At 40.6% G+C, this 260,000-nt stretch overlaps 10 protein-coding genes across 54 annotated transcripts in view; 7 read left to right on the forward strand and 3 right to left on the reverse strand.

Moving 5' to 3' along the window:
- Nucleotides 1-18,084: 18,084 nt before the first annotated feature.
- LOC135106552 (uncharacterized) lies at nucleotides 18,085-25,087 on the reverse strand. 2 transcript variants are annotated; one of them, XM_064015750.1, is made up of 4 exons: nucleotides 24,876-25,087; nucleotides 23,773-23,866; nucleotides 23,330-23,554; nucleotides 18,085-21,171 (listed from the first exon to the last, which is right to left on the reverse strand). In XM_064015750.1, exons 1-4 carry the CDS (start codon nucleotides 25,070-25,072, stop codon nucleotides 21,001-21,003), a joined length of 687 nt encoding a protein of 228 aa, XP_063871820.1. In that variant the 5' UTR covers nucleotides 25,073-25,087; the 3' UTR covers nucleotides 18,085-21,000. The 2 variants fall into 2 exon arrangements, with proteins under 2 accessions (XP_063871820.1, XP_063871819.1); XM_064015749.1 differs by having other exon boundaries at nucleotides 24,756-25,087.
- A 6,962-nt stretch (nucleotides 25,088-32,049) lies between these two features.
- On the forward strand, nucleotides 32,050-110,720 carry LOC135106548 (calpain clp-1-like). 30 transcript variants are annotated; one of them, XM_064015720.1, is made up of 45 exons: nucleotides 32,050-32,187; nucleotides 40,323-40,468; nucleotides 41,969-42,073; nucleotides 42,988-43,023; nucleotides 44,119-44,295; nucleotides 44,778-45,074; nucleotides 46,032-46,136; nucleotides 47,313-47,408; nucleotides 47,590-47,682; nucleotides 47,898-48,011; nucleotides 48,206-48,304; nucleotides 48,496-48,594; nucleotides 48,779-48,877; nucleotides 49,127-49,216; nucleotides 49,998-50,081; nucleotides 50,242-50,331; nucleotides 50,515-50,607; nucleotides 50,827-50,925; nucleotides 51,189-51,290; nucleotides 51,966-52,061; nucleotides 52,405-52,494; nucleotides 53,119-53,196; nucleotides 53,886-53,939; nucleotides 54,343-54,501; nucleotides 56,052-56,135; nucleotides 57,777-57,874; nucleotides 58,932-58,976; nucleotides 59,943-60,055; nucleotides 90,021-90,197; nucleotides 92,053-92,070; nucleotides 94,108-94,177; nucleotides 95,712-95,829; nucleotides 96,237-96,371; nucleotides 96,562-96,730; nucleotides 96,943-97,215; nucleotides 97,982-98,144; nucleotides 98,774-98,937; nucleotides 99,511-99,728; nucleotides 100,031-100,073; nucleotides 102,190-102,234; nucleotides 103,448-103,583; nucleotides 106,053-106,180; nucleotides 106,352-106,547; nucleotides 107,137-107,241; nucleotides 109,062-110,720. In XM_064015720.1, exons 2-44 carry the CDS (start codon nucleotides 40,392-40,394, stop codon nucleotides 107,238-107,240), a joined length of 4,929 nt encoding a protein of 1,642 aa, XP_063871790.1. In that variant the 5' UTR covers nucleotides 32,050-32,187; nucleotides 40,323-40,391; the 3' UTR covers nucleotide 107,241; nucleotides 109,062-110,720. The 30 variants fall into 30 exon arrangements, with proteins under 30 accessions (XP_063871790.1, XP_063871792.1, XP_063871789.1 ...); XM_064015722.1 differs by lacking the exon at nucleotides 32,050-32,187 and adding an exon at nucleotides 32,312-32,535; XM_064015719.1 differs by lacking the exon at nucleotides 32,050-32,187 and adding an exon at nucleotides 35,637-35,753.
- A 2,225-nt stretch (nucleotides 110,721-112,945) lies between these two features.
- On the forward strand, nucleotides 112,946-118,892 carry LOC135106553 (hsp90 co-chaperone Cdc37-like). Its single transcript, XM_064015751.1, has 7 exons — nucleotides 112,946-113,098; nucleotides 115,455-115,588; nucleotides 116,137-116,296; nucleotides 116,422-116,622; nucleotides 117,321-117,511; nucleotides 117,655-117,844; nucleotides 118,304-118,892. The coding sequence occupies exons 1-7, from the start codon at nucleotides 113,066-113,068 to the stop codon at nucleotides 118,472-118,474; spliced, it is 1,080 nt and encodes a 359-aa protein (XP_063871821.1). The 5' UTR covers nucleotides 112,946-113,065; the 3' UTR covers nucleotides 118,475-118,892.
- Nucleotides 118,893-120,831: 1,939 nt separating this feature from the next.
- Nucleotides 120,832-129,122, forward strand: LOC135106554 (methyltransferase-like protein 22). 2 transcript variants are annotated; one of them, XM_064015753.1, is made up of 7 exons: nucleotides 120,832-121,058; nucleotides 123,502-123,648; nucleotides 124,734-124,883; nucleotides 125,976-126,161; nucleotides 126,353-126,520; nucleotides 126,784-126,883; nucleotides 127,474-129,122. In XM_064015753.1, the coding sequence occupies exons 1-7, from the start codon at nucleotides 120,968-120,970 to the stop codon at nucleotides 127,679-127,681; spliced, it is 1,050 nt and encodes a 349-aa protein (XP_063871823.1). In that variant the 5' UTR covers nucleotides 120,832-120,967; the 3' UTR covers nucleotides 127,682-129,122. The 2 variants fall into 2 exon arrangements, with proteins under 2 accessions (XP_063871823.1, XP_063871824.1); XM_064015754.1 differs by lacking the exon at nucleotides 123,502-123,648 and having other exon boundaries at nucleotides 120,833-121,058.
- Nucleotides 129,123-138,098: 8,976 nt separating this feature from the next.
- On the forward strand, nucleotides 138,099-151,539 carry LOC135106555 (T-complex protein 11-like protein 1). 6 transcript variants are annotated; one of them, XM_064015756.1, is made up of 9 exons: nucleotides 138,099-138,307; nucleotides 145,692-146,058; nucleotides 146,809-147,013; nucleotides 147,391-147,614; nucleotides 147,837-148,026; nucleotides 148,333-148,542; nucleotides 148,928-149,112; nucleotides 149,390-149,556; nucleotides 149,751-151,539. In XM_064015756.1, the coding sequence occupies exons 2-9, from the start codon at nucleotides 145,727-145,729 to the stop codon at nucleotides 150,023-150,025; spliced, it is 1,788 nt and encodes a 595-aa protein (XP_063871826.1). In that variant the 5' UTR covers nucleotides 138,099-138,307; nucleotides 145,692-145,726; the 3' UTR covers nucleotides 150,026-151,539. The 6 variants fall into 6 exon arrangements, with proteins under 6 accessions (XP_063871826.1, XP_063871828.1, XP_063871829.1 ...); XM_064015758.1 differs by having other exon boundaries at nucleotides 138,149-138,301; XM_064015759.1 differs by lacking the exon at nucleotides 138,099-138,307 and adding an exon at nucleotides 143,757-143,877.
- Nucleotides 151,540-154,572: 3,033 nt separating this feature from the next.
- LOC135106556 (tumor protein p63-regulated gene 1-like protein) lies at nucleotides 154,573-161,405 on the forward strand. The gene is made up of 7 exons (XM_064015761.1): nucleotides 154,573-155,024; nucleotides 156,224-156,336; nucleotides 157,695-157,896; nucleotides 158,128-158,304; nucleotides 158,455-158,631; nucleotides 158,791-158,924; nucleotides 159,377-161,405. The coding sequence occupies exons 1-7, from the start codon at nucleotides 154,891-154,893 to the stop codon at nucleotides 159,583-159,585; spliced, it is 1,146 nt and encodes a 381-aa protein (XP_063871831.1). The 5' UTR covers nucleotides 154,573-154,890; the 3' UTR covers nucleotides 159,586-161,405.
- A 10,673-nt stretch (nucleotides 161,406-172,078) lies between these two features.
- LOC135106558 (ubiquitin-conjugating enzyme E2 H) lies at nucleotides 172,079-191,469 on the forward strand. Of its 4 annotated transcripts, none has more exons than XR_010271359.1 (6): nucleotides 172,079-172,239; nucleotides 179,577-179,653; nucleotides 179,818-179,985; nucleotides 181,136-181,264; nucleotides 181,630-181,777; nucleotides 184,797-184,937. XR_010271359.1 is itself a non-coding variant. In XM_064015762.1 (5 exons), exons 1-5 carry the CDS (start codon nucleotides 172,187-172,189, stop codon nucleotides 184,922-184,924), a joined length of 555 nt encoding a protein of 184 aa, XP_063871832.1. In that variant the 5' UTR covers nucleotides 172,079-172,186; the 3' UTR covers nucleotides 184,925-191,469. The 4 variants fall into 4 exon arrangements, 2 of the variants coding, with proteins under 2 accessions (XP_063871832.1, XP_063871833.1); XR_010271360.1 differs by lacking the exon at nucleotides 184,797-184,937 and adding an exon at nucleotides 182,182-182,825; XM_064015762.1 differs by lacking the exon at nucleotides 181,630-181,777 and having other exon boundaries at nucleotides 184,797-191,469.
- Nucleotides 191,470-195,700: 4,231 nt separating this feature from the next.
- Nucleotides 195,701-207,989, reverse strand: LOC135106226 (uncharacterized). The gene is made up of 16 exons (XM_064014998.1): nucleotides 207,860-207,989; nucleotides 205,308-205,508; nucleotides 203,405-203,440; nucleotides 202,944-203,111; nucleotides 202,702-202,834; nucleotides 202,362-202,534; nucleotides 202,087-202,244; nucleotides 201,878-201,964; nucleotides 199,318-199,528; nucleotides 198,308-198,343; nucleotides 197,918-198,085; nucleotides 197,670-197,802; nucleotides 196,904-197,076; nucleotides 196,657-196,814; nucleotides 196,425-196,511; nucleotides 195,701-196,046 (listed from the first exon to the last, which is right to left on the reverse strand). The coding sequence occupies exons 1-16, from the start codon at nucleotides 207,972-207,974 to the stop codon at nucleotides 196,026-196,028; spliced, it is 2,058 nt and encodes a 685-aa protein (XP_063871068.1). The 5' UTR covers nucleotides 207,975-207,989; the 3' UTR covers nucleotides 195,701-196,025.
- Nucleotides 207,990-209,705: 1,716 nt separating this feature from the next.
- On the reverse strand, nucleotides 209,706-228,098 carry LOC135106559 (uncharacterized). Of its 2 annotated transcripts, none has more exons than XM_064015764.1 (21): nucleotides 227,959-228,098; nucleotides 226,679-226,844; nucleotides 222,375-224,082; nucleotides 222,017-222,184; nucleotides 221,361-221,499; nucleotides 220,746-220,918; nucleotides 220,167-220,324; nucleotides 219,938-220,024; nucleotides 219,231-219,279; nucleotides 217,769-217,939; nucleotides 217,057-217,201; nucleotides 216,171-216,343; nucleotides 215,405-215,562; nucleotides 214,929-215,015; nucleotides 214,281-214,329; nucleotides 213,673-213,837; nucleotides 213,437-213,575; nucleotides 213,154-213,326; nucleotides 211,802-211,959; nucleotides 210,782-210,868; nucleotides 209,706-210,653 (listed from the first exon to the last, which is right to left on the reverse strand). In XM_064015764.1, the coding sequence occupies exons 3-21, from the start codon at nucleotides 222,499-222,501 to the stop codon at nucleotides 210,639-210,641; spliced, it is 2,421 nt and encodes an 806-aa protein (XP_063871834.1). In that variant the 5' UTR covers nucleotides 222,502-224,082; nucleotides 226,679-226,844; nucleotides 227,959-228,098; the 3' UTR covers nucleotides 209,706-210,638. The 2 variants fall into 2 exon arrangements, with proteins under 2 accessions (XP_063871834.1, XP_063871836.1); XM_064015766.1 differs by having other exon boundaries at nucleotides 222,375-223,107; nucleotides 227,959-228,097.
- Nucleotides 228,099-236,037: 7,939 nt separating this feature from the next.
- LOC135106560 (glucose dehydrogenase [FAD, quinone]-like) overlaps nucleotides 236,038-260,000 on the forward strand; it is a 30,703-nt gene continuing 6,740 nt past the window's right edge. Inside the window, exons 1-6 of one of the 5 annotated variants that reach the window (XM_064015767.1) lie at nucleotides 236,038-236,343; nucleotides 255,605-255,745; nucleotides 256,856-257,056; nucleotides 258,040-258,245; nucleotides 258,444-258,633; nucleotides 258,878-259,015. In XM_064015767.1, coding sequence (XP_063871837.1) covers nucleotides 256,912-257,056; nucleotides 258,040-258,245; nucleotides 258,444-258,633; nucleotides 258,878-259,015 — 679 coding nt within the window. In that variant the 5' untranslated portion in view covers nucleotides 236,038-236,343; nucleotides 255,605-255,745; nucleotides 256,856-256,911. The other 4 variants (XM_064015771.1, XM_064015768.1, XM_064015769.1 and 1 more) reach the window with 4 other exon arrangements.

Here is a 260,000-nt window from a genome sequence, read left to right on the forward strand (position 1 = left end):
CACGATTTATTATTGTCACCCCCACCCCGTTTGAAATTTCTCGTTTTCTATGTATCATTTTCATTTTTACTCCCATTCGTTTCTTCTTTTTTATTCGTGTTTTTTTTAAGAGAGTTTTTTTTTATCGTTATTTTGTTTCACTTCCCTCCCTCACTCGTAAATCTTCTTCCGGCTTCTCGTTTGAGGGTACCACACTGGATCACCCTTTCTCTCTCTCTCTCTCTCTCTCTCTCTCTCTCTCTCTCTCTCTCTCTCTCTCTCTCTCTCTCTCTCTCTCTCTCTCTCTATCTCTCTGTGGCTTCCTTCTGTTTTTGTCACCCATTACCCAGCTTGTCTTCCTTCAGTGTATTCCCAAAGCCTCCACTCAGAAATATTAATACGTTAACAATACACACATCATGTTACGTTTTACTTACAAAATAATCATATCACTATTTTACTCTGCTTCCTGTGCTTGTTCCACCCATCACTCGCTTGTCTTCCTTCAGTGTATTCCCTGAGCCTTCCCTCGCACATATTCGGTACATATACACACGTAAATAATATCCACCGCTTTATACTTTAGGGACAAAATAATTATATCACTGTCTATCTTCTTCGCTTCTGTTACATCCGTCATTCGCTTATTTTTCTTCAGTGATTTTTCCACATCCTTCCCTCAGAGATATATACAGAAAACAAACATACATGAGCAATACTTACATCATATTATACTTTACTTACAAAATAATTATATATATATCTCTCTCTTTCCTAGTTCGTCTTCTGCGTCGTATTCTGTTACACATCTGCTTGAAATACATCCATAAACTTTCCCTCTAGTGATACATGCTCATGAAAATTACACATACGTCGCATTATAATGTATCTGCACGAATTATACATTTTTATTGTCCCAACTACGCACATTTATTCACTTATTTACTTGCCACACACAAGTAAAGATGTCATCCATCACGAACTCATCCTCGTGCTGCTCCTCCTCCTCTTCCTCCTCACTCAGACACGCGCCATCTATACAACGTCTATTCCTCGAGTTTCTGAGTCATTTACTTAACGCACACAAGCACAGATGCAATTCACTATGAACACTCAACCTCTCCCTCATCATGCTCCTCCTCCTCTTCCTCCTCACCCAGACACACCCGCCATCTGTCGGTACAAATATTAATTTATCGTGTTTCGGAGTCAAGGGCTCAGGCGTCTCGAATGATCTGAAATGAGACTCAAAGCACCTCGACTTCACTCCTCACTCCAATGTCGTTTTTTAGCAAGGTAGATGTCGGTTACACACAAGGTATCTATTAACAAACACGTAACATTATTTTTTATTTTTTTCCGGATTCAGTAAATGGCTCAAACGATTCGGAATTTGACTCGAAACATATCCGGTTACGAATTCTCTCTACCTCAGTTCTCATTGTGACGCTCGTAGATTCGCTTTAAGTAAGAGAGCCTCTGCTGAAGGGCAACAAAACTGTTATAAGGAAGTCCCCCATGAAGGTGCCACTCCCCAAAGAAAACGTTTCAAAAGCATCTCCAAAATGAATTCATGAAGTGTATCAGAACCTCCCTCTCGAGTGAGCTCAAATCACTGGCACCAGGCAGGGAGTTGCTGGGGAATGATTAGCGTAACGTAATATAACCTAAAACTAACTGAATCTAACGTAATGAACTAAGGGGGAAACATGATTCACTCTTTGCCAGACCTCCAAAATAGCAACGAAAATCTGAATAAAACTCACATCATGCATCCCTTCTCGCCAAAATCCTGTCTGAACTAACCTAAGCTCGTAACCTAATATAACATAACGAACTACGAGAAAAATGAAATAACTACCCTTTACCAAACTTCCAAGACAGCAATGAAAATTTAATTACAACGCCACATCTTGCATCCCCGCCTGCCAACTCAGCAAACCCTCGCAGACAAGTCATCGCAGGATACACGGAGTTTCATTAAGCTCTAATAGGTGTCATATCAGCCGGTCACAACCTTCCTTGCATACCCGAGGCCGCCGGGAGGAAGGGGAGGGGCGGGGTGTTCACGACAGGGGAGGGAGCTCGGTACAGGCAGCCGAGCCAACAGGAAACCGGAGTATGAGTCTCGTTACGGCCGTGTTTCCGCTGCCACGGCTCCTCGCAGCGGAGGGTACGGGTGTGGTGAAGCTTGAGTAACGCGCTAAGAAGGTTAGGACGCTGCCGTAATGTGTTGAAAGAAGGTAAGCCAGGCCGCCCAGTTCGGTGATACGTTAAAGGAAGATTAAGACAGCGCCGTCATGCGTGAAAAAGGTTTTGAAGATCGACTCGTGACGCACATCACGTTGAAATTGCGATGCTTTTTTTTTTTTCTGTCTGTCTTTATTCTCGTTAGTTTCTTCTCTCTGCATTGTTCTCTCTACATCACGTTCCTCCTCTCCTTCTAAAATAGTATAGAAAAATGGTTTTTAATTCACTGTATTGGCACAATGAATTATTACCTTTCAGCTTTTTTTTTTATCTTCATTTTTATATCCTTCCTCAATTCCACCTCCCATTTCTATACATACATACATACATACATACGCTCCTTCTCTCCAACCATCTGTCACACTTCTCAAACACACTTCATTCTCCTTATATTACTGAGAAAATGTAACTTATTATCTTCTTATTCATAATCCTCCCTTACTGGTACCTCCTCCCTACATACATCATTTCATTTCCCCTCTCCTTCCATCTTTCACGCCTTTAAATCAGTCCAAGGGTTGAAGACTGATTTCCAAGAACTACCACGAATAAATTATGACCTTTTTTTAATTCAATCGTGTATCATCCGTCATTCAAACCTCTTTCTTTACAAATATTTCTTCTCTCCTGCTCTCCTTTGCTTCTCTCGCCTCTAAAACACAGACAGTTCTCCCTTAATCACATTGAAATTGTTACTTTTTCTTCTTTCTACTGTACATCAACATCCTCTCACGCTCTACTTCGTCTATACTCAATTTCCACGGCCGTATCATCTCTCTCTTCTAAAGCACAGTTCATGTTCATCCCTTTTTAATCCTCCGAGGAACACCCTGTCATCCCTACATCTGCTGTCCCTGGTAAAGTACGCTCTATTCTGCTCCTGCCCTCAGTGAAAGTCTTTTCTCTCCCTCGCCAACACCTCACCAACACAACACATAACCACTGTATCCTCAGTTCCTAAAGGGTACACTTCATCCTGAGTCCCTCTACCCTTTCCCTGAGAACCCAATGTTACTCCTCAAAACAAGAAGAAACAGAAAAATGAGCAACAGAAGAAGGAGGAGGAGGAGGGAGGAAAAAAAACACTCCACTCCCACTACAAAGAGTCCTCCAGGCGTCTTTCTCCATCAAGTCCTCAACAAGTCCAGCTGTCATTCACCACGGGAAGTCCTCCTCCTCCTCCTCCTCCTCCTCCTCCTCCTCCTCCTCCTCCTCCTCCTCCAGTCTACTCGCCCCATCTGGTGGACCCGAAAACTCGAGCCACCCCCTTCACAGCCTCCATCAGAACAGCTGCGTCCTCCGTCAAACCTCCCACAGCCCCCAGCACGGAGCTCGCTGAGGCGCCGCGGTCTTTGAATGAGTAAAGCGACGCGTCACAGCTCCTTAATTATGCAAGGCCGCGTGTTATGGACCTTTAATAGTGCACACGAACATGTTTGAACTCCTAATTGTACAAAAAAGTGTGCCAAATAGACATTAAATATTAAGGAAGAAGTTTTCACTCTTATCTTAGGAGTTTGTTGTGGACAGATGATTAAAGTGGAAAGGACTGGTGTGTTTAAACTTCAGATTCTGTAAAAAGAGTGCCAATAGACATTTAGTATTGTAGGAGAATACTTTTATTGAACAATTAGGGAATTACTGCATCTCGTTAATCAAATGTCACCATGATGAAACATTTTAAACTCCAAACTGTTCAAAAACGTGCCGAAAGATATTTAATATATATTGTGGGAATATATTTTTTTCAGTCTATTTATTGAACAAAGGGAGTTGTAGCTCTTTCAATAGGTTGTCACCAATATTAAAAAATCAAACCATATTTTCCAAAATGCAACCCCAAAGAAGAGCCAAAAGGATATTCAATCAATTTGTATAAACTTATGAAAAACAGCTCACATTTAACGTGTTTATTTAATAGTTTCAAGCCAAAGCCACTCTTGCAATCTTGGTAAATACCGTAAGATGGCAGAATTCTACTTTTTTTTTCTCTCTAATTGAGTAAACGAGTTTGTTACTGAAACCAAATCAAACTGAAAAAAAAAATGACACCACAACAGTCATCACCTTCTACAACAGCGTGCCTACAGACGGTCAGTGTTACAAGACCACGCTGCTACTCCCCTAATTGAGCAAAGTAATGTGTCGTCTCTTGATTAACGCGGAGTTGTTGCCGAGATTATTCATTCGGAAAAGGGAAAGCATCCGTCGCACAACTGGAATTAATTAACTAAAGTGGCGGGTTTCATTTAGGAGTAAAGTTATAAAGAAACTTGTCAACAGACTTTCAAGGGACAAAAAGTAAAAGAAAAGAAAAGACAATAGATATTTCTTATTTATATACGTGAAAGTTTGAAGAGACACACTGATTGATTTTAAAATGTAAGTCAGTAGAGGTAGGGGAGCAAGAATCGTCTTACACAGGAGCTGAAAACACGTGCATTCCTCCTTTTTGATACGATTATTATTATTATTATTATTATTATTATTATTATTATTATAATTATTATTATTATTATTGTTGTATGTACAGAAATATTAGAATAAACTTATCATTGTTACCTAAAAAGTGGAGATAATTAATAGAGGAAAGATGGGAGAAACATTGAGAGCCTTTTTAATAGAAGAACATAGGAAAAATAGAGGAAAACTGGGAGAAACATAGATAGAGAGCCTTTTTATAGAGGAATATAGGAAAGAATATAGGAAAGATGGGGAGAAACAGAGAGCCCTTTTATAGAAGACTTTCAAGACCCTTCCTTTCATAAAGTTACAAGAGGCGTAAAGATTGCCACTAATCCCGCCATAAAGGAGCAAAATAACCACAATGTATTCAGTATTTCTGCTAAACTAATCACAAATATTTCAAGAGCAACTAATTAAAAAACTAATTATAGCTCGTGGAATCTTTTTACTCCCAGTGGACGAGGAGGAGGTGTCAGAAAAACCTTTAAAACTCACGAAAAGAACGCGTCTGTGGCACCTCCTCACGTATTGATGGCCAGAAATAGGAGAGGGAGAATAAAAAGAGAGGACTGAAATGGCCCGAAGGAACCATTATCGATATCTTTACAATTTTCTCCCGGCGATGGCATGTCATTACGACCACCGCCACACAACGCTCTATACCGCGCACAAAACAGCCTTCTTAGGGCCAATACGTCTGCTGTTGATTATCTCCCACCCCATCTGTGATAACTACTACTGAAGAATTATTGATATGAACTGCTTGAAAATACCTAACGTGTACCTATCACTGGAGTCCTTTATCATTTTCATACGCAATATTTTTTTCCCCCTTTATTTAATTCTTAATATCGCATACTAGCGAAACTAAACAAAAACAAAAGCACACGCAATTCCGTAACTTGTAGGAACGCACTGGACATGGTGACTCTCCCACTCTCTCTCACACACACACACACACACACACACACACACACACACACACACGTTAAAGAATAAATCCCATCGACAATGATCCCCTCTCACGTTTCTTCCATTAGTGGAGGAGGAGGAGGAAGAGGAGGAGGAGGAGGAGGAGCAACATTAGGAAGGACGAGGAAGAAGAGGATTAGGAAGAGGAAGGTGAGCAGGAGGTGGAAGGCAAGAAAAAGATTAGAAAGAAGAAGATTAGGAGGAAAAGGAAGAAGAGAAAGTTTAGGAGGAGAAGGAGAAAGAAAGGAAGATGAGGAGGAAGAGGAAGACTATTGCTGTGATGATGATGGTGATAATCGTGATGATGAGAGGGATATTACAGAAGAACGAAAGAAAGAAAGGGAGGAAGGAAAGAAAGATAAATAAATAAATAAAGTAACTAAAGAAAGAAATTAATAAAATAGTATGTAAAGATAAGAAAAAATACAGGAAACAAGAAAATAACTGACGAAAAAAGTAAACAAAGAAAATCAAGAAAACAAGACACATAAGGAGATGGAAAAAATAACATACACAAAAAGATTAACAAGAAAACACACTCTAAGAAAAACAAACGAGGCAAGCAAACAACATGAACAGAACACAATGGTGACAGCAGCAAAGGAGTAAAAGAAAAACAACAACAGCAACAGGATTAATGAACAGGGCCACAGGAGGAGGAAGAGGAGGAGGAGGAGGAGGAAGAAGAGAAAAGAACCTGAACAAAGCTGGAAGAGAAGGAGGAAAAATAGAATAGAATCATAAAAAAAAAAGTAGAAAATGAACTTGGGAAAGGCGACAAGCTAGGATAATGTAAAGATGTAAAAGAAGATAAGAAACTAAAATTATAAATGAAAGAAGGAGAGAAAAAAAACACAACCAAAACAAAACAAAGAAAACTAATGGAATAATTGAAAGTGAGCATGGGGTGATGGATAAAGAGTAAGTAATATACGACTATTTATATATATATATCATAATATGTAGGTAGTAGTAGTAGTAGTAGTAGTATATATGTCTAGAGGAGACAGAAACAACAGCTGTATCATGCCGGCCAGATTGACTAACTTACCCATCAAACTATGTCGTGGCTCGTTTGAGGAGGAATAATGAGAGTAACAGCTCAGCAGCATGGAAACCAAAGGAGAAAACAAAAGAATACACCGGGTTTGGTATCTAGTCAAACAATACAAAACAAATCAAGAACACAGGGAGCTTGCTAACAGTACTGATCTATGGGGTTATTTATGGCACGGGACGCTATATGGAAAAGTCTTCATCTATAATTTTTCTATACATTTTGACTATAAACAAACAGGGGAAGGGATGGTTTGGGGAAGGGGAGGGTGGGGGGGGGCTTCTTTATATGTATAACAGTAATTGCGTGTGTTCCTTACACTCCCACTTCACTGGTTATATATGTACAAAGTAATATAGGTTCAGTAATATCTACATGGGTTATATGCATACAAATATTTACCCTAGGAGTTTATATCACTTCTTTTCTTTTCACTTTTTTTTTTTTTCACTCTATGGAGCAAAAATTATATGTTTCCCTTTATACAGATGGCTAGGCGAGCTGTTCAAACTGTACATGGTTACATCATTAACGCCCGTACGGATTGAGAGCTCCTCGGTGCACGTTCATCTGCTTCGTCTACATCCGGATTGCCTACTCTATACGAACGGCCTTTTCGCACACCCTAAAAAAAAAAAATTGTAAAAATAAATCTAAACCAACACGCATCGCTACCCTTAGAATGCATATCTTAAGGGGGCAGAGGGAGGAGCAGGGAGGAGAGGGAACTGAGAACGTAAAGCAGAGAACGCAAACCGAGGAGCCGCCGAGGACTTGCCAAAGATTTAAGCCTCACTGGTCCACTTCTCGAAGGAAGCTGAATGCCGGATGTCACACACAGAGACTCGCCGACTTAAGAAAACACAAGAGTCTTAGTAACATTGCAGTGCTTTGTTGTGGTGTGTGTGTGTGTGTGTGTGTGTGTGTGTGTGTGTGTGTGTGTGTGTGTGTGTGTGTGTGTGTGTGTGTGTGTGTGTGTTTTATACTTGGGTTCTCGCTTTGTCCCTTTCAGAAACCAAGAGCGAGGAGTGTAAATTCACCGCAACGTGTGTGTGTGTGTGTGTGCGTCGTTCCCCACGGTCCTGACTCTCAAGAATCACGTGCTGGAGTCGTGATAGCCAAGCATTAGTCACCCGGAGAGAGCTCAGAACTCATCCTTATAGCCCGATCTATAGGTGAGGCTGAGCTGCCACCGACCACACACACACACATATACACATTTTCTTTCTCAAGGACACACACTGCTCGCCTACTCCTCACCTGAACGCCACGTGAAAACCAGTCTACCAAGTGACAGGCAAGGACATTATCACTGAATTAGCGAGCAGTGTGTGTGTGTGTGTGTGTCTGTGTGTGTGTGTGTGTGTGTGTGTGTGTGTGTGTGTAGTGGGGAGGGTGCCTGAGTAGGTAAATGTGCATGTGTGTGTGTGTGGATATGTGTGTGTATGTGTGGGTGGATGTGCGTGTGACTGGGGTGTGTGTGTATGTGCGTGTTGAGTAGGCGTACGTGCATGGGAAAGTGTGTGTGTGTGTGTGTGTGTGTGTGTGTGTGTGTGTGTGTGTGTGTGTGTGTGTGTGTGTGTGTGTGTGTGTGTGTGTGTGTGTGTGTGTTTATGGGTGGTAGTATGTGTGTGTGTGTGTGTGTGTGTGTGTGTGTGTGTGTGTGTGTGTGTGTGTGTGTGTGTGTGTGTGTAGGTGGGTGGGTGGGCGGGTGGGTGGACGTGTTTGCGTGCGTGTGTGCGCGAGTCCGTGTGTGTGTATGTGTGTGTGTGTAATGCACGGAGGAACAGACCACATACTCTTTAACCGGCGCGTCTTAAGGGGGACACTTAATGAGGCGAAGCTGAGGTGTTGGATATTTACGTGGTGGACGCGTTTGAACAGCCCACCTAGCGTGTCTGCCCACCCCGGGGCTGTCACTCACGACCAACAGCCCTGCGTTCAGAAGAAAAGAGCGCTTGCCATGTGAACGTTCCCATAACCAATCAGATGTGTCTTTCTATCGCCCGTCACGCTGTGATTGGCGGGACAGACGAGCGGTTTCCCAACTGAACGCAGAGCAGGTGACAGACATCATGCCAACAAACATCTACACCTTCTACGTTATGGCAGTGGTTAATAACAGTACGATTTTATGGATCTGTGAGAGCGTTCCTCTAGAGCGCTCCGATCAGGAAAATAAAGGCTGTACTCACCCATGGTTGCTCCTGGACACGCGACTGAGGCCCTAGAGACCTCCTCCTGCTGACTCTTCCTTAGCAAACGTCCTCCTCAGCAGTCTGGGCCAGAGGGCATGGCGTGGTGCTCCTTTCACGCCCTCACAACCAGGCTGGGAGCTGCCGCGGGGAGTTCTCTTCCTGGCGGCAGGTCTGCAGGAGTCTCGAACACACTCACTCGACAGTCACGGTCACTCTCCTACTCCAGTGGGTAAGCCACGGCAGCAGCGCCCCACCCGGGGTTCGTCTCAGCGACACACAAAGGGCGTGAGGGACGAGGGTGACGGCAACGGCGTCAGTTCACGGCCTCGTCCTCCTCGTCACTCACCGGCCGCTGCCTCATTAACCCAGCACGCAGGTGAGGCTCATCAATGGCCCTCACCTGCGTCAGGTTCCCTGCGTCTCTCGTGTGCCTCAGGTGACAGTGCTGGCGGCGGCGGCGGCGGTGGTGGCAGAGCGAGGATGTTCTTTTTTCCCAGCAGGGGCTGCTGCGGGGTGGTGTGGCGGCCCTGGGCTTGTGATGGTTGCCTCAGGTGAGCAGGTGGTGGTGACGCCGCGGCTGCAGCAGGTGATCGATGAATCACGTCCTCCGGGCTGACCTTGCCGGGCCCCTCATGACCCGTGGCGCGCCGCGGGGCCCCAGGTGAGGAGGCGCCACCGCGGGACAGGTGCGCTGTCCCCCAGCCCTCGACGTGCACCACCTCAGGGACAGGCAGCCAGGGGATGAGGAGGAGCAGGGGAGCGTGGACCAGGCAGCTGCTGTCCTATCGGAAGAATTGTCCTGTGACGGAGGGTCGTCACTCCGGGGTGTGGCGGTCAGTCAGTCAGCCTCGGCGGGGTGCTGGGCCTGGCGGAACGAGGCGCAGCGACACGCACCTCACGTAATACTTTGACGGCGTCGCGGCCCACACTGAGCGCCCGGTCGTGTGTGCCACTACCAGTCCGCCACTGCTGCTGCTGCCCGCGCACACCGCCCCTCCACCGCTCCTTCGTGGCCTCCGTCACTCGCCTCTCCCATCGTCCTGTCTCTCACCCTGAAAAAAGATTAACATGGTCATAATAGCCACCCTCCTACACCGCACAAGTTGAAGTGAGAAACACACCAAGGAAAAAAAATAAATAATCGTGCCTCCGCCAGCCCGCCACTCGCCCGATTCAGCAGGTGAAGAGTTGTAGGAACCTCCGCTTCCCTTCCTTACATCACTAACCTTCCTTCTATAACTACTTGCTTCCCTCTGCTTATTACCACATTATCCATGCCCTACTTCCTTACATCCCTATTCCTTCTCATACATTCCCTCTCCCCCCCTCTACTCCCATCCTCATTAATCTACTATTCTATATTCCATAATCACTACACAACAAACACGCTCTTTTCATTCACCGCAACACTCCAATCCCTCACTTCCTCTCCCCAATACACTCACCATATTCAAAACCCCAGTAACTCTCACCCAGCACCCTTAAACCCCGCCAAGAAAACCATTCCCGTCCCCGACCATACCTATACCTACTCCAAGCATCCAATCACCCACACACACTCCTAAACTTCTCAATCTCCCTCTACCACCAGCATCACATCTCCATCCTGCACCCCGCCACCACTTCCCCAGCCTCCCCCCCGCGGCACACCCTCGCTCCCACACAGACCACCGGCAAGCACAGGCCCCACAGTGCCAGTATAAGCTTGACACTCAGCCACAACGACCCTGCAGTCTCCCTCGCGGCGCCACTCCTCAGAAACAAGACTCAAGACAAAACTGTATACAAATGAATCTGGGAAACTTTTTTATTTGTTTCTTTCTCTGTCTCTCCTCCTTTCTCTCTCACTCTCTCTCTTGCTCTTCCTCGCTCTGTCCTTTATACTTCCCGGTACTTTTCTTGTATTTGTGTATGTTTGTGTGTTATTTTTTTAATTATATTTTTTTTATTTGTTTTGTTTTGTTATTAAGGACTGATGGCTGTCTAGATCTTTGTTCTTTGAAGGATTGTAAATATTATGTTCTTATATCGCTGGAGTTATTTTATTGTCAGGCTGTTAGTAGTTGTAGTAGTAGTAGTAGTAGTAGTAGTAGTAGTAGTAACAACAACAACAACGATAATATGTCCCGTAATAAACCATATGCATTAAACAGAACAGTACAAAATACATACGTACATTAAGAAAACAAAGTGAAATATCGCGTGTGAACCTACATGAATGCATGCATATATGTATGTATGCATATGTATGTATGTATCTTGACCCACCACCACTTGTTCCCACACCGAGGATGGGGAAGGGGGAGAGGAATGGGAGGGTGAAGGGGAGAGGGAAAGGGAGGGCGAAGGGGAGGGGGATGAGTGACGGGAGAGACGAAAGGCAGAGGGAGTCTTTAACCACGTGATTAAGGTTTGTAATAATTAAAGTGAGCGGCAAAGTTTAATTAGATGGAGTACTACAGAGAGAGAGAGAGAGAGAGAGAGAGAGAGAGAGAGAGAGAGAGAGAGAGAGAGAGAGAGAGAGAGAGAGAGAGACCCAAAACTTTCCCTCTATACAATACTCCCTCTTCTTCCTCTTCATTCAGTCTTTATCACTTCCCACCACGCCATTCTCTTTCTCCTCCCAAGATTCCCTCCGTACCTGCTCCCTTCCCATCTTTAAATGAAGACAATGCAGGTGACGCAACACACACACACACACACACACACACACACACACACACACACACATGAACTAGTAAAGGACCAAAAAGAAAAGCCTCCCAGGGTAATATGAAAACTCCCAGTGTGTATTCCATGCAGAACAATTAGCATGGACAAGCCCCGGGCCCTCCCACGCACTCCCACGCTGAGACCACCAGTCGCATTAATTTCCCCACAAACCACCATCAATCACACACGTCGGTGGAGGCAGGGAGGATAGACGGGCTTATCTATAAATCAGATAATGACATGCATCACACGAGAGAGGAGGAGGAGGAGGAAGAGGAGGAATAGGAGGAGGAGAAAGAGGTTATCGAGTAAGATCATATATCCAATCTTTTCACACAGGTGGAAACATGCCCGGAGCTCCTAAAAAATCGTGAGAAAAATGTTCCCCCACCAAGTGTCAAGCTGTAAAAAAGAAAGTAGAAACTCAAGGCAAAAAATCAAAAGCCAATTTAGACTCTTGAAGTGCACTGCTGCTGCTGCTGCTGCTGCTGCTGCTGCTGCCTCTCCTCCTCCTCATCCTCCTCCTCCTCTCCCCTTGAACGCTTCTGAGTTAAAGGAGGGAACAAAAACAGGAAAGGGCTGACTGGCTATTTCCACACCACCCACGCTGCACCACTGACGGGCGGGGACGGGACATGACCTGCATCACTCAGCGTAGATAGGTGAGTTTTTTTCCTTCTTTTCCTATCTTTGTTTTACTTTCATTCATTACGCCTTCAACTGTGCCAATGACTAATATTGTTACAATTGCATGACGTAAAATAATAGAGTTTTATTTTCTTCTTTTCCTCTCTCTGTTTTATTTTCATTTAATACGCATTTAACTGTACTAATGCCAATAAGACTTCTACAACTGCATGACGTAAGATCAGTGAATGTTTCCTTCTTTTCATCTCTGTTTTACTTTAATTTCACTGCGCCTTGAACTGTACCGATGATGATAATACTTCTAGAACTACATAACGCAGGAGTAGCAAGTGTTTTCTTTCGTCTCTCTCTCTTTCTTTTATCTTTACCACGTCTTCAGCAGTAACGATAATAATAACACTCTTAAAACTACACAACACGAGAACAGCATTTTTTTTTCTTTCTGTTATTGTTCCTCTTCTCTAACTCTCTCTTTCACCTTCATCTAGTTTGTTTGTAGCCATGCATTCCAATACTAATAACAATAAACACTGCTAGAATCACACAACACAGGAGCGGCATTCCCCCCCATCTCTCTCTCTCTCTCTCTCTCTCTCTCTCTCTCTCTCTCTCTCTCTCTCTCTCTCTCTCTCTCTCTCTCTCTCTCTCTCTCATTTTTACCTTCATCTGCTCCTTCTGCAGTTGTGCCTTTAATAATAAACACCCCTCGAATTACTGGGCAGCGGACAGCAAACAGGCCTCACATCTTCAGCGTTTCACAAGAGAGATTATACAGGATATTAGATTCCACCGCCATTGTAGTCAGTATTGCTAACAAGGTAAACTCCTACACACACTCTTGCCTACTTCACGTACATCTAAGTTTTTAAAGGAGACCTGAGCTGAGTCTTCAAGTCACGGGAAGGTTGTGAGGTTCGTAAAAAAAAAAAAACTTGAGAAAGCAGGTAATTGATAAAGTCGTAATGTTTTTATGTAATGTTTAAATAAAGAAGGAAAATCAGCAAGGTAGTGAGTGTTGTATTAATTAAACAGCCTCTACCTGCCGTCACCTGCTCCCAGTGGTTCCCCTCCTCCTTATACTACTCTGCAACGCAATATAATGTAGAAATGCCACGATTACATGGCTATTAACGCTATGCTGTTTCTTGTTTATTTATTTATTTATTTATTTTTATTTATTTTATTTATTTATTCTATTTACATTATTATTTTTTTTCGTAATTTTGTCTCAAACAAAACACGTTCCAACATGTACAGAAAGACGGAGTGCAACGGTGAAAATAAATGTGAGCTCATTATCCACGTAATATTGGGCTGGACATTTACGAGCACGTTACCCAAGATAAATATGTTTATGCCAAAAGTGAAGCAGCTTCAGTTGAAGTAAAGTAATCAGATTAGATGAGATTTATTAGCATTACCAGTACTTTCCTTAAAACTTTACAAGTGAGGTAATTAGATCAGATGATATTTATCTTCATTAGCTGAGCTCCTTTAAATATTGCTATCTACGCACCGTTCCTATGAACACAAAAGAATATTCAACATATGCACATTGTGTTCCCTTTAAGCAAAGAACATGTCTGTATTATCAGATAAAAATTTTGAGAATGAATTTTTTTTCATTATTTTTTTCAGGTTCATACCTGTAAAAAATGAAAATTTTGCGTTTAAAAAAGTTTTCTCTAAACTAGAGAATTTCAAACCATGAAAAGTAGAAGAAAATATATATATATAAAGTTTATTTAAAGTTTATTTCAATTAATAATGTGTGGGTTTTATTTCTTTCTAAACTTTGTTTAAAAGTGAAATATTACTGAAGTTAAGCATCAAACGGCGGGCTGTCATCATATAGTTTTAGTGCCGTGGACTTATTCTGCCCACAGTACTAAGCGACGGACAAAAGAAAAGTTATAAAATATACAATTGTATCAATGGTTAAATATTCTGACATGACCTTTTAGGAGATTTACTAGAGACAACAGTCAGCGAGCTAGGAGCAGCAGGGACCGCCACAGCAGCAGTGGGAGGCAGCACGAGATCAGCGCTGCAGTTGACTCTAAGATCCAAGACAGCTGATTCATAAAAGAGGAGGTAAAGAGACACAACGCCTCTGACACCTCACGTTTAGAATCCTGTGAATGGAGCTCCCCTCCACCTGAGAGACGCACTCTATACATGAAACATGGGCGAATAAGAGCCTTGAACAAAGTTAGCGTCTGGGAGAGAAAGTAAAATTAAGGAAGACAATATAAAGCGTCCAACTTCACGGAAACTTGATTTTGCAAGGGTTGACATTTGAAATTTCCAATTAGTATTCTTGGGAAAGAATAACTGGAGAATATTCATGGTAGTGGAGGAGGGAGTGAAATGAGTTTTGTTAAAGGTGAGGGACGCTCTCCGTGTTTACAGTGTACGCCGCCTGTCTGTTGATCCGCCACGTGTAATGCATGACACACAATTCAGTAAAACTTCACGCCACGTTTACTAAAATCCATGAACTTTTGAAGTGAGGATTAAGGAGATTACGCTTTATGTCACCATGATTCGAACAAGCTTTGGCATAAACATTCAACTTTAGGACAAAATATTTCAGTCACCTCATTCTCCCAAATTGAGTTTGCTATAAAATTTTGCCTCGAAGCACATTTCCTATGGTACATTACAGTATATTTACACGTAATCCAAATCATTTTTTTTCTTTTTTTCTGTTTCGGTACTGCAAGGTCTCTCACAAACTTGCTTTTAATTTTCATCACCAGAGCGCGCGGCAAGGACTGCATTGATCGCCAAGTCTTAGCAAAGTTCTTGATTGGCCATTAACTGAAGCACAACAAAGGCGGATATTCTCCTCCAGCTGGCGTCATAATTCACTTCCTCCTTTGTGAGATTTCCATCATTAGCTTTCTCTAAAAAGGATTCATCAACTGCACGTGCCGAAATATTATAATTAGCAAATCCCCCATTATAAGGGCCGACAGGTCTTCTTCCTCCTCCTTTGTGTTCCTTTATATATGCCCTCTCTCTTTTCAGAAACAAAGATTGGAAATATGATTAATATGAAATATCAAGCTTGAAAATCATTACAATACACTCGTATATAAAAAGTATTGATTGTGGAGAATTAATTAAGCATGACAACCAACTAATGACATTTAAATACAAGCAATTTTTTATCACGAACATTGTTTTTACCACCCTATGATCGCACACTGAATGAAGGACTATAGGCGGCACCGTGTATCTCATTGGTGATGCAGGCAGCGCCGGACCCGTGATTCCCTCACCCACCCCGGGCCGCTAGTGGAGTTCCAGCCAGGATGGACAGGAGGGAATTGGCTAAGTTAGCACCTATTTACTTTTCCATCCTAGGCAGGTAAATATGTAGCCACTCACAGAAACGAGTAAGGAAAGAAATTGTTTTAATGTAGTCTTTTTGTGTCCTGATTTTCCTATTCTAATTCAGTTTCTTTGTGTCCTCGGTGGCACAGACTAAACAAACACTCCAGGGTACGACAGGCGGATAAAAACCTGCGGGAACAAATAAGGAAGTAAAATCTTTTATTCAGAGAGACTTCGTGTCCTCCAAGATACAGAGTGAACGCACCACCACTTGGGTACACTCCTGCCCTGCATCTCTACTTGACGCAGTGAGGGGGCAGAGAACTGTATACCTGCACGGGGGTCTAGTTACTCCTACCCGCATTCCATAACGCAGCGCACCATAACCTGTGCCTGTCCCTCACCCAACCTAACCTTTCCACGCGAGTTATCACACAATGCCGCCGCCCACACGCTGCTGTCACCCGCTACAAAACACAGGAGTGCAGGCGGTGCTATCTCTCATTGAATGCACTGCCAACATGGGCTCACATCTCCCCTCAGCTCGAGAGACACTCCCCCCTCCCGAGGCAAGAGAGAGGAGCCATCATGATGCTATCTCCCGCCACCATCACCTGTCGCAAAACTGTCCAAGAGATGTCAAATAACGTCAAAGGTACAGGAGTCTTTGTTGACCCCCCTCGTGCGTGTGTGTGTGCGTGTGTCCGTGCTGTAGGTGTGTGTACGCAGTGGGTGTGGCCGAACCTCTCTAAAGGACCTGCTGGGGACTCCCGCCTACTCCTGCTTCCTTCCTTCCTTCCCCACCCTCCCATCCACCTACCCACCCTACTACTACTACAACTCTCTCTCTCTCTCTCTCTCTCTCTCTCTCTCTCTCTCTCTCTCTCTCTCTCTCTCTCTCTCTCTCTCTCTCTCTCTCTCTCTCTCTCTCTCTCTCTCTCTCTTATCTATGTAGTCTACACTATATATATATAAACATTTGACACTTGCAATAATGACTTTAGCAGCACGACTCTCTCTCTCTCTCTCTCTCTCTCTCTCTCTCTCTCTCTCTCTCTCTCTCTCTCTCTCTCTCTCTCTCTCTCTCTCTCTCTTACCTGAGCGGCTCTCCCCCCACTCATGTGTAACTTTGGCGTATTGACCCACGCGGAGAAACCCACCCACCCACGCCTGCTCCCCACACACCCACGCCTTCCTACCCGCGCCTACGCCCACCCGCACACCCGCACTCCACCCGCCCCACCCATCCCACCCATGCCCCGAGGATCCGTCCTGGTTCTCCCTTCCCATACACCCATTTCCTCGTTTAACCAACACCAACCATCCTGCTATTTACGTCTTTCCTTTCCTTTTGTCTGTCTACGACTGCTCTCTCTCTCTCTCTCTCTCTCTCTCTCTCTCTCTCTCTCTCTCTCTCTCTCTTAGATATATTCATCGATTTATCAGATCTTTTTGTTATCTGCTTATTTAGTTATCTATTCATTTGTGTATCCATCTATGTGTGTGTGCGCGTGTGTGTGCGCACGCTTGTAAGAGGAAGTAGAGGGAAAAGGAGCATTATCCATGAGGTAGAAGGTTTCACTTGTCTTAGAGAGCGTCAGCCAATCTATAAGTACAACAAGGCGGATCCTTAGCAGCCATATCCTAACTAGAAGCCAAGTGAAGTCCAGTGAAGCCGCCCTTGGTCAGCCTGCCCCGGAACATAACCCAACGCAGCACACTTGCACTACACATCCGCGCCGTGGCCTTCAGTTCTCACCAACGATGGATAAGCATGCCACCGAGGTAGTCAGCGCTGCTCCAAAAGAGGGTGCTAAGAATCTCTAGGCACGAAAAGCCGCCAACGTAATCTCTACCTTGGCTGGAAACGTACAGCGGTGGGAGGTGAGTTGGTGCGGGGGGCTCCTGTGATCACGCTTGCCTCTCTGACTCCTATGGCTTCTCTTCAGGCGTGATAAAATTATCTGCTGCAAGTTTAGATTATAATTTCGAAAGGCATTGCTCTCTCTCTCTCTCTCTCTCTCTCTCTCTCTCTCTCTCTCTCTCTCTCTCTCTCTCTCTCTCTCTCTCTCTCTCTCTCTCTCTCTCTCTGGTAATATCCAAACAAACACATCCTGACGGCACGCCATCACGGCCTTAGAGGAAATTATTTTTGGGTTTCGTTTACTTGTATAATACTGCCTACAACTCACTGTAAGTAATGAAGCACACGTCATGATAATTACTTCACGTTTACCCTCTACGTGTAACAAAAAATGTCAAGAAATTAAGAGCTTATCAACAATAGCACGTATCTAAATCATCAATAAAGTATCTAATCGACAGAATCACAAGACTATATGTTCTCTCAACTCTGCATGCAAGGGAAGGAGTAATGAGTCTGTAACAAATAAGAACGAACTGAGTAAGAAGAATATAGAGAAAATGCCTTACAAACAAAATGATAAGTACATTTATACCTTGTTTCATAGGAAAGGAACATAAAGTCACAAACAATGAGTAATCACGTGTTTGATTTAACAAGTCACGCAGCCAGTCACGGGCGGTACTTGCAGGGCACGTCCACAGGATGGCCGTGGAGGATGCTGCACAGTTCCATCATGATATGGCCCACTGTCGTATTTCCATGCACAATTTTGTCCATACGTTCATGGTTAATGTAACGTTCAGCCTGAGGGTTGCTGACCACCTCGTCATACACGCTGGACACCATGGATCGGACAATCTCCGCGTCATGCATCATCTTCCATTGGCCACAATCTCTTTCTGCCCGAGTGAAGGCAATGATTGTGAATGACCTCATTTTGCCGTCTTCTGACACGTCTATCAGAATGTGCTCGTCACGCAGGTTGAGGTGAGTGACGCCCCTTTCATGCATCTTGAGAAGCGTGCCGCAGGCGTACATCAGCACCGTCAGGTAGCTCCGGGCACTCATGTCGCCCCGCAGACTGGCCAGGGAGCGGCCGGGGCTGAAGCTCATCACGAGACCCAAGCCGGAGCCGGTCTGCGTCATTCCGTACAGTCTGGGGACGCCCGCCAGGCCGTCCAGCGTCTTGAGGGCCAGAGCCTCCCTCCGCATGCTGCCTTCTATCATGGAGCTGCGCGCTTCAGGCAGAGGTTGCTTCAGGGCTATGGGTAACTGGTAGCCGTCGGGCAGCACCAGCCAGCCCCTGTTAACCATATACAACGAGCCGTGGAAGATGGGTCGCCCCACCTCCACCAACTCCCACTTCACGAAGGGCACGTCCTCCGAGCTCTCCTCGCTCAGGGAGTAGTCAGGATCCGTTGAGGTGGTAATGGTTTCGACTTTTGAAGTAATTAATATTCACTCTTATGACGCCGCTGTACCAAGACTCGGAACTGTCAAGGCGTGGGTTGCCACAGCATGGGCAGCAGCCATGGGAGAGTGGTAACATGTAAAACATAGATTCGTATTCTGAAATACGTCTGCGCCGCACCTCCACTTCTTTCCAAAGGTTTTAGTCAAAGTTACACGGTCTTTTAAGGATTTTTTTTCTTTTCTTGAGAATCCGGTAGATCACCTGTGGCCTTTGAGAAGTCATGTTGAAAGAGCATAGCGTTCCTGTGTATGGGCAATAATCTGTACACCTGCAATGATGTGCCACGGCTTTCCATAGCCACAGACACCCAGCAAAATATGGCAGTGTCGCTACAGAGGCTACACTCAAGACTACGGCCAGAACCTGCCCCTGAAGGGAGGGAGAGACGCGGTGGAGAGACACTCACTCATTCACAGATACATAAAGTTATTTTCTCGAGATGGGTAACTTCAGACCGATCATTTTATTACATCAGTCTACAATGCAAAGTGAAATTTTCCCAGACCAACATTTTCTTTTTTGAAACGCAACGGGAACTTAACAATTAATTCTTAAGCCAACATTTCTAACTTCGCTCCACGTGTATGTTTTAATCCGTAACAAAGTGCACGGGTCAGAAAAAAAAAAAATCTTGTTGCTTCGACAGTGAGCAAAAAGGAGACATACGCTCCGAAATACAATTGTTTTTTATCATCGTTTATAGGGCTACTGTCACAAAAATTCCTCTTTTAGCGTAAGTTCGCAGTAGAATATGCTTCACAACTCTAAAAATTCTAAGTATTCAATTTGCAATATATCCTCTAATCCACCACCAGGAGAGAGAGAGAGAGAGAGAGAGAGAGAGAGAGAGAGAGAGAGAGAGAGAGAGAGAGAGTGCACAAGGGATAGCTCGCCAGAAGATGGACGCAAGACTGAACACAAGACAGAGGCAGTTAGCAAGCTTCCTCAACTTCATGCTACACACAGGCTACGCACAGCACTTCACATATTCACGCATAGATAAAGACATACTAAGAATATACTCGCACAGAAATGTCAAGGTAAGGTTAGATATTTCGGTGTCTCATCTCCACTAGTTTTAAATGGCACTACTGCAGGTTACCGAGATTTTCAGATAGGTTTTCATGACTCCAGTTGTAGTTTAGCAGATGTTCTTCATAATAAACGTGGAAAACATCCTTGAAAACCCGGATAATAATCTCTGTGGTCTTTTGGAAATGGTCTTTGTGTGCGAACGATGCGTTTCAAGAATATAAGCGTAGGTGTTGAAGGAACGAAACCCAATACTTTATTAAGACATCCTTTAAGAAAACGGTGGTGCTGCAGATCACAGTGATGGGGAACTGCAGCATTTTTCTGGCGCGCCGCCCTTCCACTCGTTTCATAACCTAATATCAGTCTCCTCATAGTACATTTCTTAAGACCATTAAAAAATAACTGCGACGCTGCACATCAAAATAATGGGAAGCTGCAGCCTGTTCCTGATGGGCCTCTCTTGCACCCACTCGAGCAACACTGAAAACCTTCTCCTCACATTAGGGCATTTATAATTATAACCCCATTTAGCAACTAAACCTTACGCTGCACTTGATATGTAATTTCTTACTACGTGATGATGCAAGGTTAGAATTATTTCTTGCCGTTAGATTTAGAAATTCCCTTCATTGTGAGGTGACAGATCTTCAGGTGATACTTCTCGTCTCTCTTAAATAACCATTACATCTTGTTTTTCGTAGTATATGGGAAACTTTAAATTTGAAATGTCTCATACAAGTCTCAGCGGCCCCACAATCTACGTAAGTTTTACGTCTGGTACAAACTAGTTGCGTTATGGCTGCGAAGACTGATACATGGACATGATTTATTATGGAGGGAATTATTTTGAGTAAAATTTTCATGAAGTCTTTATGGATGAAATTTACATAGAAGCCCCGCCTCGCGACGCGCTAAGGGTCAGGCACAGCAAACAAGGCGCCGTATGTCCACTTTATTACAGGACTCAATGGTGCGGCTAAACAAGGAGACGGTAACAGCCTCAGCGGCGGCCCAGGTGGCGGGTGACGAGATGGATGAGGCGAAGCACCAAGTCCGTCAGCTCTTCCGTCACGTCCGAGGGTACAGAGCGGCGGCCCAACCCGTGCCCTGTCACCACGAACACAGTGTTGTCCAGCAGACTGGCCACGCTATCCACCACGGCCCGCGCCACCTGCAGCGGACCAACTCAGGGCATGGACCATATTCTGAAACACTTCTGCCTGCATCCCGATTACTTTCAAAATTAAAAATCCATCTACATGGATTTTTAATGGTGTGTTTACGGTTCTAGCAACAGATTAACAAGATTCTACATTATTTAGAGGAGGAACACTTGAGGAGCCGGCTAATCATTCCTGTGGCCTTTGAAAATAGTCGTGGAGAGAGAGCAAAGCGTTTCTGACGAGCTGTAGTTACTTAAGTAGGCAAACCCAGCTCACGTTTCCGCCTTACCCTGTCAGTCGAGGCTTAGCACGGAGCCGTGTTAGGGATGAATGAATGCACTTGACAGATTATAAGGAGGACTGAGGAGGGGAAAGATAATAAACTTTTGTGCAGTGACGGGATGTCTGCCGGGCGGTTTGGCCATTACGTAAACAGATCGTCAAGCATACACACGTTATGACACAAACACAGCATACACGTATCATTCGTGGAGAAACATGTATATTTATACGCTAAAACATTCTTGGTTCATGTCCGCTTCCCGCTACACGCAACCCAATACACAGGAAGTCGATTCGTTTATAAACAGTGGAGCCACACGTGTGATGTGGCGCAAGGCGGAACGGGCTGTGAACTAACCATGGTGTGTGTGTGTGTGTGCGTGCGTGCGTGCGTGTGTGTGTGTGTGTGTGTGTGTGTGTGTGTGTGTGTGTGTGTGTGTGTGTGTGTGTGTGTGTGTGTTAAATATGACAGAAAAGAAAGCAAACAACAATAATAGTGACACATGAATAAATGAACGAATGAATAAACAAATGAATAAATAAACCTTTACTCATACATGGAGGCGGAAACAAACACGCGGCAACACCCAGGCCAAGTGCCACTCACCAACACCACCACCACCACCATCACCACCACCACCACTGCTGCCACGCTTGCCACAGTGAAATCCGCAGCTCAGTAAAATCACTCAAGTTGCAGCGGCCACACTTTTCGCAACACAAGACTCACGAGCTCCAAGCCAGCGCACGCAGCACTCACAAGGGAGACACCACACCTGCACCACACGCACCACTTCCCGTCACTGTCACTGGGGTGCCTATCACGTCATGCCGCCAGTCAAACACAAGACAATCACGTGAAGTATACTCGTCGACAATGTAAAATCGTGTTTATTTTGCATATTACTCATTGATACGACCCTATTTCTTTGTGCATATTGTCACACATGTAAAACTAATTATATAAGGAAGATAATAGAATCAAATGACTAACCAAATTAATCATCGCTTCCGTGGCAAATCATAAATAATAAAGATATTCCAGACAGCAAGTGGGTTTCAGATCAAGAATTTGGTTGTGCAACTGGACACTAATATAAAGCAGGAAAATAAAAAAAAATAAAAATGAAAAAAAAAAACATGGAAATCAAATAATCTGATTAATTAAACGATGCTCCTAAAATAAACTGTGAATTAACTGCAAATGCTTATTCAAACCACGACCACAAAGCGGAAGTGGTCGAGGAGGACTGGCTGAGGACGACGACACGCCATTTCCTTTGGGCATGCGTAGGAACAAAATTTTAAGTACTTGACGCAAACAACGAGGTAAAACACTGATGAGCCTCGTGTTCTGCAAGGCAACTAAAGCACATTATTATGAATACTGACGTGCCTGTACAGCAGATGAATGCAAACACAACGCAGTGACAGGAGTTAGACATTGGGAACCTGAATCTCCCCCAGTCTGACGACCCACAACTCCCCCTCCCTCTGTCCTGGAACTAATCTCCACGCTCCTCGTATACACGTGGCCTGACTTAATATTTCAGGGGCGATATGAGGCCACTAACCCAGCAGTTCACGCCACTACATTATCCAGGACAACGACAAACCAGCAGCCATTCTGAGTAGGGTTCGAAACTTTGGTCGAGGCTGTAGCGAGGAGTAAACACGTCCTGCTGAATTAAAGGCTTCGCGCGCACACAGTCAGTTTTCACAGTATTGCTGAAAATGTATTGTTGTGACTCCCTCCATTTTTCTCCCTCACACTCATATTTATCCATATACCACTCGCCCTCTCCCTACCCTTATCTGTCTTCCCAACCCTCCCTGATCTTTCTCGCCTTCACGCCACCCCCTCTCCCTCACCCTCTCTCTCACCTGCATCACGATAGGAATAGCCATCGCCGCCATGCCCACCACCGCGCCTCTCAAAGGTCCTATAGTGGGCGAGGTCTTGTCCAGGATGAAGTTTGCGTTCTTCAAAGCGGTGGCCCAGTCGAGCGGCAGGTCAGGCATGGCGGCTATGTACGGCTCCATCATGTGACCCAGCAGCTTTGACAGGGCCATCACTAAAGCGACCCACGGCTCTTGCTCCGATGGGTACTGCGGGAGGGAGGGATACTGTACTGCGAGGTGGAAAGTAGAAGGGAGGTGTGATTTTATAGAGGGACTGAGATGGATATTGTTGAGATGCTGAGGTGTGAATGTCTAGAAAAGTAACGTGATTTTACAGGGACTTAAAGAATTTTTACGTAAGAAGGGGAGCCCCGTTGTTCCGGCGTTTTAAATTAATTACTTTTCACCTTCCACGCATAACTCACCTGTGACTCTTCTATAGGAGGCGGCGGCGAAGAGACAAGAGGTGGGTAGTGGCGGTCCCTCTCCTCCACCTTTATGTAGTTCATCCCTGCAGCCCTGAAACACCGAGGCATCGTTAGGTCACAGCTTGGAGGTACACACAAATCTACATCAAATAAACACACTTCACACACCTTACGCAGCACTGAGGGGCAGCCGCAGAACATTGTTATAGAGACTGGCAACGTGTTTTTTTTTTTTTTCGTTACCCTTAGCCAGAACTCCTCTTAGTATAAATAAATAGATAAATGAATAAATAAATAAAACTTCCTAACTACACATGTGACTCCTGTTCCCAAGGTAATTACCTAAAGTAAATATCATAATTATTACATCAAGTGACGCTTCTACGGATATACCAACTTGAAAACAACACCTTCCCTGTTCATTAGCTACTTTCCTTCCCCACATTCATGACCATAATGAGCGCGTGTTTACAAGTCACAGACGAGCAGAAATTTACCTAACCTCCGCACTTCACTACCGTCCTCTCTCCAGCCAGCAACATCCCAAAGAGTTACCACCACAATCTCAAGTAATCCCTCTCAGGTACATTACCCTGATCTCAAGTAATGGCTTGCTAGGGGAAGGGTAATCCCCTCCGCGTCCTCTTAAGGGTCATAATCCTAACTTCAAGTAATAATAACCTTCCTGCAGCCATATCAAGTGTAATGTCTCGTAATTATCTACACCACTGGGAAGTTCACCTTACATAACTGACTCATTTTCGTCACTACTCACCACGCGGACTGCCGTGAAATTCGTCCTTTTATGTACAGTACGCACCTCAAAGCACAATAGCTTATGTACTAGGGCTAACTGCAATGACACGTTTCATCAGACTCCTGAGATCAAAACATGGCATTCTCTGCTCGTAAAATTTAGATACGCCGCAAACCTGTGCGTGCTATTCAGAAAGCTCTCTACATACGCCCTGGAGGCTTACTTGGCGGGATGGGCGAAGAGCAAGGGCAGCAGCAACAACAGCACCGACAGGAGGGACATGTTAGGCAGCTGGGGAGGCGGCGACACAAGTAAGGAGTCCCTCATAACCTCATAAACGTACTGAACGCTAGAATTAGTCTTTTCGCGCCGTGTTCTCTTGCACTTGACTTCAATGGGTGTTGATTTATGTGGCCACTGCTGCGAGGACCTTGGGCAGCAGGCAGGCGTGAGGACGGACGCTACACGACTGGTGACGGCCGGCGAGGTGACGCTTCGAAACATTAATGAATCAGTCAAGTGTTGCTCACGTCTGTGCATGGCAAGGGTTCGGTGTTTCTGGACGTGGCGTTTGCTTTATTTATCCTCTTATGTTTTTTTATTTTTCGAAGTGTTTTCTGTGGTATTAGTATATTGTTATTTTATTTTATCCTCAGTGTGAATCTTTCCTAGCGGTTCACAGTTTTGACTGAGACAGGAAACGAAGCAGTTCATTGTTTTATAACGCTAGTGGTGCGTGGTTAATGGATATCAGTCAGATCTTTATTTAGCCTTGAACTCTGGCTATAAAAATTCATCCATCACCAAAAGAATATGATAGAAATAATCTACTACCATTGCAGTTTTTTTTTTAGTACCGCAATTTTAAGAGACGAAAGATCCTCCCTAACCATTATTTTACAGCACCTTAAATAAATCAGTCAGTCAGTCAGTCAATGTTCACCACGGTTATAAGAGACAGATCATCCCACACACCCTGACGCAAGGCACGCCTGTAATGTGCTTCACGGGAGATGGGAACTAAAAACTACCTCGAGGGGAACCTCTATAGACGTGTGGTATTTTGGTGAATGAGTACTGAGGCGCCAACTCGTAGTGTAGCGGGTCCGTAGCTGCGAGGACCCACCGAGAGACCCCACCCAGCTGTAGCCACGCGGCGTCCGTCCACCCTCTCTCCTTCTGAGGTAAACACGATTCTAAAATTACGTACCCACCAGAAACTCCTCCCACAACCTTCCTGACAATCCCACCAACATTATGTTCTCTCCGCCTCTCCTACACCAATCCTTGTGACGAGAGAGTGACAACCTAGGCCGGGATTAACTTGGCGTATGTAGCACTTTCGCATTCGCAGTAGTTGGCAGCCCTGTAGCCGGGGAAAAGAAAAAAAAGGGTTTTGTAGAGAGACCAGTGAGTAAGCAGGGACGTCTAAGGCTCGCCCGTCCCTCTGCCCTTAGTTACCCCTCGGGCTTGGTCGCGGGAGTGAGAGTGAGGGGAGGTGCGAGGGGACCAGTAAGGATCGAGTCGGGACGCTGATCACAAGGACTCCGGCAGCGCTAGGTTCTGGTAAGCCGCTAGAATATTTTGAAGTGCTGTTGTAAGTTTTTGTGTTTAGCTACTTGTACTGTATATGAAGTGAATAATCGAGTGAGTGACAAGGTGTGGTAGTGAAGGAAGGAAAGAACGAGTAAGATGTGGTTGTGAATGAATGAAGTTAGGGAATTTTGGGGTAAGGAAGCAAGGGAGGCAGGTAAAGGAGGAGGTACGTAGTAATATGGTGAGGAAAGTGTCATTTGTCATTCAGTCAATCAGTCAGTGAGTTCATTACCAAGGCAGTGAGGTGTTACATAATGGTGCGTTAGCCAGACTGCCAGGCAACAATTAACGCCTCACTCATGTCAGTAGATTCTCTTTGATACGACATTGGCACTCTGAGACGCTGAGAAAACAAAGCAATGATACACGATACTGAAACTTACTACCAAAAACATCTTACTATCACATCTTACTGAGACACTGAACTGTACGGTCCCCAAGGGTATTACTGAAGTTGTTTTCTGGAACCTTGTGAAACTACTTATTGAAAAACCAGGTAAAGGCACCTTGCTGACACCTCCTGGTGAAACATAGAGAGGGTAATCGTTCAGTAAGGCTGCTCTTCTCTAATCTTTTAAACACTCCTGTTTTTGGTGCAGTGAAGGCAGCCCACACAGTCTGGTGAAGTGTAAACTTCGCTTTGACCTCAGTGAACTTTCCACTCACTCTGTTAACCAGTTGGCTGTTTTATTGTTATCAATTTGGGAAACACCAGTGTGCAAACATCGCCACTACTACCACCACCAACAACAACGAGAGCAACAACAACAACAACAACAACTACTACTACTACTACTACTACTACTACTACTACTACTACTAGAGTAACAAGATAAAACTAGTACTACTAGAACAAAACAAAACAAAACTACTACTACTACTACTACTAGCAGAACAACAAAACTACTACTACTACAACTACTACTACTACTACTACTACTAGAGTAACAAGATAAAACTAGTACTACTAGAACAAAACAAAACCACTACTACTACTACTACTACTACTAGCAGAACAACAAAACTACTACTACTACAACTACTACTACTACTACTACTACTACTACTACTACTACTACTACTGCTGCTGCTGCTCTCACCCCTGCCACTATTACCAAAATAACAACAATAAAACGCGCAATTGTAACTGTCTTGACTGTCAACACTTACTTACCTGACGTTTACACTAGAGCATACCGCGAGATTTATTTCATAACAACTTACATCTTAAATCTTAACTACCCGTATGTTCCAGTTAATTAAAGTGTCACGTTAACTCAGTGTAGAGATGACAAGTTAATTTTTACTTTCATAGGACATCAGACCTTGGTTTTAGTTGGTGTGTATCAGTCAGTCCCTCCCCTCATACCACATTCCTCTCTCTCTCTCTCTCTCTCTCTCTCTCTCTCTCTCTCTCTCTCTCTCTCTCTCTCTCTCAGCACACATAAACGGAACCAGATGACTGCCTTTTTGTTCCCCGTTATCATGGCGCAGCTTGGCAACTCCGCGGACACTCACCCTCTGTGATTTCCTTCCTCTCTCTCTCTCTCTCTCTCTCTCTCTCTCTCTCTCTCTCTCTCTCTCTCTCTCTCTCTCTCTCTCTCTCTCTCGTATGCGTAAATCTCATGCTCCTCTTTAACTGTTACCTTACAACCCATTGCTACCTTTTTTTCCTCACTGTAGTTGTTTACTATTCAATATTCATGTTTTTGTTAATGTTGTGTTCTTTGAAGTATAATTTATCGATGTTTTTTTTTGTAATAAATGTTTTAGTTCCTCTATTTTTTTTTTTTTTACGTTACTACTCTTTACTACTTTTTTTTTCATTCTGGTATGTAAGTACTTTGCCATTTAAACCTTACGTGCCGTATTTTGAAAGATGTCGACGTCTTACCTCGACTACCAGTAATATAACAGTCTTCTGTCAGTGTTTTCAAGGGTATTAAAATTCTAGTGATGGCTTGACAAGGATTCCGTACCTTCAGTAGGGAGAGAGAAAGAGAAAAAATAAAATAAAAGGTCCATTGAGAACTTGTCAAATATCTTTACGACCTTTGAAAATAGTCCCTATGAGAGAGGAGGCGTTTCAAGGTACAAACTCTTCTTCTAAAGTAAATTTCATAGATGTGCTTTAATACGGTAAGCTCCTTTTTCTTTTGTGTGTTAATTCCCTGTGATTCAGTGAGTGTTTAAAGATCTGCTCCATAAAACGTCCCCTGTGTGTAAGGTGAGTGCGTAAAAGAGGCGCTCCCCATCCCCAGTGCCACCAGTAGGGCCAGGGTACGTGCGTGAATCGTGTGCTGATGTATTGGTCCGTGATATCATGTACTGGGGCTGGTACCACTTGCTTCGTGTGTGTGTGTGTGTGTGTGTGTGTGTGTGTGTGTGTGTTAGAATTACGTAAGTTTACAGCTGGGATCCTCGTTTTCTGTGTCCGCAAGAGAGAGAGAGAGAGAGAGAGAGAGAGAGAGAGAGAGAGAGAGAGAGAGAGAGAGAGAGAGAGAGAGAGAGAGAGAGAGCTTGTGTTACAATTATGTAAGTTTACATCTGAGATATGTTTTCTGAGAGAGAGAGAGAGAGAGAGAGAGAGAGAGAGAGAGAGAGAGAGAGAGAGAGAGAGGGGGGGGGGGAGAAGAATACGTTTAGAGTCTGTATGCATAGTCTTGGCTTGAGAGCGTAATGGACACCTACTGTTTTTAATTCCTATACACGTCATTTATTATCGCCGAGTCTCTTCCTGACTCAGGCGGCTAATTGGTTCAGTTTGTTACGTATTACAAGCCAGATGTGCTCGTGATACGGATGTGTCTCGCAATCACCTCTTCGTCCTCGCGTCGCTCGCATATTAACAGTGTACTAAGATACTCGTAATTAACAGTGTACTAAGATATATCCACGGTGCGACGGTGTACGGATATCGCAGAACTAACTTTTTGTGTAGTGTTTATCACAGCAACATTATCGAGTGAACGTACGGGGAACTGAAAGCAGATTGTGACTACAGCTCGGTAAGCACACACACACATACAACTTTAATATATGCATGAAAGAAACTTTAGGCATATACAAATTCTTCATTATGGAAATGCCTTAAGACACACCAGTGATTCTTTTTTTTCTTTATCAATAGACATGGCAAGGGTTATTCTGCCATGTTCAGAAATAATCACAGAAAGATCACAAGTTCGGCCTTACGTGGCGCCTCTCCGTGATTCTCTTGACACCTGTTGCGAGTCGTGAAGCAAATGGTGCTGAAAAATTATGCAGGGCACAGCCATCAGCATAAAGAGAGACAGGGCGGTGTGTTTACTAAGGCCAGTGGTAAGCAGTGCAGAGTGGGTGGTAAGACAACACTGCGGAACACTGCTGTGCATAGCTTTATAAGAACAGTGACAGCAATAACAGAACGACAAATAAAAGAGGGAAATTTCTGGTTAAGCTGCAAAGAGAGCCACACAACGATAAGAGGGTAGCTCGAAACCTAGATTTACACAAGACTATGTCGAAGACAACAGCAACAACTTCACCAATACTCGTACCCTTTGAGAAACACTAAAGCAATAAGGAAAGTCGTCAGTGAACTTTCTGCAGAATTTGTTTCCCTTCTTCTTAACTTCTGTACAAGTTTTCACACATATCTTTCTAACTCACGGATTTCTTCGTTAGTTTTTTTTTTTTTTTCCCCTCCGTCTGACGCAAATCTTTTCATTAAAACGAAGAAGAAGAGGAGCGGATAGGGCATTGTAAGAAGCAACGGAAGCAATAAGAATCATGACTGGGTGGGCGGGACACTGTTGGCCCCTTCACTCCTTGGCTGCCTCGTCCCCATCTACGTTATATTTTATCTCATGAAAATCAGTGCCACTCGAGTTGGTTTTCCTCGAATAAACACTCATTAAACCCACACTGAGTCTTGTTAACAGGATGAGGACTCATGAATCACTAGCTCCGTCGCAGAAAATAGCATGGGGTTAGGAATGTAGACGTAGGGAGCCGCTCAGAGAGAGAGAGAGAGAGAGAGAGAGAGAACAGTAGTGCAAAGGGTAAGACGTTATGCTGACCTGTTAAACTCGAGCCAGCCTGTGTTAATGGAGGAAGCGTGGGGCATCCAAGGCGTCTTCATGAGAAACATCTGTACGGCAAGGAGACACTCGGGCTGAGCCTTTGATACGAGTACAGTATTGTTTGTGAGCACTGAGCAATTACAGTATTGTTTGTGAGCACTGAGCAGAGGTCTCGAGTTCTGAGTAGATCACGCCCCCTGAATGTTTGAGATTTCGCCAACACGTGAGTTTCTAAGTACTAAATGTGCAATGTAAAGATGTGAATGCTCTATATTTGTCTTATATTTCCTTTAGAGCGATCGAACGTGCAAGTGACAGGATATTTATAATGCAGCACTGATGTTGTTATCTACTAAGTGCTGATATGCTATACTTATAAGTAAATCCCTGTACAATTGTTACTGCTTTGTCTCTAAACTTCTATTTTTCTTGATATTTATTTCATTCATTTCGTCATTCCGCAGGGCGTCGCACTGGAGTGAGAGCAAGATGGCTGGATTCGGTACCTTCGGAGCCTACACTCCTTCGTAAGTAACCAAATGCGTGATATTGCAAAAGACGCACGTGAGTAGAGTCTTTCATCTGTCAGTGTAACTTGTTTTCCTTCACAGAGTCATTCGTTCTATTTAAGCGCATCTTTCCATCTACTCGTCAAACTTATCATTCACCACCATGACGTTTGACTGCCTGACGCTCATCACTCATTATTATGTCACTATTATATATATGTATATATTTTTTTTATCAATGCCATCATTATTAGTCACCCTGTCCTTCCTCCTGTTCCTTTACATCCTCTTCACCATCACCATCTGCACTACTATTGTACATTTACCTTCTCAACCTGCAATCTGCCGTAACTTTTCTCTTAGAACGGCAGCAAGAATTTTCATCAATTTCAGGACTAAAGGAAGAAAGGCGCTGCTAACCTATTTTCCCTTGATACTGTCTGGGTGTGTAGCTTTGTGGCCCCGTTGATAGGAAGATGACGGTGGCTCAGGCAGAGATGAAGAACATTGCAGCGGTGGAAGGAGAAGCTTTCTTTAATGTCCAAAAGGTGATGATTCGCAGGTTGTTTTCACCCAAGAGGAACCAAGAGGAGCAGGAGGAAAAGGACATTGTGAGTGGTGAGTACGCTTTGTGTGTGTGTGTGTGTGTGTGTGTGTGTGTGTGTGTGTGTGTGTTCATGGTATGCAAATTCCAAGGCATTTTTCCTTTTCCATAATTTAGGTGGTAATGGTCACGCTGTCTTGATTAACACACCATTAGTGTAATCATTTTCTTTAATACGTGATATATAATGCACATAATGCGTGTGATGTCTCCTCAGCTCATATATCTCACAAGCTTAATCTTATTTTTTACCCCAACAAAAGGGTTTTTTCCCTATACTGCTTTTATAAGATATCCCTAAACTTGTTCACATGTAAATTACATGTTAATATGAATATGCTACAAGCAAGGCTTCCCCAAGGGTGATTTATCTTCCGTCAAGTCAGCTACGTTTTCTCAGAATATGTATACTGCAGTAGCGTGCGCGTTGCTCATAATCCTTTTCTTAGTACGCGGTCCTGTGTGCTAAATTTACATTAGTTTGCGTACGCAGAGCATCGTTCCGACCTTTAGGAAAACTCTGCTTTCATAACTCCATTCACATAATGCCCATTTAAATTATATCACGTGTGATCTTCAGCCAGGTGGGCGAGGAAGATGACCAGAAAAGTGTTGCCAACTCATCCGAAATCTTTTAAGATTTGTGTTTGATAGTGCTTCCATCTTGGCGGTCTGGGAGGTGATGCAGAATCAATGTAATCACGAGTAGAAGCTCGCATGTTGCTGATTTCTTGTTGCAGAATGTATAAGACAGTGATGGAAATAGTGGTACTTGACAACTCGGCGCATCCCTTGTTCCACTGGAGGAGAGGAGCCGCGTCGTGGTGTCCCTGATGGTGGGCAGTGATGTCAGTGCATCCTTCACCACCGAGGGAAGAGGGAGTGAGTGTTTGTTTGTTTGTTTTCCAGAGAACAACACATACTGCTACTTGTCCTCTTCGTAAACTGTTTAAAGACCCAAATATTTACGTGTGGTTGATGCAGTGAGCGAAGAACGTGTACAGGAAAAGGTGTTTCCGTGGGAACACAATATTACCAACGCACTAAAACAGGTTTGCGTGCTACCTTCCCAGCACAGTGATCCCTCCTAAAGGATTTCAGCGGTGTGAGTGATGTGTAGTAACGTGACGCCGTCTCGAACTCCTGGCCAAGAAGCGCAATAGTCTACTCGAGTATAAGGAGAACGTGTTTCCAGACAGACAACACTAGCATCAAAAATTGCGTGCGCAGGTAGACTCGAAAACACCGCCATGTGTAAATGTTTTTTATTTGTTCCATGTTGACAGCAGGTTTAGCTGGCGTCCACGTGAGTAATTGCAAGCTGATGTGCAGACTTAATCAAGACTTCAGGACAGTGCTGGGTGCGGATGGACTTGTTTGTGAAGCTGCTTAACAAAATCCGTCAGTATTTTTTTTTTTAATGGAAAAGTTGTATTACTTCTAAATACATCGAAATATGTACTAAATGTTGCAATTAGCGAGGCTTGGCTCACTCAAGTTATCATTTTTCTTTTTACATTTTACGTTATTTATTGTTAAGATAAAAACAACAAAGGTGGCATGCATAGAATGTTTCTTTTCTTGACTCATTAGTTCATATCTCCATTTAATAATACATGAAATACTAAAGCTTAATATCTTAGTTTCATTTCTGAACTGATGCTTGCCGTCTTGATAAAATAAGTTTTTTTTTTTAAATGACGCCGGAAACGCAACATTCCACAAAACTTCACTGTAATACCTCTCACCCGTCATACCTGTTTCTGTTTTCGTTTTCCACCCTTGAGCATAACAATAGGATCAGACGAATTGTATGACTCGACGGTTTTAAGTAGAGTGATGAACGCTTCTGTCAAAAGGAATGAAGTGATATGATAGCACACGGTGACTTGGCACCCCACTCTGTTCTTGGCACACTCCTTCTTGTCTAGCACTGACGGCTGGTCACTCACACTACCAGCACTCTCTGATACAAGCTAACAGGTGTTCATGAATCTTGAATGAAACCGCTTAGTTCTCTCTCTCTCTCTCTCTCTCTCTCTCTCTCTCTCTCTCTCTCTCTCTCTCTCTCTCTCTCTCTCTCTCTCTCTTTGAAGCAGGCTCGTAAAGTCCTGTGTTTCAATGGCAAATTATGATACTTTTCTTTTAATATTTGTAAGGACTTTGCACACGCCACTTATTCTGGCTATGCATTCTTTTGGTTTGTTTCTCTATTGGAAAATTGTATTTCTGCTCATTCTTAACATTTTTTGTATATATATGTGTGTGTGTGTGTGTGTGTGTGTGTGTGTGTGTGTGTGTGTGTGTGTGTGTGTGTGTGTGTGTGTTCTAATGAGCGGTGATATCAGTTACATTAGTAGTAAAGTCAGGCCTCAAAGCGTAAGGCAGCCGATTCATAAATAAACTTGGTTGTCATCTCAATAAATAGAACACGAGAACCCTTGTGGGCTCATCAGCATTCAGTTTCGCTTTCTGTCTGCCCTAAAATTATTAACCGGATTTTGGCCAACACCACGATTAACCTCGGAATTCCTGCAATGTACTACCGGGAAAACTATAACCTGATTAAAAAAAAAAAATCACAAATAAAAAAAAAAAAAGAAAGCTGGTGGACTATTTTGACAGCATAGAAAAGTGTTCAGGTAAAAACTCTGACACACACACACACACACACACACACACACACACACACACACACACACAGTTTAGCGTTTTCATCACTTAGGCTTATACCATGTCAGACTTTTCTCAATATTACTAGAGTCATACCACGTCATAAGTTTAGTATTCCTCCATCCTTCCGGCACGTGTATAGTAATTCATCATGTATTTGATAGTCATTAAGGAGCTCTTTGTTTAGATTTCAATGCGTGGAAAATTATAAATATATGTGATCCATGCACACTAAGGATTGATATTTAACCCATTTCCGGTACTGTTTTCTATAAGCCGGAAATTCTTCCTAACGTAAACAGTTAAAAATAATTCAAACACGAACATTAAAGGGCATCGTTGCACCTCCCACCATTAGTTCTCTCAGTCCACCAGCAAGTTGAAACATAGCAAGGCAAGCTCTGCACTGCACCACCTCAAAAGACGTCTCGCAAGTCGGTGTCTGGGAGCGAGACGCAGCCCTGTGAGGCGTGTGTAGCCTACCTGGTCCAGGTGAATGAGGCTCCTCGCTGATCTCATGGCTGTACCATGTTATTTATTCCCTCGACGTGTTATGGTGCATTGGATTGTTAGTCTCTCTCTCTCTCTCTCTCTCTCTCTCTCTCTCTCTCTCTCTCTCTCTCTCTCTCTCTCTCTCTCTCTCTCTCTCTCTCTCTCTCTCTCTGTGTGTGTGTGTGTGTGTGTGTGTGTGTGAATTAACACGGAAAGACTTCCTCTCGGTGGTAATTACCTTGAATACACTAAAGTATGATTAAAATTACTGCACTCAAGTTTCAGCAGCATTGCTTGTTATGGGGTTCGAGTCGAGGAAGACGTGTGGGTGAGTCACGGCAATAGCGTGTCACATTTCATTAGTTTAGCCATCCACACCCTGGATACTCGTGCACCGAGGTCTTGATGCATAGCTAAGTGGCTGATGTAAAATTCTGGGAAATATAATTTTAGCGGTGCAGGTAGATGGCTAGATACTTTTCGTGTCGATAGAAATACAAAAGTATGAAGTCATATGTATTTTAAGAATTTCTTAGCACTCCATCCTTCCTCACTGGGCCTCCTCTTGACCTTCACGAGTCCTGAGTCCTGGGTGCCTGCACGCTGGCAGGGGCACGTGGGAGGGGAGGGTGTGGAGAGAGGTGGGTGGGGCGGCAGGGTTTGGTAGGATTCTCATATCGTCAGACAGAAGGTATTGAATCTCTTGTCCTGCACTGGCAGCTTGACATTTGGTTATTTCATCACTGACAACATTATGGTGTTTGTGTGACCTTTTGCCACCTGAGTTTTCGAGTAATACTGTATTTCATAGTTGACAACAGAGTATAAGGGATAGTCCTCATGTAACATATCAAGCTTCATTAGTGCGACACAGGAGCCAGAGCGATAACTATTGTTGTAAGGGTGTAATCAAGTAATGATCTGTCTGCAGAAATCCAGCTTCGTAGACAGCTTCACCTCAGGCCGCGCCCGCCCAGACAGCTGCAGCTTTGCCACAAGATGCTGCATTTTCCGATAGAAGGGAATTGTCATGTTGATATCATGTGTTAAATCCGGCGAAGTATTTAATATATCAAAGTAATTATTCAATTTTTTCATGAGGAATTCATACGAAAACTATGGATGGCAGGGCCCGAATTATCCGCCGAGGTGTGAGCGCGGCTCTGGTAACACTGCATGACGTCACCCCTCAAGTCAGTCTGGTAGCCACAGCCAAGGTAGTTGCACAGACGACCGTCCAGTCTCTTGGCGTCATTCCCCACACCTCAACTAATCAACCCAGGGTAAAAGGAGTGCAGATACACTCTACATTTGTGTGCAGAAGTGTTGGTGTAGGAAGCGTGGCATGACAGTGGTGGGAAGACGAGTATAATAGAAATCGAATCCGTCCTGGAGCCAAGCCAGCGTGTCGGTGTTCTCGTACGGGCGGGCCGCGGAGTCCCAGTCATTGCGGGAGCCTTGTATGATAAAACAAGAGGCACGCTGCAACATAGTGTCAGTGAGCGAGAAGTGAGGCTGTGCACTGTGAGGCTGTGTGACAAATCGCGAGGGGGACGTGGATAGTGTCTGGATAGATTTAGAATAATGGTGTTGATGTGGAAACTGTTGCTTAGTAAAATTGATGATTTGCCGGGACGAGAGAGAGAGAGAGAGAGAGAGAGAGAGAGAGAGAGAGAGAGAGAGTGTGTGTGTGTGTGTGTGTGTGTGTGTGTGTGTGTGTGTGTGTGTAACGTCGACAGTTAATATTATAATAACACAAGTCTGACCGGTAGATCTATAGATACACACTACTACAGGCTGTCAATTAGAATTTAATCGGTAGAGACATGCGTGACATTCATCAGATATAATTGTAATAAAACGTTTTCATTCAAATCATTACCGCTTAGCAAGAAGGTTATGCCACAAAAGAAATATTGTCCCACACGTGAATCATCAAGTATTGATCGACCTCGTACACATCGCCGACAGGAAGCGAAGTAGGACAGGCTTCACTGCGACAAGATGAATAATTTGAAACTAGTCATTTTCCTCAGTGAATAATACGATAGGTGCTTGTCCCTCACGTACATAAAGCACCAAGCATCGATCGTTCCCCGTAGTCTGGTAGGTCAAGAGTTTACTGTGGCAGAAGAAATATCGTGAAGCTACCTGGTCTTTTTTTTAACGGACGATACGGTAATTCGAGCGCTGTAATCTTCAAATCCTTCACGCACATAAGGCATCGATCGTCACGGTTAATTTCTCTAGTAGTGTGGTAGGACAGGAGTTCACTGCCGGAGGAGAAATACATCTAGCTTAGTCATTTTCTTCAACAAATAACGGAAGAGGTCGAGTGCTTACCTGTCACGCACATAAAGCATCTTCTATTGATCGCTTTCGTACAAATGTCTAGTTGTGTAGCAGGACAGAGTCCACTACGGCAGGAGAGATATCGTGAGCCTGGTCATTTTCCTCCTGCATGTCTGGCCATATTTGCGAGACACTGCAGTAATCCCTATAGCCGCCACCCCGCCGATCGATACTCCTGACCCAATACGAATCACCGGCCGCCGTCTCTTGCTCTCCTTCAGACTCCCTCGAAAATACTAGACGGTCACATGACGATAAGTTTTAGTTCAAGACGATGTATTACTTTATTATGATATTGATGTTGACTAAACGTAAAATACATTGATTTTCCTCAGACAAAACGCTGCTGAAATAATATTAAAAAAAATAATGACATTTTTTTTATTATTTCATTATTATTTATCATTATTTCGTTATCATTTCTGGAGAGAGCGAAAAGACCCGCTCGCCTTCCTACGAGGACAGAACGCTACATTTTTTTCTTAACAGTATCGACACGAGTAATTAACTCCCTTACGTCAGCCTGTGAAGAACTTGACACAGTAATGTTCTTATTCATGTTCTTGCCACTCGCCAGACGAAAGAGATGATAAACAAAATTGCTAGTTATTACAGTACATGCTTTATCTTTTATCTAACGTTGACTGAAATTTAAAAGGAGTTGCGTTGTATGCATCGTGTCCTTGCCACGTTTAGTCGTAAACAAGGACGAAAGGTAGTAATAATAAACAGGTTCTTCTGATAGCCTTCCAGATCCGCTTTCTTCTTTTGCGTGATAAGGACAACTACGTGAAGGCGTCTTAAGCGTACGTGTTACTGAGTTCGTAAAGTAGCGAGGCTGAATTTTGATACTGCTTATGTTGGCTTTTAATGTTATCGATTTATGTGTTTATGCGCGTATAATGATATGTTTGTTTTAGTTGCAGTTGCGGTATGTGTGTGTGTAAGGCCTTGCATCTCACGTTGTATACTTGCATCCTATTTGTTTAGGATGCAGTTTTATTTGTTTGCTTATTTACTTGTTTGTGTCTACATTTATTTTTTTTCGTTGCAATTACCTTGTAACGGTAAAGGCTTTTAAGAGAGAGAGAGAGAGAGAGAGAGAGAGAATGTAAAAATGGGTGTCGGCGGCAACGAGGGTTAGGGTGCTGGCAGGTGTGTGTGTGTGTGTGTGTGAATGATGCGTGTCGTAACAGCAGTGAGAGTTGAATGCTTTGGCGTATGTGTGTGGGTGGGTGCGTGGGTGGGTATTGACGTGGAGGGTTGAAGAGCACGTGAGGGTGAATGTTTAAGTGCATCGCATGGCCATAGTGCTCAGGGCAAGGTCAAGGAGGGCCCATGGTGGCGAGAACTTTGGCAGCATTCTACCCAAAAAGTTCATCGCAGCTTGGAGTTCAGCCAACCTTGCCTTGGTAACACTGCCTTCCCCCACCCCCCCCAGCCCCCTCTGCCAGACGTACGAGGTGAAGTTGAGCCTTGTCATTGCTGTCTGGCCCTCGAAACACTCCCTGGAAATCCGGAATCTTTCACTCTTAAATTCGAGTGAGAGACTGTAAAACTATATATCCTTCTCGAATGCAGTGGCGTTTATTTTACTACCTGCAAGTGAATTCCCGGTTTGACAACATTAAGATCTGTCAACAAACGCATATTGCTGTTTATCTTGGCAACAGTTTTGGTAAAAGAAAAAAGCTAGGCGTAGTGAGGCTTGCCGATTTCACATAAGACGTGTTAATAATACTCTTTTCACGTATTTTCCTGTTCATGGACGCAAGATTCACTCGTGGACATCATCTCTATTCATTCTGTTGTTTAGCTCATCGTTGACTGTCTCCCTAAACTTGGCGAGTGACTGTAGAGTCTTCCCGGAACCCGCTAGAAATAGTCCCTTTAAACATGAGCTAGGACCTGCCACGCCCATTTCCCTTAGTCCTTCTCCCTCCTCTCCTTCCCCCTCAACCCGTAGCGTGTTCATTCCCTGCCCTCCTCCCCGTCCTGCCGCCTTCCTGTCATTTCTCTCCTCTCCACTCTAATGCCCTCGTCGCGGCTGCTTTCCTTCCTTCCGCTTCGATCACTCTTCCCTCCCTCTCTGTCCTTACCCTTGTATAACCTCTCCCTCCACTCTCTTTCCTCCAGGTTATCTTTCTCTGTTCCAGTATTTCTTCTCTTGTTTCTCACTACTATCACTTATTCATTAAAACAAATTTTGCATTCTTGTCATTCACTATTCAGTAACTATCCTTATCATGTCTATCTATCTATATACCAACCAGGCTGGCAGTTCCACAAGGGGTGGCCCAGACAAGGCACCACACACACACACACACACACACGCACACACACACACAATCGTTCATACTTTTAGCCCCCTCATTAATTCTAAAACTGTCTTGTTGCAATTGTGGAGAAATTTACTTTGCGTTCATGTTCCGTCCTTTTTAATGTTTGTTCTACCCTTGTTCTTGTGAAATAAATGTTGCCCTCTTGTTAGCAGCACTTATCACGCCTTTCCCTCCCACTGCTTGTCTCTTCACAGTAATTACGTAATTGTTAAAGCTACATGAGGAAAACTAGGTTAAATTAAAGAGTCACTTTAACGGGGCTTCACTCAGAACTCCTTTTCATGTACCCCACGCTCTCTCTCTCTCTCTCTCTCTCTCTCTCTCTCTCTCTCTCTCTCTCTCTCTCTCTCTCTCTCTCTCTCTCTCTCTCTCTCTCTGCTTATCAAATGCATCTTCAGTATATAAACAATGGTATCATTACGCGGTCTCTCTCTCTCTCTCTCTCTCTCTCTCTCTCTCTCTCTCTCTCTCTCTCTCTCTCTCTCTCTCTCTCTCTCTCTCTGTGTGTGTGTGTGTGTGTAGCAATGAAGTCACCATCTCAAAATAAACAAGCGAAATATGTAGCGGAGGGTGTGGTGGCAAAGAGAAGGGAAGACGCAAGGGTGTGGGGAATTTTTTTTTTTTTTTTTAGGCTTTATGGGATGGGAAGGAAAGAGGGAAGAGAAGGAAAAAGATTCTCTCTCTCTCTCTCTCTCTCTCTCTCTCTCTCTCTCTCTCTCTCTCTCTCTCTCTCTCTCTCTCTCTCTCTCTCTCTCTCTCTCTCTCTCTCTCTCTCTCCTGCTGATGTACAAGTTTCCTCAGCTACAGTGTGTGTGTGTGTGATTTGCTTGGAAATCTTAGAGAGAGAGAGTACTATCCAGATTGCGTACATTGATAGAAGGAACCAGTGATGAGATTCATAACTACCCTGACAGTTGCCTAATAATCGTTCTGATGGTAAATTTTATTACTTAATGTCAGTGTTCTATCCTGCATGCATTATTATACCATATTTATTTGTGCTAATATTTTGTGTAGGAATTTCGAACACGGAGCAATAATATGCCATGGTACGGGTTTACCTATGAAGTAATGTATGCAAGAAGTCATGTTAATACAAAACTTCGACACAATTTCCATGAGTGTCCACTACATGTGTCGTGTGTGTATTCGTGACAGTTTGACCGTCCAGGAACACCTCAGTAAGCAGTAAGTTTTGCCAGCGAGCGAGGTGCAGCGCGCGGCACCATGTTTGGCTTCCTGAAGAGCGTGGGCCAGGACATTCTGGAGGATGTCGTGGAGAACGCCAGGGACGATAGAAGCAGGTAAGCCACGCTGAAGTGTTCAGAGTACTGTGCGTAGGTGAGCTACATCTTGCGCCCCCGCCATGCATCTGATGGGCCCCAAGCAAACCTCACTAATGCATATGTTGACAGAAGCTTTGCCAATAACTTGCCCCAAACTACACTGCGTTCATGTGCTCCCTTTCATAGTTGCTCCCTACGCCTTCCCAATTGCATGGTTAAATAGCGTGTAATTAGTGCAGTTAAATATGCCTAGTTTCTTGGATTGCAACCACTGAGCGCTTAAACATGAAATGGCAATTTTCAACGCGACCGCGAATGTGGCAGGGCCGCTAGACCCCGACATTGAAAAATCCCGCACTCTGCGCCGCCATTTTTTTTTTTTTTTTTTCGGTATATCCGCAGTTTCGAAATTAATCACATCTAATCCAAACATCCACACGGTACCCGTGCGACCAGATTCCCGTGAGTCAGATTCACCTGCCGCATACACTGTCAAGCCAGTCATGGCCGTGCACTCTTGAATATAGAAGTCAATGGAGCATTTCAGATAGACGGCTTTTCTCTCGTGCGCCAGCCACCGTAGTTCGTCTATGGTTGGGACAGGGTGTTGTTGTCCCTGCTGTCATTTTTCCTTGCACTGCTGCAGCGAACCGTATGAAAGGAGGAAAAAATTGCTCGTGAAGACGCGTCTTCCTTGCACCCTCCTGCATGAGCACCCAACACTATAGGACGCTCAGGTCATCACATAGATCCATATCATAACATCACATACATACCCACATCGACACAAAACTCCTATGCTATCACTATCAAGGGCGAGCGCATTATCACTGTACTAGCCACATAGATCCACCCACGGGGCCGGGCCACGCCCACACAAAACACCCATGGTATCCCATGCCCAGTACCTGCAGCTCAGTGGCTGTGGGGCCCCGCAGATTATTTAAAACTCCGCGTCTAGAAAACTTTGCTTAAGATCAAGTAAGGCTAGAGATGTTTTGTTTACCTGTAAAAAGTTATCCTTCTCCTTCCTGGTGTGTTCCCATGTCGGATTTTACCGCCACAGGCCACGCAGCGCACTATGCCAAAGCCTGTTGATGGAGAATACTGGCAGAAATTTGAACCGACTGTGAATCACTTGTTTTCATAGATGGCAAACCGTGAGTGTCGCTGGCCTGGTGGCGGAACAGCGAACTATAATATTAACCACTGTTCCATGTTTTTTAAGCTCAGTGATTACAATGCAGATCAGTTTGCAATTCACTTGGTAAGCGCTAAATTTTCTCTATAGCAATGTTAATAAAATTCTAAAAGACAAATAGGAATCTGAATAAATCTTTAATATATGCATGACAAACATTATCTCTGTGTGTGTGTGTGTGTGTGTGTGTGTGTGTGTGTTTAGGAAGGGGGGGGGGAGGCAGACTAGTTTGCTACTAACCTCCCATACTTGCTGGCTGGCTGTTCCATCATTACTTACTAACCCGCCTTCTAAGACTAGCATGTTGTGTGGCACAGGCAAGGCTCCAGCAGGGATTATCATGGTTCTGGGGGCCGCCAGCAGCCCAGCCATGGCTACAAGGATGTCACTGACCAGATCACTGACGAGCTGGGCACTCTCAGGTCAGTAGCAGTCAGCAGGTGTCAGGTCAAAACTAGAGCAACAGAGAGCAAGGAAACATTACCCAACTCCTGCAATAATTTGGGAGTTCATGGATTTTAAAATTTTCTTATTTCTCGAATTTTCTTTATATTTGAGATTTAATTAAATGATTTGTATATTAAAGTAATACTCATGTTGAGAAGAGCTCAATATATTAATGAATTATATCATAAATGTGTGATTATTTTGACTATTCAAGTATGCATGACAAGCCCTTGTAACATTACATCAGTGGTCTTCAACCTTTTTCTTTTCATCATGATCAGGTTTTATTTCATATATATATTACCTTCACAACCCAGTACATCCATTCTATTGTATCTTTCTCCCTCTGAAATGAAAACCAATACACACACACACACACACACACACACACTATTTCACTTGCTGTTTATATATCTGTTTATGTGGCGACCTAATGAACAAGAGCCCTCATTTCACGGTCCTGACTCATATTTTGAAGAACCCAACATTACACTGATGAGCTTCAGGTGGACTGTGTTCACCTGGCATGCCTGGCCTGGGCTCACCCCAGCCCCTCACCAGCATAGTGACAGGAACAAGAAGCCACACTACTGATGTGCTAGCTGTAGACAAAACATTGATATATAGTGAATTATTAACAAAACTGTATGACTCAAAGGTCCATCATTGCAACAAGACAGTACAAATAATACCTTGTTATTCATTTATCTTTTTTTTTATTTATTCTTTCTTATACCATAAAATGTAGTACTAGGGCTGTAACATATTCTTTGTTCTGTATTTAGTACTGATAGATTTTATCATTCAAATAACTTGTCAGTTATTGTAAGTATTATTTATTTTAATTGATGCATAGTGGTTATCATGTGTTATCTTCCCCCTCCACCAGACCCAACAACCCCCAGCAACCTAGTGGAAACTATGGGTGAGTGAACACATTCCTTGTAGCTTTTCAGTAGAAGGTCATGGTGTTACCTAAGTAGCATAATTAGTCAGGTACTGTTACAATCACCATTGATTTGATAGTTTTTATGGCATAGTAATGACTAGTTTCAACACACACATAAAGAACAAGTGCATCAGATGTATTCATTAAGTTTTAAGAGTTTAAATGCTGTAATTAAGTATGTTAAGTTTCCAGTGTCCTTGTTGATTGGTTGATTGAACTCAACTTTGGGTTAGTTCAGTATTTTAGTTGAATGTGGATGTTAGGCTGAACATTTGGCATAAATGTTCTGCTAAAGTATCAGGGAAATAGGATTAGGTTCCAGCTTGCGTGTGGAGGTGGTGGCATGCAAAGCTATTACATTAAGCAAATATATGTGCTTTTGTTCTCACTCTTGTCCAGTCTATTACATAAGTATCCAGATGAGGTGCAGCAGATTGGGAAGCCCACATTCTAGAACCAAAGTGTATTTTATTGAAAAGATCTTAACCTGTTATTTTGTGATCTTATTTCTTCACTCATTCCAGAGCCAGTAAAAAAAGTTCCCTCAGGAAACCCCCTTACCTTATAGATTTCCACAACTGAATACCATCCATAGGTTGCCATGCAGAGATAGGGTGTGTTGAGAGGATGGCAGAGAGTGACTCAGTGAAGAGAATTAGGTATTCATGCATGCTGTAGTTGGTAGAGTTTTTAGAGGTGTATCCCCAAAAGATTCTTAATGAAGTGGTGCAGAACTTCACATGTCTTTTTCTGTGCAAGTAAGTAGGTCTTTGGAGAGCCATACAGCCTGGTAAGCCACCATCAGGCTTATAATGTTGACATGCAAACATTGTATTTATACAGAGTTTTTCAGGAGAAGGAATATCACTACCTTACTTATATGGTAAGTGAGGTAGTGATATTCATCTTACAGTGGTGCTTTTAACTGTAAATGGATTACTGTAGTCCTTTATATAACTAATTACTAATGTTTCTTCTTCATAGATACATTTGTCACAAAGAGATAAGGAGGAGGAGGATTAGAAGATTCCTACCATTAATCTTTCTAATTTAATTTCTTGATGAATGCAGAGGTGGCGGCCAATACCAGGGTGGAGGACAATACCAGGGTGGGGGACAATACCAAGGTGGAGGCCAGTACCAAGGTGACCAGTACCAGGGAGGTGGACAGTACCAGGGAGGAGGAGGAGGAGGAGGAGGAGGAGGAGGGGATATGCTCTCAGGACTCATTGGTGGTTTTCTTGGTGGGTAAGTACAAATCCTTTGCTTGCTGATGTTTCTTTTTAAAAAATTAGATGTTTTCAAAAGTGAAGTGAAACATATCCTGATTGAAAGAAGTATTCATTAGCCAACAACAAAATGTGTTTACCTGAACCTCAGATGTTTTGTATGTGATGCAGTTATACATTAATGTATCATGACATAAACAATATAGGTGTTGCCAATTATGCCATTATTCAATAGATTCTTTTAAAGATCAGTAAGAGTTTTCAGTTCACAAAATCTTCATTGTGGTCATATATAAGCCTTTTGCTTATAAACAGATATATATCATTTAAAGCTTTAATGGAAAATGTGTTGATATATGACATGAGTTTAGTACTGTTATGCAGCATAATAACTGAGTGTAGTGAAATAGGTATATGTCCACATAGTTATCTTGTGAAGTGAGGCAGTGTGTATTATTGATGTGTGGACTCTGTGTATACCTGTGTGCTTCACTCTGACAGTGGTGGGCAGGGTCAGCCTCAGGGAGGTGGCCAGCCAGGTCCTTATGGGCCACCTCCTGGCCAGTATGGAGGTGGCCCTGGCCCTTATGGCCCTCCTCCTGGCCAGTATGGAGGGGGCTATGGTCCACCTCCTAACCAGTATGGAGGTGGTTATGGCCCACCACCAGGGCAGTATGGAGGGGGTTATGGGCCACCCCAGGGCCAGTACGGACCAGGTGGGCAGGGAGGGTATGGCCCTCCACCTGACCAGTCTCAGGGTGGAGGACTGGCATCACATATCATTGGAGGGATTCTAGGGTGAGCTGGATGGCTGCACACTTCTCCCACCTCACTGGTGGTTCATGCTTCTGGTGATGAAAATAACAACTAAATGATTGTTACTTGTATGCAATCAGCTGAATTGACATTAACATGTGTGCAGTGTGTTATTTTCTACTAACTTCATTATCAATATATATATATATATATATATATATATATATATATATATATATATATATATATATATATATATATATATATATATATATATATATATATATATATATAAGAGGTAGATCCAGCCTTTCAAGCTTATAATCTCCAAAATTTTGAAAAGCTTTAAAATGCATAAAGAATATTTGTAATTTTTCACAAACATTATCTTGTTATAAGTATGTAAAGATATTATCAAGTTATGCAGTATTAACATCATTCAGAGTGAAGGAGATGAAACACAAATAAAGTGGAAAAGTGGACCATATCCCAAGAACATTCCTTCATGTTCTCTGGGGCTTTTAAACATCCTGGGCCTTAACACTATCTCATATTCTATACATTTGCAGAGCGCTGTTCATGAGAACTTACTGGTGAAAATAGTTGCCTTTCATATATACCTATTCTTGAGGGAGAATATGGTGTTTATAAATTTAGGTCTCAGATGGCTTGGTTCAATATCTGCCTTGCCTAGGAAGCAACAGTAGTGCAAAGCCTATAATAATTTCCTCATGGATGAAGATGAATTGCTCTATTATCTTTTGCATGAATCTGAAAAAAAAGTATTTGTGTGTGTGTGTGTGTGTGTGTGTGTGTGTGTGTGTGTGTGTGTGTGTGTGTGTGTGTGTGTGTGTGTGTGTGTGTGTGTGTTTGGGGATGATGTAGGCATAGGTGTGGGTTTGAGGTGTTAAAAACCCTATAGATAGCTTTCTGCAGCATCTTTAGTGTGGGCAGTCCCTTATAAGGACCAGCCATTATCTGCTGGGGATGACTTTGCAGGGGTGGTGGTGGTGGTGGTGGTCAGGACCAAGGCCAGCGCAGGAATGATGGCATGAATGACTTGATATCGGGTATGGCTGCCAACTATATTGGTGGAATGATCAGGTAAGTTGGTTTCCCTTGATAGTAGATTACTGTTATAGAGTTCTATCATGTTAGTGACCCATTGCTGGTGTTTTATTTATTTATTTGACTTATTCATTTATTTTTTTCTTCTTTTTATGAAAAATCTTGCTCCTCTTAGTGTGTATACTTCATCCATTCTTTGCTGTACTGAAATTTGGGCAAAGGAGGAGGATGTACTGTGTTAAATAGTACACTAAGATAATGGTTCCCTTTATAGATGTTTGATGTAACTTTGAATGATAGACATGGTGGGAACAAGACTGCAAAGGATGAACTGAGAAGTAGATTGGGACTTGATTACTGCATTATTGATGTGTTAAAAAGTGGCTGATTGAGGTGGTTCAGGTGTATGGAAAGGATTCAGGTGGATGATTAGGTGGAGAGGGTGAGGAGATATTAATACAGATGATAAAGCTACAAGGGGCTAGTCAAGAGCTTGGGACACTGTCATATAGAGTGTTCATGGAGGACTGGGGTAAATAAGACTGATACTTGTGATCATGTTTAGTCTTTCAAAGTGAAGGAAAGTTATGTGAAAGAAAGATGTGCATGGAAAAGAAAAAATAAGTAACATTTTGGCATTCACTTATTTATCTGCCTATATTTCAGTATCCTGTTGGAGTGATCATGAAGATAAGTGTGTCCCTGCTCTATTAAATGTACATGATGTTCTCACTTTTATTTCCACTTGCAGGGCTTTTGGAGTTTGACGCAAAATGCCATCAGATCATTTTCATTTTTCATGTTTGTTATTTTTATGTTATAAGTGTCTACATTGAGTTTAAATCTTACCTTTCCCTATTGACAGGGTTAACTCACTTTCTTCTTTCAGACATCTGTAACCTAATACTCAACCTTTTATTTTTTTCATGTGTATCTAGTTTACATTATTTGAACCTCCCAATCCTAAATGTTACATGTAATTGTATATTCATCTGTATGTGGCCCAGTCAGTGAGCTAGTTTTATTATGATAGTTGTTCTGTATTTGCAAGGAGGAAATCATGCAAAAGCTGTTTATTGACCAGGTTGTTAGTAAGGCTGGATTTCCTTTGATACTTTTTATTTCAAAATTCTTACCCTATTATTGCTTTTATAATAATGGTGGTGATGCTCTTTAATCAACTTACACATATGCATTCTCTCACAATGTAAGTGGGAATCAGCCGACCCCATCAAAGAACCAGCAAGTCAACTCAAACGATGACCTGCTCTCAAGCCTCATGTGTGGCCTAGCTAAGGGCTTTGTCAGGTAAAACTGTAGGCTCACTGATGAATCTGAGAACATATCATATACATGCATAAGAAAAGCCAGATTAAGGATTCATAAAGCATTGTTTGATATACAATATCCTTCCAAGTAAAGCAGTCAGATAGTGAGGGATACTGATTTATTTTTCTTGTCTGTCTCTGTTGTGGCCGTTCCTTTGCAGTGGAAATCAGGGAGGAACAGCAGCCAACATGGGGTCTCAGGGCCAGGGTCAGGTGTCTAGCATTGCTTCTAACATCATGCAAGGCTTGTTCAGGTGCATATGAAAGCCAGCCTTCTCATGATAAAGTTACCAGAGATCCAAAGGAGTTTTGTATTCCAGCTCTCTCAGCTCATTTTTTTCTGTGAAATAATGGATTACTTTGCCAAAAATTCTGAAGTTGTTAGTGAGTACATTGTTGAATACAGCATCAATTAGTATTTGGAAGAATAGTAATCTAAGTCTGTTTTGGAATGTTGCCTGACCTGTAGCGGTGAAGGTCAAGGCCAGCAGGGTGGGGGCATCACCTCATCCCTGCAAAAGATGGGGATGAACCAGGGCATGTTGGCTTCCATAGCCTCAGGCATCTTCTCAACTTTTATGAGGTAGCTGTCGGTACAGAAGCTTGTTGTCATCTATATTGTTATAAAGATACTGAACAAATTTGCAATTAGAGTAAAAAATTCACATGGAATATCACATTCAGTGCAAGAAGTTCATATGAAATATAGCATATAGTATATTATTCTACTTGCTAAATGGATAAATACCTTGTTTGCATCCATTGGGAATCATGCAGCAATAAGGCAGCCAATGAGAATGTGCCCAATGCTCCGCCTCCAGCCTCCAACAATATCATAGGCAACGTGGTCACCAATGTTATAAAGGGTCTGCTCAGGTCAGAAAGGCATGAAGACTTGCATATTTATACTCTCTTAGTATATTTTGTTATGATATCTAATATGAGAGTTCACATATACACTATAAAGATTATCACATAAGTCTGATATATTCTTATACAGTACATATAACTGAAATACACATAGGATATACCTTCAGCAACATATATTTCTAACTTTTGTTTACAAGTGGTGGCAACAAGTCCAATATGAATCAGCTGCAAACAACAGGGGTAAATGAGCAAATGGTTGGCTCCATCGCCTCAAATGTTGCCAAGGGACTCTTCAGGTACTTTGCCTCTTTGTCACCTAAAACATAATTGTGATGAGACAGACCCTAGACTTCTAAATGCTACTGAACTGTCTTGTAATGAATATCATTGAAATATTTTGAAAGAATATTGGTAAAGACTTAAAAAGGGCATAGCAAAGTTGGTGTAACCCTACATTTTGATCTGGGAACACTCACGCAGCACTGAGGAGAGTGCTGCTGGCTACCGCAATGCATCCCAGTCAGCCACTGAGCAGCTGGTGTCTGGAGTGACTGGCAGTGTAGTCAAGGGCTTGATGAGGTACCTTCATGCTATCACTTATAAGTCTGTTATTTAAAATGTTATAAATTTCAGTACTACACACTTTTTTCTATTCAGCATAGCCTATTTCAATGATAATTTCCAAAAATGTTTTGTTATTTGTTGCATTATAAATATGAATATCGCTTGTCATTATTGCCTGTAAGTAAAGTTAATGAATCAAGTCCAAATAATACTGTATGGGCTTCAGAGGGTCTTTTAATAGTCAAGTAAACTTCTCTGTGATAGCAATGTGGATACATCGGGTGACGGTAAAGCAGAGGTGCCAGACTCTGTCATCTCCAATGCAGCGTCCTCTGCAATCCGTGAATACATGAGGTACTAGATAGCAGCTAGTCTTGATCTATGCCTGTATTTTTTTTTATTTATGGGGTCAGTGTTTAGCAACTCTACATCCAGAAATGCAAAATATGGAATGCGCACTCAATTTCTTGCTTGTCTTTCTGTAGTGCGAAGCTCCTTTGAAAGGGTGAATCCTTAGATTTTAGTCTTGTCTGACTAATACATACTATTAATATATATATGTGTGGTGTTGCTGCTTGCTGGCTGGCCCAAACATTTACAGTGTAATGATCTTTGTTTATATGTGTCTTTCTTTTTAGTTTTTTAAATTTATTTGTGTATATTTTTTAATGAAGCATTTGTTTTCTGTGCTGTCCTGGTCTTATGGTCACCACTTTCATTCACTTATGAGTGGCAGCCATTAGCTGTGCAGCACCTTTATTTGTTTATTGCATTTTATTTCATAAGATTCAAGCACAGCTTATTTCTGCTGGGCTACATTTTTTCCTTGCAGAGAAATGCTTATTTGTCACTGCATCAGCATTACCATGAAGAAATCTTGGCATTGACTTTTCAATAATGAAACCTGTAATTATTATAATTTCTTCTTCACTTTAAGGTTTTCCAAAATCTGGCTTGCAGGATAATTTATTTCTGCTGAAGAGTACAATCATGCAGCACTTATACATATTATCATGATTCCTGAATGTCAGAAAATCCTCTGCTTTTTGTACCACATGGAAAATGCAAACATGTTAAGCACGTCAGTCATTCTTTCCAGTTTTCTACTTTTAACTGAACTCTTTCATCTGTGCAGTGGTAACAGGGGCGGCCAGTCTGATGGCAGTGGTGGTGGTGGCATGTCCAGCATGGCAGCTGCCGTCATTGGTGATCTCTTCAGGTAGATTTAAATGACAGAATGATGTAGCTTTTTTTAAGTTACCATTTTCTTATTGGTATTATTGTATATATTAGTTATATCAAGATGTAAATGTTTATAGAAAACTGTAGAATTGACAATACTGATCAAGTGCAACATAACACTTGCCTTCCTGGTGTAGTGGAGACAAGGGGCAAAATACGGCAGAAAGGACTGGGCTGGACTCCAGCATGGTGTCTGGCATGGTGTCCAACATTGTGCGTGGCCTCAGGTACTGATAATGCACTCTGTTGTTTATGGTTTGTGAAGATTGCTTTTTCACAATAAATGGTGAAATATTTTGACAAGTAATAAGAAAATTATATGTGATCAATGATGTTAGATAGAGGTAGAGATATTTTATCTTTATATTGACATAACATATTGTAAACCTGCCTTGGTTGTATGGTTGAAGGGGTCGCCCCCAGGCACCAGGAGTACAGCAACAAGGTGTCAGCGATGATTTAGTTGCAGCAGTGACATCATCTGTTATCAAGGAGATTGTCAGGTACAGAGCTTTCAGGCATTTCCTCTTTTTCTTATCTCATGAAATAAATGCACGTAGACCTTAATGGTTAGAGTATAATGCATTATTTGTGGCAGATCTTTTTAAAGATCAAGAGAATTTTGAAAAAAACTGCAAAAGATTATATTCATATCTTAAACTAATAATAGGTGAGCTCTGTTAGAGGGAATTTAAATAGGTAATGTTTCTGTTTCACTGTAGTCAGGACACTGAGGGGAAAATCCTTCCGTCAAGAGATGCAAATGCCAACAATCCCATCGTGACCAATATTGCATCTCAGATTGTCCAGAAAATCATGAGGTAAAGATGACTGGACTATTTTTAACATATGAGTGAATCCAATACTAATATATATTGTTTGTCTTAGATATTAATATAAACTGAAATCACTGAATAATAAATCCTAATATGCATGTACCAGTTTGAAGCATAACCAGATGTTTCGTGTAGCACTGCCGCTGTGGTGATTGCCTAGACCATTCACATGTGGCTAAAAGCATTAATGGCTCTTAATTCCAAGTTCACACTTGTCTGAATTCTAAAGCACTAACCTAACACCTTAGTGAGGAGACAGAGGATGACCGGGTGAAGGCAGTGCAGCGTGGGGAAGTGGACAGCAGCTTCCTGAGTGGTGTCATCTCTGATGTGATTGGAGGAATGATTGGGTAGTCTGATGCTCTCTTTGTCTTCCTCTCATGATGCAATATGTGGATCTCGTACTTATCTTCCCTCCCTTTATGATGTAAACTGTGGACTTACATATTGATTTCTTTGTCCCCCATGATGATTGCAATACTAATATATGGATATCTTTATAATATTTTAATGCAATTTGTTGAGCGTGATATTAATTTGTGTGATGAATGCTATGGTAAGTAATCCTCTTATATGATGACACTAACATATAATTTTTCCCTTAATGCTGCCATTTAACTTGAGCAGGTAAATGCTGATTACCTTGCATCTGTTTTGTCTGTTGTGTTGCATGAGTGTTTCTTGTTGTTTCTTTTTATTTTGCATGCATTTGCAGATTGGATGAAAACAAGAAGACAACCTCTATTGTGTTATTTTCTTTTATAAGCATTGTGTTTTACATTGTTGTTGTTGTTGTTGTTGTTGTTGTTGTTATATAATTATTATTATTATTATTATTATTATTATTATTATTATTATTATTATTACTTATTGTTAGTATTGTTGTTGTAATTGTTAATTGATGCTATGCACATTAGCATTGCACTTTTGAACACTTATTCTTTTAATGCTCAGTATCACCTGCATTTTTCCTCCATGGCTTGAAAAAAAATCAATGTGGTTTGCTTGACTATCCCCACCACCAGCGGGGGAGGAGCCAGTGGTGGTGGAGGAGGAGGAGGAGGAATACGTGACCAGATGATAGCAGGCATGGCTTCCCAGTACATAGGCAACCTCATCAGGTAAATAGTGACACCGACTTTTAACATTATAAGAAAGCACATATGCTTTACCAATCTTTTTTGCATGATCACACTCTGTAAGCACAAAGTAAAATGAGAAAGTGTGTAGGAAGTAAATGTAGCACACCCAAATTAAAGAAGTAATACTCTGTAAAATGTCCTCAGAAAAAAAAATGAAGTATGTAGTTGCTACTGTTATGTATCACATCATCAGTATGTCAGTTTGTAGCTACCGCAGATTTCATGTGTATAAGAATTAAAAGATAAATATCTCAAGTTAGTCCGATTTGCTTTCTTATATGTATTCATGAACTGCTATGCTTAACATCTATTTCTCTTGTAGTGGTGGTAGTGGTGGAGGCCAGAAGCCACAGCAGTCCCAGGATGATGTCTTGTCTGGCATTGCATCCAGTGTGATTGGTGGGCTTGTTGGGTGAGTGTGAGGGAGTTTAGTGTACATAGCATATTTTCAAGGCAAGCTAGATTTGTAGTTTGTGTTCAGTCATGATCAAAAGGGTACATTTTCAACACAAATTTTCTCTAGTGCATTGGCCTTCCTGTTTTGAAAATTACATGTGAAAAGACTTACTGCCATAGTCTGCTCATTACTGGATTTCAGTAAGCTAAGCTGCTTTTATATCCTTATCACTGATTTTAACCTTGTTGCTGATTGGTCCATGCGTCAATCAGTGACTCATCGGGTCTCTTGCTTAGCGCAGGTGGTGTCCTCTCCACACATTAAATTTTACTTCTCCTTCCTCTTTCTACTTATTTTGTGCCACACTTTCTTTATTAATGAACAAAAGAGTAATAGATTACAAATGTGTTTAAGTTAAAATTGACGAAGAACAATAAAGATATGTAGTATGAATTGAAGTCATGGACAGAGTTAAAAATATTTATTCACTTTTCTGTGCTAGTATTTTTATGGAATTATCTGGATATCACAATCATAATATACAGTACAGTACGTAGTGGTATGTGGTAGAGGCTGCTTGAACCATGTAATCAATCAACAATTGAGATCTAGTATCTAACAACGATTTGATGATGACAGTGGTGGCGATGGTGGTGGTCGGCAGCCCAGGCATGCAGGAGGAGCCATCGCCTCAAACATTATTGGAAAGATTGTCAGGTAAGTCATTTCTTGTGCTATTGGAATGGCAACAGTTCATTATTTAACATGCTTGTGTATTTGTTTTCAGAAATTTAAGTCATTTCAGCTCATTGTGAAATATACCAGATAGCAAAGCTGTACATGGCTTGCAACACTTTGGTAGGCATATCTATTATATATTTATTGATTTATGTACTTGATCAATACATGGGTATGATAATGATATGTAACTTAGGCATTAAAGACATTCATTTATCTATGCACGTGGAAGCTCAAACAAAAGAATCCCACTCTTCTTTTCAGGGATGTGTAATATTTTATTTATCAGCCATAAGTCTCATTTGTAGGAATACTGAAGCATTGTATCAACGTAGCTATAATTCATGCAAATCAGCAAATTTCCTGTGGATTTCAGAAGTATATGTTTGCTGATTATTGTGTATGTTCTTGACTAGTATATGATGCAGAATGTGTGTTCCATTAATATTCTTACAATATTGTACTTTTTATTTAACTCATGGTTTTGAAGATGGTTTGTGTAAGTCAGTGGACTTCCATTTTGCAAGAGTGAATATTGTCTCTCATTTTCCCTACATACTGACAGCTTGAGGATTTAAAGGCACATATTAATTAGATTACTGGAGCAGGTTCTGTGTCTGCTACCTTGCCTCTAACTCTGTTGCATCTTCCTTACATGCTGACAAAAGTGATGGTGGTGGTGGAGCCTCAGATGATCTCATTAACCAAATTAAAATCCATGGGTAATTTTTGCCTCTGTTCCTGGGAAATATTCATGATAGGAACTTGAAGCTTGGAGGGGGTCTCATTCTCATAAGTGCTTTCAGTGTGCACACATACTAAAATGTACCTGCTATTGAGCTTACATATTATAATGATATAATGGATATTATATTTGAAACTTGCAATAAGCTTCACACAGAATATATTTCTTGAAATATTTCCAGTACATCCTCAGGTTATACGTACTTAATTCAATTGCACTGCTGCATTGATACATATTTGAAGTATTTAGTGCTATACAGTATTAGATTAGTTTTAGATGATTGCTAATATGGTAAGAGTAATATAAGAACTCCAGCTTAACTAAGAAGGTGCAAGCCAGCCACTTGGAGACTTGTAATATATTGGCACGTCTGCACCAAGGCCAGGACCAGTGCCCCCTGGACCTGCAGTGCCAGGGGGGCCCTCAGGTATTCCTGGAGGAATGCCTGGGGGTCAGCCTGGAGTGCCAGGGGGCCAGGGAGGCCCAGAAGCATCTCTTTACCGAAAAATTGCTGCCTCAGCTGTAGAAGCTGTAATAGGGTAAGATCTGAGCCACGGCTCTGTCGCTGTTTACACAGAATCACAACCCGTAAATGTTTCAATTATTTGAAAATTATTTAATTCTCAAATTAGAAATTTTCTTTCTTGCTGTTACTTTTTAGTATTGTAGGGGAATCCCTCACCTGCACGACCCTACCTGCACCAGATTATCCTTTTCTTTCATTTATCATCTGATTTTTTCCTCTGTGTAGGTGTATTGAAATTATGACAACTCTGTAGTAGTCACAGATCTATAAGAAGCCAGTGTATTTTGTTGGATATGAACAAAATGATGTTGAGAACTGATTGATCAGGTGTGCCTTTAAGCAATAACCTGCCTAATAGATATTTCTCAGCTGTAGCATATCAATATGCAGGTCACTTTAAATCACATAAGAAAACAACATTAGAAAACAGTGAGAGACAGATGGCTGTCTCGTGAATCTTGTGAAGCTCATCTTATAGGCTGGCTATTGCTGTTGTATGGATAATGATCATGGTACCTATTAATTTATTGCTGAGATACTATTTTTCCCAAAGTTTTCCTTTACAAGTATTGTACAGGAGAACCTCAATATTTTGAAAGGTATTTCCTGTAAACCATATAGATTACAAAAGTTACCTGTAGTGAATATGCAGTTCTTGAGATTTTGGTTTGGTCAGAGTAGAGTTTTGACAGTATTTTTTGACCCAAATGAGAATTTATAATATTAAAAAAAGAAATATGCAAGACATGATCTACCTGTACAGGAGCCACACATATTGAGGGCCTCCTGTACTCCCTTCACACTGGAGGTCAAGCATGTTGTTTCTGAACAAGTACTTGCTCCAAAGATATTCACAGTGAGTGTGTTGGATAATTAATATTGTACCTAAAGGTTTAATGTCCAATTTTATTATACATCATATTTCTGGTTCTGTTCACTTGAAACACCAAAATATTATCACTCATGAAATAATGGTGTTATTGAGAATACTCTGCACACTATATCTCCTTGAGCAGTTTGCTGTATGCTTCCTTCCTAGTACTTTAATAAAGCAACTAATGAAAAGGAAATAAGTTTTATGGTGTTTCCTAAACAAGCACCGTAAGCTTACTGGATGAAACAGAAGGATGTCAGCATAGGCATGCTGAATGTATAGTACAGTGCTTGACTTTATATAAAGAAAAACAGATAAAAAAGAAAACTGTCATACCTTACACTGACATTGGTGAGATGATGCTTTTTACGAACCTCCATTGCAGTACTAAATTATGTAACGATCTTCATACTAATCAAATGTAACTATAACTTGCTAGTTACTTGGATGAAGTACAAATCTCATAAAAGCTGGATTGAAAAAAAATTATTTACATCCATCAGCCACTTTCACACTTACAAAATAAAATGTTTTTTTCTCAAAATGGTACAACCTGATGGGTTTCAATCAGCTGTCTGCTGCCTCAGCTCATCACAACAGTGCCTTGCGATATTCTTTGCTTCACTCTCTCGTGGGTTACATTCCTCCTAAGGTTACTTTTCTTCCTGATTGAACCATTCCCTGGGCAGCAACAAGCTTGGCGAGGGAGTTGTGGGAGATGTGGTGAAGGCGACCTCCACTGATGTTCTGGCTGAGGTTATGGAGGGGGCAGTGTGAGTCATGAGCATGATGTGGTGTTTTAAAGAGTTTGATGTGTGTGTTTGTGGCTGTAGTACCATGCGGCACTCTCAGCATTGCCTGTTATCTGGTGTTGATCCTTGATCATTGCACATCAGCAGATTTGGATCACAGTGATGGTGATGTATGGAATGCACAAGTTAATAATTAGAGTTCACTGGCAATGCTGGTTTCATGGCCCACATGGTATCCACATGCACATATGATACATAATTATGCATTAAGTGTGTTTAGGAAAAGCAATAATACAAAGTATAGTTTACAAAAGAAACCTTAGCAATACTTACTCGAATGTTATGCATCAAATTAGTATAAATGACATCAGAAATTAAGCATTTAATTTAAAGAATTTTCATAAATTATTTATAATTTTTTCTTTTTTCATAGACACATGGAAAATGTAGAGGCACTTTTATAGACATATTGCAGCGTTGCAGCTGATGTTTTGATAATGATTCCAAAAGAAATTTTATAGAAGTGTGACCTTCCTCATTGTGGACAAATACTGAAGTCCCTACATAAATTAAAAGGCAATTGAGGGAAAGGAAAGGGCAGCTGTAGGGGAGGTGGAGGCTGCAGAAAACTAATGAATTTTTGTATTTAGTAGGTGTCATTAGCTTGATCCTTATGTGATTGTTGGAATGTTTTTGGGAATATTATTAAATCACCAGTTGCATAAGTGACCAAAAGAGATACATAACCAATACTAGGTGTGTATGAAGTGTGTGGCATGAAATAGCAATTTGATAATGTAGTTTCTTCCATTCTTCATTTATAGAATAGTGTATTGTTTGCACGTACAATGATACTGGGGGTGACAGGAATGCATATTTGACCACTGAAGCAAGTTTTATTTTGTATAATGACATCAAGAACATTCTGTATTATAACATTGCTGTTTAAAGATTATTGAGTTCCTGTATTTTTTGTGGATTTCTTAGGAAGAGTTTTGCAGCAAGCCAAGGAAAATGATACTTCTCAACAAAACAGAGATGAATGCTTGTTATAATAGATATTTTCTCATTCTTGTATAATTTGTATTTTTTTTATTTATCTTTTTAACCAATCATGTATGTGCATGTTTTTGTAGTTCATTGGTGTTCACTAATCACAGAACAAGAACACCATTAGTCACCAAGTCCTCAGCAGCAGAGGAATGCCAATGGTGAAGTACCCAGTCAGCACGAGAACCCAAAAGGGGAATTATTTTTTTCTTGTTTTTTTTTTTTCAGCAAAGTTTATTTTATTTCATTTTATTATTATTTTCATTGACTTTTGACAGACGAGAGACATATCACAGACTAAAATGACTGACTCGTGACCTTTATTATACTTCATCTGATCATTCATTCATCTGCTTATGGTGTATATGACCAGATGCATTTAGCTTTAATGAATCTTATTTATTCTTTGATTAGTTTTTTTTTTTTGCTGTGTTAGTTCTGCATTTAAGGGATTTTCAAGAACAGCATGAAAAAAGTAAATCATTGTTATCACCTTTGCTGAGAAAAAAAAGTGTAGTAGTTTGATTTAGAATAGAAAAGTTTAATTTCACATGTGAGTCAAGTTTTGATCACATGAAGTTAACTAAGCTTAGATGTTTGTGTGCATTTCAGGGGAGCACAGTTCACCACAAAGGACGATGGTGAAGTGGTGGAGAACCTGACCCAGACCCAGCTGGACCCGTCAAAGCACCGCATCTTCCCTGGAGGCGGTAAGTTTCTCCTCCATATTGATTGCCAAGTAAGGAGAGAGTGCCACCATAAGAATATTGTTAAATCTCCAATAAAAATTTAAGGGTAATTGCATGATTATGTGCCATTAAATTGACAGGATACCATTATGTGTTTTCATGATGTAATAGTGTTTACAGTTCATTTCTGTAGGGAAAATGAAAGTGGGTAATGGTGGCCTCTTCCTTACATTAATTTGATTTGGTTTAGCTCACTATGCCATGTACCTGCTCCTGATATGGTGGTCTTAGTGACAAACCTAACCACTGTTGTGTCAGTATTCATGCTGTCTTTGATTCTGTTCTTCAAAGTGTATTCATCATTTCAATAACTATCACTTTTTTTTTTTTTATACCAGTGTTTATTGTATTAGACATGATTGTTTAAGATATCTGAATATGACAGCTGCTAGCCCCATCAGTGCCAAACTTTAAGTCTGGCCAATACCAATCACTATTTGAAGGGCAGCATGCTGCTGGATACATACTTGTACTGGGCTTCTTCCATTCTCAAAATTATGTTCATATAGTATTTGTATATACATATGTTGGTATATTTTCTCATTCAGTGGAGTAACAGTTCTTTTCATCAGGATCATGGATGACATTCTGTCCATATACCTACCTCATTTTATTTTCTACTGCCCACTAATCCATTACGACACTCATACTTCAGAAACAGTGGCAAATTAAATGGATACAAATAAGTTCAGATTTTCAGTTATAATATCTCAGAGACAGAATCTTGGGCATTATAGATGCTTAGCAGAAGAATAACTGCTGGCCAAAAGATAACAGTGAAAGGATGGCTTGGCATTTATATGTACTACTACAACCAAGTTACTACAAGTTGTGATACATCCAATTAACTCTGTTTAGAACAACTTTGTGGTTTTCATGTAGAAATTAGTCAGTTTTTGCCTTTCTGTGTGTTTTGTGTTCACTTCATGTCATTTTATTAAGGCTTGAATAACGTGCCATGTTGGGAATGGGAAGAGTCTATTAAGGTGTCACCCTCAACATGTCCCTCCCTCTCCAGGTGTTTCTTTGGGGTCATTTTGGAGCCATTCTGGATCAAAGCACCGTTTGTAACTCATGTTGGTGTATTGTGTGTCACTAATTCCAAAATGCATGTGACACTGAGCTGACAGTGTTGGATTTTTGTTGTTTACTAATTGTGGATGTTCTTTTTTCATAGGCATGTCTCAGAAAAAATTTACTTCTGAATTTTTAGTATTTGCTATTTCTCAAAGTTTTCATAGGTTATAATGATCCTTAAAACATTCATTGAACTGATTATTGTTATTAGATTGTCAGTGAATGAATATTTACTAACTACAGTAGCTATGTCATGTATTGTTAGGTGTATTGCACCACCTACATAACCACACCATTACAAGCAGTTAGGCACATTACTACCAGTAGTTATTCTGTATCATTCGTCAACCAGAGCACCAAATGTTGGGTTGATGTGAGGTGTAATGATTAACAGTCTTGCAGACCTCACCACCCATATCATTGGATGGTCTGTCACCAAAATACAGAAAAGTTCAAGAATGTGATGTTCAAAAATCACCCCAAAGAATGTACTGTAGCACTAAAAGCTTGTTGTTGCCGAAATTGTGCAGTGGTTATGAATTGGTCTCCATAAACCACAGTGTTGGAGGCAGCTTCAGTAGTAGTATTCATTGTGCATGGGAAAGAATACTTGTAAGGTGAAATTTACCATTCGGTGGTAAAACAAAAGAGAATATTGCTATACATACTAAATTAAATTTTATAATCTTAATAAGGTCACACACAAATTCCAGAAACATTACTCATTCTGTGAAGCATCATTATTTTTTTTTATTTTTCTTACATTTCCTTGTATTGTGCGCTTCCTGTCAAGTGAGACACAACAAAGCATTTCATGAACCTTTTTCATGGAGTATGGTGAATTTTTAACATCAACATATAATTCAAATCACGTGTTTCCTGTGGACTGATTCATGTGCTCTTTGCCTCCCACGCACCACGCATGCCACCACCCACCCTCGACCTCCAACAGGCTCCCTCATCTCCTCCATCATGAGCAAAGGCGCATACCACCTCCGCAACCGGCTGTTCCGCGGGGGTGCCCACAAGGCGGCGCGCATCAGCCCTGCCCACGCTGTCTTCAGGGTGAGTACAAAGCTTCCCTTGTGCTCTCCCAACCCAAGGAAAGACGTGCCACGAGTGTTAAAAGTTTATATTCGTGATTTGTAATATAATGATGGTGGGAGAGCGCGGTGGATGGCTCGAAGGAAGTTTGGTTTCTGTACGTGTTTGTTTGCATTGCACGCCGCACGGAATGAAGAAATGCTTGTCTGCCGGTTCTCCGTGGAGTATGGATGATTTCAGCGCGATTTCAGCATATATATATATATATATTACCTGATACGTTAATAGAGGAAAGCTCTCTCTCTCTCTCTCTCTCTCTCTCTCTCTCTCTCTCTCTCTCTCTCTCTCTGTGTGTGTGTGTGTGTGTGTGAGAGAGAGAGAGAGAGAGAGAGAGAGAGAGAGAGAGAGTGTGTTCAAAGCAAAACAGCTTCCCCCCTTAGAGCTGAAGATAAGTGTAAAGGGCAAAGGGAAAGAAAATATACACATTCATACATTTTCTTTTAATTTTGTGCCCGAATTCAAAAGAGAAGTAATGAACAGCAAGGAAAGGCTGGAGTTGTATTAAGACTCTTCCTGGTGGAGGTATTTATGAGGGAGGGAGGGAGGGAGGATTTCGTGACCTTGAGACTCCAGCCTCCTATTGTTATTCCCCTCTAACCCTCCACCTTTTCATCATCTCTCTCTCTCTCTCTCTCTCTCTCTCTCTCTCTCTCTCTCTCTCTCTCTCTCCTTTTGTCAAATTCGTTCCCGTTCTCATCCTCTTATTCTCCTCTTCTTCCTTCGTTCTGTCCTTTGTACTTTTTTGTGTCTGTCCTTCGTCATCCCTTCCCTTGTCTCCTCCCGCTTACCTTCGCCCTTCCAAGTGTTTTTTTTTTTTTTTTTTTTTTGCATAATATTCATGACAGGATGTTGGTCGTTTTTTACTTAGCGCCCTGAAATGAGTTAGGGGTGACGTAAGATATTCCCCCGTGCTGAAGGGAATAATTACGTAGTAGTATAAGAGAGATGTTGATTTTACTTCCTCACTCGTATATTTACATTGGTGTCGTGTGTATCTGTGTGTGTGTGTGTGTGTGTGTGTGTAAGTTTAATGCATTTCGTTATTGGTTTTAAAGAAAGGATTCATTTACAGTCGATCGTCTCTCTCTCTCTCTCTCTCTCTCTCTCTCTCTCTCTCTCTCTCTCTCTCTCTCTCTCTCTCTCTCTCTCTCTCTCTCTCTCTCTCTCTCTCTCTCTCAACAGTTTACATATGAATATCGAAAAGTGAATACGGGATACATGAAAGACGCATTGCCAAGAACCATCATATTATGCTCTCTTGGCAGAAATTGTGTTGAAGCAAAATAACAGACTGCGCTGCTCTCAGATAAGTTGTTCCCAAGCAACACAGCACGAAAACTTAATCTCTTCACCAGACGCGCGTTGCCCCTTGAAATGCACAGTCTGGCTTGCAAATATTGATACAGTTAACGTTCTTTTTAATTCCTTTAATTTTCAAACAGGTGATTGGCCATTGCCTGTTGAATTTTGTTGGTTTTATTTGCAAAGTCGGTATCATTGTTGTGGAAACGTTGAGCTAGACAAATAGATACAGACAGACATGCTGGCATATTTAGCACTCCCAGTATTCTAAGTTGTGGTGTAAGCTGTATTGTTTCCCATTTTTCACCTTATTGAAATAAAATAGGAACTGCCGAAAAGGAAGTCAGAAAAGTTGAGATAGAAAGATGTGCTGAATTTACTTGTAGTTTTCCATTTTCACCTTAGTTGCGAATTATCGAAGAAACTAATAAAAAAAATTTCAATACCAAAAACATGATATACGTATACAGAAAGGAAAAGTGACGTTTGCTATAAGCTACAATAGCATAAATAATAATCCTACCGGTGATATTATTCACAAAGCGTTCTGGAGTAAGTGTATTGAATTTTAATTTTTGTCTGATGTCATTCAGTCTGATCCCCGTGAGCGTGAATACCGACACGTCCGGCGTTTGTTTGTCACTTTCTCCGGTCATTTTGCATCGATCTGGCGTGACCTCGGCGCCTCACGCGCGTTTATTGATAAGGTCATAACTGATACATTGTAGTGATGCTTACCCTCTTATTTTAGCAATGACATCATACTCTCTGTCTGCTGTGACCTTCAGCATACCACGTGCGAAGGATTTGAAGGCCCTCAGCTTGCTCCGTATCATCTCTTGTATGATTCCACTGTAAACCAAAGCCACCCTCAGTAGAATGGAGAGGTGACTTAAGGTCACCCCGATTCAACCCCGCACTGGCTTAGGGTTCTCATTTGATAGGGATTTTTAAGGCCTTCAGTTAGCTTCATAATTATCATCATATACAATTCCACTGTAAATCAAAGCCTCCCCAGTGATCATCAAGGGAAGGAGTTAAGCCATACACCACGCTGGGTTAGGCCTCACGTGTCAGGGAGTTGAAGGCCTATGTGGGCGTCGTGACATCATAACTTCTGAGTAACATGATGGAGCGCTGAGGCAACAGGATTACTCATGACGTCAGATCCATGCGTCGCCCAATGAGAGACAGCCACCAGAATACGTCATAACACTGGCAGGAGGTGACTGGCCAATGTCTGAGCGTTGCGTCACGGAGGAGCCAGCCAGTGAGAAACAGGCTGAGCGATCCATCCTTGATACCCTGCCCGCCTCTCGCCCCTCGTGCTTCACCCCTCGCGACTCAGTTCCTCCACAGCTACTGCGTCTTCACCAGGAATAAACTGCGGAAACCGAACACCAGAGACCCCTCGTTAATAAGCTAAGTGCCTCGTGTTTTTTTTTTTTTTTTTGCCCCGAGTGTGAAGGCAACGCCCCAATAGTGAGTGCCTCGCGTCTCCTGTCTAAACAGCGCCAGTAATTCACTCCTCTCTATACAAATACCAGGCACTAAAATTTTAAGATCAACAGCAGGTGGGAGCAAAAACAAAGGCAAATCCAGAGGCAAACCTCAACTGCCATAACTGGACTGGTCAGGCCTTGAAAACCAAACCCGGAGAAGTGTAAACATTAAAAAAAAAAAGATGGACGAAGAGGAGACCCAGTATAACGAGGAAGAGCAGGAGGAGAACGAGGAACAAGAGGAGGAAGATCAAGAAGAAGAAGAAGAAGAAGGGGAAATAGATGACACATTTGAACGTTTCGATAACCCCACGGGAGAGCAAGTCATTGAGAAGACACTGTACGATGATGAAGGGAACGAGGTATCCTTCACGTTCGACAAGCTGTATATGGTGAGTACAGTGAGAGGGGAGCGAGGGAATGCATTAAGTAACCCAGGTAGCTTGACAAGGTACGACCAGGGGGTGGTTTACTGCCGTGGGTGGGGGAAGGGTCCAAAAGTTACAGCCGGGCAGACCACCGCGTCAGAAAAAAGAACAAGAAGGAAGGCTGAAAGGAGGATTGCGAAAGTGTAACAAGGGGAAGGATAAGGAAGGGTGGTGTGAAAGAATGTGAAAGGAAGGGAAGAAGGAATGGTGGTATGGTGAGGTGGTGAGAAAGGAAGGGATCGATCGTGGAGGGTAAGAGATACCACGAGAGAGAGAGAGAGAGAGAGAGAGAGAGAGAGAGAGAGAGAGAGAGCCTACACGCCCTAAGCCTTATGAGATGCCCGCACCCTAAATGCGAAACCATTATCGTGTGTGTGCTGTCATGTTGTATGTGGAGAGAGAGAGAGAGAGAGAGAGAGAGAGAGAGAGAGAGAGAAATACTGCATGAACGGCAAACGGGACGCAGTGAAAACGTGACAGGTCTTTAAGAGAACACACACACACACACACACACACACACACACACACACACACACACACACACACACACACACACACACACTAGACAGAGCGAAATATTTGACACAGACAACGGGGAACGGGAGCGGAGGGTGGGATGGAGGACGGTAGCATTATGTTGAGAACGCAGAGGTATGAAGAGTGGGGGAGGTAAGGGAGAGGGGAGAGGAAGTGGGAGGAACACTGAGCCTAACGAAAGAGAGAGAGAGAGAGAGAGAGACAGCGTTTGTGGTCATTGCTTCGCCCTCCGTGACCTTGACTTCCGCCGGATGAAGGAAAAGGAAAACTTCAGAAGCGGCGTCGACTTGGCTCCTCAGCCTTGCAATGCGGGAGAAAGTTTTCTTTGTCTTATTCGTTCTCTCTCTCTCTCTCTCTCTCTCTCTCTCTCTCTCTCTCTCTCTCTCTCTCTCTCTCTCTCTCTCTCTCTCTCTCTCTCTCTCTTGGATTTTGGTTTTGCATGTCTAGAGCACGCTGGACACACACACACACACACACACACACACACACACACACACACACACACACACACACACACACACACACACACACACACACACACACACACACACACACACACACACACACACTTCACCGGCATCACGTAACTAATCAATAGGTGAGACATAAGGAACATGCAGCCTTATTACTTGACTTGAAGCATTAGACCACCACACTTCATATCCTTCCTTCATAAATCAGCTCCCTCTGACAGTTAACTTACGAAAAAGAAAAATGTGGACTGAACTATTAGCATCTGCGATAACCTTACGAATCTAAAGAAGACAGCGAAAACAAGAATAGAAGACATATAAGTGAGAGGAACGGAGAAACACGGATAAGAAAGAGAATAGAGAAAAATTGAAAAACCTGATACTAACTCAGCTTTTGTTTTGAGACAAGATCGGGCGAGAGGCCAAGCTGACATGACCCACACGGAAAAGCCTATAAAGACTTAGGATATGTGACCTTGACCTAGGTGACCCTGACAAATATGAAAAGGTCGGCTGATGGAGGCAGAAAGCGGATACCAAACAGAAAAGGGGAAGCACTGAGGGGAAACTGCAAACGAGGGGAGAGAAAGGCGACCCTATGCATCTGTACCCTCACCTACATCACCCTCGCCTCTCACTCCGCCCCTATACCCCAAACTCCTCCCTGGCACCCTGATTGGAGAGTTGCACATAATGCCACGCCTATGGCCCGGTGTACATGACTTGTAGTACTGAATGGGTAGAATGAGAAATGTATAGGAATTTCGACCTTAACATTACTTCTTTGAGAGGAAAATTATAGACTAGGGGATATTAGAGGATGAAGCCTGGTAGAATTAGCAGAGGGCAGAGGTAGAGAGGGTCCAGAGGCTGCAGACCTGAGAGGAGGCTGAGGCGAGATGGACAAACACGCCATGGTTCTCGTAAGTGGAGCGTAAAAGTTTGTGTGATGCAGTGTTTGTGTCAGTAGTTATTACTTCATACAGGTTTATTCTTCAGTTTCTTACTACTGCTTTGGATTCTATTCGGGGACTGGCATCTCAGTGGGCCTTTTGGATTTTTGTTGTCCTTGGGTGGTGTCCCTCGTACATTAAAAAAAAAAAAAAAAGAGGAATAATTTGTAGTGTTTAGTGTTTTGAGGATAGGATTTTGTGTTTGATATTTCTGTGTACTTGTAGTTTCTTGACATGAATGACAACTATTGAATTACTCTTAAGATAAAATACGGGCACCATTGTGAATTGATATGATGGAAAGTTATTTGTGAGTTGGCGAAGGTGAATACCCAGAGATTATTACCATGCTTGATTTTATGGTAAGTAAATGTGGAAAATCTATCACTGTATAATGCGTGTACTCCCTCGTGGCCACTGCTTCTATCGTAGAATTAAAACAAGCATGACATTGGTGCTTATTAATTGCAAGGATCATAATTGTCGTGCTTGCAACTTTGTACGCTTGTTTCATTTGTATTATCGAAGTAATGGCCACGATGGAGTATATTATGCACTGCTAGATTTTTCACCTTCACTTCATTTCAATTAAGAGGTACAGTCTCTGGATATTCACCTTCATCAAGCCGCAAATAACTTTCCAACACACCTCACTCTCTTAACAACCTTATAGAGTTTAATTCACTTGCAGTCTCTTTACGACCTTCATAACTTTACTCCAAGATTTACTGTCTATTATGCTTCCCTTTGGCGGTTAGTATAAAAAACTGGTCTTACGACTTCCTAGCCTTGAAAAAGCTGAAGGTAGACCCGTGTGCTTTAACGTTACATAACTGCCTCGGGTGTCTTTGGGTCCGGACTGAGCCTCGTTTGGAATCCCGAGCGGAACTGGAGTGGTGGTGTTGAGTAACTGGCCAATTATGATAATGAAGTAACGCCCCTTTTCTTCCTATTCGACCTTTATTTCCGTCCAGCCATTCACACGCCCTCCCGGTAATGAAGCGCAGTTGTTTTTCTTTTTATTTGGTACATATTTTTGTTTAACATTCGTACCTTCCTTCGATAATGAAATGCCTCCCCTTTCTTTTTCATAGTTGACCTTTATTTTTATCCAAGCAGTCACATCCTGTCTCCTCTGCCGCACTGGTTAACATTTCAACTGGCAGTGACAGTATGGCACTTCTTACTCCATTTCACTAACCCTAGACGATATTACTGACTAAAAAGTAAAGCTCCTGTACTAAAACATATAACCTATTCAGTCGCTCTACATGCGGTCATTGGTGCATTTCAGAATTATACTCGAAATGCTCACCAGACTGTTTATCAAGCGTGAGACAAACTGTTTTTCAGTCAGAGTATTAACGTGCTCTTTCATGAATTTCTCCCGGCTCTCCCTTAGTCTCCTTGCATGCGTAGTTACAATGAAGGGTCTCCGGGCAAGCACTGAGCACACCTGCGTGAGTAATTCAGCGACAGACGAGCTCTTGTGAATGGGAACGTGAGTCAGGTGTTGTGACGTCACCGGTTTTATCTCTTACTCCTTCCTCCTCCTTTCCTCCCTCTCACTCTTCTTCACTTATGTGCTTCTTTCTTCTCTTGCTCCCTCTTGTACTCCCTCCCTTACTGTCTTACTTATCTCGCCTCTTCCTGTCCTCCCTCCTTTTTACTCCTCTCTTTCTCTCTCTCTCTCTCTCTCTCTCCTTACGTTTCTTCTCCCTCGCTTCCTTCCCTTACTCTTTTCTCACGTCCCTTCCTCCTCTCTTCCTTTCCTCCCTCCCTCCCTCCTTACCTCTTATCCCATCCTCTCCCTGACTGGCTATCGTTCTTGCCTGCCTTTCCTCTTCACCTCGCTTTCATTTCTTGTTATCGCCCCTTCTCTCCTGCCGTCCTCCTTATCAGTTTCCACCTCTTCCACTTCGTTTCTCGTTTTCTTTACGGTTTATCCTTCATCCTCTCCTCTCGCAAGATTTCGTGTTTTTCTGTTATTCCTCTTTTTCCTCCTATTTTTCTCTTTTTCCTCCTTCTATACGTGTGTAATTTTTTCTTTCTTCTTATACATTTCTTGTTTATCCTACGTTCCTTAGTTTTATTTTTCCCTTTTCTCCATTTTTTCGTCCTTTCTTGCCTCTATTTTTTTTTATTTATCTTACATTAACTTATCTTTTTTTTCCAGTTTGCTTAACTTTCACACTAAATTCTTGTTTCTCCTTTAATCCTTACCATCTATTTTCCTCGACCTTCTCTCCTCCATTTTTCGTTCTTCCATGCCTCTCAGACGTCTTCCTTATCTTCCATCTCTTACCTTCTGTGTTTTGCAACCTTCTGCTTATTTTTGTCTTCCTTTCCCTTCACTTGAATTTCTTGTTTTCCCTTCAACCCTTACCTTCCATTTTTCCTTCATCCACAACAATGTAATTTTCCTTCCCTTTCTAAATCCCTAACCTATTTTCCGTGACCTTATCTACTTCTACCTTCATTTTACACTCCCCCTCTATTCCTTCCCCCTTCCTCCATCCCCACGTCCCGTACTCCCCTTCCTCTCACTCACAGGGGCTTGCAATAAGGCAATCATGCACACCACTATCAGGAGGAAGTGTGGATTAGAGATCGGGTTCAGAGATGTAGCGAAGTATGAGTAACGAGTGTAATGGAGCCGCGTTGTTTGAGGGACGGGGCTGCGTTGTGGGAGGGCAAACAGTAAGATTGATACGGGCCTATGGGTGGGTTGGTGTTTTAGCTGGGTCAGTGTGTCACCTTGCTGTGGCCCGCGAGTGTGTTTGTAGGGCTGATAGGTGAGTGTGTTTAAGATTTGTGTTATTAGTGCTGTGTGTGTGTGTGTGTGTGTGTGTGGAAATTAGGTTATGGTTTGGTGTTGAAGCATATGGGAATTATTACAGTTATTTGTTTGACTATAAGTACTAAGGAGACTGCCAACTAGCTACAAAAAAAATAGATAAATAAATAGGTAAATAAAAAATGAGATGGATAAACACTTTCACTTCTCGGAAAAATAAAATAAAATCAGTAGAAAAGATTCCACTCGGGTTAGCCACTTCAGTTCTCAGTCACAGGAAAGTGAAAGCACAGAAAGAGGCAAAGATTTCCAAACTATGCCAACGTTTACTTGTTTTCCTTGCATTAAGATCTTATATTCTTGGGGGGGACTTACATACTTAAATGAATAGTTTTTTTATAGGATTGAAAAGCTTTATATGATCCAATAGTTTTTTTTTTTTTTTTAAGGAATTCAGTACATTTTTATAGGATCAAAACTTTTTTTATATGATTTAGCAAGTTTTTATGACATTCCTCAGCTTTTTGTGGAATTCAGTAGTGCTTCATGGGATTCAACGGCTTTTATAATCAATTCAATCAATTTTTATCGTACCAAATAATTCTTTCATAGATCAAATATTTCCTTGTGACACATAAGACTGAATAGCTTCTTGCAACTCGAAAACTTTCACCTGTAACAAAAAGGATTCAATAGCTTATACACTGAACATCGCCCTGGACATCTTTTAAAAGGTCAGAACGCGAGAATGACGAAAGCTATGCGGTTATTTTCCTTGTTTTCACCTTTTCCAACATCATCGTGCTTCCTATCAGCGACACGTCTCACATTCACCCTCTCTTCCTATGCCATTATCACCAGCTATTATCATCATTTCCTCTCTTACTGCTACCTTCCCAGCGGCGATGTTTCCCTCCCTCCCCTCCACCCACCTAACCAGTAACACCCCGTCAACGCCCTTTAGAATCTTCCCACCATTCCTCCTTCAATGCTGGATGTGCTGTACTTAAAATACCACACATCGCCTCTTGCTTGGGTGAAAATTTGATATCTAGTGAAATTTGGATGATTCGTGTAAGCGGGGATTAAATTTATGCATTCCAGCTTAAGGTTTGAGTCTGTGGTTGATGTTAATAGCAAACAAAATGTGGTGGTGGTGGTGGTGGTGGTAATAAAAGGGAAATTCTACGAACGTGAAGTGAAAGCCACGTATTCTCTTAAGCTTCAGGGGACTAAGTGCTACATGAAGGCTACTTTCTCTCTCTCTCTCTCTCTCTCTCTCTCTCTCTCTCTCTCTCTCTCTCTCTCTCTCTCTCTCTCTCTCTCTCTCTCTCTCTCTCTCTCTCTGTGACAAATGGTCAGCTTTTTCGCGTGGTACATGAAACTCGTACTGTTAAATCTCTCTCTCTCTCTCTCTCTCTCTCTCTCTCTCTCTCTCTCTCTCTCTCTCTCTCTCTCTCTCTCTCTCTCTCTCTCTCTCTCTCTCTCTCTCTCTCTCTACGAGAAAACATGGCCAGTAGTTGAAAAGGAGAAGGAGAACGAAGAGGAGGAGGAGGAGGAGGAGGAGGAGGAGTAGAAGGAAAAGAGAAACTGAAGGCAAAAAAAGAAAACAGTGGAAGGGGGTGGGGGGAGCATGAAGGTTCCCGACCACCACCACCACCACCACCACCAAGGTCGTCAGAAGCAAGAGACCATAACGTGACGGCACCAGATTCTGCGCAGCGTAGGTAGCCCTGGTGTAGGAGACCGTGTGTCTGGCGCCGTGCCTGGATACCTAACTGCAGCGGCGGCGACACGTAAACTGGAGCCTTAGTTATGTTTTGTCTTTACTGTCTTGACCTAAAGGATGAGAAAGAGGAAGAGGAGGAGGAGATTCTTGGTGGTGGGAAAAGGGAAGGAAGGGAAAGGGAGAGGAATGACTAGAGGAGGAGGAGGATGGGAAGGAAAAGGAGACGAGGAATGGTTAAGTTGAACTGAGTTAAAGATATGTGCTTGTAGATTTGCTATTGTGTGTGTGTATGTATGTGTGTGTGTGTGTGTGTGTGTGTGTGTGTGTGTGTGTGTGTGTGTGTGAGAGAAAGATTACCTACCTATATTTATTCAAGATTATTTGAAGTTCGAGATATCAAATCTTTCCATACCAAATAATCAAGATTTCTAGATTTACACACACACACACACACACACACACACACACACACACACACACACACACACACACACACACACACACACACACACACACACACACACACACACAAACACATTATCTAGCGTACATACCGCTTGTGCGTGAAGCGAAACAGATCAGAGGAGTAGATAAAGGAAGTAGACGGATCATTACGTAGGCACAAGTGAGGGAGGAGTACCATTGGCAGGTGGAATTAAGGAATAAAGAAGAGAGGAGGACCAGGGAGAGACAGTGAGAGAGTGAGTGAGGCAGACAGGTAGCGGATGTTGATGGTAATTATTGGTTAAGGGCTCTGGAGATAAGGAACGAGGACTGGGGGGAGAAATAGGGGATGGGGAAGAAGGGGAAAGGAACGAGGACTGGGGGAGAAATAGGGGATGGGGAAGAAGGGGAATGGAGTGATTTGGACAAAGAGAGAGAGGGACATGGGGAGGGGTTGGTGTGAGTAGGGAAGGAGGGATGGATGGGGTAGGGGGAGGTTAAAAGTGCGTGGATGGTGAGTCAGATGTGAAGGCGAAAGGTCAGGGAGGGAGGGAGAGAGAGAGAGAGAGAGAGAGAGAGAGAGAGAGAGAGAGAGAGAGAGAGAGAGAGAGAGAGAGAGAGAGAACAAAGTGAATAAACTTGAAGCGTTAAGTCAAAAATGAAATACTGAACACACACACACACACACACACACACACACACACACACACACACACACACACACACACACACACACACACACACACACACACACACACACACACTAATAACACAGAGAGAGAGAGAGAGAGAGAGAGAGAGAGAGAGAGAGAGAGAGAGAGAGAGAGAGAGAGAGAGAGAGATGAACAAACTGAATGAACTTGAAGCGTCAAACCAAAAATAAAATACTGAAATGTACACACACACACACACACACACACACACACACACACACACACACACAGAGAGAGAGAGAGAGAGAGAGAGAGAGAGAGAGAGAGAGAGAGAGAGAGAGAGAGAGAGAGAGAGAGAGAGAGAGAGAGCAATAACAGCATCACGTGTCTTACCTGTCCACTTACCTTGAGAATCTTTTGGCGGTCACTCGTGCGCTCAGTCCATTAAGAAAGACCAGCAAGAAACAAGGAAAAACAATTAGAAAAAAAAAAGAGAAATATCAAGGTTACGTTAAATTTTCCACTAAAAAAAAAAAAAGTTCAATAGTAAGTATTTGAAGAAACCTATGGTCTTTTATCTGTTAGAGGCTCTTTGTTTATTTTGTTGTTCGGGGACTTGTGCTTTTTTCTTTTTCTTTTTTTTTATTTTATGTTCTCGTGTTTTTTTCTTTATCTATTCACGAGAAGCCCTTTGTTTATTTATTATTTTTTTTCGTGTCTTTGTTCTTTTCGTGATCTTTTCTTCTTGTTCTTGTTCTGATTATTATTATTATTATTATTATTATTATTATTATTATTATTATTATTATTATTATTATTATTATTGTTATTATCATCATCATCATCATCATTACTATTATTGTTGTTATCCTTCCATGTACAGAAAGTTTATATCAATCAGTAAAGTGTTATTTCTTACTTTATAAATTTTGTTTAAAAGTGAAATATGGTTGAAGTTAATTAAGGTAATGCAGCATTCTCTCTCTCTCTCTCTCTCTCTCTCTCTCTCTCTCTCTCTCTCTCTCTCTCTCTCTCTCTCTCTCTCTCTCTCTCTCTCTCTCTCTCTCTCTCTCTCTCTCTCTCTCTCTCTCTCTCTCGCTAAACTCCCGGATCATGATTGAAAGACGAAAGCTGAGTCACGCCTTAGGAATATATATGTAGGTCAATTTCACCGCTTTTCTCATGTGGTTTTATTTAGTAGTAAAATATTTGAATGCATTTGTGTGTGTGTGTGTGTGTGTGTGTGTGTGTGTGTGTGTGTGTGTGTGTGTGTGTGTGTGTGTGTGTGTGTGTGTGTGTACATGCACGTGCACGCGCGATTACCACACCTGACGTCCACTGAAGGTTAGGTTGAGGTGTGAAAAAGAAAAGGTAAACGGAGAGAGAGAGAGAGAGAGAGAGAGAGAGAGAGAGAGAGAGAGAGAGAGAGAGAGAGAGAGAGAGAGAATCCCTTCCGGTCCCTGTATTGCTTTCCAGACGGGGACAAATTTGTTTCACTTCGAAGCTTCATGAATTCCACTTCCAAATACATCTATCCGTCTCTCTCTCTCTCTCTCTCTCTCTCTCTCTCTCTCTCTCTCTCTCTCTCTCTCTCTCTCTCTCTCTCTCTCTCTCTCTCTCTCTCTCTCTCTCTCTCTCTCTCGACCAGTAATACGCCTGATTTAAATTTCTCACGTTGGATGAATGAATGTTTTACTCAAGAACGCTGAGGTAATGGCGGTGAGAGCGAGGATAGCGGTGACAGTGTCCAGGCGGGGCTGAAGGAGAGGAGAGGACGCTGCTGTAGTAGGCAGGAGTGGCGGTTGTTCATTTGGGACTTGTAGGTGGTGGACGGGAGGCAGCCGTGGTGGTGGTCGAGTAAAGCCTTTAATACCTCATGACAGTGGTCCCTACTTTGAAATGCTTTTGTCCTCTCGTGAAAAAGGTTTATTTTCAAAAGGCGCAGAGATGAGTTATCGGGTTTTCAAGCGTGTTTTTTTATTTGTATTATTTTTTTCCTCTTTTATGTTGTAGACTGGGCTAAGAGTGTAAGAATGATGTGTGTATGAGTGTGTGGTGCTTTGTCTGGGTCACCCCGTGTGAGATTGCCTGCCTTGTGTATAGATAGATAGATAGATGATGTAAAATCCTTCGCAAAACATCACTAGAATCATTAAAACTCCCTAAAACCTCAATAACATCCACTGAACTAGAGCTTGGTGGAAGTACTCTAGACAAGATCCTGAAACATTTGAGAAGACTGAAAGATATGACACTTGTTACTCGATTTATTATGGGAAGAACCTTTAACAGTCGAAGTGGTGACGGTGGAAGGAGTAAAGGAAGGTAAAGGGTAAGTGGAGGACCGAAATTCTGGTATTGAAGGTGGATGATGTGGCAGAATTGATACCTGTGATGGTAGAAGTGGAGAAAAGTGTGGAGGCTGATAGAATTCTCTGGTGGTGTGAGTGGATGTCTTGGGAGTTGATATCAGTGATGGAAGCAGAGAGTAAATTGTGCTTGATAACAGGGAATTGAGAGATAGTACAAGACATAGCGATACTGACGGAGATAATGACAGAGTACTGGAGATTACGATAGTGACGGAGGCAATGATAGGGTACAGTGTATAGGTGAAGGACGTGATGCAGGGCTGAGCGAGATGGCAGGACAACACGAGACATGGCTGCAGCTCCTCCGCGTGGTTGTTTTTCCATCGTCATGTGACTTGCACAGTTTCAAGACGAGTATTAAGACACGTCCGGGATTAAATTGATCAACTCGATCGAACAGTTTTCCCACTCGGCTTTTTGCAGTTTGACTTTTTTTCGGGGACGGGGGGGAGTGAAGAAGTGGTGGCCAGTCTCCTTCATACGTAAAAAGAAAAAAAAAAAGAGGGGAAAATAAAAGGGTTCTCTCACCACGGACAAAATCTTCAGTCAGTATTGTAATTTTATCCTGTTCAGAATAACATGGCAATTAAGGTCCTCCTCCTCCTCCTCCTCCTCCTCCTCCTCCTCCTCCTCCTCCTCCTCCTCCTCCTCCTCCTCCTCCTCCTCCTCCTCCTGCTGACTAGTTTTAATAAGCTCTTTAATGGAAGTTACTGGGATTTTCAAGGATGTCCTCGTGATTCTACTAATAGTTCACCCAAAAAAATCTGCAGCATCAATGGGAAAGAAACATCGATGAGAACACCCATTAATCATTTGTGTGGGGATTCAAAATAGTCCTTCTGAGAGCCTGGAGCGTTTTATAATAGGGGACACGAGTATTGGATGCACCCACGAAGGGACGCCTGGACAGTGACTCTTTATGTTGCTAAAGATAACCACCCTCGGATTATCAACTCAAATAACAAGTTTGCCTTGGTGTGTTGACTAGCCTGTATTACGTGTGAATTATAGATAGGACGTACTAAGCTGCCTCAAGGACTTTCATTTACTTATTTTTTTCTACTTACTTTTTTTTTTTAAAGTGTCACAATTAACTTTGCTGATAGTGTAGTTTGTGAAGTGAGTCATGGGCGTTGCGTATTGATTATTCAAAGCCGTGTGGCATAATTAGTTTACCCCAGCCTTCACATATTAACCTGGATTAAATATTTGCGGAGATAAAATTGATTTCTCGTGCGTCTTTTCATAAAACACGTATTTGTTGCTGGAAATATTGGAATCACGTACCACCAGAGATTCGGTTTTGAGAAGAGGGGGAGTGTGTCAGCTCCTCTCATACGCCACTGTCGCCTTGGCCTTCATTCACGCTCCTCGCGGGAGTCCCTCAGGCAAAACATCGGGAGGAAGGTGGGACGGCATAGGCGGTGTTGCGTGTCGGGTGGGCGGAAGGGAAGAGGAAGATCGCTCTCCCAGGCATTCAGTCTGTCGTTCGACGCGCGGTGGAGTAGCACCTCGCCGCTCTGCTTTCCCTCTCACCCTCCACGCACTCTTTCCCTCACACTGTACGATCCTCCGGGGAATTACAGGAGAAAATAATAAATGTGTGAATGTACATCATACTTCCTCCATGTGTCTTGTTGTGTCTCAGTAATACAATACAATACAATATTCATAAGTGACCTTTTTAACGCTGGAAAGACTCTGTGTGTGTGTGTGGAGGACACGCGTAGTGGTGTCATGACGAGAAGTACTTGTGCCGCTGAGGGGAAGTACCTTGTTATCAGGAAAAGAGCGGCAGTACTTGGTCCTTAGGGAATTTATAGACACGCGTTTGAGTAGCACCGATGGCCTAGTACATGAAGTTACCGTGATACATATTTATCCTCACTCTTTAAACCTTGTCCGTGTTGAGAGGCACAGTGGTTAGCTTGAGTGAATGCAAGTTAATCTAGAAAGTGAAAATTAAAAAAGAAACAAATAAGGTGTTGAAATATTACCTGTAAATTCTTTCTACCGCCTCCCTTAACGTGACTGTGTCGAGAAAGGCAATAGTGGTCAGCCTGAATGACTTTGACTCAACAGGTGGCGATGGAAAGAGACAGTGACAGTGCAAGAGGTGACGCTTTTCCATGTGACGTTATGTTTAAATGGCTCGCACGATTAAGTCAGTGGTGTAGTGAAATCAGATGCAGTACGAAGAGGAAGAGAACGAGGACATGGATACGTTCTAATAAGAGAACAGTAAGCTTGCTCACTGCTGTTTCTGATTGAGGCTGCACACCACTTGTATCGAGAGTTACGACGGACGTGACGATGCTTCATTGTCTCTCTCAAAACTGACTCTGTCTCTGATCTGAACTCTCTGATGGACTGAACTGAACTGATGTGCGCTCTCTCTGGAACCGACTGGAACTAACTCTAGCTACCTGTACAGGCTTTATTTATGTGAAAGAAATGGATCAGGATTCAGAATCAGAGATGAAGAGACGACCAATCAACTGTCTCTCTAAATAGGGTGAAAGGACCAGTGGTAGAGGGTCTTTATTCTAGCCAATGACCAGGGCGGAAGACAGGAAGGCATTGCAGGAGTTTTCCCTAAGGACTGATAGGAATGTAGAGAGAGGGAGATAGGAAGAAGGTTAAAAATAGGTGAGACTGGCCACGTGAGGACAGTGCACGTGGAATGAAATATATGAATAATGAATATATATAATAATAATATAATAATAATTGTTATGACTCATGCGACTGATACAGATGGATGGAAGTGGTAAAGGCAACTGGTGCTCGTTCTCGCCTGCTGCTTGTAAGAGAGAGAGAGAGAGAGATCCCAGTATTGATGCTAGACAGATTAATAGTAGATGAATCATACGTAGGCAAACAGAACAGAATTAATATACTGCCAGTCTTCATAGCTATAGTGACGATGACTTGCAACTATAACAGTAACAATGACGATAATCAAAACAACGGTGATAAAACTCTTAGGAACGGACATACCAGAGTAACAGTTTCATAATTAAGCACTCTCTTCGAATGCGGGTTATATGAGGCATGAATAACAGTGAATGATGAATATTAGCATGATTCCCTTTGACTTGCCTTACGCACAACTAACACCACCACTACCACCACCACCACCACCACTACACCACAGTTTCATCCCATTACCATCGCAATAACTATTTACTCCCTCAGCAAACACTGGTGGCTGTGGATTACAACTTATCTCACCCTTTTTTGGTACTGTAGTGTATATATATCGTTTTCGTTAGTGGTATTATTATTGTTATTATTGTTATTATTACAAGGGAAAGTCAGAATTGATAGATCGAAGCAAAGTTCAACCTCGACTATAATTAAACAAACGTGGATATGAAAAATTGGCAAAACTAGGTAAAAATTGGTAACATGAATAAATAGAGGAAGTTTTAATGATTAAGGAGGAAGCTGTTCATTTTTTCTTCTTTCTTCTTTCTAGATTATTTTTGGCAACTCTTGTAAAGTCAAATCAAACAGGCTGATGAGAACTTAACTGTCATTACTGTTTGAGAATTCTTGTTTTCCCCTTATAAAAATTACCACCACCACCACCACTAATACCACCACCACCACCACCACCACCACTTCGTTCTCGTACTCCACCTTTACCTGAGTCTCATTATGCTGGGATTTATGGGTCACTCGGCCACGAGGAAAGAGAAATGCGAGCAGTAGGAAATAGATGCAAATTACCAAGGGTGTGAATTATGCCAAAAATAAGAGATTCAGATTTTAATATTTTCTTTCCTCATTTTTTTTACAAGACTCCCCTCTTGCAGTGTGGAATCTGTTAGTGTGCCTCGCTGCTAAGGGATCGTTTATAAGTCGGATGTGTGAATTATAATAAAAATAGGTTTAGATTTTCGTTCTTCCCTTCCCTTCCCTCCTACTGTATGAAATCTACTAATGCCTCTCGCTGTAAAGTTCAGTAATAAATCCTACGAAGACCAGGATTTAAAACAGTGCATGCCTAGTGGCAAGTTGCACATTATGGCAATGGAAGTATACATCGAGACTCCGTAGAGTTTTTATCGAGATAGATATTTATAGTACTCCGTTTTCTGTTGCTTCCCCGCGTGGTACTAGAGGCAGGGGTAACTTGTGTAGCCTTACTCGTGACCGCGACCTCCTGCAGCAGAACTATATAGACTGAGGTAGACCATTAGATAAGACAGGCAGACATAGATAGATAAACATATACATAAGACAAATAGGTAATAGGTAATTAGAAAGATAGACAGCTACATTATACAGATACAGATTATAAACAGATAAGTATGTAGATAGATATATAGATAAATAGAGAGAATTTATGAATAGATGCGATTCCAAAGATAAGTAATGTTGAGAGAGAGAGAGAGAGAGAGAGAGAGAGAGAGAGAGAGAGAGAGAGACTACTATATATAATTAATACCGAGCCGCTTGATATTTAATACTCACGGACAAGATAAACGAATAAACCATGTAATTACGTGTGTGTGTGTGTGTGTGTGTGTGGAGGTACTGTTAACACTTCTTCCTCTTTCTCGCCCTTCTCCTTTGTCTTCATTTTCCTTGATTATGTTCTTATTCTTTCCTGTCTCGTATATTCTGCTCTCTTCTTCCTAATCATAATTATTCATCTTCTTTCTCTTCTCGCTTTCCTTCATCTCCTCATCTTTCTCTTTATTCATCTCATTTTTTTCTGCTTCATCTTTCTCTTTCTCCATTATAATCCTCGTAAGTATTTGTCCTCTCCTCCATCTCTCTCTTCTGTCTCCTCCTCCTCGTCCTCCACTTTCTCTTTCCCACAGATCACATCAAAACTAAGCCCTTGTGTATATTTCCTCTAACATGACAGAAAGCGGCTATAATTTTCCTTAATCCGCATCCTTAATAGTCTTTATTACTTATTACTTGGCATACGTAGGCTGTCCTGACCGGCTGTGCGTGTGTTACGAACATTTACGAACAGTTACGAATTGAAAACGAACGTCTGTGTTGCTCCGGTGAATGATAAATGTTCCACCGGTGACAACTTGGACATAAGAACACAAGAAAATAAGGGAAGCTGCAAGAAGTCACCTGTGTTCTGTTCATTTACCTTTAATAGTGAACTAGTGAACTTGCAGAAGATCTGATCCCTTTAAAGAGCATTGGATACCCTTAAGGAGTATCTGATTCCCTTAAGAAGTATCTAATCCCGTTATTAATCAAGAGGATGCCGTACGACTTCAAGAATCACAAGGTCTTTTGGGTAAGTTTTGCCGCAGTGTGTGTTATTCTTGTGTCTTGTGTTGTTTTTCCATGTCGACTTTGATGTTCATGTTGTCAGTTTGATGTCTGTGCTGAGGGAAGGGGAGAAAATTGCTGTGTTTATTTAAGATTGCCGGGAAGTGCCGCTGATGTGATGTGTGGCCTGGGAGACGTCGGTTTTTTTGTTCAAGTATTTGTAAACTGACTCCCTCTTCACCACGCCCTGCTCCCTTTTTTTTTTTTTTTTTTTTTCTGACTCGACGCCTACTCGACTTAACCGACTCACCAAATTGACTCTCTAGACTGACTCCCTGAGCTCTGTATCCTTCTCAAGCACTAGTGGGCGTGACCATATGTACAGTCAGCCCTTAATGTGTCGTTGCGTAAGGGTGTTTCTAGAGTGCCAGCGTCTGAATGTGGTGAAGTATTTCTGTAAATTCCACCTAAGTAATTTTCATGCGCGAAGATATTGTTGCATTTTTTTCTTCTTCTTCTTCTTCTTCTTTATCTTCCTTCGTTATTTTCATTTTTATCTCTTTTATCAGTTTCACGTATCAAGATATCACTTTTTTTTCTTTTCCTTCTTTATCTTCATCTCTATAACCTTCCTCTCCATTATTATCAGCCGTTCTTTAGTGTTTTCAAAAGTCTTAATCCCTCTAAATTACAGTGAATCCTTTCCAGTCTCCCTTAATTCCTTCTGGTGTGTGAAATTTCCTAATCCCGCCAGAATGGAGTGTAAGTTTTTCCTCCTCCTCGCTTTCCCTCTTTCCTCTCCCATTAAAAATATCTTGAATATCAACGAAAACTAATTGAGAGGTTTTCCCTCTTTTAATCCACTGATCTTCGTTTACCTCTTCATTATTCAAAACGTTTTTTTCATTTTTCTGTATTTGCAACTCTTCTTTTTCCCTCTTTTCTGTTAAAAGCACCTTAAATATCAAGGAAAATTAATTAAGAGAGGTTTCCCTTCTGTTCCACTAATCTTTCTTTTCCCTATCATTGTTCAAAACGTTTTTCATTCTTCTTTATCTCCATGTATTTTCTTATTTTCCCTCTTTCCTATTAAAAATATCTTAAATCCCAACAAAAACTAATCAAAAGAGATTTTCCCCCTCTTCTTTTCCACTAATCTTTCTTTTCCTCGTCACTGTTCAAAACGTTTCTCCTTCCTCCTCCTTACTTTTCCTCTTTCCTCGTCTATTAAACCTCTTAAATCTCAACAAAAACTAATCAGTAGCGATCTCCCCTCACTTCCTACGTACTAATCCCCCTTTCCCTCGTCACTGTTCAGAACGTCGTTACCAAGTACAAAAAATGGGTGCAAAAAAATTCCACAGCCTTTCCGGAGCCGTACCTTGTAAACACCTGCCGTTCCCAGTACATTGTTTACTCGGGCGAGGAGGCGGAGGAGGAGGAAAAGTTATATATAACCTGCCCTGGAGTACAAGTGAAGGAAGAGGTCGGCCTTTAGTGAGCGGCGAGGCTTCGGTGGTGTGAGTAGGTCGGAGAGCGAGGCGAGAGCAAACACTGGGTAGCTTCCTTGATAATACTCGGGTCCTTTTGGGTAGTCTCGCCTGTACTCCCTCTGGCGGTGACCTCGTGAATGAAGCGTGCGAAATGGATTAGTTGGAACCGCGCTCTGAAATGCTTCTACGCCTCACCCCGATTACTTTCAGTTGGCTCTAGTTGAAGCTATACGGGTTTTTAAGGGTGTTTCTACGGTTCTAGTGACAGAATAACAAGTTTTCTACATTATCAGCAGGAGAAACACGCTTGAGAACCCGTCTAAGCATCTTTATGGTCTTTGAAAATAGTGGTGATGTGAGAGCAAAGCGTTTTAGAGTAAGGGCTCTCTCTCTCTCTCTCTCTCTCTCTCTCTCTCTCTCTCTCTCTCTCTCTCTCTCTCTCTCTCTCTCTCTCTCTCTCTCTCTCTCTCTCTCTCTCTCTCTCTCTCTCTCTCTCTCTCTCTCTCTCTCTCTCTCTCTCTCTCTCTCGTGACTCACACACACCTGTGCTCCCGGGCGTCCATCAGGGTCTGTACAGGTGTGTCTTCAGGTGTTCCGCCACTGTTACCTCGTGACTAAGAAAAACACGATCCTTACCCTCCTGCTGCTCATCCTCCTTCCTTATGAAAGTGAATTCTTTAAATCACTGCCTAAAGATACAAAACAACTTATCTCCCGTGATAGTGCATACACATAACACTCCTGATAAATGAACTGATAAGGTATACCAATATTATACGTGATTATATTGGAGATTGACGGATACTGGCAGCGGATTATGAGATGGATGGAGATAAAGTGTGATGATAAGAGGAAGGTGTGGCCATGAGGTAGCAGGGACGACGAGGTGCTAGTGGAAATATACCATAGACGTGACATGCGGGCGGGGAGGTGCCGATGAAGTTTGCAGCGGACCCAAGAATGCGAGTCCACGTTGAGAGAAGTGCCTGGCTGCGCTCCCTCGTCAGCTCGGAGGAGGAGGGTGCACGGGAGAGTATTGGGCGTGAGCAACGGCGTTTCGAGTGCAAAATATGGGTAGATATCAGTGTTGGGTGCGAGCGGTGAAATATTATCGAAGGAAGCGCTCTGAAACTGGAAATTGAATCTTAAAGTTTATAGTGTCTTCATTCCAGTGATGCTTATTCGTGCTGGAAATTCTGATTCTGATTTTATGTTAATTCTGAGCTGCTGCAGAGAAAGCAAGATCTGTACGGATAGTATAACGTACAGCTAGAAGTAAATGCATTGAAATCTTAATACCAAAACGAAAGGGAACCAATATTTTAAGAGTGGAGATATTTCTAGGTAGGCAAGTTTGTAAAAGAGTTACGGGCTGTTTCAAAAAGAGGTTGTGATCTCCGTAGAGACATTGCCATGAATTTGAAAGATGTAGCGGGCTTTTACTGGGAAGACGTATGGGATGCGTGATTTAATCCTGATGAGAAAGATTGAGGAAACGTATTTTGACCACCGCACGAAAAATACAGCAAAGATTTGGGCACACATCACACCTCTAACTGAACGAGCAGGGTTTCACCACAGTAAGCATCACGAGGAATGGAAAACACTTCGTAACTGGTGATATAGAAAACGGTAAATGGAATATCATGTTGAAGGTATTGTTTCCGTTGTGGTGAGGCTGCATTGAGATGGTTAGGAAGTGATAGGCGGTGAGAGGAGAGGAGTTTGGTGCGCGGTCAATAGTATAGCGAGAGGCTGATCTTGCTTCGTGGTGTGTGCTGGCAGACGCCCGCCCTTCTTCACTGCGACGGAGCTACATACCCGCACCCGCCGCCCACAATGGTGCGTCACGGTCTGGAGAAAGTCTTTAAGGTAAGAGTGTTAGTTACCGTGCAATGCTTTCCGGGGATGGGAGGGTAACAGTGCCATGAAGTTATGCTCAAATTGTATAAGTATTCTATATTTCTTAGAGTTTCTTTCGATACGTTGTTTACGACGTCCTGTTTTACTAAGTGCATTACATAAGGTGTGTTTTGTAATTCGAGGAAGCTTTAAAAACTTACTCTGTTGATGTTCGTGTGAGTTTCTTTCTATTTACTGTGTCTAATTGCGTTTTATTTTAGCATATACATATAGGCGTCTTCTCAAGCTCCTCCCGGGAACCGTAAAGCTAAACCCATGCCTGAATACGAAGATTAAAGTATATATTGTTTCTTTGCAGTAGTTATCTCTGTGAGGAGTTAGATGGAAACACATGCAGTCTTAAAAGTATACGCCCTTGTACCGCTACAAAGGGTGCCCTGTTTGTATTCCAATCACCTGGGCATGCCGACTGGGCCGTGGCGGTGTCCCTTTAACACGGTTGTTCATCTTGGCTCGACCTCACACCGCTGAAAGGAGAAAATTAAGAGAAGACCCAATAACTACTTCATATTGCAGATTCAAAAGTCAAGCGCTCGGAAAGCTTCACGTAGATCCCCAGTGTAGCGAAAAGATTTGAGGAACTAAAGCCACATTTCACTGTCATTTCCTGGAGATCCCCCTTTTTTTTTTTTTTTTTTCGCACACGCTCGCCTGATAGTGTCCCGCGCAACGCCCCTCGGTGAAGTGAAGGCGAGATAAGAGCATCAAGCGCCTCCCGGTGTTATCGTGACTCTGGCAGGCGAAAGTGGAAACTATTTCCTTGCCGACGGCGCTCCCACTTTCTGGGGAAATTTTACCAGTTTGGAATAGTGGAGGGATTTTGGTGACGAGTTTAGGGAAAACAGAAAAACAGGGATGTCTTGGAAGTCGTGAATCAGTACAGGAAAAGACATAGTTTCTGAAAATCGTTGGAGCTCTCGTATGGAACACTCGGTATCCAATCATCAAATTAGTAACTTCTTTCCATTTTTCCCCAAACCTCGACAGTGTTGATTCCTTATAGATATGTCAATTTGCGTTTTGACATGCTCACAGGTAGCAGGAAGACTGATGTGAATAAACGAGAGATAAACATTAGCTCAGCACAATAGAACGTGACTTTGCGAGATGGGATGCCTCGTGCCAGACGATATATCACCTTGCGGGTGGTCGTGATAACACCACCACCACCACCACCACCATCACCAGGGAAAACAATACCTTGTAACTGGTTCAGATAAAACAGTGGTCAATTGTACCCACGATGTTGTATATATGTGTTGACCTTTTTTTTTTTTTTTTTTGTGTGTGTGTGTGTGTGTAATTACAGCTTGGTCGGTGATTGGGTTTTTGGTGGGGATGATCATAGACGGGTTAGAGTGACGGAATGATAGCACGGGGTTCTTTTTTACCTTGACTACTGGTAGTTTTGTTGCAGATCTTAGTGTTGAACCTAGAGAAGCAGAGGACAGTTTATAAGCGACCTACACCATTTATTAAAACGGTGACCGGCAAATTATTTCTAAAAATTTCCCAGTAATATAAACAAAACTATCTCTGGACTTAAAGGCAATGTTGCCTAATTCTAGGAAAAATGTGGCCGATCTAGGGAAAATTTCACCTATTTGGGGAAATCCTGGATTGGCAACTTGGGCCCTGCGCGGCGGAGCACACTCCAGTAGGGGCGCGGGAGAGGAGCAGGGCCAGAGCCAGAGTAGAGCGAGAGTAGCGCCTTCCGTGCAGCATCACAACTTGTGGGGGTTACAGTGCTGCCCGCGCCAAGTCATGCATCGCCGAAGAACTGACGCGGAGGGTGTCGGCCGATCTTAATAATACAAGATACCAGCGAGTGGGTCTTAAAGGGGACGCCGTGTGGCAGGAGAGGAGGCCCGAACACCATGCCCTACCGCCTGCCTGTGGTCGGCAGCCTCGTGTGGGCCGTGAGTAGTAATAGTAGTAACGAGGGGATTGTAGTAACTCGTAGTAGCGCCCGGCAGCGGGGGGCCCACGTCTGCTGCTGGTACTCCTACTACTACTACTACTACTGTTGTCATCGTTCTTATTGTAGAAGCAGTAACAGCGTTAGTAATGGTAGGGTACTACCCAAACACAGCAGTAGTAAAAGTACGTAGTGATAGTAAAAACATCAACAGTCCATAGTCTGGATTACAAGCATTGCTACTCAAATCACTGCCAATAAAACGTGTGCCATCAGTGTAGCATGGGTGATGAAAAGCGTGCAGTTAAAACATGGCGCGATTATCTTATCTCTCTCTCTCTCTCTCTCTCTCTCTCTCTCTCTCCTCTCTCTCTCTCTCCTCTCTCTCTCTCTCTCTCTCTCTCTCTCTCTCTCTCTCTCTTCCTGTGCCGTAATACGTAAACTACACATCTACGGCCCGTCTGTTTAACACGTTCGACTGGTAATTGCAAGTTGTCAGGTGTGAATATGACTCCGCTGGATGACAGGCTGGCAGACAGGCGTGGCAGTGTGGCTGATGACTGTAATGCATATTCAGTACCCGCCGCACCAAACAACATATTGTGGCCCTCACCTTACAGCACATTATGTATAAATAACCCAAATAAAGAACAGAGAGAGAAAGAGAGAGAGAGAGAGAGAGAGAGAGAGAGAGAGAGAGAGAGAGAGAGAGAGAGAGAGAGAGAGAGAGAGAGACCAAGGAAATATTCAGTAAAGGGAGTTAATCATCTGGATAACACATATTTTAAAAACCGTCGGCTCTGGTGTACGAGTCCTATAACCGTCCCAAGACAGTAGAAGGCCGAGTTTCCGCAAAGAGTGTGAATCAGCTCCATGTGTGTAACTGATAAGATATGCACTGGTAGGGGAGATACATACACCAGATAAGATACATACACCATTTCCTGTGCAGTTTAGTTCGTCCAAGTCACGAATACAACAGACTGCTGGAAACGTTAAATTGAAAATACATGATCCATTGTTTTCGTTTGTCGTGTCATGTTATATAACTCTTTAAGGAGACATGATGTATTGTGTGGGTGACTCAGCTTGAAGTTTGTTGTCATTATACGGTATGCCTGTTTTATTATTGTTGTTGTTATTGTTGTGTTAGTTTTAGGTGAATGTTTCTTTTAATGAGTCCTAACATTATTATTTTCATATATTTTCATTTGTTTCCTTCTGTTTATCGGTGTTTATCAAGACATTAATGTCACTCGAGGATATACATTATTATTATCATTATTATTATTTTTATATACTTATCAAATATATAAGCTTCAGTATCACAAAGTAAACCAGGAAGCAGATCGTATGATACAAGTGATTGACGTCATCTTAGTCACAAAACACTACCTGACTTTAACATACAGTCTCACCTTTCAAAACATGACGCGTTACCTGGATCGCGTGTCGTATAAACAACGGTGGAAGCGTATTGACAGCAGAGGTGAATGGCAACTCGTTTATCTCAAATTTCATTAATCGATATGAAGCGTTTGCTGAGGAATACAGGAGGACTTGTTGGGGCCATCGTGGTATCGATCGTAGAGGGAGAATACAAGCTGTGAGGGGCGCGCCGGGAGGCTGAGGGAACACATGTGTACGAGAGAGAGAGAGAGAGAGAGAGAGAGAGAGAGAGAGAGAGAGAGAGAGAGAGAGAGAGAGAGAGAGAGATCATGGATAGAAATAGATCACATCATGCTTAGGATAGGTTGCTTTACTTAAAACTGCCTGTCCTAACCTAATCTAACCCATCCTAAATGTATGTAGCTAGGATGACTAATCTTCATATGAATCCCAAAACAGTCACTAGAGCGAGAATCATTCGGTGCGATCTTTACTTGACTGTATAAATGAATGACCGAGGGAGGAGGGCGGCGCCTCGCTCAAGTTGCGGCAGCCCTGGACACATTACAAGGGAGTGGCAATGTGGACTGGATGCCCCCTTTACCACTGGGGTAGGGACGGTTGTGGCGAGGAGGAGACTGGGAAGTGCTGGAGGCTGTTGACCGCTAAGAGATACACGGTGCCAAAGGTTAATGTATTTTTCAGCGTGTGTTGAAAGGGTCAGGAAAAATATCGGAGGCTGAACCTTTTAGCACAGCAAGTCTCCCCTTCCCTTCCTTCCCCCCTCGCTCCCTGGCGCCAATGTTCCCCGTTCCCCTTCCTGCACCGCCACTCCCCTTTCTCCATCTCCGCCTGTTGACTTGTGATCGCTGGCTGCGGGGGGCAGACAGAAAATGGGAAATAAGTGTGTGTGTGTGTGTGTGTGTGTGTGTGTGTGTGTGTGTGTGTGTGTGTGTGTGTGTGTGTGTGTGTGTGTGTGTGTGTGTGTGTGTGTGTCAGATTGTGTTACTGATGGATGGCAGATGAAATGAAAGATCCGTGACCTCTTCCATAAGTTATTCTTGTCACTGATTGACACACCATTTCTCGCTGCTCTGTAGCTGCGTATATTGATGTGAGTGCTTGATAATGTTATTGATTTTTGTTTGATGGTGGACCTGCAAGATAATTAGTATATGTACAGTACATGAATTTCTCTCTCTCTCTCTCTCTCTCTCTCTCTCTCTCTCTCTCTCTCTCTCTCTCTCTCCTCTCTCTCTCTCTCTCTCTCTCTCTCTCTCTCTCTCTCTCTCTCTCTCTCTCTCTCTCTCTCTCTCTCTCAAATAAACAAAACACTGCTAACATAATACGCCACACGCCAAGCCCTTCTCACAGCCTTGGGTGTTGCCACGCCCTCACCACCACACTGTAATGACAGCGTGCACTGCAGTACATTGTGATCAGACACCTGGCGCTGACGGGCGGCACGCGTCAAACAAATAAAACTTTAGACTCTTATCAGACTCCTAAAAGTGTGAAGGTTACGTCCGATCATTAAATAATCAGATAACCTTGTGGCTTGAGAAGGATGACCACTGATGTATTTTGCACATACACATGTCTCCACCACCTGTACAGAACATGTTGGTTACTAGTATTATTCGTATTAGTATTTCATTCCTGTCTACACACTAGACTTTACTTTCTCACTCAGATAACTCGTAATTAGTATTGCACGGAGTCTTTCGTTACGTATGTCTAATTACCCCCCTTTTCTTGAAACTATTGTAAAAAAGAACGAAAGAATATTGGCAGTGGACCTGGTGACACAGATAGAGAATGTGACCGCTGGACTAGGCCTAGAGGGGGGCGGCGGAGTGTTATTGATAGGTGGCGGGTGGTCACGCACGTCCCCGAGAGAAAGGAGAGGCGGGGCTCGGGGTAGGGCTGAACGAAGCCGGGAAACGAGCAGCGCAATTTGTGTAGAACCCCTCACCTGTGAAATAAGTCTGTGATTCACTCTGCCGTGTTGCTGTCTTGTTGCAGGACCAGGAAATGTGGCCTCAAAAAGGAAGTACTTTAATATTTCTAAAAATAAAATCACTTTGGGAAATAAATGACTAGTAGATTAATTTTAAGGTGTCTCAGCAATGAGCTATAATTATTGGCTTTGTGGAATAATCTATTAAGCATTTTGTCATCCCGAAGAACCCATTAGGAGTGTGTGCTGACAGAAAATCACGTGACCTTCTGTGATCTATCGGCAGCAGACGTAGCGTGGATTCGTGACCACTTAAGGAGATGACCGTGTAATCTTCAGACCTCACGCAGCATGACTGTACCCCGGGAAGTATAATGTCACAGTAGCATTAAACCACACATTAAGGATGCCGTGGTGAACACTAAATTAAAAACGAACTGTGTTATCTGCAATACATCCTGTGTTGATAGAAGGGTTCCCAGCGGTGTATTAAAGAGTATGTACCGGCCTCGAGATGCGGTCTTGTTCGAGGCTTTAAGATCGACCAAGCGTGCCAAGAAGCTGAACAAATTAGCGACTCTGAACATATAAAGTCATAGTTCTTAACCTTCTCCCTCACCCCCCCCCCTCCTTTTTTTTATTATTATTATAATTTTAATTAAGACGCAACCGTGGCGGGATCGTACGGGGGTAAGTAGCAGGGATGCGTCAGATGATAGGACATGTGTATCCTGTGGTTCAGTAGTGGTGATGCGTCACTTGCTGCTACTTGGCCCGCTGTGTGTTCATGTGTGTGTGCAGTGCCGTGCTAACAGGAATAGTGCAACATAATAGCTTGTGTTATTTTCTTTACTGTTTCTTTTTTTTTTATGAGCGAGAAGCGTTAGATTGGTCGAAGCTTTATCTTTAAATCGTGGTGCACGTGCTTTACATGCACTGTACTCGTGCTAATTTGTGTTGTCGAGGTATATCAGTGTGTCAGTGCACGGCTGTAAAGAAAATGTGTGGTAATTTGCATTTGCAAGGAAATTTTAGCCGTTTTCAGAATGTTTATTGAAGAGTGAACCGTTAAGGAAATAGAATGAACTCGTTAAGTTCATCACCCAGCTCTCTGGGTGGGATGCGGGGAGCTGATGTGATGATAGAATGTCAGTTATTAGTCAAGCCCCCCAACACACATACACTTATCATCATAATCACCATCATCATCGCCATTACTATTTTGATCGTTTTCTTTTGTAGAGATTAGAGATGGATAATAATGACCTTTACAGTATTTTTTTATGCAGACGTTGAGGCACCAAGCGTATCCTGTCAGTCACACACACACACACACACACACACACACACTTGCGGCTGCTGGTTTCTTCTTCATTTTAATTGGTCGTGAAAGTCTGCGACAAAAGTAATACGTTCATGAATTTGGCAAGGCAGTTCTCATGATTCTCCTCGAGGTTCAAGAAAATTTCGTGCAGTACACAGTGGCCCGGATAGATATCAATGTTCCAGTAGGCTTGGTGTCGTTTCAGTACTTTCGTGTGTGCCGCGAGAAGTTGTTTTCCACCAAGTTAAGTGTGTTTATGTTTACCCTCCTGATTAAATCAACCCTTAGGCAGACAAGGCTAAATGTAGCTGTTTCTTAATCATTCAGCTTTTGCAAACAGTAATCTATCTTTTGGGAAGGTCCTCGTGGCCCTCGCCTCTCCAAAAAAGTGTGTTACCTAGACAAATAGAGGAAATCCAGCAAAAGGTGGATAATCCAGTAATAACTGCAGTATTTACCCTCTTCTGCTTTAAAGATAATTCACTTCCTGGTTACACCAACGTAAAGGCTCCTGATTAATGTACAGCATCGAACATCCCCGGTGCAGTAACAGATAAACTTAGAAACTCAACTTCACACTATTGTCAACCACCCGCCGTCCCTGGGGCTATTGAATACTTCTTGAACTCACAACGAAAGGAACATTGAACTTATCCTTGCAACTTGACAGTTACCACCACACGCACGAGAAGATGGGTTCTATGCGTACTGGGATTAAGATATTCGTGTCGACCAAGAAAACAGTGGTTCCTGGTGACAAATCCATCACCACCACATTTCGGCGCGTGACTCCTGTACCGACCAGCCCGCCGAAGACCACCCCGCCCACCCCCGCCGCTGCTGGAACCAAGCGTCACCGCCTCAGCTCTGTGTTCAGTCGTCAAGATAGTGAGGAAGTCTTCAAGGTAGTAAAGAGAAAGAATCTATTTAGACAGTCGGCGTTTTTTTGGTCTGGTTCTTATTTTTTTTATTATCATCTTTTTTTCTTTACTTCTTTTCCTATCATTTGGATCGTGAAAACACATTTGAAAATCCGTATTACTTCCAGCTACACCTCTTCAAATTAGTTAAGACAAGTCTTTGAAATGTTTTATGCAATCTGCTGTCCACGTCATGCAGTTCGTGTTCTGAAAAGATGGTTGAAAGGGGAAGGGTGAGGTTTGGGGTCCCTATTCCACGGGTATCTTGTACTATATGAAAAATATGGAACATAATGTTGGGAAGGGTATGTATTATGGAGCTTGAATGTGTAGATGCAAAGTGTAAAAAATCTAAGCTGTTCAAATGTGTAAAATATGGATTTGAAAAACTTAGATAATAACATTCCTTTCTGATGCAGAGATGAAAAGCTCACCTGAAATTAATGGAAATAGTAGAAACGTGCATTAAAATGAAGGTAAAGAGCAGCATAAAGTGTGTAAGTCTTGTCATGTTTTATTCCCCTACAGTTTTGTCTCATGATATATTCCTCTGCAGTTTGGGGAGCGTGGGTCTGGCCTGCGTCCCCGTGGCCAAGTGCAGGACTTCTATGAGCTCCGGCAGCAATGTATGGACAGTGGCACTCTCTTTGAGGACCCAGACTTCCCAGCTGAAGACTCCTCCATCTTCTTCTCCCGCTCCCCACCCAAGCCTTTTGAGTGGAAGAGGCCTCATGTGAGTTATTTGTTCAGTTTGTAGAATACTCATGAGGATTATTCACTTATAAGTAGTGTTGAATGATAAAGAATGGTGTATGATTGTAGTTTTGAATGTGTTAGATCTTGCACTATGGATGATGCAGTAGCCAGATTCAAAACAGATTCTATGATAGAATACAAATGGAGATTTCATTAGTGGATGTATTACCAAGAAATTTATTTATGCTACACACATGCACTTGATTGATAATACTTTCCTTATTTATTGTTTTCACTATAAGCCTAAACTTTTATTTCAGTAGGATAGTGGCACATTAGTGATATACTATGGTTCATGTAGGTTTCATTTTTTATATATACATGTACATAAATTTGAAATATTATCAAGCGTGCATCATCCAGTAATGTTTATCATTCATCTGTGGGATGAAAGGGAGTTATGTTTTGATAATGCAAAATATATACAAAGCTCATTCGGGTATCTTTAGATGTAAAACATTCATAGTATGTGTTGAAAACTTAAAGCTTGATGATTTTGAAATTAACTGAATTGAACCCTGCATCTACATAGAGACAGCTCACATTCTGAAATATTACAGGAGCATTCAATGTGACTTTTTTTTATTTTGTATGTAGTATTTCTTAATATTTTTTAAAGAGAACAGAAAGGATGACATTGCTTAAGTATTTTTTGGATTGAATCATGTGTTTATACATGTCTAAGAACTTCAGCTACACAATTATTATACATATACTGTAAGAACATGAAAGAGCTGATGCAAAGAGCTGGAAAATGCTGGTGTGAGGAGCAAGGAAGTGGGAGGGGCTGAAAATTACTGATAAGTGGGAATGGAAAGGGAGAGCCAAATGGGCCACACCCACCATCAGCCAGCACCTTAATTTGATGGCCTGCCCCACCCTAGTGCTGTGCTGCAGGGACACAGCATCCACACCATACCTGCACCATTGCCACAGGTGCTCAGCCACTGTCTGATATTTTTTAAACAAGTGATTTTAAAGTTCAAGCATATCAGGTTGAAAAGATAAATACAAAAGTAACACCATAGAGTGAATCTCATAACAAATGATTAACCTGCTGAATATTAAACTGTGCCTGCACTAGATTTATTGCTTAGATACAAATAGTCTCCACTCAGTCAGTTAATATATTGATTCACCTTTAAACTGTCACATGGAGGATGAGGAAAGATGAGAAACAGTACTCACATGTGCACACACTTCACAATTCCCTGTATTGCTCTGTGCACTAAGTTAGCAGGCACATGTATCAGTGACTGTACATACATCAAAGGTCTAGTGAGTTGTAAGTTATTCATCACCACCTCACACCTGTTGTTTACTCATCTCCCACTGGAAGCTTAGGTAAATTATAACTCAATCACCTCAGCCCCACCTTTCCACATGTCAGTGACCTACACCTTCTCTGTCCTTTTTCATTAGTGATGTGACGTTCCAAGTGTGTGTGTATGTGTGTGTGTGTGTGTGTGTGTGTGTCTGTGTCTGTGTCTGTGTCTGTGTAATTGTGTGTTCTTGTGTTTGTGTATTTAATGGTTCCTTTATTAGCCATCAAAACTAGTAGTATGATTACTACTTATTTCATTACTTGAAATAGACCGAGTTTTATATATACTTACAACTGCTGTGTTTAGACAGTTACTGGTTACTAATGATTCATGTGCCATTTTGTTTGTAGACTAGAAAGATTTCTCCATTAACAGTTTGTTTTGTATGTTACAGATTAGTTAATTTGGTAATTAACCTTTAGTTACAACTGAAATTATTAAAGACTTATTTTTAACCTGTATGTTTGAGGTTTTGAAATTTGTCTAATATGTTATTTCTCTTCATAGGAGATCATGGCTTTAAAGGTACTGACACAGTGCACTCAGGTTTGAGTAGTAAAAGCAGACTGCTTGTTGCACTCCAACACCTGTGTATATAATATAGTATTTAGTCACCTGCTTGCCATCAGACAAGGGCACATATAAACTCAAGTAGATAATTTGTGTAACTGTCCATCATCTTAAGGGGATGAACTCCCCCACATAAATTTTTAAATCTGTCCAACAAGACAGGTAAACAAGGCTGGCTGGGTGTAACTAGAGGAGACTCCATGCATGTTAGGCCAGCACACCCTGTACATAAAAGATTATTGTATCCAGAAAAGCAGAGACTTGGATCTCTCTCACAATACATATATCATATTCTTGTAATCATTTTGTTGATGTATTATTATCTGATATCATTATCTCTTCACCATTATCATCTTTATTACCATGCTAAGTGTGTTTCCCATGCCAAGCATGACTGGCATGTAAAAACCAAAAGTAGCTTCTGATTACTTTATATCTTTAAACAGAAGTTGGTAATAATGAGTGGCAGTATCTCTTAATTGTTAGGAATTTAGTATTCATTAGCTTTCCATCCTTTCATCATAGACTCGTATTATGCTTTTGTTGACTGTTAAACCCTGTCATTGAAATCTTATCAGGTCTGTTTCCTGTGCCAGTATTCTTGCTACACTTACACCTGCCCTTATGTTTGAAAGCAGCAGTGGGCTACCCCAGTTCATGGGAGACAGGATGTTTTTTTCATGGATATGCTAGGTGACCTTTCAGATGATCTAAATATTAGACTGGAGGATGATCTCTGAACTTCATGGAGTTGTTTTCCATGCTTTTGTTGGAGTTTCATCCTTTTAATGAGATATAGTTTAATTAAAAGCACTTCTAATGAAGAGGTCAGTCCTCTGCTTTATTAAATGGGGAGTTTGAAAACATATTCTTGTTTTGGGAAACATTTATTTTAATATTTGATACAAAAAATACATGTACATATATATATTCTCTGAAGGCATCTTGTGTTGAGAGTGGCATACCATAAGTTGGTATTATTTTTTTCACATTTGGCTTGCATGCACAGAGCTGTTTATGTTGTATTAATGTTCACAGTGACATCACTTAAGCTTTCTTCACATGAACCTCATAATGCTTATATGACTTATCTAGGCACAACAGGTTAATAAATCAAATAAATGGGCAAGTAGAATATGGGAGTAAATCATCTGATGTGTGCAGGGGAGCAGACCATTGGTAGGACACAAACACTGGCCACATTCCCACACCTTTGTCTTTCCATGTCCATACAAGCTGTGAATGGCTTGAACATCTGTATCTTACTTTGTTGTCCTGGTCACATCACACCAAGGACCATTTAAAACACATGTAGGCACTGTAGGCAGGGTGATTATCTTTTTATCTTTTTATTTTCAATAATTTCAGATGTTCTTAATTGCATGTTTGTGTTTAGCACCTTTTTTATCATATTGCATTTTATTTAATGGACAGTTATTTGTCTTCTTGTCTTTGTGGTGTTCCTGCCATCATCAGGTACTATGCTAGAGAATAGCTGCTATTATAATAGAAAATGAATATATGCTGTAAATTGCAGTTCAATAGATGTTAGTTTTTATGTACATGTATACATGCACATGTATATTTCATTTAGAATATTTACCTGCTGGATGGACTGTCAAGTAAGTAGCAGTGTGTTAGAGAAAAGAATACTGTAGTCTCCCATAACTTATGAATAAACAGTGTACATGTAACTGCTTCATATGTATATCAGTAAGCTGAATGCATACATTTGAAATTGTCACAGCTTATCCTTCCTTTTGACAAATATTAAGATTGCTAATTTTTTTACAGAATAAATTATATTGAAGTATATATATCTGGATGAGATTAAGTACACTTCATATAATATGAATAATCTAGACAGCAGCTCTTGCTTTTAGCTATAGTACTTTATTAGTATTGCCATTTGAAATTAAAATCTTGCTTAATCAGGGATATTTCTTATTCAAAGTGGTTTGTGTTTTTAACATTATCTTCCATAATTTTCAGGAAATTACAGATGAACCACAACTGTTCATTGATGGAGCAACACGCTTTGATGTCAAACAAGGAGAACTTGGTAGGTGTTCAGTGGAATGACACAGCTGAGAAATAACAGTGTGGGTATGTGATTGTTTGGCTAATGTAATTTGCTGTAACATGCACAAGCAGATAATGCAAACAATTATTTTGAGGAAAAATTATGATTGTCATATAACCACATGATGTTTTCAAAGTATTGCCTGTCATTTATAGACAGTGCAATTAACTGAAGACAACTTTTAATGTACTTTTTTAATTATATCATTAGAAATACACTCATACCTTGGTACTGCAGACCTTGCTTTAACAGATTTTGGAAGCAGCAGACAAAATCTAGAGCAGCCAACTCAGTTTGAAAGTCCCATGTATTACAGATGGAGTTGTGGTAACACTGGACACTTGATGCAGGTGGTCAGTTTATTTACATCAATGTAACAACACATGTAGCTCATTGCTCCATGGTTTTTGCCCCTATTATTGTTGTGTTCGAATTATCATAATTTTCTATAACCATGCCATCTCTCTCTCTCTCTCTCTCTCTCTCTCTCTCTCTCTCTCTCTCTCTCTCTCTCTCTCTCTCTCTCTCTCTCTCTCTCTCTCTCTCTCTCTCTCTCTCTCTCTCTCTCTCTCTCTCTCTCTCTCTCTCTCTCTCTCTCTCTCTGTGTGTGTGTGTGTGTTAACTTATCTTAGAGAGAGAGCACTGCGCCACCGGTCACTGTCAAGGGGTTACCCACTGGCTGTGACACAGCCACAATTCATCTCCCTCCCCCCCTCTCTCTCTCTCTCTCTCTCTCTCTCTCTCTCTCTCTCTCTCTCTCTCTCTCTCTCTCTCTCTCTCTCTCTCTCTCTCTCTCTCTCTCTCTCTCTCTCTCTCTCTCTCTCTCTCTCTCTCTCTCTCTCTCTCTCTCTCTCTCTCTCTCTCTCTCTCTCTCTCTCTCTGTTAACTTATCGAAGAGAGAGAGCACTGCGCCACCGGTCACTGACAAGGTCACCCACTGGCTGTTACACAGCCACAATTTCTCTCTCTCTCTCTCTCTCTCTCTCTCTCTCTCTCTCTCTCTCTCTCTCTCTCTCTCTCTCTCTCTCTCTCTCTCTCTCTCTCTCTCTCTCTCTCTCTCTCTCTCTCTCTCTCTCTCTCTCTCCATAGGTGCCTTTGGAACATAACCTCATGAAATACTGGGGGTTCACTGTACTGTATTTGGAACATAACCTCATGAAATACTGTGGGTTCACCGTACTGTATTTGTTCCCCTGTCTTTCATTATGTCATTGTTACATTAGCCACTCCTAACATAACTTAACGCTTAGTGTCGGTACCTACAGACAATTGGCTTCATCAGAGCAACATTTGCCCCTTTTAGCCAGTCATACCAAGGTATAAGTATACATATAGAAACTGTCATGAGAATGACAGAAGTGTCACTGATGAACAGGATCACTGTAAGGAATAGCTATATACATAAGGAAGTAAGAATTAAAGAATGATAAGGAAATGCTCAATAAAAAGTGAAGAAGGTTTCCCTGTGGAATAAAAAAAAGTTTCTGTTCATCACCAACATTGTGACCGGCAGGTGATTGCTGGCTGTTGGCTGCCGTGGCAAACCTCACCCTCAACCGTCGCCTCTTCTACCAAATTGTACCAAGTGATCAAAGCTTTGGGGACAACTATGCTGGCATCTTCCACTTCAGGTATGATCTGTGAAAGTTGCAGGAATTGTCCTCTTTGATGATAACAGAATCACTGGTAAGAAACATTGGCTATTTCAGGTTTTGCTGCTGTGCATTCCTTACAGTCTATCTTTGTAGTAGAAATTCAGTATATTTCTTAAATTAGCTGATTCTTCCACTGTGTGCTATTTTAAATATAATTCATAGTTGCTTTCACCAATAAAGAGCTTAAACATAAAAGAAAATTGTGGAAGAAGCATCTTTCAGTACCCCTTCATATAAAAACTGCAGCTAGCTTATAAACAATCAAAGCTAACATAATATTTATAACTTAGTTGAGATGATGATACTTCCCCCAATTTCTGGTAAAAGTATATCATGTAGGAAATAAACTCCTGCAGTGATTTTCATCACTATGTTGCCCTCAGGTTTTGGCAGTATGGTCGCTGGGTGGATGTTGTGGTGGATGACCGGCTGCCCACTTTCTATGGCCGGCTGGTCTTCATGCACTCAGAGGAGAAGAACGAATTTTGGTCTGCCTTGGTGGAGAAGGCCTATGCAAAGTGAGTTCATCCCTGGTGAACCTCCATAATCATAATTTCTCTATCCACGTATTAGGGAGATGGTCTGTAGTATCAAAGAAATATGATATTCACATCATACTTTGCATGCATTCAGTTTTATACAAATTGTTTTATTCTCCCAGACTCAAAAAGAAATACAGATCACTTACCTTAATTTATCCCTACACAGGCTGCATGGCTCATATGAGGCTCTGAAGGGAGGCACCACCTGCGAGGCAATGGAGGACTTCACTGGTGGTGTGTCTGAGATCTACGACCTGACAAAGGCTCCACCAAACCTCTTCAACATCATGCTGAAGGCCTATCAGAGGGGCTCCCTTATGGGTTGCTCTATTGATGTATGTGTTACTAGTTGTTTATTGATCCCATATGATATTTTCTGACATTTTCAGGTGTTTTTGAGGGATTCATTCACACTGATGCAGAGAAGGCTTTTCTTGGTGTCCTAATTTAATTAAACTAACATAAGCTGTAATTATACTGCAGTTATAGAAATATGTGTCCTCAAATATCTCTCAATAAAATATATTTCCCCCTTTTTCTCCTACAGCCTGACCCCAATGTGGTGGAGGCACGCTGTGACAATGGTCTGGTGCGTGGTCATGCTTACTCCATCACTCGCATCAAGTATTGTGACATCCAGACTCCAAGGGTGTCAGGCAAGATCCCTCTGGTGCGCATCCGTAACCCTTGGGGCAATGAAGCAGAGTGGGTTGGCCCCTGGAGTGACAAGAGTCAAGAATGGCAGTTCATTCCTCCTGAGGAGAAAGAAGAGATGGGTCTCACCTTTGAGCATGATGGGGAGTTTTGGATGTCTTTCAAGGTTAGTGATAATACTCTGCCTCTTGGAAACTAATAATTTTTTTATTGTTACAGTATTTAGAACCTTCTTTATTGTACAGTATTTGTTTGATGTCTTCACGAAACTCCATACATATTTTGATCTTTTTTTTTATGTAGGAAGGATACTGGCCAAGGGCAACAAAAATCTAATAAAAAAAATGCCCACTGAAATGCCAGTCCCATAAAAGGGTCAAAGCAGTGGTCAAAAATTGGTGGATATTATGTAAATGTGAACACTTGTTCCATTAGAAATTAATAATGCTTTTAAATTGACAACATAGATTCAAAATGTATTTGTAGTGTAAGGTGAAGAATAAGTTCAAGGAAAAAGTAAGAAGGATTTTTTAAATTAGGCAAACAGAATTGATATGTACTGATTAAGAGTTTCAACAAGCATATTTTCATGTGATAGAAATATTTCTTCAGTAGCTTTCTTGACCATGCAGAAAAGTTTAGGCTGTGCTGTTAATAAAGGTTTTACCAAGGATTTTATTCATACTAGCAGAATGACCTGGTGTTGCCAAGGTAAAATTGAATAACCTAACGGTTTTGGGTTGAAAGTAGTTAAGACATAACCTATGTCACTCCCCGGATCAAGTATCAATCCAAATTTCATCACAGTCAGTTCAATGGTTTTTCTGTGAAAAGCAGACACATCTACACACAAACAGATAGATAGTGTGTTTTACTATGTAAGATGGCAAGAGAAAGATTCCCATATTGTTTCTAATTCATGACTTACTCAGGACTTCTTGACCAACTTCACCATGCTGGAGATGACCAACCTCAACCCAGACTCCCTGGAGGACGAGGACATCATCGGCTCTGTGCAGCACAAGTGGGAGATGAGTGTGTTTGAGGGAGCCTGGATCAGGGGCTCCTCATCTGGCGGATGTAGGAATTTCCTTGGTGAGTCTAACGGCCATTGGTTTGTGTTGTTTTATTAGTTATTGTGCCCATTTTCACTGAAGAAATACTTGATAGTGTACATATCTGAGAATGTTAGTTTCTTGTTGTCCCATAGATCTTACCACAACCTCACCCACTATGTATCTACATATCTGAGACCTGTTAGTACTTGTGTCAAGGAACCTCTTGCATGATTCATAATCCGTGGCGTAACGGGTAGCGCTCCTGACTGGGAGGCGGAAGGTCCCATGTTCGATCCCCCAGTAGGTGTTTGTTATTCTGTGGCGAAGCTCCTGCCAAAGATGTATATCGTATGCAATTCAATCATGTCCACACTATGAAAGTGGTGAAGCTATGTAAATGGTGCAGCTTCTGCCAAAAAAAAAAAAAAAAAAAAAGTATATCGTATGCAGTTCAATCATGTCCACACTGTAAAAGCGGTGAAGCTGCTGCCATGTAAATATATATATACCATATATCTATGTAAATATGTATACCATGTAAATCAAGACCCCTTCAGCGACTATCACTGTATTGTCTGCTGCCTCTTGATAATTAAACCTGATATTATTATTATTATTATTATGATTAAACTTTTGGATTTACTTGTGTGACTTGTTTGTCAACAGATACATTCTGGCACAATCCTCAGTACAGAATCACTTTGACTGAGGTTGATGATGATGATGATGACAACAAGTGTACAGTGATTGTGGCACTGATGCAGAAGAATCGCCGTTCACAGAGGAAGCTTGGCTTAGAGTGCCTTACTATTGGCTTTGCAATTTATCATGTAAGTCAAGACTTCTGTAGTTGTGGAAAAAATTCACATGTGTAATGTATAACTTCATTCTCTCTCTCTCTCTCTCTCTCTCTCTCTCTCTCTCTCTCTCTCTCTCTCTCTCTCTCTCTCTCTCTCTCTCTCTCTCTCTCTCTCTCTCTCTCTCTCTCTCTCTCTCTCTCTCTCTCTCTCTCTCTCTCTCTCTCTCTCTCCTTCTTATTCTTCTTCCTGTGGATCAGACCTTGTCTTTTTGTCATATCCCCCAGCTTTGTATTCATACTTAAAATGCTTAGCACTCACCTCATTATTTTCATCATTTCTTTCCTCATGACCACATCATTATGATTTGTTATACATGGAAATATGATGATAGTCAGACATAGCCTTAAATGCTGCTGGTGTGAAAAATATCTTCCTGTGAAATGGAAGGCCATATCATTAGAATATCATAGAGAGAGAGGACTGCAATGTGCAAAGACAACAAAGTGGAGATTCTTCCAACATGCTGACGCCTTTGAAGGAGTGATAAGTAGCAGGCATCAGTAACTAGCTAAACTTACATATATTCACATTTTCACTCTACAGTTGCGAGACCCAGATGGTGTTCCTCGGCCTTTAGATCTGAGCTTCTTCAAGTATTCTGCCTCAGTGGCTCGTTCCCCATCCTTCATCAACATGAGGGAGGTGTCTTGTCGCTTCAAGCTGCCCCCTGGCACTTACTGCATTGTGCCATCCACCTTTGAGCCTAATGAAGAAGGAGAGTTCATTTTGAGAGTCTTCTCTGAAAAAGCCAATGAAATGGAGTAAGTGTTTATTGAAGATCAGATTATCTTGTTGTTTAGCATGATTTCCCACAACCAACATATTGTTTTCACGATCTCTGTGATGAATTTGTTTTTGACATGATACATATTCAGTAAACAGTAAAATAGATCAGTATATAAAAAGAAGAGACTATTTATGTTTATTTTGTAAAAATTTAATACCTGAACAGTTGACCTATTCCCTAATCAGTTCTTTACTATCACCATATTTTATTTGCAGATCTTGTTAATTTTGGCTTGCTAACTTTGTCTCTGTCTTTCTCTCTCTCTCTCTCTCTCAGGGAAAATGATGAAGAAGTGGGCTTTGGCCAAGTGGATGAGAGGGTGAGTGGCTCAAGAGAGGGAGGTTGAGAATACTTTGCTGCTTTAATTGTAATTGCCTGCACTGTCCAGCACTGAAGAACACATGTCAATGGCTTAGCTTAAAGGTTAAAGGGTGCCATACTCAGGGAGCATAGGCAATGGGAAATTTTTTTAATAATCAAGTCATGCTAGAGTGCTGTTTAACTTTGTAAAGGTGTGTTGTACCCAGGGTGAAATTTAGAAGATCAAAAATAATTGCATGTAGATGGAATGTTTTGTTGTTATCCAAAGTTATAAGATGTTTATGGTCGTAATGATGAGTATGAGCTTTGGAATCACTCGTTCATGAGAATTTATAGCTGTTATAATAATGCAATGGATTATCAGTAGTAGTTGAGACTGTTGAGTTTTACTGATCATACTGAAAATGAGATTAGTATAAGTAATCCTTAGTTTCATCATTAAAGCTTTTACAGATTTGTGTGTAAATCTTAAAGCAGTGCTAGAAAAGTCCTGGTAGTACTTTTAAGTATATTTGCTAGACTTGTCCTTGTATTAGTGTAAAGGGGACACTGAATTGTCTGTCTGTTGAGGTTGTGTCATTGATGTGTTAGCACTGGATGGATCAGAGGTACTTACCATCAACTTAGTGACTAGAAAATTATTTTTACTTTACATTTTATATTAAATTTCTGATCAACTTCCTATAAAATTAGAGTTGTGGAAATTAGAATTTTAGAATTTATTATTACTACAATGAAAATGACTTCCAAAAATAAAGTACCAATTGCATAAGTGAAGTACAATATAGATAGTTCATTATAACTAAGTTGTATATGAGTGTTTTCATTATTGTTCCAGGCATGCAAAAGTAGATCCCACACAGACTTAATTATCCACTTGTGTGCATGTTCTTAACATTTACCATGAACTAAATGTGTCTTTGTTACATGTTCCCTGCATAGTACCTGCGTTTCACCTTAATTTCACAGATTTCTTTTCATTTTATTTTCTTACTTATATTATGATTTTGAAATGTCTTTTAAGATACTTTGTTTGCCTAAATGATGAATATCAGTGTACATTTTCAGTCTAATTAGGCACTACAAGTACAGTATACTTAATAAACCACAGTTTGTTTTTTTTGTTTTGTTTTTACAGGATCAGTCTAATTAGGCACTACAAGTACAGTATACTTAATAAACCAGTTTGTTTTTTTTTTTTTTTTTTTTTTTTTTTCAGGAGAGGGGAAAGTATTTGATTATGAACTGCTATTATCATATCATTATACTTATTTTTCTGCATTGATAGTTAATACTTAACACTCTGTAGAAAGGGAATAGTCTAATTTCACATTCCATAGCCAGATTGGAAGAACATTGCAAAGTATTCCCTGTATCATGAAAGTTTAGGGATAGTGGCAGGTGATTAGGGATCCTCTCCTCTGTGTTTAGATAACCACTTTAAAGCAAGGTGTGATGTTTTTTTTGACCTTCATGATTAAGGAGTATTTCAGCCTGATGTATAGATAGTGGATAGACTCTGTTATTATCCACTTGTAATAGTGGTTTTTTATATCATTTAAACATGTCCACTATTTTTATGCAGCACAGCAGAGTGCATATTCAGCATGTAAATACTGATAGAACTAGTAAAAGTGCTAGACTGTTTCCTTAATGTATTTGTAGTAGGAGGTTATATAAACTTAAATTTAGGAATCTAAAAGGACTAACCATGTATCAGTATTTGGTGGTAGCTTTTCTGATCTACATTGAATCTCTTGAAGCAGGAAAATGGCATGTTCAGTCTTCTCTGTCACAAACAGAGATGGGAAAAAAAAGGCAGTGCCATGAATGTGCACATGAAAGTTGTTTAGATCTTTTGAGAAATGTAACTTACAAATGTTGGATGTAGTTTCTCAAAATAGGAATTTAGATAATGAATGTTTCCTCTGAGACTTTTCCTCTATAACAAATATTCTTATTTAGTATTTCTCTGCTTTTGAATTAACTTCAATGTTCTTGGGCTTTGCTTTCCTCAGGGCACAGAAGTAATCTTTTTTTCACCCTGTGCACTAACCCTCACATTGCTTGTTTGTTACTCACCCACTTCACTCTCAACTTTCCCACATATACAGGATGAGGATGGTGGAGGAAAATTCCGAAGCTCACAAGTGCGGAGAGTAAGTGTTAGCAGCACCAGAATATACTGGCAGCTTTACCAGCAAGAAAAAAATTAAAAAGAGCATGAATTCTGATTACCTTATGATTTACAATCTGTAGTAATTTAAAGTTTTTTTTTTTTTGTGCCCCACTGGAATGATTCAGTTTGTTTCCTGCCTAAAGCAGTTTGTGGTTCAAGGATGCTTTGGGCAGTAGTTTGGCATATGATTTGAAATCCATTGATTTTCAGATTTACAGGATACTCCCTCACAAACAAACAAACAAAAAAAAAAAATTAAAAGGAATGAGGACAGTTGAAATAATCATTTTGATCCCTTAGTCTGCTGTGATAATGTCTCACCCAAATTGGCAATGGTTTGATTAATATGTGTTACCAACAAAATCACTCTCATGATTCCCATATTCATATCTAAAACAACATCCATGCTGAAACAAAAGCTTCTCATTGCAAAAGCCTTTTAGCATGTTATTTCCATGGATGCCTTGATTTATGTTGTCTTGTATCTTCTTGAGCTGTCCCTTCTCTAGCATGCATATTATCAAAACAAGTGATTGTGTCCCTTCATAATGAGGTTCTTCACATATAATGCAGTAACAGATGATATTCTTTTCTCTTCAGATTTAGTTAGGCTTCTTTTGCTTTCATATTCAGAGGATAATACTTTCAGTAAGATAGTTGTTACTTGCTGGTTTGGTTTATTTCACTTTACAGAGTACATGTGCCGCTTTTGATTGTCTAGATATTTCCATATATAAATATATATATATATATATATATATATATATATATATATATATATATATATATATATATATATATATATATATATATATATATATATATATATATATATATATATATATATATATATATATATATATATATATATATATATATATATATATATAGATCAAACTATTATTTTCTGCATAATTTTCTGTAAAATCATTTTCTTCTAAGTGCAACATGTTCATTTAAAAGTGATCTAGGAACTGCAGAAGAAGCAACACCCATACAGTATAATAACAAATGGCTATATAGAAAGAATAAGAGTGGATGGTAGCATGAAAGATTTTAGTATTGTATAGAAAGACTCCAGGTTCCCAGAAGCTGCTGTGATTCTACCATCTTATACCTTCACTCAATTTAGGAGTAACACAACCATTAAAGCAAAGAAAACTGCCATGTAACACTGATGTATTTCCACAAAGGTTCAGCCCGAAGACAACACCCAGGAGGTGGAGGCCGACGAGCGGATCAATGCCTTCTTCAGGAAAGTTGCTGGTGATGACTTGGAAATCGACTGGAAGGAGCTGCAGGATGTTCTTAACTTTGCCCTCAAGAGAGGTCAGTGATCCACTCTCACCAGCATGGAAGTATTAGAACCTGTAGTACCTGAATATTTTTATAATGTTAATTTGCTGGGTTATTCTTATCTCTTATCTCTCTTTCCATTGCCCACTTATGTATTAAAAAATGGAATTTGTACTTATGAATTACTTTGATACAAGCATATATACGATACACACACACACACACACACACACACACACACACACACACACACACACACACACACACACACACACACACACACACACACACACACACACACACACACACACACACACACACACACACACTTATTTCCCATTTTCTGTCTGCTCCTCTGCAGCCAGCAAACACAAGTTAACAGGCGGATATATATATATATATATATATATATATATATATATATATATATATATATATATATATATATATATATATATATATATATATATATATATATATATATATATATATATATAAAATTCTTCATATTTTCTTTCTTTTGTCCATGTTATTGTTTACCTGTAGGGAGATACGAATCAGCAGAAGATTCAGACTTGGATTTATGATGCTGCTGTTGCTTATCTCACATGAAAATGGGTTCTTTCCTATCTGACATCATAGAGTTTTATACATGGAAGCATTACTCACTGAGGTATTCAGTGTTTAAGTTCTCACATGGATAGAGAACTACCAAGATCCAGAGTTTTCATGTGCTTTCAAGTTTCAGACACATTCTAATATAGATGTTGTGTGTTCCATGTCATATCGTGCCATCCATCAACAGTGTTCGGTAAGAGGCCAGCAAAACACTTCCATCACTGGCTGCTGCATGAGTCACACTTCTTTGGTGGCATTGCAACATATGAACAATACTGAAACTCACATAGGTCCTTTTTTGATGAGTTACTGAAACTGCCAAAGGATATAGAAGCACAACTTTTATAATATCCAGTCATTGTTCTTGTTAATTAGCTTGACTTCATAAGTGACAAAACTGTAAATCTATTTTGTATCTCTCTCTCTCTCTCTCTCTCTCTCTCTCTCTCTCTCTCTCTCTCTCTCTCTCTCTCTCTCTCTCTCTCTCTCTCTCTCTCTCTCTCTCTCTCTCTCTCTCTCTCTCTCTCTCTCTCTCTCTCTCTCTCTCTCTCTCTCTCTCTCTCTCTCTCTCTCTCTCTCTCTCTCTCTCTCACTTGTGACTGTGGCCTAGAAAAGTGTTTCAGTTGTTCTGTGTTGCAAGAAGGTGGAAGTCATACTACAGTCAAAACACTTCTCTCCAGTAGTCTGTTGGTATCACAACTCAGGTCTTTACTACTGTATTAACCTTCACATTATGACACTTAATATATATCATGTAAAAACTATTACAACTAGCAAGCCTTATTTTCCTCATTATTTAACATTCAACCATGTAGAGTCACATAAAACATCAGCAGAATATAGAACTTTATATATATATATATATATATATATATATATATATATATATATATATATATATATATATATATATATATATATATATATATATATATATATATATATATATATATATATATATATATATATATTATAAAGTGATTTATTTACACTATTTGCTGTTCATTTTCCATGCAAAATTTGAGATGAACACCCACTTTTGAGACAGCATCAGTGTACACTATACATAGTTCTAGAATAGTTGTGCACTTGTGTGACATTACTGCTTTTGTATCTGTTGCACAGGCATTGGTTCTGTGCAGTGTTGTTGTTGCCTTAAATTGTTGTGTACATTTGTCTCATACAGCAGCTTAATGAATGTATATCTAGCTCCCCTTCCTATACCAATGTGTATCCATTATTCCCCCAGGTTCCCTAACCCCAGCTCCATGTCTTCCTTTCAAGAAATCTTCATTAAATATCAGCTTTATACTAGAGAGAGATCACAAGCTTTTTGTTGTTTTCTGCAATGTTACTCTTTGTGATATAAAAGATCATTCCCTACCATCTTATAAAATAATCTCAGCTTTTCTTCCCACTTAACCAGGTGAATGGTATACTTCATGTTTAAATTTTATCATAAAGATGAATGAGAAAATTGTTTAAATGATACATAAACATTAACATCATGTAATAATTTGAAACTAGCATATAATGACTAACATTCATTTCACAAAATAGTTTTCAAAGTAGAACTTATTGTGACAGCAAGGTTTAGATATTAGCTATATATTTATATATACAACTATTATTGAAACTATGTTGTCACAACATAAAATTAGAGAAATATTTTCTGAATATGTGCAGTTTTGAATAGACCATTCAATACTCTTGCATCTCCTACCATGTGTATGGATTTTCCCCTGATCTCATGTCCCATTTAGACAGAATCAAGATATTACATGGAAGCTTCCTATATTGAATTATGTGCACACTACCCAATTGTTTTAATTGCTTAAGAATATGCCTCTCAGCATAACTCATAATGGTTATTGTCACCGGCAGAATTCAACTTTGAAGGCTTCACCAAGGATGTGTGTCGCAGCATGATTGCCATGATGGATGTGGACCGCTCAGGGAAACTGGGACTCCAAGAGTTCCTGCAGCTGTGGATGGACATCAGAGTGTGGAAGGTGGGCTTTTTTTCCCTACCTTAATTACCTTGTTATGTTGGGAGATAGCATGGTGCTGTCTTCTGTATTTTAAAACTACACATTTTCTGTCAAATATGCTTGTTGGCTCAGTTTGCTGATGGTGTTTCATACTTATTATGTTTTCATACCTATTATGCTCTGCCCACACAGAATGCCTTCAAGCTGTATGATAAGGACAACTCTGGACAGCTGTGTTCATTTGAGCTGCGCCAGGCTCTCAATTCTGCTGGCTATCGCCTCAATCATCACATTTCTGATGCCCTCATGCTGCGCTATGGAGACAGGGATGGCAAGGTGTCATTTGATGACTTCATCATGTGTTCTGTGAAGCTAAAAACTATGATGGGTAAGTAATAACATGGGTACTTTAGTAAAGGAGTAAGGTTCTTCCATTCTGGACTTTACACCACTGTGACCAACAAGTGTAAAAGAAGGGAGAGATGGGTAGCATGAATCATCCTGTTTTATTTATATTTCTGAGGAAACCAGGTAAGATATGTGGCAGGAAATTTCACATGGTTTTGCTATGATGTTATTTAAGGTTGACTGTAATTCTAACCATATTTACCTATGCATGTAATTCATTTACAGAATCATGCAAACTGAATCAGTTTCTGTGTGTTAAAAGATATTATAATTTATACAACTATACATCAAATATATAAAAAAATTTTTGTTTTTATTTAGTATAAATAATGGCAACTTTAATCCAAGAAGTCCAATAAAGAAAACTTACTTTAGTTTGTAGATAACCCTTACCCTCCATGTTTTAGTAGACTGCACCTTTAAATATCATAGCACCCTCACCTACTTTATATTTAGTTTTAGAGAAATATGTATTTTGTGTAGCTATATAACCCTGTTTGTCACACTGAGCACCACTCATGTGGCTGCCAGCATACACTGACTTGGTGTGACCTTGCCACCCTCCACAGGCCTACAGGATGATCCTGACAAGATGCAGGAATTCTATGATGAACTAATGAGTGAGCAGCAGGAGAACCGTGAAGAGGAAGAAGAGCAGGAGGATGAGGAATAAAGTACAGCAAAGCAAAGCTCTAATAAATAGCCAATCTAAACTACATAAATATACCTTCCAGCATGCAGTGTAGTCATGGGTTAAGAGGCTGCTTCTAAATACTTACTGTAAAACATGTATATATACTCAATGACATTTGGGGGATCCTGATCTAAACATTGATTACCACTGAAGCCTCTGAATCAATGGTCTTGACATTGCTTTCAGTCATTCCTCTGACAATGACAGTAGATGTTATAAGTCACCACTGATGGACGACAACACACTTCACCCAATCTATCTATGCTATGGTTTCTCAATGATAGAGTGAATTTCCTTCAGTGGGGTGATTTAGCACCTTCTTGGAGATAATTAAACCTAAAGTTAATATAGAAAATTTCATGTCATCAGAACTTATCTAGTGTGTACAAAAATAACAGTATATATTATGGTAGCTTTGTTGTATGATTGCAGTCACATATAATTGAGAAGCCGTGATCTGTGTTAATATCTGTAGTAATGACTTTACAGATCTTACAGGGCTTCTACAGGAATGAGGGTTTTCTGTCCATTGCTTGGAGTGCTAACAAGCTTGACCAGTAGTCCTCACAAATGAATGTTACCAGCTTTCTAACACAGTAGATGTTTGTCATATTCACTTACAGATTGATTCTCACATTTTTCAGCAGTTGTGCATCTTTGAGATTAATATACTAATTATTTGATCTTCTAGCATACATACTGTTCTTCAGTTAATGTTTTCCTCAGTATGCATCTTCACAGAAGGCACCAAAAAAGAAATTTTCAACCTAACATCTGATGCATGATGGTACAGACTGATTATCAGATTTCCTTCTCTTCACAGACATTCTGTATTTTACTAGAAAGTTTGGTTCTTTGCATTCTATAATTCAATTTGCATCTGTGCATCTGCTACTACTCATGCAGTTGACTATAGGAAATAACTACATATTTATGGAAATTGTGGAAAATTTAACTACTGTGCTTTGGAAATAGTAAAGTGCACCGTACCATACAATGGTATGAGTAAAACAGATGCAGCTTCATTACACTGATGATATGAACACTGTCTTGTCAAACTATCACTATAATTGGAGTCCTGGGACTGAAGGTTGCAATATTCTACTCTGGCAACTTACCCTTTGACATATCAAAAGCAGTATATGCAGTACACTTTAGGGATACTTATCATTGTTAATAATACTTATTTATATCACCAGCAAACATTATTTCTTATTTGAAACTCAAAATGGACTATATTTAGCATTATTCACCATTGCTGCCTTTATATACTGTTAAGTGACAAGTATTCCTAAAGCATTCCTCATGCACAGTTTTGGACTCAGTATTGGCAGGTAATGCAACCTTCAGTCTCTCTGATCACAACTATTATAGTTTGTATAAATAGCTTTTAGAAGAAATGCTATAGTGAGAGGTTTGTAAATTTGTGTTGTATTTATACATACGTACTATGGGATGATAATTTAAATGACAGAACTTGATAACATTTAAATGCCCCTTAATTAACAATATTACAAGTAAGACTTAGCATTCTTCTGCTATCTTTTTTATGAAGCTTTTGCTGTAGAATAACATTATTGAACTAATGGATACTAAAACCAAGAGCAAGAGATTTATATATTAACAGTTTAAAGCATGAGAAATGTGTGAAATATTTTTATCAAGAAAATGGCATATGTATTGATGCCTTGCAAGTATAGTTACCTTAACTGCATTGTCATGATGTTCACCTTAAAAAGAAAACTATGGAAGGTCTCCAGTAAGAAGTTCTCACTGTAACCCTTTGTTTTTGTGTTTCAGAAATCTTCCATGAGAAGGACCCGGACAAGACCGCCAAGGCAAACTTTACCCTGGAGGAGTGGGTGGAAAACACTATGTACTCTTAGGAACATCACTTTTAATTTATTTTGTAACTGAACTTACTGATCTTTTGATGGAACTGTTTGTGTTTAAAGTTCAAAATTGTAATTTAGAATATCAATATTTTTTTATAAATGCATTTTGCATATGTATTGAAAAATTATTTATTGATACTAATCTTAAGGGTTCCTTCTGAGTTGGTGGTGTTTGAAGTACTACTTTGTTCATATATATTTCTACCCAATATCTGGAATGCAGATTAATTACCATAGTATATGTCTGAAATCAAGAATATATTGTTTTATTATAGCAGTTCCATAATACATCATTTATATGCATTTATATGCACACAAAATCTATATATGATATTATAAAGAGCTTCATTTGTCATAAAGGAAGCACAGGCTCTCCAAAAATGTACAGTTAAGTGTACCACGTCAGAATGCACTGGAGTGAGCCATTCATTATTATGACAAAAAATGGTGACCTGAGATGATGTCCCTGAGTCCCTCCATTCCAGTTTGGGTCATGGTATGATTAGCAGTAGCCTTTCATTACTATCAAAACCTGTCATGGTGCTATGGTGTACTTTAGATGGAAAATTGTTCATAATTCATATTCTCTGTTTGCCTGGAAGTGTTAAAGATACACAAGGGCCTTAAAAGTTAGTAGACTGCGTACTGGTAAGATCAGTGGTAATGAGTTCTCTCATCTACTGTTACAAATTGTCTTTGTACAAGCGGCAGTATTCAAGTCTACGTGAAGAAATATCATTATGGTGTGTATCATTTAACTATTACTTTATTTTCATCATAGTGCCACATATAGCCTTGTATTATCAATGACATGGCTTTTGTTTGGTCCACATATTGTAAGATAAAGTTAATTTCAACTTAATCTTTGCAGTTTAATGCTTATGTCTTTAAATATTTATATAAGACTTCTCCAACTGCCAACCTGTACCGGCCCCAAGGAAACAAGTGTTTTCTGAGACATCCTCTATAAAATAATAAAATTTCACTCTTGCCATTAGTATTCAAGGCAGATTTTGTGGTATCCCCTTTGAAAATGCACTCAGCTGCTGCCTCGTTCAATACTGACTGCTTTGGGAGCCAGTTGATCCTTGTGTTCAGAATACCAAGTAACCAGAATAGATATGCTTATGGGTTCAGTATCACAGAAATTAAAGAGTAGTCTCCATTATTGACAATTCAGGGATCTTTATCCTAGATTAAGGACTACATTCTTGTTTGTAGGACTGAGTTGTCTGTGCTGGGGATGTAGAATGCATCACTGGGAGGATGGTAATTTGCTTTAATATTCTCACTAATTTAAGGTGAAATGGTATCTTTCTACTGGATACATACTTTGTTAATGACAATGTGTCAGTCTTGCCACCATGATTACCTTTGCAGTTCATAGTTTTATATATGTTAGTAACTGTATTTTTATGAAATGCTTATTACAATATCATGTTTGTGCTTTTTTTAGAAAACAATTAGGCAAAATATATTATTTATGATAGAGATATACATCTAAATGTAGTTATGGTATTAATGAAAATAAATGAGTTTTACATTACTATGACTACTAAAACTATCAGTTGTTTAAGTTGAACATCTGTTAAGATATTACACTAAAATAGCTTACTCTTCCTGTGACAAATGAACTAATCCTCTGTTGCTCATACTTTCACAGAGAGAGAGAGAGAGAGAGAGAGAGAGAGAGAGAGAGTTTTCAATAAGCTTATATCACAAAGATTTTTGTAGTATAATACCAGTTATAAGAGAAAGCTAATGGGGTGAGGAAGAATTCACTATCAGAAAGTGAAAATTACAGTGTGATGAAACCAGTCAATTTTTATGTTTAGTACTTGAATTCATTCTAGCTCCAAGTATTTCTCAGTCTTCCACAAGGGTGACACTCAGCTTGGAGACAGTGGTCACTCCTGTGTTCCTTTATTTTACCTCCATCTCATGGCAAGGATCAATACATAGGGTGGTGATTAAGTGATGAAGTTTTTTTCTCTCTTTCTTTCTTTCTTTCTTTCTTTTATTTTTTTCTTATTTCCTGTATATCTTTCTTTTCTTTTTGTTTCATCTTTTATTGCATGACTTGTGACTGGTGGTAAACAAAAATCAAACCAATTTAGCCATTCTGGAGAATGCTATATTGGTTACATCTCTGAACTTCAACCTTTTTCTTATGGTCCTCTAAATTGAAATATGGAGACTGCATTGTTTCCCTGCAATATATCCATGCTAGAAACAGCAGGAAGGCGCAGATGTCTTGTGTGGTAAGTTGAAGAATGATGTTATCCCATGCATTGTTCCACGCTTGTCTGGGAGTGCACCTGCTGGTGAGTATGGGAGGTGTTAGCCTCAATTAGCAATGCTGGCTATACACCATACCAAGGATGAGAGACTATACTGTTTCTAATCCTTGCAATACACACACGACAGTTTTTAATTAATTTTGCCAACTCCATGAAAGATCCTTAGAATGTTTTTGTGTAAGCTTATATTATCCACACTTCGTAATTGAGGCACTTGCATTCTCTTCCTCATGACCAGGCAAGTTAGTGCAGTGTAGTCTTGTGTATTCATTTTCGTTGAAATAGGAACAAACATCAAAGATAGAGATAGATAGATAGAGAGAGAGAGAGAGAGAGAGATAATGTATCTTGTACTATAAAACTAAGAGTGCAAAATATCATCGAAGAAAGAAAACGTGTAAGTCTCTCTTACACCGACCGACATTATCGTCTAATTAATTATTTACTATAAGAAGGATCGAGGGACTTGTTCATTATGATATAGTGTGTGTGTGTGTGTGTGTGTGTGTGTGTGTTTGAAGACAGAATACATCATGAGAGGCCCTCATCAAGTTAAACCTTTACTTTTTTAGCACTTCAACTGTTATACTCGCAGTTATTGCAATAGTGCGTTATCTGACGCGATATTGGACTTGAAAGAACATTCTCTCTCTCTCTCTCTCTCTCTCTCTCTCTCTCTCTCTCTCTCTCTCTCTCTCTCTCTCTCTCTCTCTCTCTCTTAGAAGGGCCTAAGAAGACCAATTCAGTCTATTTTAGTATTATATTCGTATGGCACATTCCTATCGACTACACCAGATGGTACTTAGCAGAGAAAAGTGAAAGAATCGAAGGTGAGGTAGAGAATGCGTTTATGGAGAAGTAAAGGAAGTTTACTATTTTTCTCCCTTTTGAGTAATTTCAACATTGAAAATTATGTCATCGTTATTAAAAGCAATCAATATGAGCTATTGTTAGCTGAAAATGCTGTAGTGGATATTGATGCGGTGGATGTGTAGTGCAGCTATTGATATCCATCCTTATTCCAGTGTGCCAACCCAACAGCGCAACTGACGTAAAAAAAAAAATGCATTTAGTAACATACATTAATTACTATTTGTGTTTCAACCTAAATCGTATTTGTAGTGTTTTCTCTTCACAGTTCTTTCTAGAGTGTTCGCGGCGGGAGTGTGTAGACGGCTGATGATGATGATGCTGTGTCAAGATAAGCCTTTGCAGCGGCTCCTATTCATTTTCCTATATACTTTTTATTGATCTCGTTGTGTCTTTGGCTTTGTTTCCAGGATACACAGTTTTGAGGGTCCTACTTTCTTCAAATCCTCTTTTCTTTTTGCTGTGTTTGCTCAATATATTTGAAATAAACATAGGGTTGTAGAATAGAGCCATCTAGAACTTTTCACGAATACTTATTATTACTGAACTTGTGCCTGTGATTTTTACCTTCAGAATAGGTTATCTTGTATTTCAGCTTTTTTATTGGTTATGTTTCTGCATCTATGACCCATGACCAGTAAATATTTACACGAGTTGGGAAGGGTTAGGGTGCCAGAGGCGGCAACAGTGAGGGCCATTGAGGCAGCAGCAGAGAGAGCGCTGTAGTGTGTGCGTGACCATGGTGGACTACAGCAAGTGGAAAGATATTGAGGTAAGGCGAGTGTTGGGTGTGGCTGTTAAGATGAGGACCACCACTGTCCCTCCCTCACTGTACTGCTAGACAAAGGTGGAGGTTAATACACGCGTTTATACACACTCAAGCACCTTACCCGAGATGTGTTACCTGAGTGACCTTTCAATCAACACAGACAGCATGATTAGATTCTCCAGAAGCCTAAAATTGTCAATGCAATAGTCTGTATATGAATGTTAGTATATAACAAGCAAGGATGAGATCAAGTCTGAGGTTTTTTTTTTTATAATCAATGGGTGTACTGGGCTTGGCTTGGGTGTGTGAGGAAGGCAAGGATCTGCGCTAAACTTTTCTGATAACACTGCAATCCAATATCAATTTTCTTGGGCTTATTTTATGGTGGCTCCCACATATTTTTTCCTCCACAACTATCAAACGAAAAAAAAAAATTAAGGGAACTGACATATTTTAGCCCTAGAAATAAAAGCCAAGAGTCATGATATCTGTAGGAAATGACAAGCACCTACCCACATGTAGCTTTTTCTTCACTGCACGGTACCGTGAGGCATGCTTATATATCAAAATATCAATAGCATTCTAATATATCATTTTTTTTCTAAGAACTGTCAGAGAGAGAGAGAGAGAGAGAGAGAGAGAGCTTTCACTCTTAGGTGGAATGGCAACTGTCAACTGCCCCACCGCCTCTCTCTCTCTCTCTCTCTCTCTCTCTCTCTCTCTCTCTCTCTCTCTCTCTCTCTCTCTCTCTCTCTCTCTCTCTCTCTCTCTCTCTCTCAACATAATGATGAAGGGCATATCTTAATTAAGATTTGATAGACTCCACAGTAAAACCAGTTTTATGCAATATTCCAACTTACCTTTATCTCTATACGACAAACGTGGAGACCTGATGGAGAAACATCTTCCCAGGTGGTATGAAGGAAATATCATCTACCCCTAACAGGGATGCTCATTCCCACTGGACATTCCCATAGTTACAATAACCTTGTCTGTCAATCTCTTGGCCTATTAATAGTGAGGGACTTTACAAAACTGAATCTAACAAATATTATAGATTTATTATCCAAGCTGGGAGGGGCTTTGCCCTTAAGAAACCTCTAGTCATGTTAAGTTCCATGGGTCATTGTCTTAAAGTATACTTAACCTGAACTAACTACCTTGTTTTAGTTTTGACATTTAACAGTAAAAAGCTTTATCAAAACTAACCAGATGTTGTAACCTCCTAACTATAGTATCATAGTTTGAGGTTACAGTGCTTTCAGTACTTTAAAGGTTACAGACTGCATATTGTAACAGCACCCACCACTTACATCACCACCCACAGCTGACCAGCCATTAGTAACCCTCTTACCCAGAGAGGCACCCACTCACGAAGAAGTCAGGACAGCACTGTCTCCGTCACTAGGTGCCATGATGCTGGTGGAAGCAGCTCAGAGGAATCATCGTAGTAGTGGAGTGTGAGGCAAGGACATGCAAAGACTATATGCACAGCACATGTGTTTATATCCTCACAAGAGAACAGGGCACAATTATTTTGTGTCCCATAGGACACTACAGACACAAAATACTCACACCAGACAGAGCACAGAGTTGTAAGTGTGTGGCACACACTGCCCCCACACACCCAGAGCACAAAGTCTCTTGCACATCCATGCAGAACACATATGAAGAAGGCATGATCTGACTCAGAAGGCATGACTCATTACTCACAGTGCTACATGGAAGCTGTGATGTGACGAAGAGTCTCCCTAGCTCCACTTCTCAGCAGCCAGTAATCCTCACAGGTACAGGACATCTTTCTCACACAGTCCTTCCTCAGGTCAGCCCTCAGGTACACAGCAGACATCTCACAGAGGCTCCAACAGCCTCTATTCCTCCAGCAGTAGGGAGGTTCCACAAACAGCTATGACATCTACCCTCTGTGGTCTTCCTCCAGGCTGGACTTCCTTTTGGCCTGCATAGCACTTGTGCAGGTTGCCATATATCCAAGTACTATGTGTGTGTCTACTCTCTCCTTAGGTCTGCTCACCAGAGCGTCCATCTGCTGCCTCAAGACCTGCAGGCACCAGACTCATTTCGCCACTGCTCTGCTTCTCATCTGCTCCACGTCTGCTCTCTCTCATATCTCTTTGCTGACTGTCTTTCACAGCTGCACTCCTGCCTCTCTCTCTGCCTGTGAGACCTGGAAGTTTATCACATTCCCATGCTCTGCCCTTTGCATGTGTCCAGGAAAGCAGGGGGTCAACAGCCATAACCCCACACCTCACAGTAACATCCCACTCAGCAACCTCCTCACCATAACAACATCACATTTTTACAGTATTTTTCCCTGACATGTACTCATATTCTGTTTCAGATATCAGATGATGAGGATGACACTCATCCCAACATTGACACACCATCCTTATTTCGATGGCGGCACCAAGCCAGACTGGAACGTATGGCAGAAAAGCAGAAGGAAATGGAGGAAATGAAGAAACAGAAACGCAAGTTAGTACTACTTGACTTGTTAGCATCTTCTTCAGGACAGCTCAGCTAATTACTGAGGAATGAATTTTAGAAATTAAAAACACTTAATAAACTGAAAGTTAAAGCTACAGATAGGATTACATAAGTGGAGACTTCATCAGAACCATCCCCAAGAAACAGACTTTACTGAGTAGGTAGGATATGTTTCTTGTATCATGATTAAGACATTTGCATATTGACTTTTGATCTGGCATGACATTCATATTGCTTGCAGATGGTCACTGAAACATCAAATAAAATCATCACCTAAGTTTTAAGAGATAAAAGATCTTGATTAGAAAAGAAATAGCATTGAACAATTTTGTGGTATGGGCTGGATTTGAAACAATTATTTAGTTCACTGATTTTTATGAAGACCATTTGATTCTTATTGCTAGGATTAATATTTCAGTCAGGGATAGTTTGTTATACACAGTAAAGGTAACTCATAAGATCCAAGTTAAACTGCATTATTTAAAAAGGGGAAATATTTTATTGAATATGATGTCTAATTAGTGAAAATGTTTCAGATATGATGATGAAGTAAAAACTTTGAAGGAAAAGCTTTCTCAAGCTAAAGAATCTGTTGGAGTAGAAGATATGTCGAAGTTGAAAAGTGCCCTTGCAGAATTGGAGAGGAAGGGAGAAGAATTAGTTAACAAACAAAAGGAGCTGGAAAAAAAAGAAAGGGTAAGTGTAGATTTTTAGTATTGATTGAAGACTCTTTATTGAGTACATAAAATTATGTGATTAGAATGTTGTATTAGCCAGACAGCATTTTCACATTGTTTGATTTTCATGGTACTTTTTTCCAGCTTGAGCCATGGAATGTTGATACCATAAGTTCTGATGGCTTTAGCAAGACAGTGATCAATCGTCCACCTCCTCGAAAGAATGAAGAACTAAGTGAGGAAGAGAAAGAACAGCGTATGAAAGAGTTTGTTAAAAAGCATGAAGCCAACATCAAGAAATATGGCATGTACAGAAGCTTTGATGACTCAAGGAGATATCTGATGGTAAGTAGATTGCAAGGTTCATCATCATGAAATCCATTTTTCCATTCTCTGATTTAGTTCAGCATGTTCTTCCTTTCCTTTCAACAGTGTTGTAAATGTGACATGTTGACTTGTTGGTGTTCAGCCATTTTAGTTATCTAGAGATGTTAGATGTCTAATTTGCATACACAATAAGGTCTAACATGTAGTGAGATTAACTTCCAACAACATCAGGCTGTTATATCTTTGTGAATATTAATGCTGTAGTGTTTGTTTTGATGGATGGATTGTAATGTATGAAAAACATTATTAATCAGTGGAAAGAGGTACTGCAAGCAGAAATTGATTGCATTAAATATTCATTAAAGGGCTTAAAATCAGATTGATTATCACAAGTGATGAGAATTTCTTGAACATCATTTTGTTCATGAAAATAGTTTTGAATATATACCTAAAATTTGAGGTGGATTTATCCATCAATAGAAAGTCTGGAAGATTAAGAAGATTGTGGTGTTACTAAATATTGTAGCTGATCGGTTGAACTTATGTGTAGGTTTTGGGTTTTGGAGGTAAATAGTTGGGTTTCAAAGTGGACACAGAAGGCTAAAGAGAAATTCTTTCACATAAAGAAATTTCCAGGTATGGTGGATTTGTTGCATGCATGGAACTTGATGTACTGTGTATGATATGACTAGTTATGTTATTTTTTTTTCTTTCAGGAACACCCTGAATTAGCTTGTGAAGATACAGCCAATTACTTGGTGGTGTGGTGCATCAATCTGGAGATGGAGGAGAAACATGATCTTATGAACCATGTGGCTCATCAGACCATCTGCATGCAGTTCATTTTAGAACTTGCTAAACAGCTTGAGAGAGACCCACGCTCCTGTGTATCTGCATTTTTCCACAGGTGACACCTCTATTTCTTATCTGTATCTTTGAAAACAAAACTTATCATAAGTTTAGAATTTTAGGAAAGCTTAATGAAGTATTAGGATCTCTTAGCTTTTATTACATGTGTAAGGATAAAGTTTTAATTTTTGTTCTGCACAGAATTCAGCAAGCAGAACCTGAGTATAAGAAGGCCTTTACTGATGAATTAGAGGCCTTTAAAGAACGGATCAGAAAACGTGCAGAACAGAAACTGGAGGAGATGATGAAGGAGGCTGAGGAGGAGGAGCGACAGAAAAGGCTTGGCCCTGGGGGTCTTGATCCCGTTGAAGTCATGGAGACATTACCTGAGGTAATTTTTTTTTTTTTTTTTTTTTTTTTTTTTTTTTTTTTTTTTTTTTTTTTTGAATGATTAGCACATCCAGTTCATAAACAAGATTTCTTCACTTCAAACTCATAACCTGATGGAAACAATTTTGTCCTGCATCCTTTAAATTTTTTGCCTCCTTTTCACATAGTAGATGACATATGAAGCCAAGGTCAGGAATTTTGGTGTTGCTGTGTGGAAGGCCAAAATGAGGAACTGAAATACAAATTATATTATCAGTGTTAGGATGATTATTCATTTATCTTAGCATTTGTTAGTTTTAGTGATAATGAGACATTTTTTTTCTCTCATAGTCCTAGATATTGTAGCTTATGTCATAAGGTATTCAGATATGTCTCTACAAAACAATCAAATGGTGAAAAAATAAATTATAGTATTTTAGTTGTCAAATTCTTTACTGTCATTTCTCTAATATATTTGCAGGAGTTGAAGGAATGCTTCATTACCCAGGATGTGGAAATGTTGCAGAAGACAATTGAGAAAATGGATCCTGAGGACGCAAAGTATCACATGAAAAGATGTGTTGATTCAGGATTGTGGGTACCAAATGCTGCTGATGCAGAGAATGCAAACAAAGACAAGGCTTCTGAATAAAATGCAATTACTTATGACCATATTATTATATCTTAGTGAAACATTTTATCAGATAAGTGTGAATGATATGAAAGATGAATGATTATGTAGTTGTGCTGTACTGAGGAAAGTAAATGACACTTTTTTTTTTTTTTTTACATAAAACTTGTGCAATTATTATTTTGTTTATTTTTTTAATTTTATTTTATTTATTTATTTTTTATTATTATTATTATTATTTATTTTATTTATTTATTTTTTTTCAACAGTCATCATGCTGTTGACATTATATCCAGTAGTAATGTATCATGAGGAACTGTTGCAAGATGATAGAGCTGTGCTGCAGGAAACTTGCATTGTTGACAATAAGTCTCACAAAGCAATGAAAAAAATATTTAGTGTTAAAATTCAGAGATAAAATAAAACATTTAAATTTCTATTTGTTGTTGTATATTTTTATTTAATACACATTTTCGTATACCAAGAGGAATGTCTGTAGACATTTTCACACGTAGAGAATGAAGCATCCAAGAAAACTAAACACAGATCAAACAGGTTTGGGTACTGAAAGATGAAAGTAGTTTGGTGCCTAGATATATCCTCTTTGCCTACATGTAGTGCTTGTGCATGTCAACACACACAGTACTTGCACAGTATTTGTTCATTGTGACTGTCAGCTTTGTTAATCATGATATTAACAGAAATTTTGTTTCACTTTCCTATACATAATGTTGGTAATATTTCACTGTTGAGTCACTGAATGCTAGCAGCATGTCTAAGAAGTAGTGCCCTTATTTCATGTGTTTCCAAGCTTTCAGTTATATTACTTTTTTGTGTTGATAAGAATTGTGGTGCATTCAAGTATGGGAATGGTTTATAGTAATGTAACACTTCCTTTATTCAAATGCCTATTTTATATATTTTTTATCAAACTGGTCAAGTACAGGGAAGTAGGGCATCACTTGCAGGATGGAGTAGCAGCCATTAAACTGTGAAATTAAACTACTGGATGATAAGCTGATACCTATGCATATTAGCTGTTCTGGCTGGTTATTGGATATGATGTAATGCAATTTTATTCATTGTAACCTGTGTTAAATTATTCATATTTTTTTTATAAGCCTTTCAGTTTGTGAGCTGTTGGTTATCCTGTACACTTAACTCAGAACATTTCCTGCTTGATAAATCTGTGGTGGTTTTTCAGAGTCCTTGCTATTCAACTAAGAAAGTTAAGATGAGCTCTTGTAAATTTCAAGCATTAGGTACCATAATTATTTTCTCATCAATTTAAAATGTTCCTGATGATCTTAAGAGGTAGTTGTAGTACCTGATAAGTAATATTTTTAAATTAGATTTTTTTTTCTTTCTCTTGTATAGCTGACCCAGAAGCCAGGCTCCTGCTGTCCCCACCCTCATTTGAATGGGGAGTACTCCTTAAGTGTTTGACACTTCCCCTGCTGATTATTATTACCAAAACTATCAAAAATAATCTCAATCATGTGATCTGTTTGCCTTGCCCTAAGCTGATATCCAAAAATGTCAACAGGAAAACATTAGTGTTATCTGAATATTAATCCTTAGAAGATTAAGAAACCCAATAAACGAATAATCAAATAAATCAAAGGGCAAATCAAAGGGAAAAGTTGCTGGAGATGTGGCATGCATCTTTTTTTTTTTCTTCACTTTTAAGAAAATATAAATAATAGTAATGGTAATAACATAAATATATATGATGATGATAATAATAATAGTAATAATAATAGTAATAGTAATAATGATAATAATAATAATAATAATAATAATAATAATAAAACTTTCTCTACCTATTACCATATTTCGCACAAAGGTAAAAAAAAAAAAAAAACTATTTCACTGTAGTATTTTCTAAATGTTACGTTGAATATGACAAGATATTAATCGATTGTACTGGAAGAAGATGAAGTGGTACAAATCTAGAAAACAAAAATACAAAGATGCTGCAGAAGTTGAGGTCTCAATTTTGACTTGGGGGGGGGGGGGGAATTGAGCTGAAAGTTGGCACGACTCGTTACCGCGGCAGGTTCACAACATAGAATACATACATCTGGGCACTGTGGGTTAGATCTGGCAAGCCCTTTTTTCCACAGTAAAAAAAATACAAATTCATATGGAATAGTTAAATGGAATATTTGGCGTGCATCAAATATATTGAGAGTTGGCAGGCGGTGTGCTCGGTAAAGGAACCTCAATCAGGCATGTTATGCAATGGGGTGCCAATAATAAGAACAAAAATGGTGACAAGCCACTCATTCTAAAATTAGCATGCATCCTTGGATGATGTTACTTGTCGAAAGAATAATCCTAATTTAGACAAAACTATTTTGATAATTTGCGAAGTGGTGGAGGGTGTCGGCGGTACACGGGCCGCGCCGCGCCGAACAGCGCGCGCCGCGCCGCGAGATAAACAAGCAGTTCACACCCCGCTCACACCGGCGGGTGGCTTGGGAGAACGGTGCTGTGCACCCATCAGCACTCATGGCTGAGGAAGAGGAGGTGGATAACACGGTGACCTCTGAGGTGCACCATTTCTCCAAGGAAGAGACTCTGAAGGGTGGTCGGGAAGGAGGTGAGTTAACAGTTCCCAATCCCCTTCTCGTCAGCTCGACTGGTTAACCAGAGCCAAGGTATTGCTCGCTGCATGTTACCAAGTCATTGTCATTGTGCGTCTCATCCATTATCGAGTTGTATATAAAGGGGAGTTGACTGATGTGTAGGGAAGGGAAAGGGTCAGGGGGCAAGGTCATGAAGACCGGTGGAGTCTCCTGGGAGACTGTTAAGGAGTTAAACATAGAGTGTAGTACATCCTTAGTATGAATTTATACATATGTTGATTTACGTGATTCTTTAATTTATTGATTACCTTTTATGTATTGATATCTTCACATAAGCGCATTCTTTGTAGTATAGAATGATAATGTTAAAAAGGGGAGGTGTGATAGCACAGCCTTTAGAGGAGAGGTGTGGAAAATAGTGTTGAATTAGGAATTGTGATTTTGTAGTTTCAACCTGTAGAAAATTTTGCATTTTTTTTTTTCTCAATTTAGGTGGTAGAACAATTTTATGCTGAGTTTCTTCTACAGAAGCCACATCTCTGTATGCATGCTTCCTTGCACTTGAACAATTTTTGGGGATTGGTGGTAAATCATTTCTCAGAGAGAAATATGGAAACAATGAATATAGTTTGAAATGATTTTGGAAATTAACAAAACCAAACAGTAAAACACACAGTGCACCAGTGACATTGGTGGCAACTCTGACTACTTGTAAATCCACACGATCAGTTCCTGTCTTACCTCCGGTTTATAGTCTCCTATTGACTGACGTAAACAAACAATGTTAAGTTGTTGTGATGTATTTATGGGTTAAGCTAGACCTCAGTGTATCAATATGTTCATTGCCTGACCAATTCCTGTGATGCATCTGCTTCAATCAATCAATCAGTCGCAAATGTCCACTACAGGTTTACTTATTGTTTTTCAAAGCTTGGTATCTGATACCATTCTGTCAGTCATTCAACAACTGTGATGGAGGTAAGTCATAGTCTCTTATGTTTAGTTACTGTTTGACTAGGTTATAATGCATTGCAGTATTTGTCTCAGTAGTTTTCCCAGATAATCTACCATAATCTCATCCACTTTCCTCCATTTAATCATGCACGGCTCGTCTCTGGTTTGTTTTTTCCATCTGGTTGCAATAACCTGCAGCGCTTTACCTTGCCCATCTCTCACGTCTCATTACTGCACTGTTGTGCCGCTGGGTCCTTTTGGGGTTTGACTCTCTGGGTGGTTCAGGCTCCTTTCTGTTCCCCCACCAGTCCTGGACCTGGTTGAGTGTGAAAGGGCCATAACAAAAGCATTGTCTGGCCCTCCGTCCTGGGTTGTGTGACTACTCCCTGCCCTTGGGGTTATCTCCCATTTCAACTCCTGGTAAGTATTGCAGAGTGCAGGATTTCCTTGGGCTCCACTGATCCTCCAGGGTAGGTCCAATATCCTCAGCTTCTCAACTCAGCTGCAACAAAGGGAATATTGGAGTCAGCCTGTCTCACACTTCTGTGTGTACCAGGGGCCTGCCACTGCCACTATAGGAGCTCCTTAACACTGCTCTATGTAATGTCTTGCAGGTCACCTTATACGAACAGGTCACTCAATTTCTTCTTCACCTTCCTCCTTGGGGGAAGTATGAGTTCCTCAGGCTTCATTATTAAGGGGTCTCATGGTACGGTTTCACTTCCTTTATGTTTAAATCCTTATTCCTTTTTTGTGACAAAAAGTGGGGGAACAGAAAGGAGCCTGATTTGCCCAGAAGGTTGAGTCCAGAAAGGACCCAGCAGCACGACACTGCAGTAATGAGAAATGAAAGAAGGGCAAGGAAAAGTTCTGCAGGTTGTCACAACTGAATGGAAGAAAAAAAAAAAACAGATGTGCCACATGTGTGATTAAATGGATGAAAGTGGATGGGAGTTGGGTAGATTTTCAGGGAAAACCACTGAGGATTGCCTCCAAGACAAATACTGTAATACAATAACATTTAGTTTTATGATGATTTAGTTTCGAGTTGCCTTTCATTGTTATGTAGTCAGGACTGGAGTAAGACAGTTAATTTGATGATGGTGATGGATGGCAGCAAGTTCCATTAAAGAAGGGATTTATATGGGGTCTTGTCCTCTCAGTTAGGAAATTTGGTTAGATATAGCCATGTAAAGTTGCTCACTATCACGTGGCCAAGAGGATGACATGGCTGTCAGCATGAGGGCAGGAAACACAAGCAGGGCAAGGCCTTTCCAAATAGTGTTAAGTAGTGTGTACTTGTTCTAATAAGACTAGCTGTATAGCATTATGAGTATTTTGTTTGTGAGATAATAACAGGAGGAAGCTTGTGGCCTGTATACAAGATGTCTCCTTTAGGTAGTGATTTAGTGTAAGGGATTATATACTCATGAACATGTCCTAAGATAATATTTGGTGTGTGATTACTACTGGAGGTGTACAGTAGGTGCTGCTGACTTGCAGGAAGACACACCAACTTGAACGAGAAAGGAGAAGTAGGGACATCATCTGACCTTGGCTGTGAGGGGCAACAGGAGCAGGAAGACGAGGAGTTTGAGTGTTTATTGGGAGCTAACGGGCAAGTTGTTCTTTGGAGCCCAAGAAGGGAAAGTATGTATTATGTTAGTGTAAGCTCTTGATAAAGCTTTTTATATGTTTATTTTTAGAACTGTTAAGTTTATGGTCACACCCTAACCTCTGGATGTATCATCCCACACCTTGACTTGATGTTGGGGTGTATGTGGTAAAATTACCATTTTGTATCTCCAAATTACTAAGCAAGACAAGTGAGAAGAAAACAATCAAATTATTTTGTTCATGACACAGAACAAGAGAAAAAGTGTTACCACAGAGTGCACTCCATTGTTTTGGTAGGCTATGGTGGCAGCTAGGAAAGCCTACGTTCTCCCTTTGGTTCTCCTTGAACAGTGTGGGCAGCTTTCTGAAGTAGTCAGTCATTAATTGGTTGCCAACAGTTTGGGAAAAAAAAAAAAAAAGGAGGTGAGTGAGTGGTATCTCATTGATATTGTTTGAGATGTTGTTTGCCACTCAGAATTTACCAGATTTTGATATACTAGACTGATGTGAGAAATGCATGTATGTGTTCACACACAGAAATCATCTGTGTGGGCAGTTTTTATCTTACCCAGAGGTTAGGGATTTAATGGTATAGTTGAATGTGTCTTATTAACTTACTTCAGTGGAGTAGCTAGGAAAGACATACAGTTTTGCTAAACCTTTGGAGTATTCAATAACAGAGTATGTGCTAAGAAATGCTTATGCTTAAAAAAATGTGAAGCACTAAGCTGGATATTATAAAGCATCATGTATATTTGAAAAAAAAAATGTAAAGCAGCAAGCTGTATAGCATAAAGCATCATGTATATTTGAAAAGCATTTTAAGGTAGAAAATGCTTTTATTTTTATATATACTGAGCTCAAAATATTAAAATGAGTTCTAAACTTAAAGATAATGTAGTATATAATTAAAAAGGAAGTGAAAGTGTGAAAAGACTTGAGTGTGTAAGGATGAGATGCTTGAGCAAATGGAGATTTTTGTCACAGCCAGACCCTTGAAGGAGTTACAAAGAACAGGAGTCAGAAGGTACTGATATAAATTAGTTAAAAAATGCATCAATGTACATAGATTTGTTACACAAAAGTTTTAGTAACACATGTTGCCTCATTTTTGACAGCGGTGCTCTCAAGATTTGACTTTGCGTACCCACTTGATCTCCGAGTCCGAGACAGGTGCCCCAACTCCTACCCTCAGGTGGATTCAGATGGAGATCTTGTGGTAACCAGGAAGAAGGATCTACACCTTCAGGAGGGTGTAGTTCTTATAGGTAAGATTGTAAGCATGAATATATATGTAGCTGAGAATAACTGTCCATTGTTATTAAGAGTTTTCAGATACAGTAGTTGTGTAGTGTAAGAGGTGATGAGAGTGGAAGATTAGACTAGAAGTGAGATGCAGTGTTGTAAGATGGATATGGAGTTACTAATAAGATGTGGACATGTTCAACTTACTTTTCTTTTCATGACTCGTGCACATGTAGATTCTTGCGTGGAGCAATTATGGTCATCTGTGCCGCACTTGACTGAAGTCCTATTAAACTTTCAGCATCATGAATAGCATGTGGACAATTTTAGATTACTTGACGTCAGACAAAAATCAACCAGTTATTGGTCGGACACAGGACATTACATCTGTGATTACTGTGTTGTCACTGTTTTGGACACCAATCCAGAAAAGAAGATGTACTACTTAAAAAGTGAAGTATTGGATGTTTAAAAAGTGAAGTACATGTATTGAATGTTTAAAAAAGTGAAGTACATGTATTGGATGTTTGGTATTAAAGAGTGAAGTAGTTAGCCAAGAGATAAACTTTCTTCAGTGTAAACATCAAGTAGCTTTTGCATAACATAGATCTTTGAAGATGGTGATTGTCAGTTCTAAAATCTATATCCATTCTATATTTTTTACATCCCATGTTTATCCTTCATGGTGTAGTGTACACCATTTCAAATCTCTTGGAGCAAACATACTCAAAAGCACTCAAAACATATGAGTAGACACAGGTCAGGATTGATATATTTCTGCTTCTGTTGGAAAGGCAAGGCTGATAATAAACTGCTCTTTGTTTAAGAATCCTTCATTGTGCTAGCATGCATACTAATTAGCTTTATTGTTACTGTGAAAAAAATGTGATATATAATTGATAAAGTTATGCATTTAACTAATTAACATTTCTTCATTTATTTTATACAACTGGCTGTTTTGTGACATATAGGTACAAGTGTATCTATATCAGTATAGTTAAGAATGTGAAAATAAAAAATTCTGAAGAAGTATATGAACTCTGTTTCTTATCAATGAAGTTATGAATAAAATAAGTTGGTTTATGTATGCTCATATATGTTTTTTTTTGTTTCAGAGCACCAAAATGCTACAACACTGGACTTGGTGGGAGAACAGGTGTGGCGAGGAGCTCTTTTCCTTGCTGACTTCATCCTGCACTATGGTGACTCCTTCAGAGACAAGCATGTCTTAGAAGTGGCCTCAGGAGTTGGCCTCACATCTGTTGTGGCAGCCATGCTGGCAGCAAAGGTTACTGTCACAGGTGGGAACATAAATTAATTTCCTTTTGTGATGCAATATTTTTAAGAACAAAGTTGTTACTTGACATTGAAGTATTTCTTTATTTGCACTATCTTTCAAAATGTTCCATCATGTTGAATGTGTTTTACCAGTCACTTGCATTTTCAGAATTAGTTAACAGTTTTCAATATTTCAGCATCTTTTCATTTGCAGATGTCGATAAGGGTGAAATATTAGAGCTTATTCGTCGTAATTTGAAGAGAAATGAAGATGTACTTAAGGCAGAAATGTGTGTAAAAGAAATTGATTTCTACAACCATGGCACCATAGATGATCTCCAAGCCAATAACAAAGACGTGTCCGTCATCTTGGCTGCAGATGGTATGGAATGTGATAAGTGGCAGAATTTATAATCTCTTTTCATTTCCATATCTATCTGTCTACCTGTCTGTCTGTCTGTCTATTTATCTTGTGATTTGAAGCATGTAGCCACTTTTTTACTTTTTAAATACATATATCTCACTATTAATTTAGAACTTTACAACTTTCATTAGATTTGACAAATGATATAAAGCTATGATCATTATTTTTGTTGTAATGACATGCTAGTTGTATGATGATATATGTCTTCTTTCTTCCCACAGTGGTGTACAACAATCCCCTGACTGATGCATTTTTCAGCACTGTGCTGCGTCTCATGAGTGACCCACCAGACAAGACCATGTTTGTTGCTCTTGAGAAAAGGTAAGTTGGTGTCCACTTTGGGAAATTTGCACAAAACTTTTGTATAATCTCTCTCTCTCTCTCTCTCTCTCTCTCTCTCTCTCTCTCTCTCTCTCTCTCTCTCTCTCTCTCTCTCTCTCTCTCTCTCTCTCTCTCTCTCTCTCTCTCTCTCTCTCTCTCTCTCTCTCTCTCTCTCTCTCTCTCTCTCTCTCTCTCTCTCTCTCTCTCTCTCTCTCTCTCTCTCTCTCTCTCTCTCTCTCTCTCTCTCTCTCTCTCTAATTTTTTAAAGTGAGGGATTAGTAAAATTGAATTATGAAGTCATTTGTGACCATCTTTGTTTTCTTCCAGAGGTAATGGTTGGTGTCTCATATCATATGTATAATTTTTGTATTCTATCTTAACTATACGCTTGCTGATATCATCAGCATCGTCCCAATATGTTTTCCACTTCTCTCATTCTGAGGCAGTTGGTTGCAGTCCTATAGAACCCTATTGTGTGCAGTTCACTAAGAATATATGGCATATGGATATTGATTGATGAACTGATCAAAGGGCATGTGAACAACATATCTGGCGTCTCTAATTCTGTCTCCTTTGTATTTTCTTTGCAGGTATGTTTTCACTATGGAAGACATGGACACTGTTGCTCCATGTTATGAATACTTCCTGGACGGTCTGGAGTGGTTACGCTCTCAGAGGACTGATCACATTGACTGGACAGTTGAGGAACTGCCTTCAGATTTTGAGCAGTATTTTACCTATGAACGTACACGTCATTTAGTGCTATGGAAAATTAATGCAAGGCTTAAACAACCTTAAAAACATATTTGTATAACCATTATGCCACTTTTCTCTTTGCATCTCAAGAAAGAAGCAGAAAGTAATGTTGAGAGATGAGAAGGAAATATAATTCTTTTACATGTTTTGCATTTTGTGAGAGAAGCAAAGTTAGGAACTGCCTTTGTTCCTTTAGGTCACATTTTATGATGCAGAATACAAATATATATTCTCAATTCCTATGCCTCAGGATTGATAGTTAAAAAAATGCCAGGGAACTGTACATATGTTTATACTGTATAATTCATTATTTTTCTCTCATTAGCTCATACTCCCAGTTTCCTTGAGTCATTGCTTTAGTTACCTGTTTGGGTTATAGAGGAGGGTGGTGCTTGGCTGAGGTGAATTTCCAGATAGATGCTTTATAAACATAGATTTATTATAATTTTCTTCAGCATTTTAAAAGACAAGTTTTATGCTTATATGGGTCTGCCTTATCATACTAGTCCTGCATCCTGCCAGCTCATTTTTGATACTGATCACCAGTGAAGTGTACAGTGATTGCAAAAAATTCTGTGGAAGTATAGACCTCATACTTCCACATTTTTACTCTGTGTTGTAAAGGGTAACTAAAAGGGACAGAGTGAAGACACTGGACTCCCTTCTGTGTATTATTATGAGATATGACATTGTTTAGATGACAGTCTCACTTATTCCCTATAAAAAGGATGTCAGTCAGGTGTATAAATAGATATGTATGGATCTGTATGTGATATGTATGTATTTTGATACTATACAGTTGTGGTTGATGTATTTAACTAGTCCCAACAACTTAACTATATTTTCTGGAAATTAATATTTCTACATAGTTTGCTTATGAGGAATTAACTTCTTTCACTTGGCCAGCATCACCTGTTAGATAATTGTGACAGCAGCCATGTGTGGATGACAAATTGCTGGCAAGGGTCAGCTTCACATGCCTTGGTGAATGTACTGTAGTGTATCTAGTCTAGGTGTGGTGGTAAGTTTCCTTATTCATAAAGGAAGCATGCCCTTTAATATCACGGAGATTGTGTTCCTAATAAGAAATGCTATCCAATTTGTGATTCAAGTAACAAGATACTAGTCAGGAAAGTGATTTTGATCTAAAAATAGGTTTGCTGTCTGTAAGTGCAAGTGTAGCAGTTGAGATGTAATCCTTCATGAGATGCCTCCTGACCACAAACACCTGTAGCAAAATATGGAGCAAATTAAATCCACAACAAAACTGGGAAAGTAGTAATGTTGTGCACCTTGTAACAAAAAATATGACATTCAAGCCTTTGTCAGCCATTAGCTGGTAGAAAGAAAGGGTAGTGCTCTTTTGTAACTTTGGTGGAGGGGCTTCATCCATGTATCTTTTTTACCCCAGTGATGTTAGATTTCACAGTATGAAGGAATGTATCAGACTGCATTAATAAATTTTAACATGCTTCTTTTTTAACTGGAAGTTTAAGGCCAAGGGCATATTCCTGTCCTTGCACATCCCGAAAATGAAGAACTACAAATATCATAGGTAATGGAAAACAGCAGCTATCCTGATCTTTGTAGAAATTCCCACACATGTAGTTCTTGTGACCTAGACCAAATGATCTCACTAGCTTTCCATATTAATGAGATTATGGAACTGCAGATAGTTTAGTCAGCACCTGATAAATTGGTATCAATCTTAAGGTGATAAGTTTGCTTCAGAAAAAATGTACTCTTTATAAGATGTGATTTCCAATTTAAAGTACATTGAAAGTGTTTCCTGGCTGTCTTCTGAGGCAATGGCTGCTGCCTCATAGAAGTATATATAATATATATATATATATATATATATATATATATATATATATATATATATATATATATATATATATATATATATATATATATATATATATATATATATTATATATATATATCGTCGACTTGCAAACATTTTGGTGATTAATTAGTTGGCACAGTGTCTTTCCTTCAGCCTAGAAATTTGCTTTCTATTGCTTGATTTATACTTTTAATATTTTTTTTTTTTTTACTTATAATCAACCTATTACTTTCACATTCAGTTGTGTTCTAACGTTCTGTTATCAGTAGCGCACTCACTGGGGCACCTCAGGAACACAGCGAGCCTCGCAGGTCTCGGCGTGGGAGTTCTTTATATATAGCTTGTAGGTGCCCCGAGGGAGGGTCACCTTTCACCAAGTTTTCACTGCCGAGTCCCAGTTTCCCGTGGAGGGCGAAGATTTTTTTTTTTTTTTTACTGTTACATATTTTTTTTTTCTACGTTGCAATTAACACCCCCTTAGTTAATCGAAGTAAAAAAAAATAAACATACGATGCTTTCCTTATAACCTTTGCTCTCTCCTTTTCTAGACTGGTGTTGCTCCGTTCCTGGCACGCCTGCGAGCAATACCGTTTCTCTCCCTCGCCCTTTATAATCCCTCATAGCGTTTACAGTGATACTTGGCTTTCCTGTGTGTGTGTGTGTGTGTGTGTGTGTGTGTGTGTGTTTCTCTTTTTGTAGCATTTCTTTTCTTCGGCAAGGGTTGATAAATTTCTCTCTCTCTCTCTCTCTCTCTCTCTCTCTCTCTCTCTCTCTCTCTCTCTCTCTCTCTCTCTCTCGTTCTTATATCCACGGCAGTAAGGATATTTGTTGTCTTGAGATGTGAAGTTTCCAGTTCAGATTATAAGTAAAGGACAGACCGAGGATGTTCAGTGTAGAAGAGGGGGACAGTTGAGTGTCATTGAAGAAGAGGGGATAGTTGTCTGGAAGATTGTGTCGAGTTGATAGATGGAGGAATTGAGTTTTTGAGGCATTGAACAATACCAAGTTTGCTCTGCCCCAATCAGAAATTTTAGAAAGATCAGAAGTCAGGCGTTCTGTGGCTTCCCTGCGTGATATGTTTACCTCCTGAAGGGTTGGACGTCTATGAAAAGACGTGGAAAAGTGCAGGGTGGTATCATCAGCATAGGAGTGGATAGGACAAGAAGTTTGGTTTAGAAGATCATTAATGAATAATAAGAAGAGAGTGGGTGACAGGACAGAACCCTGAGGAACACCACAGTTAATAGATTTAGGAGAAGAACAGTGACCGTCTACCACAGCAGCAATAGAACGGTCAGAAAGGAAACTTGAGATGAAGTTACAGAGAGAAGGATAGAAACCGTAGGAGGGTAGTTTGGAAATCAAAGCTTTGTGCCAGACTCTATCAAAGGCTTTTGATATGTCCAAGGCAACAGCAAAAGTTTCACCAAAGTCTCTAAAAGAGGATGACCAAGACTCAGTAAGGAAAGCCAGAAGATCACCAGTAGAGCGTCCTTGACGGAACCCATACTGGCGATCAGATAGAAGGTTGTGAAGTGATAGATGTTTAAGAATCTTCCTGTTGAGGATAGATTCAAAAACTTTAGATAAGCAGGAAATTAAAGCAATAGGACGGTAGTTTGAGGGATTAGAGCGGTCACCCTTTTTAGGAACAGGTTGAATGTAGGCAAACTTCCAGCAAGAAGGAAAGGTAGATGTTGACAGACAGAGCTGAAAGAGTTTGACTAGGCAAGGTGCAAGCACGGAGGCACAGTTTCGGAGAACAATAGGAGGGACCCCATCAGGTCCATAAGCCTTCTGAGGGTTTAGGCCAGCGAGGGCATGGAAAACATCATTACGAAGAATTCTAATACGAGGCATGAAGTAGTCAGAGGGTGGAGGAGAGGGAGGAACAAGCCCAGAATCGTCCAAGGTAGAGTTTTTAGCAAAGGTTTGAGCAAAGAGTTCAGCTTTAGAAATAGATGTGATAGCAGTGGTGCCATCTGGTTGAAGTAGAGGAGGGAAAGAAGAAGAAGCAAAGTTATTGGAGATATTTTTGGCTAGATGCCAGAAATCACGAGGGGAGTTAGATCTTGAAAGGTTTTGACATTTTCTGTTAATGAAGGAGTTTTTGGCTAGTTGGAGAACAGACTTGGCATGGTTCCGGGCAGAAATATAAAGTGCATGAGATTCTGGTGAAGGAAGGCTTAAGTACCTTTTGTGGGCCACCTCTCTATCATGTATAGCACGAGAACAAGCTGTGTTAAACCAAGGTTTAGAAGGTTTAGGACGAGAAAGAGAGTGAGGAATGTACGCCTCCATGCCAGACACTATCACCTCTGTTATGCGCTCAGCACACAATGACGGGTCTCTGACACGGAAGCAGTAGTCATTCCAAGGAAAATCAGCAAAATACCGCCTCAGGTCCCCCCAACTAGCAGAGGCAAAACGCCAGAGGCACCTTCGCTTAGGGGGATCCTGAGGAGGGATTGGAGTGATAGGACAAGATAAAGATATGAGATTGTGATCGGAGGAGCCCAACGGAGAAGAAAGGGTAACAGCATAAGCAGAAGGATTAGAGGTCAGGAAAAGGTCAAGAATGTTGGGCGTATCTCCAAGACGGTCAGGAATACGAGTAGGGTGTTGCACCAATTGCTCTAGGTCATGGAGGATAGCAAAGTTGTAGGCTAGTTCACCAGGATGGTCAGTGAAGGGAGAGGAAAGCCAAAGCTGGTGGTGAACATTGAAGTCTCCAAGAATGGAGATCTCTGCAAAAGGGAAGAGGGTCAGAATGTGCTCCACTTTGGAAGTTAAGTAGTCAAAGAATTTCTTATAGTCAGAGGAGTTAGGAGAGAGGTATACAGCACAGATAAATTTAGTATGAGAATGACTCTGTAGTCGAAGCCAGATGGTGGAAAACTCGGAAGATTCAAGAGCGTGGGCACGAGAGCAGGTTAAGTCATTGCGCACATAAACGCAGCATCCAGCTTTGGATCGAAAATGAGGATAGAGAAAGTAGGAGGGAACAGAAAAGGGGCTACTGTCAGTTGCCTCAGACACCTGAGTTTCAGTGAGGAAAAGAAGATGAGGTTTAGAAGAGGAGAGGTGGTGTTCTACAGATTGAAAATTAGATCTTAGACCGCGAATGTTGCAGAAGTTAATGAAGAAAAAGTTGAGGGGGGTGTCAAGACACTTACGGTCGTCGACGGAAAGGCAGTCCGACCTGGGGACATTTATGGTCCCCTCCCCAGATGGGGACTCCGAGGCTGGTGTAGGAGTCGCCATGATTTTAAATTTTTTTGAGTGAAAGGTGTGTGTGTTATTAGGTGCTTGTAGTTTTGTGTGGAGGAAGAGAGTTGTCTTTAGAGGGCAGGCTGTGACTACCCCCTTGTGTTGTGAGACACAAAGGGAAACGTTCAGTGAGGTCACAGCTGGGTTTAATGATAAGTTCACAGCACCCCCTGAACAGTGCTTTAGACCTCACTGGGAGTAATTATCGTTTCGGCAGGTGTCTACTGCCTCCTCCATCCATCCATCTAGTCATTGCATCTAGTGAGTGACGCTTTTACTATCAAGAACGTCCCTAATCAGTGCAGAAAGACTCTCTCTCTCTCTCTCTCTCTCTCTGAAGCAGCCCGGGGTGGAAAATACGAAAACACACACACACACACAATGCGTCCACCTCAATATACCGTAGTCCGTGACGTGATGCGAGGAAACAACTTTCACGTTTCACTTCACCACAGAACCGAAAGGTTGCGCCGCAAGGCCGTTCATTTCCGGCTGAGAGAGAAGCTGGGTCATTGCAGCGATGGAGTTTACAATTACTGTACTCCTATGTGAATTACATAAACAATTAAGAACGTAGACATACACCGCTATAGGTTATGCAGTCGTCTATCAACGTTGTTTTGAATGTGAAAGCAATTTTTATTTTATCCGAAATCCACTAGAAACCTTTCCACATGTATGTTAGAGAGAGAGAGAGAGAGAGAGAGAGAGAGAGAGAGAGAGAGAGAGAGAGAGAGAAGCATTATTTATTCGAAGTTGCCAGAAATTATCCTGCGTCCGTGGACCCGCGAGTCAACGACCGCAAGCTGGTGACTGACTTACTGACGGGTGGCTGACTGTCACATCCTGAACTGGAAAACTCAGGGAAACCATATAACGCCGAAAACTTGATAATCTTGTTATTTACTTTGGTACTTACCATCATCATCATCATCATCATCATCATCATCTTTTCTTCTTCTTCTTCTTCTTCTTCTATATATTGTAGCATATGAACACATTTTTTTTTTTATCTGAAATGCTGCAATTTAAGGTTCTGTTTCTCGATTACTGGAACTCAGCTGGACGACGCAATTTGCTGAGGGTGGCCAAGCCATAGACCACGTCACACTGGATGCTCCTTGCCAGGGTGCAGCGAGGCTTACGTCCCCTGCCTCTTCTCTGCTAGGTGAACAAAGGATACAGTGAAGAATGAGAGAAGTCAATTGCCTCCAGTCGGTGGAGTAGACAGTGTGGCCGGAGGTGCGAACCGGCAGGGCTTCTGGGTTGTGTTGTGAGTTTAGCACTTTAATCACCACATCACCTTCAGATGTCATAATGTATTCGAAAAAAAAAGGCGAGTATTTTGTGTCATTTCTGCAATATTGTGATGATAAACTTTACATGATAAAGACAGCACTTAACTTCTTTGTTCAACAGAAATGTCGCACGTTTCCCGTCGTGGAGACGAAACGCTCCCCAACCCACCACGGCGCAGCGACACTTCCACACATCACGAGGACAGACACAGCTAAGTACGAATAGTATGCATACATACATACATACATACATACATACATATAAGCATACATACATACATAAACACATTTGAAGATCTAAAAATTATCTACAACATATCCGGTAGCCTTCCCTAACATTTGTATACAGCATCCTTGGTTCTCCGGTGTATGTGTGTGTGTGTGTGTGTTGGCCAATGGCACTCCAGTGTCCTATAACCGTTGGTGCTCCTCCTACACACACACACATACACACACACACACACACACACACACACACACACACCATGTAGTAAATACTATTAGTGTACTTACGTGCGTACATTACACACAAGAGAGAGAGAGAGAGAGAGAGAGAGAGAGAGAGAGAGAGAGAGAGAGAGAGAGAGAGAGAGTTAATTAATAGATTTATTAGTATTTGGTAAAACCTTGAGCGCTGCAGCTTTTTCTTTTTTATTTATCTTGTATATATGTCGGTATTATTATTTTCTGTTTTCATTTGTATTTCTCGTATTGCCTTAATTCTTGTCCTCTTTTTTATGTTGTTATTTTCTTTTTATTTTTATGACTGTATACCGCTGTATTTTTTGTTCCATGTTATCATTCGTAGGAATTTACTCCCAGCAACGCATTTTCCTTCGATCGAACAACGACGCGTTTTTATGGAGAGAAGTGCTTTGAGGACTCGCTGAATTCTTATTTGATCTGTGTGTGTGTGTGTGTGTGTGTGTGTGTGTCCAAGTATACAGTGCCTGTCCTGCCCTGTGGTCGCGTGTGTTCACATCCTGCCGCCGCGCATCAACGCCACAGCCTTCACGTGCCTGCGATCCACTCCCCGCCTCACCACACCCCCGCATCTTTATTTATAGACCGCTCAACAACCAGGCGGTGTATTTGTGTAATGACTTTTATTTTCTTTATAATAATAACTTTGCAGGAATTGTTTAAACAGAGGAGATTTTTTTCCATCATAATTGTTCATTAACTTTTCTCTCTTATACTAATACTATGATGTTGTCTCCTGATCCTCTTATTTCTGCAAGTCGTAATATTTGCTGCGCCAGTCCCTGCGTTGGGTGCTGCCCACCGCCGTTGGTCCTGGGCGTTGCCACTCCGGCCCAGCTGCGTCACCTTGAACGCCGAACCTTGCCACTCGACACTGACTCGGATCCTCGCCTACTTCTCCAGTTATTTTCGAATGTTCATCAGCTATTGAAGAATGACGTCTCATTTCAGTACAGATCCCTCCAAAATAAAGGAGACATGTGCGTGCTGAACAGCCATCAACGCCGTACTTCCTTTCTGGGTGGTTTCTTTGTTTACTTGTGTCTCCACGCCCAGGGTGCGGGTGATGCGATAGGTGCACCTGAGCTTCATTATACTGTTGCGCAGGTGAGGTGCCCTTCCTCTGCCCCTCCACCATGCAACTCACACGTGCTGGCAAGATTATTACTATGCGAATGTATGAAGTAGTGTCCTCTGTCTTTTCCCACCGTGCTTAGCGAGGGGTAGATGAAGGATGACAGAGGTCGAGGGAACACTGTTCCTTTATGCATCCAGATAATAATTACCACAAGTGAGTACAAGGTGGAAGTGTCTGAAGCCATTGCAGTTTCACTGGTGCTTTGTATGTAAGAGAACATAAGAACATAAGAAATAAGGGAAGCTGCAAGAAGCGACCAGGCTTGCAAGAGAGAGAGAGAGAGAGAGAGAGAGAGAGAGAGAGAATATTTATTGCTGTAGTTATTATACCAAGCCCCTTCCTGGCGATGACCCATCCACCCGAGACGTGACTCAGCGGCCGCAGGATTTCTGGACTCACCGGCCCCAACGGACAGGCTCGGGCACGCTGGGAGGGAGGGAGGGGCGCTAGGCTCTGTGTTGCTTCCCTCTGCGCCACCTTGTTCCTGGCACAATCTATCAAAATGTTGCTAAGTAAAATACTGTTCTCTTTCCGTTCTTTCAAAGATAATGAATAACAAATTATCGCAAAGACGACACGTAGCACGCCTTTGTCTGAGTGACACCGACGGGTATATTTGGGTACACGTGTGTTTACGAATTCATGTGAAGTGACGCATGACAAGCTGTTCACCTGTAGCATGACCTTGGTGGCAGCATGCAGGGTGCAGATGTGAGGACGGAAGCGTTATCCCCAACGGGTGGCCGGGAGAGGAGTGAAGTGGGCGGCATGACCAGTGCCCTTTGCATTGTCCTCCTTGCATTGCGGCTGATGACCATAAAAATCAGTTCCATTGAACATATGAACATAACTTTTCATTTATTGGTTCGTTGATGCATGATAAACACGATAATACGCGTGATTCCTTGCCGCGTGACCCACCAGCACCAGCATACCTGTCCGCCCACACACTTCCTCCTCCGCCGCCACCTCCTTCCTTCTCTCTCAACCCTCGCCCACACCCGGCCATTAATCTGCAGGATAGCCACTGACACACCACAGGGCTCCGGTATCTTGCAAGCACTGAGAACAAAAGAACAGAAACAAAATAATAACTACGCCTCCAGATCTATATTTGTCTATTTTTTTTTTTTTTTTTTGTGTATCTGTATTAAAGAAAGAAAAAAAAATCGCATTATTCTGAGGTATATTTATCAAGGTTATCTGATGTAAAACTGTTCATGTAATTTACCGGTTCCCGACTAACGACAAGCCCAGCCACGTATATAGGACTGCCCATACCCGTCCTCAGCAGGGTGCGGCGCTAGACAGTGAGTTTGAAACGTGGAGCAGCAACAAAGGAGCGGCTGAGGGACGGACGTTGTTGGCGGAAGAAAGGAAACTTGGTTGCTCTGTCCGGGTTGTCCCTTCCCTTTGTTCTCTCTCTGGGAACACTGGCAGCGAAGCACACACACACACACACACACACACACACGATGATTCTAGGGAATTTCTTTCATCTCACTTAAATTGCTCATTATTGATCAAAGAAAAAAATGAAACTTCATCGTTTTCATATTTTTTCATCACTAGTCTCGTTATACGGAAAAATATTCAATATGAAGCTGCTTGTCTCATCATCTTTGCAATTCTTACTATTATTTTTTTTTTCATGTGCATGACTACGTGTCGCAAGATGTGTCTCCCTATTCACTAACATTGTCCCAATAGTGGTGAGGGCTTTCCTTTGTTTCCTCAGTTTCCTCTTTTCGTGCAGCGAGATGTGAAATGAAGCAGAGCAAACGCCAGCAATCATGAAATGCATGACATTCAGACCCGTAACCCGCCCGCCTCTCTGAGAAGTTCTTAGGTGTCAGTAAGATAAAAAATTTTAGACGGGAAGTCAACAGAAATGTACTCATGTTTTGGGTTCATAGAGCACGAGACTCGGACCCTCGTGACCCAAAAAAGTTTATGGCCTAGTTCCCCGTCCTCCTCCCCAGCCATCACTGTGTGTCGCCTTGTAATGAAACCCGGTAAATATTGAGAAATGCGACTCGAGATCCTGCCTTTGTTTAAGCTGAAGGAAACAAATATCTAAAGGTTCACAGTTATGTTCGAGACGACACGTGTTTGTGTCGAACAGACCAGTGCCAGCAGTAACGGGTTTTCCCCAGTGTGTGCCAAGAGTGCCAAACAAGACAGACACGTGGCCTACCTTATTCTGGCAGCCGTGCCATGTCCTTCCTTACCGCTTACCACTTTTACCAATGTGAAACTGACATTCTGAAACCATGATGTATATCGCCATGAAGCGTCATATTTTTTTCTGGTAATAAGTGATATGCCAACTGAGACAAAAGTAGGACAGAGGCAGACCTTTTGTCTCTGTTGTGTCAGTGCTGGTGGGCGGGCAAGTGGAACGTTGAGCCGGGGTCATGGCACTGTTGTTGTGACGGTAGCCGCCTCGAGAAGGGTGTGGGCCCCGCCGGGAGGTTCCAACACCTTAAACAGTTGACGTGGCGCTGCGATGCTCACAGGACAGTGGCTGGTGACGGAGGCCTGTGCGGTGCGCCGTGTCCCTGCAACATTGTGAACCTGCAGAACTTACATTTTACACATTAACACCAGCTCTCAACGGGAAGGTACCGGTGAGTTTTGAATTACGTGTTCACTTAAATATATCTGAAAGATATACGGATCGAAATCCCATACGTTTATAGCTCACTCGTAAAATTCGTTCCCACTGTCATTTCCTTGGTTGTCGTTCCTCGCCGACCTCCGCGTGCTTTTCGTTTTCACTCACTTAAACTTTTACTTGTTATTATGATGTGAATCGCGTTGAAATTCTGCTTCACTTCGATGTTCCTCCAACTCGCTGATGGCAAAGATATTCACGTCCGCGATCTCTTGGTGCGTCCACGTGTAGGGACGGCGTCATATGACCTCGTTGTTGTCTAAAGCGTCAATTAATCAATTAATTTATTAGGTACGCGCAGGAATCCGTCCCCTCTGGCCGCTCACATAGAGTGTTTCTCAAGTGATGGTTTGCCAGGGCTGCTGCCCTTCTTGTTGCTGTTTTAGCTATCGATCTAAACGTTTTATTTGTCTTACAGCATTGAAACTGTTGAGTAGTGGTGAATCAAGAGCTTCGAACTGGAGAAGGTATGTAGACGTGTGTGAAGGAGGCTGCGGTGACGAGAGGTTATGGGGAAGGTTTGGAGTGACGAGGCAGGGGGAGGGAGAGGCACGAGACAGTGATGCGAAGCCTAACGTGGTGTGTTGTAAGAGTTACCTGTCGGACCTTGCGTAATTGTTGTTTTTATACCTGTTGGGAAACAAGAGAGGGAAAGAGTTTAAGATGACGAAAATTCATTTGAGAATCGATAGATATATGTATTTTGTATGTATTGTTGTTGTTGTTGTTGTTGTTGTTGTTGTTGTTATTGTTGTTGTTGTTGTCTTCGGTATCGTCATCGTTGTCTTGGTCTTCATCACTGCTGCTGCTGCTGCTGCTGCTGCTATTCTTGCTAGTATTGAAGAAAAAAAAAAAGGAAAAGAAATACAAGAGCGAAATTTTCAAGATTAGCAAAAAATTTTCATTTTGCATAAAACTATAGATCTCTCACGAAGCTGAAACAAAAATATATGTTCACCTTATAAAAAAAAAAAAGGGAGTGAGAAAAAGAAGAAGGCGTGTGGTAGGGATATTTACAGCAATCAGATCCACGTGATGCTCCCCTCTCTCTAAAACTGAACTCGGAAGAAAGAAAGAATGTTTTGTTTTAATCGCATCCACCGTAGAACACGCATAGGTAAGAACAAACAATGTAATCTTCATGCTCATCACTGATCTAAGTAGTATGTAAGATTTTAGGCAATGGACACTTTCCAGGGTGAAGATCTGATGATTTTTTTAGGTTTCATAAGGACGATGCATCTTTAACGGGGGAGGATTGCTATTTTTAATCCCCTCTCGTAGGTTTTATGGTGGGACGAGGGTGTTGCTCTGAGGGAGACACACTAATTCTGAGATATCCTCAGTACCGTGTGGAAGTCAGACTCTTATTGCGTGGGTGTGTTTGAGGAAGATAATGGAGTGGCTTTGTTTCCTTAAGCTTGAGGGAATTTTTATTTATTTATTTATTTTTTCCCTTTTGTTCTGTTTTGTTCAGTGATTGGTTGCCGTAGCGCATTTCTAGGAAAGAATATTTCATTTACCTTTCCGGTGCATATTCCGTACCCGACAAATCACTGTGATAATTTATTTTGTTTAACGTAATAATATTGCCATTTCCTCTTCCTTCAACTCGACATTTCTATGCACCATAAATCCCACTGAACGTTCATTCCCACCTGGATACACCTTGCCAAGTTTCCTAGGGTCATAGGCACACACCCTCCCCGGTGCCAGACTGCCAAATCACTTCCTCCTCCTTGATGTCTGGCGGCGCCTTGGGTACCCCGGGCTATCTTGTGTCAAGGAGACTATCCCTTTTCCCTTTCCCATTGAGCACTTACACGGAACTCCCCGGAACCGACACGTGAACACCCGTCATTTCCTAGTGAACAAGCGTGACGAAAGACCGACACAACGGACACCGCCTTCACACACACACACACACACACACAGTTCAGGATGCAGCTCGCCCCTCGTGTCTCGCTCCGCAACAACAAGGGGCTGGTGACAAACTCAAGGTACTCGCATAAACTCCACGTTCGACTTTTCCGATTATGGCGTTAAGTCGTTCCCTTCCGCGATACTGTGACGTCATCCCCGTTAGACATCAGCAGTCGTGGCCAACCTTCACAGCTGAGGAGGGGTTGACCTTCAGGCCTCTCCACCCATCCACCCACCGCCCACCCACCCACCTTACTTTCCCTTCCTCCTCTCATCTCCACCCACTGTACGTATGTGCTCTTCTATCCTCCCCAACTCTCTATACTCTCAATCTCTGCACATTTCGCTGTCTGCATCTTTGTCCCGTCCAGCTATTCAATAACAGCCTAACGAAGGACAGGTGAGAGGCTGAACAGATGCTGAGCCATCCTTGTTTTCTTCTTTTTTTTCTTATCTTCCTCCTCACATGGATGCTGTAACATGTTTGGTAGCACTACTACTACCACTACTACTACTACTACTACTACTACTACCACTACTACCACTACTACTACTACTACAGAGACAACATAAATAGCAACAGCAGCAACGACAGAAGGAAGTCCTGCAGCCCGCCAAGTGAGCAAGGACTGCCGGCCGTGATACGGTGTGAGGATGGTGACGATAACGTGTCGCTTTCTGGCTGCCGTGAGTTGCTTCCCGGGAACGCGGACAAGGAAGTGTGTGGTGGTGGTCCGAGATTGGCACAGGGAATTCAGAGAGAAGTTTAGATGCTGTGGTCATAAAGTTCCCTCTTAATTATTATGCCACGGCAGTAAGATAGTGCAGTTGGAATGATCTGAAGTAGCACAGTAGACTTAGAATCGTTGACAGACGCTGCTGAGGGGGAGGCATAGTGGATAGAGACTGAATCATTCTGGGATACACAGAAATGACCCCCTTGGCGCCATGTATTGGAATGACGCCAACATCTCACCGACAGTTTCCGAGAAGTGGCGTCGGTGCCATGCCTCTCCCCTCCCGTGCCGCGTTGGCGTACCGTTCCACCCCACCTGACGTCTCATCTGCCCCGTTGCCCCATTACAGTGTACAAGAGTCCCGGCCAAGCTCGTGTTAGTCAGCGCGCCTCATGGGCTTAATAGCGTGAATATTTATGTATGGGAATTGGCCATCGGGGCGTCAGGTGCCAGAATTATGCCTTCCGTCAACATCAACGATGAGATACGCGTGCAGTGGACGTGTCCCGGCTCGCCCAGCTCTGCAGCCGCCACTGGTACTCCACTGCGTCCTTGAACGGGCAGATTAGATAATTAATATGTGATTCATGCTGTCCGTTCTGTGCCTCCTATTTAGTAACAGTGAGTGGAGCAGTAGCATCTATAGAATACCTTCTGCAGTAGTAGCGTTTTCGTTACGTAAGGCTCGTTGTTGCCTGCCGACGCTCACTGTGTCAACCAGTGATCGCGTGCTGGTTCCTCAGCAGTGTAAAAGTAACCGCGTCCTTCTGTGCCAGTTTTCTTCCTATTAAAAAAAAAAAATCGTTAAAGCACAAGAGAGGAAGGTTTCTTGCATAACATCTTTGTTACAGAGTTGTCTTGTCCGATATTTGTGTTTTAAGTTTTTTTTTTTTTTTCTCTCTCTCTCTTTTAACGTTAACATAAGGCTGAGTTTAGCAGTGTTGGCAAATGTACAGAACTCGATACGCACTCACTGGAGACGAGAGCCACAGGGAGGGAGCAAGGAAGTGTGCTTGTTGTTTTGTGACGGAGGTGAGGGGCCACACACTGTGCACACAAGGCATAAACACGGCATGGCACGCAACAACAACAACAGCACCACCAACAATAACAACAACAACTACTACTCCTACTACTACTACTACTACTACTATTACTACTATTATTACTAGTAGTGTAGTAGTAGTAGTGGTAGTAGTAGCAGTAGTAGTAGTATAGTAGTTTCTAGGCCAGATGTAGCAGCTGCAGAAACGGTGACTAATCATTGTTCTTGAACGTTCATGACAAAGCAGGATTATACATGCCACCAAACCACAAGAGAGAGAGAGAGAGAGAGAGAGAGAGAGAGAGAGAGAGAGACCACAGTTTTAGCTTTCCATAAGGTAGAAAGTGTGTTCATGAGTGGCGACATCAGAGGCGTGGGGCGCTGGAGAAGCGAGGAGGCGGTGGGGAGTGAGCGGGATCAAGGATGCTCCAATCAGCGACATAACCACGGAACTATAAATCGCTCTCGTTTGATCCACGAAGTGCTGCCATTAAATTTTACATCAGTGTGACGCCCTCGACCTAACCTGCTTTTCATGTCATCGTGGAATTAGACTCTTGTATCCGATGTTGAAAAGACCATGTCCCATCACTAAAATAAGCGAAGTTAGACAAAGATGCATGGTGGTGGTGAGAGAGTGCAACTCATATAGAATCCATGACGCGGCAGCAAAATCCTCGGGGAAACAGAGCGTAATGATCGCCTCCCTTGGGGTTACAGATGGGAAAGTAAAACCTCACAGGGCCTTCCTTCCTCCGTCCTCCCAGCATGCAAATGTTGGCAGCCTTCCTTTCCGAGTTGGGAGGACATTCTGTTATTCTGCTAACGACAAGGCCCAGCTACTGCAGACAGGTGCGGGGAACAGAGAAGACAGGGTACATAAATATTTACGTTTTCTTTATTTTCTTGGCGTAGATGGCAGCGTAGTGTTAGTGTGTGTGGCCAAGTCAGGCATGTGTGCCGTGTTGCAGTGTGTGTGAATGAAGTATGAGAGTGGATAAGTGACACACAGACCCACTCACGCTACAGGACCAAGGAGGAGTCAGCCACCTTCACTCGTGACCTTAATATTACCTGTTGTATGTTTTTTTTTTTTTTTTCGTAGCATCTTTTAGTTCTCCGGCTATGGTGCGTTCCGTGTGTTTCCTTTGTTGTGGATTTCCATCGACGTCAATTGCTGACAAGAGACGAGATCTCTTCACTCATTTACACTGAGACTTTATGAAACGTCACTTGTCTTGGTTATGTACCGCACTCGTAAGAAAGTCTTCATCTACTCACACACACACACACACACACACACACACACACACACACACGATATTCAGAATAACTGGCCTTCATATTATTATCAATTTCTTTATTATGTTATCCCAGTCTCTCTATATCTGCAAGTCTCAAACTATCTTGAGAGTTTTCAATCCAATTGCTTCATGCCACTTGACGCCCCTCTGCTCTCCACGGTTTGTTGTTCATGTGCGAGCGTCTCTATCACGTAACACACTTTGTGCGGGGATATCGTCCTTCAGTTTTTATTTGTCAAATGCCAGAATACAGTCTAATGTGATTGCTCAATATGATCGAAGCGAATGTCCCCCAGATATGATGCAATATATGGGTAAAGTGTGTGTGGAATCAGTATGCTGGGGTTAGCACGGGTCTGCTTGGCTGGGTGGATGGTGGTGGGTGTGAGTGAGGCGTTGTAGGATGTGTGCAGGGTTGTGTTACCTTGCAGTGACAAGAGCGGTGGTAGTGTGACGTACACGTTAAAGGTTGACGTAACGTGTGGTGTGACAAACAGAAACCACGTATAGGCAGGTAAAGGTTGGTGTGGAGAGGTGTTATCACGTGGCATAGTGTGTGGACTGGTGAATGGTGGCAGTGCTAGCCGCCAGCGGATCGAGGTATGATAATATGAGAGGGATAGTGGCGTCGGTTACGTAAATAGTTACAAAGGTATCTGTATCTCTTTCATTGATTTATATTTATACCTCAGACTGGGTAGGTTTTGTACGTATCTTAAACTTATCAAGTAGCCAGGTGTCAGTTTAGAGATTTAAGAGATTTGTGTTAAGCAGTCCAGGTTACTTACTGATGTATACTTGTGGGTTCTTGTAAAACTTATTATTTTGACTAGGAGGTAAACTGCATTTTTCTGCGAAGCGATGAGGATAATAGGAAAACCAGTGAGTCAGAGAGATGGTGAGGAGGAAAGTGTGGAGGGAAGAATGCTAGAACATGGTAGAAGCTTCCACGCTCTCAACCCGTTCGAGACAAAGCACTTGCATTATTACGTTGCAACACACGTACTTTCTATAAGTATGTGTGACGTATGTCTTGCTCCTTCCTGCCCAAACACTTCAGAAGTCACCTGAAAGGAACTTTTAAAGTCTTTGAAGCTGTGTGATGCTAGCATTTCTTTGGTGAGTGTTGCGTGGTTTTGTGTGGCATGATGTAGATGTGGCACAGCAGCTTTAAATCCCAAGCGGTGATACAGCGGCACCATTGCTCTCAGCTGGAAGTAGACCAATGGGCGAGCGTGTGAGAGGTGCAAAGGACCAATGAGAGCCTAGTTGTGACGTCATACCTGTAAACACGGAACAGCTGATGGTCCACGCTGGCTGTGGTAAACAAAGCGACGCCAAGCGACGAGGAGAGAAGACGTGCTAGCAGGTGCTCTTGGTGGAAAGCTCTTTATCTCTAAGTCTCGTATTTGTAAACCTTATCTTGAACCTTCACACAAGAGGTAAGATAATGGAGTTATACCAGCATACAACATGATGTAAAAAAAAAAAAAATGCGTAGATAAGGTGTTTAAATATTGATAAGAATGCACATATCGATCGCCCGGGGTCACTGGCTCAAGGTTCGTGAGTAAAGAAACGGCGTAGGGCCGGAGCCACACTAATTGTGGTGGTGCAGGCAGCCAATGGTTATGGTGCGTCGCCTTACTGTTGTCAGAACTCCAGATATACATTGCTTTAATTGATGTACAGCTCGTACAGTTAGCCCTGCGTAAATGACCAGTATATTTTCTCCGTTTTCTCTGTGAAAGTGAAAACACGTCCATAAGATCGAAGTAGTATATATCGTGTTAGGTAATGTTGGCGAGTTTTGATCAATTTGGTACAGAACTGCAACAGCTACATTTGTTTGTAAATTTAATAGGTTTTCAAAATAAAACTGCTTGACTTCATCCCATCAGGGTTGATCAGCAAAATTTACTTAAAGCTATCTCTTTGTTGCATGTCACAATTGAACTTATTATTTTTATATATACGCGGGTCTTCAAATATTACTGTATTTGTTAGAGAGGGAGAGAGAGAGAGAGTAGGTATTGTGATCATGAAACATGTCAGGTGTGAAATCTCAAGCAATACTATGCTATATATATATATATATATATATATATATATATATATATATATATATATATATATATATATATATATATATATATATATATATATATATATATATATATATATATATATATATATATATATATATATTTTTTTTTATCTATCTATTTATTTGTTTTTTTTTTACAATGAAAACTTCACAACTGAGTGCTTGTATTTGTACTTGAGGTATCTCTTAACTCTTGCTGATGTTCTTGTATTTATTTTCAGATATATTGATTGCACCTCATTAGACAAAGCACAGGATGGGGAGTACTGAAGAAATAACCAAAGGACACTCTGTGAAGAAAAAAATGGCCATGGGAGAAGAGGAAGATTCTAACTCCAATTCAAAATCTAAGCCTGTCTCTGGGGAAACCACTCCTGACCCTCTGGAACATGGAATTGATGACGAGCTGAAGCCCCTCTCAGGGACAGAGGCAAAGTCTAGTGGAAGTGATACTGAAAGTGAACTTGATACTTGCAGTAAACAAAGTGATGAACCACAAGGAATACCAGTTCAAGGTGCAAGGGCACGTATTAGTAGTGAAAGCTCCTCTGAAAACGGTAAAAGCCCAAGCTCAGAACAAAGTAAAAGGTAAGGCTCAGTGCACTTGACAGTGAATGGAGTAGTGTTACCGATTTTTGGGAAGGTCCCAGATGCTAATGAAGAGATCTTCTTATGATTAAGTGACTCAGAAGAAAAAGGTCATTCATAATTCTTCCAAGGGATTTTTATTAAAACCTCATCCTTAAGTGAGAGTTTAGGATGGTGACGCTACTTTCTTTGCATTTCTTGAAAGAACCTATATATTGTATAGGATGCACTGAGATATTTTTGCCTTGTCAAAGGTGATGGTGTGATTACAAGTGACAACAGCCTTGTGTGTTGAAACATTGATCAGGTGTCAGATATGCATCACTTTCATAACAAGTGAACATTCCATTGAGTCATGTTTCCCTCATTAGTTATAATGAATATTTCATGCAATTATCTAGATACCTATCCCTGTCCTTCACCATTACATATAGCCTGGCTACTGATTTTTTGTTGTTTTTCTTTATAACTTGGTAAACTTTTGTGGTTAGCATGCTTAGCTCAAAGCTGAGACCAGAGTGTGAAGCATGACATAGCACAAACATGATTTTCATGTGGTCTAAGATTATTACTTTCTGACTGGATCAGAAGGCCAACAAGCCTGACATCTTATGTACCTTGTGGAGATGTATCTTGCCTGAAAAGACTAAAATGATCTGTACCACACTATACATGAGGTTAGTAGATATTATCTTAATGCAAATTACTGTTTTTTATTAATTTAATTTGGCATTTTCTTTACCTCATCAGGCAGCGGACCATAAGTGGTTCTTCTCCAGTCCAAAATTTTCTGTTTCCTGGTGTGGCAGCATCTCCACCAAAGTTTATGTCCCTAGAAGAAGTTATGAAAGCAGCAAAGGGTGTCAGTAATATGGTACTTGCTCATGAAATAGCAGTTGACAAAAACTTCAAACTGGAAAAGTTTGATCCCCCAGACAACAGCATTGAAAAGCAGGTAAGACATTGTAATACATGTTTGTCTACAATAAGTTCACATTGTGTATATATATGATGTAGCCTGGAGATAAATGGAAAATTTCATTACCAGCTTTCACTAACTATGCATTGTAGTCCTCATAACATTGTAGTCCAGTGATGTATAGGTTAGCATGCTCACCTCATAATTAAGAGATCCTGGGTTTCAATCCTAAATCAGATGGAGGCAAACTGAGCATGTCTCCTTTTGTGGAAGAGGTTTTGTTCACTTAACATTAAGTAAGTATGAGATGTAAGGTGGGAGGTTGTGACACTTCTCCTCAGCAAGAGCAGAAAGCTAACAGTCTACTAAGAGTAAGAGTTTTGTTTGATTTAGTTTCTGTTTTTAATTTGCAGGTAAGAGATGTTATGCATAAAGCCTTTTGGGACCACTTAGCACAAGAGCTGTCTCAAGATCCCCCCAGCTATGAGCAAGCATTAGTTCTACTACAGGAGGTCAGAGACAACCTTCTTGACATCACTCTTCCACACCATACCAGATTGCGGCAAGAGATTTCAGAAACATTGGATGTGGACCTTATTAAACAACAAGCTGAGCATGGTGTGTTGGATTTTTCCCAGTAAGTGTGCATTGTTTTTGTACTCAAACCAATTCCACCAGTTATTTCGGACTACTTTCTTCATACAGAGTGCTGTAAACCTTAGATATGTGTATTTATTGAGTTTTAGTATTTTCTATCACACTGAACACAATTTATATATCTTGTCTTCTCAAAATATATATGATGGTTATTGAAAAAAAGGTTGAGAAAAGTATTATTAGTGTTTTCATCATTTTGCAGGTATTCCCAGTATGTCCTGTCTATAATGGCCCGCCTGTGTGCCCCAGTGCGGGATGAGACAGTCCGGAACCTGATGAAGGAGAGTGATGTTCTGTCAGTGTTCCGAGGAGTGATGGAGACTCTGGATCTGATGCGTCTGGACATGGCAAACTTCACCATTCAGCAGATTAGGCCGCACATTGTTGCTCAGGTTACTACTTGATTTCACTGTATAATTAAAATTAGTGTTTGTGTAGCTTATGCAGTGGTATATAATTTTGTTATTTGTGAAATTACATAATTAAAGAATGTAGTGATATAAACTATAATGGGAATGGACATAACATGCTGCTCTGCTCAGCACTGCAAAGATGTCATGATGTATTGTGCTGCATGCTGGATACTGGTATTGTTTATACTATTATGAAATGGTGGTAATGTCAAATTAAAAGATTATACAAGTTACAGCACCTAATAATGAGAGATTTGTGATGTTGATATGTATCGATAATTTCAGAGTGTGACGTATGAGAAAAAGAAGTTTGCAGAGTACTTGAAGACACAGAATGATGGTTTGGAGCTGACCAGAGCATGGCTGCTGAGTCATGTTAAGCCAGAGGATTTGACAGTACCTGATGATTTAGAAATAAGAGGAGTCGTGAATTCAGTCATCAGTCGAGCTTATATGGAGCTTCTCTCCTGGCCTGATGAAAAAGCATTGCCTGAGGTGAGTCATTCTTTTGGTAGGGAAGGTGCACCATACTTCAGCTATTAGTTTTTAGCCTCTTCAACCATTTAAATTAGGCTGTTAGGGAATGAGATCTCTTAGTATTTTGTCAGCTTTGTAAGGAGCCAAATTTGACACAAGCAGTGATAGCCATTGATAAATGAAATTATTTAAGCTGATACTAATACAGTATATTGTTAATTGTCTGAGTGATACTGATATATCTTTTTAGATAGTTAAAGAATACTTATATCTGAGGAAAGGAAAAATATTTTATATCTGAGTGAAACTTGTTTGACTGATCAGGGTGCATGTTAATTGAGAAAGGGAGATGAAGGTGGGGAAGATGCTGAGTGCTGAACAAAAAACTCACAATTATTTTCAGACTGTGGTACTAGATGGAAGTAGAATACTGGAGCTAAGAGATCGTCTGAGCCAAGTTTGCATCTTGGGTTCTGTGCTTCTTGTGACACTCACAGCTGTTGGCCCAATGATCACACAACCTGACGCCTTTAAGCTGAAGTTGAAGCGCAACTTGTGCATCATCCTAGATCCAGCATTGTCAGACAGGTGAGTTTTACTTTGCTGTACAGGATTAAGCAAGGATTTTGGAAATTATGTATGACAAGAGGTCATCAGTTGAAGTATGTAATGAAAAAGTTGAATTTGAATCTAAGCATTTATAGCTCTCAGTTCTTTCTGTTCTAAAAGCTAGGGTATCTACTTTCATCCCACCTTCTATATATTTTACCATCTCTTTATACAGCATATTGCAATGATCATAATGAAATGAATGCTGCATTACTTCATCATTTCATTGTAATTTTTCTATAATCTCATTTTCCAGTGAAACAATGGCTCTGATGGACAATCTGGCAGAGCAAGTTATAAAGGAGGTAGAAGATCATCTTTCAGAGAATGAGAAACCACAGCTCCCTCAGTCAGCTAAGAATGCCCTCAAAGCACAGATGCTAGAAATCAAGAATCCAGAGCATCGGATTAGATCCCTTATATGTGAGTACTTGTGTTTCATTGGGGCCTGTAACTAAATCCATTGTTATATAATGGCTCAAGATATGAGATGTATGTAATATGCAAGACATTCTGCTGCTTAATTCTCACTTTTTTTTAAGTATGTATAAGACTGTTTGCTCTTTGCATTATTTAAATTAGTTAACCATCAACTAATTGTAACATTTCCCATTCAGCTAAACGATCCACGGAGTTCATTGCCACCCTGTTGAGCTCAACTACTGCACGTCCAGTCCAGATGCCACCTGGCCTCTCCACCCTGCAGGAAGAACTGGCTCACATCTGTGGTACTTTGTTGCGTCTCGTGACTCACAACAGATCTGTGTTTGGGGAATATTATGTTGATATTTTGACTGATCACATCAAGACTGAAAGACAAAAGAAGCAAAGGGAAGAGAAAAAAGAAGAAAGTCCTGAAGAAAATGCTATTGCTAGTACATCAAGTGATTAAATCATTTATTTGAGCTGAAGCTACTAAATGTAAATGTTTATAAAACTAGAGCCTTGGAAAGTACATGGCATTCTTAACTTTGTTAGATTATTTGGTGCTTTTACTTATTTAACAATAACACTTTGCCTTTGAGGCAAATAAATAGCTAAGTACTGATATAAGATGTATTGGCATATATTGTACTGTGTATCAATGTTGATTACATCTTAATAATCATCTACTTAGCCTGATATGCTTCTATCCAGATATTGGCACTGTGATATAGGTAGTCAGCACTTAATCCATATATGAAATATTTTAACCCCTGTCATTGGAAACTTGTGCATTTATGGAAATTGTGTCAAAAGTGTACCATGTTACATAGAATAACACATTCACACTGCTTATGTGACCAGTATATGGAAAGATGCCCTCCACTTGTTGCACACACACACACACACACACACACACACACACACACACACACACACACACACACACACACACTATCTTGAATTCACTTGCGGATGTCATTCATCATCTGGAGTCACGCTGTTTATTGAAATATTTGCATTTTCTGGATAACTGGAAGTAAGAGCAACATTATACTGCAATCAAGGGTAATGTGTGATCCATGGCACAACATCTCCCTTGTTCTAATCAATAATAAGTCCAGTAACATTCTGTTATGATATACTGTTATCTCAATTACAAAAGATTGCATTGAATTTAATGGAACAAAAGTACAGTGTGGTGTTGTACTAAGTGTCCCAGTAATAGTTAGTGTCATTGGGCATTATCCAGATCATATATGGTACATACATTGCTCATTTAGTCTGTCAATAATGTAAATTTTCCTTGTGTCACTGAATGGAGAGAAGACAATCCAAAATGCTTAATTTTATATTATCTTTTTTTTTCTGGTTTTATAGTAAGACTATTTTGTAAATCAGAATTGTCATTTTTATGTTTTGTGCTATATACCAAGGTCACAAGTTCATAGCCCTTTATGTGAAAAGAGGTGATATATTAAGATTTTTCATAAATATATTTTTTAGTAAACATTGTTATTTCTGGAGTTGTGTAAATGCATGTTATGTAACCTGTACCCCCATGATGCCTGTGGTTCTTTGTCAGTGTGCTAGCTTATTGTACTAAGGGCAAAATTAAGGCTGTGTTGAAACATGGCTGGTTGGATGAATATTAACAATACCAGAAAGGTGGGGCATGATAATGCATTGTGCTTATGTTGCATTGCAAAACACACACACACACACACACAAAATCATAAATTAAAGATACATATTTAGGCTACAAAAGCAAGGTAACAAACAAAAAGGGAGTTGTTCTTTGAGGAGAGACAGAGGAAACTGTCCATTGCTAGAGATAGAAAAAAATATATGAATATTTTATTATGTAAAAAGGGCTAAGTGGACTGGAACAGGTGGACAGAGAACTCTTAAGGGGATGGTGGCAGAATAAGAGATGGTTACAAACACAAAATATAAAGCACTAGATGTATAATCAATGTAAAAGAATAATTTTCATCAAACCCTACTAGTAATTGAATAGGTAGGAGTTCATGCCAGCATAGAAAATCCTAAATGGATGAAAGTATGATATATATATATATATATATATATATATATATATATATATATATATATATATATATATATATATATATATATATATATATATATATATATATATATATATATATACACTATACAAGGCAGTGAGGGTGTGATCTTTTATCCTGTTTCAAGGAAGCCCCCAAAAGTTACTCAAGTGTGATTGTTCAACAGGATTAGCCTTAAAGGAATTTTGTTTGAATTTATTATTAAACTAGGGTGTCACATAATTGCATCAACTCTTTCATGCAGCTATGAGTTGTAGTAAACTCTTTAGGAAGTAAAGCAAGTATTGATTGGCTACTAGGAAGTAAAGCAAGTATTGATTGGCTACATAAATTGCTCTTCAGTAACATGACTAAGTTTTATGATAGTGTATGAGCATTCAGAATTAGCATTTGGTGGTAAATGACTGTATAATAGACATTCATTTGGTATGTTGGAAGTAAGAAAATAGATGAATGCAGGCTGGAAGAGATATTTGTTAGACTGCATGTGTGACTTTGGGTTGCATTTTTACCCTGTAAAAGCACTGGACTGGCTACATAACTGATATCTCACTGGTGTCAATGATGATATGGGCATAACCTATACATTGTATAGGATGCCAGTACACTTACATGTGTATGGTGTATGATTGGTTGTGTGGTCCACTTCACTGGGCATGTTTCTCTCCTGACAGTTGCTATGAATTATCTTGAATGTGACTTCCCTGCAATATTAAGTGCAGGGGACAGTCATGCAAAAAGCTGTGTTGAGGAATTTATAGTTTCATTCCAATTTAAGGAAACACTTAATAGTCTGTTTGGGACTGTAGAGAATCATATTATGATTGATTATTATTTTGCATACAAATAGTGTAGTACTGGGAATTGATGAAGTTCCCCACTGTTTTGAGGTGTAGTATCTTTGTTTAGAAAACCTTTAGTCATATTCCACTGTTTTATACTTATGTATGTATTAGGTAATTTGTAGTTATGGTTCGTTCCATTCTTATGTAGAAAACTTTTTAAGCAACTAACATTGTGTCTTTCATTTGCACTGATACCATCCATTTTAACACATTCACTGATATGTAGCAACTGTATGTATTTATAAATTATTGCATCTGTGAAATTCCAGCAGTGATGTGAAAGTGTTGGTTATGTCCTCCCTAGAAAGAATGCTGATGTTGTAGTGGTTTTATTTATTACATATCAAGAATGTGAGTCAGTGCATGATCTTTATATTAAAGAAGTTTTGTGCTGATGTAATGAAACATTTTAGTAAGTGAAAGATTTTGTGTAGAAAATATCTGTGGCCACTAATGCATCATTGCGTTGTCAAAAATATTAAAGGATATGTAACTTTTATTGCCAAGAGTGCCTATGACTGGCATTTATTTACGTGTAAGGCATATCTACGATGGTAGTGTTCTTATGCTCGTTTTTACTGTACTGCGTGTTTTGTTACAATGACCCAAGGAGAGTTATTTTGGTACTTTATTAATCTTTATTACAGTAATACAAGAGTTGCATAATTTTCAGCAATATGGCATATGCTCTCCTATTCAAGCATGGTAACATGGGAATAATACTAATTACTGTTCTCGATCCTTCAAATTTTAAGATCAAGTATTTTGATATGTGATACTTCTCTATTGTATGTTGGAGCTATACAGGTTTGAGCCATTTGTTTAGATTATTACTGCTCTTAATGGTTAATTATGTAATATAAAGGTCATAATGTTAACATCATAAACTATTTGTAGGGCACTAATGGCAGTCATGGAAAATTATGTTATAGGTTCAGCAAGTCATGACATATTTTACATAGGTTTTCACTTTCCAATAAATTAGATTTTCTATCACATTTTCTTACTAAACAGTTAAAGAATTATAAAACCCCCAAATGGACATCTTAGGTGCTATCCTAGTTTTTTTTTTTTCAATCTGATTATTAGAAAAAAAGGTCTTAAAAAAAAGTTAGTGCAATAATTCTTTAGGCTGAACATGTAATTCTAGGTGGGAGGAGACTGACCATTGTTTACTGTTTCTCATTAAAAGTTACTATCATGCTCTCTTCCTACCTAGCTTGTTCATTGTTTGTAATATATTGATAAAATATATATGTTAAAAGAAAAAAAATGTGTTTACTACATTCAATGTAAAACCAGTTCAATACATAGAGAAATTAAGAACTCAAATGTGGATTCATACTAGCTTGCACACAGCACACCAGCAAATGCAAAAGTGGAATAGATGGTAGTGCTACAATACACCACTGTAAAATGGGGTGATAAGTTCTTAGAATAAGAGAGAGAGAGGGAGAGAGAGGCTCTTCTCGAGTCCATTCTCCAAAGAGAGTCAACGTGAACAGGTGCTCGTATTTGAGTAGGTTAGATAAGATCAATACATCAGTATATAATCAGTGAAGGAAGAGTGAAGATGTTCACGTATAATAATGACAAATACACACACTCATACCTTGCATGGATACAAAATGAATTGTGTAATTGATGATGAATGAAAAAAAAAAAGTATCTACAGTAGCTACGAAAAAAAGAAAAAAAAAATGGTAGTGTATTATGTGAGTAGTAGTAAGAGGGGCTGATGTGAAGAGTCCTCATTGGGTTGATATGAACAAAATTTGTTTCTCATCCATAATTTGAATAGATTTCACTAAGTGAAGTTTGTTGTTGATTTATGAAAGACTGCCACTATTTACAGAGGAAATAGTAATAGGAAAGCAACCTTTGACGGAAATTAGGGGAAGAATCGGGTTGATCTCCATATTATGGAAGAAGATACACCAAGATATGTCTGTGAGTCAACCATGACTGCCAGCTGTCTTCCTTAAAAATTTCATGTGCTTCGATATAATACTAAAAGTGAAAGGTGCGACACATAGCGCGTATTGGACTATACGGCAGGCCAATCAGCTGAGTGTCATCAGTCAGCTGCTTCCCGCACGTCACCACCACCAGGTGCGCCATTGGCTGCACCTACTGCTTATATTGATATATCCTTCATGCTGTAAAAATAAGAATTAAAATTTGCTGCGTACATATATCAAAATATAAGTACTTTGTGTGTGTAGTGGTGGGGGAGACTCGTTCAGTACAGTGTATAACTGAGATGTCGAGAAGTTGACAGTCGGGGTGCCTGGAGCAAGGATCGGCCAGGATTGGTGTGTTCAGATTTTCGTCTCGGGGAAGATAGTGGCCGGGGGCGGCGCCTTGCACTAATCAATACGGACACTGGTTTACATGCCATGGCCTCCCCGCTTGGTGAAGAAAACCTGGATGATGTTCCGATTGATGACTTCAAGGGCACCACCCTCCGCCTGGAGCCCGCCTCGGGCCAGCCCTCACGGAGTGTGAGCCCCAGCGGGGACGCCGCCCCCAGGTGAGCTTCGGACACCTTGTGTTCCTCGTTGTAGTGTTAAGGTTACCAGGAAGACAGAGTTTTCTGCCCGTTCTAGTCTGACACAGATGAAGTCTCAGAGAAGTAATGATGTGTCTTGTGGTGAAGCAAAGCGACGTGCAGCAGCGAGCCACTCAAATAATTGATATTTGGCCCTGCCTGAACAGCGGCCTCCACTGCTCATTCTGATGGTGGTAGTGGACTTGTATTTAAATGTTGCTCGGACAAAAGTGTGCAAAGTTGTCTGAGACCTTGTAACCCAAGTAGTCATGTCCAGCCAGAGTTTAGTCTCCTTCCCTGAGTGATGAAGACCTGTCAGGGAAAGAGGCAAGAGAAATGAAGGATTCTTAGATTCTTACTTAGAGGAGGACTGTCGCCCTCATCTAGACACAGATGAAGCCTCCAATCAAGACAGTATAGAGAGAAGGCTTGACCAATAACTGAAAGTAAATAAAGAAGTGCTGTGCTACCATCCAGTACATATTCATAACCTATTGATGATGATTTTTTTGTTCCATGCATGATTTGATTAAGATAGAACTAATGCCTAGTTACCATACATGGTGTGAGGCTCACTTATTCTCTGTGCTTGTTTTCTTTCCTTGGCATTATTGTTAGGATACATAAAGTAGACTATGAAGAAAGAAAGGTGTTGTTTGAAGTCTGATGTCCTAATAATCATGAATAACTGTATGGCTCCAGTGCATACTGACATTTTATTTCATGCTGTATTTGCAGCAGTTATTATGTTATAGAAACTTCACAAAGCCAAAAGCACCTGTTCAATTCAACACAATAAAAATGAAATACATTAATTTTTGAAGGGTCTTAGGATTCATGTAATCATCTTACTTGCTGAGGGAGTTTCATTGTGTCTTGTACATGCTCTCAAGCAGAGGAGAGAGGTTGTTTCTGTCTATCCATGAACTTTCTTAAGAGCTCTAGCTGTAGGGTCACAGAGACTTTAGTATATTGCTTGCAGGAATTCAGAAATAATATAATTCATATTGACATTATTGTTTGTTAGCTGTGTTTTAGGACTCCTCACAGTTATGGCTTAAGATTCAAAGCAACATTATTATTTCATTTTATTGGGACTTAATATCATATTATGAATGTATTGATCCTGAGTGAGTTGAACACAAGTTATTGGTGCATGAGGTTCATTCTTAATGTTGCAGGTTCATGGAGGAAAGAAGCCGACCCACCTTGCGCACTGCCATCAGTGACCCTACTGCAGATGCAGTTACTCCTCCAACGCCTGACCAAGCAAATAATTTTTACTGCAGTCAAGGTGTGCATACATTAAAGTTTGTTAAAATTCATTGTGTCTGTTAGAAATTATTTCTTGTGCAGGTATTATCCATATAAATTTTTCTTTGTGCATTATTTAATGATTCCTTGGCTTACATTTATATAATACCTAATTTTGAAGCATTTGCCCAATTTTTTTCAATAAAATTTCAACTTTTTAACACTTTTTGACAGCATACAAATATACTTATGTTCATTTTACAAAGTGTAACAACTCTCAAAAATGCTAGTTCCCTTGAGGACTTCTTGGCTTTTGGGAAAGCTTGAAAGTTTCATAGCACTAGATCTAGTATGTATTGGGGGATTACAACCTGCTCCTTAGACAGGAACAAACTGGTTCATTGTAAGAATCAAAGTGCAAGGGTATAATTGTGATGCAAGTTTGCTTTTCATGTATTGGACTCAAATAATTAGCCATATGGTACTTTCTGTGGAAATGTTTGTTTCCTGTTCTGGCAAGAACTTGGGGAATACCAAACCTTGGAGGTTGAAGAAAAATGTGAGCATGACCTTGTTTGTAAACTTGGATATGTAAACTTTTTTTGTTATGACAAAGTAATTTTCCATTATAAGCTCTGCATTGGGATCACACAGGAAGAGTTAGGTTCTATCTTAAGTAATGACATAGTTGAGCTCAGGATTGCCATTTGCCCACTGCAAAATGTTGCAGAATACATCAGAGGTGTGTAGAGGATATGTAGCTGTGATCAACTTCCTAAAGGCCATCCAACTGATTAAAAGTTTAATTTTTTGTACCCATGTTACAGAGGTAGATCTGATGGAGGAAAACAATCAAGTGTAAGGGGAATATTACAAGCCTCTGAAAATCCTCTCAGAAGACTTTTGGAACCCATGGAAGTAGTCAAGAAGGGTTGAGTGACGTAATTTGAAAGGAGAGCCAGCCAACATGAATGAATCCTTATTATTATTAGAAATTTGAAGAGAAATGCCATACTGCCCTCTAGTGGCTATATGCATGGCATCAAATATGAATCTGATCTAATTTTTTTCACAGTCAATTTCTAAATATTTCAGCATTGTGAATATCATTGATCCCTAGTACATTCATAATGATGCATATAATTTATCATTATTATTTTCTAAAGATATTGCTTTGATATTTTTCACTTCAAGACTGTGTCATAACTTTTCATAGAGAGCTTCCTCATGTATCTGTTAGCAAACAAAAATTTTTGGTGTAGAATACCTTATATTCAAGAGAACTTGGAAAGGTCAACTGAACTGGACATGTGCAAGGCTAGTTTCTTGTATATTAATCTCACAGGAAATTTTGAAGAGGTTTCATTTATCTATATTAATGGCATGTTTGCTTTTTAGGATTGAGTCGGTCTTTTTATCAACAACCTCCGATTGGCCGACCTCGGAGAGCTTCATGGCATGCAGAGACTGGTACAGAGCCTTGCATAGATGAGTTTTTCTCTGTCAGAGTTGGCACCTTAGAGCAGGCTATAGAGGAGTGCCGGCACTTGACAGTTCCAGAAAATGATGGCCCTATAAAAGGAGCATGGCTCTTAACGGAGTGAGTGTATGACATTATTGTATCAAATTGAAATTGTGAGGAGTATATTGATGACTTGAGAATCACTTACAGTATTATGTGTCTTTCATAAGATGTTAATCAATGTACGAGTGTACATTGCTACCAGTGTAGCGTTTCAGATTAGCTTTATGAAGTCTGTTAATTATTAAGTGTGAATTGTGATGCTTAGTTGCACTAAGACATTTTATTAATTTCTTCACATGTTTTCAGGATCAATCACTGGGACATAGAAAAAGAACGAGTAGTACTTTTATGTGAGAGATCCCTCTTAGTTATAAAGTATGATTTCATTGCTCTCCGGTCCTTAGAATTCACTCGCATCAATCTTACTTCCCTGGAAAACCTTCAGATTGGGGAATTGACATACCCCAGCCATTCTCTTGTACCGTAAGTTGATATGGTGCTTCATGTGCTGTTTTAGTCCTTGATGCAACTCTTTTGTGAGGGAAATGCATTTTTATGAAGTGAAAAATATTTCATTCATAATATTTTATTAGCTATGCTAAAAGAAATAATATAAAAATACTGCTCTGACAGGCGCATAAGTGGCATAGCTGGAGGTGTGGTGACCGTCATTCGCAGCTGTTTGTTGAATAGGCTTCAGAATACTATTGCCACCATCAGCTCCAAAGCAACAGGATCTCCTCGCAATGTGCCAAAAGAATCCTCCACTGAAAAGCAATTTTCTCTCTCAGCAGTCAGTTTTGAACCAAGGTAAGTATGCATAAAATCATGTTATAGTCATATCTCTAGGTTTTCCTCTAGATCTAAATTTTTAAAGTAAAAAAGAAAAAAGATTAAGGTAAATACAAGAGGTTAAGTTTACTTGTATGCATTAGCTTCTCTGAACACTGTTGCATTGGTTCTTTTCAGGGCTCGCAACATGCAAGGTTTTCGTGTGACATGGAACAATGGCCACCAGATATCTTTTGCTCAAAAATGGAATCCTTGGAGTAGAGATATTCCCTACACCACATTTACCTCACACCCACTGTACTGGTACACAGGCAAGTGGTCTTTCTGAGATTTTTTGTTATTATGTTTGCATGCTGTTCCTTACCTTGTTTTCATCATAGATATGAGTTTGCTGTTGTGTTATGTGTCTTGTGATTTTGATTACATGCTTGATAACATTGCAAGAGATACTTACAGTGTGTAACATTTCCAGCCATTAGTGACCACAAAGATGTTTAATATATAAAATGTATTTTCTTACTGTTCCTTGAATAATTCTCTCTCAGTTTGAAGTCAGTGGTTGGGGTTTTCAAACCTTGGTACAGGAAACACAAGATACAAATGTTATTGATTGACCCAAAATCACCACCAAGAACAAAGCATATTTTGTCACCTGATATTTGTTGTGTACAGTCACTTCATACACACAAAATGCAACTAATAAAAGCTGCTTATTTGGTTCTCTCATAAAAGTACCAGGTTTTCATTGTAATTCTTCCAACAGGTTGTGAAAATGGTTTTTATGATGCCAAGAGCTTATCTAAGGAGTTGAAGATTGCATTAGAGCAAATGCAAGAACAGCAGGAAGGGGTAGCCACCTGTACTATCTCTCAGGGCCCCATTGTTATTGAAAACTACTTAGGCATTGCTTCTCTTCTTCATAATGCCACAGAACTTGGCTTCTTCAAACTTCGAGGTAAAGTGAGTTTTTAAGTGTGTGTGTGTGTGTGTGTGTGTGTGTGTGTGTGTGTGTGTGTGTGTTTTCTCTCATCATTATTACTTTCTCTTGAATTGCTCAGGGGGCTGGGTGGCTATGGTAGAGTGCTCAACTTGTGGCTGTGAAGGTCATGAGTTCATGCATCTATAACAGCAGTTACTCAGTGAGGGAGGTAGCACTCTCTCATAACCCTAGTGGGGCTACGCGGATGTTGTTCTCTATGTCTTGGGAGTCTTCTTTTTGAATAGCTCAGAGGGAAATGTGCATGATGTAGAGAATATTCAGGCACACATTTCACATGGTGTCAGTTGTTAGTGTGTATATCTTTATACAGTCTTTATTTATGCCAGAGTGAATATTTATACAGATTTTTTTTTTGCATATGATGTCACTAGCCTAGTCTGTTCTAGTTCCTTAACAAAGTCTTGCAATGTTTCTTTCCTTATTTAAGATATTGCAGGTGTTTATGTGAATATTGATATTTTATTGTGACATTATTTGGAAGAAAATGGTTATTTGGACCAGTTATAGCAAGTTATGTTAGAAATATTGTGTCAGGATATTGTGCCATACTTGTCAATCTTATTGATGAGTACAGCACTTTAGACAATTTTTTCTAGTCCTGTATACTTAATATAGATGTTACAGCACCTTAATTCTTAGTACTTGTATTGAATTGCCCAAGGTTTAGGTGCTTTACTTTTTATCAAGTGAACTTTTATTTTAATTCAAGGCTTGAAACACAGTAGCTGTGGCATGTATGAACAGAGTAATTTCTATGACAAATTTATATTTTTTTATGAAAATGTTTAAGATAAACATTCATAATCTGCCACATTTTATCCACACATTTCACACCCCGTTCCTTTAGGAACCCTGTGCTGATGGGTGGTCATGGCAAGGAAGAGTCCCTAGTTATTCCTTTTCTTTTAGGCATACAATCCCTGCAATCCAGAGTTCTTTCACCCTCTCTTGATTTTTATTTATTTTTTTCACATGTTCCATTCTTCTTTTCTTTAGTAGATAGTTCCTTATTTTTTGTTTTCTTACACATTTGAACAAACTCATCATTATATTGTCTTTTCTCATATCTAAATGATTTCATGATATTTTTGTGTCTATCACCCATTCAGTCATTTGTGAATCTCAGTATTCCCTGTTTTCTTCCTTTGTAATCTCTTTTTTTTTTTTATGTATACATATTGCCAGTAATATTCTTGTGGTGTGGTATGGACAATTCTGAACTTTCACTGCAGCACACACACTCACACACACACACACACACACACACACACACACACACACACACACACACACACACACACACACACACACACACACACACACACACACACACAACAGTTAGGTTGCTGTGCATATCTTCATGTTGAATTTCAAGATCACAATTCTGAGCCATTTATTTGTTTTTTTCTTGATGAGGTGACCAAGCCTCAGTGTGAAAGTAGAACTCCCCAAATATCTCTCTGGCCAGGGAATTGAACCCTGGATGGATCTCTTTACTATTTATTGGTCATGGTGAATTCCATATTACAAAACATTTTTTCCACAACAGTTTCTGATGTGCTGTTTGCACCTCTCAGGCACCTCTTCTCTTTCTCAGCCATTTCTTATTGTGCTTATTGTTTACTAATGTTCTTTATTTGTATGTTAGTATGATAATTTTCTTCTCATTCTTTTGAAATCTGCATGCATTCCTTTTTCCATAATTATCACATTTTACAGGAAGTGGCATGTAGGGGTTTTAAATTGTTCTTGATGTTGAAGGAAGCCACAACTAATAAAGGTTTTGAATCCACATATTTGTTGTATGTGTACCACATAGTCTCACTATACAGAGTGCTAGACAAATGTGTGAGACACAATACCAAGTATCTGTGAAGAATAATAGTGAAACTGAAGATTTGTATTTATATATGGCAAGTATTACAAAAATAATTGAGTTTTATTCAAAGAAGAAGAAAAAAAGAAGCTTTAGCTTACATTGGTTCTAATCACTTCCTGTACTCAAAGTAGTCCCCATTGAGAGATGGTACAGTGAAGCTGTTGCTTCTTCCACAGTCAGAATTGTGTTTGGAATTACTGGTGAGATGTTCATTCCTAAAGCATTTCTACCTAAATGTTCTTGATGATTTCATCTTTTTATATGAAAAGGGTGGAATGTAAAGTACTGATATGAAGTAGAATTTATGTTGTTTTATAATTTATAATTATAATGTCCTAAAATTGAGAACATTTGTTTAATAATGAGAATGAGCACATTTGATCATATGGAAAGACAAGAGAGAGATGGATCTGAATGTGCAAAACATTTTAAAATGGAAGATGTAGTAATTGTGATGAATCCTGAGGAAAGGATAAAAAGAAAGAGAAATGCACTTAGTTTTTAAGCTGGGTGAGTTGCTATCAGTCAATAAAGACTAACTGATATAAACATGGAACTTAATTTCCAGTATGGTGGCAATGATATGTTATCAAATAGAAATAAGTCAAAAGACTTTTTGGCTGGATGAATAGGGAGAATGCTTTTGACTGATGCTGAAATAGAAGTGTAGGATAATTCATTATCAAAATGTAGCAATTAGATTTGTTTGTTTTATTTTTTAGCCTCCCTCAGATCTCTCTCAGTTCCCCATTTATACCAGATAACATGAGTTCCTGAGTATATTTACCACTCATAAAATTTTTGGAAAACAATGAACTCCAGTGCACAAAGGATACACTGGCAAAAATGAGAGAATGCACCACCATATCACTGTGTGCTGTTCCATGCCACAGTGGCCTGAGTTTATATTGCTGTCTGGTAATGCTCTAAGCAGATAATTGGATAATTGAAAACCTTTGGTTTGGACTCTGTATAGAATAGTTCCTTTTATTATTTAATAAGGGAGGCTCAGCCATGACAGGAAAGTGTAAATGCGACCAAAACAGAAAGGTATTTCATGAGCCAGCCCATTCTTGATAGCACCTTGACATTATTGTTGTTGTTGTTTGGCCAACAAGAGTGCTTCATACTCTGGTCTAAGGGGAGGGTGGTGAACCTGGTTGGGGAAATTTATATGTATAAAGTATACATTTAATGTATACAATTTAATGTATACAATTTAATGATCAATTGATTATTTTTTGGTGTTGGGATCAAACTAGGACATCACATGCACTAATGTCTTCCATTTCTTTCATGTTTTTATTTCACCTATTTAATATTCAGCACAGGAATGCATATTTGCTTATCATCCACAACAGTCACAACAGATCACCCCGGAGTAGAGGGTAACATTATGCGTTTATATTTCATACTTTTCTGGCTTCATGCCTTTTGATGTGGACCATGGACTGTTAAGTGTCCTTTTTGTTTGCTGCCAAGAGTCCATAGTCCTTAACTCTTGGGTTCATTTCTGTTCAATAAGATTATGAACTCAGAATTTGAAGCAGGACAGGACACTTGTATATAACTGCAATGATTAGCAGATTTTTGTGTATGGGAAGAAATTTGTATGCTGTATTTCATCTATGATTATGGGAATTGAGTTCATGAATGTCCTAGCTTCTCAGAATTTTAGTTGCAAGGGAATGAATCTAAGAGAATTGAAAGTTTAAAGATTACAATTGTAAAGGCAGTCTCATATACCCTGAACAAGAAATGCTTTTAGTATTATGATATTTACTTCTGTGTGAAGAACTATTAAATCACTTAATTATATATCTTTCTCTCAGTGTGAAGGTTAAAACACTTAGAATAAATATGCATCAACAAATATAAAATGCAAACACAATGCTATAAGATCCCCTTTTCATCATTATTTTGAAGGTCTCCATCCATGCTTGCCTATGTTGGTTTTGTTCATGTGATAATGATGATATAAAAGCTGGAGGCATACCAACCAATTCACAGCAGCAGTGCATATCTTTCATTATAGTGTGATTTCTCATTGCATCATCCAGTTTATCATGGTTGTTTATGAGTGATATGTAGGGTTCTCAATCATAACAATCCTGCAGGCCAGATGAACAGCTGAGTTAGTTGGGCATTGGCTTCCATAGGCACAGTTCAGATCTTGATACAAATGGGTCAGAAATCCACAGCCAGTGCAGTAAATCTTTGCAATTTTATAACACTATTGTCATTGTCATCTTAAAAGAGAGAAAAAAGGTAATGTTTGCCTTAATCTAAAATATTGTTGAGCCACTGATTCCTGATAACATTGCAGGTACTCCCTTCTTCTGTTCATTGATGCATTTATGTGGCTTGCTTTTATTTCACCGTTCTGTATTTCCCTCATGCTTCACTCAGATGTTCCTACTTCTAATCTGCCATTGTTGGAATAATGAAGCTTTCTCTCGTAAAGTAAATTTATATTCAAGGCAGTCACTATTTCTCTCACTAGTATAGCTACAAACTCCTTTACACATTAAGCAACTTTCTGTTTCACCCTGAAAGGGGTTACTGATAGCTGATCAAGCTGATGCAGTGTGTTCTTGAGGGAACACTGGGCTGGTTCAAATCTTGAAAATGACTACTCATGTTCCGATGTCATTTTGTAGATTATTGGTAGTGTGAGTTTCTGCTCCTTATGTTTATGTTCCTTTATCTAGTCATGCTAAGATTAGCTTTAGCTTTGTTATGTATATACATGATTATTCAGACAGATATCTGTGAAATTATTAGGTATAATACTCAACCAAATGTATGTGTAACCACATTGTAAGTGTTTTGTAGATGTGTATTGATAACAGACTTTTCTTAATGTTCTCTTCAGATTGCATAATTTGCCTTTTCATGATTGATATGTATAATTTCAATCAAAATACTGGTGATTTAATTTAACATTATTAGCCAGCTTGTGCTTTCTGTAGGACTATTTATTATAGTTAATTTTAAAAAATCACAACAAAATACAACGTAATGTTTACTGACCCATTTTCTGTAACATTCCTCACATTTCATCTTTTCTTGGAATGACTTCATGATGTTTGATGGAATGCACCTTATGTAAATAAATGAGCACTCTTTGTTGTTAGTGCATAGAAATGCAAATTAAGAAGACATCTACTTAATATTTCTCTGATATTTTTGTTACTAGTCAAATGTCCTCATCCAAGTGTATTTTGAAAGACCCATGCAAGGCATTTCAAAACATGTTAAACAAGACAAGTTAACTTTATTTAAGTTGTATAGAAGTACTTCCTGCCATACATATAACATGGATTTTTAAATAGAGTCAACTAAGGAATGTCAGATTTAGTCAGTAGCAAGTCTTGGTTCAGTGATCCCTAAATATAGAACTGTATTTTTAAAATTTAATTGTTTTCAGCACAAGTGAGTTTTTTGAATGTTTGGTTCTATATTACATTAAATTTGCTCAATAACAGAGGCTTCATATCTTTTGAAGTGGATAAATTTGCAACAAAGTAAGCTCATGTTTAGTTAAAAATAATTTTGTGTCAAAGGAATAGCTTTATATGTAGCTGAATAAAGGCATTTGTTTTGTACATTATTCAGTTTAGAAACAGCAAGTTGTATACATTGGTAAAATATGTGCTTCTATTTTTCTTACATTTTGTTGAAAATGTGACTGGAAAAAAATATGAAAAATGAGCAAACATATTAGTCTGATGTTGAAAGCAGTAGATGAATACTTATGAAATGAACTCATTTGTATTTTATGAATCATGAATATGGATTTGGTGAAGCCTGGGTAAGGTTTAATGCTGCAGTGCATAATAGCAATGCATAGTTATGTACATTACTATTATGGATGTAATGAAGATATCTGATCACAGCTCAATACACATTGCATGATATACAGAACTAACATTGTTAACTTTGGTTAAGGTAAGTTTTTAGTATTGAGAATGGTTTTTATCTTCCTTTATATACATATGGCAGTTAAATCATAAAAGTATTATAACCTACATGGGCATATAGGAGGCCCTCATTGTATGTGGTTATATATGGAGTAAGTATGAATTTGGCTCTATGGATTGGAAAACCATGAATTTGTGTAGTGCAAAAAAAAAAAAAAAAAAAAAAAAGACAGGACTGAGTACTCAGTATTTTTCCCACATAGATCTCTGTTCATAATTCATAGTATATTGTGCATTATTTTTATATAAGCAGCGAATGCATTAAGAAGCACCCTGCAAGTAGCATGATGAAGTACCTCTTGTGCATAGAGGTAGGGATGATATATCCAGTGTATTGAGCCAGGAGCTCTTCTTGTCTTGGGCCCCTCACTGGTTCTTAAGCATCTCTCCACAGTCTTGACAGCTGCTCACAGCTGCAAGTAATTTGTAAGTTATTTATGAATACTTTGCTGTCACCTAGGGAAGGCAAGCACAGTTTTTTTTTACAGTTAGCGACTGTTCACTGTCACAATTACGTAATGTGAAAAATACAGTGTTATGAATAAAAGAATCAAATAGCATCAGTAATTGATATATGATGTGAAAATGTAGTAATTGTTTTAAAGAGTCTCTAACTGCCGTCAGTCACCCACAACCATGAGCTGCCAGTCACCATCTGTCTGGAGGGATGGCATACCCTCACTTTGTCATGCATCATTGCATATCTTTTTTCTTAGAAAGTCTCTGAAAAATTATGCTTATGCTTTAACATCCACAGCTCCCTATTTTTTACTTGATTTAAATAAACTTCCTCCCATTGTAATCAGGTGCAAATGTTTTTATTTATGTATTGTGAATGTTCACAACAAGTGGTGTGGAACATGTACAACTTTGGACATTGTTGTGAAGTATTCACTTGGTTCACCAGATTTTTTTAATAGTTCCTACAGAATCTCAAAGAGTTGAAAACTGTTCACATGCTTGTGAATTCACAAATTTATTGGAAACTTTCATATTCAATGATAAATACAGGCTCTGACAAAAGCTGAATAGATCTTTCTGAAAGTAAAGAATTGCATAACTTGGCTGAAGTTGTGCACCGCATTTTCAAGTTACATAGTATGATTGTATCAAGATTATGTCATTAATTGGATGAAGAATAGGTCTGCTTAGTCTTGTCTGTGGTAGCTGCTAGTACTTGCAATGCTTTGAAGTGGCAGTATGCACCAGACTGGTACTACCTGTTTGAGGTTACACTTTCTCATAGTATTCTGCTATATTTAAATACATTTATGAAAAATATATCCCAGTATGCATTTGTTGTGTATTCATTATATTACAAGTGCACAATATGTAAACACAGTGTTTAAGATATCCAGACAGATTGGGCTACTCTCAGGTTACCATCAGTGCCCCAAACATTAGGGTATGCCAGAGTTGCCCACAGACACATTTATTGTGAGGCATGCTGAGTGTGTGTCACTAATATAACTGTTGTGTTTACTCTTGTAGTGCTCACCATTCACATCATATCAGCACCTTTCTTGCATCTTGGCTACTACTTACAGCATCAGCTACCACAAAACCATGCCAGCATAGTCTGATCTATTTGTTGTGAGGCAAGTGTTATATATTTGATTTTGGTGCAGTGTTGACTCTCATGGTGATCATCATTCACATTACCTCACCATTGTTCCATGCTTGAATTGATATAAGTAGAAAAAATGGTAGATTTCCCATCCACTGCCATGACAGTGAGAAGCCCTTGTGTATATACATTGGTAACCATCCCTCATGCATGACATCTACTTGCATGCCTGTATTATTACAGATAAACAAACTTTGTAAAAATACTTTTGCTTTCTCCTTTCCTACTCTTTTTTCCTCTCCTATACCAACTGATTTGTGATGATGACTGGCCATAGTTGTATGTGCATTTTGCTAACAAGTGTATAACTTAATTACAGTATCGTCTGTGTTTAGACAGTTACAATAGTTCCTTTATTTTATAAGGAAATAGGGCATTTTAAGATTGTAGCAATTATTGGAGTTTATATATATATATATATATATATATATATATATATATATATATATATATATATATATATATATATATATATATATATATATATATATATATATATATAATCTTTCTATAAGATACAACCTAACTCCACATACAAGGATCCACTTATTTTTGGTTAAGAGCAGCCTCATACATTTGTCCTTTTGGCTCAAGACTGACAAAATATAGCAAGAATTTTTGTGAAGGAATGTAAAACTTGTTCATAAAAATTCACATCCTATTCTGATTACCAGTTTGTTGTTTCCACCATACTTTGCCCAAGGCCTTTGGTTTTTCATAGCTTAATCTATGTGGGACACTCATCTCCACATTGTTTCAGTTCATCATGTGGAGACCCAGTAATTTACTTAAATTTCAGCATGCTATTCATGGTGATGTGTAGCTATAGCAGTGTCTTATAGCAGTAGCAGAACCTGCCTCACCTTTACATACTCACCTAAAGCAATGGTTACCCAATCACTGCATCACAATATTTTAAGTAACTTACCTACCAATAAATCTCTTGCCACCATGCCTAGTAATTTCTACAGTTGTATGTCAAATATTAACTTGTCAGATACACAAAACAGATGACATGTATAACAAAACCAAAGCTAGCATCTACCATTTTAAAGAGAAAATAGGATGAATATAACCACAGCATTTCCAAGTGATGGCAAAGGTTTATGCCCAAGGCTGTCAACTCTCAGTACTTAATGGCTAGCTAGTCAATGATCACTTGTACTTTGTTCTGTAAGACTCTATGTCTCATTGACAGCTATTGATTATGGGACCATATCTGTTACTTTTCCTGGTTCTTGATTAAACTTTTTGCTGGTATAGTGCATTAATTATGTACAGTATTATTTACTTCTTATGAGGGAAGGACATATTAGTTACTTGCAGATTCCAAGAGCTGTCAGAAGATGAAATGTGTGAAAATAATACCCCATGATTGTGCTTTGAGTGGTAAATTAGGTGAACTGAAGGGATGAAATATGTGAATCTGTGATTGAAGTTTCTAAATCTTTGTAAAAATGTAATGGAAGTTAATATCTTGTAGGATTACAAGCCAAAATTAGTCTAAATTGATTTGAATGGCTGCCATAATGATATTGTTGTGGGTGACATTTGCAAAACAGTTATTATATTGTTGATTTTTTTCTTGTAGCATAAGCACTGTAAATGCCAAGAAGAAAATAATTAGATTAATTTGTTAAGTATGATTATTTTCAAAACCAGGAGTAGTAAATATTAAGGATTGTATAGATGTAACTAAAAAAGCTCTCTAAAATGTTGTAGGTGTGTGGCAATAATGTAATGTGTGTACGAGTATTTGTGTGGATGTGGGTGTTTTTGCTATCATGTCAGGGAATTAAAGGACTAAGAATTATATGAATGGACTTTTTCAGAATATAATGGCAGTCTATTGAGATATGGTTGAAAAAATAATTATATTTTTCTAATGAGTTTCACTTGTTTTAGATACTGTAAGGCCTGGTCCAGTGTGCTGAAAGGTGAATTTCTGTGAAAAGAATGTATCTAAGTAATTTAATTAAATTTGTTGTAGAAATATTTTTTTCTTTAGTGTATCAGAAGCAATATATGTATATATATATTCTATACTTTGAAAGAACATTTAATAATACAGCTATTGTTGGGTTTTCTTGAATACATGAGGTTTATGAATGTATATCTGTGTAAGTTGTATTTGGATAGTGCAACTGTTTTTGTATCACCTCATATATAAGATTATGTTCCTGAGAGGTAAGAAAACTAAAACTAAACACCAATGCCATCAAAAGAATGATGGAAATGAAGAAATTGTTTTTCTCAATGAAGAAATACACAGGTGAAATATGTTAATGAAAACTAGAAACAGGAATTTTTTTATTCTGTAGTGTTTTCCATTAAATAATCTGGAGTTGATTGATAAAGACAAAGGAATAAAAATGGTAAAGGATGATAATATCAGTGTAATTCAACAAAAACTGATCCAGAGTAACAGTTTCCAGAAACTAAAGAATAAAATTAAAATGTACATTCATGTGTGACTTTGTAGGATGATTTCAGAGACCATATTTCTGCAAATGAACAGTCAGAAACAGTACAAATATACTGTTTAAGAGTCCAGGATAAATCTTAATTGCACACTATTTTATTATGTTTCATTATTAGCAGAATAATGATCAATGTATGATAACTTTCATGTACTGAAAAGTTTTGAAAATTATAACAATTAACTATTATGTACATTATGTGAGTGACATAGTTTAAAAGACAACACATATTTACACTAATTACTATATTCTTTTCTCTATAAACTTATGGTTTATATTACATTATTATAGCAACAACAGTGCTGATAGGAAAACATGAAACAAAATATGAGGAACTATGCAAGTTGAAAATGGTGAAGTAATTGATTCCAGTTCATTAATATTAAACATGAAAAGGTAATTGGTGAGTACTGAATCATGTGTGGTGACCATGGCAGTGTCTATTTATATATCAAGAACACCAGTTTTGAGGGAATGTTTGGCCGTCCAGAAAATTTCACAGACAAAAGACTGGCACAGGTACAGTGTATGAAGAGAGTTGTGCTCAAGGCTGTACAATGGGAAACATAAAGGTGAAAGTACCAAAGATTACTTTAGGTGTTATAACTTTTTACAAATCAAGGAGGGAAAAGTAATATTAGGTAAGTCAAAACTTGTTTCTGTAGTAACAAAATTCTTCATGCAGGAATTGTATAACAGACCTGAAAGGCTGTAGTATTTGATTGATGTTAACCTCGCACTTAGTTGAGCCATCACTTTTACTGTCATATATATATATATATATATATATATATATATATATATATATATATATATATATATATATATATATATATATATATATATATATATATATATATATATATATATATATTTAAATAAAAAAAAATCACTCCAGTAACTTGATATACATAGTTGCATAGCTGTTGTCCCTTTACTGAATTATATATGTATACAATTTATCAGAGCCAGCTAAATGTATTTTTGATGACATGTAAATTTGTGAATAGTAGGTTACTGTGTTAAGGATGATATGCCAAAATGGGTAGCAGTATGAATATACATAACAGTTATTAATACGCAATTATAAATTTTCTTGAAGTATACTTATCATGTGAGTGGATAAGTTTTGTTTTATTTTATAAATCCTCAAAATAGACTAATGGATGTCAAATACCTCTCTTGTGGAAGGTTAAGTCATCAGAACGGACCCACAAGTACCTGAGGTGATGAGTTCAGTGCACTAAGTTGAGCCAGAAAATCTTCCTGTTCCCATGTCTCTTGTTATTCTTACAGGTGTCTTGTTACACCCAGCTGAGATAACTTCAGGAAATATGTGAGTCCCTCAAGTCATAAGTAGCAGCAGACACAATTTAGTAATGATAGCAATCAAAGTTGATCTTGATACACCTTTATGATTAAAGTGCCGCTGATTGAAAATGGACTCGTGTATACATCTACTATTAAAGCATGTTAATGTAGATTGCTGCCATTTTCTTAGAAGTAGCTTCTGCTGGCAGTTGGAGTAAAAAACAAATTATGAACATATATAAGTGCAAAGCTCCTCAGTACATGTTCCTCGTGTTCTTCCAGAATATGATGATTTAAAATATCAAATCACACACACACACACACACACACACACACACACACACATATATACATACATATATATATATATATATATATATATATATATATATATATATATATATATATATATATATATATATATATATATATATATATATATATATATATATATATATATATATATATATATATATATATATATATATATATATATATATATATTATATAATAAAACTACTTGGAATTACACGTGTCATTACTAGTACTATTACTATCATTTGACTACTGTAATACTACAACTCTCTCTCTCTCTCCCTCTCTCTCTGGAGATTATAATAGTTAGATTACTGTCCTCGCACATATAAGCCATATGAGCTCCAAATTCTTTATCACTACAAGTATATCTAAGTGTTATGTCGAAGAGACATAGAAAACGGAACATAACAAGACCATGCCAGATTTGTTTACACTCCCCAGCTGATCTGTCACGTGACTTAGTGGGGGCGGAGCTCATTCTAGACCTACTTCTCGCTTGCCTCATAATTTTGCTTATATTTAAATAATCTCTTGTTGCAGGGTATATTTCATAAGGATACATACCCTGAAGATATAATACTGAAATATCTGCCCGTAAGAGAAAATCCAGTGATAGTTGCAAGGAAGTACGATAAGTTTAGTGGGCGGAGTTTACGAGATGGCGACGTACGACAACTGATCGATGTGTTTGGGAACAACAGAAAATGTGTTCGCATTTCGTTATTTTGTGATGTAATCATAAAATCAACATTATGTTAATCTATGATCCATCTATTGTATCCCACGGGAAAATAAAGCCTTCAATTGCACATATAAAATTAGTATCTTTGTTTGTGGCAGAAGTTAAGATTTTTGGCCGAGCGTGACGTCAGGAGGTCTCAGAAGGTCGCCATTGTGTGTGGAGTTGAGTCGCACCAAGTGAAGCTCGTCATTTGGTTGGATTTAGGGCTTGTAAGCCCTATTATACTAACCAAGATGTCATCACCGAGTGCAGGAAAGCGTCGCATGGATACTGATGTGATCAAACTGTATCCTTTTAGGTGTAAATATGCTAAAACGGATGGCCATGCTCAGGTGTAATGTATTTGTTGTTAGACAGGGAGGGAGAAGGTCCGTATTCAGGGAACTCGCTCAAGGTACTGTACAGCCTTATATCATGTGCATTACAAGTGTGGCAGGTAAGTGGATTCTAAGTCCATGCATACTGGTGGGACAGTCTGAAGGAAGCGATGTTACCTTTTGATGGAATATGGTGAAGTGGATTGTTGTGTTGTGGTTTTCATTTCAATCTGTCACAATAATGATTTGGTGCAAAATAACGCAGAAATTATTTTCCTGGCCAAATGGAAAATAGAGGCTCGTATTACAGATTATCTGTCTCTTTTATAGGGAAAGTGAAAATAATGCTTTGTTTATTTAGGCCCATAAATCGTGATCTTTGTTCATGTTCTTTGTGATTACTTGACTTAGTGCTGCAAACATCAAAGTCATGAGTACCTAATAACCTTAACTGCCGTGCGTAACATACTTGGAAGTGTGCCTAACTATGTTGTGTAGTTCAATAAATGACTCCCTTAGTAGTGAACTTGATACTTCTGTTTGGCTCTTTGGTTTTATTGTGTCTCCCATTGTTACAATTGTTACTTAACTTTACAGATTGAAATGCAACACATCTGTACATACTGTCTTACGATGTGTTGCTTTTAATAGTGAAGAATTAATGTATATATGTAACACCAGCCACTTACATGTTGTTACCATGGAAGCTTTGTGCATTTGGTTCTCAAGACATTGTATTTATTTTTCCTCCTCTTCCTTCGTTTCTTCCGTCTTACATGATATCTGCCTGTACGAATAAGAAAGGGTGTGTTGAATTTCACGCCAAAATAGTCAAGTGCAAACATGTGAATAGTGGAAATTGTAGTTTTTATTGTCTGTTGCTGACTTGTCTTTGTCTTAGAACCTTCACTGGAAGTCATTGAGCTTTGGTGATTATTTGAATTTATCTCTCATGATAATTGACCAGTGCTGTTAAGTTGAAGAGATGGATGCAATGAAGGTCACCCACTGCAGCTATTTTTGGGTAGGATAGGTTAGGTGAGGTTAATGTAGATTATGTAACCTAATTTAATCTTCCTTAGAAATAGCTGGGATGGGTGATTTTCATGTGATGCAGAGAGGCAATAATGCTTTCATTGGTATGGCTATAAAAGAACAAGGGAACAAAGGTACACTGTATAACATTCTGCTATTCCTACTCCCCATGATGTGTGTATTGTGTGACACCAGTTCCCATCTCCTCTATATCAGTTAGTATTTGAAAAGCCAGTCATTGAATGCATCAGAAGAGTGAGATAGAATAAGGAACAAAGCAAGTGGGCAGGGTGTGCTTCCATTGTGCCAGCAACCATGCTAACACCACCTTATTGCCAATTAACATTTATAGAATACATAGATTCATACATAAATTTTTGTATATTGGTACACACATTTTACTGATCACTTTATCCTTCATTTATATACAGTCACACCTACTAATTTGAAACAATATGAACAGCCATGTGTGTGGGGGACAGGGGGACTGGCTTTGAGTGAATGCCCTTAACAGACTGGTCTTGATTCTGGCTTCCAGTGGGCGGAGAAATGAGTGCGAGTGTACATCTAGTTCTTTTGGGAAAGCTACCTACATTTTTGCCTGTCAGTGTGTGTTATTTGGGCATCTTTCTTTGTGCCCCTTTTTCCCTCAAATTTGCAGGCTGTCATCACAACAGTTGGGTGTGTGTGTGTGTGTGTGTGTGTACATTATTTTTCACATATTTATGGTCATATGCTGTCTCCTGATACAGTCATCTATTCCCCTGTGGAAAGAGATCATAGTTCTTAGGGAATGATCTTTTGATAGGTCTAAGCCCACTCATGCACCTCACATTGGGACAGCAAGGTCACAGTCCCACAACTCTCGTCCTGCATTTTCTTGCTGGTGCATGAACAAGGGCTTCACATTAAATGGCTCATCCATCTGCCTCACTGCCCTGGGGCTATAATCCAGGTGTCCTTGGTTGAGCTGAACATGCTAATAATGACACTGTGTGGTGTGTGTGTGTGTGTGTGTGTGTGTGTGTGTGTGTGTGTGTGTGTGCGCACAAAAGTATTGAAGTAGGAAAAAAAAACGAATATATGAAAATAGTGTTTGCTTTCACAAAGGCAAATGTGATAAGCATGGGAATTACATACTTCTTTTTTCAAAGAAATAGATAACATTTACAGTACAGTATATTTGATAACATTAGATGCAGCAAAAAACTTCATGTAATACATTTCAGTAGTAGCATTATCAGTAAGTTTCAGTAATGGAGGCACTGTAGTCCTTCCTGAACATGAAGTCCTCTTGGGTGTTGGCCTTTTTTTGAATTCTCTATCTAGCTGCTTCATCAAACCTTATAATTGGGTCAGTTATAGGATTAAACCCTGAGTGTCATAAATAAGTTTCTTTGCTGAATTGTACAGCACACAAGGGCAAGTTGCATCTTGGGTTGTGGCTGAGGGTGACCTGTGACTGAGCTGACCCTCAGTGTACTGATGACATGGGGCACCAACATTGCCAGGTATTGTGGCGTACAAAGTGATTGGTATCATGTAAAAGTAGTGATGCATTGATTGCACTGTATAGCTTTACTAGTAAAGCAAATCTGTAAACAGTAATTAAAGTTAATGCAGAAGCACTAAATGGCTAACCTGTAGACAGAGTGATGTGTGTGCAGCCCAAAAATCCTGGAGACAGCAAAGCACAAATTTGCTTGATATTTTGGAAATTATGATTATAGCATCGGAAATTTTAATCTATTGTACATGAGGTGGTTGACTAAATACTTATGATTAAATCACTATTAAATCACTGAATCAATGTAAAATAGACTTCCAGAAGCATTTCCTATGTTCTTTATGTGTGTATGATATTTTATCTCGCATTATAAGATGAAAGGATGCACTTATCCATCTTGCTAACAGGTCTACATATTTGTTGCTCATTGGCTCTGTCACCACCAAACATTCAGTTCACATCAGAAACCTAGAGCCTTATAGTACTTGATGGAAAGAATGATGTGTAGCATTGTAAGAAGAGAACGTCAAAGTTGAAGATATCTTGACTACAGGATGAAAAAATGTCTGGAACAAATTAGGGAATAGATTAACAGAGTGGTAACTGAGGTTTGTTAAAAAAAAGAAAAAGCAGAAAGAAATGAAGATGAGATGAGCGTTTATGTTGGGTATGGCCTGGAACAGATGGATAACCAACAGAGATGAGCAGAAGCATTTGTCATTTAAAATTGAGACTGATGACAAACCTTGACAAAACCTGATGACAAACCTTGACAAACAAATGTGTGCTCTGTGTCTTAAATTCTTAAATTCTTTCTTATTCAATTCTTAAAAAAACTAAGTACCTCTCTCTCCCTGTACACGTTCACATGTATCATATTCTTCTGAGCCAACTAAAATGGACTTCGTTGTTTCTAATTTTTGTAGCTGCTTTCCATCAACAAACCAGCATGTCTCAGGTTCTATATTGCTTCACATACATTCCAAACTATGTATACTGAAAAAAGCTTGAGATAATTCTGTTTTTATGTAACTCCTCATTGCTATGTAATTTTTATTTTACTACTTACATTTTTGTTTTGTTTTCTGTGTCTTCCATATAGGTCTAAGTTTTATGTGGATTCTAATTTTATCACCAAAGTTCCATGGCAAGTTTTAGTTTCATTGTTAGAGGTGTTTTTTCTGTACTGGTTATAGAAGCATGGGATCCTTTTCCTTGCCCTAGTAGATCATGAATAATATTAATATAAAAGGCAATTATAGGAAAACATATATTGTAGTATAGCATATTTGATTTTGTGTATATTTCTGCTTCTTTCAATGTGGGAAGTAAATATGTTTATTATGTCATTGCTGGATGCTTGTGTTAGGCTCTGGTAACCCACTTCCTGTGTGGGCAGAAAATCTTTGTTTGTTGTGTCCTTGCTTAAGTTGCTTTCATTCTGTTTCCTTCACAACATATTCCTATAGGTATATTAGGGAAAGGAGCAAGTTGACTATTGTGGTGTATTGGTTAGTCATATGAGCAATAAAGGAGCCAGTAGAAACTTACAGCATCTTTATTATTACAGAATTTTAGTAATACTATTTTGAAAGGCTAGAGGAGACCAGTTGCCATGCAGAAAGGCTGTTTGAAAGCCCCTCGTAATGTTACCAGCTTGCATACTAATATACTTGTCATTATTATTGAGGTGTCTCACTTATGTGCCAAAATAATTCTTAAAAAATTCTGAATAATAGTCAGTGTTATTCACATATATAAAAAGGAAAATTGATGCATAATAGATTTGTGAAACAGATTCATTGTGTCCTAAAAACCACACATTTGAGGAATAATCCCAAAGAGAGAGAGAGAGAGGATCAGAGATAGATGGATAGACTTGCCCAGCATAGTTATGTATGGCTATTGTTTTCAAGAGTATCCCTGAAGTTGAAACTGTTTTCTGTTCTCTTATTCAACAATTATATGTTGTATATCCTTTTTGTAGTAAAAAGAGATGAGTTTAAGCATCCCATGTTATGTTTGATTGCATTTATATGTAGTGTTACACTGTAAATTGCATATTAATTCCTGTGCAAATGTGGAGACATCACAGAAGGCAGGGGAGGAAGAGAGAAAGATTGAGGAGTTTAGTTTGAGGACTGTAGTGGGTTTCAGTGTAAGAAAGATTGAGATAAGAACACATGGTTATATTAATCACTCCTTCGTGGATTTGGAATAAAACCCTTAATAATATCTATGAATGGAAATGAGTTATCTGAGAGGTGCCTTTGGTATGAAGGAAACAGACAGCTGTAGGTATGTTGGTTTGGCACATCTAATGAGTGAGGAATTAATTACAGAGATAGAAGTGATTTTTATAAAGCATGGTTAATTGTCAGGAGAACAGGTGAAAGTGAGATGATGAGAAAGATGTAGTAGAGGAGGGAAGCCTCAAATGAAATAATATGCACATTATTTAATTACACAATTAAATAAAAAGATAATTCTAATTTATGTTGCATGTATTTTGAAGAGTTGAACCAAAGTGCCTTCCATCACACTATCATGAATAATTTGTTATTGAGATAGTGTTGGCTGAAGGTTAAATATGAGTGAGGAAATGTGTAACTGATGTGATAGCTTGCCATCAAACCAGTTCAGTTGTCAGGAAATCCTTGGTTCCTCATCTATATTCTTCCCAGTCATGTTATTTAACGAAGGATATATTATCTCTTTCCCGCTATGTAATAGGAACATCATTGGGCTTAAATTTTGAAAGAATCCATAATATCGTTTTACAAGATTTTACAGGAAAAGTATTAATTGCTTCTGTTGCAATCCTTGATAAGTTGGCTACCCTAGAAGTCACAAGATAGATAAGGGAAGTTTCCCATGTAGCAGCTGTTTCCATTGAGATATGGAGGTTAGTTATCAACGAAAACATGTAATAAACCTGGATATTTATCATAGCACTTCCTGGACGTTTTTTTTTTTTTTAATTATAAGTATTATTTTTGTAACTGTGTGATAACTTTATTGCATGATGCTGTAGGTTTGTAAACATCCACTAAGCAACACGTTAACTGCGCTCCTGCAATATTTTCCTCACTGTAAAACTTGATTATTTACAAGAAAAAAATGAGAAAATAAATAAAAAAAAAGTAAAAATTAAATAAGATAAAAATACTGATGACTTGTTGCAAATTCCACTGTGTAAGATGTAGGTGTACTAAAGCACTAAATAGCTTTGTATTGTTATTGTGAAGAATATAATGAAGTGCCCATTCATATCATACCTATTTTTATCCGAGTATTCATAGTATGCAACAAATAGAAACTACACACGCAAGGTCCTAGCGATTGTGGCAACGGCAAGAGCGAGGTGCCGCGAAGCATTTCTCGCAGCGCTTTTAACAAGGCTTAGCGCACCTACGCATCTGTTAAATCTGCACTCTTCCTTGTCTTGCCCAGGTGGCATGTTAACTGTTATTGTGGAAGGAAAATGTTCCTTTGCTGAGGTTATTGGTGTAATTATTACAACTGATTTTATTTTCCGTAGATGAGAGCTTTGTGCAGTATGGTTGATTGAAGGTATGCCTGGTGACATTTCTTAAGCTGGTTCAGAGGGAGGCTGCAACGGACGATGTATGAGTATGTAAAGCTTTTCTATATTTTTATCAATAAATCATTAACTGGTAACTGCGTCACCCTCATCCTCGTGCTCACGAAAATGAGAAAGTGGGTGCAAGCCTCTCGCAGAGCGAACCACGAACCAAGACTGCTGACTTGTGCCCCCCCCACACACACATCCTGGAACGACATGTAGAGCCTTACGCAATGTATAGAGACACAATGGTGGGTGGCAGTGTTCTTCAGGAAGAACATTAGAGGTCGTACGTCAGTCAGCAGGGTGGTGCATTATTGACTCGCGCGGCAAGAGTTCACCACATGTTTCAGTGTCGCTGGGGCGCGCGGTAAGTGTGTCGCGCCTGCTAAGCTCTTACCGTTTGCGATTACGATATGTTCATTGCACCACGCATTTTTTGTAGCCTGTTATGCAACAAGTACAATGACAGGTGCGGTCATCAGTATATGAATGAGACTTGTCTGCTGTATCTGAGTATCACAAACCAGCAACATGTCTCATGACGCTGCTTTATATATATATATATATATATATATATATATATATATATATATATATATATATATATATATATATATATATATATATATATATATATTATGAAATTTTTTATTTATTTATGGCGCGCGCACCATGTTAGTCTTCCAGACAGGTTAAAAAGATCTCTATCAGCTTTTTATGCTCATGTAGTGATCGTTACTTTAATTTGTAACCCATAATTTTCTTTATGTATTTAGATGTGCATTCTTAGGAACTGAAGTAGTGACTGTCAGAAGACTTTCCTGAATAGTCTTAGTGTCTGGCTTAAGGTTGGAGATTCCTTTGGTATTTTTCTTCAGAATCAGGTCCTATAACAGGGAGACTGGATTCAGCATTAAGCTGGTAAGGAATTTCCATAAATGTCTCTTGGTTGTACACAGTTTAAGAACAGATCATGGAAATGGATATGGATTTATTGGGAACCGTTGGTTTAATTTTGCCTTGATACATCAATTTTCCAACACAGTGAGAATATTTGTGTGCAATTCCCAGTATTGTTTCCTTCAGATTATCTCTGAGGTCTCCCTCATAATCCTTCATTATAATCACAAACTAAATATTTTTGAATGAAAAGCTTCCTTAACTTCTGTTACCAGCATCGAAAAGAAGCATGAAGTCACAATGCTTAATGGATTGAATGAATTTTGTGTCAAGTTCTATGGCCCCAAAGGCAGTAAGTATCTCAGCACAGGTTTATGATGTGATTATTTGTAACATGAGTTAGTGTTGATTATCTGGTGTGTTTTGAATATATATTATAGCTGCAGATCCTTCAGTAACTTGCTTTTATGCATTGTACTAAATCTCCTGAGTGTTCTAGAATGTAATATTTTTCAGCGCCATATGAGGGTGGCGTGTGGAAAGTTCGTGTTCATTTGCCGGAGCACTATCCCTTCAAGTCTCCAAGTATTGGCTTCATGAACAAGGTTTATCATCCAAATATTGATGAGGTGTCAGGCACAGTGTGCTTGGATGTTATAAATCAAGCTTGGACAGCATTATATGGTATGTTGAAGGGTACTCTTTAAAAAGTTACTAAGTTTTCTTTGTTTTTGTAATTTAATTGAATCGTTTGGCCTTGGTAATTACACTTTAAGCCTATGTCATTTCTCTTTAATGATGTGTAAGGAATGTGATATTCTTCCATCCTGGCCAAAGTTTGCAACCAAGCCATCCTTCTTACCACAGGGAGAAATTTATAAATTAGATATTTCCCTCAGCTAGGCTGTTAAGTGAGTTGCATTCCAGTGAAACATAACTTAGGTCTCATAGAATATCAGGAAGACACTGGAAGGATACTGTTGATAATGCATGCTCATGTGACATTTTATGCTACAAATAATTTGATGCATTATAATGGATGTAGGTATATGAACTGAAAGCATCACTGCAATGCTGATTAAACTGTGCTGAGTAAAGTTTAGAAACATCAGTGTGACCATAATAAGGGCATCAATTAGTGGATGGCCCATGATCAGTAGAAGAAAAAATGTACACACTAATAAGTGGCTTTGAGAAAGAAGTTAAGGATTACAAATATTGTTTCAGTATTTAAGAGATCCACACTGAAATAAATTAATGGCTGCATTATGAAAAGTTTCTGAAAAATCTAACAGGAAAGATAAGTTGCTAAAAATATTAGTTTTGAAAATGCATAGGTGTTTGGTACTACTATTTGAGTTTTCATTATTTTCATGGTGTAAAAAAAAATAATTGAAGATAAAATCAGAGAAAAAAAAATTGTAACTGTAAACATTAATTGTTCAAGTGTTCCCTTACAAGGCTATTCCTACTTATCAAACCACCTCTTATATTATGAACTTTATATCCATCCATCAAATGTAAGGTTACTATATGCAGCCGGAAAGTTTTATGCAGTATCTCTCAGCCCACCAAATCAACCTCCCTCATGGTTTCAGTCGGTCATCACTAAGTTTCTGTTGTGTCATCATTAGTGGGCAAGTGCATATTCTATCACTACAATGAAATACAGCAGTGTGCACTTATTTTCTTGTGCTGTGCTACTATAGCTTTCATGGCACTATCATCTACCTCAGCATTTGTAGTATAAATATGTCATGTTACCAGGGAGTTCAATCTTTTTTTGTTCTTAGGTAAAGATAACTTACACAAAGTTTTTTTTTTTTTTTTTCAGATCTGTCCAATATCTTTGAAAGTTTTCTACCACAGTTACTTACGTATCCAAACCCCATTGATCCTCTGAATGGGGATGCTGCTGCCATGTACCTCCACAAGCCTGAAGAGTACAAGAAGAAAGTCTCAGGTAATTTTGTAAACTTTTTCCCCCTTATTGTTGTAGATAAGACATCATGTCTGCCTAGTCTTCTTTATATTGCAATTTATTCATTTTGGATTGGTTTTTAATTTGTTCTGTTGTTGATTTTTGTCATGAGCATTTTTGTCATTGTTTTGTAAGGCAGGTTCCATGTCTACATGAACCAGCCTTTGTCATTTGATGGCAGGTGACTGGCATCCTTCCTCTTCATTCTGTTTAAGTATAATGTGTGTCATAGAGGCTTTTCAATATGATTTATTCATGCATTTCAGATGTTGTGTTTATCTCTTACTGTAGCTGGACATGAAGGTCCCAAAACTAACCAGTCTCCATCAGATTCATTATGCTATTAGAGACCTACACAAGACTCACAACATCTGGCAATCTAAAGACCCCACAACCAGACCGTCCTGCTGTTGAGCACATGTTTGATTAGTCACCTCTGCAAGAGGTACACCACTCATGCACCTGGGATGGTGACCCAACCACCTAACCAGCACTGTAAGATACCTTGTGATGCAGTCAACCCCTAAAATGGAGTGTAAATAACTTTGGTCTCAAACTTTGTTTTATATCATTAAAGCCAGTAAGAACAAATTCATCTTTATAAAGTCAACAGTCTAAATCTTTTCCAGTTCCCTCAGTGTGGTTCATTATGATCAACTGTTGGCCAGAAATAAGAATAAGGAAGAAAATAACTTCATCTTAACCTTTGTCAAGGCAGTGGCTGAATAGACGTGTATAGAAATGAACTTGAGTATTATACTCAAGTCCTGGTGGAAGCTAGACTTTTTTCCAGTAATCATCATATGCTGTCACCAGCCCTGTCTTTAATTACAAATACATCAGAAAGCATGAGCCTCTATAGGTGTCTAAGAAATATATTCCTTTCCTGCCTTGGCCAGGGGCTGACCAACCAAGCTTCCAAGAAATGAACCTACAGGCCAACCATCTTAGCCTTCAGGAAAAAGCCTACAGGTGCTACAGGCTCAAGACTTTAAAAAATAATAATATTAATGATATTTTCTGCCTCTAAGAAAAGTAGGTTCCATATTTACATTGGTCAGCCTTTCTCACCCAATGGCAACTTTCCAGACCACATAATATGTGCTACTTGTCTGCCAGTGTCTTGTTTTTCTGGATTCTTCCTTAATATTTTCCTTGGTGTCTTCCTTTGTACATCTACTCATTGGCTGCATTCACTTTAGAATGTTTGATACATTTTTTCAGTCACTATTATTTCTAGCTATGGCAGAGTTGCTAAGTGTTTAAGTCAGTTCTTGTAGTGCTGCTGGAAATGCTGGAAATAGTGCTGCCATTCGGCCTCAAGACGTCACATGAACATTAAGGTTTTTTGAGGCTCTAATTTCATTGATAAGGTTTGTCTTGTGAAGAGGAAAGATCTAAGTAGGATCCAAAATGACATCTGGACAGTTATTGCAGAAAAAATCTTGAAGATCAGTAACATTCCAAGATTTCCATCTTGTCAAGATAAGAAAGTGGGATTGGGTGCATGCATGAGCGTGTTAAATAAAATGCTGTGGAAAAATACTTAGCTATAATAGAAAAAAAAATAAATAAATAAATAAATAGGTTGATGTCAGCAGGATCTGACATTGTTCATGTAATTCTGTTACTTTGCTGTATGAAATCTTATTCTTTTTTCACTGTAAGTTTCCCACTTCCTTGCTTGAGTGCTTAACTGCTTACTTTTTACAGTGGAAGACAAATGAAGTTATCAGTGTGATGTGCTATATGGCTTTTCATTCCTCCCATGAAGTCACCCATGTGTTTGTATCTTATAAGTGTATGAATTTAGAACAAGCAAGACGTGAACTCAAATTCCATATCAGTGATGCTGTAGATGAGTTTGACCTGAGGTTAATCAAATACATCATGGTCTTGTATCACTAAATTGCTGCTGAAAAACACTACTGCAGGTTGCAAAACACACTATTATGAGAAAATAGACCATAACCTCAGATATTCACAGATATATTTGGTAAGCAAATAGATGCAGTGCTCACCAGATTACTGATTTTTCAGAGCTGCAATCATTTACTGAGCACACTGACTCTGCATTCATCTTCCATAGCAGTTTGCAAAAATGTCCTGTTAGCACATCTTCATCAGAGCTTCAGAACAATGCAGGTGATCTGAATATCACATGTTATTGTAGCAGGTCACATGCCTTTTTACTTTGAAGCAAATTTCCTAAAAAACCTGTACCTAGTTGCATTGATAAACTCATTTGTACTTTTATGAGCCTACATGTCTCAATCTAAAGGTCTAAATATTGAAGTTTTGTCACCTGTTCTTATACTCCAACAGTTTATAAGCACTTGTCTTCCATACACAGCTGTGTTGCATAAAAAATATGTTAAAACAGAACAGTGACAGCACAGATCTCTCATGTCTTTGGTAATCTGAGGAGCTTGACCCTGCACACCTTGGCTAATGCCCACCACTCTGTGAACCTTGTTGAGACCACCTTACTGGTCACACTGCTAACCATCACTGTAGGTCTTTTGTTGATAGCTTTTAGTGGAATTGCAATATATTGAATTTTGTATTATTTATCCGTAGGTTTCTAACCATTTTGGTTGAATAGTTTTATTTCAGAAACTAACCTACTTGAAGTGTGACTTTTATGGAGGACAAGCAGACAGACAAGGCACTCTTAGTAATACATATATCAGTCCCAGTCAGACCTCCAACCATTTTGTATTTCATTGCTGCTCTGTTGTATTTGCCTTTACTTTCTTTTGGTTATTTATCTTTCAAATTCTGTAAGTGAATTCTTCATCTTCTTTCTCTTGACACCAACAACTTTATCTTCTGTATGTACTAACTTCTTCTTCTTCTTCTTCTTCTTCTTCTTCTTCTTCTTCTTCTTCTTCTTCTTCTTCTTCTTCTTCTTCTTCTTCTTCTTCTTCTTCATCATCATCATCATGTTCTCGTTCTTGTTCTTCTTGTTCTTGTTTTGTCTTTTTCTTTTTCTTTTTCTTCTTCTTTATCATCATCATCTTCATCTTCCTGTCCTGCTTCATGATCTTGGAGGTTTAGATAAGTGGCATATTCCTTCCAGAATGTATGAATAGATACATTTTCTGGATGATGACGAAGATGCTCTGATCTAAATATTTTTACTATATTTAAATTTGCAGGTGACATATATTGATAAATGTGAAATGGAACCTACTAGAAATGGAGGTACATTTTATGTGAACTCAAAGCACAGGAAAGAAAGGAAAAATGAATAGTTGAAGTGCATTTAGGAATAAAGGATAATACATCAAATGGCTGTGGTGATTGTGTTTAGTATTTCTGGACCACTGAAGCAATTTTATCACAGGTTAAAATTTTATAGATATGATAACTAACAAATATTGAAATACTAATTTGTATTAGAAAGGAGAGAAATTAGATAACCATCAAAGTATATCTATGGAAATTAGTGTGTTGTATTAGTACATCTTCATGTAAAAAGCAAGGCTACTAATAATGCCAAACCTTACAGATTATGTTAAGCGATATGCAACAGAGGAAGCACTTAAGGAGCAAGAAGCTGCTCAGGCTGAATCCTCAGACTCAGAATCATCCATGTCTGACTTTTCTGAAGATGAAGCACAAGACATGGAGCTCTAACCATGCCAGCTGATCCTCTCTCAGTGTGGTCACCTTCATCCTCCACTTCTCCCCTCACCTCATGCTCCAGACTCCTCGCCAGCTGTTTCTCCTCTGCACCACTAATTTGAGTTTTTGCTGTAGTCTTTTAAACATGTAATGTACAACTTTACCACAAAGTAATGAACCTACTATGTACAAGTATTGCAGTTAAGTTTATATAATGTACAACAGTTAAAGGTGTAGAGGTTCGGCCTGTATCATACCTGGGTGTTGTATGGATGATCTTTTTTCATACTTTTTTTAATCAAAAGATATCATTGGCAGTTGTGTACAGTTTGGAACTTAATACATAGGTTATTTTGAAGCTGGTTGTAAGAAGCATTACACATTTTTTTGGCAGTAGTTTACAATTTGACTAAATCATAGGATATTACCCATACATTGTTTCAAAACTGCCAATGAATGATATTGGAAATCTGTCTTGAGTTTTCATAAGCTTATGTATATATTTTAAATATTGCAAAATATAGCATGTTTGACTTCAAAGTCAATTTAAAAGTTGTTCCTCAGTAGGATACCAAAATATGCTACATGTAAATATACAGGTGGCAGTACAGGGGTTTGTTGCTGTACTGATGAAATACTATTATGATCAAACTTTTTTTGTACTGTTTCACTCTTTCAGTAAGTAGCTGGCAACACAAGAGTCCTGGAGCTTCACAATCGTTCACAGAGATTATATTAAGTGTAAACAGTAACTCCTTCTGAGACAGAAGAAGGATTAGTTTTTATACAGGAGATTTTTTTTTTCTTTTTGGTGCCACTAATTTGTCCCCTCATGTGTATTCCTGACTTGGCTCCCATGTGCTTCAATCAGGTAGTGGTCAGAACATTTTAGGTCACTGGCTACCATGTCATTTCCTTTCATATCTGTAAGATTTCAGGCTCTTTAAGCTATACCTCAAAAGCTGAGTGAATGCAATTTATGAGCAAAATATTTTGCTTCTTGACTGTCCTAGTCATCAGGCACAGTGCATGGTGGGATCATTGTGTTGTTTCTATTACCAGTGTTTGATGGTTTTTGTCTGCTATTCATGTCTTTCCACTAATAATTCAAAAGATAAGTAGTCTTGTGAAAGTAAAGAGTTCCATTGTATTTTACTCTTCCAAGCTTTATTTTTATTTAATATTGATTACAGTATGTGATGTTAATGTCTTCATTATATTTTATTTTAATTTTAACAAAATAGAGTTTTACTTAGATTGCTAAGGAGCTGGCCTGGAATGCACTAGATGTTTGGGATGGAGGGACATAGTGGCTGTGTTATATTCTACCCTGCAACACAAGGATTCTCTCCATTTGAGGTCAGTAGTATTAAGCAATTGTGTTTTTTTTCCATCTTGTTATACAAATCCTCAAAGTTTAAGGAAATCATTCAAAGTAGATTAATACCATAGACATGATGGAGATGGAGTTCATGTGTGTGAAAGTGCAATGTTGTGTCTATTGAGTATAATTAACTTAAGAATACCTAAAACATTCAAATGTCATCTTTGTTTTAAATGGTAAAACATTTGTAATGTATGTTTTCATTAACTGACAAGATACTTTTATAGCTTGTTATAAAGATGATAAGTTCATTGATTGGTGCTTGAAATGTTTACATAATCTTTGTGTGTTTTGGAGAGCAGGTACTATTCAGGAGTCAGGATGTTTGTATTGGGTATGTTGACTCCAATGTCCACAATATAAAGTTACTGAATCTTGATGAGTGCTTGATTTACAAGGAGCACTAACTTGTAATAATATAACTATACTTGTCACTTAGAAGGAAATACCAGTTCATTAATCATTATACCCCATATTCATGTTTAAAAATAACTTGCCATAATCAAAATTTGTAGCTGTAGGACATGTTTCAATTCATTTTCTTGTTTATGAGTGTTTGATGGCTCAGAATTAGATGAGACAGTATAGATTTTTAGTGATAAAAACTCAACTTAGTTGCTTTGGTAGTTTCCATTGATTTTATTAATTTTAGCTTGCATTGCAATAGGTTTGTCAGCTTACTTTCCATTCATGGCTGCAGCTGCATATATATTTAATGGCTCCATATTACTGTTTGCCCTTTGAGGTTTATCAACTTAATTACTTTACTCATTCACACATGATAGGAGTTGGACAGGGAAACAGATTAATTGATTGTCTTTGATAGCCTTATTGAAGAAGTAATAAAATGACTACAAATAACAAATATTGCTAGAGTTATATTTAAAGTATTTCATGGTAAGATTATTAATTTATCTTAGCCTTGGAAATAATTGATCATCATAGTCAGTTGCAAATTTTGTCACATTCAGTTACACTATTTGATATAGATTCCTTTTGCTTTATTTTCTTTACCTTTTTATATATGAAAAAGCTCCAAGACATTAACTGTAAACATGTGACTAAACAATATTGGTTCTCCTTGTAACAGAGAATAGAAAGGTATAATTCATGGCTCCTTATGAAGCAAATGGTCTTAGTGTTTGTGCCTGCACTAAATGGTTGATTTATAGTTGAAATTTTCACTACACAAGTGAGTTAAAAGATACTTAGATATGTTTAATCTAACTCAAAATTATTGCCATCTTTATCCATCCATAGAGTCAGTGACATGAATGCCTGTGTGACAGTGATAACTGGAGCAATTGTTTTAAGATAAGCATTGAACAGCCTTTTCAGTGTTTGTCCCTTTGAGCACAATTTTCCTTGCTGAGGGAATCTCTGCAGTCATTGTAAAAACTTTTATGGTCTTACTCTAATCTCATGTTGCAGAGGAGTTTCTTCATGGCTCATCTAGTCCCTCACATCTTTAATTTCACATGACCGAAATCTGAGAGATCCCTGTGTGGCAAATGTGCAGGAAAGTGTTGTTATGGTTTTGAGAAAGATTTATATATGTCATTTTTAACAAGTCTCCTCTTACGGTTTACAGAGTCAGAGTTACCCCAAGACTTGTGATTAGTGGTGTTATTGGAATTGTCAACTGGCATGTAGTAGTGAGCTGCTCCTAAACATTTATGAGAGGAGGAAGGTGTGGTTAAACATTTTAATTTAAACCTGTGAGTTTCTTTTATTTTGAAATTACAAATAACATACCTCTGGTAACACAGTCAGTAGAAATGGTTAGCGGGATCCTCAGCTTTGGAGGAAAACATCTCGTCCTGTACAACCCAAGGCTAATGCTCAAACAACTGGGGCTCCTGGGCAGCAGTCAGTTCTGAAGCTGTTACATTGTGACTACAACATTTGTGTATTGTGTACACCTCAGGTGGGCAGCAGACACTTGGTTGTTTGGGTCTTGTGCAGCAATGCCTGCCCAAGGCTGCTTTCTTTTTTTTTTGATAACTTGTTCCTTGTGTGAGCTCAGCTACAGCAAAGGGCCTCCGTCACTTAACCCCAGAATTAATTAAGAACTATTGGAGTATATTTATGCTGAGATTGTTTTTCACTATCATTGTTGCAGAACATGGTTCTGAGTCATATATTGATTTATTAAGATAAATAGTAAATCTTCCTAAGATTTTATTCTAGAGCAAGGATATATGTATTTTGAGGGTTAAAGGATTTGATTGAGTATATTTTCAGTAATTTTTAGCCTAGACACTAAATTATTCTGAAGTAAAAGTTAGCATAGTGCTTCCTGATAGTGTATTGTGTGGAAATAAATCTGGAATAAAATGTTTCATAGAGTATAGGGTAAGTACACAGTTTGACATTAGAAATTTTACATACATAAGCATGGTCATTCTAAACATGGTCATATACATAGTCAGTGGTCAAAACAAAAACAAAAAAAAAATCTGCATGAAGAAAAAGTAATGGAAGTTTTCATTGTGAAAAATCTGCAAAATTAATTTGAAAATTTTATATTAGATGGTTAATGATTGTATATAAAATAGTTTGAACTTGATGGTGAGATCTATTTAACAACTGGAACTGGCCAATACTGTATATCCTAAAAGCCCCATTGATTTTTTGGTGTGCTTAGGATAAATATGTGCTTGCTTCTTCAGGAGTGTGTTCTTCACTTTTCAGTGTATCTTATACCATTTAAACATTTTCCCTGATATGCATTGTGGTTAAGGTTATGATAACAGTTACTATAGGAATTACTTCTAAAGTTATGAAGATTACTTCATTTGCTCACCTTTCCTTGTTTTATACTAGGAGCAGCCTGTGGCTTGAACAACAGGTAATACACTTACAGATAGTCTTGAATTCATTAACATCTGTATTCTGCCCACCACTGTTTGTTATGTTTTATAACAGGAGTAGTAGCCTGGTGTATTTGTAAAGACTATGTTAGAACCATTACAGTATGGTTTGCCTCAGCCTGAGAAGCAAAGCTGTACTGTTGCTGTGTGTATAGTTTTAATAGTAGGGTCATCTAAGCATTGGTCTAGAGTCATTGTTCTCGTCCTTGATTAGTTCTAAACACTATTAGCACTAGATGCATTTTGATTGTGTTTAATTTCAAAGCCACTCTAATAACCAGATCAGTGACTTTAATATTTCCATGGTTTCTTGATCATTAGTTTGACAGACCATGGCAAAAAAAGTGTAATAATGTTTTACTGTTATTTAAAGAATATTTCAGTATACCATAAGAATTTTTCAGCCAAAGGTTAAAAACTTTTGGCTAGTAGTATTTCATGAGGGCAATGGTCTTAATGACTGTGTTGGTGTGGCCATTAGTAAGTAAGGACCATAATTGCTTGCCAGCCCCCCAAAGCTTTAAGGGCAAGTGCTCCAGAGGCGTTCTACCTAGACGCTTATAATGAAGAGGCTTCACCTGCTTGGAGGTTGGTTAAGATGTAGGAACAGCAATTAGAAAAAGCATGAGCTTGATCATTTTAAAGATTTATTTTGTACTTATTCTTACCATGAAATTTAGTCAGCAGCAGATTTCAAAAGTGTTGTTATTGCACACTGATGCCAGAATTTGTATTCATGTGTGCATTGGATCTTGGAATCGTTATAGTGAAAATGTTCTTACTTTGTTTGCAGTTTCGTTACAAAAGTCATTTATATTGTTTTGATCCCAGAATGAAGAAAAGAGGAATGGAAGGTGAATAATGCTATTTCTTTTTTGCATTCAATAATTAAATTTAGGTTTGCACTCTCTCTCTCTCTCTCTCTCTCTCTCTCTCTCTCTCTCTCTCTCTCTCTCTCTCTCTCTCTCTCTCTCTCTCTCTCTCTCTCTCTCTCTCTCTCTCTCTCTCTCTCTCTCTCTCTCTCTCTCTCTCTCTCTCTCTCTCTCTCTCTCTCTTTTACTTTTTTTTTCACAGACTTCAATATTCATCTCAGTATGGTTAAACTGCCTCAATGTATTTCACCCACTCCTCCATTTCACAATGCACTCTGTACAAGCTCTTGTGCCACATTTTATCCACATTTTCATTGATTGCAGCATATTGATGGTGATGATAATGATGATAACAATAATAACATTAATAATAATAATAATAATAATAATAATAATAATAATAATAATAATGATAGTATTAAATAATGATATAATACAGATAGAAAGGTTATTTGTGGAATTTCGGCTTCCTGAGAAAATGAAATTATTGAGCTGTGTTGAAAGAATATTTGTGGTAAGCACAAACTATGCATGTAATCATAAATTTTGGCATCAAGTAGGCTACTAGTGTGCTTTTGCCAATATCTAATATCACTGTGCTGAGCCAGGAAGATCTCCAGAATTGGTGTGTTATGTGCATTTTTTCTGTTGTGTTTATTCATAGAATTATTATTATTATATATTTTTTTTATTATTTTACCTGGGTGAGCGCAGAGAGCACTTAGTCTTTCATAACCTCACTGTCTTTCATGGGGGGTTTGGCTGGCATATTAACACAAGCGACATGAGTCCTACAAACACCTACTTGGTGAACACCATGAGAATATAGTTATGTAGTTGCTATAATGAAAACCGAGGCAACCCAATTAGTGGAGGGGAGTTTTGCTGTTTGCATCATACGAAAGATTCACAAAATGTATTATGGCCCAAGTTATGCATTACTTAAACTTGAAAAATTGGAAGGAAAACTTTGGTGTTTGTTTGGCTCAGTATTTGCAACACAGTCCAAGAAAATGTTCATAATGTCCCTTCAGTTCATCTCTCATCAGCCAACATGCCATGAGCATTTCTTTGAGTGGACTGAGAATGGCAACCTTTCAATTCTGCTCATGTGGTAGCCGCAGGCATGGCTGGAGAGCTGTATGGTGGCAGTTTGGGCCTCCCATAGCCTACCTCAATGCTGGGTGGTGGTGGTAGTGTTGGTGAATCCATGCATCCATTGGTCTACATTTGTTATGCATAAGAAAACAAATTTTTCTACTGAAATTTTGTGCTGCATGAGCACTTCATAACTGGCTGGACATGTGCCATTGATCCAATTTCCACCACTGCACCTCCATGTGCCACACCTCAACACTGTAAATGCAGGCTATCATAACTTTGTATATTCTTAACTAAGCTGAATAAATGCCTCTGTGTTATTTGTAACTATGGTTTGAATGCCCTGTATAGTCCATTAAAGAACTATTGAAGCATACCTGTTATGAACTTAGTGAAAGGTACATAGCCTTACCTCTGCACACATCCAGCAAATCATAACTTATCCCAGTACTTAACACCCATCAACATCCCTGCTGCACGATTCCCCACTACAATGACGCATTTTTCTGAATGCTTCATGCTTAAACATACAAACTTGCCTTCACTGACTCAACCATCATTTACTGCCCTCTGTTTACTTCCACTGACGGAACCTCTCACATCTGAAATGCTCACCATCTGCCCTACCCACTGAGTAGCATGTAATGTGCATACTTGGTGCTTACAAATAATTTAATGACATCTCTATTACTCTGTAGTTAGGCAGATGAATGACTTGTATGTTTAAACACCCAAGTACAAGGAGGATATTGTAGTGTTTTGGTGGATGATCTAGTCTGGGTCATTGGGCCACGGTTTCGTGATGGAGTTGAGTGGAACGCGCTACAGGCTTGCAGCAGTCATTTCCAAGCCCGCTTTTACCTGTACAATAATTAGTATGTAAAAGAAAAAAAAAAAATTACATTTCATAAAAGTTACTCTAACCGCATTGCACATGGTATTTTGAGTCCGCTACATTGACAAAGTCCATTTTTTCCAAAATAATGCAGTCAGAACATTGTTGAGGCTTAGTATTATCTTCCCTGTTCCTGAACCTTTGAAACCATCAAGCTCAGTTATTCCACTGGTGTTACGGTTGATTTTTCCTACGTATTCCCATTGAGACGCATCTTTTATCAGCTCCACGCAACGACGGTATAATCCTCCGCTCCACGTGACAGGAGTAGTAACAAACAGCGTCGCTGGCCATCACGCGCCGAGTTGCTGGCCAGCAGCGTTGCCAGATTGTTTTGGCCATATTATCGTACTACACAGGTTGAAATTATTGTACTTCTGGTAAAATTATTGTACATATGTAATTATTCCAAATATTATGCAAAACTGCCACTTTCCAAATACAGAATTTAGGTTATATATATATATATATATATATATATATATATATATATATATATATATATATATATATATATATATATATATATATATATAGAGAGAGAGAGAGAGAGAGAGAGAGAGAGAGAGAGAGAGAGAGAGAGAGAGAGAGAGAGAGAGAGAGAGAGAGAGTGTGTGTGTGTGTGTGTGTGTGTCTGTGTGTGTGCGCACACCCCCTAAACACCTCCAGACACACTCCAACACCCCCTAAACACACCAAATACACTGAAAGCACTGTCACGGAAGACAAATACTACAAAGACAGACAGGGCAGCAGGAAAAATTAACCTAAATATTGTTTTCTTGGCATTTTCCTGTTTTATCAGCCCCTCCATTCCTTCTCCCTTCCTCTTCCTCCTCTATTTCTCTTATTTTCTTACTCATTCTACTCTTATCTACACGTCTGAGTTTAGAAACACGTGGAAACACCAGGAAAACAAAGTACAATAAATATTACCGAGGAGACAGCGGAGCCGATCAAGGTCCCGGGTCCATGATGGCGGCAGTGACGTCACGGCTATTTTACGTACCGTAACGGATTTCATTTTGAAATTGATCCCTCGAAAAAATGGAGCTAGGCTCGAATGCCTTATATATTCTGACTTGACAAATACTTTAACTAATATTCACAATATTATAACAGCTCCAGCCTGAGTAGTATTTAAAAAATATCCAAATGAATTATGGAAAAAATGTTGAAATATTCGGCACCATTTAAATCATTGAAAAGTCCACAACATTTGAATTTTCAGGAACGTAAAAAAAATTAAAAATCTGAACCATCATCTTACACCATCAAAAGTTACCTGGAACAAGAAGTAAACAAATAAAACCGAAATTGTGTAAAAAAAATAAGTGTTGGAACCTAAACACGATTAAAAACCACTGAAAAGTCCACCCATTTTGACTCAACAACAAGATAAAACACTTTAAAACATACGAACTATTTTTTCAAGCAATGAAAAAGTTAGTTACAAGCTGAAATAGAGAGAAAATAACACAAAAAGTGTTGTAATCACAACTTTTAACAGGACCATAAACCATTTTTAAAGTCCACTTATTTCTCTGAACAGAAACGAAAAACACTTTAAAAATCATAAGCAATTTTTAGAAACACAAAAGACGTAATTAGAGTGTGAAATAAAAAAATAAGTTTGTCAAAATCCTGCCAAAAAAAAAAAAAAAAACACCCCACATTTTCGTAAACACAAAATTGAAAACAACTCAACACAAGCAACGAAAACACTTCTAAAGCAAATAATTATTTTTATAAACCATAAAAAAAAACATACTATACGAGCAGAATAAATAAGTTAAGAAAATTACCAAAAAAATACTGGAACCAACAGGTTGGCACAGGTTGAAACAGGTAGCCAGCCATCATGGCGGCCCTTGGCAGTGGAGAGAAATTAAATCTCTTCCTGATCTGTTCTGCTGTTACTATCAAAATAATCTGCAGTGGAAGCGAAACTCATACATTTCCTTTTTTTGCTTGCTTAATTCTGGATTGTCTGTTATTGTTTTTAAGACAGCTGCACCCAAATACACCTGCTCTAGCATCAGGAACTCACGTTGATATCTTGGATCAACTTTTGAAAGCATGGTTTTCACAATGTATTCATGGTTCATGTACATCAGTAGCAATTCTTTATATAAATTACAAACTTGCCTGTGCAATTCAGTTATGACCACTCTTTCACTTTGAAATAAAAGGTTCAGCTGAGTAAACTTTGGTAATACTGAAGAAAGGAAGCAGTAGTAAAGCCTGGTAAATGGATTGTGCAGTTGTTCATAAGCACTTCTAACTGTGCAACCACAAGTTTTCGTCTGTTGAAAATTTAATTCAGCAAAGAACATCTGAAGAGGGCCCCACTGCTCAAGCATCCTTTTCACAACAGCCGTGTAGGAAAGCCAGCGCGTTCTAGATGGCAATAAAATCCTAAGCTTTTGAGCCCCAGCAAACTCTTGAAATTCTACAAATTGTGCCAATCGTTTTGAAGAGTTCTTGAATGTGTTGTGGACATCATGAGCTAGTTGTTCAATAGCATCAGGTAATTGTTTGCATGCTTCAGAGGCACATATATGGGCAGAATGGCATACACATTTCATAATAAAGATTCCTGGGAAAAGTTCCTTTAACCTGCTACTCACAGAGTTATTAGGCCCCATCATAGTGCTGCATCCATCAGAACCAAAGCCAATGATATTAGAAGTAGGTATAACATTTTCAGTAAATGTTTTCATTATCTCTGAAAACATCCTGGCAGCTGTAGCACCTTCATTAGCTTTACTAGGATCACTACTAAATAATGGCACTAAATCCCAAAATTTGGTGACAACAGCATTTCCTTCAACCACTCTTACCATGATGCATAAATTGAGAGACCGATATATCTGTGGATTCATCCACAAGAATGCTGAACTTATTCTGCTTTAAGATGTTAATGAGCTCTTGTTTGTGAGAGTGTGCCATAACATTACCACACACTCTTTGACATTTTGTTCTTTTCATTTTCAATTCCTTTGCAATAGCGGAGTCAGAGAAGCAACCTTTCAGGACTTCACACAGATGATCGGCCACACGGAAACTTACATTGTGTTCCACCATAAATGCAGTAAGCCTTATTTCAGCAGCCTTAACAGAATAACTTTTACTAGTTGCATTATCAGCACGTGCACTTGTAAAAGACTCCATAAGTTTTTTGGATGAGGATGACGCACACATTTTCTTGTGCTTTGCAGTGTTTTCGTGCAACTTCAGAGTTGTGACTTGGGCGGTTATTTCAACACTGAAAATAAGGCACATGGCCTTATAAACATCCTTATTTGCAGGCCTCACTCACGGAAACTGTTTTTCCCACTCGGGCCTATATTTCTGTTTCCGTCTCGCTTTTTTCGGCACTGCACCACATGCCTCCTCTCTCCCCTTTCCTTTCTCTTTAGACATATTTAACGAAAACTGAAAGTCCTGTCCTTTTCTTTGCTACAAAACAAATTTTCTTTGCTATAAATTTATGTTTCTGGCATGGATATGGATATTGGGGAATGGGAGGCAATTTCACATGATTTTTTTTTTTTTATTATATATAAATTATATATATTTTCCCCCAGATAGGTTATATTTGATGTGCCTGAATGCTTACTCGGATTGATCTTGTGTTTTAGAATTTTAAAAGAACCAAAACTCAGCAGTAAGACAGTTTTATTTCGTAATTATGAAAAAAAAAAAAAAAAAAAAAGCAGCTACTGATGAACATCACTGGCAGTTGGCAATGTAGTGGACAGTTACCAGAGCAGCAAACTATTCATTATTAAATACACAAACAACCGTTCTTGCACAGTGGACTACTTAACTAACAACCCCGCCGTATTTTTATCTTTTTACTCTAATAATCTATCATAACTACATGGGAAGTGATGTTTACAATTAATGTTGACATCTTGGAGGTAATTTGCACTGATGGTGCTCGGGAATGCCGTTTTGGCACGGCAGTACTGGTGATGGCGGTTTATAACCAGGATCGATACACCTGCAAAGATTACACACTTAAAAAAAATGTTCAGGGCCCAACCAGTCCATACGAGAGAGAGAGAGAGAGAGAGAGAGAGAGAGAGAGAGAGAGAGAGAGAGAGAGAGAGAGAGAGAGAGAGAGAGAGAGAGAGAGAGAGAGAGAGATCCAAGTCCGAAGAGAATGATCCATATTAACACAATACAGAATTATTTAGGCAACTGAGATGATAAACTCATTCACCATCTCATTCAGTTATTGCCAGCCCGTGCAGTGCATTAAGACTGATTTAAGTTCTCGTGATGTGCCTGTCACTTTCCCTAATTGACCTTTGCTTCCCTCACCTCTCTCCAGTCGTTATCTTGACCTCATCTAACGCGCCTATCTCTTAACACTCACCTCGCGCTCGTTGAGCGGCTGCAGGGTTCGGAAATTGTCCTGCAGTGTGCTGCCATCTTCAGCAGTCAGCTCCCTGAACTGCTTCAGCTGCGGATAGAGTCTCGGTGAGCGGGAAGCACGATGAGCCGGCGTGTGACGATACCGTGATTACTCGTGTGTCAGATGGAAAGATATAATTTCCGCAGGAATATTCATTTGAAGCGAAAGAATGCTTAAAGTAAAGGAAAATTACCTGACTGCTAGATATGTGGATTCTGTCCCTGAAGATCGTCCATTCCACCACCTCGTCGCAGCCTGGAGTGGTGAGGGAACCCGAGTAACGGAAGAAGTGGTCCACGTTGCTGGGCAGGAGGCTGTGCAGGGCTACTGAGCTAATAAGAGCCGTTTCGTCTGTGAATCGTAGCCATTAATAAGTTAATTAAAAAGACTGGTAAACACTATTTTCATGTAGTTTCCCTTTGTTTGGACCTCTTACTTACGAGGCAAGATTACACCCCTGAGACCGTTGATAATTGGGTGGAGATTTGGGTTATCAGTGTACGACAGCTCCAGCATAACACCGAACACAGCCACGCCGTCCTCGTGCTTCACAGCCTCCTCGAAGCTGCCATAGCTCTTGAGGTAGTGTACCAAGTGAATCTCAGCGGGGCACCTGGTGACGTCAGAAGAGTAAAATATTGAGAGATGATATACAAGACTGAATACGTATTCAGAGGAGGAAGAGATGTAATGGAATGAGATTGATAACGCGATTTAGATGATTTGACAGTTGTGACAAGATGTTTTTCGTGCGTGCATTGCCCGAATGATTTCCAAAAGTTATTGTTGCATCTTTCCATACCACCTTCCAATGGCTATTAAACCTCTTATTACTGGAGACGAAATGACGGTCTGTGGTTGCCTTGTGTAGAGGAATAAAACCAATTAAAGAAACAGTTTGTATTATTGGAGTTAGAGAACTGTGTACCGGTGGATAAAGGGGTTCAAAGTTGGCGACGAAACTCGGAGCATGAAGCGACGGATGAAGAAGGAAAATTGCTGTGCGAACCTTGAACATTATGAAGAGAGAATTGGATTGTAATCTTCGCCTCGCAACAAGGGAACTGAAAGAAGAATCAGTGTTCTTTGTCTGAAATTTTTATGACGTTACCATCTTTGACCTTGCGATCACACAAAGATTTTGTCATCTTTTTTGTCGCCGACTGTATAGGAGGGGAGATGAATCAAGCTGCAGAACTTTCCCACCTGACTTGATCCACGGTATGCTCTGAGCCGTGGGTGTCTGCAGCACCCCAGTGGAAGTGGAATTGATGGAAGACAAATTCACCGGTCAGGCTGCCCCCCGACACCGAGGCATTAACGTCCATGTTGACCTGAACTGTAACATTATATAATGAGGCGTGAGCACGTGGGCGAGGCTGAAGAGAAGGCGTGTGACACAGGCAGCACTGTGGGCCGCAGCAATGTAGTGGTCACGGCACGTCGTCACTAACCTGAATGCCCAGTGTTGGTGAGGGTCACAGTGGTGGACTTGGCGTCGTAATTATTGAAGTGAAAGGGCGTCAATGGCAAGTCTGTTTCAGTCTCACAGGTGTTGATGGCCACGGGAGACTGCCTGCGGCCGCCACACGCGGGGAAAGTGTACTGCCAAGTATGGGGTCCTGCGAGTGTTCACCATTGTACAACAGCTGTACGCCGCTGTGCTTAACTGATCAACTCTGATGAACGTTACGTGCAGTATATTGGAAAAAATAAAAAGACTAAAGGGAAAAATACTTTGTGATGTACGTAATCATAATTTAGTTCTGTTAAGAGACTCGTGTTGGGAAAATGACATCGGAAATATAGCAGACATGAAAAGATGAATGAAGCTCGTCACTTACCATTATCAGCGCCGTAGCCCCATTCGCCGGTCCTCACTGTTGGTGGAAGTATTCATTATTTGCATAGTGACTCCTGCAAACCACACCCGCAATATGCATGCCTCATCTGGTGAAGCGTCAGCGTGGTGCTGCTTGGCAACTCTTCCAACAAACAAAAAAATGCTAGGTATGTAAATCATCGAGACTGAAGTATCAGAAGAAACATCTCCCCTTAACTGTCCAGGGATGCGGAATCGTTACACAAATCTTCGAATTCGACTCCCGATTCCACAAAGATTAGTGGACGAGACTAAGTGTCCGAACTGTTTTTCTTCATCATTCCGGCATGTGTACTTGCTAAAAGTACACAATAGTAAATGAAACTAGGTATGAGGCGGCCCTTGTGCATGAAATTCAATAAATATCGATTGTCAAAACAGCAACACAGTGTGGTGCATCTTTAACACTCGATTCTCCAGTGCCTAACCATAACCTTCACCACTGGAGCAGAACACAGGCCCTGGTTTTCTTTCTCACCACAAATAGTCCCAAGGGTCTCCATTGGCTGTCCGGACTCACAAAATTAATATGAAATTTGCTGATAGGTCATGGCATCATAATGTAAGCTGGTCTGCCGTCTCATAACAGTGGGATGGGTGCTGCCGAGTCAATATTTGAGATAACTTTACGTTGTTGACTAATGAAATAGGGCGTGCCAGGTGCAATGCTTCTAACTTTGTTGTATTTCTGCCAACTACCAAGGCACGAGTCAACTAATTTGTGATCAATCATTTAACGTTTCAGGAATCGTTCATGTTACTGTTTACATTGTCGGAAGAGAGCACGGTCAATGTGCATACGCCACTTGAAATTCACCAACTTCCACCAGATACTTTAATGAAAAAGGTAATCATTTAAGCAGCACACTAGTCTTGGCTGATTACGAAGCTAAGCTTTTTGTTATACACTAGTGAAAACCCCAACTCCACCACATCCTTCCGCCACTCCAGCACTCCCTCTCCGGCGCTCACCCTGACCGTCGACTCTCGCCTGGGCGGTCGCCACCTCCAGCACCAGCACAAGCAGGAGTGTCTTCATGACGCCAACAGTGTGCCCCATCAACCTCCGTGGCTGAGGTTGGTCTGTGGCGAGTGCTGGCCAGTGGGTGAATCTGCATGCATTTGTGAAGCTTCGTTCTCTACTTTGCTCGAGACAACAGGCTGAGCCTTGCGCTGCGCTGCTCTTTCAAACAGTGACAGTTCACGTTAAGATAAAGAATCTTCTTCAGATAAGTCGTTTTTAAAAGGCTATCAAACTAATATTTAATCAAAGGAATATTTCATATGCTGACTTTATTTACTGTTATGTTTGTTTCCTCAGCTCGGGGATACACATATATTGACACGAGTGTTTATGAATAATACATAAATTGATAATACATAAATGATGCATTAATTGTGAATATTTTTGAGGTGTTCATACAAGGAGGACTTATAAATTTCCAAGATTTCAAGGATTGGTTTTGTGTGATTCGTTCTCAGTTCGGAGTGCACAAGCAGTGTGTTTATTTCATGCCGTGTCCTCGACGCCTGCACGACCACTAGGGATTACAAGGTTTGGACACGTTCATTAGATTTTCAGCGAAGCAATATTGTCCTTTAGACGTATTAATCTAGTAATTTATTCAGTAATATAATTACTCTTGTTTGTAACAGGATGTTCCTGCAGGCAAGATCCATTACTTCCCCCATCTCGTGACAGACCACAGGCAACTCACAGCTCGCATGCACTGTGCAAGACACATAATAATTTCCTCTCGGCAGTTTTCGTAAACAAGCTCTTCCCTTGTATTCCACGCCATTAGTATTACCGCTAGTGTGAAAATGGTAGTTAAGTATTTCTTCGAAGATTCGAAGATGCGTGAAACCTCGAACAGAGCGATGAGTCACAGCTGTCACCGGCAGGGCAGTAGCTGGTGAAGAGTGCTGTGGGTGATCCTTATAGGACCACGGTGAATTACCCTCACATAAACATACACACACACACACACACACACACACACTGTGACCGGGTAACCTGAGAAGGTTACCCGGTTAGGTTACAGATGTCGTTTGGAAGCGAGACAACCACATGGGGCTATGGGTGTATGACTATTTGTTCTAGACGCGGCTGTGGTGTGCTAGGGTGACAGGTTGAGTCCTGGATCAGAAAGGCATCAGCAGTCTTGTGCAGAAGGTGGTTTTCAGGGGACGACTGGACTAATACTCTATGGACTTTGTTGTTAGTTATGTGGAGGTAAAGTAGCCAGCGCGTCACTACCAGTCATCGTCCAGCAGCACCTCCAGTCACTCGACGCAGTGGGGCGCGGGATCTGAGCCGTGATACTCATCAGTCCTCGTCGTTGTCGTGATGCGTTGCGTGGCCTGTGGCCGTAACAGCGGACACGGAAACACATCAGGAAAAAAATAGGATAACTTTTCACAGGTAAACAGAACATCTTTAGCCTTACTTGGCCATTAGCAATTTTCAAGACGGCAGTTTGTAAACGTACACAGGTTCCCCCAACCATTGAAATGCAGGTGGGTTTGGGTGCGCTTGTGGTATCATTGGTGTTGTGGGTGGGTCTTTGTGATGTTACGGCGTGTGTTATGTTAGGCGGTGCAGGTGAAGGTATGTTAAGGTTATGTTAAATGAGTGTGGGTGGGGTATGTGAGGTATAACGTGTGTGGGTAGGAGTACGTTGTGTTATGAGTGTGGTGTTACGGTTCTGGGTGTCTTGGGCTTGAGGTCAGGAGCAGGTGTATCGAGTTATATACTTTTATAATTTTTATTGTAGGCAAAATATATCCCTCTTTAACTTTATAACATGAGAAATTATATCTCTGCGTTACGGTCCCGCGTTGAGCCAAGCACGTTATATTTTTGTGGCTAAATACTTACTTAGATTGGTCTTGTTTTTTTTTTTTTTTTTTATTAGTTTTGAAAGAAACAACTCCAACAGTGTGTATTTCATAATCATGATAAAACTAAGGACAGCTCTTTATGACCATTAAAACATCAATATCAGTTGGCAATGTAGTGGACAATTACCAGAGCAGCAAACATTGCATGCAGCATTAAACACTTACACAAACAACTGTTCTTCCACAGTGTACTCCTTAACTAACAACCCCGCCCTATTTTTATATTTTACTCGAATAACCTTGACTATCATAACTTTGCTAAACATCATCCATAGGTTTGTAATTTCATAGCTTTGGTCTTTTGCGTGCGGCACATGGGAAGCCGGTGTTCATCATCAAAGCTGACGTCTCCTTACTGCTTGTATTAATGGAAATCCTAGTCATCCTCCCAGGATCGATACACCTGCAAATATTACAAACTTAAAAGAACGCAGGTTCAGCCCCTACGAAAAAAAAAAAAAACCTAAAGAGGATTGCCCATACGAACACAACAAGGCTATTAAGGCAGTCCAGAGGTGTTAAACTAATTCACCATATTTTCGTTAATTATTGCCAGTCAGTGCATTACATTATGACAGTGATTTATTTAGGTTTTCATGGTGTGCCTGTCACTTTTCCCAACACTCACCTTGCGGCCGTTGAGCGGCTGCAGGGTTCGGAAATTGTCCTGCAGTGTGCTGCCATCTCCAGCAGTCAGCTCCCTGAATTGCTTCAGCTGCGGAGAGAGTCTTGGTGAGCGGGAAGCACGACGAGCCGGCGTGTGGCGATGCCATTACTCAACTGAATATTCCGCAGTAATGTTCAACTGAAGCGAGAGAAAACTTAAAGGAAAATTACCTGACTGTTGGATATGGGGATTCTGTCCCTAAAGATCGTCCATTCCACCACCTCGTCGCAGCCTGGAGTGGTGAGGGAACCCGAGTAACTGAAGAAGTGATCCACGTTGCTGGGCAGGAGGCTGTGCAGGACTACTGGGCTGATAAGAGCCGTTTCGTCTGTGAATCGTAGCCATTAATAAGTTACCAAGTCCTAAAGTTCATTAAATACAGCGGCAAACAGAATTTTTATTGTAGTTTCTTTCAGCGCCGTCTGTTTGGATCCCTGCTACTTACGAGGCAAGATTACATCCATGAGGCCGTTGACAATTGGGTGGAGATTCGGGTTGTCTGTGAGATGCAGCTCCAACAGGACACTAAACACAGCCACGCCATCCTCGTGCTTCACTGCCTCCGCCCAGCTACCGTAACTCTCGCGGTAGTGTACCAAGTGAAGCTCGCCGGGGAACCTGGTGATGTGCAGGAGAGTGGATGATACACAAGGCTGAATACAAAGGAGGAAAGGATGTATTGGATGGGATGATGATAATACAACCAAGATGAGAAGTCGGAAGGCAAAAAAAAAAAAAATGAAGGATGGCAGGTGGATCAAGCTGCTGCGGAGGAATTTCCCCACCTGTTGTGATCCACGGTATGTTCTGAGCCGCGGGTGTATACAGCACCCCAGTGGAAGTGGAACTGATGAAAGACGAATTCACCGGTCAGGCTGCCCCCCGACACCGAGGCATTGATGTCCATGTTGACCTGAACTGTAACATAATGAGGCGTGAGCACGTGGGCGAGGCTGAAGTGAGGCGTGTGACACAGGCACCACTGTGGGCCGCATCAGTGTAGTGGTCACGGCAAGCCGCCACTAACCTGAATGTCCAGTGTTGGTGAGGGTCACAGTGGTGGGCTTGGCGTCGTAATTAACAAAGTGGAAGGACGTATGTGGAATGTCTGTTTCAGCTTCACCGGTGTTGATGGCCACGGGAGACTGCCTGCTGCCGCCACACGTGGGGAAATGGTCCGGCCAAGTATCGGGACCTGCGGGTGTTCACCATTGCATAAACAAGTGTACGCCGCTGTGCTTCACTGATGGATGTGTTTGCATGCCATCCGAGAAACAATGCATGCCATTTGCGATATTGCGTGGGAGACGCTACAAGTCAGTATGGTTTGATCACAGTAAGGGATCACCTATGATGAACGTTAGTTGCAGAATAATGAAGAACAAAAGACGAACGGAAAATACTTTGTAATACATGCTGTGAATTATGTTGTAACACGACAACTAAAACATAGCAGACAGGAATAGCTGAATGAAGGCAGTCACTCACCATTTTCATTGCCATATCCCCAATCGCCGGATCTCCCTGTTGGTGGAAGCGTTCATTAGTTGCATAGAGTGACTCGTGTAAACCACACACTTGACATATATATATATATATATATATATATATATATATATATATATATATATATATATATATATATATATATATATATATATATATATATATATATATATATATATGGTGTTGCGTTGTATTGTGTCGACAAGGAGCTACTCGGCAACTCTACCGACAAACATAAAGCAGCAGTGAGGTAGATAAGTTTTCATGCAAGAAATCTCTTCCCTAAACGGTCTTGTAACTTCCTTCTTGAGACACTGCAAGTCAAAGGTGGAAGAAAAATACAGAAGCAGGTACGGAGTTCGAGTTTGCTAATAAAAAAAGGAATGAAAGATTGAAAATACTCGTTGCCTCTTGTATAAGGGAAGTGTACAGAATAGGTGTGAGAGATAATAGTCTTGTGCGACGAGGCCGCTGGAGAGGGCCAGTCATACAGTTAATAAGTGGATAGAACAATAAATATAGCTCAGAACACTGATGAATAATAGAGAATTAGTGACAGGCCAGAACCATTGGGAAGACCACTGCGAATAGACGTTGGAGAACAGTGGCTGTCTACCACAACAACAATAGAATAATCAAAAAGGAAACTTGAGATATTGTTACAGAGAGGATAGAAAATTAAAGCTTTGTGGCAGACTATCAAATGCTTTTGATATGTCTCCGGCAACAGAGGAAGTTTCACAGAATTCCTGAGAGAGAATGATCAAGACTCTGAGGAACGCCAGATCACCAGTAGAGCGGCCACGACGGCACTCATACTGGCGATCAGAAGTAAGGTTGTGAAGCGCTAGATGTTTAAGAACCTTCTTGCTGAGGATAGATTCAAAACCCTTAAAAAGGCAGGAAATTAAAGCAATGATTTGAAGGGTTAGAACGGTCACCCTTTTTAGGAACAGGTTGAATGTAGGCAAACTTCCAACAGGAAGAAAATATAGATGTTGATAGAGTTGAAAGAGTTTGACCAGGCACTGTGCAAGCACGGATGCACAGTTACAGAGAAAAATAGGAGGTTCTTTGGCCTTTCGAGAGTTAAGACCAGCAAGGGCATGAAAACATAATTAGGAAGAATCTAAATAGGAGACATGAAATAGTCGGAGCGTGGTGGGGAGGGAGGAGCAAGCCCTGAATTCAAAGTGGGGTTTTTAGCAACGGTTTGAGCAGAGTTCAGCTGACGAGATAGATGAAATGGCAGTTGTGTCATCGAGTTGAAACAGAGGAAGAAAAGATGAAGAATAAAAGTTGTTGGAGACATTTTTTTGGGTAGGTGCCAGCAGTCATGAGGGAATTTAGATTAAGAAAGACTTTGACATTTTCTATTGATGAAGGAGTTTATGGGCTCAACTGTCTGTGTGTTGAAGGGAATTTGTGTAATAAGGGATTGCACGAAATTCGAAGTAATTTCTTGCAAAAATATTTCAATAATAATTCCTACGATATTTTACATCAGCCTTGGTTTGGTGCAGTTACTGTAAATTACATTTAACCACTCAACTATGCTACATAGATTTATTATAGATTTTTACTGCATAATTCTTGTAGACAAACTAAAATTCTAAATTTATCAATATCATTTGTGTTCTTGGATATATGATTAACTGAATAAAATAAAACTACAGTAACCTAAGCAGACAAAACCTAACATAACCTTTACAGTAAAAACAAATAATTTCGGAAATATGATAACTGATTTTTTTTTTTTTTTTTTTATTAAATCAAGAAGGATTTCGGTTAATTCCCGATGACACATTCCCACTAACATACAATTGGTAACTACCAACTCCGCAGCAACCTCCCGTCACCTCAGCACTCCCTCCCCAACGCTCACCGCGACCGTGGGCTTTAGCCTGGGCGACTGCCACCGCCAGCACCAGCACAAACAGCAGTGTCTTCATTGCGCCAAGGTTGTGCCCGTCAGTCTTCGTTGCTGAGGTTGGTCTGTGGCGAGTGCTGGGTGGGCCTGCTTTTATGTAGCCGTGTTCTCTGCTTTGCTTGAGACACAAGTGGTAAGTCTTGCGCTGCGCTGCTCCTTGAAAGTGACAGTTCATATTAGGAGACAAAGAGATAAAGAAAGAAAGAAAGAAAAAAAAAAAAGAGAAGAAAACATTCACCAGATAACATTAAATTTTAAAAGACTTCAAAGCGAATATTCAAGGGAATATTTTACATGATAACCTTATTTTCAATTATATATGTTTCTCCCCGCTCTTGGATACACGCTGACACAATTGCTTGCGAACCATACATAAACTGAGAATATTTTTTAAGTCTACACCATAGAAAGAACACTTACAAATTCCAAAGATTTCAAGGATCGGTTTTATATGATTCATTCTTATTTCGGAGTGCACAAGCAGTGTGTTCATTTCATGCCGTGTCCTCGATGCCTGCACGGCGCCGACCAATAGGAATAACAAGGTTCGGACACACGGTGTTTTCCTGTTCATTAGACTTTTCCGTGAAACAATATTGTCCTTCGGATGTATTTATTTATCTACTTATTCACTGACATATTTATCCTCGTTTGTGATGGGATGTGCCTGCAAGCGAGGTCCATCACGCCCCTTATCTTTTTTTTTCTTTTTTGCCATCATTCGTGGGTATTAGGCCATTTTTCACTTTAATCTATTTTTTATTAATTTTATTTAATTTCACCTTATTTTTTGAAATAGATTTTAATACCTTTTATCCAGTTTTAAAAATGTACATATATATATATATATATATATATATATATATATATATATATATATATATATATATATATATATATATATATATATATATATATATATAGTTACAGCTGTCACAAGCAGGACTGCAGCTGGTGAGCAGTGCTGTGGGTGAGCCTTAGGACCACGGTGAATTATCCACACACACACACACACACACACACACACACACACACACACACACACACACACACACACACACACACACGCACACACACCTTCCACACTGACCAGGCAACCTGAGAAGGTGTACTGCAGGGTTAGGTTAGAAATAACGTTTGGACGCGAGACAAACACATGGGACTATGGATGTGTGTGTGTATTTGCCCTAGACGTGGCTGTGGGGTGCTAGGGTGACGGCTTGAGGCTTGGATCAGAAAGGCAGCATTAGTCTCGTGTGGACGGTGATCTTCAGGGAGCGACAGGACTAATACTCCACAGACGTTGTTGTTATTTGTATAGAGGTAAAGTAGCCAGCGTGTCACTCCCTGTCATCGTCCAGCAGCGCCTCCAGTCACTCGAGGCAGTGGGGCGCTGGATCTGGGCCGTGATGCTCGGCACTTCGTCACGAAACCTGTCATGGCTCTGTTTGAATATATATGTTTGAATATATATATTTGACACTTTTGCGTAGTGGGTAAGTATCCTGAGGCAAATTAAGGATAAAACTTCATTCCTTGCCCGTACGTTACGACATACGTGTGGATATTCATATTAATGACGCGATAACTAAAGAGTGAACGAAAAAAAAAGGACACTTGCTTCATCAGGTTATGGCAGCAAGAGAGAGGCTGCAGGAGAATGCCCTAGTACAGCTGCACTCAGCACCGATACTTGAGGGAGCTGCGTGCATCGGTAAAGACTGGAGTGCTCGTCTCGAGGATTCGATCCTGACTCACGGAAGTTTCACTGCGAGAAACCTGCAATAGTGTAACTCAATCCGACCCATTAGTAGATAAGTGGCAATTTCATCCCCCATGTAGGACCCTTGTCTATGTGATTCATGATTACTTAATGAATGAAGGTTAAGGTTTATTTCGAGCACTCATCATCACCGCCGCTGTTAGATCAAGTGATTAAAAGTATCCATAAAAAAAGACAAAGGCTGTATTTAAAAGTCGGAAGAAAGGAAGAGTACTTGAGTTTCCATGAAACTGTGGTTTTTGAGACTGACCGATTGTGTGTACATCTCCAGGCACTTGATGGTGTACGTGTCATAACATCACTATTGATAAGGGAGGGTGAATTAGGTGCGTGTATATTAAGATAGTGCAGTGTTTGAAAAGATACGTGTTCAAATTTCTTTCTGTGTAAACGTCATATGTTCGATAAGAAAAAAAAAAAAATCAATCTATAAAAACCTGCAACTTTTAAATACGATACTATTTTCAAGTCCTTGACCAAAATTGGTTTAAATGACTTCTACTGGGTATCAGTTTCGAAGGTGTACGTATTTCAGATCCTTTACCATCTTAATGCACACGTACCTAATCGCACAATTTTCAAGTACCAAATACCACGTGCACGTTTCCAACTAAATTTCGTAACATTACAGACGACCTTATTTCCAAGTCAGTATTTAAAAATTGGAAACATCTTCGTGGGAAACAAGCACGAGTGTATTCAAACTTTTCCCACGTACCTGTACCTTCAAAACTAGCACAAGCTTGTTGACACGTGCTTACTTCTTCAATGGTGACGCTGAACACTAAGAGAAATACGAGAAACAGCGCGACTTTCTGCCTATCTCCATTGCGCGTCATGTCCTGTGATTGCTATACCTCAGCTCAGAGTTTCACACCGTCTTATCGTTGTCTGGAGAGAAAACGGATATGAGCAGCGACGGTGCCCCTCAGCACAGGAGGCACGCGCGTGGATGCTGCTTGCTTTGCGCTTTTGTTGGATTTCTAGAATGTATGTTCATTCTCTCTCTCTCTCTCTCTCTCTCTCTCTCTCTCTCTCTCTCTCTCTCTCTCTCTCTCTCTCTCTCTCTCTCTTTTTTGTGTGTGTGTGCTATCAAACATTAAACCAATTCTGGGAAAATACAGAACTATGGTAAAGATTCAAAGGAACAGGTGATAGTGTTCCCATGAAGTACACTCACCCAAACACCTAAACACACACACACACACACACACCTGGCCGTACACACGAATGGTGGAGTCATTAATTATTGGGGTTCAGGTAGTGGTCTCGTCTTTCTCATCCACCTGGTGCTCGCGCCTTAAATATGGTTCATACACTCTCGTAAGCACTGACTTGTGCTCACAAAATATCGTGTATCTGCAGCAGGTGTGAGCAGCATCTGGTGCAGGTGCGCTTCATCTCCAGGCTTCTCGTGTCTCTCTATCATGCCTTTGTCTCATGCTTGTGCGGTTGTCTTATGTTTGAGATAAAAGGGAGGCGATTAGTGGTGATTGGTCTTGCTTTTCCGTGCAGCTGTGAACGATGAAGCTCAACATGGCTGTACACTGGCTTGTATTTAGAAATGCTTTGCTTTCTCACCACGACTATTTTCAAAGGCCGCAGAGATGTTTAGTCGGGTCCCCAAGACTGTTCATTCTTTTGATAATGTAGAAATCTTGTTAATCTGTTACTAGAACCATAAAAAAGACTCTTGAAGGCCCTCATTGCTTGACTGTAACTAAGCCTTTTGAATGGTCCACTATATGACGAAGGCGAGGTCGACCATGCCTAACACACACACACACACATACGCCACCGCTAGTTTCCTCTCCTATCTACTCCAGCGCATTAGAGTTATATAGTTGCCCCAAAGAAATAATGCTACAAAGTTCAGCTGTGTATCTTAACTCTTTAGACCAATATGGCTTACTTCTGAGAGCTACTGTGCTGTACATATCCAAACATCTCACATTCTGAATTTGTGCTTAGTTTCCTAGACCAGTTTTAGTTGTCCCCTGGAAGTAATGTCACAGAACCTATAGTCGCAGTGAAACATTTTGTACATTTTATTGAACATGATCACTTGTTTTCTGTTTTCTTCTTCCTTCTCTACAATGAACGATGCAGTGGAATGTATTAGCAGTTTTTTTTTTTTTCCATTTTCCTTTCTTCTGTTAATCCATCAGTCAATCAATTCATCCTTCCTTCCTTCTTTTCTTCCTTCCTTACTTCCTTACTTCCGTCCTTCCTTCCGTCCTTCCATCTTTCCTTCTATCCTTCCTTCCATCCTTCTTTCCTTCCGTTGTATCATCCGTCCATCCATCCTTCCTTCCTTCCTTCCTTCCTTCCTTCCTTCCTTCCTTCTATCCATCCTTCCTTTCTTTTTCCTTCTTTCCTTCTTTGTCTTTCTGTTCTTTTATTTTTATTTTACCTTTATTTTCTTTTACTTTTATTCATTTATTTATTTATTTTTTACTTTTCCTCTCATTTTCTCGTTTCCTCCCAATTTCTCCTATTTGCGTACTTTTTTTACTCAGCTCGTACTGATAACTAAGTACACATTGCGAGGATCAATGATACAATGCTGCTAAAACACGTCAGGCTTTATTCACAGGTAAGAAAAGAAGAAGCAGGTGAGGTGATGGAGACACACAGGTGGGGCAGTTTGGCAGTTAGGTAGTCAGGCGGAGGTATGACTTGTTATGTCCGTGTTTCATGCAGATTAATTAGAAGGTAACAGATGCACACAGTTAAATTTGAAACCACTTGTGTCACCTGCATGTGTGTGTGTGTGTGTGTGTGTGTGTGTGTGTGTTGGTGTGTCTTATTTCTCTTCCGCCATACCATTGTACAAGAGAAGTGCTGTTATTGTTATCACTTGTGTTAAGTGAGTTGTTTTGCTTCTTCTGAACATTGACAGTGCTGGACCTCACGGATGGGATGTGTCTGGGAGGGACGGGGAGGTCGAGGGAAGGGTTCAAGTTACTGTGAATGCTGTCATATTCTCCCCCGTGGCAAGCTCCCTCCGTCGACACATTCCTTTCTTGACATTTCTCATAGATTATTTCCCTGTGGTCATGTGAGTTGTGTTATCAGTGTCTTATGCTGCCCAAACTGATCGATACCTTTGTTTTGGTTACATTAGGTTAGGTTAGAGGTTCCATTGATGGTTTTTGTCAGTTTGCGGGAGAATTTTTTGAGGGAAAAATATCCACGAGGGGGAGAATGTCCAGAGTGAAACAAGGGAGGGGGAGGGAGATGTCCGGAAGGGAAATAGGAGGGAAAGGGGAGATGATTGCCTACCCATTCGTAATGGTGATGAGACGTAGAAATGTGTTTGTGTGTGTGTGTGTGTGTGTGTGGGCGCAGACAGGGTCATGGCAGTAGTTGCAGCAGCAGTCCTCTCCATGCAGTGCTTCAGGTTGTGCAGGGGCGAGGGGAGGCGAGGGCAGCCACGGGTGGAGGGAGGGACTCTTTCCCATCTCTTCCTAGCTGCCGCCACCGCCACATTTACCGTCAGTCTAGCTCATTTGTATCTGGGAGAAAACGGAAGAGTATATGGTTTAGTCAAAGACCCATATTACTAACTGCTTCACTACCTTCCTTATTGCATTCACTAACAACACCTTCTCTTCCCCGCATCCAGGCCCTGTGTCCGCCTTACCTTCCGACCATTGAGGTTCTGCAGGGGACGGAAGTTGTCCACCAGCGGGAGCCCAGAGTCGTCCTCCAGCTTCCGGAATTCCGCGAGCTGCCAGGGACACAACACGCATTCAGACACCATCCAGACACGTCCTCAAACACTCAAGGACGTGTTTTTGCTTAGGTATTTTAGGGTTAGGGTAATTTTTACTAGGTGAGGGAATTGTGTCGTGGGGATAAAGAGAATGATATGCTCTAAGCTGTGTTAAACGTTATCCTTCTGTTTTAATTCTTCAGATCTGCTGGTAGTTGGTCCTCACTTTTAAGTCTCCTGGTTCTTGCGTCTCTGGATTCCTAAATATTGATTCTTACGTCTTCTGATTCCTACGTGTTTTGATTCTTACGTCTTCGGATTCTTAAGTGTTTTGATTCTTGTGTGTTCTGATTCCTACGTGTTTTGATTCTTGTGTGTTCTGATTCCTAAGTGTTTTGATTCTTGTGTGTTCTGATTCCTACGTGTTTTGATTCTTGTGTGTTCTGATTCCTAAGTGTTTTGATTCTTCTGTGTTCTTATTCCTAAGTGTTTTGATTCTTACGTCTTCTGATTCCTAAGTGTTTTGATTCTTATGTGTTCTGATTCCTACGTGTTTTGATTCTTGTGTGTTCTGATTCCTACGTGTTTTGATTCTTACGTCTTCTGATTCCTAAGTGTTTTGATTCTTACGTCTTCTGATTCCTAAGTGTTTTGATTCTTCTGTGTTCTGATTCCTAAGTGTTTTGATTCTTATGTGTTCTGATTCCTAAATATTTTGATTCTTGCGTCTTCTGATTCCTAAATATTTTGATTCTTTCGTTTTCTGATTCCTAAGTGTTTTGATTCTTATGTGTTCTGATTCCTAAGTGTTTTGATTCTTATGTCAATTAGTTGTCAGCTTTTTGTAAGGAGACTGTCACAAGATCAAAGGAGTTAGGACTGAGGGAAGGCGATAAGCACAGTGGAAGTTAGTGTGGGATGCAGACTGACTTCCACGCGTGACTGCACCTGTTTTCTGGATATCGGGATGGGCTGCTTGAAGACGGTCCAGATGACGATTTCATTGCATGTCGGGGTGGTGAGGGAACCATTGTAGCGGAAGAAGTCTTTCAGGTTGGACGGCAGTATATTTCCAAGGGCGAAAGGCGTGATTTCGACTTCAGTTTCTGCACATAAGAAAATGATAATCAGTTAGTTTCATACCTTTGGCCATCTTCAGCGCTCTTTAGACCCGTATTCAGAAATGCTCTGCTCTCTCACCGCGACTATTTTCAAAGGCCACAAAAAATTATTAGCCGGGTTCTCGAGAGTGTTTCTCCTTTTAATAATGTAAAAATGTTGTTAACTTGTCACAAAAACCGTAAAAATACCCTTAAAAACCCGCTCAGTGTTATCTACAGCCTTTTTAAAGCTGTGGAAGTGCGGCGCAGAAGTGTTTCAGAATGTGGTCCTTGGAGTCGCTGTTGCGGCGGGTCAGTGGCTTAGTCACTCATTTTCTCTGCGTTCATATATACATGAGTCTCATGCACGGACAGAGACGCAAGAAACTGAATATATATATATATATATATATATATATATATATATATATATATATATATATATATATATATATATATATATATATATATATATATATATATATATATATATATATATATATATATATATATATATATATATATATATATATATATATATATATATATATATATATATATATTCGTATGTATGGGGTGATCTTAGCTTGTGTTTGTGATCAGTTATGACTGAGACTTGAAACATCTCGATGCAAACTTATACTGTCACCGATCCTCGTCATATCAGGGTTGGCTTGGCTTAGGTTTGGAAAAGGACAGGAGTATTACCAATGAAAACGCCATCCATATAAGACGTCAGAGATTATTTTGAGTGAGGAAAGCTTCCCCAAAATCATATTTGGCTCTAGAGGTACTCTTATGTTTCAAGACATCTCAGGAATCAGTGGCCCTCGTTTTTGGGGGTCTTTTCCTGTTTGTTTATATATTTATTTGTATATTAGCTGATTTTCCCTCCTTCCCGCTTTTATTTTCTTTGGCTGGTTTCTTTCACACATAAAAAAGGAGAAAAATAAGACAACTCATCATGAAGTGGCAAGCAAAGAGAACACAACAACATATGATCATAAGAAGATAAGTGAAGGTGCAAGAGGTCATCAGGCCTTCCATGGCAGTCCCTGCATAAAATATACCTACCTACTTCCACCTATCATTCTTATCCATGAGTATATCTAATCTTTGGAAGCTCCCTAATGACTCAGCACACTTGGCTTTGAGTCAGATACTCCTTTAAAACACTCCCTATGTCACACGTAGACTCACCTGCTTCGCGTATCTTAGAAAGGGCGTCGATGGTGGGTTGCAGCTTGGGGTTGTCGGTGTCTGAGACCTCGAGCATGGCCCCCAGGACAGTGATGCCGTCCTCGAAGTTGACGGCCTCGGACACGCTCCCGTAGATCGTCTTGAAGTGCACCACGTGAAGCTCAGCGGGGAACCTGTTTGGGAGTGATATGCCTTGATCTCTGTCTGTTTAGTGCACTCTCTCTCCTTGTGTATGTCTGTACTGACGAGTTTCCCATGTGTGTGTGTGTGTGTGTGTGTGTACCTCTTGTCGTCGATGGTGTGCTCGAAGCCCAGTGTGTCGTTCGCACCCCAGTGGAAATGGAACTGCAGGAAGGTGTAGCCGCCGTCCAGGCCTCCACCATTCACCGCCGGCAAGTGGTCAGACTCCACCATGAATTGCGCTGCGCAGGAACAGGCGAGGAGAAAAGGTGGCGTTTTAAGAACAATTTTAAAGACACTATACTCAACTGACCTTGACTTGACCTCACCTGACCTTACCTGTGTGTCCGTTGTTCAAGGCGGTCATCTTGGCGGGCGCCTTATCGTAGTTGGTCAAGACGAAAGGCTTCATGGCGACAGTGACTGCAGTGTTCGTCACCAAAGCCACGGGGGACTGTTTTTTACCTCCACATTGAGGGAAGATGACTGGCCAGTGCTTCGGCGCTGCGAGGAACGAGATGTTATTGTGTGGGCCGAGTAACGCAGCGCTAGTGTTATTGTGTGGGTCGAGTTACACAGAGCTAGTGTTATTGTGTGGGCCGAGTAACGCAGTGCTAGTGTTATTGTGTGGGTCGAGTTACACAGAGCTAGTGTTATTGTGTGGGCCGAGTAACGCAACCTAGTGTTATTGTGTGGGCCGAGATACGCAGAGCTGGTGTTATTGTGCGAGCTAAGCAAGAGCCAAGAAGAAAGCGGATTCAGATTTGGTAGATTGATAGGAACAGAGAGAGAGAGAGAGAGAGAGAGAGAGAGAGAGAGAGAGAGAGAGAGAGAGAGAGAGAGAGAGAGAGAGAGAGAGAGACTGGACAAGTAGAAATGCACATGATATACACAATACCCCAAATATTCATATCATAAATACCAGGAATGCATTTAGATATATTTACCAGTATCTCCGATGTAGGACCAGTGAGTTGTACGGCTGGCAATGAAGACCTGCAGAGAGAAAGGTACAGTTACAGGTAGCTAGAGGCGTAGGATGTTAGACGTATTTAGTTAGAGACAAGAGGAGTTAGAGGTAGAGAGCGGGAGATGTGGAGAACTAAAGGTAGGGAGAGGTGGAAGTAATTAAAGAGAAAGAAAGGTAGAGGTGAAGAGAGTGAGATGGGAGAAGTGGTGAAGGTAGAGATGGAGAAATTTAGAGGTAGTTTCAGAGAGAGAGAGAGAGAGAGAGAGAGAGAGAGAGAGAGAGAGAGAGAGAGAGAGAGAGAGAGAGAGAGAACTGATATGATTAGTGATATTTTATGCTTCCTTTGATGAATGTGCGTCAGTAGTAGTAGTAGTAGTAGTAGTAGTAGTAGTAGTGGTAGTAGTAAGTTAGACACAAATATAACAGGTTGGAGGAGGTAAGGAAGTGTCGCCTTCACCCAACTTAACTCCCTCTAACTTAATTTAAACTACATTATCTTATTGGGTAGGTAAGGACAAGTTAGGGAACATTTGGTTGGGGTAGACGCAGATATAACGAGTGGGTGAGGTGGTATCGCCTTCGCTACCTTTTAACTACCCGCAACTGCCCTACCTAACTAGCTTACCTCACGCCCGTTGAGTGGTAGCGGCTGGCGGAAGTTGTTCTGTAGGATCATTCCACCGTCATCCCTCAGCTTGCGGAACTCTGCCAGCTACGTGGAGGTGAAGGAGAGTAAGGGAACGTACAGTAAAGCAAATTAATTCTTTCAATGCCAGACAATTTTTCCCTTAGTCATTTACAATTTTTTAGGAATTTTTTCATCATTTTTTTTTTCTGTGGGTTTGGAAATTAAGGAATGTTTTTAAGTGGCTCAAGTTATATTACATCATTATCATTGTAAAGCAGAATAAGGCGTACAAGATTTAAGTTTGTTTAGAGAAGAGTTCGTGTCACTTTGGAATTTACAGAGAAGAGTTTGTGTCACCGTTTGGGGTTTACAGAGAAGAGTTTGTGTCTGTCTCGCCTGTTTGGAAACGCGGAGGCTCTTTGGAACTGACAGATGAGCTTGTGTCTCTGTTTGGACGTTCGTGTCTGCCTCACCTGTTTGGAAGATATAGGGATGCTGTTTCTGAAGACTGTCCAGATGACGATTTCATTACAGGTCGGGGTGGTGAGGGAACCTTCGTACCGGAAGAAGTTGTCGGTGTCTTTAGGGAGCAGGCTGCTAAAGACGAAGGAATGCAGCTCTGTCTCCTCATCTGCGGGTCACAACGAGGGTCAGGTCAGGTTAGATTGGGTTACTGAGGTTACAAGAGAACGAAGTGATGCAAAGCTGATATAAATTTACGTTCTTATCGTCATTCCGTCACCACTGCGTCTCTTATTTATCTGTTTTTATCATTGCCTTCGTCTTCTCGTTTTCTTTATTACTCGTTCCTGTTCAACTCCAATTACTTTCATTATCATCACTAGCATCATCTCATTTTCCTCTTCCTCTGTTTCATCTTATTCTTGTCAGACTCTCATATATATATATATATATATATATATATATATATATATATATATATATATATATATATATATATATATATATAGATAGATAGATAGATAGATAGATAGAGAGAGAGAGAGAGAGAGAGAGAGAGAGAGAGAGAGAGAGAGAGAGAGAGAGAGAGAGAGAGAGAGAGAGAGAGAGATAAGAAGAAAAAAAACTTACTTGATTTGCTAATAGGGCTGATACCTGCTACGCTCCTCCTCCTCCTACTCCTCCTCCTCCTCCTCTTCCTCCTCCTCCTCCTCCTCCTCTTCCTCCTCCTCCTCCTCCTCCTCCTCCTCCTCCTCCTCCTCCTCCAGCCAGACTCACCAGGTTCGTGTATTTTGGCCAGTGCTTCAATAATGGGTTGCAGTTTGGGGTTGTCCTCCTTGGTGACCTCCGCCATGATGCCCAACACGGCTATGCCATCGCCAAAGTTCAGAGCCTCGGTCACAGAGCCGTAGCTTGTCTTCCAGTGGACAATGTGTATCTCGAGAGGGAATCTGCGGGGATAGGATGTGGATTATGAGGGTCTTCAGTGTCTGGTGGGGTGAGGGGGGCGTGTAACAGTGGTTAGAAAGTTGGGCGGTTCGCAAGTTCGCACTCTCCTTCTGTGTGGTTATTTTTTTTTTTTTCTGAATCTCCACTCCTGTGATCAGCTGAAAATATCAATTGTCAGGCTCTGCAAGGACTCTCAAGCAGATCAGTGGACTTAGTACTGAAGGAAAGCACAAAGCACCGTGGAAGTGAGTGCAGGAAGAGTTTTCTTATGTAAGAGTGGCTCTGGCCTAGGATTAGTCAAAATTATGAGAAGTGTCTTGAAACCTTCCCTCTGAAATAGTTCAGGTCAAAGATAAAGGGAAACAGAAACTGGCAGAGGGTTCCATGAAAGCATGAGAATACTGGTTATTTTTTGCATTAGGGATGTGGATAGAATATGAATGAGAGAGACTGAGAATACTGGTTAACTCTTGCATTAGGTAGGTGGACAAAACAAGAGGTAGAGATTGAGAATACTGGTTAACTCTTGCATTAGGTAGGTGGACAGAACAAGAGGTAGAGATTGAGAATACTGGTTAACTCTCGCATCACGGAGGTGGACAGAATAGAATTCTTTTAAAGGGGGAGGTTTCAAGACTCTTGTCCTCCGCTTTTCGATGATCCTTGAGAGAGAGAAAAGAGAGCCTTGCTACTTGACTGCTGACCAAGCCTGTACCTCTTGCCTTCGATGGTGTGTTCTGACCCCAAGGCATCGGTGGCGCCCCAGTGGAAGTGGAATTGCAGGATCTGGTATTTCCCATCCAGGTCACCGCCTTGGATCGTCGCCTCCTTTCCAGGGGCGAAGATTGGGTTGGCTTGTGCTGTAATGAAAGGGGTCAGATAGCGGTCACAGTAGTAGTAGTAGCAGTAGTAGTAGTAGTAGTAGTAGTAGTAGTAGTAGTAGTAGTAGTAGTAGTAGTGCTAAGGTAACGTTCTGGATTTCACTCATTTGTTTTATTTTGCTAAAGAAATCAGGAAAATTATTAATATCAGAAAAAAAAGCTAATAATGCACGACTGCCACCTAAATATTAAAAAAAGAAAATAATAATAGTAATAATAATCATCGAGAGAAAAAAAAAATCTAACAAGAGAATGCAAGAAATGGGAAATAATTAGCAGTCACTTCACATAAAGACTCGTGTAGTTTCTCCAAGAGCTTATCACGAGAGACGGAGGAAGTAGGCGTTGAGGATGAATAATTCGAATATAACCTCAAATAGGGACTAAGTAAAGGATAAAATGATGCATTGGAGAGAGGAAAGGAAATCAGCATGCAGGAAGATGATGAAGTTGAAGAACTAGAAGAATCAGAAGAATAGTAATAACATTAAGTAGAAGAAGAAAAGAATGAGGAGAAGGTGGAGGCGGAGGTGGAGCATCACACACCAGTATGTCCGTTGTTGAAGAGGATCATGCTCGCAGGTGGAACACCGTAGTTCTTGAAGCCAAGTGTCAGCCTCGGGAACTCCCCAACAGCGTCTGCGGCGACAAGGGCGACCGGAGATTGACGCACGTCAGAGCCACAAATGGGGAAGGACTTTGGCCAGTTCGGTGGGTCTGTAGGGACGAAGAAGCAACACCTGGTGACTTGGAAACAAAGCGTGATTACCTGTTTTAATTAAGCAACACGTTTCCCAGGGCGTTAGGTATGTAGGCTCGTAATTGGCCGCCAAATTGATATCGTCACTTGAATCTGATCATCTCTCGCATTCATCAGTGTTTAACGATCCTTAACTGCCTCACACATATATTGGCGCCGGGAGAGTAACAGCTGGTGCAAACTGACTATTGGCATTGGGAGAGGAGGTGCTGGTTTTCACTATACTTATTAGTAATTTGTAATAACATTTATTTGTTTCAACATTTCGTTATAGATTCTGTACTCTTTGTAATACTAAAAGAGGAATTTGTGAAAGTCTTTGTATCATCAGGATATTTTCTTTTTTTCATCAATAGCCAGTCTTTGCGTGTCCTGAAGCTTGCGAGTCTTATCTTGTCCTTATCTTATCTTATCCTTGTCTTGTCTTATCGTGTCCAAAAGTTACCACTCAGCTATCTTACCCTGCTTAACTCCCACCACTCATCTATCGTCTTGTATCCCAAACCCACCAATCAGCTACCTTACAGTGTCCAAAAATGACCAGTTTATCTTATCGTATTTAAAAGTTACCATTCAGGTTTTTCATCGTGTCCATATGTTACCCCTCAGTTATCTTATCGTGTCCCAGAAATTATCAATTATTTTTTTTAATCATATCCAAGACATCAATCATCAGTGCTATCTTATCGTGTCCCAATCTATCTTATCGTGTCCCAAAGTTATCAACCATTTTTTATCATATCGAAGACATCAATCATCAATGGTGTCGTGTCAGATCTCACCAGTCATCCACCTCATCGTGTTCAAGAGCTGCCAGTGACCTATCTGCCTCGCCCTCCATTATCATAGCATGTAAGTTACACAGGTGCATGACTCTTGGATAGAACACAAGCCATTAATCATTGGTTTCCGCACTGCACGGAACACAGGGGGTAATGAGCGCCTGTCACGTTATCTATCCTCAATGGAACAAACACCAAACTCTCGCGCTATTGAACCACATTATGAAACACTTCTGCACAGCACCTCCATTACGTACATTAAAAAAAAAACCTCTAGTTGAAGCTAAACTGGTTTTTAAAGATGTTTTTATGGTTCGATTCACAAGTTAATAAAATTCATACATTGTTAACAGAAGAAACACTCGAAAACACGGCTGATCATCTCTATGACCCTTGGAACTAATCGCGATGAGAGAGCAAAGCGTTTCAGAACACGGGTCATTGTCTGATGCTTCAAATCACTTACCGAAAGGAGGGACGTAGCTCCAGTATGGAGTGAGGCGGCCCATATACACCTGGGGATGAAAGGCGCCATTAGCAGGGAGTTCTGAATAATATCTCTTAGCTGCTAAAGATGAAGACAACAGTAGCAAAGCATGAGTGTGGGCTGAGTGAGGCAGGGCGAGGGTGGACGAGGGTTGTGTCAGACTAGGAAGGACTAAATGAGGCTGGGAAGAACTTGATGGTATTGGAGGAATTAAGTAAGGGTAGGAGGAGTTTTGGTAGGACTAGGTTAAGGTTGGTAAGGACTGATGATGTTAGGACAGGCGAGGTGAGGCTAGGAGGGGGCTTGGAAGGAATAAGAAAGATTGGAAGAAACAGGAAAGAGGTTGAGAAGGGCTAGATGTGGTTGGAATTATCAGGATGAGGTTAGGAAGCGTTAGATGAGGGTAGAAAGGTATAAATGAGACTGGAAGTGATTAGTTGAGGCTGGGAAGGGGTAACTGAAGCTGGCTGGATGGGATTTGCCGAGTTTGAATGGTAATAGAGAGATGGGATTGCCTGTATGGAACATCTGTCTTGATCTATGAGGAAATTTCTTGGTAGGGGCAGTGACCACACAGAGAGGGCCCCGTTTGAGTGTGATTATGTCTGTGAGTGTGGGCGTGAGGTGTAGGTGTGGGTGTGGGTGTGAATGTGCGTGTGCATGTGGTTGTGGGCGCGGGGACTCACTTCGCGGCCGTTGAGTGGTTGGACGGGACGGAAATTTTCGATCAATCTGTTCCCTTCCTCGTCCATTAGAATCCTGAACTTCGCCAGCTGTGAATGAGACACAGAACACGTGAGGGAATAAATAGGCACATTATGTAAGGAACGTCAAGGGGTTAAGGGTGTAGAAAAAGAGAAGTACAGCGTCCATAATGTAACGTGGTGGTCAGGCAGGGCGGGGTAAGGACGTCACCTGTTTGTGGGATATCTTGATGGTGTCCTTGAAGACGGTCCATATTACGATCTCATTGCAGGTCGGGGTGGTGAGGGAGCCTTCGTACCGGAAGAAATCGTGAACATTTTTTGGCAGGAGGCGGTCGAGCGCGAAGGGTGAAATGTGAACTTCAGTATCTGCGGGTCATATATTGAAGAGTCAGGCCAGTCGGGGGTGGCTGCGGCTTGGCGAATCATACACACAGCATTGAAGTCCACCTCAGATTAGCTTACACCAACATTTCACCCGTACAATTTCAACTAAATTAATAATGTCTGATGAATTATGTTAGGTTTGGTTAGGTTTGGTTAAGTTAAGTTAGGTCAAGTTAGGTTAGCTTAGGTTAGTTCGTTAGGTAAGGTTAGTTTAGGTCAAGTTAGGTAAGGTTAAGTTAGCTTAGGTTTGGTTAGGTTAAGGTAGGTTAGGTTAGGTTAAGTTAGGTTAGATTAGCTCCGGTTAAGTTATGGGAGGAGTTATTTGGGTGAAATTTTCTCAGAAGAATCTTCATGTGTGCAATTTACAGCGGCGCTTGTTCCGGTCAACGCTCTTGACACTCACCGGCCTTGACAATCTTCTCAAGGTTGTCGAAGATGGGATTCAGGAACGGGTTGTCTTGGTTAGTCAACTCCAGCATGATTCCCAGCACCGCGATGCCGTCCTCGTGATTGACAGCCTCGGTCACGCTGCCGTAGCTCGCCTTGTAGTGCACCAGGTGAAGCTCAGCCGGGAATCTAAGTGACGGGGTGGTGTCAGTTTGTCATCCATGGCCGCCGCCTTAAACGTTCTGGCGCCGCGTTTCGAACACTTGTAACAGCCTCTAGTGGAGGTTACTGGAGTTTTCAGGGGGCAGTCAATGATTCCAGTGATAATTTAACAAGAAAGAAAGGGACGGAGAGAAAAATGCACACACACAAACACGCATACAAGACCTTTGAAAATAGTTCTAATGAAAGCATAAAGCCTTCGAGAATGCGAGACAAGAAACCATCACCACTGACTCCGACAAAAAAGTGCAATACGTGATTCCGTTGTGGAGGTAATTACTAACAGCGTGTTCTTGAAGTTAGTGAGGGAGTGTAACACTGGGTGAGTGTAGACTAAGACGGCGTGTGAAAAGTAGATGGAAAAGAGAGGAATCAATGTGTGTGTGTGAGAGAGAGAGAGAGAGCTTACACCCTGCCATCGATGGTGTGCTCAGATCCTTCCGACGAATCCTTGCCCCAGTGGAAGTGGTACTGCAAGAAATTGTATGGACCCTCCAGGTCTCCACCACGCAGTACCGGCGGCTTCTCCTGCTCGACCATCACCATGGCTGGGGAGGAAGGGCGGACACACATTAATTAATATACTGTTTTCTCAAGTCCTCCTGAGCGGTGCGTGATAATTAGTCGTCTGGGGAAGTGTAAAGTGCTTGATTGTCTTTTGTGCTTCCTGTGTGTCATGTATTCGTTGAGAACACGGCGCCGCATCTTTCCCTGTACTCTTTCTAACGGAACACGTGATTATATGTAGGACCTCAAGTGACTCAGTGATGCTGCTCAGCCGTGTGCGTCAAGTGCCTAAACGTTCAACTTCTCACGTAACAAAGATAATGTGTTTTTGTTACATTATATGCTTTTAAATTCTCGTTTGTTGCTGTATATATCCCTGAGTTAATATTACATCCTTATCATTCAAACAATTACATGAATGAAAAAACTGATTTAGCTTTTCCCTTAAGTGTTACCTTTTCTTACATTCTTATCGTTCACACAACCAGATGAATGAAGAAACTGATTTAGTAACCTCATATAAGTGTTAAGTGGATGTCTCGCGCGGCCGCAACTCACCCGTGTGTCCGTTATTGATGAGTATTTGGGTGGTGGGAGTCTCTCTGTAATTCTCGAACTTGAAAGGAATCCAGGGGTTGGTTCCCAATGCATCCTTGGACACCAGCGCCACGGGGGACTGCCGCTTGCCGCCACACATGGGGAACTTTTCAGGCCAGATGGCGGGTCCTGGAGGGCGTTGGTGCAAGGGGAGGGAAAGCAGAGAGAATTACGGGTCATGATTTCACACCAATGCCATCATCATCCACGCAAGACCATCCAAGTATTAGCAAGGGCAGTAGTGGGTCAGGCATGGAGTGAGTGAGTGAGGCGACGTGTGCAGTGTACTTCAAGGTATAAAGGGCACAGGTATACTCACCATTTTCTTCAGTGTAGCCCCACTTGAAGGGTCCTGCGGGTGAATGGAACGATGTCAGCAAGGTATGTGTGTGTGTGTGTGTGTGTGTGTGTGTGTAATAGTGGTAGTAGTGAGGGAGGTGTGTCATGAGGGTAACTTAACACTACATCCTACACACAAATGTCCTACACACTACAAAAACCATCCAAAGTCCACATTATCTTTCGTTAAGCTACACCTAACGAGGGAAGTAAGTCGCCCATTACTCCCAGTGCGGGATTGGGGAAGGGAGAGGAACATAAACAATGATGCTTGGTGCGCCTCTCCTTTTCTTGAGCCTGCCCATCGCGGCTGTGTTCGTTCTGCAACTGAGGAAAAGATATGTTAGCTTCACTCCTCCATCGTGAAACTGAAGGGCGACTCGGTAACTCAGTAAATGTGGCGACAAAAACGATGCAAACTGCCCGGCTTGTTTTCTTTCTATATCTTGCCTTGTATTCGTTGTCACTAAAAAGAAAACGTGTTAGTATTACTCTTCTCTATCTTTGGTGTCAATCAGCGTATTCGGGACGCCGCCTGATGAGCGCCATATCCTCTTCCATTCCTCCCTCTGTCTCACATCCTCATCGTCTGGTCCACACGGCCATGAGTAGCAGCACGTCCTCCCCGCTGCCACACGTTCTCAAGGCGCCCCACAGTGTTGTTGGTCAAGAGGGATTCCGCTTCCTCTTGGTTTGGTTGGGGGGATTGGATTCTGCAAAATATACGTCGTGTTAAATGTATTGTTCTTCCACTGTCTGTCACCTGGTTCCCCGCGTCCTGCCTGCTCATATCAAGGATCGTGAAGGAAAAGTAGAGGAGAAGACCTGTTCGCCATTGCCATAGAAGTGTTTCTTAATCCTCCGTATTTAACAACTCTCTCAGGAACTAACTTGGCCTCCATTTTGAAAATTTTTCTGTTGTTTCACTTTGCGTTTATTTTTTCTTCCTCTCTTCATTTCGCTCCTTCTGTCGGCTCTTTTGCGTAAGAAAAAAAGTAGCAGAAAGACCTTGTCCATTATCACTTCAGAACGTGTATTCTCATTTTATCAAAAGTATTTCTTTTGCTACATTACCTTCTTGTGTAATGTTTAGTATGCACGCACATATGTCACCCTTACGTTCCACGCAGCACTAGCGCTTCGCCAACAGTGCCACACTCACCCCACAGGACATTGCTTGCTACCATTTTTGTCACTTGGCCTCGCACATCACCAAACACATGTCTCCGCTGGCAGCGACGAGTCAGTCAGGGTTTGTGCAGCTCTCAGGAACATGGCTTTATCGTATAACTCACTAACAGATCTAGCACTGCTGTTGTGAGGCGCCTGTGTACAAACCTGACTGATTTATTGTGCACGAACATCTGCTCTGAACCCGCAACAGCGGCAGTACTCGTCCTCCAACTTTGCTTTTTATTTTTAGTCGTATTCACTCATCTATTAAGTGAGTGACTGACTGAAGTATACTTGTAAAGAAGCCGAAAACAGTTGACTTTGGAAATTGTGTTTGTTCACTGATAAAGACCAGTTACTAGACCCTTGAGACTGTGAGGCTCCATGAGAAAGGGAGGGCAGAGGGCGGCGTGCCAGTGAATACGTACAGGGGAGGAGAGAAGCACCGTCCAGTCTGCAGCTCAGGGGAGAGGCGGAGAGTGATGTGCTGGTGTATGATGGTTCAGATGTTTGGCCTGAGAGAGGAAAAGAATACGGAAATTATGCACTTGTATGCACCACGTGTATGTGTGTGTGTGTGTGTGTGTGTGTGTGTGTGTGTGATGAGACAAGTAGAAATGAGATCATATTTTCTTTGCGTGCTCTCTCTCTCTCTCTCTCTCTCTCTTGGCGGCTCCCAGTTTCAGCTACCGTGGTGGAAACGGTACGCGGCGTAATCCCCACAGTAGCAGAAAAAAAGAGTAGATAAATAAAAATGAGACAAAAGCGGCCGGCCTTCACCAGGTGTCTCAAAAAATGACGTATTGCATCGACTTTAGTATACGTATACATCAGAAACAAGTGCGCACAACATCTGGCCCAGGTGCACTTTAGATCGAGACCTTTGTTGCTGTCAGTCTTCTGATGCACCTTTCATCTCGCATCCTTGGAGGTGCTTCAGGTGCGTAACATGAGTACAGTCTGTGGTAAGGAGTGTGGTGGTGGTGGTGGTGGTGGTGGTGGTGATGGTGGTGGTTGTGCAACGCGCCATTCCACAACTGGTCTTCTGGTGATGTGGCACTTAGCAGGAAAAAGTGTCATATATTTTAGTACTTATTTCCTTCTTTAGTACTTATGCACTTCTAGGAGACTTTTTTTTTTACCCCCATTGGCATCTTCTATCAGTACTATTCAGTAAGTATCTTGACTGTTGCTGCGTTATACGACTCCAAGACTCAAAAAAGAAAAGGAGTAGCCTCTTTCAAAGTATGAGTCAGTGCACTTGTTCTGTCGTATCTTGTAATGTTCAGTGCTTCTCAAGTCCTTGTATATAGAGAAAAGTCCCCATGTTACGTTTCTTTTGATCTCCTTCGCGTTGTCAAATATTTTCCCTTCCTTAGTTTAGGAAAAGAAAAGTCACATGGATCAAGGTCAAGACAACACAATGACCAGCGCACCTGTGTTACCGGATTAGTGAATGACATGCACTTGAGTGGACTGAGTGAGTGAGTTGGTGCGTTGCCATCGTGATGCTACAAACTACCTTAACACGTTACTTGCTTGCGGTTCATTCATGTGAGGCGAGCGTAAAACTTGCAAGTAATTTCCCTTGTTCACACTTGCATGTACTGTGGCGCGCTCACGATGACCAGCGCCACCTCAGGTAAGGAATACATTTTGGTTTTGTACCGAATTTAGCGAACTAATTTTGTCCGGTGGTTGCCGTGGTGAGTCGCCCTCTGTCTGCACCACACCTGCCGCCCATAAACAGAGGCGGGAAAAAGTGGGTTCCGGTGATGCGAGTGAAGACAGTTGGTGGTGGCGAGGTGCATGGAGTGAGGGCCGGTATTATCCGTTTTTTTAATCTTTCAAATTGTGTTTCTCTTCGACAGTTTTGTTATTTCTGTTCGTGGACGGCCTAGTTTCCCTCGGAGTTGATTACTTTTCTACTGATGATTTTCCTTTCCTGATGCGGCAATGGCAGTCAAGAATTCGAGCACGGCTTATTGCATCTTATTATTATTTTTTTATTGATTTTTTTATTTTTTTTATTTTTTTATTACCATTTTAAAAGAATGAGTCTCGCATGGTTTCTGACAAAATTGAATGCAGACTTTTCTCACTTGCCATAGTCAGTGAAGACACGTGCAGGTAAAACATCAGCATAGGCCTCGGACCAACCATATTCTGAAACACCTCTAAGCCTCACCTCCACTACATTTAAAAGGCTCCAGTTGAAGTTATATGGAGTTTTCAGGCTGTTTGTTATGATTCTAGTGACAGTTGAATAAAATTTCTACATTACTAACGGGTAAAAAATACTCTTGAGAACCCGGCTAATCATCTCTGTGGCCTTTGAAAATAGTTGTGGTTTCTGAATACAGGACATTTAGAGCTGCGGTGAAGTGCGATTCCTACGAGGCCTTTGTGAGAGGCATAGAAGGAGAGAGCACCATTGTAACCCTGAACAAGACTGAGGCACTGTTAAGCCGCTTCGAGGTATGAAAATCGTAAATACTCCATGCTTTCTTTTTCTCAGCACACGCGCCAGGATACTGTAGGCCTGTGGTTCCGCGGCGCCATTTTGTATTCTGCCAGACTGCGCTTTGCATGGCGCCAGCACGTCTTACTCAGAGGGAGCCGTGGTCGAATAATAAGTATAGGGAATATATAGAGAACACGCCATGAGTAAGAGATGAAATTTAGAGGAAACGGAGACAAGGAAACGGGAAAAAACATATAGAAAGTGGAATGCATACAGACGACGCGATGAAAGACAGCTGAAAAGAAATGAAAAAAACAAAAAAACAAACAGAGACACAGAAGGAGAAAGAATAAGGAAAACAAAAGAAAACACAAAGAGGGAGTCGAGATTTGGATGACACATGAAGAACAAATGCGTCACTGTCCCCTGAGATGTCGCCACTCACTGCCTAGGATCCCTTAGTCACGTTGTTTGTGCTTAAAATATGAACCTTTTTCCATGCATTTAACTTAAGCCATAAAAACAATACACTCCTCACGCACGCTAATGTTTCTGACTTACGAGTAAAGTTCACGCTCTGCCTTTACATAAATAACCATCACAAGTATGTCAATTCATATCTACTTCACTCATGACTCTCAGCTTACCACTAAATCCCGAGGCAGACTTGGAGATGCGAGCTCATGTCACGGCCTTTGGATCTCGCCGCCCGTGTAGACCTTGGGGGGGGGAAGGGGCGGCAGAGAGGGAGGGAGGAAGAGAGACCGCTCCTCGCATTTCAGCATTTATCAAGCCGGACAGGTGCCGTCTCGTCTGGCGGAAGTGAACAAGGCATTATGCAAGCAGCAGCGAGACTCAGGGTAGTGAAGGTAGAGGTAGATAGATGAGTAGATGTTTTATTGCCTACATAAATGCGGTAAGCTTATGAAGAGTTGGAGAGTGACTGTCTTGCTTGGAGAAGGTGATAAAGATTAATAATACACACACACACATACACACGCACACCTTTTCCTCTGTAACATACACAGCTTAACCACGCAACTCCTGATGACTGCATGGGATTTACTATCTTCTCTAGACAATTGTACGGAACAAAACTAGAATTACGGACATTACGAGGCTATCTGATTCTTCCGTTGCCGTCAGTGGTGCCTTTTGAATTCATGCTCAACCTGCCATGGCAATCAAAGAATTAAGTACCTATGACCAAAAGATTAGCAGAGGACCTCGTGTTGCTGATAACCTGAACGTGTTGTATAAGCCTCAGCACAGCGAAGACACTACATTCAAAAGGTTCAAGCTGAAGTGGCACGGGGTTTTAAGAGTGATTTTATGGTTATAGTGACAGATTAACAAGATTTCTACGTTATTAATATGAGATACACTCTTGAAAACTCTGATAATCATCTCTGTGGCCTCTCGAAATTGTTGTGGTGGGGAAGCAAAGCGTTTCTGAATAAGGAACTGAAATGTACACTACAGATACCGCTCACGACGGCAGTGTAGAAAAAAAGAGGACTAAGTATAACTGGATAATGAGTCTCAGGTTAAATGTATAAGTAAAATTGATGTAAGGGATTGGGGAGCTGTGTGCGTGTTAGGTAAAGGACAGAGTAGAGGACTAAGAGGAGGGAGTGACTCTTGGTTGTGGGTGTAACGAGGATTGTGTGATGGATTAAGTCTGGAGTGATCGTTAACTGTGAGTGTGACAAGAGGGATGTTGTGGATTGAGTCTGAAGTGATCATTAGTTGTGGGTGTAGCAAAGAGGATTTAGTGGAATAACGAGGAGAGTGTAGTGGATTGAGTCTGGAGTGATGGTTAGTGCTATGGGTGCAGTGAAGAGGAGTATAGAGGGGTAAGAGCAGAGGGATGAGCGAGTGTTATCTGTGGCTGGAATACTGGAGCAAGTGGTGTTCCCTTCCTTACTTGTTGTCCCGAGGATATCTTAGCCGCCACTGCTTCCCGCCGCGGCTCACCTCGCTCCCTAAGCTCCGCAGCGGCGCTCATGGGACATGCGCAGACGGTTTAGATGCGCCTCCTCCACGTCCCCAGTCCACATGATGTATAACACCTGTTAACGAAACAGTAGCTGGCCATACTCGTGTTATTGTGAGGCGCTTCACGTGTCTGGCTGCCGCCCCTGTTCTGTACCCCAGCTGGAGGGAGTGGTGGCGCCCAACAAGTGTCTCATCCATCATCTCCTGACGGTCCTGGCACCTGTGGTCTTGCGTCACAGAGCCAGTGACATTCCTGTTCCGGCGGCTGGCTAGTCTGGCTGATCGCCCGATGCTCGTTATTATCACAATATCCTTATTACTGACACCATTATCATCTCTGAGAGTAGGGGAATGTCAGGAGCAAAGCAGAAATTAGGAAGATTATGGCCAAAGATGAGCACCCTCGACCAGACATGTAGATTATTTTTATGGGCGAAGTGATGATAATCACTGCACAATACTAAAAGAGAAAACGGACATAAGAATAAAATTTTTAAGGATACTTTCTTGTGAAAATCTTGAAAATCACACTAATTTTGTTGTGATTCACCATTTTTTTTAGAAAAGGACAATTTTCTAAGTAGACTGAAGGTACAATGTTTTATAAAAAAAAGATGCTGCATTTCAGTTCCTTTTCTTGTATTTTCTACTTTCTTGTCAACGTTAATATTGTACAGTGCATTATGTCACCTAGTGTGTCAATGGACACCGGAAGTGTGGAAGTAGTCTACCCGTGACCTTGGGAGAAAATTGCGTCATGTTGAAAGTTGTAGCCACTCTTAATGGATTGCACATTGGCTATGCAAACTACAAGTGTGTCCCAGTGTAAGTGGGACACATTACATTAAAAACATTACACCCAAATGGAATGGCCGCCAAGAGACACCGTGACACAAGGGCCTCACGATGTTGTTTGTTAATGAACCACTTGTGAAAAAGGAGAATATCATTTTGCCACCACTGCATATGAACCTGGGTTTGATGAAGCAGCTTGTCAAAACACTGAAGCATGATGAACCAGTATTCGTGTACCTTAACAATAAATTTCCAAAAATAAGTGTGGGGAAAGAAAATTCATGAACTCGTGCTTGGCAGTGAATTTCAAGCAACGATAGGTGAAACTATGTGAGCAGCCTAATGTTTTTTTTTTTTTTTATGTTGGAGAGACACTGGCCAAGGGCAACAAAAATTCAATAAAAAGAACGGCCCACTGAGATGCCAGAGCGTTAGTCAAAAATTCAAGGATAAGTAGAAAATAGCAGTAGAAGACAGCAAGAGATGCAACACTGCGGCGATGGCTGAGAGGCTGAAAACAGTTAGAGGAGAGGAGTTGATGAGACGAAAAGCTTTTGATTCCACCGTCTAGAAGAGCGGTATGAGTGGAACCCCCCCAGACATGTGAAGCATACTCCATACATGGACGGATAATAATAAGGCCCTTGTACAGAGTTAGCAGCTGGGGGGTGTAAGAGTGTGTAGAGGTCTTCCGGGAAAGCAAAAAACAGACCCATTATGACGAACTTACCAAAAGCTTCCAACATCAAAGTTGTAACATGTCACTCATACTACATTTTCTGCATTCGCATCTTTCCTTTTTCCCGGAAAGGCGAGAGCTGTCGGCGATGGACATGTAAAGAGGTTTCATTAGGACATAGCGAGAGTGGAGATTAAGTACACAGGGAAATGGAACCCAGCCATGTCAGGTGATATTTGCTGGAATCTGATGCGCGTCGAACCAAGTGCATCACATAAACAACAAAGGAAATACTAATAAGTACACAAATGCATACTGACTTCATAGTTTAGTGTTAATTAGGCTGAGATACTGAAATTCATTATATACTGGATCAGTTTCTTGTGAAAAGACAATGAATTATAATGTTACCTCACTTTTCTCATTATATTTCTATATTTCTAGTAAAAAAAAAAAAAAAGTGTACGAGGCTATTACATAAAACTGAGACGTGCCTGAGATACATGGTTGTCAGATTTAGAATTAACACCCCTGAAATGATTATTAAAACACTGACTTGACTGGTTCTTTTTATCCCTCCATTAAATTTGTTGTATAGTGATCAAGTCGCAGGCATCTTGCGTCTGCTCGCCTTTAGCCGGTGAGGTGCAGCTTCCTGTGATGAATGTGTGCTTCACTGCGTGCCACCTGTTGCTCGAGCGTCCCAGTCTGTGGGGGTGTCTGGCAAGGGGATGTCCGTGGTGGGGAAAGGGGAGATGGAACTTTCCGTCGCTGTATTGCTGGTAATGGCGTCTCTTTCCGGGTTATGGTCTGTTTTTGTTTGTACATGAGGCTAAGCTGCTGCGTGAATTATTACTGTTTTTTTTTTTTCTTTTCCTTTTCATTTCCTTCTAGTGTAGCCTTGGTATTTATTTTTTATTTTTTCTTAGTTATGTTTGTTTTTATAGTTTCCCCTGCACTCACATTTGTTTCGATCTCATCTTGTTTTTTTGTATGTTTTGTAGATTCTTTCGCTATTACATTTTGTTTGGTCTTATTCTTTATTGTTTTATAGTTTCACTCACTCGTATTTACTTTTACTTCGTCTTATTTTCTTTTGTTTTATAGTTTTACTGAAATATTATACGGCTTCCTTGTTGTGGCGCATGAATAGCAGTCTGAGTATCATCATCATCATCAGCATCATCACCCGTGTTATTCTTCTTTCCCACACTGTACATACATAGATAATGATGACAACAAGCATCTTCCAGCTTCTCGAGTATTTCCTCCCGAGTATTTCTTTCGTTCTGTCGTCTGCAGGAGTTTTACATATATTTTTTTTCAACTGTATTACCGCTGTGTATTTCAGCATGTAGAGGAGGTGTTGGCGCCTTCGTCACAATAACTATACTACCTAAGGACACGTAGGCACATCATTGTCACTGGCCCGCTGCTCTCACTCGAGTGTTGGTTTAAATTCTCGTGTAAAATATGTAACTGATTGATTTATATTCCCACAGAGGTTAATTTACTTATTCATCAATTTATTTATATTTGTAAGATCATATGAAAGTTATCCAGTATTCTAAAAAAAAAAAAAAAATACAAAGGAGGGGACTGCTAGGAATACAACATTGCTGGAACAGAGTGGAGGGCAGCGAGCGTGGCAACTTGCTTTATTCCTGCTGTTTAATCCTGAAGCCTGACGGAAATGCCTGCATCCTTTCTTTTCTCCATTTTTTTATTTGTTTGCTTTCCATGAGTGCACACGGTGTTGGCCTATTTAAAATGCAGGTTCACATGAGATTTAGATGTGGGACATGTTTCTGCATGCTGGAGGCGCGGCATGAGTGGTGCCTCGCTGGGGTTCTGCACCACTCGCCGTGTTCAGTAAAGGATGCGATGTGGCCCGTACATTTTATATGAGGATCAGAAACGAGGCCCTGTAGAGCTGCAGACGAGTATTGATAACGCTGGTACTGGAACAGACACGGAAACAAACGCAACATGCCAGATAAGAGAGGAGGATGATAACTGTGGTAGTGTGTAATAATATATACGTACATATACAGATGAACAGGAAATGATTTACTGAGTGAGTGAGGGACTGAAGGTGTCACGTGAATGTTCATGAACGTCTACTAAATTAAACTGGGCAACGCTTCTGTTTTCTCTCCACTGGTTTCTTTCTTCGGGAGTAGCGATTTGAGCGAGTTTTATTTATGTATTCATTTACTTTCTTGTACCTCTGACCGGGCTCATTAATACGTAAAAAAAAAAGTGAATGGATGAGTGAATAAATGATTACTCATGTTGTTGTTTGCGTTTTAGTTGTTGCTATAGTTGGTCGTGTTCCTTTACTTCTTCCTTAATTATTCTACTTATTACTATAAAAGTACTAAGAAGCATTTCGATGTCAGCATCTAGAGGGAATAATAATGTTCTGCATCACCAGTGGGCGGGAGGTGATCGTGTTGCAGACAGCAGTTGATGGTACGAAATGGATTAAATGCGATGGTGCAGTGCAGACGTTCCCTTCACATCACATTAGTGTCTTTGCTGTGATTACTGAAGCGTGGCAGCGGTGATGACGTGTGTGTGTGTGTGTGTGTGTGTGTGTGTGTGTGTGTTACTATTTAATTATTCAACCCACATCAGTATTACCCTTCATGGTAGATGTTCAGCGACAAGAGTGAACCAGCCATAACCGCACCACCAATACCATCTTACTTGTTTAAGTAACACTTCCACCACCACCACCACCACCACCACCAGCTCTAAGCTCTCACCTTCACACACACAGCACAGTACCACACCAGCAAGAATTTATACCCTCCTTCTCAAACAATAATAGTCGTGTTTACTAGATTACTACTACAAATAGCACAATTGACACCACTGATTTCTGCTCCGCCTATTTTTTCGATGTAAGAATTGCTTCAACCAAGGACAACAGAAAATGGTGAAGGAAAAAAAAAAAAAACTACTGAAGAGGTCCTAGAGGAGACCGTTTAAAGTATTACTCACTATTTAAAAGCACACGCCTCCTAGGAATGATACACACCTAGGAATAATAAGTCAACTATAATGACTGATGTAAGTAAGTAAGTCACAGTCATGCATTTCCTAGTGGATAATATCTTAGGAATGATATCTCTGATCTATTATTTAAGTATCTTTTCATCATTGGAAATTGTTATTCTGATAAGTGTACGCATTTGTAAAGATTGGTGCGTGTCAAGAAAGGTTCCATGGTGTGTGGGTTCGCTGCACTCCCTCCCCTAGCCATTAGTTTAAGCCTAGATTGTTACTTATTTCAGAAACTCATTCAAAGGGGGTGTTGAATTATGAACGCTGTAACAAGCTATTACCTGAAATATCTAGGATCATTTAAGATTTTACGGAAATATATTAGAATAAAGATAGTTTCCAATTGTAAAATAAAAAGAAAATAATGTTGATTTAGAAAGAGTTCTTCAGAATCACTCACCTTCCTTCATCTCTTTCAGCTGCCTTAGTTATTGTAGTACAGTAACACCAAACAGCGAAAGATCTTCAAGTCCCTTAGTGTTTAAAATTCTTCGTAATCCCTCGGAAGATGCCGCTTCCACACTACACGTCCACCCCTATCACTATCACATCACCATACGAGATCCTCACCACAACACTGGCATCCACGTGGCGGGCGCTGGGGTGAGTCTCTCCCCTACACGATACGAAAATTATCAGGTGGAGTTGTAGAGAAAACATAGAATTATACAATCTACGTGAACCCCGGCATCCCTTTGATCTAAGGGGCGGCATCCCTCGCCCTGCCCCTCCCTGCCACTCCTCCCCACCTCCTGCTCCCCTTCCATCCACACACAGTACTCTGGGAGAAAGAAAAATGGAGTGAGATGATTTTAGCTTCCTATTTTACTGCCTGTCTGTCTCGTAAAGATTAGGGTAACATTTTTTTGTGTTAGAGAGAGAGAGAGAGAGAGAGAGAGAGAGAGAGAGAGAGAGAGAGAGAGAGAGAGAGAGAGAGAGAGAGAGAGAGAGAGAGAGAGAGAGAGAGAGAGAGAGAGAGAGAGAGAGAGAGAGAGATTAAAATAACAGCTGTGATAACGAAATTTACATTTTCAATGAAAACTGACATTTGGAATAGAATTAATCTTGATCCAGCTGTGGCGGAATTCCAGTCCGATAGTTTTAATAGCAGAGGCTGCGGCTGTTGCTTTAAACGAAAAAAAAAAAAAAGAATCAAGTTGAATATTCGAGGTTACGGCGTGTGAATCAATTTGAATACAAGATACAGACTAAGACATGAGTGATTATGATGAGTGGCGAGTGTGTTAGGTCACGTGGAAGCCCTGGACTGCTTGTACTGAAAACGGGAAACAAAATGATGGCGGGGAAAGCTGGCTGAAGTAACACGCATGGAGCACGAGGCGAATCAGTTTGAGGCGTCGAGGACCAAAGGCGTTCAGGAGGAAGATGAATGAGACTCAAGCTACGAGGAGGAAGTGGCGCACGATGAAAAGAAATGAATGCAGGTACTGAAAAATTGCAATGAAGAGATGTAGGATTCTTGTGGAGAAAATTTGACTGTGGGGGAAGAGATACGGGAGAGGAAGAGGGAGAAAGAGATGCGGAAGAGGAAGAGGAAGAGAGAGATGCAGAAGAGGAAGGATATAAACCCAATTAGGTAATGAGTATACAACTGAGGAAAACGTCCATTACAGAGAGAGAGAGAGAGAGAGAGAGAGAGAGAGAGAGAGAGAGAGAGAGAGAGTCGTAGCACCTGTGTTCAGAATTCTCTTGTGATTAATACTCTTTAGCATTCCGCTCCAACAATCAACAGTGGCATATGTGGCTGTATACATAACTGTCGGGGCTCCCACTCTCCCATCTTTCCCCCCTCACGTTCTCCTGTCACATTCTCCTCTCCCTGTCTTCCATCATGTTTTTCCTTTCTATGTTTTCCTCCTCTCCCTTCCTCTCACTTTCGTTCTGACTCATTCTACTCTTTTTATCAGATATCGTTGTTTTTTCCTATCTTTGAACCTGTATTGTTATTTTGTAAACTTTGAGACGTTTTACGAGTTATTTCTTATGTGAGGGCTAGTCGTTAGGGCGTAAATGGCAAGTGAAATTGAAACATAAGTGCAATAGTACAGACGGCTCCCTGCTTGATGATGCAGTTTTCCTGCTTATATTTCTAACAAAAGTGACATCTGTCATTCTTTTTTTATAGCTGCTGTCTTTGGTTAGAGCTGCCTCTGACATGTATCTTAGGTTGCCTTCTTCCTCGCCCGCTCCACATCCCCCTTCTTGTCCCTCTTACCCCCCCCTCCCTCATGCTTCTTATTCCTTCTTCACCCCGACCCGTCTCTCTCTCTCTCTCTCTCTCTCTCTCTCTCTCTCTCTCTCTCTCTCTCTCTCTCTCTCTCTCTCTTAACCTGTACATGCAGGAAAGTATATACTGTATAACATACACACACACACACACACACACACACACACACACACACACGACACGTGGCTTGGGGCTTGGAGCACGGGGAGGGTGGTGGTGAGAGAGCAATATTTCCTTGGGCTTACGGATTAGATACTGGAGAGCCACGGAAAGATGAAAGATACAAGAAGTTGTCCTGCCATTGCAATTTTAAGTAATTTTAAGTAATTTTTAAGTAATTTTAAGTAATCATAAATATCAGGATTTTTAGTCTGTTTCGAAGAAATCTCAGTTATCAGAGAGAGAGAGAGAGAGAGAGAGAGAGAGAGAGAGAGAGAGAGAGAGAGAGAGAGAGAGAGAGAGAGAGAGAGAGAGAGAGAGAGAGAAGGGTCTTAGATGGAAGTGATAGGGAGAGGGTGTGAGAAATGGAGAAACAAGGAGGGAGTGGGGATGGGGAGGGGGAACATGGAGTGGGGTTGAGAAAGGTGTGGTTTAATTGACACGTCACGACTTCTGACCTATGATATTTACCTATTAATATCCCTTGAGTTGACATGTCGCCTTAGCTAAAAATAGGGATAGGAACTCTGCTCCATCAAGTAGGAAGCCATAGGAGTACATACACCAATGAAAGCGTACATGCATAATATATACATACGTACATACATACATACGTTCTTGTACACATGCACGGAAACAATTGAAATGATGCACACACACACACACACACACACACACACACACACACACACACACACACACACACACACAGGATCACAAGCAAACTAAAACAGGCAAACGAACAAACACGATGATGAGGTTCTGATTTTTATGCGCAGAATGGCTTGCAGACACACACACACACACACACACACACACACACACACACACACACACACACACACACAGACACAGACAGAGAGAGAGAGAGAGAGAGAGAGAGAGAGAGAGAGAGAGAGAGTAACTTACATACAAAGTAAATTAAACAACAAATTAAACACACACACACACACACACACACACACACACACACACACACAGTAAAGTGGCAGTTTAAGGGTTAACACCAATTATACAGCTTTGTGACTCGTCTCTGATTGGTACCACAACCACACACGCACGCACACACACACACACGCACGCACACACGCACACAGGACAGTTAAGCTTGTGGGAGTGTAGTATTAACACCACAGCACCACACCATACCATACCACACCACATGACACCACCACCACCACCACTACACCACACCACACCACAAACCATACCATACCGCACAACACCTCACCACACCACACCACACCACAACACACAACCACACCACGGTATTCTTGGCGCTCCAACCTGCCCAGCACCGCCCAGCACCGCCGAGCACCGCCAAGCCCCTCCAACCCCCGCCCCGTCCCGCCGCGGCTGAGGTAACAATTTTCCGTCACATATTTAGCGTAATTTTTAGGGTTTTGCAGGTGTTTCCAGGTGATTTAAAGGCTCGCTGTGTAGGTGTAGGTGGAGGAGGTGGAGGTGGAAGGGAGAGGAGGAGTGTAAGGGGAAGGGGAGAGGAGCAAGAGGTACGGAGGAGTGCTGCAAAAAAAACTACTTCGGCTCTGTATCACAATTTTATTTTTTTATTGGTGGAGTTTGCATTGTTTTAATATTTAATTTATTGATAGAAAAGTATAGTAAGTTACAGTATATAATAAAATGTTGTGTAGCTTTTTTTTTTTTATCCGGTTAAAAATAACACTTTCGTCATTTTATAAATTATCTTTTTTTTTTTATTTGTACGCCTAGGACTGTTTTTGTGTTTGATTAAAGACTTAAAAAAATATAAGAAATGTATCCTAAGTAATAATATCCAATAAAATCTAATCTGTCAGTATTTTCATATTTAGTATAAATCCGTTGCTAGATTTTAAAAAAATATTTTCTTTATATGACGAGAAATTTATCTTTTCTTTATTTACCTGAAAAGTACATTTTTTTTTTTTTTTGTATTCAGAAAAAGTAGCATAATCTAGTCTGGCTGTGTTTTCCTTCTCGACATTATAAGTTTTTTGTTGCCCCGTTCGTAAAAATTACAGATCGTGTTTTGAATTTTTCTTTATTATTAGACATGCTGGAAATATTTTTATATTCTAGGTATATCTTAAAGTATATTACAAGTCAGAATATATAAGGCATTCCAGTCTAGTTCCGTTTTTTCGAGGGCTCAATTTCAAAATGGATTAACGTACGTATTTTAAGGCGTGACGTCATCAGTGACGTCATCAAATTACCGAGACCCGGGACATCCCTCCATTCCAGTCTCTCTCCGTCAATGTTAGTTGAAGTATATGGCAGGGCAGAATATATAGTGCAGTCCAGTTTTGGCGTCTTTGTTCCCGCGAGTTTCAAAATTAATTGCCGTTCGTAAAAATAAGGACCGAGACTGACATTTTTCCTGACTCCTTCCCTGCCTCTACGTCAATATTTAGTTAAACCTCCGTGTATTTCTAAATTCAGAGGTGAAGGAGAGCCAGAAATAACTGCGAAAACAGACAAATATTCCCCAAAATGGCCCAAATAAGGTTTAAATAAACTGTATGTTGCAGCCCCGTTCAGAGCGCTCACCGTGAAAACATCAGGACCCAGACCGACACCTTCCCTCTTCCCTGCCTGCGTCTGTTCGTCACTATTTCCTTCAATTTCCATCGTTTTTCAGGTATTCTCAGGTGTTCTTTAGAAAAATCCTTTTGCGTATCCTTTTGCAGTAGTACTCGTAGTAGGTGGAGGAGGAAGAAATGAGGAATGGAGGGAGAGGAGATGGAGGAGGAAGGAGGAATTGAGGTGGAGGATGGGTGAAGAGTGGTGGTAATAGTAATAGTAGTAGGAGGAGAAGGCGAAGGAGGAGGAGAAATAAATGAAGAATAGAGGGGGAGGAGGAAGAGAAGAAAATGAGGAATGGAGGAGGAGGAGGAGGAGGAATGGATGAGGAGTGTTTCTCTCTCTCTCTCTCTCTCTCTCTCTCTCTCTCTCTTATATGGAAATGATAGGGAGGGGAGTATGAGAAATGTAGAAACAAGGAGAGAGTGGGGTTGAGAATGGTGTGGCTTAATTTAAACGTACTATGATATTTACCTATTAAAATCCCTTGAGTTGACATGTCGCTTTAGCTAAAAATAAGGTTAGGAAGTTTAATCTTTAGTTCAATATTTTAGTTATATTCTCAGCACTTGTTCATTACTCTTCTACCTCAGTTCTCTATTCTATTCTCTTTCTCCTATGTCTCTTGATTAGTTTTCATCACAATTCATTTAGCGTTCAAATTCTCTGTTATTTTTCCTAATCCAATCACCTGTTCATCTATTCACTTTTATTACATTTCCACCACTTCTTTCTTACTCGCCGACCTCTTTTTCTCCCCTATTGTTTCCTCTAATACTCGTAAATCACTCATAAACAACACCTAATCAAATCCCGCTGATTTATTCCTTCCCCATCCCTCGCTCAGTATTCATCCTTCCTGGCAGCGTCGCGTTCCCTTTATCTATTGTTGTTACCGAGAGAGTGGAAGGAAACAGACAGACGCTCCGCCCACATCACCTGACTCTTTGGTGCACATGGTAACAGTTCATCACACCTCTCACCTTTCCCTCTCGTCATTCTCTCTCTCTCTCTTTCTCCCTCTCTTCCTTACCTTCGTCGGCCATCACACCTGTCCCCATTCACCTGTATACTAATAAACGACGTGGTGCGTAAAAGTTCTGATCTTACGATTGATCTTACGTGTGGCTATTTGTGTGTATGTCCGAGAACGGGAGTGACTGGAAAGGCTGTGATGGATGTACGGTGAGAGAGAGAGAGAGAGAGAGAGAGAGAGAGAGAGAGAGAGAGAGAGAGAGAGAGAGAGAGAGAGAGAGATTTCTCCTCGTACATTTTTTTTTTCTCTTGATTTAAGAGCGTTCGCATTTCCCGACACTTGCCTTTGTAATATTAGAAGGTACACTTGTGGTGGCGGTGATGTTGTACACACACACACACACACACACACACACACACACCTGTTCGCTTCTCACCACTCTTCAATCTCTCTCTCTCTCTCTCTCATTCTTTTCCCCTTCAAAACATCCTCTTCCTTTTACTTCTCCATAATAAAAAGAAGGAAAGCTGCAAGAAGGCAACAGGCCTACACGTGGTAGTCCCTGTATGAAGCCTTCCGATTTCCACCTATCATCATTATCATCATCCATAAATGTGTCTAATCTTCTTTTAAAGCTCCTTAATGACTCAGACCTAACAACCTGATTACTGAGTCCATTCCACTCATTTACTGCTCTGTTTGAAAACTAATCCCCTCCTATCTTCTTCAGCCGACCTTTTTCAAGCTTGAACCCATTATTTCTTGTTCTTGATTACTGATCCTAAGAATTTTGCTTACGTCACCCTTATTATAACCCCTATACCACCTCTGTCAGGTCCAAACAATGTAGGTTTCAATGCTTCATTCTCCTTCCATAGTAATACCTCTCATCCGCTGTATCCCTTTAGCCATTCTCTTTTGTAATGACTTCAATAGACCTGTTTCCTTTCTGTAATATGGGGACCAGAACTGCACTGCATAACCTGGATGAGGTCTGACCAGCGCTAAATATAATTTTAATATTATTTCGGGATTTCCACTTTTAACACTCCTAAAAGGAATCCTAATACCGGATTTGCCCTATTATTGGCCTATGTGGATTGTTTTCTTAGATGGAGATCAGAGCTAACTATAACTTATAAGAGCTTCGTTCTTTATTTCGCACCCACTGTGTGGGTTTCTTCTATGTTGAGTACTTTGCATTTGTTAATATTAAACCGCATTTGCCATCTGTCTGTCCATTCGTTAGTCCTTTCCAACTCTGTCTGCAAGGTGATGGCATCCGAATCAGACCTAATTAATCTACCTATCTTCGTGTCACTAGCATCTAGCACTAGCATCGCTACTAATCCCACTAGGTGATTAATATATATTAAAAAAAGAAAATAATAATGACCTTAAAACTGATCCCTGTGGCCGACTATATATAGAAAGAGGCCCACTGTGTTAAAAAGAAAAAAAGACTCATTACAGCGCATCACTCCCGCGGACATATAACGTGTGGCTTTGTGGCTCGTAAAAGTCAACACTTGGGCAGATTCTGTCATTGGGTTACGTCACCAAATGCGTAGGTAGCTTCAACATGTGTGAAGATTGACTACTACTACTACTACTACTACTACTACTACTACTACTACTACTACTCTTGCTGCTGCTGCTGCTGCTGCTGAATGAGTCATAACTGGAGGTGATGCTTATGTACTCGTATATAAAAAGAGAGGTGGATGGGGAGAGGAGGAGGAGGAGGAAGAGGAGGGAAGGGGAAGAAAGGGTGAAAGAAGGGGGAAGCAGGAAGAGGATGGGTCATTCAACTTTCCAACAACACCCCTTCCACGCTCTCCAACTACGTCTCATACATAACAATTACACACACACACACACACACACACACACACACACACACACACACACACACACAAACAAACACACAAACACTCATACATTGTCAGCAACACTGTAACATCTACACTTTTTACCTGTATTTATTTGGTCACGTTTGTGTGTGTGGTGCGTAGTTGTTTACGTCGGTGCGTGTAACACCCGGCACCGCGCTGCATCTTAATCAAGGATGGGAACGGGGCGAGACTTCCTGGGGTGCTGTTGGGGGAGACTGTCGCGACGTGAGGGGATGCTGTTGGGGGAGACTGTCGCGACGTGAGGGGAGGCGTGATGACGGGAGACCAGGGGGGAGGTAGGTTGGGGTAGCTTTGGTGGGGATATGCAGGGAAGTCGAGGAAGGGGGTGAGTTTGGGTTTGTGGGGAGTTTTTTGGGGTGTTTTGAGGGGCTTAGGCAGGTGTTCTTGGGATATATGTTATTTGTCTACTAGTCCTATTGCTTATTGGGGAGGGGAGGAGGACGAGGAGGAGGAGGAGGAGGAGGAGGAGGAGAGGTAGGAGGAACAGGGGTAGGAGGAGGAATAGCAGAAGGAGGTGATTAAAATTATGCTAGTGTGGAATTATTATTATTATGATGGTGTTGGTAAATGGTGGTGTTGTGGTTATTGTTGTTGTTGTTGTTGTTGTTGTTGTTGTTGTTGTTTCACTTTATTAGTCATCAAGTGTGTTTTCTCACGTTTTCTTCCATTTTTTCCTGCTTTTTTTAACGTCTTCCTTGATTCTTCTTATTATTTTTATTCTTATTTTCTTCCTCTTCCTCCTCCTCCTACCCCTCCTCCTCCTTTTCCTATAGAACTCCCCACAAATAATCTCACCTTCCGTTTTCTTCACTGGTTTTCTGTCTTCGCCTTCAAACACTAACTCATGTATTTGTGTGGCGTGCAGATGGCAATATTTCCATTACTGCTTATTAATTTTGCACCGCTTTTCTTAACCTACTATATTTTCTAATGAAACTAAAGAAAAGAGGAGGAAAACGAAGAGAAAACAAGAAAAAAAAATAGCAAATAAGGAAGGAAAGAGAAGGAGGAAGTGAAGAGCGAGGATGAGAAGAAACGAAACTGACATAGAAGGAAAAAAGAACAGGACAAAACACTTGGAGGAAAAGAAGAATAATATTTGTTTCTTTGTTTCCTTGTGTATGAATGTGGAGAGAGAGAAAAAAAAAAACATTCGGAGGAAAAGAAGAATAATATTTGTTTCTTTGTGTATGAATGTGGAGAGAGAGAGAGAGAGAGAGAGAGAGAGAGAGAGAGAGAGAGAGAGAGAGAGAGAGAGAGAGAGAGAGAGAGAGAGAGAGAGAGACCCCAATCCAACATAATGGGACAATGACCTCACAGAGAAACAGACTAATGAGATTACATAACCATACTGCACTGATACCTCCTCCTCCTTCTCCCAACCCTTACCTACCGCACAGGTGATAGTAGATAGGTACAGAGATAACGATATTTGGGTTAAAATGTGAAGGAACTGAAGGAGGAGAGGAAAGGATGACGGAGGGAGAAGAGAATTTGTAAGGAAGAGGATAGGCAGAGGGAGGTAAAGAGGCAAAGAAGAACTAGAGGAAGTATGTGAAAGAGGATTGTTTCTGTAGGAGACGTGTGTGTGTGTGTGTGTGTGTGTGTGTGTGTGTGTGTGTGTGTAGAAAGATAAAAATCGCACATCTTCATATGCATAACATAATAGAGAAATGCATTGTGTGTGTGTACGTGTGTGTGGCTGGGTTATGTAAATTATGAACTAAACATTATAGTACTTGTCGTTGTGTCTGTGTATGTCGTGTGTGTGTGTGTGTGTGTGTTACGTCAGTCTGCAATCACTTTCACACTAACTTTTCCTTCTACTAAGTCATGATGTGTCGTATTTTATGGAGGAGGAAGAAGAAGAGAAGAGAGAAGGGGGAGGAAAGACGATAAGGAAGGTGATGAAGGAAGGAGGGAAGGAAGGAACCATTAACGTAGAGGAAGGAGGAGAGGAAAGAAGGGAGGAGAAGTGTGAGGAGAGATTGCAAGAAGGAAGAGGGAGGAGTTAGTACGATGGATGGAAGTGTAAAGTGTATATTGTCTAAGTTTTAACACCGCAACACGAAGGTCATATGGAGCCTGACGAGGAAACTGCCGTGAGCTGAGATCGAACCCTTGTTATTTCTATTGCGAAGCGAGTAGTTTACCATAAAGCCACCCAGAGAGAGAGAGAGAGAGAGAGAGAGAGAGAATTTGGAGTGTGGTGTTGTGTGTTGCTATATCTTTGTTATTTCTATTCTCACTCTTTCTGTTATCACTCCTGTTATCTCATTCCTACTCTCACTTCTTCTACCTTCAGTCCTCTTACTCTTTATCTTTTTTCAGTCCTACCAATACTCCTTCTACTCTTTCTCTCTCTTGATCTTATCCCTCTCATTCATTCATCCTTACTTTCACTTCTTTACCTCTTTCGTTCTGACTTTTCACCTTTTACACCTCACTTCTCTTAATCCTTTTACTCTCTCTCCTCTCTCAAGTTCCCCTCTCACTCCTATTCACACTCTCACCCGACTTCTTTCCTCTCTCCCTTAACTCTCTCACCATCCTCTACTCTCTCTTCCCTTACCGACCTTCACTGTTCTTCCATTCTCCTCTTCACCTTCCTCTCCTCCTGCATTCCTTCGTTACCCTTGCCTCCTCACGTCCTCTCCCTCTCCCTCTCTCTCTCTCTCTCTTTCTTTCTCCTTCTCCTGTCATTTTGTTGCCTCTCTTACTGAACTGTTTTCTGCTTTTCCTAAGACGACAGCATTAAGTTTCCGTTGTATTACTCATGTTTGGTGAAGTAAGTGAACATGTTTGCTCATAATTTCTTTCTTCATGGTTTGGTGGTTTCCTGTTTACTTTGTACGTTTATATATTGACATTCTTTCTTTCTTTGTTTTGTCCATTCTTTGTGTTTTTTTTCTTTTTCTTTCTTTCTTTCTTTCTTTCCTGTCTCCACTTCTTGGTTACCTTCCTCACTTCATTCATATTTCACGTTCTTCCTTCCTTTCTTCCTTCATAGCTTGTTTCCTTTCGTTTCTTTATCCCTTCCTTCCTTTCTCCTTTCCTTCCTCCCTTCCTCCTTTCCTTCCTTCCCTTCCTCCTTCATAGCTTGTTTCCTTTCCTTCCTTTCTCCTTTCCTTCCGCCCTTCCTTCTTTCCTTCCTTCCCTTCTTCCTCTGTTATTGCTGCTGCTGATGTTGCTTCATCATCCCTCACCACTTTCATTTTCTCTTAATCTTTCTTTATCATCATGCTATATTCGTCCTCCACCTTATTCCGCTCACCTTCTCATCCTTTTACTCACCTACGTGGCCTTCGGGAGGAGAAGCGCCTGACCACCACCTGGCAGGAGCCTTAGAGGTCGCGTTCCTACTCCTCGTCAAGTGCTTTTTTTCCATGCTTTTCTCCTCGACCCCGCCATGACGACAGAATTTCCCCGACATTCACTTGCTGTTTTTGCCTTCTCATCACCTTCTTCTTCTTCTTCTTCTTGGTATCGTGGGTCTGCTTCGTACGTCTGTAATGCATGCGATAAGCTGTATGTATCATCTTGCATTATCGTCATTATGATTGTTGTTAAAGTCGAGTTGATAAGGAACTATGAAATGTGAAATGAACATATGTTTACAGGTGATTCTTAAATGATATACCTGTTTTTTTCTTTTTTTTTTTTTTTTGTATAACCTCTCGCAGCTTTCCGTAATTTATATTCTGATACTCTCTGCTTTATTTGCCAGAGAGAATGACCAAGAGAGAGAGAGAGAGAAAGGAAATAAAAGAAACTATCGTCATTGTCATCATCATTATCAGGTTGTGTGTCGAGTCAGTAAGGCGCTAAAAAAAAAAAAAAAACTATCAAAACTTAATCTTCCAGGAATAGGATGATATGGTTCTTTCTGTTTTGTACAACCCCTAGCAGCTTTCCGTATATTATGTGTAAATGTTTGTATGTGTGCATGTAAAGGTTTTGGTTGGGTTATGATACTTATATCTATTTATTTATTTTATTTTATTTTTTTTTTTTGTGGGAAGGGAAGTGTAAATAGTGATGTGTATAGATTAGTTCGCCTTGGTTGTGTTCTTTTTTTGTTTTTACTTTTGTTTGTTTGTTATTGTTTATTTTTTTCGTGTGGATGTTTTGATATTAACCTTATCAATTTGTGAGGAGTATCTCTCTCTCTCTCTCTCTCTCTCTCTCTCTCTCTCTCTCTAAACAAGTGACCACCGATGAAACCGACGGACAACTCCTCCTCCTCCTCCTCTTCCTCCTCCTCCTCCCTCTCATGCCAAAACCACCACCATACTTTCCCTCTCACTCTCTCCTCCCGCAAGGCTGTTCCGCGCCCATACAACTTCCCAAACGCAGCCACACGAAGCCGCCGCGTAACTATTACTTTCATTCTTTCCCCAGGCACACACACACACACACACACACACAGAGAGAGAGAGAGAGAGAGAGAGAGAGAGAGAGAGAGAGAGAATGAAACACAACGGGCCATCCAGTTAGTGCTTCATCTCTCGTGTGTGCGTGTGTGTGTGTGTGACCACCTACAGTACGTTCCCTTTAACCCCCCCCCCATCCGCGTGGTGACCTTGCCAAACCTAGGTAGGGCAGACATGCCAGTCCCCCCAACCGTCCCTCCGATCACTAACCTCTTCCCTCCCCTCCTTTATCCCTCCCTAACCCCTCCCGTCCCCTACCCCCGTCTGGAGAAAGGTGGAAATCCCTTCTGCTTCTGACCTTCCATCCTGGCCCTGACCCGCACCTACCCTACCCCCCACTCCCCCTTTCCCTAGTCTCCCTTCCCCCTACCAATTGCTCTCTTCAAGGAAGCTACTATAATGAAGCTTCTCTCTCTCTCTCTCTCTCTCTCTCTCTCTCTCTCTCTCTCTCTCTCTCTCTCCCTCTACGTCCTTGCCATAGGTCATCCACGTGGACTGGGAGGGAATTTGAGGGTTGGTCGCTTCTCTTACTGGTTCAGGTCGCTCTCTTGAAGCCTCGGATCTGTGAAGCAGTGATTTTCGAAGCATTATTTTGAGGGTGTGTTTAGTATTTTTTGTTATGTTTGGTTTGTGCTTGATTGATTGATTGATTGATTGTGTGTGTGTGTGTGTGTGTGTGTGTGTGTGTTGTTTTGTTTTATTCATTCATTTTTGTTCATTTTATTTGCTTATTTTGTTTGTTTTTATCCATTCATTTCTTTATTTTTCGTTTTTCATACACATTTATTTGTTTGCTTTTTTTTCAGGTTTCATGTTCTACCTCCTTGATTTGTTCCCTTGCTTCTGTTTTGCTTACGTGTTTTTTATATTTACTGGGAAAGACAATATTGACCTATTATTATCTCTTGTGTGTCCATGAAGAGCAGTCTCACAGTGCGTGAATGTAAACTAAGCACAACCGTGGCAGTAAAAGAGTGAAGAGCACCTTGAAATTGAACTCACCGTAATTATATGCCTAGCGCTAGTTCTTGTCCTGCCAGCCTTCCGTGGAGGGGGAAAATATACTGGAAAAGTGCGTAAGGGAGGAATGTCACAGGGGAATAATTGTGTATTTAGTTGGGTGGAAATAAATTGTACGTTTTTAAGATTTTAGTAGGGTGTTTGAAGATTAACCTAACCTAACCTAACCTAATCTAACTTAACCTAACCTAACCTAACGTACCTAACCTAATTTCCATCTGATATTTCTGATATTTCTTAGTGACATTTTTATTAATCTTGTGTTAATTTTCCTATGACGTCTATATTACCAACAGGTTAACCAGTACTAAGCTTCTTGATTACCTCCCTGATCAGCTCCCTCCCTGAGTCTTCCGCCTCACTTTCCCCTCATTACTCTCCCTCCTGTCGTTCTCTTCACGCTACCTCGTCCACGCGTCCTCTCTCCCTCACCTGCTTCCTCGTTCAAGACCCAATTAGACATCTATACCACATAAAAGGGGGATATTCACTGCTCCTCCCAGTCACTACTTCGGTCCAGCCTTGGTACATGACCTTACTTCTCCCTTCACCCAGTTCTCTCCTTCCTTCCGTTTTGCCTCTCCATTTATACTATTCAGTTTTCCTCTCCTCTGCCTCGCCCCGGCCCACCCCGACCCGCCCTTCGCCCTGGTTCACTGGGTTCATTTGCGTCACTAGACAGACTTACGGTGGTCCTTGCCGTGCCCTCTCTCCGCTGACACGCCCACTGCAAAGGAATACAAAGGAAGCAACAGCGCTAGAGGTTCTTATTAGACTAGGAAAGTATTCTACGTTAAGCTATTAATGGGAGAGATAGGATAGTACAGAAGGAGGATGGGGATAAGGAGCAGGAGGAGAAGGAGGAGGATTACAAAGGGATACAAACAACAGCAGATCACTATGTCCTTGCTTAAGTTCACTACTCTACACTTATTACTAGCATTAGAGAAAGGACAACAAGAAGCATTAGAGAAAGGAGGAACAAGGAGAGGTAGAGTCATTTACTTATTGACTCTTACGACGCTCTTTCTAAATTAAGACACGTATGTTATGTTTCAGAGTAACGGATGTAAATGTAGAGGAGGTGGAAGAGGAAATGTAATACGAAGGAATACATATGGAAAAGCAAATAAAAGTCATGTTTGTTTTTACAAGGACGTGTGTGACTGATAACCACGAGATCTATGGCTGCCTCTCCCTCCAGCACCGCGTCGCCAGGAAACGCAAAAGAATATTGTGCATAAAAAAGGACGTGTGAATTTTAAAAGTAAAGATTTGAACGAGAGAGAGAGAGAGAGAGAGAGAGAGAGAGAGAGAGAGAGAGAGAGAGAGAGAGAGAGAGAGAGAGAGAGAGAGAGAGAGATTATCGCAACACTTATCAGGGTGAAAGACTGTAAACAATTAAATTCCGTGCCGCTGTTTATGTTTGTGCAATTGACAACTGAACCTGTCAATGATATTCTACTTAATTACTAAAGCGAGGAGTCTGTTCCAGTAACCAAGAACCTCAACACTGCGGCACACTATACGACACTCCATACACATATACAGTAAAATCCCTCTTATCCGGCATCAACGGGACCGCCGACATGCCGGATACTTGAATATTGCCGGATACTTGAATAGAAGTGAAATTATGTCCACAATCACCACCCTACACTCACGCATCTTACCATAACAAAGACCAGCTGATCTGATCAGTTGCTTAAGTGTAAGCACAACACGCTTCCTCTTTTCTACAACTTTAGGCATGATGAAGGCGTCAGGCGATAAATAGTGCACACGCGGGACTGAGTCACTGAGTAAACACAGTGCAGTGGGCCGCGGATGGCGCGAAGCAGTGCGCTCTGGTGGCGAGGGGACAAAGTATGCCTCGCGCGGGAATTTTAATCGATTTTATGAGTACACATTGATTTTTTATTGATTTTAAGGCTCGGGGAAAAATGTGCCGGATACTTGAAGCTGCCGGATACTCGAATGCCGGATGAGAGGGATTTTACTGTATACCCAAGGAGGAAAACGAAGCAGTATAATGAGTATTGCGTACCCATTCCTGTAAAAATCTGTGTCAATATACTGTGACCCAGCAAAATTCTTTCTATCTCTTCCTTCTTCCCCCTCTCCATTCCTGCCCCTTCCTGCCTCCCCTGCTCTCGCCCTTCCTTTCATCTGGGGCAGTGCCAAACACGAGGCAGGTCTGACCATTGCCGTCAGGCGCTCATCAGTCAGTGGAGAGTGAGTTGCTAAAATCATGCATTGTTTAAGTGAGCGTGGCACAAGGTTGCTGCTGTGAATCGTGTGTAAACTTTGCATAACACGAGATTGCTGCTATTGTTGTTGTTGTTGGTGGTGGTGGTGGTGGTGCTATTGTTGTTGTTGTAGTCGTTGCTGTCAATATTCCACCTCACGTATTTGATTCTCTTCTTATTTCCATCTTTTTCCTTCCCCACGGTTTCTTTCTTTTTTTTCGTTTTCTTCCCTTTATCCTTGACTCCTTCCTTACCCGCTCCGCATGTCATCAATATCTTAATCATTACCTAACCAACTACATGGCTAACCTAACTAATGCTTTATCTATCTATCTGTTTATCTATCTATCTTTCTATTTATCTATCTGTCTATCTGTCTCAGTTTGTCTGTCTCTATCTATCTATCCGTCTGTCTGTTCGTATCTTTGTCTATTTATCTATCTGTCTGTGTATCTATCCACTTACCCACCTATCTATCCACCTACCTACTTACTCATCCGCCCATCCGTTCACCAACCTATCCATCTATCCATCCATACACCAATCTACCTAGCCATCCATCTGTCACCCTCACGCTGGCGCAACGCATCGGCTTACCGCAACCAGTCGGGAACTTGGAAGATTTGGAGCATGTTGTGTTGTGACCGTCCGGATGGTAGCCACGCCTGCAGGTTCACTGAGTGGCTGAGTCGTGGTGGCTGTGCTGGTGTTTGTCGCCCTACTTCTCTCCTTTCCTCCTTCCCTCCTTCCCTGGTTTTCTCGTTTGTTTCTTTTGTTTTTCCTTTATTTTCTCTTCCTCTCTTTCTCTCTTTACTTGGTTCTTTTGTTCCTTTCTTCTCTCTTTTCCTCTTTCTTTAGTTTCTTCGTTGCTTCGTTCTTTTGTTCCCTCTTTCCATCCTCTATTTCTGATTTTCTCTCTTTCCCTCTTCCTCTCTTTTTTTTTACTTCCCTTATTCTCTTTCTCCCTCATTTCCTGCTCCATTTCCCTTTTTTTCTGACTTTCTTTCCTTCTTTCTCTCCTTCTCTCCTTCCCTTCTTGGCTTCCCTCGTTGCGTTCTTCCCTTCTTCTCTCTTTCCCTCTTTCTGACTTGACTATCTTTCTCTCTTTCCCTCTTCTCTCTCTCTCCCTCTGCCCTCCTTCCAAGGCACAGTGAATCAGTAAATGAATATTTTAAATACACTTTAATTGCCTTCAACCAGAAACTGAAATACAAACAAACATGAAATTTCTTGAACGAGTCACCAGTGGATTCTTCTGAGAGCATTTCGTAACCAGCAGTCAGCCACAAAGGCACCCGCTGAACCAGTAGTCAGGATTGAGTCAGCGCGAGTCACCTACTCCTGCAGAACAGGTAACCACCGCAACAGCCTCTCTAATAGCTGCCTTAAGGCGTGCGGTCAGGGAACACAAGGGAATAGCAAGGAAGAACAAGGAGCAATAAACATGTTTGTCCTTATGGAGAGAGAGAGAGAGAGAGAGAGAGAGAGTGGGGGGGACCTTGATTGACCTTAGCGTCTTAACACAGCAAGGTATGTGGAGTGTTTCCTGTTCTCTCTCTCTCTCTCTCTCTCTCTCTCTCTCTCTCTCTCTCTCTCTCTCTCTCTCCCCCACAAAATTATTCCTTTCCATTTCCTCTTTTTTTCTTTCTTTTTCTGCTTCTGTTCTCTTTTTATTTCCTATTCCCTGTTTTATTTCATGTATTTGTGATTCTCTCTCTCTCTCTCTCTCTCTCTCTCTCTCTCTCTCTCTCTCTCTCTCTCTCTCTCTCTCTCTCTCTTTCTCACCACCATGGGCGCCCGGGGGTCTAATATGGTAGTCACGGTGCTGCAGTGCTCATAACATCACTGAAGACGGAGGTGTTGCAGCTGGCCAAGTAAAAAAAAAAAAAAGAAAAAAAAAAAGACTTCTGTGGTCATGGAGAAAGTTTTACCATGCATTACTCTCCCTTTCAGTGCTTCCCCCCCTCCATTACACCGCATCACAGGACTGCCAGGAAAAGAGGCGGTTTGAGGAGCAGCAGTGGTATATGTGGTTAAAGTATTAGAAGGGAAGGCAGGAGGTGTAGGGTAAAGACAAACAGATGGGGTGGTTTAGCAGACTCACTCACTGTAGTTATTTGCTTGTACTCTGTAATTTGATGGTTTACCGAGTCTCTCTCTCTCTCTCTCTCTCTCTCTCTCTCTCTCTCTCTCTCTCTCTCTCTCTCTCTCTCTCTCTACTGGTTTATCTTCTTCTTCTTCTTCTTCTTCCTTTTCCTTTTCGTTCTAGTTTCTCGCCTCGTGTCTTGTTTCTCGTGACTCGTTTCTTCTCTCTCTCTCTCTCTCTCTCTCTCTCTCTCTCTCTCTCTCTCTCTCTCTCTCTCTCTCTCTCTCTCTCTCATGAATATTCCTTTCTTTACTCTCATCTTTTGATATTTCCATTTTTTGAGCCTTTATTTGTCTCAGCTTATTGTAATACCCTCCCCCTTCTCCTCCTCCTTCTCTTCCTCCTCCTTACTGTCACCCTAATCACCCACGCACCACCTGTTTACCATCTGGCTCCCTGTGTTGCTCTTCTCCCTCCTTATTGCCGCGCGCAGGTGATGGACGCTTGCTGCTTGTCTGGCATGACCGCGGGCTGTGGTGCAATGCTTTCCTCGCAGCAGCAGTCCAGCCACACTTCCCAAGCACGACTCCTGAGGGAATATTTCGCTTTGCTCTCTCTCTCTCTCTCTCTCTCTCTGACTATCTTTCAAAGGCCACAGAGATGATTAACCGGGTTCTCACGAGTGTTTCTACTGTTGAGAATGTAGAAATGTTGTCGATCTGTCACTAAAGCCATGTAAACAGCCTTAAAAACCCGTGTAACTTCAAATACTAGAGCCTTTGGGATGTAGCGGACGTGTGGCGGCGCAGGTGTTTTAAAATATGGTTCTCAGTCTTGCCTCTTCATTGATAGATTTTGGTATCGGTGTTAATATTATGACTGAATTTTTTTTCTTTTGTTCACCGTGAGGTTATTAAATAAATGTTACTTTTGCTTTTATTTTTATTTGTAGAAGTGCATGTAAGCTAGGGACTGCATATTAGAAAGAGGAGAGAGATAAGGAGAAGGAGAACGATAAAGAGAGACGAGGAAGGAAGAAAGAAAGAAAGAAAGAAAGAAAGAAGACAACTAAAAGAAAAAAAAGACGAATAAGAAGAGGAGGAAGAGGAGTAGGAATAAAAATAAGGAAGACGAGGAAACACAAACAGGACGACGATGAAGAAGAACAAGGAAAAAAAAAAGGTACAAGAAAAAAACAAATTACACAAAGAAATGCATCTGTAAAACATCTGAAAAGCACAACACATATTAGACACTTCTTGAAATAACTCCAATTATTCTGTATCACCTCAGCGTCCCTCATTGAGAAATAGAAAGGAATTAGAGACGGAAAAAAAAAAAATTAAACTGCCTGTGCCGGTTAAGTCACGCACACCTTGTCTTCCTGCGTACTTCATTCTTGTCACGTCCACACAGAACCACAAACACATGACGGAGGAAGAAGAGGAAGGTGGATGGAGAACGTGATTGACACACCTCCATACCTCCCCTCTCTCTCTCTCTCTCTCTCTCTCTCTCTCTCCGAATACACAGGAAATGTTAGTGCGCGGGAAAGTTTAGCAGTGGCATATGGAGTAACCAGGTGATTGATGCCATAGTGGTTACCTGTTACTGGTGGCCAAGAGAGAGAGAGAGAGAGAGAGGTGGGGGGGGTGCGCTTCATATGTGCTTACGTCAACATCACTCATGAGACGCTGCTCGGAATACTGAACCATGAACTCGGAGCAACACGAACACACACACACACACACACACACACGTAGATAGATTGATAAATAGATAGATAAATAGAAAGCTGGATAGATAGATAAATTTATTGATAGATATTTTACTGATTCCACCAAAGATATCACATACATACACATTTCTCTATCAATAAGAGCATAAAAAAAAAGCTTCCCAATTATTCAAATCACAGACAACATAAACTTTTCAGAGAGCATTCAGGAAAAAAAATTGTTAGCATTCTATGTGTAAACTGACATACATCACCGTCTACACACACACACACACACACACACACACACACACACACACACACACAGACACAGACACAAAGACCTTAAATGCACCCACCGGAGGTCCTTAACTGCTTTCACTTACAAGAATAAACGTGACGAGTAAAATTCCATTCGAAATTAAGTTTAATAAACCCTGATTTTCCTCCTCTACATCATTACCTGAATTTCTTTGTTTGTTGTTGTCTTTCTACAGGAAGGAAACTGCTTGAAAGACTTGTTGCAGCTTGTTAAGAGAGAGAGAGAGAGAGAGAGAGAGAGAGAGAGAGAGAGAGAGAGAGAGAGAGAGAGAGAGAGAGAGAGAGAGAGAGAGTCAGCCCAGATTGCATCACATAAAAAAAATCTTTCGAACAAGTAACAATTAAAAGGTAAATAAAACGAGGTAACCATTTTTAAGAACCGTCTATTGAACAGGTAACCTCACCTCGTTAATTGGAACCCCGCGCACCTGTCTTTGTGAGTTACTTGGTTCTTGGAAGTTAACTGGTTGTTTTTTTTTTTTTTTTTTTTTTTTTTTTTTTTTTTTAATGGGAGAGTTGGGGAAGAGTTGAGTTTAGTGTAGTTGATGTGTGTGTGTTCTTCAGTCTGCTGCTCCTTCTCCTTGACCTGCCTGAAGTCAACTTTTCGTTCCTGTTTTTCTTGATTTTTCTTTTTTTTTTTTTCTTTTGTATTTTATTTTTTCTTGTTACTGTATTTTTTTTATTTTCTTGATTTTTTTCTTGATTTTTTCTTTTTTTTGTTACTTTTCTTGTTATGTATTTTTATTTTTTCTTTATTTTTTTCTTATTTTCTTTCTTTTTATTTTGTTATTTTACTTCTTACAGTATTTCTTTTATATTTTCTTGATTTTTCTTGTTTTTTTTCTTTTTTCTTTTGTTATTTTTTCTTCTTACAGTATTTCTTTTCTATTTTCTTGATTTTTCTTGTTTTCTTTCCTTATATATATGTATATATATATATATATATATATATATATATATATATATATATATATATATATATATATATATATATATATATATATATATATATATATATATACTTTTCTTCTTACCGTCTTTCTTTCCTATTTTTTCTTGATTTTTTTTTCTTTTGTATTTTGTTACTTTTCTACTTACTATTTCTTTCTTATTTTCTTTTTATCCCTTGTTTTCTTCCTTGCCCATTTTCACATTTTCTTAGTTTTCTTCTAACGTTGTTTCTTTCCTCTTTCTTTTCTTGCCAATTTTCACATTTTCTTTACCTGTTACCGTTTTTCTCACCTCTCATATCTTTCTTACCCTTCTCTCTTACCTTCTTCTTATCTACTAAACTTCCTGTACCTTTCCTTATGTTTCTTACCTTTCTCATCAACTTCTATCTTTCTTAGCCCACCATACTTTTTTCTCATCTCTCTCACCTTTCTTTACCTACCTGAAGTGTGAAAACTACGTAGCGTGTCAGTTCAGTTCAGTGTGTCAGTATGTTATTCTTTCCCTCTGGCACGTGATGACTCGATGTGCAAAAAAAAAGTGTATTTGTTTAAAGTTTGGTTTAGAAAAGTGCATTGCTTAGTTATAGTTAGCGGTTAGGTAGGGATGGAAGCGAGGGAGGAAAGAGGACAGGGAGATACAAATGTTGGAAGGGAAAGGAGGAAGAGAGAGGAGCGTAGACAGAGAGAAAGGGTGGACAGAGATAATTTTATGAAGAGAGAGAGTAAAAGAGGAGAATGCTTGTTTGTATGTATGTATGTATGTATGTATGTATGTATGTATGTTCGGGTGGATGGATTGAAGGACGGAGGGAGGGAGGCACGTGAAGGATGAGGAGTAGGAGGAGGAGGAGGAGGAGGAGGAGAAAGAAACTGCTTGCTAAATTGCTTTTGTGGTCAGTGATACAATACTGTGTGTGTGTGTGTGTGTGTGTGTGTGTGTGTGTTGATGTACATATATGTGTGTGTTGATGCGTATGTGATGGGCAATTTGAGGTAAAGAAAACGTAAAGAGAGAGTGAAGGGACGGATGGATGGGTGGATGGAGGAAGTAAGGGAATGAAGGGGAGGAAAACACTTGTTGCAGGAAGTAAAAGTCAGCCTGAGGTAACACTTCATAAGGGAAGCCAAAGGATGACGTAACCCCATTCACTCCCCTACTGACTCTCTCCCCTGCCATACACCCCCTCCTCCCCCTTGAATCACTTCCTCCTATCCACGCCCATCCTCTCCCCGTCCCCTCTTCATCCCCACTTACCTTAATTATCAACTTATTCCCCCTTACCTCCTCCTCCTCCTCCTCCTCCTCCTCCTCCTCCTCCTCCTCCTACCGTAAACTCAATATATAGTTTTTTTTTTTTTGTCTCGTAATCCCTTCTCGCTCTCTTTCCTATCACCTCTCCACGTTCAGTCTTTCGTATTTACACTCCAGAACTTAAACTTTTGATTGCACTCTTGGTCTGGAGTACGAAAGTCACTCCTTGGCCCCCCTCCTCCCCTCCCCGTGCTCGTTAAGCAATAGTTGTGTGCAGTGTGATGTGTCATGATAGTGTGTGTGTGTGTGTGTGTGTGTGTGTGAAAATTGAGTTCCGATGTTTCTCTTTCGTGGCCTTGGTGCTTGTCTAGTAAATTATGAAATGCTGTTGAGTTTTGTGATTATGACTCTCTCTCTCTCTCTCTCTCTCTCTCTCTCTCTCTCTGCTAATATTATTTTTAGTAAGCTTTACCTTCATTTCCTTCTTTTTTTCGTTCTCATTCATTATTTCAATATTTTTTCCCTTATTTTTTTTACACCTATCTACGTCTTGTTTCGTGTTTATCATAATTATTCTCTAAGGCTATACTCTCTCTCTCTCTCTCTCTCTCTCTCTCTCTCTCTCTCTCTCTCTCTCTCTCTCTCTCTCTCTCTCTCTCTGCAAACTTTATATACTGAACAAAATATCAGTGTTGTCTATTAAACTTTTTTTTGCTGATTTTTTTTTTCTTTTTGTTTCCTTAGTCACGTGCGGTTGATACTTTCTCATCTATGTCATTTTTTTCGTGTCATTTATTTTTTGTATTTATCTTTTTTTTCTGGTGTAATTTTCTCGTGAGTAATTTTCTCATCTCTGCTTTAAGTCTTTTTTTTCCGTTTTCTTTCTCTCTTTTGTTATGTCAAGGTGCCTCTCATTCCTTTATTTGTATTTCTTTATCTCACTTTCATCTTTACTTTTACTCATTAACACTTTTTTACTTCACTTCTTGCTGTTTTTTTTTCTTCCATGCGCTTTTTATTAATTTTTCCCCCCTTCCCTTCAGTTTCCCGTCTTATTACTTTTTTGTTCCATCGTCTCCTCCTTACGTCACTTCTTTCCCTCTTTTATTGCAGGTTGATGTGGGTTCGCTAGTTAAGCCACTGACTCCACCCTCCTGATGAGAACGCTGCACGAGTGGGACGAGTATGTGTCTGAGTGAGTGGGAAGGAGGGAGAGGGAGGAGTGGAAACAGCCATGAGGGAGAGAAGTGAGAAGTAAGTAAGGGAGGGACTGCTGGATGTGAGAGGTGAGTATGAAAATGAATGTAATGAGCGGCTGACATGAGTGTGAGGTGAGATGAGTGATTGCCATGAGTGTGTGAAGTGAGTGGCTGTCATCAGTGTGTGATTTACGAGATGCCATGATTGTGAGTGAAGGACTACCATGACAGACAGACAGACAGACAGACACAACCACACACCACTACCACCATGCACCATCTCTGCTTTCCTTCCTCCTTCTCCTCCTCCCTTCGCGCGCTTTCCACCAATCCCTGTCGCTTTAGGAATCTGCTCTCCCCCAATGGGCGGCGGCGGGAGGCTCGTGGAGGTCAAGTCCAGGTGGCTGGAAAAAGCCGCCACTGGTCCAGTCTTGACGAGACTCCCAAGGTGTGTGGAGGTGAGGCTCCGGCGGCGGCAGGAGCGACGCGCCATCCCCAGGCCCGGGGTGACGCCGCTGCTCCTGGGGGCGAGATGTTTCCATAAATCTGATGTGACATGACGCTGTATTTCATGGTGTTACGGCAGCCTGTGTGTGCTCATTTGTGTGTGTGTATGGGACGTGTGAGGGCAGTGATGTGTGAGGTGGCTGACAAGTGTGGTGACAGCGATTAATCTGCCATTCTGGATACGTGATATATGTCCCTCCACCGACCTGTCCTCCGGTCCTCGCCGCTCTCCAGGACACCAACCGTGCCTCGCCTGCCTGATGCACCCAGGTGGTTAGAAGGAGTGGGAAGGATAGAGGTAGGAATCCTGCACGCCGCCTCAGGTGTTGCTGGGATGCTGGGATGCCCCTGTACGCCCACTTGCCCACTTCCCTTTCTGTCCAGGGTGAGAGTGGCGCGGCGCGGCGTGGTCCGGGGGTGAGGTTCGGGGCGCAAGTCAGTGGCATTCAGCATTCAGGAGTCGGTAGTGTTCGCTCACCTGTTGAACTTGACCCGCCGCTGCAGACGTCACTGATACATGCTCCGACTGGTTCAGTGTGTGTGTGTGTGTGTGTGTGTGTGTGTGTGTGTGTGTTGTAGTACTCCACTTTTACCGTCTCACAACACCACAACTCACATCTCACGGTCATTCACCAACACGTCCTCTCCTCCTTTGCAGCCTGATCATCACCACCACAAACCACCACCACCACCACCACCACCACCACCACCACCATGCTCACTTCGCTGCCCGTGCGGTGGCTGGTGCCCGCGTTCCTCCCCATCCTCCGCCTTCTTCTCACCGCCTTCCCGGAGAGTCCCCAGGGTGACAGCTTCCCACCCCCAGGCCCCCTCAGGCCCGATTATGATTTTGTGATCGGTAAGCTTCCCATCAGATCTTCATAGGACTGACCCCTAGACGACTTTTGTGACCTGCGACCTGCTGTGACCCTGCTGTGACCTGATGTGACCTGGCTACTCTACCGGCGACCTTCAGAACAAGTAGGAAGTGTGAGCATTGTGGGTCATCACGCTCCCTCCAGGTGGTGGAGTGTCGCTCAGTTCAGTACATATTTTACACTGCTTGCCTGCACGATTGCACCTGACACATCGTGATGGTCAACACACGCAACACCCAGCATGCCAGGACACGTCTCGATGGCACACAGCACGCAACACATAACTCACCAGCACATGACACGCCAATACACAACACGCCAGCAAATACAGCACGCAATAGTGCTAATCATTAGCATACACACACACACACACACACACACACACCACCGCTCGTTAGGTCAAAGGTATCCCTTTCATTTGTCACTTGGCATGGTGAGGTTAGCGCCTCGCTCACGTCGCCAAGGTTTTATTGATGAGCGCGCGGTACCTGTCCTCCTTGAGCGAGAGGGCGTCTAGGTGTGAATGTGAAGGGTCCCAGCCTCACCACAGGGCGGGCTGTGTGAACTCATCCAGCAGGGAGGTGAAGCTGACGGTCACGAATCCAGGACGTGATCCACAAGACTATGGTGAATTGTTTACACACACACACACACACACACACACACACACACACACACACACACACACACCAGACGAACGTATTCGACAGCCCGCATGACCCTCGTGACCCTCGTCGCATCACTGACCTCCGTCATGGGTGTGTGTTTGGCGGGAAAGAATGTCAGGGGCACACTGTGTTTGTAGACAGGGCCAGGCAGTTGTGGTTTGGCACGCACGTTCTGGCCTCACGGAACAGAGAAAGCACAAATAGTGACAAGCATAATTTCTTTCCGGCCTTCTTCTAACATAGCTTCCCTCCTCCTCCTCCTCCTCCTCCTCCTCCTCCTTCCCTCCCTGGTGCAGTGGGTGGCGGCACAGCGGGCAGCGTGCTGGCGGCGCGCCTGGCGGAGGTACACAAGTGGCGGGTCTTGCTGCTGGAGGCGGGGGGACCGGCGCCCGTGGAGAGCATCGTTCCGGGCTTCAGTCGTGTGTTCTACTTCCCCACCAAGAACACATGGAACTTCCACCTCCACCCGCAGCGCCACGCCCTCTACAGTTACAGCAACAGGGTGAGGGAGCGCGCTGCCTCCGTGGTGTTTGTGGATAAAAATGTGTACACATCTCCAGGTGAAGCCTTTCACGTCCCTTCTACGCTCTTGTCTTGCTTCATTCCATGGCCTTATTGCGCCTTGCACCTGACTCGACTCTGTTCCTTCGCTTACCTAATAACTTGTCCATGTGTACTGACACTCGCGTGCTCCTCACAGAGCAGCCCGGTGCCGCAGGGGAAGGTGCTGGGCGGCACCTCGGCAGTCAACGGGATGCTGTATGTGCGCGGCAACAAGCGAGACTTTGACAACTGGGCGGCGCTTGGGAACCCCGGCTGGGACTACGAGTCCGTGCTGCCTTACTTCAAGAAGGCGGAAGGGTACAGCGGGCCGCCGCTCGGGGAAACAGGTGAGACGGATACATGTAATCCTGACATTAGTGCAGGTGATGTTCTACAGTATATTATCAAAGGCCAACAAATGTGTAGCGGCAGGCTCAGCGGCTAGCAGTAATACAACTGCCCTAGATCAAATGTTACTTGACCCTTGATTGGGAAATGTAGATGTGTTATCAGTTACTTAATCACAAGGAGCGGGTGAGTCAGGGGCGGGGCAGGAATAGCTTGGGGCGTTGAGTTTGCGTCCTGTTGCAGAAGAGTACCACGGGCGGTCGGGGCCGCTGACAGTAGTGCCCAAGACCGGAGAACACCTGGAGTTCACCTCGGCCTTCAAGCGTGCCGGCCTCCAGCTCGGCTTTAGAAACATCGACCCGAGCGGCCCAGACCAGATTGGTGAGTTTTTTTTTTTTCTCTTCACTTTAACACATTTGTACAATATAACGTGCCATTAGACGCGGTCGCGTCACTGCAGGGAGGCGCCCAAGGGTAACAGCTCCCTTGACTGCCACGTAAAAGTTATGCACAAAGTTTAAGTTGTCATAACCTTGGGAGTGACTGCAACTTTTCTCTCTTGTCATTATTTATTTATTGTGAAGTGGCTTACATCAGTGTGACGCAATGAAAGCGTAAAGACGATGATCACGATATTTATATTGTGGTGATGATGATGATGATAGTAACGGTAATATCAATCTGTAAACCTAGCGGGCATTTAGTCTGTCTTTTTATCTTTTTATCTGTCCGTCTTTCTGTCTGTCTGTCACGCACTTTCACAGCGATGCGATCCTACCTGGAAGCAACACCAACAGACTCAGAGGCAGAAATGTGGATAACTCCTTCAAAAAAGTATTGATACCTAAACCATATCCGGCCTGTCAAACATAGTCACCAAAACGCTGCAATTCACGAGGCAGAGTGAGGCAGTAAGTGTCTGGTGCAGGGAGGAGTTTTTACCTTATGCCTTTCTTCCCTCTGACCAGCGCAGTGTGTTATTTTCCGTCAAGGTCTTATACATATCACTGCACAAGAGTATACTGGATATAACACACCTCCCCCAGTACTGCCCCTCCTCACTTTCACCTCTAGCCGTATTCTAAACTCCGCAGCGACTTCATCGTGTATGCAACAAGTGCTGCATCACTGCCACCAAGCAGCTGACTCATCATCGTCTTTGCATGATTGTTGTAATTGTTGTTGTTGTTGTTGTTATTGTTGGTGGCAGTGATGGTGTTATTGATGGTGCCGTTGTTGTTTTTGTTGTTGTTGTTGTTGTTGTTGTTGTTAATAATAATAATAATAATAATAATAATAATAATAATAATAATAATAAGAAGAAGAAGAAGAAGAAGAAGAAGAAGAAGAAGAAGAAGAAGAAGAA

Source organism: Scylla paramamosain, chromosome 13 (genome assembly GCF_035594125.1).
Source record: "Scylla paramamosain isolate STU-SP2022 chromosome 13, ASM3559412v1, whole genome shotgun sequence".
Taxonomy (NCBI): Eukaryota; Metazoa; Arthropoda; class Malacostraca; order Decapoda; family Portunidae; genus Scylla; species Scylla paramamosain.

What these genes read in the sequence shown, in the direction of transcription:
- LOC135106553 (XM_064015751.1), top strand. Translation starts at nt 113,066, where the DNA reads ATGGTGGACTACAGCAAGTGGAAAGATATTGAG. An exon ending in ATGAAGAAACAGAAACGCAA is followed by an intron (nt 115,589 to 116,136) that starts GTTAGTACTACT and finishes AAAATGTTTCAG; the next exon opens with ATATGATGATGAAGTAAAAA. An exon ending in TCATGGAGACATTACCTGAG is followed by an intron (nt 117,845 to 118,303) that starts GTAATTTTTTTT and finishes ATATATTTGCAG; the next exon opens with GAGTTGAAGGAATGCTTCAT.
- LOC135106555 (XM_064015756.1), top strand. Translation starts at nt 145,727, where the DNA reads ATGGGGAGTACTGAAGAAATAACCAAAGGACACTCTGTGAAGAAAAAA. An exon ending in ACAACAGCATTGAAAAGCAG is followed by an intron (nt 147,014 to 147,390) that starts GTAAGACATTGT and finishes TTTAATTTGCAG; the next exon opens with GTAAGAGATGTTATGCATAA. An exon ending in GGTGTGTTGGATTTTTCCCA is followed by an intron (nt 147,615 to 147,836) that starts GTAAGTGTGCAT and finishes ATCATTTTGCAG; the next exon opens with GTATTCCCAGTATGTCCTGT.
- LOC135106556 (XM_064015761.1), top strand. Translation starts at nt 154,891, where the DNA reads ATGGCCTCCCCGCTTGGTGAAGAAAACCTGGATGATGTTCCGATTGAT. An exon ending in CCCAGCCATTCTCTTGTACC is followed by an intron (nt 158,305 to 158,454) that starts GTAAGTTGATAT and finishes CTGCTCTGACAG; the next exon opens with GCGCATAAGTGGCATAGCTG. An exon ending in GCAGTCAGTTTTGAACCAAG is followed by an intron (nt 158,632 to 158,790) that starts GTAAGTATGCAT and finishes GGTTCTTTTCAG; the next exon opens with GGCTCGCAACATGCAAGGTT.
- LOC135106554 (XM_064015753.1), top strand. Translation starts at nt 120,968, where the DNA reads ATGGCTGAGGAAGAGGAGGTGGATAACACGGTGACCTCTGAGGTGCAC. An exon ending in GAAGGGTGGTCGGGAAGGAG is followed by an intron (nt 121,059 to 123,501) that starts GTGAGTTAACAG and finishes GCTGACTTGCAG; the next exon opens with GAAGACACACCAACTTGAAC. An exon ending in AGCAAAGGTTACTGTCACAG is followed by an intron (nt 126,162 to 126,352) that starts GTGGGAACATAA and finishes TTTCATTTGCAG; the next exon opens with ATGTCGATAAGGGTGAAATA.
- LOC135106552 (XM_064015749.1), bottom strand. Translation starts at nt 25,072, where the DNA reads ATGCACAGACGTGAGCAACACTTGACTGATTCATTAATGTTTCGAAGC. An exon ending in CTCTTCGCCCATCCCGCCAA is followed by an intron (nt 23,867 to 24,755) that starts GTAAGCCTCCAG and finishes TCGGTGTTTCAG; the next exon opens with GGCTGCAGGGATGAACTACA. An exon ending in CTCCTATAGAAGAGTCACAG is followed by an intron (nt 23,555 to 23,772) that starts GTGAGTTATGCG and finishes TCCCTCCCGCAG; the next exon opens with TACCCATCGGAGCAAGAGCC.
- LOC135106226 (XM_064014998.1), bottom strand. Translation starts at nt 207,974, where the DNA reads ATGACGCGCAATGGAGATAGGCAGAAAGTCGCGCTGTTTCTCGTATTT. An exon ending in CATACCGTGGATCACAACAG is followed by an intron (nt 202,535 to 202,701) that starts GTGGGGAAATTC and finishes GCACATCACCAG; the next exon opens with GTTCCCCGGCGAGCTTCACT. An exon ending in TCCCCATATCCAACAGTCAG is followed by an intron (nt 201,965 to 202,086) that starts GTAATTTTCCTT and finishes CTCTCTCCGCAG; the next exon opens with CTGAAGCAATTCAGGGAGCT.
- LOC135106558 (XM_064015762.1), top strand. Translation starts at nt 172,187, where the DNA reads ATGTCATCACCGAGTGCAGGAAAGCGTCGCATGGATACTGATGTGATC. An exon ending in AGCTTGGACAGCATTATATG is followed by an intron (nt 179,986 to 181,135) that starts GTATGTTGAAGG and finishes TTTTTTTTTCAG; the next exon opens with ATCTGTCCAATATCTTTGAA. An exon ending in GTACAAGAAGAAAGTCTCAG is followed by an intron (nt 181,265 to 184,796) that starts GTAATTTTGTAA and finishes CAAACCTTACAG; the next exon opens with ATTATGTTAAGCGATATGCA.
- LOC135106548 (XM_064015720.1), top strand. Translation starts at nt 40,392, where the DNA reads ATGTTTGGCTTCCTGAAGAGCGTGGGCCAGGACATTCTGGAGGATGTC. An exon ending in AACATTGTGCGTGGCCTCAG is followed by an intron (nt 50,332 to 50,514) that starts GTACTGATAATG and finishes GTATGGTTGAAG; the next exon opens with GGGTCGCCCCCAGGCACCAG. An exon ending in AGTTTTGGATGTCTTTCAAG is followed by an intron (nt 97,216 to 97,981) that starts GTTAGTGATAAT and finishes TGACTTACTCAG; the next exon opens with GACTTCTTGACCAACTTCAC.
- LOC135106559 (XM_064015764.1), bottom strand. Translation starts at nt 222,501, where the DNA reads ATGACACACCTCCCTCACTACTACCACTATTACACACACACACACACA. An exon ending in GGGCTACACTGAAGAAAATG is followed by an intron (nt 222,185 to 222,374) that starts GTGAGTATACCT and finishes AACGCCCTCCAG; the next exon opens with GACCCGCCATCTGGCCTGAA. An exon ending in GAGCTACGTCCCTCCTTTCG is followed by an intron (nt 217,940 to 219,230) that starts GTAAGTGATTTG and finishes TCGTCCCTACAG; the next exon opens with ACCCACCGAACTGGCCAAAG.